General features: G+C 45.1%; 4 protein-coding genes across 7 annotated transcripts; 1 reads left to right on the top strand and 3 right to left on the bottom strand.

Annotated features, from left to right (window-relative positions):
• Positions 1 to 19,043: 19,043 nt before the first annotated feature.
• On the bottom strand, positions 19,044 to 21,574 carry ASCL4 (achaete-scute family bHLH transcription factor 4). The gene has a single exon (XM_009963479.3). The coding sequence runs from the start codon at positions 20,953 to 20,955 to the stop codon at positions 20,389 to 20,391; it is 567 nt and encodes a 188-aa protein (XP_009961781.1). The 5' UTR covers positions 20,956 to 21,574; the 3' UTR covers positions 19,044 to 20,388.
• Positions 21,575 to 29,060: 7,486 nt separating this feature from the next.
• Positions 29,061 to 47,512, top strand: PRDM4 (PR/SET domain 4). 2 transcript variants are annotated; one of them, XM_042792490.1, is made up of 11 exons: positions 29,061 to 29,202; positions 30,818 to 30,951; positions 31,599 to 31,784; positions 33,846 to 34,640; positions 37,813 to 37,962; positions 39,184 to 39,302; positions 40,050 to 40,135; positions 41,304 to 41,431; positions 41,906 to 42,220; positions 44,733 to 44,901; positions 46,353 to 47,512. In XM_042792490.1, the coding sequence occupies exons 1-11, from the start codon at positions 29,192 to 29,194 to the stop codon at positions 46,660 to 46,662; spliced, it is 2,403 nt and encodes an 800-aa protein (XP_042648424.1). In that variant the 5' UTR covers positions 29,061 to 29,191; the 3' UTR covers positions 46,663 to 47,512. The 2 variants fall into 2 exon arrangements, with proteins under 2 accessions (XP_042648424.1, XP_042648423.1); XM_042792489.1 differs by having other exon boundaries at positions 39,163 to 39,302.
• PWP1 (PWP1 homolog, endonuclein) lies at positions 47,102 to 71,497 on the bottom strand. Its single transcript, XM_033004422.2, has 15 exons — positions 71,349 to 71,497; positions 71,211 to 71,269; positions 65,344 to 65,498; positions 64,816 to 64,901; positions 62,341 to 62,437; positions 60,775 to 60,885; positions 59,890 to 60,020; positions 58,433 to 58,506; positions 56,165 to 56,261; positions 55,210 to 55,271; positions 53,258 to 53,369; positions 52,118 to 52,208; positions 51,144 to 51,265; positions 50,558 to 50,663; positions 47,102 to 49,812 (listed from the first exon to the last, which is right to left on the bottom strand). The coding sequence occupies exons 1-15, from the start codon at positions 71,412 to 71,414 to the stop codon at positions 49,694 to 49,696; spliced, it is 1,488 nt and encodes a 495-aa protein (XP_032860313.2). The 5' UTR covers positions 71,415 to 71,497; the 3' UTR covers positions 47,102 to 49,693.
• Positions 71,498 to 90,421: 18,924 nt separating this feature from the next.
• Positions 90,422 to 272,979, bottom strand: BTBD11 (BTB domain containing 11). Of its 3 annotated transcripts, XM_033004413.2 has the most exons (18): positions 271,759 to 272,979; positions 167,662 to 167,811; positions 154,110 to 154,314; positions 141,286 to 141,438; positions 127,144 to 127,309; positions 123,666 to 123,755; positions 120,437 to 120,538; positions 119,239 to 119,332; positions 118,994 to 119,129; positions 118,420 to 118,443; positions 117,122 to 117,342; positions 115,495 to 115,673; positions 103,682 to 103,787; positions 102,772 to 102,874; positions 100,914 to 100,995; positions 99,855 to 99,923; positions 96,605 to 96,718; positions 90,422 to 91,833 (listed from the first exon to the last, which is right to left on the bottom strand). In XM_033004413.2, the coding sequence occupies exons 1-18, from the start codon at positions 272,723 to 272,725 to the stop codon at positions 91,624 to 91,626; spliced, it is 3,171 nt and encodes a 1,056-aa protein (XP_032860304.2). In that variant the 5' UTR covers positions 272,726 to 272,979; the 3' UTR covers positions 90,422 to 91,623. The 3 variants fall into 3 exon arrangements, with proteins under 3 accessions (XP_032860304.2, XP_042648459.1, XP_042648460.1); XM_042792525.1 differs by lacking the exon at positions 118,420 to 118,443; XM_042792526.1 differs by lacking the exon at positions 120,437 to 120,538.
• Positions 272,980 to 274,375: the final 1,396 nt, after the last annotated feature.

Genomic DNA, 274,375 nt, shown 5'->3' with positions numbered 1-274,375 from the left:
TCTTTCTCGGGGCCTGCTGTGTCTGTGTCACTGGGAAGGGGATTGAGTTTGCTTGTAAGCCAGTATGCAGACACAAGAGGGCAGCTGGAGGAAAATAAAACCTCAAAGCAAAAGGTTTTTACCCTACCCCAGGGGCTAGGGTAAAAGGAGCACATAGTGATTGATGGACTGGAGTGCCTTTTGATGAAATATCCCTTGAAGTTTAGGATCTTAGCTGAAACCTGTTGATCTCAGGAGGCATAATGGCATTTTACTGTCTTCATCACTTTGTGCTTTTTGGTTTCTTAAGTTCAAATATTGTATTTACTGCAGGTTCAGAAGCAGCACATGCAGTAATAGTCGCTGCTGTTGAGTCCTTGTAGGTCTGACTACACATATTCTTGTTTTCCCCTTCTTTCTCCAGTGGAATTGTTCCCGAGTGCCACCTCTGAGGTCTGAGACGCACTTGCTGAATTTAAAACAAAAGTCATTTCACTTATAAATGTGAATTACCTTTCAGTGACTGAAAGACAAATTGTCTCAAATCTGTTCCATACAGAAGTTGTATCAATATTTTAGACTCTCTCCCTTAAAACATTCATATTTAAAAATAAAGAAGCATCAACTTCCACCTACCATTGCTGTTAAGAGACAAATTTCAGTTTTTTACGAGTAGAAATCGTGTACCATGGAGGTGCTCTCATATGTATTCCTTAAGACTTCTGATCATCAGCGTTTATGCATTAGCAGTCAAGGATGCAAGAAGTGCTGTCAGTTTTGGTTTCCTGTTGCAAAGCTAGTACTAGTTTTGGTTGTGTGTTGTGCTGTATGGGGGACAGGACTGGTTTCCTAACCACCTAAAAAATTACAAGTGAAAACACAAGATGTCTCCCGGTTCTTTAAACCTGAATGTTTTTCTAATTCAAGTCTGCCTTTCTTCTCCAAATAGGGCTGTCCACTAGCTTTTCTTTATTTGCATTTTAAAGAATAAATTTAAAAAATTGGTAGGTAGGGAAGGCTGGCAGTATTAAAATTCATGTGCTGAAGTGCAGGTGCACCTGCAGAAGCATTTTGACAACACCAAAGAGCCAAGGTGGTTATTGAACCACCCCTGCTTTCATGGAAGGTTACCGAGAACTCAGAAGCATCTGTTGATGTATGATGTGCTTCCCTCCCTTCCCTGAAAGACTGAAAAAGCTTCGGTGAATGAGTGTTAGGGTCTTTTTTTTTGTTTGTTTCATTTTTTTGGGGTGGGAAACCACAGGTAGGAGACCCGTGCCTGCAGCACACCCCTGGAGCCGTTGCGCACCTGGCCAACCACAGGCCCTCAGCTGTTTGTTGCCTAAGTGCAGTTAATTCAGTGGTCTGTACGATGACCAGCAGCAGGTTTGCTTGGCCTTGGGGTGTGCACAAGGAGTCTGCATACAGTCTGCCTTCAGCTGGCGCGACAAAGCCAGTCCTCGGATGCAGGCTGCTTTTTCGGGAGAACAAAAGGGCCACGCTGCCTTTATCTGACTCGCTGAGAACGAGGTGGTTTAACTTAACGGATTGGACCTGCCAAAACAGAGCCGCTGCCTCCGGGAAGGAAAAAGTATCATCTCTGGTGGTGGCTTCAGCGGCACCTTCTTGCTCGCTGCAGGGGCTGGTGCTGTGCAGCAGCAGCGAGCACCGGGGAGCGCGGCCGGGAGCTGAGCGGCGGCGGCGCCCTCGGGGGCTGCTGCAGGTGCTGCTCCCGTCGCTGGTAGCTTAACGTTTAAAATGAACAGAAAAGCACTACAGGTTCTTGTCGCTGGTGGGTGGTGACTCTTTCAGACAAGCCCTTGAAATGCACCCCCGGTGGTGGGAGGATGGGTGCAGTTCGCTGGGGTGCGGTGTGAAGCAGAAGGGGCAGCGCTCAGCCCCTGGGCTGCCTGAGACGCACCCCGGGGAAGGCAGTTCCTCCCTGCAGTGTTGCAAATGATGGAGGACCCATCCTCTACCGTAACAGATGGCAGAGCTGGGGCGCAGCTGGCGACCACCTCCTCTTTGGCTTGGTTAAACTTTGTGCACTCCCAAGAGCTCCCTAACTCAGCCTCCTCCAGGGGAAACTGGGGCCCAGCAAGGTACGCGCTTCCCTATCTGCTGTGGTATGTTAGCGCTGTGTCGCACACCCTGCTGGTGGGGAGCCTGGTGTCTAACCTGTGTCAGGACTCTTGAGAGGTTTTATTTTAAGTCTTCTCTAACTTTCCTCTCCCTGCTTTAAACACGGCTCCGCACACACCCCGCTTCCTCCTCCGCCGGTGGTCCCGGGCTGGTGTTCTGGCCCAGGAGGAACAAGTGATCTCTGACACATCTCTGGCGCAGGCACCCCCCTTCTTCTCCTCCGCTCTCCTTTGTTCCTCTCAAACATAAACACACTTAACTGGCCTCTTCTCTTCTCCCTCCACCCCCCCAGCCTTCAAAGCGATCAGACAAAGCAATATCCCTCCTGCAGCATGTGCCAACATGCTCCCCTGCTTGCAGAAGGAAGGCTTCAATTAAGCAGCGGCGGGCCCTGCCTGTACCTGGCATTTGCTTTGCTCTCTTGAGCCCTGTCCTAGCACCAGGGGGTTTGTTCACCCCGCGCCTCTGGTTTTCTGCCTGGAGAGGTGGCAGTAGGAGGTGTATGGTGGAAAAGCGAGAGCTCTGCACCTCCCCAGCCAGGGCGATACCGGGTGCAGGTGCTTTGTCCTCTGCGCTGTGGGAGGGAGAGGAAGATGGTAACCTCCTGGTACCCACAAAACACCAATAATTATGTGGTTTCTGGTGGGTGTTTTTTGGTTTGGTTCGGTTTGGTTTTGTTTTTTTTTTTTTTAATTGCAATATGTAACAGGAAGGTGGGGGTCATTCCCTGCAGGGCCGGGGGGGGAAGAGCTGAGTGGTGTACGAGCCAAGGGAGGAGGGGAGCAGAGGACATAGAAAAGCCCCCAAATTCCTGGGGCAGATGCACAACTCAGCCTCCTCAGGCGCGAACCAAGCAATCCCCAGCCTGAGCTGCTGCTGCTGGCTTTTGTGGCACCGAGTACATCCCCATCTTACTGTGCCCTCATTCCCAAAGCTCAGGGGACTACTTCAGTTCACATTGTATATAAAGTTCAGAAACCAAAATAATCACTCATCTTAATTGCAGAGATTAGGACCGGGAAAGGGAAATGGAGTCATCTGCCAGCACTTAATCTAACATTTACTAGCTTAGCAAAAGACACGCAGGGGCTTGGCTGCCCTCACGTACTGAGGTGTTTGAGTCAGCCTTGTGATGGAGCCTGATCCTAAAAAGATGTACCAGGGGCAGCCTGGATTGCTGTTCCTCCTATTCCCCCAGGCCAGCTGAGCTACAAACAGCACCCAGCTTTCTGCTTAGAAGGGGGAAAGAGAGAAATTCTCCTCTTTCTGCCCTCCCTCAGTGCCCGAGGAAACTGAGGCACCAACCTCTTTTTTTTACCCCTGCACAAGCTGTGTCTTGCATCAGGGAGGTGAGGTGGGAGCCCAGGCTCATCCCCTCTCCGTTTTCAGCCCCAGCAAACTGGCGGGGAGGGGGGAGAAGTTGGGTAGGTCAGGCTTTCTGCTCTTCCAGAAGAGCAGAACCCAGGGAACTTGTTCCCCTGCCGTGTGTCAGGAGGGGAAGAAGAAACAGATGGGGAGGGGGGCCCCGGTGGGCACCTAAGGGAAGAGAGGGATGCAGCTTCTGCAGGGGAAGATGTGGCAGTGGGTGTGTGCGCAATAAGGTCCGGGCCCTGATGCGTTAGAGCAGCAGCTTATTACCTGAGTCAATTAAGCAGTAGGAGATTATCAAACCCTCGTAGGGAAGAGCCACCAAGGGAGAAGAGCAGCCTGCCAGCAGTTGTGAATATAAACACTCGAGGACAAGATTAGAGTTTTATGACAAAATTTAAGGGGGAAAGGAGATAGTTGAAAAGCAAGCAAATACAGTACTTGAAATAATGAAGGAGGATCTGGATCTCTGAACCCTGACTAGCCTGCTGTGTGTGAGGGATTGTGTACAGCTTGGCTTTAGCTCTTCTGTGTCAACATGAGCACCCAAGTGTGCTTCTGCCCCAAATTGTTGTTCTTCACCCCCCAGGGCAGAGGGAAGGACATAGACCAGCCACCAAAACCTCCCCAGGCCCTGTGGGCAGCAGCATGTCCCTGTGGCAAGCAACCATGAGCCCTTCAGGTTACAGCAGTCGGGTCTCAGGGTACCACCACCATGCTTCATTTCTGTTTCAGTCCCCATATAGGAGGCTCCAGGTTGTCCTGCCAAAAAATAATAAAATTCCATAACTTTTTGTTACCCTTTTTGCAGTTCCAGGCAGAAGGAAAAGGTGGGTTTCCCAGCTGGAGGAATGCCTTGACGATAAATCACTTGGTTACCCAGCTCTTGGCTTTTAAGAATTGTAACCTGGTTCCACTTTTCATCTTAAAAAAAAAAAAAAAAAAAAAAAAAGCAAGCTGGTTGGTTTTTTTTTTTACTAACATTATTGTTGGGCTATAAATTTGTGGCATTCACAGACAAGGTATCAAGCTTTAAAAACATAGGTAGGCTGATCAGTTTCTCCACTGTTTCCCTGCCAAATCCTTAACCACTTGGATGAGGAAGAAAAAAGTATCACTGTAAATTATTTTTGTCCTGGAGGGTATTTGTACTGTAGCTATTGCTAAAGGGATTTTCTCCGTTCACCTCTCATAGGAGTGTTTTTTATCAGGCAGATACAGAAAGGACAGTGACAAGCACTTTACTCTCCATTTTGGGTATTTTGAGTCCAGCCCAGAAAGGACTTTTTCTCCTTCCTGACATAAGCTTGTGCGTATTTACAGGCCTGGAGCCCCTCCGTGGTGAGGGAGCCGAGCCCTGCAGTGGAGAAGAACCCTTTCCACCTGTGGAAACCTCTTTGCCCAGCCCGAGACATGGGGCTGTGCGGGCAGGAGGGTGCCTTGGGGTGCAGGCAGTGCTGTGCAGGCAGTGCTAGGTGCTCTCCTTCCCCAGGAGCCCCAGTGGGCACCTCCACGGTGTACAATCCACTCCCCCCCCCCAGAGAGGGGGTCTCATCGGGGCTGCAGTGCCCGTAGGGCAGCTGGCCGGGCCTTGGAGGGGCGAGCAGGGAGGAAGACCCTTGCCCACAGGACCGTGGCGTGCCAGGCGCTGCGCGCTGCTCTGGAGGGGGCTTCTCCCTCCCGTTCCCCCCATCCCTCCCCGCCTCACTCCCAGGGCTGCAGGTGACCTGGACTGGGCCTCCATAAATCGTGTTCCTTCAGGAGACATGCAGGCTTCTGGCTGCTCCTCCTGCCAGACCCTAGGAGCTCTTCCATTAATGGTCAGTGGAGGAGGCAGAAGTTTTATCTTGATTGAGAAAGGTGAAGCCTTGTTTGTGAGGCAAATACTCATTTCCTTGTCTCTTGGGCAGGAATTCAAACTATTTGTTGATTATCAATAGGAGCCAAGAGCACCACTGCTGCCTACTTACCGAAAAAGTTCATTGTAAGGCTGAGGCATTGGGGCACATCTCTGGAGGGCAGCTTTCAGCACTCTGATCAACCAAGTCATTTTATCTTCCTGTGTCTTGGTGCCCTATCTGCAAACGGGTAAAAATAGTTTCTTTTCCTCTCACCTTTTATCAGTATTTCCTATCTCAATACCAAGCTCTGATTCAGGGACCATCTCCCTGTGCACCTACGAGCGGTGCTGAACCTGGCAGCACCTCTCTGCAGAGCCCAGCCCTGGCTGTCCCATGCTCAGTGCAGCAGCCCTGAGTGCCTGTCTTCTGCAGCTTCTGGCACTGCTGGAGGGATGGGTTCATTCCTTTCGTGATCTAAACTGAAAGCAGGAAAGCTTGTAAGCTGGTCAGAGTTTCAAGTAGTCACTGCAAAACTTTTGCAAGTTTTTAATAGACCTCTGGCTGTAAAGCAGAGCCTCTGAGCCACATCCTCACCTTGAGTTCGGTACCAGTGAGGTGCCTAAATTCCTAAATTCCTCTGTGCTTTTGAGGGTACAGGACCTAGACTTGTGTGAAGTGCTGAATGTGCCACCTCACTTTTGCAGCCTGCATGTGTTCATGTGCTAAGGTACAGAAGAAGCTGAGAGAGCATCAGGTTGCTCATGGGGATGTTCGGGTCCCCCCGTCTCCATCCCAAGGAGGATGAAGACACAAACTCTCATTCCTCGCATGCAAAACCCCACTGAATGGCTCTATCTGGGTGCTGCCTTGACTTCTCTTTGCAAGAGGAGGTGGTAGCATGAGACTGGGCTGAAGCTTGCAGAGGGGTGAGACGTGGACAAGAAGTGCTGGGAGGGCAGCCTGGGAGACCAGAAGTGCCCTGTGCAACCTGCAGCACACCCCATGCAATGCTCAAGAGCTGACCAAGCTGCCGGGGAAGGTCACCATCACTCAAGGGAGTGTCCTGCTGAGCATCCAGGGTGTGGCTGCCTGAAAATACCATCCGGGAGGCAAGTAGATCAGCAAAGCAGAAATGGGAACTTAAAACTGCTTTAGTCCTAGTATTAGTGTCAACTGCAGAGGCAGGGAAGTCTTCTAGGTATCTTCCCACCATATTTCTACAAGCCTGTCTCAGCAGAGACCAGTGTTGCTTGGAGCAGGAGATTCAAGAAGAGCGGATGGGACAATCTCGGGGGATTTGAGTCCTCCTTTATCTAGACTCTGGACACGTTCTGGGTCTGAAGCAAGTCAATGAAGTTTTCGGACATCTTCAGTTGAGCAAAGGCTGTTGGAGGACTTGTCCTGAATGTCTTAGTGTTAGGCCAGAACTAACCCCATCTGCCCTGCCCTGCAAGTGTAACATCGAGGGTGGAGGAGTGGTGGCTATCCTCGATGCTGGGGTTTAAAACCATAATCTGATGCAATAAATAAATGTACACTGTAAGAGAAAATAACCCAGTGGCCAGCTCCAACTCCCTCTGCACAAAGGGATTAAAGCTGTGCACAAGGCGGTCTTAAGCAGAGAGGTTCCCACCAATGGCCTAAACCATCTCCCACTAGCTACCTTCACAGTGAAGCCACTTTTCCAGGGCAAGACAGGGTGCCACGGGGTGGTTTTCCTCCAACAGATTTTTCTTTTTTTGCTGATGAAGTATATTTGACTCATCTAGACTTCACATCAAATTCATCGGGGGGTTTAGTCAGGAAGGTGGGAAAGGAGGGTGGGCCAGGGAAAGGGACAGTGTTTGACTGACACTTTCAGCAGGAAACATTTCAGCAATGCATGCCAGCATGTGGGGTTTTGTTTCGCTTTGCTTCATGAAAGACTTCAAAAAATCTGGAGATCAAATCAACATGCTGCACTTCGGGGAAGAAAACATTTAAGGGAGACCTTTGGTTCTAGCGGGAAAACAAAACAAAACCAAAACCCTTGTGGATCAACCGGAAATGATTTTCTTCTTCAGTTACTCGTGTTTTCCAGGGAAATGAGAAATTAATATTGCACCATAAGGAGTGAGAAGAGCCCTGAGGCCTCCCCAGCCCTGGGTCGGACGCTGTGCGAGGGCAAGAAGCCGCCTCCGCCATCTCTGCAGCACGCAGGGCCCCGCGCTCCGGAGTCCCCTTAGCTCTGCCCTCATCACCCGCCGCCTGCTCCACCTTCCTCCCGGCACAGGGGAAGGCCCGGCCTCCCTGGCTCCTCTGGGGATGAAAGGCTGGCTTCAGTTTGTTTTGTGTTCAACCTGCCTTTCACAATGCCTGTCAGACCTGCCTTCCCCCTCCCCATCTTTGGTGACTCAGCCAAAGAATTTTAATCTCCGTGGTCTGTCTCTAGTTGTAAAATATAATACCAATGGAGTTGGGCTTGTTTATCCCGAAGCCATGAAACTGTTGTCAGAAGAAATTGATACACACTACTGAGGGGAAAAAAGTGCTGCTGCTGGGGAGGATTTGACTCAAGACGGCACTTCAAATGGAAATTTCCCTGTTTGAAGTGGATATGTTTTTCATCTCTGTGCCTTTCATTTCTTTTACACTGCAGGAGCGAGGACTTGGAGGGTCTGTTTGCAGGAGGATTAGCTCCTCTTGTCTGCAGGTTTCCACCAGCCGGCCGCAGGTGAGCTCACCACTCATGGCAGCCCTGGAGAAAAGGGTGGGTTGAGATGAAGGGGCTCATGAGAGACCCGGTTTAGGAAGCACCTCAGCCCCTGCCCTTCCACCCCACGTCTGCGAGCCAGGAGCCCTCCACATCTGACTGGCACTGGGCACAGGAGAATCTGTCCACATAGACACCAAGCGTATCCTAGTTGCTCCAGATCAAAACACAGGGTCTTCCCCTTCCTTCAAAGACGTCTGAAGCCTAAAGAAGCAGATCAAACATGTAAATTTGAACTGAGATTAATTACACATTTGCAACTGGGGGAGGGGGGGGGGGGGGGGGGAGGGAAAAAAAAAGCCGTTAAGGTTTGTCTGCATTAACTATGCCCGTGGGGGTGTTTCTTTGTCTTTGCATGCGATGATACTTCATGAGATACCAGGTCTGGTTCCACCAGATCTCTGGAAAAGCCTTAGAGGCTTCAGGAAACTCTGCGAATGCGTTTCGGCAGGAGGCAGACAAGGAGAAGGGAAGTGTCGGCACTGCTTCCTCAGAGCACTGGAGGAGCCTTTGTTGGGTGGCTGGAGGCTACTTCTCAGCTCCCGGATTTCAAACAGGTATAATTATCACTTGGATAGGGTTCAGGACTCGGAGGGAGCTGCCAGATCTTTCATGAGGAGGTGAGTTTGTCCCACTGAATTTCGGATAAAAAATATAAGAAAAAAAGGAGGGATATGATTCAACCATGTAGGTGTTGTCTCACATCGATAATATGCCAGGTAGAATATACTCCTGTTGCTGTCTGATAGCCTGGCTTATACACACTTTCCCTTTGGAGCATCTGTGTTGTAAAATCTTTATATATATAACCTGGCTGAAATGAAGAGGTACTAGAAATTTCTCTAAAAAAACCTATTGTCCAAAGAGCTCCGTCCCAAGGAGTCTCAGAAAAAAAAATAGCATCAGATCTTCCAGGGATCTCACTGACTTGCCAAAGCTTTTGAGCTTTTTTACTCTGCCCTACAAAATGCCTTTCCTTAAACCTCTCCAAGTAAATTCTAAGTCCAATGGATTTCCATTCACACTTTTTGTGGTTTGAATGCCTTAAATCTTCAGATCTGACAGGTCACTTTCCTGATTGTTTCGATCAAGTCGCTGTCAATATTTGAGCATAAGGTTGTGGACTTTGTTCTCAGAAGTAAAAGGGCTAGTTGAAAAGAGGGTAAAGCTTTCAGGAAAAAAAAAATAGAATCAAAGCCGCCTCCATTTTGCAGGCATGGTTCAATACAAATACATTTTTACAGTATTTTCAACTGTATCCTTTCGAACTGAAAATGGCCTTCAGAATGATTTACAGAATAAACATTTTCTTACCTGTAGAACTTATTTAAGGTATAAAATAAAATACATCATCCTGATGATTCCTGAACACAGATTTCTGCTGCCATTGCCACGCCGAGTGACACATTATACCAGACACTGATACCAGATGCCCTTCTGCCCTGCCCCATGATCCAAGACCACCGTCCCCAAACCTTGGTGCCTACTGTAGTAGGTGCTCTGTGGCATTTGCCCCATGCATGTCTGTGCCCACACTTGCATGCCACACTTGATTACTAAACTCTTACTTTATCTCTTGCAATTAAGAACTGTGAAGAAAACTCACTGGTGACTTTCCTACAGGTGTGCTTTTTACCCCATGCTTCAGTCACAGAAAGTCTGGCCAGAGACCCCACTTTAGACTTCCTTGGGAAAAAAAAAACCAAGACTCTGAACGTGCTCTTAGTGCCACCTTCCCAGTAGGTCCACATGGATGAAACCTTGGGATCCTTTCCCAAGATGTCAACAGGCATCTCCTTTAACTCAGTCTAAACTCTCTTTTTTCAACCATTCCTGTCCAGTTGCTCTCTGCAGATGCCTGCTCCGCATGATGCCACACTGGCTGTGTTGCTTTCACCTAATCCTCACTCTGCATGACCATCTCCTGCCCAGCCACAGCTTCCGATACCCATCACTCCATGTGCACAATAACTTTATTAGGTTTTGTGATGATTACTAGGTGGTGAAATGACCTAAACTGTGACTTTTTTACCAGAGATGCAAATGTGAAATGTGCTCTTTAAGACAGGGACATCAGTAAAATTCCAGTAAGGTTTGCAGAAAATAACAAATGCTAAAAAAGTTTTACCAATAATAAATTTCAAAATGTTTAAACACAACATTTTTTTTCAGTCACAAAGCCAACATATTTCATTCCTCTCTGAAAACACTGACCACCCCTACTACAAAGTAATTCAGCCACTGCATGGTGATGGCATTGCTGCTGTTTTTCTTGCCCTTTCAACACAAGCTCCCCCAACACATGCAGATACAGCTTGGGGCCTTCATGAAACTTGCTTTTAGTAAAAATCAAACCAGCTGGTAACTGAGTGAGCTTCTCAGACAGGGTACTATAAACAACATTTAATAACCTTATGCTTTATGGGCTTGTTAACGTAAATGGAGCTTTTGAAGCTTTCATAGCACAGCAAAATGCAAAGCTACAGAGCATGCCACACATAAACAGAGGCAAATGTCTCGCATTTGTACAACATGTCATGCTGACATGCTGTAGATGCTCAGCTTTGATATGTCCTAACAGGCCCCTCGGGATGTGCCACCGCTGCTAGCATGGGGCATTGCCCTGCAAACCAGGGGTGCAGCGTTTCCCAATCGTGATGGGAGTGTATTGCTGGGGCCGGGGCACTGAGGGAGGTGATAGTGGAACAGGGCAGGGATTTTCATGGCTTTTTGCCTGGCTTCAGCTATGGTTTGCATTAGTCAGCAGTAGGGTGCTGATGGCAAGAAGGATGCCAGTGGCATCATTGGCATGACAGACTGGCAGAGAGATTTCTTTGTCCCCACTACCCTCACTATTCCTGTAATTTATGGGAATAGAATAGAATAGAATAGAATAGAATAGAATAGAATAGAATAGAATAGAATAGAATAGAATAGAATAGAATAGAATAGAATAGAATAGAATAGAATAGAATAGAATAGAATAGAATAGAATAGAATAGAATAGAATAGAATAGAATAGAATAGAATAGAATAGAATAGAATAGCTGCAGATGCCAGCTCTGCAATACCAGAGCTGGGTAACGTGCAAGGGCCGATTTATCTATGAGCTCAGGGGACTCAAGCGCTTCCACTCACGCAGTGGACAGGCAGCCCAGTGAGCTCATGGCAGTGACACGGCTGCAACCAGCTCCTGGTAAAGCAGTACAGGGGCAGCCCAGTGATATTTTCCAGTGAGATGGGGCAGGATCTACTGGTGTTCCCAGCACAGAGACAAGAGGAGGGGCATGCTGTTGTTGAAACAGAGGGAAAACCTGGGGCTGAAGTAATCTGGGTTTATTACTTGGCTCCCGATGGCAGGTGGGCTGAGCACTGCAGTCATCCTCTTCACTCCCCAGCTAGGGCACAGCCTGCTCACAACAGCTCAGCACTTTGATAAGAAATATGCTTGGAGGTATTTTGCAGTGATGAACAAGAAAAGATGAATGAGAAGCGATGGTACAGATAAACGTGGTGTGTCTGAGGTGCAGGCAGACAGACTCATCGTCATGCAAATGCTGTGGTCTCAGCCATTTTTGCACAATGGCTGGTGGTAAAATCACATTGCTGCTTATTTTCTGATAGGGATTGCGCTTTTTTTTTTAATTTAAATTTTGCCCACCTCCCACCCAGCTGCTGTGAGGCACATCCATCAAGGGCTGCATGTAGTGTGATCAGCAGGGAGGTGTTAGCAAGAAGGGATGCTAAAATCAGGCTGCTGTATGAGGAGGACACAAAATAGCCAGGACATGCCCCTATACCCTTGCCCCTGTGCCAATAGCCAGAGGCACAAGGGCAGACAGGAGGGAGGAGAGGAAAACAAAGGGGATCAGTGGCAAATGGCAAAATGCAAAGGAAGTGGGTGTTATCACCGTGATGTAAACCTATATCCATTATCTGAAAAACACTAGCAGCAGTGAACAGCCCTTCCTATAGTCCTTAGCCTGACGAGGCTTTCTTTCCGTCATGACCAGTGGAGCATGCCTAGCCTACAGCTCTCTGGTTCCTCTAACAAATGTGTTACTGTGTTGAGTTGGGCGTTCATGCTACAGACTTTTCCCCTCGTCCCCTCGCCCCTGTTTGCAGAGCCAGTGCTCTCCCTTTCCCTCATGATGCCCAGTGCAACGTTCCCATGGTTTCCAGCAGCATTCCCAAATCCCAGTGTGGGGAATGGAGGAGGAGGGAGGCAGAGCAGTGCCAGTGGTGCAACTCCACATTTACGAGAGACACCTCTTGTGCTTGGCTTTTGTCCATGCTCCAGCTCTCATCATGGTGCTGGGCTCCTCTTACTCTCTGTTTTGCTCCTTCAGGATCAAGGCCCACTCTGTAGTTCAGCCCCAGCCTGCCCCACCTCTCATTTCTGCCTTGGGACAGACAGCAGATGCAGCTGGTGGTGGCCAAGCTTGTGAGGGATGCCTGAAGTGAGCAAAGCCTCAAGAGGCAGAGCTGAGTCCTCCTAAACTCATGGCACCCCTGGGCTAAAAATGCAAAGCCAGCCCACAGAGTAGGGGGGCAGGAGCACTCCCCCCTTCCAGTGGAGGAGGAGAAGTATGGCAGGGGAAGGAGGAAAGCACTTGAAATGGTGTAAAACACCCACCTTGGCTGGGGGTGGGGCCAAGGAGAGAGTCCTGCCTCTCTCCAGTCCTGCCTGGGGCTCCTTCTAAGTACTGGTCCATGAGAGTTGCTGCTTGGCTTGCTCTCATTATCATTTCTGCTATGAAAAATCTCCCAGTCTTTTTATATCTCCACAGCGTTTGTCTGCAAATAAAAAGACTTATCTTTAAGTCTTTTTTTTTTTTTTTTTTCAGGAATTAATTCTCCACAAAGGTATCATATCTAATTTGTTCCTACTTCTCTTGTTTCAGCCACACAGCTGATTTGATATCAAGCAATATGCCACACTTCAAAACCACTTTCTTTTCTCCCTCTCCTCTGCCATGCTTCCTCCTTTTCCCACGCACAAACACCACAACACACACTCCTGTGTTTGTACATCTGGCTTATTTCATTTATACATTACACAGTTTCTTATCAGTTCCATTCATTAAGTACCACTGAGCTTCATCACCTCTAGGTGTGGGGACGCACACATCACCTCCACATGGGTGTTCCCCTGGGGTAATCCTTCCGCAGCAGAGCCTGAGACTTCTTTAGTGCTTCTTAAATTTAAAAAGCTACATCTAGAGAGTGGCCTAATATGGCATAATGCTGGCAGTAAAGCAAATACATAAAAAGATGAGAAAATTCCATTTATTTGTAACTACTTGTTCTCTTTGTGATCTCGGTGCAGATGGAAGAGATTGGTTAGGATTCAGTGCCAACAGCTGACAGCCCTGGAACACAAAAATCTGCTATATATGCCCAGAACCACACCGCATCAAAATAAAATCATGGGGACAAGCAAGGTGCTTTGTGAGCTGCACAGAAAATGCAGTTTTGGCTTGGATTTTTGTTATATGCTCCCAGGCTTTCACTTCCCACTACCTTCCCCACATTTCCAACCCTTCAGCCTCTCACAGTCCATTCATTCAGCTTCCCCCTCCCAAATCCAAAACTCCTTCAGAATACTCATATTTTCATCCCCTGGCCCCAGTAGAACAGGCAAGAGGCATCATGTTATGCTAGCACAAATCACATGTGCCTGCTGCTGGCTGGCTGGTGCCCCTGGGCTGGCCGACCGTCAAGTGGCTCAAACTGAAAAGGCAAGTCAGTGTTAGCCTTCCCCTTTGTAAGGACTCTAATTTGGCATGTCTTTCTACTCCGATGCCACCAGTGTTCTTGGACTGTGCAAGAATTTCATGTCTTTGAGATCTCCATCTCCAGTAATATCTGAAATGAGCCAAGGGGTCTCCAAAATTTTTAAGGGGGAGCCTGGCAGAGAAATGTATGGACTCCTAAGCTTCTTTTAGCCTGGCTAAAAACCATGATCCGTACCAATATATCTTTTAATTTCCTGTACGTGCAAAAACATAATAAATAAAACCTGAGGTCCATGGTAACACAGACTTTACTCTTGGTGCTTCAGCAAATGCAGGATCATTCCCAAATGACAGTGAGTCCCACAAGCCTGGCTTCAAAGCTTTTGAAAAAGAGTGAGGGAATTCAGAGTGAAATACAGGCTTGTTGGCTGCTCCCCACCCCTGTAACCCACAGTTTTGGGAGTATTGGCCCCTTCAGGCATATCTAAAGACAGTGGTGGTAATGAGTCAGAGTCTTCAGCACCCAGCTTCACTGAATGGTGTTTTGACCTTGACAGATCCTCTCAGTTTACATGAATACACCACGTTATGACTTGAGGTGGCCAAAGAGCAGATGTACTGCCTGTCTTCTGCGTCCGCCCCAGGGGTTATGGTCTCTGGCCTTTGAGTGGCACGGGAATCTGACTCAGCATGAAGCACTACAGTTCATCACCCAGAGCCAGAAGCCCTCAGCTGGGCTCCCCACCTCTGCCAAACCCCTATTTTGGGAAAAAAAAAAAATTAAAAATCGAGAAATTTGATTTGCATTTTGAGGCACTCTTTCCATGGGGGTTGGCTGAAAATCAGTGGGAGATTCAGAAGCATTTGGAGACAGGAGGTCTCACACACAGAGCATAGTCTAGGCATTGTTTCTATTGGAAAGCAGACAAAAAAAAAATGCTGATGGATTTGTCTTGGATTTGCAAGGTGTGAAACTGCATGAAGCTCCTGGTCCCCTCAGGAAGAGCACAGGGGGAGAGCTCTGCTCCAGGGCTGGGTCATGTGTGTCCCGGCCTTTCCAGCTTGTACACAGGCAGCTACTGTGTTTCTTAGGGAAGAATGGCTCTTGTGTAAGCCATGACAAATAAAGGGAAACCAATTAAACCGACCTTTTCTTCTGCTTTACCTCTGCAGTGTACCCAATAAACCCAGGCTCTGCACATACCCATGCAATCCATCCCTGAGTTGGGTTTTAGTTGTTGTCCACTTCATTTCTCAACTCTCTGCAACTGGGCAAAGGTTTTTTCTTCCAAGGCTGTACCTCACTGGTGAGCTAGAGCTCTGGATCTTTATTCTCACCCTCAGCCCAAGCCTGGTAGAGGCAACTATCTACACCCTTTACATACTCAGGCAGCTGCTGTGGTGCTGGTCGTACCCTGCGTGCATGCTGCATGCTCAGGCCACGGAGGGACAAGTTCTAACAAGGGTGATAACCAAGCATAGGTGTGACACCAGGTGACTTTCACAGAGGGCTGTATCCAGTGAGAAAAGTTCATTTGACTTCAGTGACAGACTTGCTCCTTTAAAGCCCTTGTGGTAAGCTCCCCTGTCTTTTCCCAGGCTGGCTTTTTGGCTTGGCTTTTTAAATGAGAATTTTTTGAGTGGTACAAGAGGTCAAGGCTACTGAAGTGTGAATGCTAAAACAGGACCTGGTGAATCGCACTCTGTAGCTCCCATCTGACCCAGAGTGGAGCAACAGCCCTTCTCCCACCCTGCTATCATCTGCCTCTCCAAAACCCCACAGCCACCCAAGCACAGCTGGGTGCTAGGTCTGACCAGGACTCAGGGTCAGAGGAATAATCTCACGGTGTGGATATGAGTGGGTAGGAGAAAGGACACTCTGATGACAAAAAAAAATGTGGCCCTCTCACTCCTGAAAAATACTAAATGAACATGCTGGTTCCTATTGAGTTTCCAGGGTCTTGGCTCAGAATAGCCAAGTCGTAACATTTTCAGGAAGATCTAAGGCATCTTCTGAGCAGTGCCGCCTTCTCAGGCTGCTGTAAATTCCAAACAAATGTTCTTGTCAGCCTGTGCTCATTTCACCAGCATCCTAGACTGACCCCTCTCTATATTTGATCCACCATTGACTCCATGGAGATCCACTGAGATATGGAGAGAGACATCTACCTTCAGAAACACTTTCACTCCTCTAGATTGTTCTCCCAGCCAGGGAAACTTGGAGAACTCTTCCATTGCTCTGTCAGTAGACATATTCATGGTGCAGTAGGAAAAAATGTGTAAAAATCATGCGGGAAATAAACGAGTAAGTATTGATAGCAGATTTTTACCTACAAGCTCACCTTCAAGTTGATGGAGAATGTTGCTCATCTTGTGTTTACCGAGCTTCCAGATCTACAGCTGGACAGCCTTGCAGAAGAGGTAGGTACAGCTGCAGTCTTACCGTATTGCTGCTCCCTATTTGTCTAGAACAAATTTACCTCTTATTTTGCAGTCATTTAACTATACGCTGAGGGTTACTACTGATGAGCACCCGCTGAACTTATATTTGCTTAGACTGTATTTTGGAGACACTTACTTAGACCTTGCTTAGCTACAGTGATTGACCTCAGCTAACTTCAGCAGGGCTCTCCTGTTGGTACCACTTGAAGAAGTCTCTCTTCAAAATGTTTTGGATCCTGTTTTGCCTTCTTCCTAAGTATGCCAGTGACAAATGTTTTCAAAGAGTCTTTATTTTTGTGTGGACATTCCATGTTCATTTATTCCAGTGAGATAAATTGGCCCTGATTGATTTACTGTCTGAACATGACTTTTCGGTAGTGCCTTCTGGTTTTCTTTGGCCATGTTATTGACACTGGGTAATATAACATAAAAGGAGTGTGGATGGGCTTTTACAAAGAAATCAGCTAAACAGCTATTAGAGGATTAAAAGCAATCCGATGGCCAGGATTACACGTCTTTAAAATGCTGATAATATCACGGAGCAAATGGGTTTGTAATTTAATGGCAGAAGAGGGAAGACTTCAGATGTGTGTTTTTTTCACATTTGATAGAAAGATTAAAGTGTCTGCATTTGGTGTGCAGGAGTTTGATGAAGCTGTAGCACAGTTGTCTATGGATATCAGTGTTCACCTTTCTTGTAAATAGTAATTGTGCCACATGGAGAGTATTCTTCTGGTCAACATTTTTATTAAAACTTTAATTCTCACGGTGACAAGTTGGATCATTGTCTGCTTTCAAAGTCTGATAATGATACACTTTAGAAGCTTTGAAGAAAACCTTTGTCTAGACAGAAACAGCTTAAGAAAGCTTTTGAAATGTAGCATTCACTTTAAACCTTTGCTGATGCCTGTAGAAAGCACTGATACATATTCGGGAAATCTTGAGCTGTTTTCTACTTCCTTGTGCTAAAAGTGTGCAAGAAGCTTGCAAGACAACAGGAACTGTGAGAAATAAATATGTACCACTTTCCTAAGGAGAGTGGTTCAACCTGTGACATTTTTTCCCACAGAAAGAATTTCATTTTCATCCAGAAATTAGCTTTCTTTTAAAACTGAATTAAACTACATGTGATATTCTGGCTTTTGCATCTTTAGTATTGAGGTTAGATGGGAGGTATTTTATCTTGTGTTTACCGAGCTTCCAGATCTACAGCTGGACAGCCTTGCAGAAGAGGTAGGTACAGCTGCAGTCTTACCATTTTTCTGCTCCCTATTTGTCTAGAACAAATTTACCTCTTATGGTAATCTCCATAAAAAATAAAATGAGGACATCTCCAGAGCTGTTAAAGATGTATAATCTAAAAAAAAAGTAGCTACCGTTTTATTGAAATGTAGACTTTTAACCAGTCCCCTCGACTTGAGGTCCAGAGGCCTTTTCCAGAATATTATTTCACAAAATCCAGGTTTGGTTCTGACTGTAGAGCGTTGAGGACACGCAACAAATAAACCAGTCCCATCTAGGTGTGCAGCAGATCAGCTCGCATCTCACAGGGGAAGAGACACCCCACGGCACCAGCGGCCCAACACAGGCCCAGGGTGATGCTTTCCACTTGGTTAGACCCCTGCTCAGCACCACCCCACGCGAGACGAAGCTGGAAGGGGCAGAGCCACGAGCTAGTCCACTTCTCCAGCCAGCCTAACGAGCAGATCATGGAGAAGGTGGCACGCTGCCTCGTATCTCTAGGATTTGGAAATCAGACGATAATGGCTCCTGGATACATCTCTGCAGAGGTCAAACCTCTGTGATAAGGATCTGACCTAAAAATTTATTTGGGGCATTATCTGATGTGTCCTGCCCAGGAAGTAACGGTTATGCTGGTAATTTTTATTTTTAGCTGTTCAATTTGATGTGGCTATTTATCGTCGTTATATGTATATTAACTGCTTTTCATCTTCAGAGTGCTTTGCAAATGACTATATGTTTCACAGAGTCTCAGGTACTCTGAGGAAATGCATGTTTGTCATAGGTAACAAAGATTTAATCTCTGCTTTGAGGGAGAAATGCAATTCAGGTTTACTGACAGAATTACCAGCAGCACTAACATATTTCCAGAAATCTCAAAACTGAGGCAGAGGGGAAGAGGTTGAATCTCTTGTCAGAGACTGCATAGGAAAGAAAAAAAGCCAAAAAATAATAAATCCCAATCAGACATTCAGACTGCTGCCTTGCCCTCCTCCTCCTTCTTGGATAACAAATACAAACACTTACGCACCCAGAAATGAGAGCTTTGACTCTGGATGTGAGCTGTCCAGGTAACTACACCTCTGCTCTTCGGGCCTGGGAAACAGACCCTGCAAATGTAACAGCCCTTAGGAAAAACAAAATAGTAATTGGAAAGGGAAACTGGCTACCACATAAAGAACAAAGCCTGTGACTGCCATGGACACAATAGCTAAAAGTGTACAAATGTTCAGAGTAGTCTGCTAGAAATCAGCAGAGTATTGTTATACCCAGTAATTTTGGTTAGATGCTCACAGCACAAACCTGCTCCTTATCTAGATTTAAAAATCTAGGTTAAAAATTTAGTCTCATAGGTATCAGTTCATATTTACTTTCTATCCATTTTCTTTAGTCTTTCCTGAAAATTCATTACTCCTGCAAACAGTGCTGTCCCTTTTGTTGTCAATTGAAAGTAAACAAACAAACAAACAAACAAAACAAAACCAAAACCACAGCCTGGATAAATTAAAAAGTTTATTTAAATGAAATTTATGGACACATTTTGAGGTATTTGATCAGTATCTGTTCTTATTTGTACACGAGTATTTTTTCAGGTGCTCAGTCAGCATGACATGAAGGAAGGACAAAAAGGTACAAAACCATTTCAGCAATATGAGGCCAAAAAAGCGAAAGTTTGAAACGTCTGTGGAGAGTGTGTGGGTAAGGAGTTTACCTCATATTCAGAATGGGATTTAAGCACACAGGTAAATTTTATTTAAATCTGGCCTTGGAGAAAGGAAGATTTAAAGCAGTTTGGAGGCAAAGTCTCATTTTAAATAGATATGGTCCAAATTAAAGGTATTCCGTGAATTTTGATATATTAATTTTAAAAGGTGCATTTTTTTTTTAAAAAAGTAATACAATATTCTAAACAAAAGGAGAAATATCTACATTTTCATGAAGATGTAAACTGATATATTCAATGTTACCCTTTTTGTACACACCAGTATCTAACCATTACAGGAACATATTTCTAAGCATGTAATCTCTGACCTGCCAAAAAGACGCAATCAAGATTATTTTGTCCACAAACTCAATTTTCAGAAAAGAAGGAAGAAGGCTGGCATTTTTTTCAGTATGACGAGTGGAGCTTTGCTTTGAAAGTGCAGTTTTACAGAACTCTCTTTCCCTCTTCCTAGCATTGATTAGAATGAAAGTTTCAGATTTTCTTTTCCTGAAAATTATCCTTTGAATAATCACCAAATAGCTAGTGTCCAATGTATCAGTTGCTGCTTTCACTTTAGAAGACGCTGTAAAGGAAATTCATTCCCAAATATAGCCTTATTTATAGTTTAAAAATTGTCTTTTCAGAAACAGAAGTATTTCTGTAAGTTTTCTAAAAATTTTAGGGAAAGACACTTTATCTAAATCTTACCTTTCCCAGTCCAAGTGTTTGCAACCCAGTGCATCTCAGGTTAGCAGTCAGGAAAAACAGACAAGAAAACTTACATGAGGAAGCAGGAGAAAGGGGAGGGGAATTTCCTGAAATGGATTTATCTGGTTTTGCCGTCTCATTGAGTGAAAGGCAAAAGAAAATAGATGAACTAAATGGAAGCTGAATGAAAAGTAGAACGCAAAGGTTGCGTCAGTTTTAACAGTCCAAAGGAAGCTTAGTAACACAGCTGAAGCAACTTGAGAGATATCTCTTTGCTTACAAATCATCTTTAGGTTTTTTACAGACAACATTTAAAGTCCTTTGACAGATTGAAAATACCTTTTTTTTTTTTTTTCCTCTAGATCTTTTCCTTTTCCTGGTATTCATTTTCACCTGTAGAAAAATCCCCAGGGTTTTTAGATTTGGTTTTCAGACCAACTTGAAGGTTTCTGTCTCCAGAGAGGCATTTACCTAGCTGCCCGTCTCCTCAAATTCACTGTAGGGGGATGAAGCTGAAGAGGTTTTAGACTCCCCATCACTGTTGCATTCCCGCGGGGGACCAGGACTGGGAGCTTCGGGGAGCTCCTTGGCAGAGAGCGTTTCCTTACTGTTAGACCCTAAGGGATGGCAGTCCAGCAAGCCCTGCAGGTGTTTGATGTAGCTTATTGCAGCTCTCAGGGTCTCCACTTTGCTGAGGCGCTTGTCAGCGAATTCCTTGGGCAGGTGCTCTCTCAGGCGTGTGTAGCCCTCGTTCACGCAGCGCACCCGCTGCCTTTCCCTCTCGTTCCTCTTCCGAATGAAGGCAGGCTCAAAGGAATAGTCATAGATGCCCACGTAGCCAGGGAACGGGATGTAGGAGAAGCGACCTGCGTGCCTGCCGTAGGCTTGCTCCCAGTAAGATGGGTCCAGATGGAAGGGAACCCCGAAGGGGTCTCTCAGGGGGACTCTGTGGGGATGCACATGGCCGTTAGCCAGGGACACAGCTCCTGGAAATGCAATCCTCTTCAAGAGTCCGTCATCATCTTTAGTGCTGTCCATGCTGCTTTCTTTTTTTTTTTTTTTTTTTCTCCTCACCAGTGGAATGCCAGTTCCTGAATTTGTCTTCTAAATCTTGTATCAGTCGAAGCAAGGGCGAAACATCTGTATAGGTACTCTGCCCCGCAGGCTGCAATTTCCTCTTGCAGTGTATGAAAACTCAGATGTCAAAGCACTGCTAACAACCCACGAGGTCCACTTGGTGCCTGGAAATCGGCTCTAAACCTTGTTGTTTTTATAGATGTAGGATGCCAGCTAATTTACAGACAGGTTTTGAGGACCATCACTCCACACTTTAAACCCTTCTTTTCCTCTGATCTTCATATTTCAAAAGGTAATAAGAGGGTTCCTGTGTATTCCTTTTCTCTCTGCTTGAAATTATGACCATAAGAGTTAATGCCAAACATAAATAATCTTCCAGGCTCTAAACACTTCTCATGTATTGTAATCCATGATATCATTTGATATAATTGTCTCCAAAATTGGGTAATTTGCAAAGTTTACAGGGATCTTCAAAGTTCTGGCAGAACTCCTCCCTTTCAGGAACCAAGGATCTTCTGTCATCTGAAAACTACCCAAAGGCTTTTCACAATGAAATCCAAAAGACAACTGCAAGCTTTGTTGTTTCGGCTGCTCTGGTCTAACTGAAACAGCTCACAAGCAGTTTGCAAAACTTATATGGCATGTCTTTAGCTTTCTGGGGAAGCTGAGAAATCTTCAAAGGAAAGAGTGCTCTCTTGTGGTTGCAAGTCATGTCAGATCAAGAATGCCTATGTGCAAGCATAAGAAGAAAACTGCTTTCTTAGCCTGAAGAGAGGCTTTTTCAAGAAGTGTGAGTTTCACAAATTGAACATGACCGTTTTCAAAAAATCTTCAACATTTCGCATGTTTCTGCTTATTGCAAGAATGTTCCGGTCATCACTATAAGAACCTGCCTCAGATAAGCAAATACAAAGTTGATGCCCTGATTGCCTGCCCCCCGTGCAGCTATTACTAGATGTTTGCATAGATATTGACTTACCTGATGGACCCTACATGCTGCTTTAATTGGGGAGCTGAAAACACCTCCTGACTGTGCCAAATCTGTGCTGCACCCTCCAGCTTGCCTCCAGCTTGCCAAGGAGAAGAGGTAGACAAAAGACAAGGACTTTTGGTGGTACGAGGGCATAATGTTCACATCCATGCCTTTCCTCTAAGATACCCTGTTGTGTTAGGATCTTCTTCTGCAGCAAGTGGAGGGTCTTTGGCTTTTCCCATGTTGTTCAAGAGCTCCATAGTTACAAATTTTTTTGACAACACATCTTCACAGTTAACTGAATTTCCCCTTTTTTGCCATCATCAGTTTGGAGAGTTGGACGTTTGGTCTGGGAGAGCTGTGGGAAGGGATGGACATGAAAAGGTACAGGCATGCAGGCTCTATTAAAACCGCTCTTTTGCTCAAAGTGAAAGTTTACGCCCTGTTCAGTCTTTCATGCCAAACCGTCTCAGAAGCATGAGTAACTGAAACAACATCCTCCACTTCAAGAAACACATCTATGTCTCTGCTGAGTCAGAAACCAGCAGCAATGATGTCAGCATGTGTTTTCAAGTCTGCCTTCGTATCTTTGCTGGCCTGTTCTGCAGCCTCAAAACCCAATGGTAGTCTTCAAAGTATGATGAATGTACAGGCAGACTGTTCCAGACAGATGTGAGTGAGAACAATCCTGCACTTTGATTCATGCCAGGGGCAGGATCAGAACCAAAATGGTTCAAAAGCCAGGGCAACTATCCATCTAGTTTTACCCCCATTACTAACACTGCCTAGCAAGTGCTGATGTTTGAAGCTGAAGGTTTTGTAGCATTACATAAGAGTTAGCTAATGCATTTCATGAGGGGTTGAGATCTTTTCCAATCACAACTAAATGCCTTTCTGAAATACGTGCCATAGCTCAGATGGAAGGTATGGGCGTGAGGCATGAATTACTGAGGAACACTGCAGGTATGCACAACTCATTTCCGATCAAACAATCAAGACAGACTTTCTGCCTTCTAAAAGATCTTTGGAAGCAGTTGAACAGTATGGGCTTTTCAATATGACTTGCACTATAAACTGTTGTCCGGTAGAAGTGTTTTCAGAAATGAATGCTTAGATGAAAATAGCTCATTCACTGTAGCATTAAGGCAGGCCAGGACTTAACATTTTCTTAAAACAAAGAGGATATTTGCCTCTAAGCAAATACCTGAAGTAGAAAAAGGACATTTGATTTGTGTCATTATTAGTTTTAAACTGCTGCTATCTGGCAGTGTTCCTGTAAGGAAATGGAAGTGTGCCTCTCAGGTGGGTGTCTCAGGTGCCAGAATGTTTCACATCTCCCCATGACCTTGTCAGAAGTCTAGTCATGTTCAAAAGGCAGGGTTACATTTCAGTTCTGTCGTGCAAATGCACTATTCCTTGCCGCCAGACCTCTTTTCTATGTTTACTGTAAATGCAGGTCACCGTCACTTCCCAGAGTGTCAGAATTGCACCTGTGCTAAACAGACATCTGCTCTTCCTACAGAAAAATCCACGTTGTTAATCCTTTAGAGAAAAAAAGGAAGAAAAACTACAGGTAAATGTTATTTATTGATCTGAATGATTGAAGCTGATCTCCTATCAAATGGACTCTGCAGCCTGATTTGGTTTGCATGCAAGAAAAATAAGAAAATACGCCACAGGCTTTCGTTGAACGTCGTATCTTGTTGACAATGTAATGTCACTTGCTGGCAGGGAGCCAGCAAAAGGCCAACGCAGATTATGTCCCATTGAAGATCCTTGTGGAGAGCACAAGGAGGATTAAAGCAATGTGTTGTTCCCATACTGACTTCTATACAAAGCAGGCCCTTCTCACCATGTCTGCACATGCAGACTCGGTGAAAGTAGCAGGACTGGCCACCAAAGGGAAAGGCTAATAAACATTCTTTTTAATTTTAAGAGTAGGTTAAGACTACATGGATAATGTTGCTCTTCTAAGACAAGCCTTTGATCTCCCTTCTTACACCGTGTCTCCAATTACCTTCTCTTCACACCTTTGCCTGGATGATGCTTTGACTCCAGAATGCAATATCCTCCATGATGATATGAAGCAGGTGGCCTGGTTTGCTCTCCAGGAGGTATAAATCAGGTATTACCTACTGCTCTACAATGGCAGAAGTTGTACTGTTTCTATTTATATTGTATGTTTTGCTTTGTTTTGTTTTGTTGTTTTGTTTTGTTGCTTTGTTTTGTTTTGTTTTGTTTTGCTTTGTTTTTAAATATGAAGTTTCAGTGGGGATGCTGGGAGATTTCTTACATACATTGACTATGGCATTCAAACAGGTTCCCTTCATAGAAGCATAGAATCACAGAATGGTTTGGGTTGGAAGGCACCTTAAAGATCATCTAGGTCCAACCCCCTTGCCATGGGCAGGGACACCTTCCACTAGTCCAGGTTGCTCAAAATCCTGTCCACCCTGGCCTTGAACACTTCCAGGGAGCAGGCAGCCACAGCCCCCTCCCTGGCAGTGCTGAAGACCAGTTTGGATGGGGTCCCTGGTCCCTTCCAACCCAACCCATTCTATTATCCTATGAAGGGAACTTGTTTGAAGGCCACAGTCAATGCCCTTCCTTCTCTCCTTCCTTTTACTTCACTATACGCACTTAATTACCCAGCCAAAATGAATAGACAGTATTTCCAACACACCTCAGAATAAAACATTGAGGCATCTTCCTTCCAGATATAACTTAGTTGTGGTTTTAATTGCATATATCCTAACACAATATCTACAAGAATGTAATCCTTGTACAAAAGAACCCTCAACTTGTTCACGCTCCCACGAGAATCATGAATAACACTACTAACACTACACAGTGGCTGCTTTGAATTACTCAGAGCAACAGATTCTCCTTGACACTGTGTCCCTCTGTGTCTGAAAAGAAAGTAATTGGTGGAAATATTGTAGTAGAAAGACAGGAGTCATCTGAACGCATGCAAGCCCACCTATTTCCCAACAGATGATGTGTCAACTATTTTATCTGTGAACACATTACAGAGAAAGAGAAAAAGGAAATACGTCAAGAGTTTAAAAAGAAACCCTCACAACATTGTGCATTTGTTATATTTTCTGTAATTATGCTAAATTCCAGTATTTTGTATACATATCACAGTTTGGGCTGCTGCAATTTACTAACAGATGTAAAATTGTGAAACTAACAGTTTCTCTTGTTAACAGCATACCACAGAATTATAGCAATAACTGCAATTTAGACTGAGATCCAGGAATGCAAGATTGTACAGTTTTGTGCCTCTCTAATCCTGTTTTGTCCTGAAGCATGGACCATCTCTTTTCAGCTCTATAACTACAAGTGAGAGCCACACCTAAATTACCCAGGTTTCATACTGTGACTATCACAAAAATACAGGCTGGCAAAGCGCTGACAAACCAATAACAGGTGGTGAGAAATTTGGAGAAAGAACCCAAGGGCAGGTTTGTAGAAGCCGAAGAGAACTGATCATATCGAGGTGTGGACATGGTCACACTACAGAGGAGGACTGAAGCCTGCTCACTGTATCTCCTTTCCTTGTGGTTTCACAAGTCTCCCTTATCTTTCAGTATGTCTCCAGGATCAGAAGACGACGTGAAAAATAGCTCTGCAATTTGTTCCTCATGCAGCAAGTACTGCTATAAATGTCAATAAACTAAGCTTTCAGGGGACACAGTGCAGTCGTCTCATCAAAATACCTCACATGTAATGACAGTGTTGGGAATATAAAAAAAAATTCTTCCCTTGAAGAAGAAACAGTTCTCAAATGGGTTTTATCACAATACTTTGGGCGTGCAGAGTACATCTCTGTAGACATAGATTAATTTCTCATTTGGTGACACTTCATATTATCACTGGCTTCCTTTGATACTTGCACTTTAAACTGGTAGTTAAGATATCACTTGTTCAAGGGAGTAAAGTGACTACAAAAAAAGCTGGAATCTCGGAGGACTCATGTTTGACAGTAGGAAAAAACACTCTTATCTGTGTATGACTACATTCAATCTGGCTCATAGGCTCAAAGTATTACTTTCAGCTCAGATAGCTGAAATAGCGCAAGGATTTGAGCACCAGGGCAGTTCTGCGGTAGAATTATACTATCATAATTGACATTAAGACAAGCCAAGGGCTTGGGATAACCTAGCATTTCAGGATAGAACTGAGATGCAATGAGTATAATTGTGAAGTTGTAAGGGTGGCAACTGAAAATGGAAGGTCCCCAGTCATCTTCTACATATTAGGGAGTGCAGTGTGAAGGGGCTTGTAATCATTTGCTGGAGTATCTAAGAAAGATGTGAAGTAATCGCACCAACCATGTGAATATGTGGTACTACACACTGTGCTGGGTTTCTGTGGCACGGTTTTTGGCAGTAGGGGTGGGGGCTACAGCGGTGGCTCCCGGTCAGAAGCTTCTCGAAGCTTCCCCGGCTCCAAGTCCAATCCGCCTCTGGCCAGGGCCGAGCCAATTAGCAATGGTGGCTGCACCTCTGAGATAACGTATTTAAGAAGGGGAACCTGGGAAGGTGTGGTGACTTGTGAGGAGGAGTTATGAAAAGGACACCGATGTGAACACCGAGGTCAGTGGAAGGAAAGAGAAGGAAGCGGGAAGATGGCAGGGCCCTCCCCCAGCCACGGGGTCACCGGTGGAGCAGAGGCTGACCTGCAGCCTGTGGAGGGGCCCACACTAAAGCAGGCAGCTGTGCTTAAAGGGGGCCAGGACTCTGGGGGAAGAAGAAGCCCTCGCTGTTGCGGTTCGGCACCGGGAGGACTGCAACATGCAGGGGTGACCCACGCCGGAGCAGCACAGGAACTGCTGCGGCCCGTGGGGAGGACTCATCGTGGAGGAGGTTCCTGGAGGACTGTCTGCAGTGAGAGGGGAGCCCCGTGGAGCAGGGGAGGGATCAGCATTCACCCCACCTCCTGAGAAGGAAGGAGCGGCAAACTGACTGTGACCCCCTTCCCCTGCCCCTGCACTGCTGTGGGGGAGAAGGTAGAGAGATCGGGAGCAGAGCTGAGCCCAGGAAGAAGGGAGGGGTGGAGGGAGATGTTTTTTGGATGTGGTGCTGCTTCTCACTGTCCCACCTTGTCTATTAAGTGTTGGCCTTGTTAGTGTCTGAATTAAAGCGATGTTCTTTTTCTTCCCGAGTCTGTCTTTTGCCTTTGACCGTAATTGGTGAGCTACCCCCTCCCTGTCCTTATCTCTATTCCTAAATCTTTTGCTTCATTTTCTCCTTCCCAGTGCTGGAGATGAAGGTGTGAGTGAATGGCTGCATGGTGCTCAGTTGCCTTCTGGACTCAAACCGTGACAACACATAAAAACGAAGCACAGATAAACCACCCCTCACAAGTTTAGCAGTCCCTTAAAAACCTGAGGACTTGAGTTCTTTCTTGACTTGATGAAATAATGTTTGTGAGCCAATTCAGAGATAGTCAATCATGGTTAGAGTAAGGATTATCTGGTTTAGAGGAGAACAGGAGAGGAGAGGTTGTGGGATATGTGGTAAACTAAATGAGGTCATTCTTTTGGTTACAAATGTCAGAGACCTGGATTTACTTTGCCTCAATGTAGTCCTCCCCAAGTTATATATTTAGGCTAAACTAATTACACAGGTCCCAGTTACAGGCCATAGACACAGAAAGGCAGCTCCAAAGGGAATTCTCACACTTCTCCAACACCTACCTCAGGATGGGATGAAGCACTCTCTGTGGCACCCTATTTCTCACCATCAGTTACAGAAAGAGCTTGAGAAACTAGCGTATACAAAGTGTCTAACTTCCTGACAGCTAAAGGCAAATGAGGAAAGGGAAGAATGGATGGGTTTGTACTGAACCGGAATGACCCTTCCAGATCCTACATTTAGGCTCTTTAGATCAAAAGGTAGCGGGCAGAAAAGTTTCCTCCTGTGCAGACATCCTATCAAGGGGACATCTCATTTAATGAGGCAGCGTTTAAGTGTCAGGCATGATCAAATTACAGAGCCACCATTACGGTGTTTCAGGAAACAGCTGTTCACCCTGGCACTTAAGGAACTTGTAGATTGATTTGAGCAGCGCATGTGATGAATATCCACGAGTCACAGGCGAAAGCGAGCTACAAAACTACTTGCGCACATCAAGAGATGCCTTTGCAACACAGCCTTAGCTGGAATGGTACATATGAGCCATAAATCATAGATAACTGAACGACAGCCGATGTCCGTAAGGTAGCTGAGGACGTGTGGGCTGATGGTACTGGAGGACACAAAACGCAACTACCAGGGCACTATGACAATGTGGTGAGATAGCTGGCACTCCTGTGTGAAAAAAAAAAAACAAACCAGATTACGTGCCGCACCCTTCTGAAAGAGGCAGCACGTGAAACCACCGGCGAAGGTTTTCAGTGAGCCAAGCAAGCCGAGGATGACGCCTTATAACTGGAGAGTGCCAACCGAGATGCTCCCCCGCAAAGGGAGAACCGCTGTGCAGCCGGGCTGCTCCCGGGCCCGCTCTCCCTCCCCGGCGGTGCCCACAGTGCTGGAAACAACCCGGGAATAAGGCGGGCAGGGGGTGGCGAAAAGGGCTGAAACGCCGCCGAGGCTCACCAAAGGCAGGCCGGCCCCAGGCTCCGGCACGGTGGCCGGTGCCGAGCCCTGCGGCGGCTGCCGGAGCGGGGGGCGGTTTGGCAGGAGGAGCGGGGCCGGGGGGCCGCCGCGGCGGGCCGGCGGCTGCCAGCGGGTCAGGGATGGCCCGGCCCGGCCCGGCCCGGCCCGACACCCCCGGAGGGGCCCCCCCCCCACGGCGGAGGCGGCCGGGCGCTGAGCCGGGCCCGCCACGGGCCCCGCCGGCGGCGGGCGGGCCGCGGCCGAGCCCCGGGGGCGGTGGCGCCGCTTCCTGGATGCGGCGCGCAGCGACGGAAGCGGCCGCGTCCCCCCTCCCGCCGCTGCCGCCATCACCGCCTCCCTCTCCCGCCTCCTCCTCCTCCTCCTCCTCCTCCTCCTCCTCCTCCGCGCTCCCCCGCCCGCGGCCGGGCCCGCGCCGCTCGGGGTCCCGCCCATGAGGCGGCGACGGCGGCGGCGGCGGTTGCGGCCGGGCCGGGGCCGGGGGCAGGCGCCTGCCCGAGGGGCGGCGGCGGCGGGCCGGGGCTGAGGGCCCTGATGCGGCTGCGGCCGCGGCCGCTCCCGCTCCGCCGCCGGGAGAGGCCCCGCCCCGGCGCCGGGCCCCATGCACCCCAGGTGAGCGCCCTCGCGTTCGCCGGGACCGGGAGACCCGGGGTGGGGAAGGCGGGCGGGACCGCGGCCGGGCGGAGAGGCACCTCGGGCCTTCCGACGGAGGCGCGCAGCCCGGTCGGCGGGGGACAAGGGGCGAGAAGGCGGAGGGGGGTACCTACAGCGCTCGGTGCTTCCCGCAGGCCCCGCGGCTTGGCCCCGGGGCGGGGGGTGGCGGGTCGCTCCCTCGGGCATCGCCACCCTCAGCAGCCGTTGGGGCCGGGGTTGGGGGTGGGTTTCCCCTGCCCCGCCGGGTGGCCGGACCCTCGGCCCCGTCCCTGGGGGCGAGCGGGGCGGGTGACAGGGGTAGGAGAGCGTGCGATGCCAAAACTGGGCAGAAGCGAGATGCAAGTCGGCGGCTCCGTTTGCGCGGCTCAGACCTTTGGGTTAACCCGCGTGGGTTTGGTGTGTTTGGCTGTTTTTCCAGGGTGGGCAGTAGCTTCCCTTACCGGAGCGGCAATCCAAGCTCCAGCTCGCCATCGATACTGCAGAGCTTGGGCCTGCCGCTTCCAAGAGGCGTGTGAGAGGCTCTGCTCAGCGAGGAGGCCGTTGGATCTTAGCGCGGGGGTTGTGACCGCTGTGGGGGCAGTCAGGCTTTCTGGCCTTACAAACTGCTGATTAGAGCTGGTGTGTGGGCAGAGCTAAGGCCAGGCAGAGCTTGCAAAGTTTTTGACAAGTGGGAGGTGACCGTATCTCCTCGGTGTCCCCATCCCCGTGGACTGGCTCAGGTTGCACGTGCAGCTTGAGACCCCAGGGGGTGGACGTGCCCCGAGCTGGCATGGTTTCTCCCAGGGCTGGGGTTTTGGGTTGTTGGTCAGCCCGGCGGTTTCTGCAGCTCTGCAGCCACTCGTGTCCCCACTTGAGTAGCTTCAGGTGCAGGCACTCAAGAGCCACTGGTTGATAGCTCTGAAATAACTTGTCATCCACGGTGCCAGTTTTTAATGTGATAGAAGCACGTGCCATGTCTGCAGAAGCAGACTGAGGCAGCCTGTGAAAACTCTGTGCAGTGGCTATTCTGCAGAGGTGACTCTTGTCACTGTTGGCCTGGTTCGAACTGATCGTGAATTAGACACCTTGTGTCCTTTACCAGTTTTAAGTGATCTTTTCCCCTCCTCTCCCCTGATTGTTTTTTGAACATGAACGTGGTGTCCAGTAGTCATGTAATATAAATCAGATGCTGTTGTCCAAGTAATGGTGACATTCATCTTGCAAACTGATCTGCGTTCACAATACTTTAATCACAGTGGCTTTGACTACAAGGAAGTGAGACTTTGTTTTCTGGATGGCAAGGAAAAATCGGTGGTCTGATTTGTCTTTTTGGGCTGACTTTTTAGTCCTGGTTATTGCTATCCTGTTTTTATCCTATTATATTTATATCCTATTTTATTCCTGATTATTGTGATCACAGTGTGAGTGGTTGATGTGCTTGATGCTTAGCTTTCCAAGGCAGAGTTTTTACGTGTCAGTTACTGATTTTGGGTTTGTTTTCTCAGCCCTTCCTCACCACAGTACAGTCAGTAATCAGGAATGCTCTTGTTTTCTCTTTCTTTTTACCCTCCCCTCTTTGTTCCCGGCTCCTCAGAATGAATGAAATGAACTTGAGTCCTGTAGGGATGGACCAACTGACCTCATCCTCTGTGAGCAATGCCCTGCCTGTCTCAGGGAGTCACTTGGGATTGGCAACGTCACCCACTCACAACGCCATACCAGCACCAGGTAATGGGGAGAGCTCCCACAAAACGTATTGCAGCTCGTGCTCTGTGTTTTACTGTCACAGGAATGCTCATAACAGGGTAGCAGTGCTTGCTCTAATAACAAGTCTCGTCATTAACAGGTAATGAGGAGATGTAGGACTGGGAAAGGATAGACCATAAACCATTGCTTATGTGGACAGAGCAAAAGGGATGTGTGCTTACTAGGCTTATGCCTTAATGGGACTCCCGTTTTGTTCTAATGGGGTGGTTTGCACTGTGGGTGGATGGTGGCAGAATCCTTTGAAATATGAACTGTCTCCATCTGTATGTATCTTCACTCAGGTAAAAACAGTGATTTTTCACCTGTAAAGCAAAACTGTTTTCCTATTTTTTTTTTTTTTCAGGGGGCTACACAGACAAAAGTGCATTACAGTTGTAAAGTAGAAGCAGGCCCTACATAATGTATCCAGAAAAGGTCTAGCCGCATTCAGGCATGTCTCAGTGCTGCGATAACTGTGATCCTTTCTTTTGAAGCTTGACACCTTACTTTGACAGTACCATACTGTACTTCCATAGGGAGCTCCTGAGGAATTAGTGATCTCTTTGTTAGTTGTGTGTTCATAAGCTCAAGTAGTTCCACTGAATTTAAATGGGCATTTTCTTTTGCAGGCTTGCCTGTTGCAATTCCAAACTTGGGCCCCTCCTTGAGTTCCTTGCCCTCTGCTCTGTCTCTGATGCTCCCAATGGGTATTGGGGATCGAGGAGTGATGTGTGGTATACCAGAGAGAAACTACACCCTACCTCCGCCACCATACCCTCACCTGGAGAGCAGCTATTTCAGACACATTCTACCTGGTAAGTGGTCTGATGCTGACAGATGAGAACAGAGAGAGAAATTGTGTTAAGAGCCACCTGTTTCTGTCCTGAAGCAGGCAAGACTGACTTTTGCAGAGCTGTGAATTCCCTGAGTTTGTCTGGAGTCTGTTGTGTCACTTCCACGCATTTCTTTTCAGGTCTCTGTTGCTACATGTGTGTACAAAGGGAACCGCAAGGCATTTTCTGCTTAAACTGAACCTCTGATCCCTCCTCCTGCTGCTTTGTTTTTAAGATTAACGGGAAACAAAGCATGCCTGGCTTCTATCTCAAATGGCTTGAAGTTTGCAAGCTGCTGCTTTTTTGTTGTTTTGTTTTTTTTTTTTTTTTTCTCCTGTAGTCTGAAGCAGTACTTAATATGTACATAATAGTAGGTTACAGTAGTTCAAAGCTCAGAAGAGCAAGCCATCAGCTGAGAAGTTTGGTCTCTTTCCTGCCCATTTAGCCCATGGCATAGTTCTTCATTTTTGTTCAAGGTTGATTTCCAAAGGCCTAACACACTGATTCCTATCTTGATTCCTCTCTCGCATATGTTTTAGAGTAAAAATGTAGAATTTGACATGTTAGTATATGAAGACACAGAAATTTGAGCTTTCAATGTAGCCTTTGTTTTGTTTTGTAGCTAAGATTATCAGAGTGGAAGTTGTTAGATGAACTTCGTCAGGGTCACCCAGTGAGTGTTGTTGGTTCAACTTAGGTTAGGAAAAGAATGTATTTCAGCCCAGATCCCATCCAACTACCTTTTGACTAGTGGCTGAACTTGCCGACCGCTTAGGAGTAACCTTTCCTACTGCGTTACATGCCGGCCCATTTTGTGGGCAAAGAGTAGAGGAAGAGACAGCGTGTTTGAGGACGAAAGGTATTGGCTGTTCTTCTGAGCCGGAACGATTTGTGCAGAAATGTAGATTTTTCTTTCTAGTCTGCATGATGTTTAGCCTGATGTTTCATAGGGTTCTTCCTGCCTTCAAGGATCCTTCCTTGTTCAAGGCACAAAGCAGGGTTGCATGCAGGAATATTTGATGCCACTGGTTAAATTTAACTGTCCATTTCTTGGCTTAGCCATTTTTAATGGGGTTATGCTGCAGAAAGAGTGTCCATGCTTGCATCTGTTTAAAAACAAACACGTTTGAATGGAGAACTTTAACAGAACAAATGGCTCATAGGGTTCAAGGCCAAAAAGAAACATGCTGACTCAGATCTTGCGGAATCTGCAAAATCTGTCTCTGTCTCTGCTGGAAGTACTGTTTACTTGAATGTGCGATATATTTCCTCCACAGATTTTTTTTTTTTTAGCTTTGTCCAACAAGAGAAGTTGATAGTATGTAAATACAGGTTAGTGTTTCTTTGTATCTTAATTTCCAAGGTTGTTTGACATTGAGAAGCTTTCCAGAACTACCAGAAAATATGTTAGGGTTTCTGATTTAAATTCAACTGGGCTATTGTTGTAGGAGAAACAACATACTTTTCGTGTAAGGAAGGAGAGCAGAGAGCAGATGACTCATGATACTTCTGAGAGACCTTATCTTGGTCCTTCAGAATTGCAGTTGATGATCTCTGAGATGGACATTTGTGTCTGTCTTAGAGGAAGGAAGTAGACATTGTTAAAACTTAAATACCTAAGCAAAATGGATGTATCCTAGAGAACTGTTTCTACTTCTCCTAGTGAAGATGAACCAGGGATTATCAGATATCACATTCCACTAGCAGTCCTTCATCCTTTGTGAGCTATTTATTGAGAATGAAAAATTATGCCTTAAATTGTGAAGAACCTCTTTCTGATGCAGTCTTTGTACTGAGGAGCCTGGGTTAAATGCTGCCAGAAACTTGGCTGTTCAGAGTTTGACAAATAACTGGAGACTTGTTCTGTCGATGAGCCATATTTCAGAATTAGTGGGTTTGAATTGGATGTGAAGGCATGTAAAGAACACGTGTTCGAGGATCTAGGTCTTCATGTACTGTGCTTCCATAATGGGGTATTTTTGTTCAAGATTTGAAAAGCGATGCCATCTCACTCTCTTCTCTTTCCCCCGCTCATTCTATCAGGTATCTTATCTTACTTGGCTGACAGACCTCCACCGCAGTACATCCATCCCAACACTCTAAATGTTGACAGCAACCCGGCCTTGTCAGTCTCCAGCAATCCCTCGGCCCTGGATCCCTATCAGCCCAGTGGAACCGTGGGACTGGAACCAGGGATTGTCTCCATGGACACCCGCACAGTGAACACTCATGGTGCTCAAAACCTGCATCCCGGTGACAGCCACGAGGTAGCGCTGGATACCACAATCACTATGGAGAGCGTTTCGAGGGTAACCAGCCCCATCTCTCCAGAGGGTATGGCAGAGGAGCTTACGATGGATGACGTAGCCGGGGATCATTCGCAGATGCCGAACGGCTCCCGGAGCCACGAGCCTTTAGCCGTAGACACGGTGGGGAGTAACTTGACATCGGACGCTGTGGGACACGGCGGTGTCATTCCCATTCACGGTAGCACTTTGGAACTCCCTGTCGTCATGGAGCCCGACCACATCGCCGGGAGGGTGACAGGAATATCGGACAGCACACTAAATGACTCCATTCATACTGTGGCCATGAGCACCAACTCCGTGAGTGTGGCGCTCTCTACCTCACACAACCTAGCTTCCCTGGACTCGGTAGCCTTGCACGAAGTGGGTCTCAGCCTCGAGCCGGTGGCGGTGTCTTCCATAAATCAGGAAGTAGCCATGGGGCCAAGTCACGTGGATGTATCTGCAGACAATCTTGCCTTTGTACCATCCTCTCTGCAAATGGAAGACTCCAATTCAAACAAGGAGAACATGGCAACCTTGTTTACCATATGTGAGTGGGCATTTCCCGCTTTCCTGGGGTAGGGTTTGTTACGTAGCTGTTGTCTGGTGGGATGACAGGACTCTTGTTGCTAGTCTGACAGATTGCTGGCGAAAGAAACTTAGTTATTTAACAAGTCCACAAAAGGTGGAACATCTCCAGTGGCAGATTAACTGTGCTGAAACGACACTAGTTGGAGGTAGACACAATAGGATGTTTCAGTGTCATTCTCTTTGTATCCATCTCCCATGATACCTTGAGGTTGGAAGCCAAGTTCTTTATGAACCTCTTGTCTTTTGTGCATATGCTGGTATTATCCTTTGCAATGAGACTTCTGTTTTTTCAAGTCACATCACAGATGACTCTTCTTGCTTCGTTAACCCACAACAACCACCACCACAAGCCATACATTTCATCAAGTGGCTGTAGTGGTTGAGTATGACGCTATGTGATTTTGCCAAGTTTTTATTAAACCATGAACAGTCGTCATGAAAATGTTGTTCTCAACAGGAACTGCTGGAAAAAAGAGCAGAGAGGGAGGGAAGTTTTTAATATTTAAAATTATTCTCATCAAAGGACTTCGGTCCAGGGGTTAGTTGATCTCCTAGGAAGAGGAGCGCTGGGCATTGCACTCTGTCAATCCTGTCTTCATTCAAGGAGTGGTGTTTGAGAACTGTGAAGTTCTTGTTTGCTAGGACAGAGATTTGATCTTCCACCCGCAGTGTGTCTGGCTTCCCCCCCCCGAAGCCTAAGGCCAGCTTTTATATTCAGTTTTATTAGTTGTGGTAGGATTGCCGAGTGCCGCTTTGCACGCAATCTGGCCCTACAACTCCCAGAGCCTTACGACAAGCTTTACCTGCAGAACATTTTTTAAGAAATTGAAAGAAATAGTATGTTGGTTAGCAATGGGAGAGGTACAGTTTAGTGCAAAGTCTCTAGTCAGACATTTGAATTAAAACTTTGTGGGATAAAATATAACTTAAAATCAGGTGGGTGTAGAACTATGATGACTCCTTGAGGAAGAGTTTTACAGCTGATGCACTCACAAGTTCTTACAAGCATTTGTTTCATGTGGAACAAATAATGATCAATATACTACGATATACAACATGCTCATGGTGAAATCACTTATTCACCTAAGTGAGATTTGATGTGCTACACTTAAAATACTCCTAAGGTGTTTCCCAGAATATGCTCCCTGTTGGTAGGATGATCTAACAGCTGTTGCATGCCCAGTGCTTTCATGTGATTTGCAAAAGAGATCTTTGACTTGGGAAGGTTTAAATTTTAACTTTTTGTTGTTGTTTTGAAACTTCTGAATAAAACATGAATTTGTGTCCAGACAGGTGACAGCAAGGAGGAGGAGTTGTTTTAGACCCTCTTGATAGTTTTTCCTTGGAGAAGGTGGGAGTCAGGGCCTTTTTCCAAAAACTTTGTACACTCTTCCTAAGCAGGAAAAAAAATATGCCTTTGCTACAGTCCTAAATGTTTGTGAAACTTTTAGGTAGCCCTTTTTTGGATCATCTTTGCTTACAGTTTTGGCTACCCAAATCAGAGAAGTAATCACTGGGATTTTTATTTTTGTTTTTTTTCCTTATTTGGGAAGGACAGAAATGGAAAAGAAATGGTATATTTCGCTTCCTGCAAAACATAGGATTTTTTTTTTTCAACTTCTTAAGAATGTATGAATCCCTAACCCTTTCCAAGTGGAAGTGTCACATGCCTGGAATTTGCTTTTCTTGCTCTTTGCCTCTCTTTGGGGCTAGGCCACAGACCCAGAGTGCTGTGTGCTAGCCAGTGCTTAAAAACAGCTGTTCCAAATAGTGTTTATCATTGCTCAGGTCTGGTGGTTGTTGTTGCTGTACGTGTCATCTGTGCACATGAAGCAATGCTTATATAAGCTCTACCTAATAATTCTCTGACTACTTTCCTATCTGTAACTGTGTAGTTGCTCAAACTGTACTTCGTACGGGGTCAGATTCTGCTGTCCTGATGTATGAAAGGAACGTCCCAAAAATCTCGTTAGACAAGTAATAATGGAGCTGCTGTTTATGCCTGCTGAAGACTGCTTTTGTGATAGGTTTTTTTTATACTGGAGTTGGGCCATCAAGAGGCCAAAGAAGGTCTTTGTGGAGATCCTGCTTAATTAGCCGAGCATCTTCAGAAGAAGAATGATTTATCAGGAGGGTGGTTGCCGAGTAGGTGTTTGCTGCATTCATAGAGAATTAAAATTATGTAGTTTTTCTAGATGAGAGCATTTAATGCTATACTTTTTCCTGAATTTATTAGACTGAAGGCTTTCAGTGGTTTATTTTTCAGCAGTACTTAAGCTGAATGACAGATTGGTAAAGTGATATTACTGATGCTTGGGATTTTGTTTTAGTTCCATTCAGTGGCATCCCACAGAGGTGACTGTATGAGTTTATTGCAGTGGGTCCTTCAAGAGCAGCAATGAGGTCAGGTTTTTGCTGCTGTGAAGATTTGCGCGTTGTCTGAATTTAAATGGAGGTAAGGGGATTTGTGGGCTCAAATTAGAAAAATTTTAGAAAGAAGACGTGACTGTCCATTTGCATGAATCTCCTTGAGGTTCTACGTGCAAGAAAACTCTTGTGTTACTGGTAAATTCAGAAAACATAACCAATTCAAAAGTGTTTGGTTTGGTGTGGCTTAGATTTTTCTGCCAATAAAGGTCATTTCACCTGTGATAAGAGAGGAAATGGCTCTTCCATCATCAGCGTTACTGGCAGGTGTAGGCAGACTGCCATCCATTTTGCAGTAGTTTTGGTGAGGAGTAGACTCTGTCCCATCGCTAGGTTGCCCCTGTAGGGCTAGTCTAGAGTCTAGGTAATTAGTTTACCATCAGGAAGGCAGGTGGTGATCCTCACGTTTGATCTGAATTGGGTAGGAAAAGTGTTATGTATTGTGGTGCCCATCTGACTAGTAATATGGTTCATATTCTTCCGCATAAAAGCTAGTAAAGTGGACAAATTAAACCAGACAGAAAGCAGCCTTTGGCAGGAGCTGAGCTGAATCATGTTGGTAGGGAACTGATGGCGCCGTGGGGGCTGTTGCTTGTTTTTTTTTTGTTTTGTTTTGTTTTGTTTTTTTGTTTTCTTTTTTTTGTTTTGTTTTGTTTTTTGTTTTTTTTTTTTTAAATCCCTGTTGTCCCTTCCCCTCTCTGCAGGGTGCACGCTTTGTGACAAGGCATATCCATCAGACTGCCCAGATCACGGGCCCGTCACCTTTGTCCCTGACACCCCAATAGAGAGCCGAGCCAGGCTTTCTCTCCCTAAGCAGCTTGTCCTCCGGCAGTCTATCATGGGAGCTGAAGCAGGTAAGAATCAGATTACTGTGTATTTCATGCAGCGGTTTAAAAAACACTCACTGCCTGAAATCCAAAACCATAGGGATTTTAATGTGGGAGAGAAACACTGCAACAGAGAGGTGTTTCCCTCTTCTGTAATCACCCTGACTTAACTGTGCAAGAGCTTCTTGTCCTCTGGTTACTGTTCAGATTTCAGCTAGACTCTAGGGGTGCTGCCACCGAGTGTTAGTGAAACGCTTCATAAGGTCAAGCACAGGCAAGGTCATGTGCTAAACAGCCCAGGCACAGCTTGGGTAAGAAAACATTACAGCAATTGCAGTTTGGGGGAAGATAACAATTAGAAATGATAGAGGAGATTTCTGTTTCCTTGTTCGTCAGCTTGGTTTGCTACCTGTGGGTCTTCTGGGTGCTCTCATTGGAGTATTGATCACGAGTGCCTCTTTTTTTTTTTTTTTTTTTTTTTTTCCCCTCCTCATTTACATTTGGCATGTAGACTGTGACCTTGTCATTGGATGTGGACCTTGTTACTGTATTTCACGCCATTGTCACCTGGAAATCGAAGAGTACAGTGCAATACCCTAAGGATCTGAAGGCTAGAGAAGAATGTGATTATTGGCTTGCTTAGTGATGCTGCTTGTTGAGAGTAGATTACATCTGTTCTTTTCAAGCTGCACTAGTTTCCAGTTTATTCCTGAAAGCTATTCAGTATATTCATGTAGACCTATATATATATATAATTGTTTAATAATAAATAATATACACGCAGGAATCCCTCTGCCCATGACAGAAATACAGCTGCCTCTGGGGAGAAATGCAGAAGCTGCTTAACAATGCCCAGCAACAATTCTGGAAATCCCTGGGGATTAGGTAGGCGAAACGTAGTTACTGAAACTAGTATTTTCTGCTTCTGCAGAAAGTGCCATGAAAACTTTAATTGGTACAAGTGGCTAGGATCTTAGTTTTATAGCTTACTGAAAAGTAAATTACTTGCTTTTGACAAACAAAATAAGTATTTGTAACTACAATGAAGCGGCTCCCAATAGTGTCATGTGGTGGTGGTGGTTCTTGTCTCTGCCTTAGGCGTGTTTTACATGTGAAGTAGAAGCTTTGATGATCTTATGCCTAGATATTACCCCTGGAGCATTATCTCATATGCCTCCCACCTCTTTGTTATGCGTGATTAGCTGTTTAAATAATTGATTTCTGCAGATATTGGTCTTCCACTGATAGGTGTGTGGACAAGAGAAACTATTCCGGTAAGGACTTGTTTTGGACCTTTGATCGGGCAGCAGAGCCATTCTCTGGAGGTGGCCGACTGGACAGACAAAGCAGCTAGTCACATCTGGAAGGTCAGTGGATGTTACGGCTCACAGAGTCTGCCCACATGCTTTTATCTGGTGAAAGCCACCACATGACACAGCAGCTCTGACATTCTCATCCTTGCCAAAAGTCAAAATGAATGCAGCTTGATTGTTTAATACTTAACGTCAGCATGGTAGAGCTGTATCCCATGTAATACGCTGGTAATCGATCCCAAAGTACAACGAACTTCTTTAATGCCTTTTCTTTTAAAGTGCTGTATGTGGTTTCCAGTATTTGTGTGGAGTGGCAGGAGAGGCTGTATGTGAATTACTAGGCAGCACTTGTTTGTTTTGTATCATTGTTTATTGAATGTTCCCCTAGGTGATGAATGATTTGTGTTAGGAAAGCTGCTTTAAAGCTTTCTTTTTCATATCATTTCACATTCAGAAAGTAAAATTGATCTACATAAATAAAACATGTACTGTTTGCCCATATATTATTTTTCACAAGACTTGGCTTGTAAGAAAAGCAGGCAAATGCATTTCTGCTGGAACTAAAGCTGGCGTGTGGGAAAGATGCTGATAAACAGGTTTTTTAGCCTCCTGGGTAGCAGAGGGGTCAGGATTCCCGTGTGAAGGGGAAAGGAAGGAGTAAGAACAGGGCTGTGGTCTTGGCAATGGCAGCGGAGACCTCCTGGCTTGTTCTGGGTAAACACATCCTCTCTTAAAGAAGCTGGCTTTCACTGCATTTCTTGCTGTGTTTTGTTCTAAGATGGCATTTGTTTTTCCTGATAGATCTATCACAGTGGTGTCCTGGAGTTCTGCATCATTACAGCTGACGAAAACGAATGTAACTGGATGATGTTTGTACGCAAAGCGAGGTGAGAACCACCTGTACTGTGTTAAGTAGCTTGGAGTCTGAGCTGCAGGCTCATAGGAGGCTGTGCTGGAGAAGGTGCACTGCTGCCCTGACTGCCCAGAGGGGCAAGGGGCTCAGGACCAAGGGACCTTCAGGAGTTACCGAGGCACCTTGGACTGGTGGGGAGAATGAAACAGAGCACCCAGTGGAGAATGTTACAGGGGAACCAGTATGTGTGCTGTAGTAAACCAGCTCCAAACCTGCCCATGTACTTTGTTTCTCTTGTTCTAAAGCTTTAAACCAGGTTCTTTGTACATTAGCTTACTGTGTATTAGTTTATTGCCTTTCCCCTCTCCCATTCCTTTTGGATACGTCTGTGAAGATGATGTTGATTGTCTTTTTGATTTTAATACTTTATTAGCAAAGTGTCCCTGGGTTCTTTTGGCCGTGTTCCAACCTCTTACAGCTCGCAAGAGTTGTCCTTTTCAGTTTTTTCTGGAGCCTGCAATGAAAACTGTCCAGATTGGCTTCAGTATTGCTCCATATGTGGGCCCCTGAGAAGGCTGAACCTTTCCTATTGCCCTGTGACAGGAGATTTCCCCTGCAATTCGCTTCGTTGCTCCCGTATGCAGGAGTCAAGAAGTTAATGTTGCGGTAGGGGAGAGCTTTTGCTGGTTTCAGATACTGGGAACAAACATATGCAAGATACAGCTTCAGAAGATGAGTTATCACATCTTGGAAATGCTCTGCAAGAGTTACTTTTTAGGATAATTTTGCTTTAAGACATTACTGGTATTTATTTCTCCCTCATGTTCTCTATTTCTTAAGGGGGTTAATATGAAAAATGTATATATTCTTGTAGTTTCTTAAGAGATCATAAACTCTATTCTCTTAGCCCACTCCGATGTCTATTAATAATTTTCTCAGCAAGATACCACAGTGGTTTGAAAACTGTATCATTTGATGGAGCAGATTGGCTCTCAAGCTCCAGTGTTCCTTTATGTTCCTTTAATAAAGAAGGACAGAAGTGACAGATGTGAAAGTTTTTATAATGTGGTGACAAACACTGATGTTCTCTCATCACCCATTTATAGGAATTTCCCTCTCCTTTTTTTTTTTTTTTTTTTTCCTCTCTCAAAAAGTCATTATTTCTGGAGGGCTTTTTTTCATAACTCTCATTATTGCTACAGGAACCGGGAAGAGCAGAATCTGGTAGCTTATCCTCACGATGGAAAAATTTACTTTTGCACCTCTCGGGACATCCCACCTGAACATGAGCTTCTCTTTTATTACAGTCGGGACTATGCACGACAGCTCGGTAAGTAAGCGCTCACCTTTGTTGGCTTTGCAGGGGGTAACTCAGCTTGAATTCCCTTTTAGTGCCATCTCTGGGCACTGTGACTTGGCAGTGCATTAATCTAATTCCACTGATCAGCTGTAAAAGCTCACGCTTTCACAGAAAAAGGGGTGGTTTTCTTCTGTTCACCCATCTGGTGCTAAGGGAGTTTTGCTAGCTGAAGATGCTCCTGTGCTCTCCCACCTTTGGTTATGATAATTTAGGTTTGGTGGAGCTGTGCTCAAAACCATTCCCAAGTTTGGCCCCCCGAAATACTTGAAATGGCCTACCTAAAAGAGCGGAAAAGCAATCACTGGAGCTGAAAGGAACGATGAAAGGGGATGGAAATCTCTGCAGCTGGCTTTGCTGCCACAGAAAAGGTGCTAACATGGATCACGCTCCCGCTCTGTTAGGCCATGCTGTGCCTCATTAAAAGTGATGCTTTTGTGCCCAAAGGTGTCCCCGAACATCCGGACGTGCACGTCTGCCACTGCGGAAAGGAGTGCGCTTCCTACGCGGACTTCAAGGCCCACTTGAGCAGCCATATTCACACCCACCTCCCCAGCCAGGGCCACAGCAGCAGCCACGGGCCAGGCCACGGCAAGGAAAGGAAGTGGAAGTGCTCCATGTGCCCCCAGGCTTTCATCTCCCCTTCCAAGCTCCACGTCCACTTCATGGGGCACATGGGCATGAAGCCGCACAAGTGCGATTTCTGTAGCAAAGCTTTCAGTGACCCCAGCAACCTACGGACGCACCTCAAGATACACACCGGTAAGGGCTGGGGACTTCCTAGAGATGCCTGTGCTAGTAAAACATTGGGGTGGGACCTGTCCTCTCCAATCCCTTGGCCAGTTGGCAGGGCATAGCTTGTGTCCGTAGATCCAAGCTCTTAGAGAATCATTGAATGTTTTGGGTTGGAAGGACCTTTAGAAATCTAATCCAACCCCCCTGCCACGGGCAGGGACATATTTCACTAGATCTGGTCACTCAAAGCCACATCCAGCCTGGCCTTGAACACTTCCAGTGGTGGGGCATCCACAGCTTCTCTGGGCAACCTGTGCCAGTGTCTCACCACCCTCATTGTAAAAAAATTTCTTCTTTGTGTCCAATCTATATCTATCCTTTGTCAGCTTAAAACCGTTGCCCTTTGTCCTGTCGCTAGAGGCCTTGGTAAAAAGTCTCTCTGCATCTTTCTTATAAACCCCCTTTAAGTACTGAAAGGCCACAGTAAGGTCTCCCCGGAGCCTTCTCCAAGCTGAACAACCCCAACTTTCAGCCTTTCTTCACAGGAGAGGTGCTCCAGCCCCCTGATCATTTTTGTGGCCTCCTCTGGACCTGTTCTAACAGGTCCATGTGTTTCTCGTGCATCCAGCTCTGGGGTCCCCAGCACTACTCCAGGTGGGGTCTCACGAGAGCAGAGCAGAAGGGGAGAATCGCCTCCCTCAACCTACCTTCCCCAGAACGGCACCGTCCTGACTGTCTGTGGGAATGATCTCTAGGCCACGCTGACCCCAGCTAACACCTGGGCCCTGCCCGAGAGAGCGCGGGGTGGCGTGGGATAGGACTGCGCGGGGTCCAGGGCTGGGGGTGCCCATAGGACAGTATGTAGACCTGTGTGCTGGTTGATTGTGCCATGTCTAAAAGCATTAGCTGAAGTTGATCACAGTTGGGAAGAAGCGTTGGCCTTCGTCTGGGAGGTGGGAACCCCTTGTTCTCGCACAGCGGATCCAGTGCTGGCAGCTGTGATAAAACAAGGGCTCCCTTCTGCTCATGAGAAAAAGCCAACGGAGTTTGAGAGCTTGTAGTGTGGACGGTTGTCCACTCACTTAAATATGGGGCTGAGATCTTTCCCCTCTTTCCTACTTGAATTGCTTTTCATCTTAAGGAAATGGCGTAAGACTGAAATCGGTGACTCTGGTGTGAGACTGATGTGGATAAGGCTCAGCTCTGTCACTCAACAAAACTTACATCTGAACGTGCTGTTGACTTCTGTGGGCATTGGGATGTGCCTGGAGGCTTCGGGGATAGAGGGAGAATTGTCAGCAGATCGGTGAATGAGTGCTAGAAGAAGAAAACAAAATACTGACAGATTTTTCAGCTGTGTAGGAGAGGAAATAGAAAAAGGCATGGATCTAACACAGAGTGAGGATAGGGGGAGAGGGTGAAGGTCAAGTACAGGCCAGCAACGGGCGGTGTGGATATTTTTGCCTCTTTTTTTTCAGTAAGGTTGAAATAGATATTGGGAATCACAAGGCAAATCACAGAGCTGGAAAGGGAATAAAACTGGGAGTTCAGTGCACTGGAGTCAAGTGTAGGAAGCCGTGGGCTCAGTCGTGAGGAGGTAATAACCTGATCTAGTACAGATGTGGTATACACAGCCATAATGCTCAGTGGGCTAGGGATTCAGGTGGTATTCAAACTTACTCTGAATTCAGTAGCATGCAGGGGTTTTGAAGTGTTTCTGTCAAGGAATAATGAAAGAACTACAGATAAGTGGAAAAACAGGGTAAAACATAGACGTTACTAAAGAGGCAGTGAGCTTTGTTCCTGCGTGGTGTTAGATAAGGGAACTCGTGTTTCTAGGGAAAGGCAAGGTAGCGCATCAAACGTGGTTGGGCTCCGGTAAGGCATCCGATACAGTTCCTGGGGGAAATCCGTGGAGGTGGGGAGGTGCTAATGTACAGTAACCAGATGGCTACCGTGGTTACTATTAAAAAGGAGGCTACCATTATTTTTATTCAAGAATTCATCTGGGATAAGCCTAGTCTTGTTAAGTGTTTGCCTGAATCTCCGATGGAAAATTTACAAGCCTACTGGTGACGTTTTGATACGCAGAACAGGGAGGCACGGTTGGTGTAGACAAGAAGCAGAAAGTCTGTCTTACAGGAAAGGCTGACTGACCACAAGCACTGGAGGAAGAGGAGTCCGTGGTGCTTAGAAGGACAAAGTGCAGACCCGTGCATCACATGAAGGGCTCAGTCATTCAAAACAGTAGCACGAAGTGGGTTTTTTGGCCTGGGGACATGGGGTGGGAGATGAAGAGCTTTGGGAATGATGAAATGAAGTCAGATGCCTGTTTTTCACACAGCTAAATCTAGACTGTAATTCGGTAAGTCTTTACGTTGAGTCCGAAGGAACTGCAGGAGGAAGTGGGTCCTGTTCACAAAGAATCTGCCCTTCTCCAGGGTAAAATTTTATTCCTCAGAAACGGTCAGGCTCGTTTGCTTCCTGTATTTCTTGGGACACTGACTGACAACGTGTGGGTGTATGTGTGTAATCGTAGGTCAGAAGAATTATCGCTGTACTCTCTGCGACAAGTCGTTCACCCAGAAGGCTCACCTGGAATCGCACATGGTCATCCACACAGGGGAGAAGAATCTGAAGTGCGATTACTGCGAAAAGCTATTCATGCGGAGGCAGGACCTCAAGCAGCACGTACTCACTCACACGCAGTAAGTGATGTCACAGGATGGGTTGGACTGGCCAGCGCAATAAATAATGAAGCTGAACGACCCAATGGAGAATCTTCCACTTTGCAAATAGTTTGGTCTAGGGAGTACAGGTTCATCCTCTAAACCGACAGATCTGTCAGTCTGGACAAATTCCTTGTTACTGGCTGAAGTTGTCCTGCTCTAGTGTTTGCAGTATTTTAATGACACAGTACATTCCAGGCATGCCTCTTTGCCATTTCACAAGACTTCGGGAGTGCTCACCATTTTGAAGTGAGAGGAGGGATTGATTTACACGTAGCTCTCTGCTAAGAACCGTTCCCACATCCCAGCATGACTGTGAAGAATCATAAACTCCTCAGTGCTATTCTCAAGGCTGTTCTCACCGAGTAGCTTGTTAGTGAAGTTTCCCTCTCTGCACTGGGGGGGGGTGGGGGGAGGCTGTGCAGCCATTCCCAGCTCTTGCCTCCCCCCCAGTCTCAGTCATGCACTTGGTCTGCTGTTCCCCCTGCAGGGAGATGCCCACGGTCAGGGCAGATCCCCACCCCTACGTCCTCCTCGAGTTACCTACAGGTCTCTCCCAGCCCCTCGGCTCTCTGCCAGGCCCCATCGTTCCTTTTGCTGTGAGACTCTCTCCGTCCTGTTTAGTTACTCCCAATCCAAGGTCCTCCCTTAAAGGCTGCTTGCCCAGAGCTGATCCCTCTGCTTATTTCATTTTCAGCATTTGGTTCTTGTACTCACTTGGAATCGGTTGCTGCTTCTGTCACGCTGCCTAGGAGACAGCATAGTGCAGCTAGCGTGAGCAAGAGGGAGGCAGATAGAGAGAAGGACTTGCTGTGCTGCTTGTTCTTAGGGCCAGAGCCAAAAGCGCTACTGCTGGGAGGTGTTTTGCACAGTCATCTGCAGAATTTGACTGTTGCTGCCTGGTAAGCCTCTGCTTATTATTTACAGACTGAGGGTTGTTAGCAGTTTTGTTTCCATTTTTATTCTTTTTTTTTCCCCCCAGTTTATGCAGGGTGGGAAGGAAGGAGACTAACCTTTCCACCAGGGCAACATCTCTGCCCTTGCCAAAACATGGAGCTTAACCAGAGTTTGGTTTTATGCAAAAAGTAAACAAACAAAACCCTTGTAGAAGTCTTTCTTCTTTAATTTATCATCAGGAAAGAAAAACAGTCGGTTGCAAGCTAGCAGTTAATCCAAAAAACCTGGCTTTTGCCAGTGATGTTGGCGGAGCCGGGGGTGGAGGTTGAGGAACAGAGATGTATGTAACTGTGTGAGAGAAAACTGAGCAGTATTTACACTTTAGTGCTGCCGTAGTGCTGTTATTTCTGGTCTGCTTCTCCTTCAAGCATATTAAAAATACGATTTAGGAGCAAGACTGACCACCCCACTACATAATACAGTATCAGCTGCCTTGTAGCAGGAGCAAACTGTAACTTTTTCATGTCTTGCAGAGAACGGCAGATCAAGTGCCCCAAGTGTGACAAGCTGTTTCTGAGGACAAATCACCTGAAGAAGCATCTCAATTCACATGAAGGAAAGAGAGACTATGTCTGTGAAAAATGCTCCAAGGCTTATCTAACCAAATATCACCTCACTCGCCACTTAAAAATATGTAAAGGCCCCACATCCAGCCTCTCAGCTCCAGAGGAGGAAGAGGAGGAGGATTCAGAGGAGGAATTAATAGACTCTATGAGGACTGAAGACTGTAGGATTAACAGTGGAGTCTATTCAACAGGTGATGCCCTCTCTGGACACAAATGAGAAGAGAGAGGGAAATTTTCTTGGATGGTGGAACTGGGGAAGGAAGAAAAAACCTCTTCCTTGTTTCCCCAGTCAACAGCATGTGTCAGATGAGGAGTTTTCCTTCTGTTTTGGTCTCTGCACTACCACCGCTTCATAAACTCTGTAGCCAAAACACTGAATGAGAATGGATCATGCACGTGAAAACGAACAGTTGCTAAGAAGGAACTACAAGGCAAGGAGATTTTTTTTTTTCACATACACTGTGCATACTTCTTTTCCAAATCACTCAGATTAATCCATCCAGTGCCGGGATACATGACACACCTTGCATAGCCCTTTGAGTAAAGAGCCACAAACCAGAAATGTAGTCAAGTGATTGCAGTGACCTGTAAGCCAGCTGTCCTTAACTGCCAAAGCCATGACAGTAAGAAAAACAAACAAACAAACAAAAGGGTGGTGGCAGTTGATGTGTTTTTAATACTTTTTAACTGAAGGATGTAGTTTGGCACAGAGCAAAGACTGTCAATGCTCAGGTTTCCTTCTAAACATAAAAAGCCAGTGAAATCAGCATTTGCAGACAAAGCAATTATCCCACTACAGAGAATCAGACATTGGCTTTTGGAGAACAGTTATTGCCTCTTCTCACTCTAGAACATGTAAGCAGGTGAAGCGGTAAAGACTCTACAGACTCGGTAAGGAAGGGGCTTGCAGACGATCCGAGCGCGTTTACAGTATATATTACTTCTTGTGCTGTAAACCTTTTGCCACCTAGAGTGATGGGAGGGTTTGCTGCTAATATTATTTATGGAATGAAAATGTATTTCATTGGGTTGTTTTCTTTTACAAAAAATAAAAGATGTGGCTCTTTTCTAATGTTCTTTTTAAATATTTACACATTTTGAGAAAAAGATTCTCGTTTCTGTTAACGATGTTAAGAGAAACACCACCGCTTTTTCAGCGTCTGCCTCTCCCAAGCTTTCTTGGGCCAAGGTAGGGGTAGGAGCACCTCCATGAACAGGCAGAGCTAAGAAATGGTCTCTAAGTCTTGAAGACTTGCTGTGTGGCTCCTCTGGCTGTGCTGTAAAAGAAGAGTAAGCTGAGCTCTGCTCTCCGACGCGGTAGTTGGAGGTTCCCTTGTGAAAGAGTCTCCAGTCCTTGCCCTAAGAGGCCTCAGCTCAGCTGTAGCTCTCCCTGTGCGCTCTGTTTCCTAGAGAACTCCCTGGGTTCTTCAAACCTGAAAATGCATAATGCTTGCTCTCTGAGATCAGTATGAGTGAGTAAAAAGCTCCAGAAAGACAGGTTGAGGGATTTTGTTTAGTCAAGGGAAAGCTGTGTTGCTTGCAGTGGGATAATTTCTTCCTAAAACAAAAAGCAACTTCTAAAGCTACAGTGGCAATTAATACCAGGAGCAGAGATAACAGAAATTACTACTGTCAAAGAGCTTAACACAAAGCATTTATTTCAAATGAAGCTTCTCAGTGGAGAGCAGGTGTCGTTCTGGTGCTTTCACCTTCTTCAGCTTCACAAAAGCAGTCGGTCATTTGTTGTCCACACATTTACTACTGCTTGGCAGAGAGAAGATTGAGGCAGGAATCCCAACACAGCCAAAATATTCCTGGGTCCTGCAGGAGCCATGCTGAACACCCATCACCAGACTAGAAACAGCTGAACTGGATTTAGAAGCAGCCACTTAACTTCAAGGGACTGGAAGGAAACCTGCAGCCCTGCCTTTTCCCCATCTGCAGTTTGTATTAATACAAGTTACCTGCTTTACCTCACCAAATGACTTGGGGAGCTAGGGTGGAAAGCAGTGGTTAAGATCTTGTCAACTAACTGCACTGACACGACGGCTGCTTTGACACCGGTTGCTTTAATACCCAGGGCATTTTTGCAGCAGCAGCTCTTCCAGTGCTCACAGGGGAAAGCACTTTGCAGGAGGAGAAGAGTATCAATTAACTTCTGGCCTGCGGTAGGGCACTTGGGTGATCATTTTAAACATGAGGAAATTAATTGAGTGGCATGCCTTGATTAGGTTCCTGATGCTATAAACGAAGCCTTTAAGTCAGAGGTTGGGCTGATGCTCACCATGTTCCTCCCTAGCTTCAGGTTTCAGACAGAAATGCCTGGGAGCAGTTAAGAACACGAGTATGTAACATGGACAGCTTTCACCAGTGCCAGGCACCAGCTGAGCTCCCCACCCTCGCTTTGCGTCCTCACAGCCTCTCATCCTCTTCTGAGGAGCAGCTCCTTAGTTCAGGTCAAATTCTCTTTATATATATATATATATATATATATATATATATATATATATATATATATATATATATATATAAAATATATATATATTACATTTGGAGCTTGAAGAAAAGCCCAATGCACATGAAACATCAATAAGCTTCAGGTGCTGTGGAACCAGGGAAAAGAAACCCTTGATCTTGAGGGGATGCAGCTGGGATATTTCTCATTTGATAGCAGTCATCTGAGCTGTTACAATACATTTCAAGATTCTACTCAGGGACTCCAACTTACTGCCCAAGAAATACTCTCAAGACTTAAAAAGTTACGCAGAAGAACTTTTGAAATCTGTATTAGAAATCTGTGAATCTAGCTTCAAATTAAGGATAAATTATCTATTTACACTTGTCATTTCATTCAGCTTTTGTTTATTTCTTACACAACGGCGGTCTGAAGTGTTTTTCTTTATGCCCTTAGAAGGTATTTACCTTCTTTGCAGTACTCAAACTCCTGGTAGCAAATGAACATTTTTCTATTGACTGTTTCATTTTATGTATCAACTCCAGTAGCCCCTGTTTCAGGGATCATAATCTCAGGCAGAGAAGCAAGTGATTTAATCTTTCAAAGCTGGTACGAAGCAGGAACTTAGAACCTCTGACTTAGAGCTAAACCGCATCACCATGTTCCTTTGAGACAAAGAAGCCTGCAGAGTGCAAGACGTTCAAGTAAGTTCTATGAACTCTCACCAAACGGGGATTTGTAGAATACACGTTAGTCGTAGTCCCATTACTTTGATTTTTTGACATTTGGTCTATCACGATTCCATTGCTGTCTCCAAATCATTGCTGCTGCTGCTGGCGGCCGTGGAGCTGCGAGCCACAGAGTTGGCACTAGCCAGAACAAGTCTCTCTCTGTTTCCAAAAACTTCATTCACTGCAACACAGAGAGGGGATGGCTTTACCCGTCACGCTCCCAGACACAAGGGAGGTAGAGCAGGCGTAGCACGGCGAGCATCACAGAATGGAATGGAAATCCTAACCCGGTGCAGGTTACAAAGCTTCCCCCTTGCCCCGAGTAGGGAGTTGAAGCTTACATGTCAGAACAACCTCCCACATATGATGCTTAAATTACGAGTCCTGTTATTTCTCCCCCAGAGCATCTCTAGAGGTTTCCCAGTGCATAACTCCTGCATCTAACTACTGCGAAATGGATTAGTTTTGTAAAGCAAAACATTAAGATTAAATAATTAATTTCTGGTTTTAGTCTCTCTGGTTTCCACCAAGCTCTTCAAAGCCTTCTTCAAAAATTCATGCCGTTTAGTTATATGCAGTTAAAACAATCAATCAAAATCAGTCCTCACTTTCATTCCTACAATTACTGAAGAATGTGATACTCGATTACACCAGGAACATTAAAAGTAAAACATAGGTATTACAAGAAATTGGCTATTACACTTCAGCTACAAGAAAATAAATTATGTGGCAAACATGATTCTCCAAGTTAGAAAAAAAAAAAAAACAACATTTTTTAAAGCTGAAAACGTGAACACAGGCAGTCTTGGGGTATTCAAAAATATTAACCTACAGTTTCTCTAAGAGCCACAATACGTTCCTGAATACACAGATACACCCTGGGGGCAAGGGAAGAACCACAAGATTCAAAGAAATTAGAAAGTTACCTGCAGAAATCTTGCTTATATCCCAAACACGCAACCCTTCTCGCTCTCCTCCAAAGGCAAAAACAAATGGGAAATCAGGGCAGCAAGCTGCGCAGAAGAGAACACCCTGGGAGGGTGGGAGGAAAAAAGAGAAGCATTTTTTAAAAAATGCTATCCTAAAATGAAATTGACATCTGAAAATACTTTCAACCAAGCAAGTTTTAAAAAATGTAAGCTAAGTTGCCTGAAACTTATTTTGTAAAGACACAAAATTCAAGTCAAGAGCTGCTAATTATGAACAGTAAATCACATCTTTGTCTTGAACCTGGCAGATACACGTTGGAGCACCTAGAGCTCTACTCAGAACACTGTATCTGGTATCCAGGTCTGAGGCTTTGAAGCACTCTGCCAATTGCATGTTGAATTGAATACTGCAGGGCAATGAGAATGATTTACCTAGAATACGCAGATGTGATGGGTTTTTTTCTTAAAAGATGTTAAGTAAAACAAGATTCAAGCTAGACAAAGAAGAATAAGCAGACGTAGTCTATATATAAACCTTCTTGGAATCAAGGAATGAATATTCATTTCAAATGGTATACCCTACCATTTTCATATCCCTGGAATGGATTAAACTCGGTCTGTCTCCCAGGATATCCCAAATTTTCACGTATTTGTCAGCAGATGATGTCACAAGGCACCCTTTGATCTGACTGCTTAGTTGTAGCCCTGGAAGATTAAGAGTGCAGCAGTGTGAGAGCAGCAGATAATCATTTCACAGAGAGGAGGATACACTGAAGTGACATCATGAGAACAAACCCAATATTCTTCTCACACTAAACTCTGTTCCAGCACAAAGGAGCGAAAGATAAATGAAAGTTTCACGCTGCCACTGCTCCCCAGAATGAGAGCAAACTGACTTCACGTAGGCCTATTTTGTCTCTTACTCCAACAGTAACAGTGCAAAGATGCTACTGTTCTGCTTCTTACTTCACATAATCTGGGCTCCCAGGTAATTTTCTTCATTTACTTTCCAAAGACCATCTCTTTTGCTAACCAAGATGAGGGGGCATATTTCTATGATCTCATTTTGGACATGTAATCGGGTGCTTCCAGTTGTTTTTTTGAAGCTCCCACACTGATCAAATAATTAAAATAGCCTAAAGGAAGTAGTGTGAAAACCTTCCCATTTAGGCCGTACCTAAATCATCTCCAGAGTGAATGTCAGTATAAAATAACTACCGATAGAGGAGGCAAACATAGTCTATAACCCTGGACCAGATTCCATAGTTCTTGTTGTTCTTCACCCCAAAACCCCCAGGGACCGTGTCCCAAGTGAACAGATCTGGTTTGACACAGTTAATTCATGACATTCATTGAGAACAGTTCACTGTTGTTAAAATACTTTGCTTACAATGGCTTCTCAGCAGAGATTTGTTTCACACGCTGGCTACCCACGATTAGCGTGCACGACTCTTATTTGTTAAGCAAATAGTCCCTCCCACCTCATTCTTATCGGTTAAAGACATCTTCCAGACATGCCTCACCACTGGGGACAAAGGCAACACACACACAATTTACCTGACACCTCTTCATCGTGAGCTTTCAGAGTAAACAGTGGCTTATCGGAGCGAGCATCCAGACAGTACACAAAGCCGTCCTCTGTGCTTGCCTGAGGAAACCACAACATTTTAAAAACAAAACAGCTGCAGTCACTCGTTTGGAAAAAAAGCTCCCACGAAATACTACCCACCCTCTGGTAAATCCCTGTGATTTGAGATAGACTCGCACCACTTCTCGGCAGGACACATGACACAATCTACACAGGTCCACGTCCCCGCAGTCAGGCTCCATCCACCTGGTGCCCGAGCTACTCTACGTACCTAAACCATGCTGCACGGACTTACATGGAAGTCTGACCCCTACACAGATTTCTCAAATTCTATTTTGAAGGTGGTTGCACTACTAAGCTCGGCTCTCATGTTAGGCGAGGAAATACAGAGCCTTTAGTCTCTTAACTGTCAGTTCAAAGTTTCTGGAGCCCTCCAGTGGCTACATAAAGCCCTCTGCAAAGCCAAGTGTGATTCTACCGAGACACATCTACATCACAAACCCAACAGAACCGAGCAACTGCTTTTGTCAGGTGTATAGGTAAAGTAAGAGAGAACTAGGCAGCCATTGAGATAATTAAAAAAAAAAAAAAGATTTGTTTTTAAATCTGTTTAAAAGGTTTATTACAAAAATCTTGACAAAACCAAGGCATTTATACTCTATGCCAGCTAGGAGGACAGAGCCCTCTAGCGCCGATTTGAAACACTGAATTAAAACTGAGGTTCTTTGGTTCTAATTAGCTACTTCTCAGCTGCAATTGCCTCATTACGTGAAAAGAAACAGCAACTGCACAAAGGAAAACATATCCCAAACACCGAACACTATAACAACATGGCAAAGATGCTACCCCTAGAGGGGAAAAGCATCAGCATCAATTGCTTTTCTACTGTCATAATGAAGATACCAAGTAAGTAGCTGGTCTTGATTTGCTTGTTGAAAAGACTACCTCAAGTGATCCTCCCACACACTGCATTTTTCAAATAAGCAACACCAACAGTCCAACTGTCCACCAAGTCCATTATATGATTCAGAAACATTATGAACACAAAAATACAAGTTAAATGAAATGGCAAGAGTCAACAGACCCAAAGTAGAAGAGCGTGTACTCACTAAGAAATTACAAGGTGAAAAATGATTCCAAGTTACTCTTTCAACCTGCCCACTAAACCGCCACATTCGATGGTTATCTTGTGGGTTTCTGCAATCATACAGCACAGCTGATCTATGGGAAAAAGGGATAGGAAATTTAAAACAAAAAAAAAAAACCAAAAAACAAAACTATCAGTGCAGAACACTTTATGAAGTTTGTTTTACAACTGACATCTACAGAATGTCCATGTAAACAGTAATTCCAAAATTAAAATGGAAACAACTTCACTATTCCGTCTTCCACCTCAGTAACAGATGAAAACTTCTCAGATAAGCACAAGATTTTGCCATATGCTTCAAAGTTTCATCTTGGTTACAAATAGCCGTTCTACTGAGACTAGGCAAACAGAGCTTGAATTTACTCAATACATAAGATACTTATCATACTGGAGACCATAATTCTGCAAATATATCACTCAATTATGAACAGACTTCGGCAGTCATGTGATGACTGTTCAAAAATAATGCACTAATTAGGAAATCAATTTGTGATACATATACATTTTCAAATATGTTTTAATAACAAGAAATAAAACATTAATCTTTGCAAGTGGTTAGTGAAATGTTACTCCAACAATGAGAAAGAGCAGATGGGAATTAGCGGGTCCTTTGCAGTTCTTTACAGGCATGTGCTCAGCCCAGTGGTGGCAGAATCTGTCCCAACCCTAAAAAGGTCCTGGATGCAAATGCAAGATATGAGTGATGATGTCGCTCTTGCAAAATCTCCCCCAAATCAACACCCACAGTGCAACCCGTTCCCGCTCCACCCTATAATGAAAGCCAGAGAGATGTGATCTAGATTTCTCAGCTCTTTTAGGAAGCATTTTACAACAACAGTTTTAGTACATATGCAGTTTTTAACAGTGTGACTTTCAGGTTGTGAAGGCATCTGCCCATATTCATTGACTAGCCTGGGGTCCTGCGAGGCTTTACCAGAAAAATCCACAAAGACAGTCTACTGTCAGTGTACTATAGAGAGTAAACCAGTACACTGGTTTCTAGGTGTCCATGGTATCAAAGGGCTAGCTAAAAGGCATCTAGTAGCTTGTCTCAGTGTTTGGACTTTTTTCTTCTTTTTGCCAAAGGAAGTTGAGGGGGAGGAAAGTGGACAAAGGCAGGTTCCTAACAACATTAAAAGGTTTTCCTCCTATACTTTCACTTAAGCAGATGTAGCAAGAGCATAATAGAAGCTAGAGAACATAAAGGCTTGGCTAAAGACTGACAAACCTATAAATATTTTAACACAAGGACAAAGTCTTAAAGGCAGAATAACAAAATTGGTATGAGAAAAATCACGGTCATTTAAACATGATTTATTAAAATTTAAACGTTACCCCTATGAGATGGGAGAACAGAGGGGAAGTTTTCTGACTGGCAGGGCTTGTAAGAACTGGCAGTTGCAGAGCTAGTCCAGGTGTGCAGACACAAACCATTTCACTGTGTCTCCAGGCTTCAATCACAGGAGTTAGCCCGTTACCCTTTGGCTGAGGCATGCCTATCAAGAGAGGCTGTAGGGAGCGGACGGGGATTGTAAAGTCTCTCAAGGGACATCCTGGTCTTACAGCTTGGCAAAACCTGGACAAGTTTTCACAGGAAGGACCTGTGAAATTCCCAATGCAGAAAGTGCCATATGGCCAAATTAAGAAAGAAATTCAGTTTGGAGCAGACACCTGGCACAGAAAATGTCAGTCCAGATGGTTAAAGGATTTGGCTAGTCCTGAGAAAGAGCTATGGAAAACTGCATTGTGGATACATACAAACCTGGCTACCTTGCTGGAAAAAACTAACAGCATCACTAAAATTTGGCACGGTTATAAGCAAATGAAAAAGAAAACGTGAGGCAACTTAACAGGCTTAATTCAAAACTGATACCCTTCCTTTGTGTCACATTTGAAAATATTACCCTGACGTACTTATCATAAGATCCAGAAATAAGGGTCTGAGTTTCAAACGGATGAAATTGCAATGTCTGGACCTAGAAAACAGAAGATCTTATTTTAAAAAATAAGCACTGAAACATAAAACATACACATGCAGGAATTTTCTTTGAACAAACAAAGCACGTGCACCCCCTCCCCAAAACCAACACATTTTTCCCCAAGAAAACCTCCTAATAAGCCAGTTGATACTCAGACTTCTCGCGAAACAGTGCAAGAGAAGCACATTATTTTTATTCCAAACACCCCCACCCACTGGAAACAAGATATTTCCCAATATAATTAAACTGAACAAAACCACATGCCCCCTTTCTGCCCTAGATAATAAAAAAAAAAATAAGCTGGAGGAGGTAAAAGAATAACTGCTTCCAGTTTGGAAAAATGCAGATGTTAGCAAAAAATGAAAATCAGGAGTTTGCCAAGGGCAGTGACTTTGTTAACAGCAAAACAAAGTTATAGCTATTAATAACTTTCACATTTTAATTACTATGAGATAAAGTAATTTCTGAGGTACCCATCACCATGGTATTTTACTGTAACTTATTTTAAACCTTTCTTACCTAGAACAAACTGTAACCAACACTCATTGCTTCCTTAAGAGAGTGTTACAGTTTGACCTGTGCTCAGAGATCTACTTTTTGTAACTTACACCAGCACTATTAGATTCCCAATCATCAGGGATTTCACACAAAAGGCGTTTTAAAAACAGCTGTAAAACTTCGCAAAGTTTCCAAAGGGTTAAGTTTTTTAAAAGCAAATACAGGTTTGTTCACAAAAGAAACGAATTCAGAAATTTAAAGGATTCTGCACAGTTGTTAGAAAATTACAGATTTGTTGTTCTAGGGGTTCACTACCAAGCACCTAATGAAAAAATTGCAGTTATTTTTTATCTGTATTTCACAGTGGAAAAAACAAAGCAATTATTACATACCTTGTCTGTATGTAGCATCAGGGTGGCTGCTGGCTTACCCACAGACATATCCCACAAAATCACAGTATTGTCAGCAGAAGCACTTGCTAAAACATTCCTGATAAGGAATCAAAAAATGCGTTTAAAAAAAATCTTGATATAGATACAAACAAATAATGGTCAGAAATCCAAAATACATACAGAGCCTGATTCTGAGATCAACTACACTCTGGTCTACAGACTATGTATCTCAAGCCTGAGGGATAATTCCCTGAAGGTAGTTCTGAGTTACAAGTAAAGACTACAAACAGGATATATTACATTATATTAGTAGAACACTTACAGTAGTAAGTGTCAGTTTTGCTTATATTTCCACACACACCCCACTTAAAATACCATTTACTGGAAGATTTATTGAACAAAACGAAGCAAGGAAGGTTTTTAAGCACTTCCTTTCCTTTAAGATAGTATTTTTAAACATTACCTACACAACTTAGTTTTATTTGCATACACACACAGCCAAGAGTCAGACAAATCTGGGTTTGAAATATTTTGCTCTCTAATATGAGTGTTTATACAACTACTGAAAACACAACACTGTACGCCCTTCACAGAATGCCGAAAGGAACCTAGCATTTTAGTTAGTTTACAGAGCTCACTTTTCAACTTAAATTTGACTCTTTGTGTTAAGAGTCAAATAAACACACCATTTAGAAGTTTATTCGGAAAAAACACAAAATATTCCCAAAGGCCTGTCAAATACACAGTGCAATTGCTACCATTGCTCTTAAAAACAGATCGATTACCTCAACATGTTGTTTCTGATTTAAACTGCTTCCCCCTTACTTTTTTCTTTTTATATTAACCAAGTGTTTCTGACTGAAAGAGCTAACACTCTCCTGGAAACACTGTTCTCCCAGTGTTACAAGGGGAAGTTAAGAAAATGCATAGTGAAGGCTATGAGAACATTTTACAGTAACACCATCATGACCTACAGGCAGAAGGTTATTTATAGAGAGCTGTTGCAGCACGTCTTGCTTAAAAAAACCCCAGACAACAACAAAACATTTAAATATACACTAACTCAAGGAATTAACTGTTTTGTCCATAAGCTTCCCCCTTCAAGACTGTTTTCACTTCCTGAAAGATCTACCAGTATCAATGAGTTTGTAACTCAGCACATTACAGAATTATGCATGAGACACTTGACTACTGTAGCTCTAATTTTTGTGACTTGTGTCTGTATTATCACCAGACAACCATTTCTAGGTACATGAAAGCTACACTTTGGTAAGACTGATGGAATGATCACTACCACACTCTACATATGGGTATAATTTAAGAACAATAGACAGCGCACTGTAAATTAAGAGTGCAATTTATGTACATTTACTGTATGTCTGTGTGGGTGTTTCCTTCTTCAGTATCCAGATAACAAAGCACTACAAGTGAAGGCTTACACCTGCTCATCTGGAGTTCATGGAGTTCACTACGTATCTCTTCAGAGGCATTTATAACAGCAGGACAAAAAAAAACAAACAAAAAAAAAAAATCAGCCTGTGTCTGACCGGAACAGTTTCAAGGCCCCTGCTGAGGACCCTCTGACAGCTGAACTGTTAGCAACCACCTAAGCAATAAAAACCAGAAGCATCTTTACTTGACTACCCCTGACCTCTCCCCCAGGATGGGCCAGCTTTGGGCTGCTTCAACAGCAGCACCCCATTGCTAGTTCATTCAGGCAACAGGGAATTGTCTCTGCAGAGAGAGGCACTTCTGTAACCACGCTATTAGGGCTTTTACACTCTTTTCTGTTCACAGCTCTGGGGCAAAAGCTAGTGGGAAAAAAAAAAAAAAAAAAAACAAAACAAACCACAAACTACAGCTTAGCAAAGACCTCCTTCTACAAATCTGCTTCTACCTGTTGAAAGGGTGTTTTGGATCACTGGCAGATCAGCACAGATCAGGGCAGCCCTCCTGCTTCCCCAGTTTGTGCATCTGACTTAAATGTAGCAGATTTATCAAATGGCTTAGACCCACCTTAGCCCTGCCCTCATCTGGACAACCTGCAAATAAAAAGTGATCTGCAGCAATGTATTGGTTTTCAAAAAACTAAATCAAGACTTAGAATTAAAAAAAAAAAAAAAAAGTTTTCCTTTTTGAGAATTGATTCATTTCAGCACTGCTTTCAAGTTTGATGTTATACTACATCAGATTTTCTATTTGTGTGAAAAACATATACTAAATTAAGTATGCAGATTTGTAACCATCATTATTCAAGCATTCTTTTACCTGCTTTGTTTGTTCCATGAGAGATCAAGCACAGCATCAGTATGTCCTTTCACTGTCCCTTCTGAAGATAAACTCTGTGTATGCAGATAAAATGTAAACAGACTTTTGCAAATTACAGCTTCAATGGAAATCAAGCATTACAACCAACACATCAGTGGGAATTCCTTAATGCTTTCACAAACAACTCAGTATTTTAAATTATTCTCACTTGCTACAGTAAGACTTTTGATAGAACTGTCCCTGGGGTACCTGCACCTCACCTCCTACCCCAGCTCTCTGACTGCTCTGCTCGCAGCTGGTGGGCTAACAGAACCGGTTACTCCTTTCAAGTTAGGAGAAGAAACCTAATTGTGTCCAGCTAACATGCTGCTTCTTTCTAAACACTCCTGGCAGTTCCCTCTGTCTCCTCCTAATTAACTGAGCTTTAGGTCTTAGTAACTGCTAGCTCCTACAAATTCTAATTTAAAATGGTTAAGCTCTGAAGTTTACTGGGACAGCAATTGCAAACCACCCATAAGCCACCCCATTCCTCTTCTGTTCTTAATTCCAGGCTTTAATTATCCATTCAGAGAACAATTAGCATTTCAAATTGAGGTAACATTTAGGAATGGTATCTTCAACAGCAATTCTGATAACTCAGTGATTTTCAAAAGCAAGTTTTACAGAACAAATTCCCCTTCCAAGGATATTTTTTCTACTGTTTTTAAAACCAGAAGGTCTGAGAGCTCAGGAAGTAGATCCCCCTTCACAATTACACAGAGTGGTTCTTTAGCTGACTAATACTGCAGTGCTCCTTCATTTAGGAAAAAAAGATTAGCTATATACTCAGTGTTCACCTTCCCTATTTACTCTAGGGAGTTTTTAAGCACTTCCTGAAACATTTACTATATGCAAAATCTAGAAAATTTAAGTGATGCTATTTTCCACACTTGTTTTACATACTAAAGAATTTGGATAAATCATAACAACACAATCAGGCATACGATAAGGGTCAGGTTCTCCTCACATAACTTAGCATCCAGTCTAAACCTCAGCCTTCCTCTTTGGTAGTTAAGGTTTTCTCTGCAGTCCACTAAAAGAAACTCAGCCATTCTCTGGGTGTGTCTCTACACATTCACCTTAGACAACCTTGACGCCTAGCTTAAAATATGCTTAAATTTTATATAGATAAAGCTAACAGAGGTGAATCCTGAGTGAACGTATTTTACTATTGTCAACCTTGTCCTCTGTTGCTCAATGCCATTCCAACTCAGAGTCACAGGAAAATACCAAATTTAACCTACTGCAGATGTCCATGACCATATCTTCTGTAACCTGCCTAAACACCATCTTTCAACACAACAGATGGAATTAAACCAGATTATGATTTTTTCATTCTAGGAAAAAAAGCAGTAACGACATTATCCTTGCTCTAAGTTTCTTCCAACCAACCAGATAAACCATTTTGCAATACTTACTTTCTTTCCTTTCTTTTTCTTCTTTTTCTCTTTCTTGTCTCCAAGAGAAAAGACTGGTTCTAAGGAATCTACTATATCAAGGTCCCAAATGTCAATAACCGGGGTCATGTTACCCACTGCAACATAATTTCCTACAAGCAGAAAACCAAATGCAACCACAATTATTCAGTTACAAAACAGCATATTTGGCAATCCAGCCATTGCTTATTTCTTTGATTAAGTAAAACTTATATTTATGTGCCAGAATCTTCCATTTAAACATATTTGATGTTTATAACAGACAAGGAAGAATTTAAAAATATCAACTGACAGCAGATGTTGCCAGAAAAAAAAAATTACTGGCTCTACAATGCACTACCCCTTCAGTACAAGTAACTGTCCAAAGAAGCTATATAAAGTTCCATGTTTTGTTTGTTTTTTAAGGGGAAAAAACCCCAAACCACATTCTCTGTGGTATGGAAAAAAAGAAATCCGTAAGACACAGGAAAAATGTTACTAAATACATAAATATATATAAATTTTGCTGTGTTTTACAGTTAATCAACTGCATTGGCCATGATGAGTTTAAACAAAAGGAACCTTTAATCTGAAAATGGAGAATAAAGCAGATTAGAGAAGAGCTTGCTCTGGTCTGCTAATTGACAGTAACTTAACTATTTGTAATAAAACCAGTATTTTAGTCAAATCACTTGTTATGGCAGCATCACTAAAATGACATCTCACCAAACAAAAAAAAAACCCTGATATTCCGTTTTTCCATCTTAATACCTTGGTTTTATTTCTGTTTGTACCACTAGAGAAAATTATTTAGTGACAGCATTATATTTATACGCTTTCAAGTAAAAATTATTTAACTGGACATTTATAGTATCCTTTGTAATTTACCTAGTGATTCATCAGGACTAGGATCAAAATTCAACCACTCCAGACTTAGAGGGTAGGCAGGCAAGACAATGTCATGATGTACATAAAATGAGTTCTCTTCATGATTATAAACTGAAAAAGAATTAAAGATATACAAGACATCAGTGAAGAAGAAAAGCAAGCAACTATATACAGTTCACTTCTGCAAAAGGCAGATGGAGCAAATGCTAAATTGTCTAGGAGATCTAGAATGTAAATTTGCAGTATGTTCAGAGTTTTAGTGGAGAGGCCAGAGCCTCTCCTTACTAATGTTATGCCTCATAGAATTACACAAAACAAACATTCTCCTGTGTACTTTAGATAAAGAAGTGACAAGTTCAGCAAAGCTTAGACACTTTATTCCTAGCATACTATGCTACTCTGTAAGTTCACTTCAAAAGAGGGGCTCTGTATCCACCACTTTCTACATCAGGATACTTAATGAAAGTTTAGACATTCATTTTACAGATTCAGCAATTATATAAAAAAAAAAATTCCAGATGAAATCGAAGGAGACATGAAGATAAAAGACAAACAGTTTTCAAATTAGAGTAAGCTGAAGAAGTCAGACGAAGTTACCTTTAGCAGGTCTTAACCAAGATACAGGAAGAGGTTTGGCAAAGCAACCATATATTAAACACAGCATTCCCTTTAGCCAGCTATTTTTTTCCTCATAATAGAAGAATTTACTAACTGGATAGCAGGGAAAACCCATTAATTATTTTAATAACACGGTATCATCACACACAGAAAAACACTGTGCCATTTTTAAGTGCATGTGACAGATGTTGATACTAACTAATGTCTTCAGTTAAATAAGTATTCTTAGTAGTTCACTAAGACAGGGTTACCCAGTGTTTTAAAATGCAGAAGCCTGGGCTATTTTTTGTAAGTTTATATTGGGAAAATAACACAGTTAGTAAAATTTGTAAACACCTCCAGATACCGAAAATGCCAGATGCTGCTATCTGAAGAAATGCTTTCACACACTTTGGTCTTGCTGCTTTCTTAAAACAGAATACTTTGCTTGCAGAAACATGTACTATAGCAGAGGTAGCCAGAAACATTCCCCTAAAGAACCACCTTAACAAAAGATGGTAACTTCAGCACACTCAGTATTCCTTGCTGCAACAGAAAAATCTTTTACACGGTAAAACTAAACCCATCCCTAGAACAAGCGGTATGCAGACCTTACTAACCATCACCTCTTCTGAAACTAAGATGATAAAGGTGTTGATTCTTCTAGCAGTGGAAAGCCCATTTCAAGAAGCAAGGAGAAAGCTGAAGGAAAAAAACAAACCACAGCAAAACAACAAACCACTTGATGAAGCTTGCATGATATGGAAAGTAAGATTGTTTGGAAGAAAGAGTGTATGTTCAGAGAATTAAAAAAACATAGTATTTTCTAAGTGTCATTAGAAATGAAATAAGGAAAGGAAATGCTATACAGCCTGAAAAAGGCACACGATCCTCTAAGTAACAGTAACCACATGAAATACTCTAGTTCTGGAAAGTGGCTAAAGCGCCATGAATAGGAAAGTTACCTACCATGGACCTCCAAACTACAGTAGTCTTTATCAACTCTGCCACAAAGGACAAGATTGTCACTGGGCTTAATCAAAAAGTCCTCCTGTTCATACTGATCCTGAACAGGAAAAAGGAGAGGACAACGGATGTTAAACAAACCACATAAATGCAAAAAACTACACATGTTCAAAATATTGAATCAGTAATAACGTCTAACCACAACTGAAAACACTCAAAACCCAACATCCTGCTGCCCACCCACCTAAAACCATCTTAGGTGGTAAAGAGAGAAAGGCAGGAACCAGATTTGAAAATGGGGAGATTGAATAGTTGTTATATAGACTGAAGGACTGTTTATATGGACCTAGGTGGATTTAGAGAGATGTTTGATTACCAAATATGAAACCGTATGCTGAGGCCACCAGGATGTAGCCCATTACTGAAAAGAAAGTCACCACCAGGAGCCCACATACATGGCTTATTTCCCTTGTGCTCTCATGCCTTGAGCACTTATATAGTGTAACAACATAATACAAAATAAGCATACTGTAACTGCTTCTCACATCCAGGAAGCAATTCCAAGAGCATTAAAGCGTTGTCTACTTTCTGGAAAATATTTCCAGAAAAGTACTGCCAACAGCTATACTGGGCATTCAGCTGGAGCAGAACAGATGTAACCTCTCATCTAATTGTCATTGTTACTGAGGAATGGAAGGCATTCAGGGAATTTTTGTTAGTGGAAAACTAAGAAATGTACATAAAAGTCAATGGTCTTACACAAACAGAGTACCATCCTTCAAATATACAACACATTCAAGACTATTTGGACTTTTTATTGCAACCTTTTCATTTCCTTTTTATTCACTTTAAGCATCTTTTCAATATTTGAATTCTATCAAGTACCACAATTCTTTGAATTAATCAACTTAATGCTACACAATACTTAGTCTTCAACAGTACATATAGTAAATACCAAAAGGCAGCATAAAATGCATGCTGAAGAACTAAAAAGTACTCTCTTTCAGAATTTGAGAAAAGGACTTCAGTGTAGAAAGAAAGGCCTGAGAAAAAGGTGTTCATTTTTCTATGTCTGGAAGAATGTTAGCTTTTCTGACACAGAATAAATGCAGCTCATATTCTCTCTGAATCCCCCCTGTGCAAACACCTCACTGACTGTAAAAAAAAAAAAAAAAAAAAAAAATCACTTTAAATCACTTTTAAAGCCATGTACCACCTCTGCTGGTACATGGAAGCAAGAAAAATTATCAACCAGCCAGTGGAAAATATACTGTGCCCTGAATGGCACATAACAAATGAGCTAATTTTAAAGATAAAACACCCTGAGCTTTGTTACAGTATGTGAAGTCACCGTAAACAGCTCCTTTTCTGAGACCAGACGTTTGACAAAATTCCCCGACACGGAAAGTAGATGTTGTGGCAGAAGCCTACAGGCACCCTTTTCTTTCAATCTCACTAGCTTTGTAAGGAATCCAAAATAGTATAGAAAGGACAGCACCCAGAAAAATCTCAGAATCTCTATGCTTAGAAGAGGTCACAAAAATTCACCCATTCCATCACCCAGATGATCACAGTCTCTCCTGGTTGCTCTCTAGATTACGTTGTCTCTTCCGATGCAACCTCACCTTGTAACTGAATTTCTGTAATCTCTCCATGCAAATTAAGTCAATCACAAATTGCAATCTATCCTTCTGAACTAATCGGCAGGATATTCTCTGGAATCTCTCCACAGCTTTTCTGAAGAGGTACCCAATATTCTAGTCAAGGCAATACTGATGTTAAGCAGAGTAGTAGGATTACCTCATGTCTTGAATGCTGCATCCCTGTTCACCAGAAAAAGACAAACAGGCTGCGTAACAGGACAGCGCTGTTGACAATAGTTAACTTCTGTTAGACTACAGCCAGAGATTTCTTCACTCCCCGCAGACCTCCTAAAAAGCCAGCTCCTGCAAAGATGTTCCCCATCTGATGCTTGGTGGAAACCAATACAGGCAGAAGCAGTCAAGTACACAGTATGCTGTGCATATATGCTTCATGTGGACATATTTCTTCATGCCATGCCCTTAATTTGACATGTAGCCTGAGTTCACCTCTGCTTGGTTTCTTCTACAAACTACTGGTGGAAGGTGTAAATCTTGCAATCTGGGAAGTTTGCTAATTTGGGTCACTAGTGGCCTGAGATTTTTTTATTTCTTCAAGCATTTTCTGTGTCCTACTAAACAGGTGATAAACCACTCCATACACAGAAGCACGTGGTTTAAATAATGACCCAGTTTGCCTTAATATCTGACCTAAATGTAAAAAGCACAGTTAGAGGGGACTGCAAAAAGCAACCTTAAAAGAGTGTTCCATCTGATCAAAAATCTGACACACCTTCGGAAAAGGACTGCAAACACTTACAGATCCTAAGGCACTGTGGAAAATTTAACTGATTACGTTTATGCTGTTTAAGATATTTAACATTTTTATAGTACTTACAGTGGTTTTTAGAGTGATGTAAGGATCATGATCATTACTTCCATATACTGCCAGAGCAGCCAAAGAGTCTCCAAGTTTTATATCACCTAGATGGGAATTTCAGAACATTTTTTATACATGTCAATGACAGGGGAAGTTAGAACTCCTGTACCAGTACCTGTATCGCAAAACACCAGGAGTGGGCCAAACGAACTTCCAACTTCCAAACATAAGAACCTAAAGTTCAGCAGTTAGTAAGCTAAACTGCTTAGTGCTTTCAGGGACTTCTGCTGCTCTGCTCCAGCACTACAGCAGGGGGAGCGACAATCTTTCCAACATGCTCTTGGTTCTACTGTCAGGGAGGGAGACACTGAATTGTTTCACCCACTAAAGGACTTCCAAAACTGGTACAAGCAAATAATTAAAAATGTGAATTTCCAGCATCTGAAACATAGCACTGTGTAGTTTTAGGATACAAATGTCTTAGTACAACAAGAAGTGAAAAGGTTCTTCACTGACACTGTATATTGACATTTAAATTTTTCTTACCTGTGTACTCTTCTTCATCATAATTTTCCAAATCATATTCACCCAGTTCATCATCAGACAGTTCTTCATTTTTATGAGAAGACTTAGCTCTGTCAGGAATGGCTACATTCATGCCATATGCTGCCTGGCCTTCATCGCTACCATCAGCATCATCCCTGTTTAAAGACAGACATCCCTGAGAAACTGTGACAGACATTTAGAATGCTTCCACGTAATTGCTTAGGGGACTGCTGACAAAATTTCATCACACAAGCCTGGCTGTTCCCATGGGTTTCAAGTCTTTATGCCAATAATCTGGAAATACATTCACTTCTTTCCTATCTCTTCCCAAAATACAAGGCTTCCAAAGAAAGTTTTTCCTTGAAAAATTTCATGGTAAAATGTGGCACAAATTTTGCTCAACAGAGCTAAACTGTGTGTTTAAATCCCTTTTTTTTTTTTTTCCCCTGTGGATACAATGCTTTCAATTTCACTTCTGTGTGTTGACATGTGTCCAATTCATTCCTTCCTTTATTTTTTTTTCCCCACCCATAGGCCCTGTCAGACATGATGACTCTTGCATTTCTTCAAGATTTTTGAAGACTTTATTTCCTCATACTTCCCATACTTACATTAGGAAAAAAAACAGCATAAAGTTCATTAAGTAGGGACATATTGCAGGTTATTTCTTATGGGGTAAACTATGCATCCCCTAGAAAACTCAGAACTTTCATGGCAACAGTTCCACAGGCAAGGAATTCAGTAGAAGGAAGCGTACATTAAACGTTGGCTGAGGACCTAACAGACATCTGAGATGTCTCAATGGAGCATGCTCCATAGGAACTCATCCCTGCTCAATACTGTTGTCTGAAGAGGGTCCCAATACGGAGAGTGGCCCAGGTAATGACAATCACCCTGATGTGGCTACACGTCGTCCCCCTCTATTGCCCAAATCGCTGGGTTATATCCTTTGCACAGCAAGCACCCGCTGTTCACGCGCCCCGTACCCCTGGATTATTGGTCATAAGCAACTTATCACACGCCCAAAGGGAAACTGTGATAGGCAAGCATCTTGCAGTTTGCTGCATACTTGTGCTGAGCTTAGCCAGATACATAGCTGGGGAAATTCCTCATTAACAGATACAGTTCCTCACAACACAGCCCTTCAAGGTCATCCTCATAACACAGCTGTTGTTAGCAGTCTGATCTCAGGCCTGGATTGTCCAAACCCTGCAACAAAATATCGTGGCCATTCTCTGTCAGAAATTCTACTACATATCCCCCTTTTTCTTTTTGGACAATCCAGACTTGATTCATGACCTTTGTCAGCCCTTTTCATATTCATGAAATACAAAGACAGACAGCTAAAAATATAAGCAGACAGTAAATAAGCAAGCGAAAGCCTTCTCTTAATAAGCTAGCTACACATCCACTGATTACAAGACATTGCTACGGTCGCTGATTTAAATCAAGTGTTAGAAACACATCATATCCTGTTGACCCAAAACCTGTGTCTCCTCGAATGTCGGAAGGACCATTCAGAAGTGATTGATGCAAGGGATGTTTTGACTCTAAAGCAACAATCTGAGCAATTTTACTACCTTTTGGAACGGTTACTGGTGGTCATAATCCATATGCCATAATTTGGATTTGACCTGTTTAATCTGCATCAATGACACCAGGGAGCACAACAACACCCTGCTTTCCCGTGGACGATCAACCAATTAATAACCCACCCACTGGGGAATCTCTAGAAAACAAAGGTCCATATGCTGTGGTTGGTATAAGTGTCACAGAAGTACTGGTTAATGTGGTCTCTACTGCTGTTGTCACATCCACTCCGAGGCTTCCTGGGGTCGCTGGTGTGGGGTCGAGTAGGAAACCTGGGGGGTTGAGACCTGGACTTGTGTTGTCGTGCGAGGTCCCTTCGCGCTGCGCCTGCCGTTTCCCGACTTTCTGCAGGCCACAGTTGCATGAGTGTCTGTATTGCAGGTATGGCACCAAACAGGCTTGGTGCATCTGTGTTTCCAATGACCTGTCTCACCACAACGATAGCACGCGCCCGTGGTCTGACTGCTTTTAGCCAGCTGCCTCTTTGGCTGTCCTCCACTACTTCTCCACGCAGCAGCCGTTGCCGTAAATGTTTGATGAAAAGTTTCCTTCATGGCTGCCAAGAAAGCTGCAGCTTGGTTCGATTGCTCAGCCAGAGATGTTAACAGCAACATGTCATCTACCCCCGATCCTTGCAGGAGTGTGGCTATTAGGTGCTTGGTGGTGGCATTACTATTGTCAAAAGCTAGTGCGCAGAACAACTGTGTCTGCATGCCCTCAGTGAGTTCTGGAGCATCTTTCAATGCCGCATGGAGTTGGTCGACGAATTGGCTAAATAGTTCAGTGGCCCCTGTCGCACCGTTACATACGATGGTGCTTTCTTCTTATCTGGTACCACTAACAATGAGCCAATGATTGTGACTGCTGGTGGACTGGAGTCGGCAGAGCTAATTGGGCAGCTGTTGTCAAATATTGTCCGTCCCCAATTAGCATCTGAGCTGTCACTCCATATATTGCATCTCTCTGTTGTCAGGGAACACTGGTTTCTGGTACCGCTAGTCTCTTCCACTCTCTTTCCCACAAGAATTGTGATGATGATAGAAGCAGTGATGCTGTCTGCTTACTATTATTTGGACAAAAAACATCAGCTGTAAAAATGAACTGTATAATGTTTCTCGCTGCCTCAGATCGTAGCCCATAAGTGGTCACAGTTTGTTTGGCCTGGTTCAAGATCTTCCGATCATGAGGTTCCCAATTAGGACCCCCATTCGTTGTCACTACCGGGCAGGCCAACGCCCCAGCAGCATGCCAGTCCCCTTCTAACAAGGCACCAGGAATCACCCCACTCCATCGGGACTGAGCTAAAAGTGGAGCTGGTTTATGGTGAGGGTGACAGGAGTGGGTATGATGGGGCTGACAGCAGCGCTTCCTTTTCTTGTAATTGTAAATGCAGAGTTCTGTTCTGTAGCTTAACTTCTGTAATTTTCTTTCAAGTTGTTGGACTTTGTCACTGTCCCTTACCGATGTGTGACCCTCTTGCTTTAATTCGGACAGAGCCGCCGTCTCACTCTCTGAGCCAGGCGCTGCACTGCATTCCGCGGGCACTCCCCCCTGTCCCCCCGCGCCACCTGATTTCTCTGCAGCTTCTTGCGCAGTGGAGCAAACAGGAACACTTGGTGACATGCCCTTAATAGAGTGAAGCTGCTGATTACACCCGAAGAAGGTGGCTGAATCGTGACGGACGAGTGGTTTTGGCAGGGACTGGCGGGGATGGTACAGCGCCGATAGCCGCCATAGCAGCAGCAGCTACAAGCAGGAAAGAAAGTATCTCCCCCAGAGCTTTTACGATCGTTCGCCAGACCACCCCTTGCTGTCGTGCTTCACTGCCTTTACTGCCTCCAGTGATAGTCTCGTCCCAGAATAAATCACCTACTTCGCGCCACTCCTGTTGGCTAAATATTAGCGAGGGGTCACTCATTCTGACCCGTTTTCTAGCCCACTTAATCAGATTGTGGACATCTCCTTCTTTTTCACCTCTCTTAGAGAGCATACTAAGGAGCAGTCTTATTGCCGCGTCTGTTTCCATCGCGGTCTTACCTCCTGGCAAGGGTCAGTCGGCCAGCTGACTCGGTTGCTCGCGTCTCCTTTTCGCAGCAACTCACTTGCTCACCACTCTCTGGCTCCCAAATCGAAAGTTCATTCGATGCTGCGGAGTCTTCGATCCGTATTTAAACGTCCGACTTCAGAGGCTATACAGCATCCTAGTCAATCTGAGGGTCCCTGTTCAGGGCGCCAAACGAAGAGGGTCCCAATACGGAGAGTGGCCCAGGTAATGACAATCACCCTGATGTGGCTACACGTCGTCCCCCTCTATTGCCCAAATCGCTGGGTTATATCCTTTGCACAGCAAGCACCCGCTGTTCACGCGCCCCGTACCCCTGGATTATTGGTCATAAGCAACTTATCACACGCCCAAAAGGGAACTGTGATAGGCAAGCATCTTGCGGTTTGCTGCATACTTGTGCTTAGCTTAGCCAGATACATAGCTGGGGAAATTCCTCATTAACAGATACAGTTCCTCACAACACAGCCCTTCAAGGTCATTCTCATAACACAGGTGTTGTTAGCAGTCTGATCTCAGGCCTGGATTGTCCAAACCTTGCAACAAAATATCGTGGCCATTCTCTGTCAGAAATTCTACTACAGTTGCCCTTTGGCATGCAAAATTCCCAGGCAACAATGAACCAAGACAGTTCTCATAGATATGATTTCTAAATAAAATATCAGAAATCTGTTTTTATAATTTGTTCAGTAAAACAAACACTTTGCATTAACAGTTTTTCCTTGTGCAAAAACCTGTGTAACAAGATAATTAAAGACTCTAAATCTGAGTCTGATTTGTGATCTTTGCACATGAAAAAAGTGACTGATGTAACAAATTCTACAAAGCACTAGATATTATAGAGAGATCGTAATACCTTTGGTTGTTACAGATGGTCTTTAAATTTCCATCCTGAAATTTAATAGAATGCATAACAGAACCACAAATCTTTGCATGTTTTTGAAATTGCAAGAGAAAGGAATCCACTCAAAAGGACAGAAGTTCACACACATAAAGGAGAAGCAAGTAACACCACAGATAACACAAACATTAAACACAATTGGTTAAGAAATTAACATAAACTAAGAATCTTCCAAACATGTAAGATGATTTTGGAACAACTGACAAATAAAAACAGGACACATTCTGGGACAAAACACACTACTCAGCAATAAAGTCATAGATCCATCCAATAGAAATATTATCCACTCAACTATAAAAGCTTTTACTGCTACCTATTGAATCTGTTCAAACATACGTACTGTGGTATAACCACACATCCTACATGGCTGAAACAGAATCAGAAGCCTAAATCTATGAGGGGTTCTTACTGAAAAACGCCAGAAAATGGAATGAGACATCAATCATTCATCTTTTTCTTGACAAGAGAGAACCATTCCTTTATTGTCTTCCACATATTATGCTTCCTAAGTCTGCCACTTCTGTCACTCTTTTCGTAAGTTTATTTACCTTTTTCTTAAAAGCCAAGTGACGAAACACAACTACTCAATTAAGGACTTTCAGTGCTGAGTGGAGAGTTGTGATGTCTCCAGTTTCATACGTGAATCATAAATACACTCCTGAGTGGTTTCACCTTTTTTTGCCAGAGCATAAATACCAAGTCGTTCCAGGCTCCACTGTGGCCTTCAGACTCACTTCGATTGTAACATCTCGCCCTCAGCATCCACTTTTTCACGGTCAGTTTGGGACTTCCATCTCGGTTTGCTGCATCTCCAAAGCACCCCAACTTCTTATTTCCTGACTGCAGACGGGACCGGTAACTCCAGCGAGGAGCGGGCCCCGAGCGGGTCTCTGCAGACCTCACCCGAAACGCCCCGCTAAATCTGACAGCACAAGGGCTGACAACTGAAGTGCGGCACGGGAACACAACCCACGCTGTCGCACCCACGGCGAAGGCAGGACACCCTCCGCCCGACCTTTCTCCTTTCCCTCTCCGGACAAACGGCCCCCGCGGGACGTCAGGCTCGCCTGGCACAGTGGCTTTAGGAGGAATTCGCGCTGGCTGCTGCCCACGTCCATCGCCTGCTGCTGCTTCCCAAGCCGGGCCCCTCCAGCGAGTCCCCCCCGCCCCGCGGGCCGGGCTGGGGCCCGGCCGGGCGCCCCCTCCCCAGCCCCGCCAGCGGCGAGGACCGGCGGGCTCCCACCCCAGTCTCCAGCAGAGATCGGACGCGACGAGCCCCGCCTGGCCGCCCCCACCCCCCCCTCCCCGGCTCACCTCAGCCGGTCCTGGGCCTCCTCGATGAGCCGGTTCAGCTCCTCCCCGCTGAGCTGCACCTGCGGGCCGAGCACAGAGAGGGGTGAGAGGGCGGCGGGGGGACGGCGGGGCGCCCTCAGCCCGGCCCCCCGCCCTCACCTTGTCCGGCGTTTCCTTGGCAACGCCGTAGCGCACCCAGGCGGCGCACGTCACGGGGCAGCTCATGGCGGCGGCAGCAGCGGCGGGCGAGCGAGCGAGCGGTGCGGCGCGGCGCTAGCACGTGCGACAGGCGGCGGCGCGCCCCAAGTGACGTGGCTGATGGACACCCCGCCTGCAGCGGCGGCGAAAGACGGAAGGGGCGGGGACGGAGCGGCGTGAGATCATCTCCGAGCGCCGGGAAAGCCCGGAAAGGGGAGAGGGGCGCGGCCAGAAGGGGGGAGTGGCCGTGCGCCGCTAGCAGGGCGGAGCCTGCGGGCGGGGGGGCGGAGCCTGCGGGCGGGGCGGGCGGAGCCTGCGGGCGGGGGGCGGAGCCTGCGGGCCTGGGGACGGAGCCTGCGGGCGGGGGGCGGGGCCTGCTGGCGGGGGGGCGGGGCCTGCTGGCGGGGGGCGGGGCCTGCTGGCGGGGGGGCGGGGCCTGCGCGGCCATTTAAGGGGCGGTGGCCGAACTGCCTGTGGGGTTGGTTCCTCCTAACAGTTTTATTTTTTTTGTTGTTTTGTTTTGTTTTTTTTTTTTTTTTTTTTCATAAAATTAGTTGCGGATGGGCGCTTAGTTGCTTCTCGTAGTTAACCCAGGCTGTCACGCTTGGAACCCCTGCCATCTTTAGCCGGGGGTGGGACCAGCTAACGCTCCAAGATCCATTTAGTAACAGCAGTTAATGCTTTGCCGTGTAATAGGTCCTCGTGCAGCCGCTCCTCCTGGGTGCTCAGGTGAAACAAGGTGCTGCCCCATCTCCAGGCTCTTCGGGTCCTTCCCTTCCCACGCAGGATCACAGCTTCCCCCACTCGCAGGGAGAGACCTGCCCTGCTTGACGTTTGCTTCCACTTTGGCTCTGAAATGCCCCACTAGCGATCCACTAAAATGAAAAGTTTAGAAAAACCTTGTTGTTACCGATCTCTAAAATTTATCCGAGGAGAAAAAACAGTGTACGGAGTCAACAGGGAGAGGGAGTTGCGGGAAGCTGTGAGGGACTGGTGTCTCTGCAGGAGGTGCTGCATTTTGCCCTCCCAAATGTCAGCGTCCTATACTAGCTAACTCATTAAATCAGAGAAAATGGATAAAATGCCAGCTGGAGCGTACAGGAAGTTAGTCTCTTACTAACACGCAGAAATCACTGTTGTTTCCATTGCTGAATTCTTAATTTGGGGGATAACTGCAAATTGCACAGATGGGAAGCTGAGGTTAGGGGAAGGAGCATTTCTCATGGTAAAGCTCAAGGACTTGGCAACTGAACTTCAGCTTGGCAGATAGCATGGCTACATTACTTCATCCACATGTCAGGAGACAGCACCACTGTAGGATTTTCATTATTTTATCCTGATTCTTCTGTGGTTCTGGCATGAGAGAGAAGTATCAATCAAAATACTACTACCTCTTCACTACTCTGTTCATTTCACCCATTTACTGCATTTTGTCTTAATCCAGACGCAAACACACCAAGGCAAAAGATGTATTTTCCTAGTTATTACTTGTAGTACCCTGTAGTACGGGCATCCTAGTCCTACCTGGGCTCTAGATAATTACCGGTCTTGCATTTTGGTATTGTTGCCTTTTTGCCGGGCTGTTAATATTTACTTTGCTGGTCGCCTTCTCTTACAGTGTTAAAGAAATCCTTCTTGTCCTCCCACACACAAGTTGGCTACAGTTTGACTGTCAGTCTTTCTGCAGAATCGGAGGGAAGTTTTGTGTAAGCAGATGCTATTCCCAAAGGGCAGGCAGAGGGGAGTGTTATGCAGCCAACAGGAGGAAAGCAAGGCTGCTTTCCAGTGGCTGTGCTTCCTGGATATGTTTTTTTTTGTAGATATATACATTTACAGTGTGGAGGTTTGCACAACAAACACTTGAGCCAGACTTGCTTTTACCAAAGCAATACCCAGAGGGGGCACACATGCTCTACCTTCCCTCCCACCACGTACATAATCACAAAATAGCAGTGTACTGTGGTGAGGCTCAGGAACAGAAGTACCAAAAAAGAGACTTGGAGAAGGAGGAAGGGAGGAAAATAGGTAGCAGCTGTGCCTATGGGTATTGCAGCTTTGAGAACTGCAGTTCATAGTAATACTTCTTCTCCTCTTTTGAGACCCTGTCCGTAAATGCTGGGTGACTCCAATACTTCTCTCCATTATACACTTGCTGGGGATGCGGAGCTGGGTCTCAGGGTCTTAAGAAAAGAAAAACCGTTCTATTAAATATACTATTGTTCCACAGTGCCTTGGCAATCAGTGATGGGGTTGAAAGAGTGGTGCCTGCAGACACCTGAGATAGAGAGTAACTGAGATCCAGTGCAGTACAGCCCACTCACCCCAAGGAACCAGCCAGGACGACTCATAGGTTATAACACACCAGCAAAAAATGATCTTTTTGGTATTTAGTGTCCAAAGATGATTCAGCCACAGAGATGTGAAGATTAGGAAAGAAAGCAGATGTTCATTTCTTAATTTGGATGGAATTCTTACACAACCATTGGAGAAATTTTGGGCTGAACCCAAAGAGCTGCCCTCATTGGAAATGAGGTTGTATAGCTGACAGAAGTCTCTCTGAATCTCTGCTAGGTGGAAGAAATGGCCATGAAGAAAGCTATGTGCAAAGGGAGACAAGGACTCAAATGGCTGTCCCAGGAAGGGTGCAAGGACCAAGTTCAGATCCTGTGGAAATAAAAGGTCTCTGACAGGAAGAATTGCCATCAAACATTCTCATGCCATAATATGTTCTGGACTGGCCTTGGGCCTTTCCTAAAAATGAGCTTCTAAAACTTAAAGGCTTCATTTTCCTCCGCTCCCCCATCATGAGAGAGCAATCAGACACAGCAGTATTTCTCCACCAGAGCTGGTTTGTGCCTGGAATCTCTCTTAGACTCGTTTCTTATCATCTGATGAGCAGAGCTGAGATTCTTTTTACCCCGATGGACCTCCAAAAAGTAAGAAAGTAAGGCAAGACCTGACAGTAGTGATTTTCATTGTTTCAGTTTAGTCACCAATTCTGGTGTCAGAAACTTCTGCCTGTCTGAAGGGAAAAGCACTGAAGCATTTCCCCTGCTTCTGGATTTGACCTATTCAGACCTACTGCTTTTCACCTGAGGACGCAAGTGCTGGGTAGTTCTCATCAACAGGAAGTGTGTGCCTGTATCTTGCTCAAGGTGTTGTCATAAACCTTCAGAAAGGTTCAGCTGGATTAAGTCACCTCGCTAAGCTGAGCAAACTTTTGTTCTGGTGTGGATTGATCAGATCAACAAAAGCAGGGTCAGTGGAAAAGGTCAATGGCTCCTCCAAAGGGAAGATGCAGCTTCTTTTTTAGGGGATGTGTCAAGGTTCCCAGAGAGCTGTGGTATTCCTATTCACACTAAGTAAAGGTGGAAGAGAGAAGAGAGCTGGTTGATGAAGGAGGGATGTTGAATCAGCTGGTGCCAGCAGGCTCTCCAATAACTATTTGAAAACTTGAAGAGCTCCAGTGTCCAAGGCTCTGCAGGGACCTTGATATACCTTGCATCATGAAGCTGTCAGAGACACTGTAAACATTTCTAATATGATATCTGGAAGGTACTACAAGGCCATGAAAAGGTGTATACTATAAATCATACAGGCTGTAAGCAAGAAAACAAAGGGAATCTATGTGTTTTGAGTGAAGTTATGCTGTAGGCTTATGGCTATGGTTCAGCTGACCTCTTCAGATAAGAAGGGGATTGCTTCACTAGCGCAGCGTGTCACTCAAAAACATTTAGATTTCTCAATGAGCTGCAAAATATTAGTGTTGCAGTCCCAAAGATGCTGAACAGCTAAAAGCAAAGTCACAACATCAAGAAATCCTCTAACTTAGGAAAGAAAGAAAGGACTACTTAACAGTGGCTTTGAAACACCAAGGGCAGCCATAAAAGTCCTCAAGGTTACCTTTTGATTCTCTATTTGCATTCCCTGTGTGTTTCTGTGAAATACAGGGCATGAATAGTGGGAAGAAACCAAAGAAAGATCAGATCTCAGTAGAGCAGCATCTTGTCAAGGGAGGCCACATACCTTGTTTGCACACAGCAGCATAGCCTGGAGGGGAGAACTCCTGAACTGATAGCTAGGCATAAAGTTAAGTTTTCAGGTAGTTGAAACAAGGCTGCTTTGGTTTTCTTTCATCCATGACCTCCTTAAGGAGTTCTCTGGGAGAGCACCAACCTCCTCACTTTAAAAGATAAAACATCGTTGCGTAAAGGTTTATTCTCCCAGATCTTATGTATTGCTTTTGGTGCATTTTGCTTAACTTTATGGAATAAACTAGGTCTGTCACTTACTTTTTAACTATGCCTAGTAATAAGTGTGATCTCAGTGTGAACCAGATACATATTATGGGCATTAAATCCTTATTGAGATACAGGGAATGTATTATCAGGGCAGAGAGGCGTGCTTATGGAGCATCTGCTTCCCCAAAACGCATGCTGAGAGGTTGGGGGTGAGAATCTCCTCATGCCTGCAATGAGTGCTGTCAGAGAGTGCTGGAACCAACATAAAGGAAGGAGAAGTATTGTCAGTGCCCTCTCGGCAAGCTGGAGAAAAGATGGCTGGATATGGAGAATAGTCACGTTTGCCACATACAGCCAATAGAGAAAAATAACTTTATATGCATTGGTCTACTGGGATCCAGGACTAGGGAGCTGAGAGGAACGGAGGCATGCGGGAGAGGAAGAACCAAGATGCACATGATGGTAGGACACAGTTAAGGACCTAGCAAGCCGTTCTCGGCCAACTTAGAGAAAGCGAAGGCAGTTGAAAAGACGCGTAGAGCAATACAACATGTTATGGATTTCCTAGTAAAGTCAGTAAACATATGGGCATGGGAAGAAAAACAACTGGCAGTGCTCCACGTGCTGGGACTCAGCCAAATTATGCGAGTTCTGCCGCGTAATGCTTGTTCTCACAGCAAGCGGGAAGTGGGGCCCGTGGGCGCTCCCCAGGCGTCGCTACAGCCTCCAGCTCCAGGTTTTGCCAACCAGCGGTCCACAGTGTGGGCGCACATTTGGGCGAGCACCGGGAAAGGTGACACGTGCACGCGTGGGAGGGCTACCTCACACCTCTGAGGTCAGATGGACGCACCAGAACACCCGAGGACTCTCACCCCTCCCTCACCATGGGAGCGACGGGAGACATTAGGGCCAGTATTTGCCTTAACGGTGGCACATCTTTATTTCCTTCATGCCTAACTATATTGCTCAGTACTGGTTGCTTCAAATATTCATTATTCCAGGAGGAGACTGGAACTTCGGACACCAGCCACTGGGCTGGTAGAGCAGAGGGGCTGATAAGCTCTAGGAAGGTAGCCAGGCAGTAGGGTTGTGCTGGGTATGGCAGCCTGCAAGGATATGTGCACTGCTTCTCAGACATCAGAGACTACCCTTGTAGTCTTACGTCTTCATAGCAAAGCTTAGAGATAGCCAGCCCACACGCCTACTCTGGAACAACATTTTCCTTGAAACATTCATTAGACAAAATGAAAGCTACTGCAGAAGCGTTCATTAAAATATAAGGCTGTGATGACATACATGGAAAAATTTGGCTGATACTGCTACACACCTAGAAATATACCTGTATAACACTATGCAGATTTGAAAAAAAAAAAAAATTATTTCTGAGTGGTTTAAATGTTACTGTTACTTTCTAAGTAGTCAAACTGGGACATACAATGATCTTTTCTGTTACATTGGTGCCTCTGTTACTGATTCAGTAGACCTACATCAAGCACTTCTGATAGTGCCTTTCCCTCAGGACAAAATCTGAGGCTCCTCTAGGTGAGACCTAGTACGTAGCAGTGGTGTGTTAGACATTGCTGCCCATTTATGCCCTGTAGAGGAGAAAACACAGCAGTGGGCAAGCCCTGTCCTAAACCTTTGTAAGGTCAGTGAATGCGTGCCATAGCCCTCAGTCTCTATATGTTAAGCTTGTCCAGAAAACCTCAAAAACTGTAAAGTGAATGTAGCTAAAGCATAGATGGGTTTACAGAGAACCCAGAGGAATGGTGTTAACAATTATAGCTGAACTTCCCAATTTTTCTCAGTGAAGAGGTAACTTGGAAGCCCAGAAATAATGTTTTTAAATTGTTCTGGTGTCACTGGTTGGGAGAGGAGACAGATCATCCCACTTTGCTACATGTGAATCTTGCTTTGTTTTTGTTTTTTTTTTTTTTTCCAGATACTGGGGAGGCAGGCAAGGGCACCTACATCTCTTCCAAAATGTTGACAACTGTAGGGTTCCCCGTGAGCTGCTTTTCAAACTCTGCTCCTGGACAGCCAAGCTTGCAGAGCTCAAGGGCACCTGACAGAGCCACAGTCCTGGTCTGGCCAGTCACCTAGTCTGCTGTGAGCAGTGTCTCATTCCCATGACTCACATATAGGCCATACTTGAAACGATGTTACCACCTTTTGCCTCCTGGACCAACCTGTTTCTTAATAATCTGCTACATTATGAAGAAAGGACTTGACTCCAAATCCACTAAAAACACACAAGAAAGAAAACATTATAAATTAATTTTTAAAAATTTAAAAGTAAAAAAATGCTAAAATAAAAGTATTTTTCAAAGTCTGATTTTTATGCTTATGCCAAAGTTAATCAGTTCCCACAGCTTACTTCTCTTTGAGATATCCATTTGCAACTTATTTGTATGCACTTGCAGCAACATTGTGTAATGAAGCAAGCTTCCAGCCTTTCAGGTCTTCATGCATCCCTACTGTCTGGCTGCGATGCATTTGCAGATGTTTAATTTTAAGCATCGTGGAGCAACATTCCTGGGTCTTATGTGACCAATTTTTGCCAGATCAGGGCTCAGAGAAAAGTTTTGGGGAACAGATTCTGTGTCACTTCTTCAGACACACAGCAACCATACTGACAGCAATGTATGGGGGGAAACAGCACCGGGACTTCCAGATGTAAAATCCCAAACGCGTGTGGTTTCTGGGAGATGGTTCTTAGGAGAAAGAAGCCCAGTCCTGCTGCTGTCTGAAGTGCACTGAGAAACACTTGAAGAGGAGAAGAAACAACAAAAACACTCACAGCAGCCATTTCCTAGGCTAGAAAACAATGGAATTTTTATTGAACAGAGATGGCTCATAAACACACCCAAAGGAGTTCCACCTGCTGTTCAGCAATATTCATTGCCATCTGATAATAACCTATGGGGGCAGCTGTATAAAATAGGAATAAAATACCAAATTGCTATATTCATTAATAACTTTGCCTTCCAAATACAGAACTGTATGTTATTTAAAGTCTGAAAATAGACCACAGTTGTTAGCATTTAACCCAAACCTTTATGATAACAAATATACAAAAAAGGCAGTCAATATATTAAACATTTAAATCAATAGCATACATTTCTCGGAGGTAAACATTGAGCAAACAAAGCCACCAATGATGTTCAGAAATCAGGTAAAAGTTTCAAGGTCAAGCTCCAAACAGTGTAGCTTTCCTAAAGCCATAGTGGTATTACACTTTCATCTAGCCCCTAAATTGAAAACTATGTAGCATGAACATTTGAAAATATAACATTGGCTATCCGGCAGGAAATCAGAAGTTTTTTAAGTCCTCATTGTATTTATATTGAAGCACCTGCGGTGACAGAGGGCGGTAGGAGTTAAGCACTTTGTTTTGCAAGGTTGGTGTTTTAGTTCTGTTATAGATGAGGGCAACAGCGTCCTCATATGCAACACAAATTCCAGCACTGATGGAAGAGAAATACTGGCCTGACAAATGGCATGAAGAAACAGCCTTGCAACTTGCATTAAACAGAATGGGACTTGCGTACCTGCATATTTACTGAAAGCCTGTGCTATTTCTACTGCACAGAAAAAGTCTCCTTCAGTAGTTGATCTAATGCCTGAGTTTGAAAGCTTGGGATACATACATACGCTCAAAAATAATGTGACAAATTTACTATCAATAAAAACATGTTTTAATGCCAACAACTAATAAAAGTTCATATTTCAATATTGCTCACAACATAAATGTACAATTTGCACAAAACATGGCTCTTCAACATGAATATTTTGCAAGCTACAATATATATATATAATATGTATAATTTCTTTTCTTAAAGAATTATATGCCAGAGTGCATGCAAAGAATTCCAAAGCAGTAACACAACAGGAGCAATCACTTGTTTACAGGTTACTGAAACCATTCAATACAGAAACACTGGGCTATTAGATAACAGACAGACAGATAGGTAGATGTATATACACACTGCTTTTTTGTGGACCTTCCCATGTTACACCAGGAGTGTGGGTTCCTTATAAGCTCAGACCCCTGTGAAAGACTGATCCAAGTAGGGCTCTGAATGTTCTCCGCACCCTTTGACCATAAATCGCTTCTGTTGGAGATGACAGCGAAGGAGGCACTTGTCCTTTAGCCAAGGGCGGAGGCAAGCAATCTTCTCCATAGCCAACATCTGTTCCAATGCCTGCTCTTTCATTTCCAAGCAGTGGGTGGTCAGCATCTATCCATCCTTTGTTTTGGCTGGTCCCAAGCAGTCTCCTGCAGCCTTTACAGTTGGAAACCCAAGACTGGAGAACCTGGATCTCCTAAACAGCAGTGCACAGCACTGCCACCGTTCTGGTCAGATATGTACAAGGAATGACACGTATCCTCTGGTTTAAAATTTACAGAGAGTATATACAAATAAAGCTATTCTATCAAGGTGCAAGTTTATTATTCCCCGGTGTGTTCCAATGAAGATTTCTTAAAAACCTTTATACAGACCCACCAGGAAAGTTTACACGAAGTTGACATTTTGTCATAGTTCATTATGTAGGCTTCGTTCTGCAAACTCCTCAACAGAAAGTCCAGTTACTTTCCCTTGGAGTTCTGCCTATGCACAGGACTGGATTTGGTAGACTACAGTCATGTCTAATATAATTTTCTTGACTTCAATACACTTTTAACTGGGGTGAATTGGCACCACACGGGTTTTTTTTTCCAGGAAGTCATCAATCTCTACGAAATGAGGCAGGACATGTAACTGGACATCACGGGGTTTGCAGTTTATGTGCCCCATCCTGCCTTCCTTGCTTTTGATGGGACTCTGGTATGTGAAGCTACCCTAAGGGTATGTCTGAAAGTCCTTGGCACTATTTTACACTAGCTAAAGGCAGGCATTGCCCTCAAAAAAACTTAAAAAATAAGACCAAATGTAATTTACTAAACAGTAAACATCAGACTGATCCACTAAACAGATGGATATGGAATGCAACTTGTCTAAAATTAGAATGGTTGATGTTTTCTTAGGCAGGTCTAAATTCATAAGAAATCTCTCCCACCCCATGCAGGCCTCATTCTGCAGCATATAAATACATAATGCTTCTAATAAAGTCACTGGAAACACAAAGGCTGTGATCAACAAGCAGAAGGAAAGTCTACCCTCTCCCATTTCTCTTCAGCAAAAACCTCAAAATTGTGCAACTAACTCATGTAACATAAGTACATATTTATGATCCCTGCTGAAGTAGGGCTGCTGTGTGCAATGACAGCAGGATTTGGCCTTCGGCCTTTATGGTATACCAACCACAACTGTGCAGATGACTGGATGGGAAATTATATCTGCTAGTGCATTAAAAAAAAACATGCAGCCTTACAGTAACTCCCATTAAAGATTTCCACTGGCTTCATGAGAGAGAGAGTGAGCAGACTTTAACAAGTGCATGTTTTGCACCACTGGGGTTAAGTTTCTCAAAAATCTTTCTCTAATACCATTTTCCTCCATTTTGTAACTTGATTATAACGAGACATTCAGAGCAGAGGCTTTGCCCATGCCCTCTCAAGCTAAGGGGAGTATTTTACACCAGAAGCAAAGATCTGGTTAGTTTTTCTCTTTTTCAGAGTAAAACAATAATAAAAAAACAACTTGCTGGTTTCACATGCTGCCCTGCCTTTCTAAACTGTTAACAAAATGGCATCTAATAATGACAAATCTCACCAGAGATTTTAAAAGGATCAGCATCAGACAGAATGTGGTTTAAGATAACCTAAGGTGCACTTGGAGAAGACATTTGCAGAGTTTTCCCAACTCTGCTAACAACCTGATTATGGGACAGAACACGTAAAGGTTTCTGATCTTGCTGACTGAATACATTATACTCAAGAGAAAACTCTGTTCATTTTAAAAACAGTAATTAAAAAAATCAAAATAAATTAAATACAGACACACATTTAAAAATAATATTCAAGTTGTGGACACAGTGGACAAAAAAAAGCTGTTGCTTCAAATTATGGCTGAGCTCCAATATTTTTAATACATTCCCTTCTGCCTCACTTCAGAGTGGCCTCAGTTAGTGTCTTCAGTGGAACAGTTTGCTCTGGAACATTAACAGCACAAAACAGGCAATTTTCAACAGCATCTAACAGACCTGAGAGACTGACATCTTCCGATGAGCTACAGACGCCTGTCTGTCTTTTTGAGGAAAAATATTTGGTTCCAGAAAAATTTGTGTTTCTTAGCTATACTCTTTCTCTATTGAAAAACATCTGCTATCCTATTGTCTGTACTCTGACTTTCTGTTATTTTATTTTTATCCATCACAAATGGATAAGCAAAGGGAAAGAAAGTTTCACCTGTGTTGTTAATTGGAGGCAACCTCAAACATGCCTGTGAAGCCACAAACCAATATTTGAACTGCATCTGTGGGATGGAGGACAATATCTCTGTGTTTGTTGATGATTACTGTTGGGTTGTGTGATCTTTCATCTGGTTTTCAATAAAAAATGAAGTGAAACCTTCCCATAAAACCCCAACAATGGATGGCAGCAAAAAACCCCTACTCTGCTAAGAAAAAAAAATAAACATATCAATCACAACAAATGCAAAACAATCATAACCGCTCTTAGGTTTATATTACACAAATTAGGAGTCTGCCAAAAACTGAAAAAAAAAATCGAGATTAACTCAATGGTTCTGCACTGTTCTAAAAACCATCTTACTTCTAGCATATCCTTTCCTCTTGTTCTCATTTTCCTTTTCTAGCTTTAAGGCCAAAGACAGCTCAGGGACAAGTGGGAGTAGATGGGAAGAGGGAGGAAGGAAGCAAGTTGTCCCACAGACAATGCTATCTCTTCTGTCTTTTCAGGACGCTCACACTGGGATTTCCCCATTCAACTGTTGTTTTCAGTGGTAAACGTAAAGATACAAACCAAGCCCTTGAGAAGTGGATGACAGAGGAAGGATCGCTTCCCTCCCTTAAAGATCAAGATTGTGCTTCCTAATTACAGATAGGCATTTGGCTTGGAAAGTGCAAGATGCACAAATACTTCAAAGGTGACACAAGTATGCAAGAGAGATGGAAAACAGACCTAATCCACGGACTTGAAAAATCAATGGAAAGGCTTCCAGTGATTTTAATGGGGCAAATTTTATCATCCTTTCATGTTTGGTTTGTGAATGATGTTATAGTAGAATCTTGACTTGTATTTTTCCTAGAACACTCATATGTCCTATGTTTAACAGGTAGATTACTTCTTGAACCTTGTATCAAATATTTATGAATGCTAAACTAGGTACAAAGTGAAACCCATTTGGGAAAGTGGAGCAGAAGGAGGTTTAGCTGCACTAATGGATATTGCATTAATGCTTAGCATCAAGGAAGGCTGACTGCCATTAACAAGAAATCTCATTACAAACATGATTTCACGCCTCATAACATATCCCATAGATCTATTTACTGTCCATCTCTCTCTCTCTCGAACATACAAACACACAAAGATAACTATGGACAGAAAATCCAAAGCATTGCATATGCTTAACCTTTTCTTCCGAATAAAAAAGCCCAAACCAAACCAAAAAAAACCCCAAGGCAAATACAACACCAAAAACCACAAAGCAGAAAACCTACAGCTTGGATGATATAGAACAAATTATTTTACAATGCCACTTCTGTCCTGATGACTAAATATGCTTTCCAGACTTCACCCTAATCAAAAGCCTGCTCTGAGGATAACAAATGCACAAATGGCATTACAACAAGCTTTCAGATGAGCGGGACTGAAGGATGCTCTAGTAGCCCACCTGTTACTGGGGGTGTGTGTGTGAGAGAATGTTATGTTTCCTGTGGGTTTTTTCTGCTGCTCTTCATTATATTACCATTCAAAAAATGCAGGGTCCAGATCCCTCTGCTGTGTGGTAGTTGGCAGAATGAAGAGAGAGTGGGGAAAAAGAGCAGACCTTATCTTGGGGCTGTAAACAGCAGAGATGATACATTATTCAGCCTTCCACATAACGCGGAAGAGGTTAGCAGAAGGAATGTCCTGCACTGCAGAGAGTGGGATTTACTTATTTATTGTATGCATAATGCTCAGGCACCTCTATTCCCCACTGATACAGCACGTACAGCACAACACTTGGAAAAATATGGACAGGAAGCAACATACTGATCAAAACATACTGATGGGACTTAAATATGTCAAGTTTTTCTGGTAATAATTGGAATTTAGCCAGGAACATGAAGTCAAAAAGCTCTCGGATACTTTTCTTTAGTCCTTGTATTTTTCAATGGATAAACATAAACTTGTAAGGCAAGGAAGACTGCACATTTTACCATGTCCCCAAGTGGCACAATTAGTCACTGGATCAATACTCGCAAGGCAAAAACCCGTTCCCAGGTATTGAACTGACTGTCCCACATTTATCTATCCGTGGTCTACCCAGGCACAAGCAGGTTAAGCGGGGTGTTTGATCCCCCAGCTGGGACGCTGGGGAAGCGGCTTTCACTCTGATGAGGCTCCAGGGGCTTCCTGCGCTCATTCCCACCCCCTGCTTGGTGGGGCACAGCCAGCGCTGGGGTGCAGGGGGCTTTCGACGGTGCTCAGCAGCACATCTCAGCCCGCAGACGTGCTGGGAGCTCTTTAAAAGCGACGTGGAACAGAGAACCAGACTTTGGAAAGGCTCATTTGAAAGCCTCTCGTACAGTAAGCTATAGGATAGTCAATTTATCCGCTGCTGGGAAGGGGAAAGGGTAAGGCTGGATTCTCCTGAATCTGTGGCTTGAACAAGTCCAGATGTTTTGAACCACGTTAATCCATCCCTGCCAGAACATGAGGTGTTAAGCCTTTGACCTTAATTAATTAAAATGACCTCCTAATGCACTGGCTTTTTCTAAAGTGGCTGTCTTTTTGTGTGCGTGTATGAGCATCTCCATTTTCTAATCTGGTTTATTTTAAACCATGAATGATTTCTGATTGGGTATTCCAGAGAGTTTTTTTCCCTGTCTTTGTTTGCTTTAGAAAGGCAATAAGAAACAAGATTGCCTCTCACTGAGCTGGGCAAAGCTGAGTAATGGAAGTTTTAATGAAAACACAGCAGCAGAGACGACGGGAAGTGGAAAGACCAAAGTTAACCACACACAAAGGGGTTCAGGCAAATTCGCTCTTGCAGCTGCTGCAGTAGAGATATTTGTAAGGACAAAGAAAACCTACCGATTGCTAGAGCTCCACGGCCGTATCTGAGCAGTGGGACTGAGCAAAGCCTCTGTGTGAATACTGAAGAGACCAGAGCCAAATGGGCTGGCTGGGGATGCCGAGCAAGGGCTGGGAGATGGGGCTGCTTCCTCCTCTCCTCCTGCCCCGTCTTCTGCCCTCCCCTTCCCTTTGATTTCATGGAAGCTCTGAGTTGGAGAACAAATGAAGCAAGAAACAGGAACACTGTATCTCTGGAATCCAAGGCAAAGATCTGGGGTTACACATTCAAATTCTTCTACTTAATCCTCTTCCCTTACTGGGACCTCTTCATTAGCATGCTGCCCAACATGGACACAAACCTGTGCCTAATCCAAGCATGCCCATTCACGCAGCGTCATCGCCTCTGCAGGATAAAAGAACAAAACTGTAAGCCCAAAGAAGGATGAAAAATGCCTCTCCAAAGAAAAACAAACACCAAAATTGCTGTTCTGGTACATCACGTACAATCAGGTGGACACATTTAGCCAGCTAAACAACACAGCCTGCAAACCACGAGATGTTTGTAGAATTTAACCTATCCAGGCCATGCAAGCTCTCTCCCAGGTGTTTTAGTGACAAGCAGTCCAAGCAAAGCACAAAAAGCATCGTCTACAGAGCCTACTGACTACAACTACCACATTTTGAGCCCTCTGCCTGTGCCTAAGATAAATATATACTTCGCCACCCATGGCAGTTCCATGCAAGAAGCCTTGGGCCAAGCTGAAAGACTGACAGTATAGTGGCAACAAGAAGAAATTGAATAGCCTGCTCCTACCCACACTGAGCTTGCTTCCCCAGTTCTTAAGCTCACTGAAGGCAGCTGACAAATATCCATTAGCTTCTGCAGGTTTCCAGATTTTCCTTCTGCTTTGGGAACCACATTCATAATGTTTTCAGCAGCGGTCTCACTAAACTCATGGATCATTGACTCACAGCTGAAGACTTGGCTTCGCTGTTTTTTACCCTTGGAGGCCGGTTATAAGCAGTAGGTCAGGTGCAATTCTACTGAAATGTGATAATCTGGTTAGAGTGGGCAGCCTCAGTTTTCACCCACTGAAGATATTGGGCCTTACCTCAAAACAAGTAAGTTCAAAAGTAACAAAACATTAACTTTGGTATAAATGTATGGAAGATGTGATTGGAAGTTCTGCGAGTTAGAGATATAAATGTGCTTATAGGCAGACATCTAAAATTAGTGATGTTCTCGCCTGTGGGGTTTCAGATATTATTTGAGTGCTATTTCAAGGCTAAATTTCTGCAAGCTAGTTTATTAAATATTAGGACAAATCCCAAGCAACTTTTTAAATGCTTATATGTTTCAAAATCTCTGGGCCACAGGATGAAAGCAACATCAGGCCCTTCATTTCTGTAAAGCACTTGCAGAGCCTCACATGAAAGACACTTTGTCAAACAAACTAACTTCAAGTCTTTGACTTTAGGTAACTCTTGTTCATAAAAAAAAAAAAAAAGAAAATCATCCACTGACTTCAGAGGCAGCTTTAGTGAATGCAGGCTTCAGGATGTCATCTTTCAGCAATATTTTTAAGACAGAGCCAGCTCCTGAGGGACACTGAGTACCTGAAACTGATTTGACAAGTTCTGCAGGTTCTCAGCTTCTCCTAGGATTTAACCCATAGATAAAGAGTAGGAATGGCTTTTTCTCTAGCATGGCCTGAATCCTGCCTTGAGTGTGTGGATATGTGAACTTCTAACACCACCTGCACTTTCCTAGAACATAAAAAACCCACTTAAACATGGTCCTGCATCCATGAGTCCCCACAGACCTAGTTGCACTGCATGCTGTTACAGAACTGTCCTCCGATCTTAGACAGGTATGGGGTGGGGGGCATGAAGAAGAGATGCTCTTTCTTTTTTCTCACCACACCACCTCAGAGCAGTTTATTTCAGCACAAACTGAGGATCTCCCTTTTTCTTTTAATCTTCAAAGAGCAGCATATCATGCTATGCTCTGAAACAAAATTAGAATTTCCGCAAGCCCCCAGCACACCACACACTGCAGCCCATCCAGGACTTGTGTAATGTTTGGTATGAAGCCAGTGGATATTCAACACAAAAAGGCTCAGTGTCAAAAGCAGCATGTGGAGGATTCAGCAAGCAGCTCTCATTAGTGCCATAGGAGCCTGGCTACTAAGCCTTCACACCTCTTTAAAGATGTTTCCTTTGTCTTTAATGGACATTTGCACAAATCTACTCTGAAGCTGAGACCAAGCAGGCAAAAGTTTTAGCTGGGTAAAAAAAAAAAGTCTTAGCTGTTAGAAAGCTGGCCTTTTTCCAGAACGGAGAGCATCTGGCCACCAGCTGTGTTTAGAGGACAGCAGGCATAAGGAATAGATTGGGGGAAAATCTGAGAAACAAGTAGACACTGCTGGATTTTTTTGTGAAAAGAATACCAGCCTTCCTCTGTGATGTCCAAAACCTTTGCCCTCCTACAGGCCCCATCCTTTTCTCTTCCCAGCTCTCAAGCCAATTATTGGAAAACGGCCCATTCAGGAGAACACAGATACCCTTTACGGGCTTGGGAAGGGATCCAGCACGGCTCTAGAGTAAAAAAACTGGGAAGTGTGGAAACTGGCAGCACGCGAGGCAAAGTGGAAATGTGAGGAAATTCTGGAAACTAAGGGAGGACCTTGTAGAGAGGCAGAAGGAAAGATCTGCTGTGAGGCAAGGGCAGGATGCCTGTAAGTCCTCAAATATCACAGCAGTGGGTTACTATGAAAAAGACAGATGGAAAGGAACTGAAACAGCCCATCACTCATTACAGGCCGTAAAGTTATGATTAAATAAAGAGAAAGAAAATCACAAGTTTTTCTAAGGATGTTGTATTTTTTTCCATGTTACCCAGATTGCAGGCAATATTTTCCCCCAAAATTTATAAATTATTGCAACTCATACAAAGACTAAAGAAGCAGAAGGCTTCTTATTTTCTAAGACGATAACACCATCTCTCTAAAAATTGCTAATAAAATGCTCTGCTCGAAAGAGCCTTATCTGATAGGGATGGTATTCATGGGCACCCACTGAAACTCACACTGCTTTTTAGATTAAATTGAAAACAGAGCACTTCCCCCCCAGCCCCAGATTAATGGAATGAAGAAACCATGCATGCAGCCATGTATAATAAAGCTTGGAGATTATGAAACAGGCTAGAAGACAAGATTAGAATTGCAATTGATCCTGACAAAGTGGGGAAATTGCCCCAATTAAAGCAGAACAAATTCGATAAAGACAAGTTGAAACTGTTATACTTTGGAAGGTGCAGTACACAAATGCACAAATAAAAATGGGAACTCCTGGGAAGCAGCAGTAAAACACAGAGGAATTATAACAGGAGACAGACTAGATCAAAGTCAGCCATGGGATGTTCTTGTAGAAAGTACTCTGGGATATATTTTCTGATATGCTTTACATAAACCACAGGAGACAGTTACTCTGCTTAGTTTGTTACTGTATAAAACCCCTGCTGAAGTACTGCATTTTCAGGAAACTGGGGAATCATGAGGGGAATGACAGCAAAAAACAGAGACTTAGGAAATACTAGCAAAGGAACTAGGAAAGACTGTACCAGTGAGAAAAGTAGGATAATTTCTCTCATACATAGAGAATCCTGTGAGAAGATCTTGTAAGATCATCTGTTCTTCTTGTCAATCAGGGCTTGAAGGAAAAGTGGCTTGATTTGCAGTGAAGAAATTCCATATAGTCTCTCAAGAAAATCTTCTGAGGGTGGTGAAGGTCATGGAACCCCGTCACTGGACGGTCCAAGAACCTGCAAGCTGCACATCGTCTGGTGTGGTCCAGCCAGACCTCACCCAGCCTCACAGGAGAGGCGGAGTAAAATCACGGTTTTCAAACTCTGGTCTGTGAATCCACAAAAGCCTGCCGACTACTTCCAGAAACGAATGCCGGGGTTACACAGGGGCTGGCTCTTCTGCTGGCAAAAGTGACGGGGGTCACAGGTCGAAAAAGAATTGGAAGTCATGATTTTTTTTTTTTTTTTTTTTTTTTTTTACAGTTGTTTCAGCTATATATCTATGGCTTCGGGATTACCAGTGTTTTGAAGGGCAGAAGTTACTCCCTTATAAGCCAACAGCCGCAATCCCTTTCTGTAACAGCTCTGAACGGTAGCCGGGGCTTGTCCTCTCCTACCACTTGCTAGACCCCAGCAGCGGGTGCCACTCTTTCTGTTGTGCTTGGCCACCCAGAGTCACGGCCCCCGAAGGAGCACGGGGACTCGCGCAGCGCGTCGGGAGGCAGCTGCGCTCTGTCGCTACGGCCTTTGGCTCGCGTTCGCCTTTGAGTGCCCAAACAGCCATCGCTGAGCTCGTGTACGGCCACCTCAGGACATATAAAGCCCTTTATCTCTGAAAAAAACCCCAGTGAGCGTTACCAGAGATACTCTCATCAGAAGAGTGACTAGTGCAGTTATCAGTGTTTTCTTCCTAACGAGTCCCAGGCAGGTTCCTACAAATGCTCAAAAGACATCACCTTCCAGGGGCAGCCTGTGCACACAGGACTCTACATCCCCTTACCAAAGCACAGTTAGTATTTGAGCTAGAAACAGGGGCACAACACCCGTAGCTATCATTATAGCATAACATGCCAGACTGCCTATCCACAGGTATAAGTATGGGCATGTTTCCCAGAAAAAGTTATTTTGCCTATGGGTATATGCATATGCAACTCCTGATGATTTTGTTGGGCACTAGGCACGTACCCAAGGGAAAAAATTTAATATCATGATTATTGTTTGAAAAACTTTGCTATTTTAAACCATGAAGCTGTGGGGTGAGGTCTGCTCCTATCTAGTTATCACTGGCATGGGAGCATGGGTTTCCATGGACGAGGAGGCACACCAAACAACAACCAGCACCCCTGTGTGCTGCTGGTGCATCAACCACGGTCTTGCTTCTCTGAGATTGCATACACACAGAAGTTGCCATCATCTAAATGTTCCAGACAACATCTTGTGTGAACATCTACTATGCAGAAAAAAAAAAAAAAGCCTTAATTGACCGACATGCTGTGTCTCTGTGACATTAGTGGCAGTTTAGACATTTTTGTAATTTGTTGCAGAAACTGTAGAGGCTTTAAAAGAACAAGCACACAGGAGGATTTACACCTCAGAGTCATAAAACAGCTTCCTACCGTGTTGATAACTAAAGCCAAAACTGTGTTCTCTGAGCATGCCAAAAGCTATCAACATGGAAGAGCACCCGACGTAGATACTTCAACAGAAGAACAAGAGGTTAACGTGCACTGTCAAAATAAAACTTCTAAAGTCTATGAACTGGGCACAGTTTCTGAATGGCATGCTAGAAAATAAATATATTAATGTCACTTTGCCATGGAGAAAGCAACATCTTTGCCTACTTCTTGCTGTGGTTTTCAGAGACAGAGCATCAGGAATGTTGTGGCACATAGCAAATTTGTCTTGCTAATGATATGCTGCAAAATAAACGAAGCTTTGACATTAAATCACACTCCCCATCCCACCCCACCCAAACCCTGCATTGTAGATAACCTATACGTTCTCAGGATACAGTGAGAAATCGTTCTATACTACATATTTAATTGTAATTTTTAAAAGTCTAACTCAGACACAATCTCTGGCCAGTAGCAAAGTATCAACACATTACTGAAGTAAAGATCTGATAGTATCCCTTCACTGTAACAAACAGAAATCAGCATTTCGAGAAGGGTCTCCAGAGGTATCATATCACAACCAATTGCACCAAATAAAAAAATATGCTAATTTCACAAATGAAGTTTGACAAGAAGTAACATTGCATTTGTCTTGGCAAAACGAAGCACAAATGTAACATTTCACAGGTACAGTTACCATGCAAATGCATGTTGAGTTTGTCATTGTTTTGAACCCCAAATCACGAGTAGCATGCAGTTCTCCTGCCCCCCCAACTACTGTATTAGAGATAGTCTGGGTAATGTACCTCTTTGGTGTAACCATAGCCTGTTAGGCAAGATTATACCACCCTAGGAAAGAATACAAGCAAAACTTCATCATATGTATGTTTACACAATGTACATTTTACCATTTTAAAAAACCAAATCATTTTACATAGATTCTCAAACACAGCTCTGTTGAAAATTAAATTTTAAGCTTAAGAAATAGCTTTTAAACTACAAGGCCACCCCATTTTTTTTTATGAACAATTTAAAAAGTTCCCACCCCTAAAAATCTGCCAGTATATTTCCTCAGCTGTAACAGTCTTACCCACTCTCTAATACAGTTGATCTTTGCTCGACAGCAATAACAGTTCTTACATTTCTTAAATGCACGAGATAATGGACTCCGGGATAGATATAGTTCTTAAATGTATAACACTGGAACAAATCCGCCTTAAATGATTAATGGGTTAATTCGGGTGTTCCCTGGCACCACCGTTCAGACAGGGGTTTCTGCTGTTCACTGATGTAAGTTCTGGCTTTTGTTGGCATCAAGCTCCGTGACCACGCGTGTGTGTTCAGAATTTGAATACAACAGCCATTCACTGGATACTCTTGTACCCTGTTTGCTCAAAAACATGGAGGAGCTTTGTTTTCTGTATTCCCTCATCCAAACGCAGCCCCAGCACAGCACCTCTGGCCAACACAGAACTATCTGGATGCGAAGGAGAATTTTTAAATTATTTTCTTTTTGTAGTCGTTTAAGCAACTGCAATGGGTTTAAGCAACTGCAACAGCAGACTTAACTTGCAGGGTCTTTATTAGAGGATTACCATCTTCCTCGGCTTTACACAATGGAGCCCTTTGAAGAAGACAAATGAATTGACTGAATCCTTGTGGCCAACGTCCTCTGTAAGTCCTGCAGTACATTTTGACCAGACGTTTCTCCATTCTTGTCATACAACAGCTGTTTGAAAGCTTCATTTTCAATGAGGACCATCATATTTTTTAGAAAGTAGCCTTCACAATAGGAAGATAGTTCTGTGACTCCGAGAAACTACAAGAAGTGAAATTAGAGAAAGATAACTATTCTGATAAAATCTGCTCAGCAAATACAGTGCATAAGAGCTGCACACAAACAAATACACATGCTAAGCCTTTCTGACAGGTACAGTAATGCTTACAGATATATATGCGTGGAGGGTAAGGAGTTAATCAAACAGTATTTTATGCTGATGATGCTGGTAACAATTTCACGTTATAAGGCACCGGTTGTTAAGGAAACAAACTTCCAGGGGCTGAATCTTTACTCCCTTGGAAATTGCTGGTAGTTTTGCCACAGAGCTCACCAGACCCATGATTTCATGCCAGAAGCTACAGCATAAAACTACAGGTTTGGGAAAATATACTACAGACCAAGTTTCATGAATGCCATCCTTAGCAAGGATGGGACAGATGACTGCAGAAACCTGTCATGTGAAGTCTCATGCTTTGAGGAACCTTTGGAGGAGAAATGGAGGTTTTGTAGAGCATGTTGTTTGGGGCTGTCAGTATCTCCCTTGTGTTGGACATTGTGTCAGGGTAATAATCAGGGCCACCATAATGTGTCAGCAAACCTGAAATGACCCGTACTGGTCATCACCCACTGGCTAGATCCTGTGGTCATACAAAAAGCATAGCTGTGATATTCTACTATAGGAGTAATTATAAGCCATGCCAGCGTAGAGAGCAGTGCTCAGCCCATCCTCCTGCCAGGTCCGAACTCAGAGTGAAGTGGGAACCTTTGGCTGTGAGGTGCGACCCGAAGGGCCAGAACTGCTGGGGCACTGCACAGCTTTGGGTCCAGACTGGAACAACTTCACAGCAGTGGTGCCCATCACCACCTTATCACGTTCAGAACTAAGAATGGAAATTGCTAAAAATAAGAAAAAAAAAAAAAAAGAAAATAAATACAGATAAGGGCTAGGTAGGACCGTTTTTTCCAAGGAAAATTAATGAATTTAACTTGATTTCAAACCATGCAAGTTTTCATCAAATTATGAGTGCACTATTTTGCACCCAGATGTGGTAACATAGGTGTGAATCGGTATTCTTCTCTGAAACACCATTCATCCCTATTCATTACTTCAATATATTCACGAGATTGAGGAAATAGTGTACTTTTCTTTTTCAGATTTGTTCAGTCTCAGACTGCAATCTGTGCAAGTGCTGAGTGCTTTAGGTATGTATCTGAACCTCCAAATTATTTTGTTGGGAGTTTGGGGGCATTCATGTAAAACACAACTGGTATCTAGTGGTAACTAATCAATCACCATTATAAATCCAGTTTTCCCAGTTACTTCATTTCCTTCTGGAAGTAAAGAACAGTTACAAAGGCTTTGAAAAAGTAAACCCTTAAAGTGATACTCATCAGATGACTGCCTTTGTACAATTTGGGCCCAAAGCCATTTAATATCTTCATAAGTGATCTGGATGATGGGATCAAATGTAACCTGATGAAGTTTGCTGGTGATACCAAACTGATACATCTATGTGTGGAATGGAATATATACCAAGCTGAGTGGGGAAGTGAACACTTAGGAAGGGAGAGACACCCTGCAGAAAGCCCTGGTTAGGCTGGAAGAGTGGGGTAACAAGAACCTTATGAAGTTCAACAAGAGTGAATGCAACGTCTTACACCAGGGAAACCATACTCCAGGCATGCGGGACAGGCTGGGGAGCAGCTCTGTGGAAAGGGACCGGGGGGTCCTGGTGTACACAAGCTCAGTATGAGTGAGCAGTGAGCTGCTGCTGCTGTGGCAAGGAAAGCCAACAGGCTGCTGGGCTGCATCAAGGAGGGCATCACCAGCAGATAAAGAAGTCATTACCCCACCCTACTCAGTGTTTGTCAGCCATGCCTGGAATACTGTGCTCAGTTGTTGTTCAGCTATGCAAAAAAGCTGTGGGCAGGATGGAGAGGGTCCAGAGGAGGGCCACAAAGATGATCAAAGGATTGGGAAGCTGCCATGTGAGGAACAGCTGAGAGAATTGGGTTTGTTCAGCCTTGAGAAGAGAAGGCTTAGGGGAGACCTTATTTGGTTGGCTGGCTGGCTATAAAGAAGATGGGGACTCCCTTTTTACAAGGAGTCCCATGGAGAAGATGAGGGGTAATAGGTACAAGTTATTCCTGGGGAGTTTCTGACTGGACACAAGAGCAAAATTTTTCACAATGAGAACCATCAGCCACTGGAATAATCTCCCCAGGGAAGTGGTGGATTCTCCAACACTGGACACTTTTAAGACTCAGCTTGACAGGGTGCTGGGCCGTCTTGTCTAGACTGTACTTTTGCCAAGAAAGATTGGACCAGATCATCCTTGAGGTCCCTTCCAACCTGGTATTCTATGATTCTGTGTCACAATTTTAAGAATGGAAAGCCCCTAGGGAAGACACAGATTATTTTAGTACTCTCAATTCAGCTTTTAAATTGTAGATGTGACCAAATCTACATTGTCTCACCTTCTTGTCAGTAGTTGTTCACCTCTTTAACCCAGGGTCTAAACCTCATGTTCTACAGCTCCTTTTACACAGCTCACCACCCTGCTAAACACTTCTGCAACCTAGGCCCCCACCACAGAGATCTTTCCAAATCTGTGCTCACTTCATGCTATGCTGCCACCAAATCGTATCTTTCTCTCGCTCATGATGATGAAGACTGTGCTCCATGTGTCTCTGGGCCAACCTCCTCACACATCCCCATCTGGAAAGGCAGGTCTCAGCATTGCCTCAGTTCCTGCAGGTGCAGCTTGAGCTTGCAAACTAGCAACGACTAGAAATGGTACCTGCAGCAGGAGCAAGTTACCCAAAACCTGCTCCTGGCTGATGCAGTGGTTCCTGGCTTCAGTGCCTGCTCACCTTATTATTCTCATCCTCACTGTGGTCTAACATGAGCTTCTTCCACGCTTCAGAGAGCAGCATGGAAAGGCAGACTGCAAGTCTGGCAAAACTGCGCTTGAACTACTTCTGAGCTGCCCTGGCCCCTCAGGACCTTCTGGCCTCTTCCGCCACGTACCGTTATCTCGTATTCACACAACAAACAAATGAAGCTACTGTGTGACGGGAGCACTCTGGGCAGAACGATCTGTGCTCAGATTAAGCACCTGCACATCACACAGACCGGGAGCAAAAAGATGGAGCGTCTTCTCTGCTTTGCAGACAGTGTCATAGAGAGGTATCTGAACTAGCTTTAAATGTGTGAGTTCAGGTCCTGGAAACCTTCTGCTACAGCAGTATGAAGCTTAGCCCTGGTAATTTACTGGAAACAGGGTAAATTAGCCCATGCAGGGCTCTAGGGTGATGTGACTTAACTAATTCCAAGTCAAGATTTGACCTTGGCTGTCTGCAACGCACTATCCACATCCGTGCAAACATGACCCTGGCCATAAAAGCCTCTCAAGTACACCGTTTCCAGTGCCTCCACTGGGAGCTGCAGGCACAAAAAACTTGCAGGCTGGGGCCCTTACAGGCAAACAAGGAGCTGGATTTAGCCACTGGGTTTGTTCAGTCCCAGCAGTGTACAAGTGTACAAGTCCCTCGGACAGGTCTAAAGCTTTCTTTAGTAAGAACTTTCTTCAGTCAGGACGTAAATAAAAGCCACGTGTCACAATTCAAAGAAGACATGATTTTAAAACAAAATCATTCATTTTACTTTTAGCAACAGTAATAGAAATTGAGACGTTCCCACATGAGCTAGGAGATAAATCAAATACTTTTCAAAAGATTCCTGCACCGCTCAATTTTTTTCCTATTACAATAAATGGACCTGCAGATACATACCTCATTTCTGACTGATTTTATAGGTGGATCTTTATGTTATTTCAAACACTGATTGCATGTTATCTGTGCATCAAGACCTAACGTTACTATTCTCTGTAGGAAATACCTGATGATGGACAGGGAGGTCAGGTCTGCAGGGGTTTGGAGCAATCTGCAGGATTACTCTGTTCAATCAAACCTCCATGTCACACTGCACCATTTTATCTTTCATATAGACCATGTGAGTTATAGAAAAAAAATCATCTAAAGAATGCTTTAAAAATATTTCATTGCAACTGTTCGTGTATCATTTCCATCTTTCAAGTGAAAGTCTAGCTACTAAGCACACAAGAGGAGGAGAAAAACTGAAACTAATCAATGTGGCAACCACCTCCATCAATAAGCAAAAATAGGTTTTCTGGGTCAAAAAATGCCATGCTTTTATGCCTAATGACTTAGGCCCCCTCACAAGCTAAGTAAATAATTTGATTCCAAAAAGAAGCTGTGAATCTCTCCTCTCCAAGACATCAAATTCTCATTACCATCCTTGCACTGCTATGAGATGTTGCACTTTGACAACAGGCATTTTTATATATTGACAAGTTGTCACCAGCATTGAGTCTATCACCCCAGTGGGCTTCAGGCAGGAGGAAACAGGAAATTGTAATGGGAAAATGCAGCTCAGAAGGTGGAAGAGACCTGTCTTATTCACTTAGGTGATTCCTGTTGAATAACTCAGGAGTTTGGGTTGCCATGATAAGGGATAGGTGTGCCGCACCATGGTACACTCAAATTGAATTTGAACCGCGTGGGGAAGGGGGTGAGAAGTTGCCACCCACGCTCTTACACTACATGGTTTAGGACTGTCACTAAACTAGGTACCTACTGGCCACTTAGTCCCAGTAAAGGAATGACAAATCTTAAATACATAACAAACATATTAAGCATACGATAAGTGTATCAGTACTTATCATAAAATTGACCTATAAGTATGATGACAGACACGTAACATGCAAGCATATGAGGTTATTTTTACCTTGGCATGATTATAAATATCCACGCAGTTTTCTGTATTAATGCTTTTTGCGCAAATGATCTCACAGTGTCGTTGTAAAGCTTCAAGCTGGAAAAATTTAGCAGCAGAGAGAAGCTAAAAAAAAAAAAAGGCAAGGAAAAAAATAGTCAAAACTGCTGAGCGATACAGAATCAGAGCTTGCTTCTTTACTGTTTCATTGTATTTTTTTCTCTGCCCCTGCTTCAGTTAGCATCAAAGTACTGACAGCCAGAAGGAGAAGGTTGTTTGGTTGCTTCAACCCTTAGCAGTCCCCTCTAGATCCCGGTGGGAAGCTGTACGTGGAGAGACCACCGCAGGCTGCTCAGATCCATGTGCTGACTTTGGAATGGGGTGGGGAGGGTGTGTGTGAGAGAGGGAAAAAGGAAATGGCAGCTTGGAGAGTCTTTGGTCACTTTGAAAACATGACTCTGCAAGGAGGGATCTGCAATTACATTCCAGGAATAAAAGGTTCTGGTTCAGCTGTTCCCCAGGCTCTGGCTGAAACAGAGCACCTGGGCTGGATGTGGGGATGTCAGCAGAAGGGCCAGGACCAAGAGTATAGAGGAATTCAAACCAGATGATGATGACCACCCTGGACAGTCTTAAAAACCTAGAGAGTCAATAAACCTCAAGCCTGTCACCTCAGCAGGCTCAAGGAAATGGAGTAAGATATCCATATGCTCCTTGCTCCAGCTCGCGAGCAGCAGTAAGGTCATGTCTAGGCCACAGGCACTCTGAAACAGTGTCTGGTTCAATGTTACTCCAAGGAGTGGTTGCACAGCGGGCTACAAGGCAAAGGTGGGAACCAGCTTGGTGTGAGGCACTGCCTAGTTAACACTCACGTTAGGGTCATGCGTCTGCATCGCTGCACTGCCACGGCTCTCCTGCCATCAGGACTCAAGCTCACCTCCCTCTTTGGCCCTGCATCCACCCTATGGATATACTACCTGGGCTGGCACTGCCTTGGGATCTCTGCACACCACAGGCATGACCTGAAGCCTGTGAGGTGAAAATTACTTAAGTTTTGAGTTCTCCAACTGATTTTAGTGCTAAGATTTCCCCCATTGCACCTTTTCTGTCCTTTTACAGCAGGGAAAAGTAATTTCATTTTATGTCTTTCCATGGTAGGTCATTGCCTCTGGCTGTTTGCTCTGGCTTAGGAAGTAGGTTTGGGTTCTTCACTGATTGACACCTTGCTCCAACCCAGCCAGGTCTCTTAGGCCAAGCTGTTCAGGTGTTTAGGGATTTATATGTCCCTTATAATCTGGGACTGCATGACAAAAAGCTATCCTGTGAATCCCAAAGGCACCCTGATGCCATTAGGCAGGAGCACCAGGGAACAAAACCCTGAAACTTCCATGACATTCTGACTTCTCCTATGCAGTCCGCTCAAGCTCTGCTTTAATCCCATAAATAAATCCAAGTGCTGGAAATCTGCAGTGCTGATGTGATAGCAGCCAGCTGGCCCCAATTATGAATTGCAGCAAAGATTTCTGTGGAGTATTTCTGGTGCTTCTTGTTATCATATTTGTAATAAGGCAAGTTGCTAAATGCAGTTTTGAAAGATAAAGCCAAATCCTATTCCAGCTGCCTCTGTGGCTCAAGCAGTCACGTGCTGGTTTGTAATTACTTTAAACTGTGAGGAACTGTGGCCAGATCTGTTATCAACAAATCAATCAATCAGTCATACATTCTCGAGTCACAGAAGTTTTGAGATGTCACAAAAGTAGAGCAAGCAGCCAGCTGAACTGCAGCACAAGTTTTTTAACAGCCTAGGTGATAACACATGCATCTCTGTGAAGCTGTTGCACTGCCTAGTCTAAGACTCTTTATTTCGGAAAGGGTTAGAAATTCAGGAGCTTCTTTCAAAACTATGAGTGAAATAGAGAATCAGTGACCTTTTCTTATAAAACCTCAGAAAATCAATGTGGGTATGCTTAGTTAAAAATCCATCGCCTCTGTTGGAGAGGGATAATTTCACCTCTGACCAGTTCCATCCTCTGGCTGCCAGGAGGGTCGATACAGATGTCCTTGTACCAATCAGTATTGATTCATCCTGGTCACTCGTACCCCAAAGAAGAGTCACTCCCAATTTCTGGTCAGCAGTACTTTTGATAAAAGCCAAGCCTTGCAGGGATGCCCCAGAGAGAGTGTCATAGGGACAGACTAACTAATGTAGGCAACAATAAAACTTCATGGTGGCAGACTATAATCTGTGCACTGATGATTACCAGCTGTTTAAGTAGTTCTGATTTTAGTATTTACTGTCCTGTATTCTTTTTGGCTGCCACAGTTTGGTGATTGTCAACAGCAAAACTCTCTGAATGACTACCAAGAATTTGCTCAAATATCTCTTAGTTCTGTTCTGTTGGAGTTATTAGACCGCTCATTGCTGGCAATGACAGCACACAGTATTAGGAGGAGGATGACCTAACACCCATACAGGTTATGGATGTGTGGCTACACTGAAGGCTCAGTCAGTTCCAGTTGGCTTGGTTCTGCTTTCACCAACAGGCAAAACAGCACTGGGTGTTTGACACGCAGTGAGAAAGGGGCAAAGAAGTCTCTGTACCTCAGGGAGCAGCTCAAGGTCTTATTCAGAAAATTTGAAAATCACATACTTGAAATTGAACTGAACTGTGACTCCAGTGGGATTTCTCCCACGGTTAAAGCCAGGTATGAGCCCAGGAATCCTTCTGAGTGAGGAACCAAATTGGATGTTTTTATGCTCCTGAGATAGGTCTGCACATGTAAGCCTGAGCTACTGAACCAAAAGTAAGAGTGTGGCTGAGAGAATCTGACCAGCCCAGCTGGAGCAGAGCACCTCACCTATCAGACTGAGAGAGAGAAAGAGAAGATGGCATACTATGCTGCTGGGAGTTGCTTCCAGATTTTGGTAACAACGGCTTTGCATTTCCTTGGAAAAGCCTCTCAAAGCATATAACTAGGTATTTTTATTTCAGATACTTTTTTTGCTTCATGATTGGAATTTTTCTACTCTTTCTTTTCTGATGGTCAACTTCATACTGGCAGAAGTTACCGTAGTGGGCAGCTGGCAGAGGAGGAGACCGAGTGTCTCCCGCCGGACTGCAGACAGCCTGGGCACTGGGTGAGGCAGTGCTGGCTCTTACGGGAGTGCTCACATCTTGCCCAATGGCCACATGCCCTTGGGTGAACACTACACAGATCGCTTAGCATTCCTCCCACTGCAATTAAGATAAATGTCTCTTACCTCCATAATTTCATTATTTTTAATCAGGAGTGACTCTGCACCTCCATAATAAAGATACTGCATAACCAGCTGTAATAAAACAAAGGGAGCGTTTATAAAAAGCAACCCAAGACATCAGGGAACAAGGAGTAACGTAAAGATTGCAGGCAATACCCAAGGCTCTCCAACACCACCAAGGATTTGTAGATAAAACTGGCCCAAACCTTCTGATTTCAAGATATATTTGGTTACTCTCTCTCTGCACAGTTCAATGTTTCCTTCTCACAGATAGTCTAAGGTCTCAACCCTCACCAGCCACACTGTCCGGGCTTTCTGGTGAGTTCCAAACAGTTTGCAGGAAGCTGATTAATTCATTATGAATTTTCAATATATTTCCCCAGTACGCTCAGTACCTTATCGATTCAGGAAAATATAGCATATATAATGGCTGTTCCTTTATTCCTTCCCTGGCAATGACACCCACACCTTCACCCAGCTGTGTGTGGGCATGAACGGATGATGAGAAAGAGTGGGGGAGCCTTTGCACTGTAATACCAGCCAGCTAAGATCCCTCTGCCCTGAGCTTCCAGCAAGCCTGAAGTTATTGTAGGCAGCTGGGAATTATCTGTAGCGGTCAGTAACAGTCAATACATGGGACTGCCTGAGCTCTGACTCGAATAAAGGGACATGTATATGCTACAGATACAGAAAGCAAGCTCTGTACTTTCATGGCAAAAAACTGATTGAACAATACTGCTAAGTAAGGGAATGAGCTGTGTCTCTTCCCAGCCTGTCCATTAAATACAGAAAGAGCCAACAAGAGAAAAAAGAATCAAGTGCTTTACCTTGACATGCACTGCTTTGTCTGCACAGCCCGTGTAAGTGAAACACACACCACTGTATCTGGTCAATCAATAGCACTCTGCAGCTTGGTGTATGAACAGAGACGAGGCCTGTGCTCAGGAAACCACTACTCCGAGCTACATGTTTGTCAAAATACATATGTACTAATTTGGATAGGGCACGTATGATGTTCCTATTACACATTCCATTCAAATTCAATGTGAGAACTGACTTTACCTGAAAGATGGGGTACTTCACATAGTTGATCTCAATACAAGTACTATCAGATGAGGGCTTGCTAGACAGCAATGCTTTAAACCTAGATAAAAAGGAGCAAGATTGAAATACCAGCCCAGTCATCTCTGAAAAAGTATGGTAAAGTGGAAGGACAGCATCAGCTCTTGCAAAAACAGCACACTGAAATGAATGGAATTGTCACCGAAAAGCATCAAGATTTAGACACTGACATAAAATAAAGTTCAAACCAAAAGGAAGAAGCCTCTCTTTTAGGAGATTTCAATTTGAAATGTTGGAAAAATACATCTAATATCACAACAGAATAAAATGTACATAGGAAATGAATATTCTGTAATGATGCATATTATAAAAATAAAGTATTTTATTTTTTTTTTCCTTGGAGGCAACATCTTTTAGGAAGACTTGCAACATTTCAAAACTGCATACCTTCTTTTTTTTGAAGGAAATAAATTTTGGAGTATATTCATTGTACTGCTTTAAAAAAAATGTTTTGGAACAAAATATTAAAAAAAACTACACTAAGACTTTTAATGTTTCTATGTAGGATCAATACAAATGCGCAAGAAAAAGCAAGGGAGAAAATGGGATAGGTTGCTGTTCTCTGATGATCAAAATCTGAAATTCAGGCACAAGTTTCAAGACAAAAACACATTTTAGGTTAATAATTGCAGAATTATGAGACACACATACATATGTAGCAATCTAGCTCTCAAAACCAGATATTCCCATTTGATCAGAAGGCAAAAATGGGAGATGCACAGTTAGAAACATCTGCCCTTGTACTTCCTCTCTTTGATAATTCATCTGACCTTCTAGCGGTAGTGCAAAACTTGGCTTATCTATCAAGACCAGCATTTGCTGGATGGTAACCTTTTCCATATCACAACTGCATCTTGTTAAATAAAATATGGATAACAACTGATTTGCTTTTACTAGTGATAAACTCTATTATGAACACAATTTAGTAGGTTTAAAGCTGGAGTTTGTAACGTGTCTGTACCTCTACCAATAAGCTCTAAACCAAAATACCCATTTCTTAATTGAAGGCAGGTTCAGATACTACAGTTGCTTTATGCAAATCTCTTTACTTTGTGCTGTGGGTCATCAGCATGTCTAGCATCACTTCTCACCTTGCTCAAACTACCCAAACTCAGTGGCTTGTCCTTGCCACATCTTGAAATAAGGTCTGTATGGAGGGCCAGCTAAATTTGTTTAAAAGCACAACTTTAATTATAAAGCTGCATACAAAAATAAGGTTTCATGAACAACTTTAAGGTTGGCTTGAGCTGGTTAACTGATGTCCAGTCTTCTGAGCACAGGGAACAGACTACAAATACCGATTGTGGATACAGTATGATACGTTTTGTAGCTATTTAATTTTATTTAAAAACTGTCAAATGCTGTCAATGAATTGTGTGATAGTAGCTTGTTTTTCCTGGAGTCTGCCTACACTGGTGCGAGGCAGGATTTAGCCACTCACAGGATAAATGATTATTCAGAATCAAAATATTAAGACGCCTCCATGATTAAAAGCTGGATGCAGCAATAAGCTCCATGCAAACACGCCTCAGTGGAATGAAGTCAGATGCATGGCTAGAAGCATGGATCATTTACTGGGTGGGAATCTAGTAATGGGAGCACTTATTTTAACATCCTGCAGATCAACCAGAAACAAGCCATTGTGAAGTTCTGCTTAGGAAAAACTTGAAGGTTGGGCCACTAGTCCTCAAAGAATCTTAACACCAGCAAAAAAAAAAAAAAAAAGAAAAAAAAAAAAGGAAAACCACAAAATCAAATTCTGCTTTTATTAAAAACCAGAAATGTATTTATATTTTACCTTGGTGATGCAGTAAATAGCAACACTCTATGTGCATAAAATGGTCTTCCTTCCACCAGAAATGTAACATCTGACATCTCTTTGTTGTTAAGAAAATGAGGATCTAGAATCACAAAAAGAAGGAAAAAAAAGCCAATAACTTTAGTTTGAAATAGGTCATGAACAGACAGAACATTTTCCTGTTTTGACAAAAGAAGACAATAGCGTAAAAGGATATTGTTTTCAATGAGTAAAGCCCATAAAGCTATTTTGGACAGCCTGCGACAGAAGCCCCCCGGAACAGCCACGTGGAATCCAGACGAAGGGAATTCAAAGCTTTCACATCCGTGAGGACCTTTGCTGAGATGGCAGCCAGACGTCTCCGCTGTGCGGAGCTGGCGCAGCCCCCCCGCTCTGCCACCCACAGCTGAACCCACGCTGGAGGGGCCCGCGCTCATCCGCACCCTGCAACGACCCTCTCCCTGTGCGGGAAAGTCTTCATGCCAAAGGGAAGGTTTTCCAGGTCCTGGGAAATCACTCAAGTCTTCTCTCTCGGTCACATTAAAACAACCCGGGCTCTGTCAGCGGGGCTGGGAGGGCTGGGCCACCGCGGCATCACCCGCAACCGGCCATGGGCTCGGGCTGTGGACGGACGTGTGGCTCCAGGCCCCAGGCTCAGATCCCAGCCTAATTAGCAACACAGACACATCTTTGCAGGTTTACAGGCCCACTCTAATGCACCTGATGACCTTCCTGATTTCAGTGGGAGGTTCAGGTCAGGCTAAGTTTGCGGCCCTTCCTTTTCTCTCGTTCTGCCTTCCAAATTCCGATTTATCTCTGACTCGTGCCCCCCTCCAAGCATCAGGCCAAAACCGCAGACTTCCCACAGCTCTCCTTGGAGAGCCAATGAGAACCTTCAAGTCACGCTTACCTAGGCGAGAGGTCTGCTTGCGCTTAATTTCAACGAGCTTTGGAATAGGGTAGGGTCCATAGCAATGAGTGAAAATGACAGAGAGCTGCTGGCTGATCACTTCATTCTAAGCAAAAGAAAACAAATATATGCAATGTAAGCTTAGTATGCAAGGTAAGATCAGTATGCAAGGGAGGTGTTATGTTCTTTTCAAGAGCTGCCTGTTTTGAAGCTGAAGAATGTGATTGCTGAAGCTTTATTAAAAATCAGAGCTTAGGATTATCAGTATTTGTTAGAAACTGCGATTCTCATTTACTCGATTGCTATGTCTCCTGTAGGAATCAGTTAAAATGAAAAATCCTCTCCTTGGACCAGATGTCTTCTCTTCCCAACAAACGCCATAGACCCTGTTCCCTCCACAGAAACAAAGCTCCCTTACAAAAGCAATTTAATTTAATTTGCAGATTTACTGTACTGGAAAATGACTTTTTGTCACTCTTTAGAAAATGGTCATCGGTCACATTTTAGAAAACCAGAGCTACAAGCAGATACAGCTGCACGGCCTGCATAAATTTCTAAGTGTAAGAGTCTCGCAAACAGACTCTCCCCTACAGAGTGACTGAAGCATCACAGTCTGCTACTGAATCTCCTCATTCAATACCAAATGTTTCATTAATGTGCTCTTACACTGCTGGTACTGGCCTGGGCAACACTGTCCTGAGGAAGCCAGCAGACCTTCACAGAACCAGGTCTGGTCCCTGGCCTTACCCAATTCTGCCCAATGGTGCCACATGGCTAATTCATGGAATCTTTTAACTAACCTGTCGGTCGGCGATTCCCTTCCACACCAGGAAACCGTGAGAAGGTGAGGCACTTAGATATGAGAGGATCCAAGGCCAAGGAAAGAAGCAGATGAGGGACAAAAAAAAATCATAACATAAAAATTTCAGGAGTGCAGACATTACACTAAAAATATCTCCAGGCTCATGGAGCTGACATTGAAGCTTTCCTTTCTCTGAGCGCATTTCAGCTCAATTCTAACAGCAGTGCTCCTTAAATCCCACAAGGGATGAGGCGGAGTGGCAGAGATCGTGTAATGATTCCCTTACTGAATCTAATCAAATGGGGTGGGAAAGGATAGAGCTGTGCCCTTACAGGCACACACTAATGTCAAAGGAAATTACATGCGCTCGCCCACAGGCAGGAGTTGGCTCCTATTACTACGTCAGATGTAGGCTGAAAGAAATGCTAAGATAAGAGAAGTACAGATACTAAGAGACACCATTTAGCACAGCGCAGGGACCAGCCCTCAGAGAGGGGCTCACTGCTGTGGCTCTGAGACGAGGAGGACGTCTCGCGCTGGGAGCATCTCTCTGTTCAGCATCTTCCAGCCGGAGCTCTGCAAAGCACTTCACAACAGGAGTGAATCACAGGGTGAAGAGAAAAGGAAGATTTAAGGCCAGATTTAAAGAAGGAAGTGACTCAGCTGCTGGGAGGGTTGGGGGGAGAGCTCTAGACAGACAGGGCAGAAAGAGCAATTGCTTCTCTGCTCGGAAGGGCTGTGCCGAAGCACCGCAGCCGATTGAGTCAGCCAGGGAGGAGTGCGTCCGGGGGGATGATGATTACCGACAGGGCAGCTCCCAGTTGGATCTGGCAGATGCTAAGAAGTCAGTAAATATAACAGAGGATGGGGATAATTCCGTGGTTCAGAGCAGAGGGAAGCTTCTGGAGAAGAGAGGTGTAATTGGTAGAGCAATGCTCACCTTTACTCACAGTGAATAAAAGCAGAGTAACTGCACTTAAGAGGACAGCTACTGCCAGGCTCCCTCTCGAATCTGCTGCGGTGCACAGGTCCTGTCTACGCTGACGTTTTAGTGGGTCCATGAACTCACCAGTCCCAGCTACAGCTGTACCTGAGCAATAGCTTTTTAAGAACACGTATAGACATTAATAAAGACAACGCATCTCCTCCTTCCGGGGTGCCAGCAGGAATGTGCTCGTGGGAAATCTGGGTATTGACCTCTCTGCACCTCGTTAGGAACTGGAGGTCTCATTTTCCAGTCTGAGCCACGGCACTGTGTACTGGGATGTCCAGGTGCACCGAGACTGGGGAAGAACAGGCCAAATCCAGCCATGCAGATGGGAGAAGAGGATCCCTGCTTGTAACTCCAACCAATGTGATGAATGGGTCACACACGTGGACAACCCCATGGGAGCCTGCCTACGCAGGTGAGGTGCTGACAGCTCCCTGGGTCACCAACGGGGCACAAACCCCGTCGTGTGAACATACAAGCCCGTTATAAAGCCACCCTGACACTGACTGCCCACAGGCCTGTGAAAAACCTGATGTAAACTAAGCTCTAATTAGCACAAGATGTAATACATTCACATGAGAGATGCTTAAAAACCTTGAGGCACAGAACAGAGATGGGACAAAAAGAAAAGAGACCCTAGCATCAGCACGTCAAAGAAAGCTGGGCCATCAGACAGCAGCTAGATGCACTGAGGACCTTCAGACCTCCAGTGCAGGACACTGATCTCATTTAGCAGAGAAGAGGTTGGAGACCTTTGGCTTCTGTCGATAACAGTAAATACCTACACCGTATGCCACCAAAAGGCCAAAAAATGTGCTAGGCTAGAAAGTTGAAGCGTGTACTCATTTAGAGTCATCGCTAACAAACAGCGGCAATTGTTCTCACCAAGACATGGGGAGGGGAGCGCTGAGCTCTTGCAGCAGAGCACGCTTGCTTCCCACACCACCCCACACACAGCCAAGCTCACAACGCTGTGGCCCTGGATCTGCTCCCCACAGAGCCTCTGCTGCCTTTTACCAACAGACCATGCAGAAAGAGGCAACAAAGAGAAGAGAGAAAAGGGATGCTTTGTCTGTGACTGGATGGCTGGGGAAAAAAATCAAGCTTTTTAAAGCCAACTCCTGCTCTTGGAGCAGGCTGAGCTGGGCTGCCTGTGAACAACTGCAAAAGCCCACAACCTGGGGCACCAGCATCGCTCTGGCAGAGAGGAAGACATGTCCAGCCTATTCAAGCTTCCCCTTTGCACAGTGCCCACCCTGGGAAGCTCAGAAGCTGCCCTGGTTACCACATCCACCCCATTTAAGCACAAAGCCGGATAATTCTTCCCTGTTTATCCTATCACCCTACCAGCTGACTATGAAAGAACAGCTGTAAGAGCTCGCTGCAGCAGTTGTGGGCGGCAGTATTAACACTGGAGGAGCAAACCGAAGTTTGTTTTCTTGCTACAGTTTGATGTTGGAAAACACTGTGCCAGGATGTGCGAGGCTGGAGATCTGGAGCGAGGCCAGCTTCCTTTCAGACATGGGCGTTCATTTGCAAACAGAGCAGATGAGCATCTTCTACTGTGGGAGGGGGAAAAAAGCTTGGCATAGGATATAATAAAAATATTTACCTAGCTATGGGGTAGTTTACTGATAGGCAAGAGGGAATTGGGAACAACAGTGAATCTTCTGAGGGAGACGGTGCTTCCAGCAGAGAGGTGGTCAGGGAGAAAGCAACTTTGCTTTGTAGATACAAGCAGTCTCCTGACTTAAAAGCATTCTTCAGCAGAGATCTAAAGGAATTCCCCACTCCTGGTGAATGCACTTGGAACTGTGAGGGGAATTCATAAATTCTTTTGAAGCAAAGCTGAAGGTTTTCAAGTTGCTGGGGCAGAGATGACTAGTCAATTGATCTGAAAAGAGGTGAAGACCTGGGTGGGGAGTGCAGGGGTGTTTTTTCCTGAACGTTAGTCTGATGAAGGTCTGTGGCAAGACTCAGGAAAGGCTCCTCCAGACTTTGGTACATACCCTGGGAGAGCTTGCTCCCTTCCAGCTTACCCAGCTCAACCCAGCCTAGCCATTCTTGGATATGGTCCTACAAGGTACTGGACACAGCTGGGAAATGCATAGCCAGTTTTCTCCAGTACCTGTGGAAGATAGCTATGCTCCAAACTCTCAAGTGGAAAACTCAGGTTGGATTCAGCAGTTAGGCTGAAGTTTTGCTCTTCTCTGACCACACTTTGCTTCAGCTGCCTCTTCTTCATAAGCTCCCCCATTCCCACACTACATCTTTCCAGACTGCTTAAAAACCATTGCTTAGTTCTCCTTACTGGCCTACAGATAACCCACACCACCTTTACATGTCTGCTCTCTGCAGTGATAACGAGCTGGGCTGCTTTTCTTTGCCTCTGAAATACCAAGCAGTACTTTGCGTTTTCTTTCTACTGTTATCACCCTGATCAGCTCAGCTCCATTAATGCCCATTTAACATAAATATGCCAGGCCCTCAAATTCCTCTACCACAAAGCTCACTATGTTAAGCAGAAAAATCACACTTAGTCTTCTGGGCGTACACATCTCTTCCCCCCAAGCAGAGAAACCACGCTGCTCAAGGAACAGGGGTGCTGGAAAAGGTATCTTTTCTCTCTCTGGTTCTAAGGATGCTGGAACAACCCAGCTCTCTGCTAAATGCAGAGCAGCAGAAGCGCTGCTTCCAGTCACACGTGGTTCTTGGCAGCTGTTCCAGCAGTGGCAGAGTCTCAGGACACCCCAAGCCCATTGAGGACTCATCTGTGGGCATGTTGGGATGCCCTTGAATTATTCCTCTGTTTATGCTTCCCTCTTCCCAGAAAGATCTGATGAAGAGTGAAGCAACAGAGGGCTTTTTGCAGAACCCCCAGCCCTCAGCACTCAAACTCTGAGACTTTCTGTGCTGTCTCTCTGAACTTTTTCTGTCCTTGCCTAAGTGCTTCCACTATGGTCCTCTAGCATAATTCACTTTTGCCAGCTGTCTCAAAACTTATTAACTGCCACTTTAGAGGGTCACTCCTAGATGATTAAGCAGCATACACATAATTAATATTAGTCAACAGTTGCAAAGGTAGGGAAGCCCCAGAGGTTGGAGATACAGTTAGAGGCAGTGAACTGCGTAACAAAATGGGTTTTGTTAGTGTTGGGCTCAAGTCCTTCCACTGCAAATACAAACGGAAAAGAATTAATCACAGGTAAGGCACAAATGGACCCTTCAGTTAGCTTCTGGGAAAGCTGCCAAGCCTCCCTTTCAAAAGGCTCTTTATGTCACAGCTGTGCATTGTATGTAAAAAGCTCAGATCCCTGGGCACAGTCTAATCCCTGGGTTAGATCCCAGAAAAGGGCAGGTGTCACATTCATGGCATTTATTTATTGTAAACAAAGAAACGGCTCCTGCCTCTGGCAGGGAAACATTTTAGAAGGCAGACAGAGGGTAGGAAAAAAAAAAAAATCAAACCTGTGTTAGTACAAATCTGAATCTGCGTTATGAAAACACAAGACAGGGTTAACAGTCTGCTACTATCATGCTGCTTGGTACCTGGCGTTCCAATCTCACATGGAGAATGCACGATGTACATGTGTGGATAACTTGTGTCCCGGTTACTCTGAACTGTTTAGACACAGAAGTACTACAGATGACAACGGGCAACATTACAGATGACTGCAATTACTTGAGAACAGTGAAACCTGCCTTACAAAGTCACTCAGAGTCCCAGCCAAAAGATCAATCACCAAGCACAGGCTGGGCAGGAGCTGACACACAGAAGGGCATTAGCCACTCCATGGAACCCGTAAGCAGGCACTTGAGCATCTTGGAACTTCTTCAGGGTTATTTTTAGTGCAGGTTTTGGTGTGTCTATCTCCTCTGTGGAAAGTCCACATTTTTCTGCAGTTGAAGTATTTCAGCCGTCAGCCAAAATATTCCATTTTCAGGTGTTAATTTTTTCAAGAAAGGTAAAATATTATGTGGAGAACAAACATTCTAATGAAACCTGCCGTTATAGTAAAACCTCGATTTGCTGTTGAAAAGCAGTTTAACAAGTTAGCAAAATTTTGCACAGCATGGAGGGCTCTTTCCTGATCTGTCTCCAGGCAGGAGAAACATGCATGCACTCTCCCAAGGGAGGGCTTTCTTCTAGGAGCTGATTACGACCCAGTGCCTGCCCAGGCACCATATGGGGTTCACCTCTCTCCTCTAACCTAAGCCCTTCCTGCAGAACAGGGTAGTCTGGCTTCATACAACAAAACACAGCTTCACTCAAGCCCATCTTAAATATTCAGTTCAGCCCATCATGAAGCAAGGGACAAAAAGAGGAATTTTCTAGCTCCTTCATCTGCCAGTGCCACTTTCTAGGTCACGCGCAGACGTCGAAGGAAAGCTGATGTTTGCTGACCACCGTGGCAGGACTTTGTAGAACAGATGCACGAGCTGAGTCTGTTGACATTCTCTGAGGAACCTCTCCTGACATTTGTTTTAGAGGAATTAAATCCAGAAAGACCGTAGAAATAGAGAAACAGGACACCCATTTCAAGCTTCAGCTTCTGAACATTTTGCTGCAACGGAGCAAGCAGGTGTTTCAGCCTTCGCTTCTACTTTGTTTGTTGGAGATGTGAAAAATTTTTTTTCAGCAGTCACTTCATCTGTGACAGAGGCTACCTGCTGCTATTTCTGGAAAGATATTAAAAAAAGACCAAACTCCAAACTGTACTTTCTAAGAGATTTTGGATTCTAAGTGGCTAAGTCACTGTTGAAAGAGTACTTTAGCTTTCAAATTATATAGACCAGGTTTCTCAAGATACCCACATGCCTTAATCCCTTTGGAATTTTAAAAACTGCTTATTGTTTTGAATTGTTATTTATTCTCAATAACTGTCAACACCAGACTGATGGCTTTTATTCAAACATGCCAGTCTTTCAAAAGAGCCTGTGCAGCCCTGCAACTTTCTTCAGCTGCCTATAGGCATCAATGTAATTTGCAGGGTTTGTGGAACTCTGCAGAAATTTTAAATTCTGAGGAAATATTTTTTCCAAAGTAGTTGTCTGCGTCTTTCATCAAGCCCAGCTGTACCATGTGATCAACACATCACTAATGGGTCTAAATTTTAAAATAAATGGACCTTGTCATTGATGGGAAGAATGAAGAGAAAGCTGCAGAATACAACTGAGGAAGGGTGATAAAGGACCCCTCCCATGACTTTTAAAGCTGATTTTGTCTTGGACAATACACTGTCAGGAATACTAGTAGCCCTCAGCCAAGTTTTCCTGATGTGAAGCACCTCCAGTGTCAGACAGAGCTTCGGGCAATACTTCAGCACATGCCTTCAATGTATATGTGGACAAACACATGCACTTCAGCGATCTGTGTCCACAAAGAATTCAAAGTAATGGCAAGTAGCAGCTCCATGCCATACTATGGGGGAAGGGAGAAAGTTGTAAGAGATGTTATGTGAAATGAAATTTTTTTTTTTTTTCTCCAAAAACTAGGTCAAGGACAATCTCATCTACACTGCTGTACACAGAAAAAGCAGTGGATGAAACTGGCTCATAACTTCTTACTAGCAGCAACGGTGCTGGCTTGTCTGTATGGATGGAGCTGGGTGATTTTAATGACAATTCAAGCTTATGCAGAGCTCCAGAGTAGAAATCTAAAACCAACCTCCTCCAAAGGCCAGATGTGTTTAACTTCCAAGGTTGTGGTTTTGAATCTCTCTCTTTCAGGTTGTGGAAATGTCAAAATCAAACTGAAACAGCTCCAGGATTTGAATAAACAGAGGACAAATAAGCATCCCTGCACATTTCAGCATATTATCCTCAAGAGAATCTCCCTGCAAAATGTAAAAGCTGACCTGCAAGCTCCACCTTGGGCACTACAGCCACGGGTCTGGATGCAGCCTCCACACAGCTCTTTTAAAAGCCTTTGTTTAGGGGGGGTCCAATCTCTGAGCTGTGGTCAGACCTCAAGGACATTCACTTCTCAGGCAAATACTGTCCTGTGACACGGGGCAGGAGAGCAATCCACCTCGGCGCTGAGCTCAGGCAACGCAAATGGCAAGCTCAGCTGGAGGCAAAGGAGAGCTTCCAGTAAGAAGTTTGGGGGCATCTCCCCAGGCCACAGAGAGCACAACACGGATACCAGCAGGCAGGAATTCAGAGGCATCTTCCTATCCTTCTTCTGTAACGAGATCTCCAGCATCAGCTTTGAGGGTCTGAATTCTGCTCTATGCAGCAGCTAAAATTTAGCTCAGGGCTATTCGCTCCCAGAAGTGTCTCTCTGGCTTTTGCCTCACACAGTCCTGTCCAAACCAATTCTAACAGGCAATGTCTGGGTGCTTCTTTGGCCAAGTGGCTCAATCCATCCTGAAATGGCAGCACCTTTCCTCCTCATCTGGTGGTTCAAATCCACTACCACATCACTGACATTTTTAGTGTCAGAGCTTTCCCAGTTTGAGTTTTGCTCGTTCTTAGGAAGTGCCTTATACCGAGTTCTCCACGTCCTTTCCACTGATGCTGCTTTCTCTGGAGTACCTCATCTCTGGTCTTTGGTTTGGTAATGACCCAAGCTCACTGTATGACAGCAGGAACCATGGTGGGGGAGCAAATGCAGAGCGATTCTCTGCCTGTTCACTCAGCTCTGCCTCACCGGAATGGAAATCCTGCCACTTCTCTACTCTCCATCCAGTTCTCAACGGTGCAGCTGATTAAGACATTTAAAGGCATGAAAGAAAATGAAAGCGCTCTGTCCCACTGGAAGCCACCAGGAGCTGGGTATCAGACCTTCATTTGTGCTTTTGGAAGCCTTCCTCCACAGCATTAGTGCAGCAGTGAACAACCAATGTGCAATCTATTCAATGTTCTTCCCCGCTTATTTCACAGCTTGAAAAGAGGCAATAAAACTAGGGACTGCAGCTCAGCAGTTTTGCCTGATTTGCCAATTTTTGTTGCCATTCTGTGTTCCAGCATCAGGATTTCTTCAAATTTTGCTTTTATTTCTATTGCCAGTGCCCCAGCACATAAATGGGAATGGAGTGACACCAGCACACCAGCATCAGTGCTGGCTGGTGGCAGAGATCCCACCTAAACCCTCACATCTGGGCACTCTAGGAACAGGCATTTTAAAAACCACCCATAAGACAAAACTAATTCCTTATATCTGGTGGTGTTCTTGTAGGTGTTAGCTATTTTTTCTTCAATCTTTTAATTTCTGTAGTATCTGGCCTTTTTACATGGCCTGGAAACCTGAAAGAACATTTTATCACACACTGCAAAGTAGAAGGTGGGGGCAGAAGGCGTGCTTCCAACTCTGAGACCTGCCCTATATTTCTATGCGATTTTTGGAGAGTTTCTCTGGCCAAATTACTCAAATTACAAATTGCTGCCTGGCTTATCCTGGTTGTCAAAGCTTCTGAGGCCAAGACTGTCACTCCACGAGGTGCTGAAAATCTGTCTATTTAATTACCTCAGTTTCCCTGTTCGTAAAGGGAGGATAAGATCTTCTTCCAACTGTCTCAACTAATTAAAATTTGTAAATTGTTCTGAGATTATGGGATAGTTCGAACTATTTATAGGAATGGAATAGGACATTTCTATTAGGTGCAAGTTGCCATGCAATTAAAATATACTGAGCATCACAATATGTAGCAAATGGGACATCTTGTTTTACATCAGCCAAGAAATGCTAAGTGGTTCTGTGCTTCCTAGTTGCTTATTTTATACTTTTTGTCCTGAAAAACTCATTAAGGAAATGTACTGGGCCAGACTGTGATGTTTAGCAAGAGTCATAATCTCTCGCAAAGTTCCCAGCCTACAGGGAAAAGGATGTCCGTGTGGGCAAATCACGCTCCTCTCCTCACAGCTCTACAAAATGCAGAGCTTTACAATTTGCTGTCGAAAGAGAGGGATGTGAAGGACAGTTACAGCCCTTCTGCACCTCTTAGAGGAGTTTTCCATTCTGTGAGTATACATAAAGAACAGCCTCTGCTCTCAGCCCTTCCAGAGAAGGGGAACAGAAGATCCTTTGAATATCAGCTTTCCTCGGCTGCCTTCTACAGAGTGACCAGGGAGAACTTTTACTGGCTTATTCTCCTGCAAATGAATTTATTTCGATGCTCTCCAAAGGGTTGCATAGAGACTGTCCTAATTTCTGTCTGGGAGAGCTTTGTGAGAGGCCATTTGGACAAGACTGCCACAATAATTCATGCCATTTGCAGACAATTTGTAAACCCTTACAGTGTCCCAGAATGAGTCATTATTTTTCTAAGAATATGAAACAGTGCATGTGTGTGTGTTTGTGAATATGCATGCTCATGAAGAGTGAAGACAGGCAGCTCCCCTAGGCCCCGAGGCAGGAATAAAGAACAGCACAGATTTCTTCTTTGTCATGTAGGGGTTTTTGTGATACTTCAGTTCTTTCACCACTCCACATTTTAGGTTTTAACTGAACCCAAAGCAGAAGGTAGCAGACTCATTTGTTTCCAGGTCTCCTACAATAGACTCTGGAAGACTCAGTCTAACATGTCCCAAAGGTATAATCCTATGTATATAATTTATTCTTATGATCATCATTGGCCTTGGCTTCAGCCACCCAGGAGAACAGCAATTAAAGCCATCTCTTGTCCTAGATTACAAGGCCTAAACTTAATCTCTGTTAAATTTTCAATACAATTAGTTTTCTATCTGCTTTCAAACCAAACAGCACCTTGCTGGTAGTTTCTGGATGAACATACATTAACCCAAGCAAGTTCAGAACAAGGAATCTACAAATCCGAGGATTTAGAATGACTTCCTAAAAGCTATCTCAAATACTCTCCATAAATACCAATCCAATACAAACTAATCCAAAGGAAAGGCTCATCGGAGCAAAAATCAGAACGATTGTTGGAACAAACATTCAGGATTTGCTCAGGACTGTAGTCCATGCCCTCTTTTGGAGCAGGGTACAAAAAATAAACCCATGTAGGCTTTCACTAGCTATGCTAAGTCTGGAACCTTTTAGTATTGAGTGCCTATACCAGAACCTCTCCTCTTTTCACATTACTATTTAGGCTATTGCAGCAGGTGCTAAAAATTACTTGCTCCTTGCTGTTACATGCAGAGTTAGGTGAAAAATGTCACTTACTTCCCAGTTGAACAATTAGAAGACCACACTAACATGTATTGTGGTCCATGAGAAAAAGAACAGCAATCAAATCCTTTTGATGCTTTTCATCACTAAAATGACTTTCTGGTAACAGTAAAGTTGACCGGGCATTCCTTGGGAGTCCCTGACTGTCAGGGGGACCAGTAGAAAAGAGACTGTTGGTTATAACAAGTTTTAAAAGGAAGCATGCATTCTTCAGTAGGCAAGACATTTTCCTCTCGAGTGCCCCATGATCATTCCCCTTTGCATACCCAACGGCACCTCCCTCAAAAGGTTCTCTTAGTCTGATTTTTCTGACTCAGAAAATGTCAGCTGAAAGAATAAATCTGGGGAGACTGCAAGTATAAACACTCACAGAAAAGATTTAAAAATATTATCCTGTTCTGTGCTTGTAGAGACCAGACTCCCTGCAAGTTTAAGAGTCCAAATCCCACATGAAGGGAAGAGAAAATCATGTGAGAGGTTAAAGAAATCTAAAGCAAACATGAATATTAGCTTTGTTGTATGGTCCTGTAAAACAAGCTGGGTAAAGTTACTATTTGGGTTGGTTTGATTATCAACATCTCTTGCCCTACTACAGTGACCCTTTTAACTTTAATTTCACCACTATGCACCAGCTTCTGTTGTCTCTCCAGCTTATTGTTAGCATCAGTATTAAGATGTTCTAGCAGGAGATGTGATTAGCTTGTGTGTTTTTAATCCACGCTTCCACAGTGAAAAAAACGTGAGATACATAATACAGATAATAATAATAATAATCCTATACAGTCCAAACAAGCTTTGGGACAACTGTGCAAAAACAGTATTGCAAGCTTGGTGTTTTGCAGGATGGGAATGAGGCTGATTGCTTTAAAACACATAATTTATCCTACCTTGCTGGCTTTCAGTATCTCAAACATCAGAGGCAACCCTTGTGTGATGAGCTCCTCTGTGTACTCTTCTTCCTGAATGGACTTGAATTCCTTTAGCAAGCACTGGATGAGGGGTCGTCTGTGCTGCTGGAAGGACGTGCGCAGGGACTCCAGCCACGTGTGCAGCGTCCAGGGAACACCTAGAGACGGAGGAGAGAGCTTGTTCCCAGCTTCAGAGAGGGATGTGCCCTTCTGCTGTTTCACCTTTACTTATGTTAAGATTTTAAGCAAAAGCTGCCGAATAACTCTAGAAATCAAATTCCTATTTATCCCCAACTGAGAAGGCTGGTGGTTACTGGGATATCCCAGATCTAACGCACAGAGGTTTTCTTCCAAATGCTAAGAGAAGACTGTGGTCTCTCTGCTCATCTAGCTTTCAGCTTCTCTCCTGAGTTTGCCAATTTGTGGTAATTGCTGTGGTGTTCTGTGATGCAGAAGCCTTTTGGAAACTAGATTTACACTAGCTCATTTGTTTGAATGCAGCCCTGGAGAGCCATTAAATGGTAAGAAAGCTGATTTTGGTCACTACCCACCTGGATTCAAACTGGTGGTCTTCAGATTAAAAGTTTCTTTAAGCGCTAGCCCATGTCCTCTCCTGATCATTACTGTTTTCCCTAAACAGCACTGGGCAAGTTAAGCAGATCAGCCTTTTCAAGTAGTTTGTCACGGCAGAACCACTCTCCAGGAACTTAAAGGGAACTGCTCCCATGCACTGAGTGAGAAAGCACATGGAGCTAATGTACCTCTGCAGGCAATAGGCTGGATATGACCTAGTTTCTGTTCTTGCAGAATGGAGTGGGAGGAAACACAAGCCTGGTGTTTGGCTACAGAAGATTTTTCCTCCCATTTCAGCACATGTCCAGTGCCTGAAGAGCAACCCCGTCACTCTCCTCTGATTTATCGCCAGGTCTTTGCCTGCTCAGCCCAGCCGTTGAGCCACTGCTCAGAACACCGCACACCCTGACCTATGCCACACGTCCCCGGGGCTGAGCACCACATCAGGCAGAGGCCTGCCGGGCACTCAGGTCTCTCCCTGAATGTAGATCAATGGGGATGGGAAATACACTGTCCAGACCAACTCCCCTCGTGCCACCCAACCACCCCCTCCACGGGCAGAAGCAACTTCCCGGCAGGCCGGTACGATGTCCAAGCCCTGCACTGGCAGAGCTGGCACACCAAGCAGCCAGTTCCCTGCTCCTGCCCTCAGAGGCTCACAAACCTTGGAAAATTAAAGTGTTTTAATGGTGGACTGCTTTACCACAGAGTGCAAAAGAGGAGCTGTTGGAGATGGCCCATGGCAGCCGAACGCTGACCCAGAGCCTTGCCTAATGCTCTGCCACACAGCAGTGACGATTGCTGCTGGTGGAAACTACTCCGTCCTGCAGAAAAGTGCCGGTGGCCCCCGAACAGGGTACACGGTGGAGCCAAAATGGGCTGGGAACCTGCCAGGTCCCCCATCACCTTCTGCTTCCCCAGGAGTTGAGGAAGGTGCAACTTCGGTCAGTTTAAGCAACAGCCCATCAGGAGAGGTGCGTTTCTGGCAGCGGTCCCCGCCCGGAGGGAGAGGAGCGAGGGTGCCGGGACTGACCTATGCTCCGTATGTCGATGGTCACATCCACGTAGCCGTGCTCGGCGCTGTGGTACATGGCCTCCTTCAGGGCTTTCAGCTTGGCCTTGCTGTTGCGGCTGGCGCAGAGTGGAGCCGCCGCCGAGTCGGGCAGGTCTGTCCCTTCGGCCAGGATCTCCTCCAGCGACAGAATGTCGCTCTTCTCCTTCTCCGGCTGAGCAAGCAGCTTACGAAAGACATTCCTGTCAAATCACAGCACGACAGGGAGAGGGAAAGAGAGGGTGGGAGAGCAGAGTCAGCGGCTTGGCTTATTCTGTGCTTGGGATACTTGCTGCAATGTGGCAAGTTAGGGCATCTATCCAGGAAATTACTTCAATTAATGGCAGGACCAGCTGAGAGCAGTCCCGAGGCAAGCAGCGCTCCTGCGAGCCCACCTGCACTGCCTGGGCCGTGTCTGCAAGATGCTGCTGTCGTGACAGGAACCATACAGGTGTCACAAGAGTCGCAGCATCTTGTGGGAACAGAGAGCTAAATGTGACTCAAGACTTCTTCCCACAACCAGCGAAGCCCGAGGTGCCTCTGAACAAGCTCTCAGGAATTTCACCACGGAGGCCACATGAGAAGGGAGCTGCCTGGAGCTACCGAAAGCACCGCCACTCAATTAACACTCAAAGCAGTCTGGGGAAGCTGGAGCAGCTAGACATTCAACAAGGACAGTCAGGGCAGGTTCGAGCACATCTGGGACTCTGCAAAGCCACTGATCCGGTTGGGCCATCAAGTAGGAAAGCCCCAACTCAGAGACTTGGCACCCTCAGGTTTGTACCAGTGTAACCTCATGGATCTGAACAGTCGCTCTCAGTTTCTCAGCTGTGAGAAGAGAAACCCGGCCGGCCCCCATCCCACCTCCCTCTTACTCTGACGTCCTCCCTGCACCTGCTCAGACCCCGGCAAGGGGGTGGCAGTGGGGCATGGCGTGTACCAGACAAATTTGAGGAAGAGAGGGAAGGAGGAGGGAGTGTGCATGAGCGGTGCACAGCTAGGATCGTACGAGCCAGGGCCTGCAACATGCACGGCCAGCAGCCAGGCCAAGGAGAGCCCCAGGCCCTCCTTGGGCACAAGGCTCCGGCTCACGCCGGCCGGCAGCAAGGCCGGAGCAGTGAACACGAGACTCCGATAACCAAACTGTCCCCTCTGTCCCAGGGATCCCTCGCAGGCGCCAGCAGGGCAGCGGTGTGCGAACCCGCCCTGACATGCCGTTAGCGTGTTGTTAGACTGGCAGCTTGTCTCTAAGCAAACAGACGGTAGGTACTGTCTCTAACCTGTATCTATGTTCCTCTGGATGGCTACAATCAGAAAAGTAGGAACGTGAAGATCATAATACTAATCCATTACACTGCAGTCAACTCCTGAGCGTTGCGAGATCATGCATGCCAGATGCCCATTTCATTACTTTTCTTTTAAATTTGCAGCACACATACAACATTAAGAGACACAGGACTTTGCAGTAAACACAGATGCAGAAACTCTATTCAATGAACATTAAGGCTGCAGCAGTACAGACACAGTTCGCTCAGACCTGAGAAATATGTCAAGAAATTCAAAAGGAATGTCTTTGGCATTCCTTTCTGCTGTCACATCAGCTGCCATTTAACAACCACTGCATTGCAACACACCATAAGGAGTCCCCTTCCTTTTTAAAAACAATCAGATATCAAAAAGCAGCTTTGTACCACCAACTGGTTAAATTCACATGCTAGCAAAAAGCCTTACATCTCTGCTCAGTTGGTGGTATGTTCAACTGTCCATGCAGAACCTTCACCCATCTGCTCAAACTGGACGCCCAGGCAAAAAGTAAGCATGTGAAGGATGCCACTGGACTTGTTCCCACTCTACCTGTGTCCATGTGCAGCAGCCTGACTGAAAGAGTTCATGTCACCTTGTGGAGTCATGGAAATGCCATTCCTGTACATTGTTCCTATCATGGGGTCAGCTCCTCGCTCCAGCAGCAAACTGACCAGTTCAAAATTTCCTGCAAGTCAAGAGATGCATTTTTACTTCTTTTACAATCCAGCATTTGCTCACCTAAACCACAGATCCCAGCTGAAGAATTTATTACAGTGGGAGGAGAAAGGCCTTACCAGCAGCTGCTGCCAACTGTAAAGGAGTTTCAGAGTAATTTTCCTCTCCATGCTCCAAGGAACCTTCTACCTTTGCTCCAGCATCCAGCAACAGCTAGAAAGAAAATTCACCTTTTAGAGCAACTGGGGATATCACAGTCTTCAGAGCTCATGAACAGTGACAAATGAGAGTCTAATGCTTCTTATTATCTGTAAACCAGATACGATGGAGACAAGTGACATGCAAAATCTGCCCATTGTTTCACAGAGGCAAACTGATTCCTTTTTTCGCTCATTTTATGCTGCCAGACACCAGCAGCACCAGTGTCCAACTTCAGAGCCAAAAAAGTGTAACCCAGTGTTTCTGAATGGGAAATGGGGTAAGGTCAGTGTTAGGAAGTAATGCGCTGACGATGGAAGCACTGAAAATTAGCCCAACAAGCACCCTTGCTTCATGATCTTCTAGAAGCCCAGCACCATCCTAAAATGGATCAGATTTCAATTGCCTCCATCTCTTATACAAAGGCATGGTCAAAAGAAAGGCAATTCTTAAGAATCAATTGCAGCAATGAGTCCAAAAGGTGTGATCTCCATCAGGGACACTTCCACGTAAGTAACAGCAATGCTGAAAACAAAAGCAGGATGGAGCCTGTGCTCCAGCCCCTCTTGGCCATTTCTGTCTTGAGGCCTTCACAGTTTTGGCGCTTCGTTAAGCGTGCCATGGACACAGCTGTTTTGAAGAATAAACCTTCTCAACTTTTGAGAAGCCAAAGCACCGAACAAGCAATATCCCACACAACGCCTCGATGGGGTAAGGAGAGCAAGTGCTTCTTCCCCTTTGGAGCAGCACAAGGGCTGTTGTCCACCTCTCCCCCACCAAGGCAGTGGTTTTGTGTTTGCTAGAATATTATAGTGTAAGAACGTGTAATGAATGGATAAACAAACGTATAAAACAAGTGGTCAGGAAGGAGCACAAGGAGTTGTCAGACTTTCTTTGGTGCAACTTTGCTTTAAAATTGTCCTATTTAAACCTCATATTGGTTAAGGTTTGAACACTGTATTCGCTATATAATAGGTCTATTATATATCAGTACACTCTAGAAGAAGCAGAAGTAACCAATATGAGTATGACAAGAGGATACTGGTTTGAGATGGGTGTAATCAGAACTGAAGAGGAGAAACAAAAGAATGAGATGCGGGTAGGGAAATACAATAATACCTGAACTACAGGAATATGTCCATGCAACACAGCAAATGTCAGAGCTGTCCAATGGCGGGTCTCAGGGTGGACGGATGGGTATTTATGAGCAGTACTGACAACCTACAAACAAATTAAAGTTATTTTTTTAAAGAGCTATACGTAATAAAATTCAACCTGCCTGAAAGCCAGGCATGTGAGGGAGTAAGTGAAATAGAAAACCTGGGAAAGGTGCTTTATAAAATGATTGGCTTCATTTTTTTCCTGCAAAAATTTTCTCAATATTAAAACTGTTCATGCTGATTTGACAGCTTGAGTAGAATTCATACCAAATGAAGTCTTTTTACCAACTACTGTAGCTCCATCTAAACCACTGGCCACCAGGTACTTTTGCACAAGGTAAAAACATCCACAGCTGGTTACAGCAGCACACATTGGGGAAGTAGGGACGGATCAGGATGCTTACAGTTAAGGACCACTTCCACAGACTTCTCCAGAGCATGTATCAACAGCTCTGGGTCTTGGCATTGCTCCACACCCAAAGAAATTCTTTCCACATAAATCAGAGTGGCTTTTGTCACTGCCATCATGAAAGGCACATCACAAGCCCTACCCTACAGTTCACAGGTGTGTTTCCAGGCTCCTCCTCTCCCACCAGAGGAAAAAAGACAGCTGAAAAGTGATGGGGCAGAGTGGCACTTCAGAAATGTTTTAAGAAAACTCCTTTTCATTGCCTCCTCCTGTCTAAGTTAAAAGAGCAGAGTGGTGACAGTTAAAAAGAGATGGAAACTATATCCTTAGAAAATAAAATGGCATTTTTCACATTGCTCCTTCCATTTCTACACATTAGTGCCCGGAGACTCTAACGTAGACATTGGGGAAGATGAATAACACTCTTTGCTTCGGTTTCCCTGTCTTAAAGATGGGGGTATTAATATTGATGAGGTTCACAGAAATGGTAAAGTCTAATGAACGTTTGCAAGCCGACACTGCACACTCAGATGGAGTGTGACACTAAAATTCAAAATCTTATTATTGATCTTCAGAGGAGGACTAAAATCAGAGTAAAAGATGCGCTACCTTATCTGAAGTACTTTTTCCACGTAGGGGAGCAGGGCCAGTTATTAAACGCTCAGTTTCATTAGCAGCTCACATTTCCAAGCGCCACATGCAGCATTTTGCTAGAAGCACACAACCAGGCCCGCAGTCCCAAGGACAGGGATGAGGGCAAAATCTGAAGAGCCCGCGCAGATCCCGCAGCTTGCCAGAGGAGTGGATCTGCACCAGCACCTGGCTGTTATCGCCCAGATTTGCCAAAGAGAGAGCTCAAAGTGCAACAGAAGTGTGCTGGCCTCCGAGCAAAGACACGGGGTTTCTCTGGGTCTGGGTTTGCTCAGGAGGAAGAGGATCGAGCAGCTCGAGCCTTGGGGTTTAGGCTGGGGAGCAAGAGCAGCGGAGGGTGAGGATGGGCAGGATTACGGTTCAGTGAATGCATCCAGCTCCTCCTCAAGCACAGATTCCCACCGCTGTTCAGGGCAACCCATGGCAAAGAAAATTAAGTCATTTTAACTCCTTTGCTCCTTTTTTTTTTTTTCTTTGGTTAGAGTTCTTTCCAGTCATCACGGTGGTTTGAAAAGACCTGAAGCTGACTGGGCTTTTAAGGCTGAGATTTGCTAAGCAGCTACAGGTCCCACTGACTCCGGAGTGAATTGCAGCTTCTTAGCACATCTGGAAATGAGCCCATTTTCGCTAAACATGGGCAATCAAAAAGGGAGGCACCCAGCATTTGAGGCTACTTTTGGAAACGTATATATATATAACTGATTTGCAAAGTGAAAGGAGGAAAATGATGCAGGCACCTGACAGAGTATTTATTTTTGTTCACGGTTGATTTGCCTTTTTTTTGCTGTAATTGCCCAATTTGCACAGTTGGTTGTGGTGTGCACAAATCATCTTATAATTGCACACCATAATTATTCACAGTTCTTGTCTCAAAGTGTTTTCATTTGATTTTAGAGCAAACACTCTACAGAAATGAATCAGGGAGGTTCACATTCCTCACTGGAGCTGTTCTCTCAGATGTCAGCAGTTTCAGGAAGACAAAACTGTTTAAATTTGCATTTGGTTCAAGTCTGGAAGATTACTGAAGCAATTGGGAGGACTGTTCCTAATGAAAAGTTGTCCTAAGAACCAAATAGTGCCACCTCACCTCTGAGCCACAAGTAGGGTTACAGGAGAGATCACTCTCCATGCCCATCAAGTCTTTGGTGTGTCTATTGAGAGGGCTAACAAGGGTTAAAGTATTCAATTATTGACAGCTCTTGGGGGTAGTGTGCTTGAATGTGGGGAACTGAAATCATCAGCTGATTTCACATTTCACATAAGCCACCAAACAACAATCAGATAGTGGTAACTATCAGTCTCTTACAGGTGACATCCATTTCTACTTTTAAATTAGTTTTTTTGAAAGTGCAAAACGACTGGCTGAAAGCAGTGACTATATTTTATCAGCTTGCTCAAGTCCAAACAGAACAGATGGAACACAGATAAGTGAAGCAGACAGATTAATTTACTCATGACCTCAACAAATTGAAACTGGAATCATTAACAAATAATTCTTTCACGGATTTTCAAACGGCTCTTTAAAAATGTACATACCTGCATTGCACAGAGTCGGACCGCAATCTGTTTGGTGGACAGATTGTGTAAGTTTGTGATGTGCATTCATCAAAGAGACATTTATATTCTGGAAGCTTCAAGCTCATCATCCCACAGTTTTTAGCCCAAGGCACTTTGTAAAACAAAACAGTGGAACCTACATTGCATTTGTGTGCTGGGGATGCTTAGCTGGAACACCGCCGTGCATAGAAATGCTTGAGCTTTGGTAGGTTATCAGATGGGTATTTTTTTTACTCTCTTCATTTTAACTCAGCTGAGACCTGGGGAGTCCTTCCAATATCAGTAGAGTTGTGCTCTGTGCTAGTGCTAATGACTGTATTAATTTTCAGTGTGCAAACACAACTAAACTGATATTACCAGTGGGATAAGTCTGATGACTTGACCTCTTCTGAGCATGTGAATCCCAGTGATAACCTAATGCAGTTTGATATCAAGTGGCGTTGTCCAGGATAAAAAAAAAAATAAATTTTCTTGTTAAATCTTGGGATTTTTCCTCTGCTACAGTTTCAGGGGGTAGTTTAAGTTGTAAACAAGTAACAGAACAAAGATACAACCAACAAAAAGTCCTCACCTCAGCATTCAGATCTGCTCCAGCATCTAGCAGCATCTGCACCATAGCCTCATCACCCCTGACACAAGCATACATCAGTGGAGTCATGCCCTAGTCATTTTTTGGAGTTAAAAAACAAAGGAATTGACAAATTTAACACAGAACTCTCTTTGATTTTTTTAAACAATTATTTAAGTATATATCATCAAGACTAACAGTATGTATTTAATGAAAGCCATTACCTCTGTTACAGACATGCCCCTCAGACTAGCAAAAGCCAACCATTTCTGTAAAATCTCCATTTCTGTTGTCACCTGTGTTGACTTTTTTTTTTTTTTTCCCATGTTATCCTTGGCATCCTCAGCACAGTGAGTGAAACTAGTCTTGTCAGCCTCACCTCCATCTCCATATACTAAGCTGAGCATCTTCATCTTTGGGACCCCAGCAGAGAAAAGTTTTTATCAAAGCAATCGTATTTCCACTGGTATTTTAAAAAGACAGCAATTCTATTCGGTTTTCTATGATCACAGTTTCATAAAATCTAACTTTTTAATTACTGAAAGAGCCTTTAAAAACATGCCAAGCTCTTCTTAAGATAGTTTAGATTTGGGCACAGCTTTTTCAACATGGATACTGTAAGGGGTCTGAAGTCTAAAGGCTTTGTATAGCACTCCCTAGAAAACAAAGGCTTCATTTTAAATGAAATGCCAGACAGTATCGTTGCAAGTTGCTGGCTCTAGGAAAACAGGGCCCTGTTTAGAGGAAAAGCAGATTAAGAGACCCTTCACTACAGAACCACCACAATGCAACCTGTATTAATCTGAAATACCTGCTGCAGCTGATCACCATTTCCCTTAAGGTAAGTATTACTGTGGCTGTGGTAATCAGTCCAGATGAGACCATGAAAAAAAAAAATCATTAAATCTACCATAAATTATAAGAGAAAAAGCTGCTTATTAAATACAGTGGAGGGTGTTGATCAACAGCTACCAGTTGTTTTGCAGTAAATCTACTGCAGCATGGCAGCTACCTCTGATGCATGTTTATAGCCTACCTCAAGGTCCCCTGGTAAATTTGCTGTCAGATGATAGCCCGTTTGCTGTTTAACCTGAGTGCTGCTGTGAAGTGATATTTTGAGAAACTAGAGGTGCCCAGCATGGCCAGACACAGACTCGTGGCACCACTCTTCCTAGCAAGAGCCCAGCACCACTATTTTTGCTGAAGTACCCCATTTTTTCTGTTTGCATGGAGGGCTGAAGGTAGTGGGTGCTTACGTATGGAAGGGCTGCTCTTGTAGAGAAAATATAAATTAAGGTACACAGATCCCCTCTGAAACACACTGAGCATCTCACAGGATCAAATCTGCAGTGCGCTTATGGAGATACAGACTAAGGGAATAGGCATTTGGAGCCTCGTGCCATTATTAAGAAAAAACAAGTTCACCCCAGGAAAGGATAGTTCTTGGGTGACCTGAAGTTACTTGCAAAGAGAATTTGAAACTACTTCAGCTACAGTCAGTGGGAAAACATTTCCTTTGGCAGTCAATAAACACTACAGGAGCAAACAGGACCATGAGAACTGCAAAAAATTGTGTTTGGGACTTGAAACATGGGGATGGGATGGTAGCTTAATATTAAATACATGTTCCTTCAACTCTTTTTTCAATTTATGTAAGTGGTGTCATTTGATGATTACATCAAGTGTTTAGCACAAGGGGTCTAAATCAGATCTGAAGAAAAGAATTTGAAAACCTGGTGCCAGGGCTTCCCCCCCTGCAAGATGCAGCACGTGGGCAGCCACAGCAAAGAACGCTGCAGCAACGCCAGAGCAAAGGGTCTGACTGGGGACCACACGGGATATTTTGGCCCTGCTGAAGCAGGAGGAGGACTTACCACTGACTGAAAGGGGCCCAGAATGTCATGCTGCAGTATCAAGGGTTTAAAGAGTTAATGAGGTTTCTAACCTCCCTTTCCCTTGCATTGCTGTCCCTGCTGCTTCTGCCTCTGCCGGTCCCCTCTAGGCTTGCTCTGCAGATCAGCCTTGAGCTGCAGCATCGCTCAGCCCCCCTCTCTTTGCACCTGGGAGAAATGGATTTGTAATGAGCCCGTCATTAGTGTTCCATGCACACAGAGGAACACGGTAACAATGTGTACAACCAGCACAAAGGGCATGTGGCTTTTGGCAAAATAAAAAACTACTCTCTCTCCTGCATCACTTAAGGCCCTGTCCTGCAAGATGGGGGATTCTACAAGATGCGGGATGTTTGATCCAGCAAAGCATTTAAGCACAGGCTTAACTTTCACTCAAATATGATGTAAGCATGTGTTCAAAGTTAAGCATATTATTAGGTACTTTGATGAATCAAGCCAGAGTGTTCCCAGGTTTCAGCCTGGAGGGCAGAGGAAATACGCTGTGAAGTTTCCAGGTTCAGACTAACTTAAAATAATAGTAATTTGAAAAAGTATAATGTATGAACCGTGGAATGAGCAGTCTGATACAATTTTTTTTTGGAGAAGTGCTGCCCTCTTCTAAAGCTTTTCTCAAACAAATTCAGGATATTGACTCAGACTGAAGCTACTGGACAGCAACATAACTCGTATTCCTGGAGCAGCTTTCATCTGAGAACACCTAAACCCAGTAACAGTCCAGCTCCTGTCCCAAGCAACCACCTCAGGGGCAGCAGCCACCTCCCCCCGCCAAATAGGATGCCACAGCTCTGGGAACATGCAATGGCACTTTCCTCAGGGGCACAAGAAAATTCAGGGGACAGTTTCAAAAGGAAATGGTAGTATCCATGGCTGTCGTTTCCCTCTGGGAAGGGGGAACCACTTCGGTGAGCATCGCAGTCGAGCAGATTGCTGCCAGTAGGTAGCTGCAGAGGCAAGTTTATCCCCGGACACAACCACCAGCCTCATGGAGGTGTAACTCCAAGGAAATTTAGGCTCCTCGCTTGGTGGATGTCTACCACAACGAGGGGTAACACTGCAGAGATACTTTCACATCTAGAAGGTCAGTTCAAACTGGGGTGAACCCATTTAAAGGGCGTCAGCAATAAATGGTTTCCTGCTGGGGGTTTGGTGGTGCGCGTGAAATGCGTTGCAGATCCCAGGGCAGCGTTCAGTGGAAGGATGTTCACCTCACAAAGCCCTGCCCCATACCACTGTTCATGGCACGGAAGCAGTTTTAAGTATTCAGATCAGTGCTAAGCTCTCTTGGGAACTTCTCCGGGCTTCACTCGACTCAGTTCACTCTTAAGAAGATTTCAGGGGATGCATTCGCCCTCATGCTGAGTTACCTCAATGCCAGCAAATCGATACAACTCAAAAAGGCTAAACAATGTAGATGTCCACGTGGCAGTGCTTTAACTCAATGCAAATTAACGCAGGGAAAGCATTAAGATCCTGTCTATGTTTAGCTGAAAGCTGGGGCTGGTTTTCTGCGATAAGCAGACAAAACTCTCACATTTCACAGTCGCTTCTTTAGGTTTCTATCTTGTTACCTGTTCACTCATGCTGTTAATCCCATCCGGCCCCAGCAAGGATATGGCTTGTTTAACCAGATCCGTTCGGCCGCAGTTGAGCATCCGGAAGCCCAGGTCCTGCTTGAACTTCGCTTCAGTGGCAACTGCATCCAGTTTCCGAGATGCACAAAAACAGTCGTCGATTCTGTGGAAGTGAGAAACAAACCCCCTCAGAGGACAATCAGAGGACAGAGCTCGCTGTCTCGAGGAAAATAATACTTTGCCCTGTCTTTGGTCATGCACACATTCATTCTCCTTTGACCTGTACGTCCAAGGGAAGTGCTGAATGAGAAATGCTAATGCAAGCTAATGGAGATCGCCCTCGCTCTATCTTTCATGAGACAAGTTATACATTTTATAAAAAATTGGGCAAAAAAAAAGCACAGCTTTCACTTGATTTTGTTTCCCTGCTTAAGCAATGCACAACACATTCTCATCACAAGTTTTCTCTCTGTGTGGCAAGGTTATCCAGTCCCCCTGATCTCTGAAAAGTTTCAGTGGCTTCTGTAAGCTTTGAACGTGCATCAAAAGGATGTTTAATCATGGCAATACAACAAAGAAAATTATGTCACTCCAAACACCATCAAGGATCTTACCAGCACCGCCCCAGCAACCGTGAAGCCTTTTTGGAGCAGAAAGTGGAAGTCACAGAATCCCAGACTGACTGAGATTGGAAAGGACCTCTGGAGGTCATCTGGTCCAACCCCCCTGCTCAAGCAGGACCACCTGTAGATCTGGACACCATGTGATCAGGGAGAAGGCAATCTTTCCAGGTAATCATGGCAAAACGCCACAAATCCTTACTGGCTGTGTCTAACAGATGAGATGTCATTCTTTTAAGGTCTTACTCAACAGATCTCCAAACTGTAAACTGCTCAAGATATCCATTTCAAGCGGAAGAAGGGCTAGGAGCTATTGAGCCAAAATGTGAATCCACAGCTCCACAGAGAGCTAGCAAATTCAAATCTGATGTTTATCCAACCCAGTTTTGTTTTATTAAAAGCTGGATTTGCTTTTATTTCATGCTGAGGAGTGTCTGGGGCAGAGGGTGGAGTCCAAATCTACAGTGCTTTTCTTGTGAACGTGGATAAAGGACTGTTTAGAAAAACATCATTTTAATTCTCCAGAAATGCTAGGTCAGAAAACAACGGGCTACTTATGAATTAAAAACAAAATAAAGACCAAAAGTGAAAAAGTCAAACATACATTAAATATTTGTTTTCTATTTTATATGCAAAAAAATGTTGCAAACCGAAAGAAAAAGGAAAAACAGCACATCATTATACTTTAAATTTCTTTTTCAAAGTGCCTTATCAGAGCTTTATAAAATATCTAACACTGCTTAATATTTAACAGCAATATGTAACAAATATGCTGTTTATATAGCAGCAGTGAAATGTAGTAATAGCTACTGCTCTTGCTCTTTCAACAGAGGAAGGAAAGTGAGATGGAAAATACAAAGTATTTTGATCAAAGCTTCTACAGGCCTTAGTACTAAAACTGGCATCTGAGTTCAAGCTTGCTCTCTGCCATGCTGGGCCACAATCAGTCTGGAAGAAAACAGGTATTTTGTTGATGTTCATTCTACAGGTTCAATTTGGATTTTGACTGCTAAAAAGTTGATGTACTAAGAATGCAAACAAGGTATGCTTAGAGTATCATTACTCAGGGGAACGAGGATGATGCTTCATCACAACAGCATGCTTCAAGATTAATGCACCACGCTCAGTCACAATACACGGTAACAGCAATAACAGATTCTGCACCAGTAATATGCCTACAACAGAGATGAAGAAAGCAACTCATAGCAAGGCTGGGTTTTCTGCAGCAGCTTCTGAGTGATTTTAAGGAAAAACCAAAACCAGCACAGATATGCCCAGCTGAGCTCAATGACACCAAGATCCATGGGAACAATTTCAGCTTAACACGTTCATACCGTATGGCACATTTCTGACACAAGAGCTACAGCAACATTTGGTACTTGTTACCTCCATAGCAATGAGATGCTAGAGATCATCTGTGCCCTCCTTTAACATATGGCAAAGATAAAGCATGCTCAGAAGTTAGGTGGTGGGCATTTTGTGGACAGAGAGAGAGAGAGTCTGGACCTCCCAGCTGCAGCTGGCCACTTCCAGATGACTCTGGGCTGAAAATGAGGTGGTTCCTCAGCAAAGTGCACCTATGGAAAGTTCTAGACATCCTCTGAGGACTGCAGAGGTGTCTGCCACTATGAATCACTGCCTGTGTTAAGTCACTGCTTCATCATTTGTACTGAGGTATATAACATACATTCTGAATAAAATGGGTCAAACTCAGTGCTGGCAGAAACAGGCAGAGCTTCACTGACGTCAGCCCAGCTCAGTGCATGCAAAATGATAGTTGATGATCTCCTCTTTAAAAAAAAAAAAAACAGATTTTGACCTGGGTTGCACACCCACACAAGGGAGGAAGGAGGGACAGGGACCTGTCTCACCTAACCTGTATGGGCTGCCCAGATCTCTACTCTGGCATGGGTTCAGAAATTACTTCCTTCTCCATGAGTAATTCCCCCATGAGCTGGCTCTCATCCTCTAAAAACATGTCAGTTCGCCTGCTTACTACAGCCAAGGGGACTCATGAATTACTGCTGATATTGGCTATCAGCACATTAGTACCCCTCAATCAGCTGGGGGGATGAGGGTCTTGGACCAAGGGCTCCGTGATGCTACAACTGTGCAAACACTGCAACAGCAACGTGGTAGCAGAGGACTGCCTGGGCTACGTGGCTGCTGGAACACCAGCCCTGACAAAATGTGATCTAGACTAAGTACCACAACTTAGTACCACTACCAGTGGCCCACCGCCTTTTTATACCCCAAAAAGGGCCAGTCTCCAGTGAGCTACAGCCCTGATTTATGGCTCACAGCAAAGGAAGCTACATGGCAAAATTTGACGTAGATCGTTGCTGATGCCACCATTGTCATATGTTGACTAATAAAATGGATAGTGATCACACTGGGGAGTTTAATAAAACAAGAGCATGACGCAAGGAAAAGGAACGAAGGATGCTCTATAAGAGAAAACACAGCGATGTCTTGAAAAGGCAGAGAGATGAATGAGTTAAAGAAAAGGAGATTTAACATGTACAGATAAAAAGCAGTGAACAGACAGATCAAAAACGATCAGGAACTACAAGTACAGAAGAGGAGAACACAGCATCGCTTTTAACACTGGAGAAAGCCAACTGGGAAGATGGTACAGCAGGTAGACCGAGCAGTTGCATTTCAAAACGAAAACTGGAAAGTAAAAAAAATCCCAATCCTAAATCCATGAAAAACCAACCCCAAGCCACCACAGTACTGCGGTTGCTCCCAAGTCTCCTTTCATACCGCTAACTGCATAATGTTGATGCCAACAGGAGCAGAGGCTCTTTGCTCCATATTACACTGTATAAGGGGATGCTGCACCATCATGGACACCATCCAGAATCACAAACATTAAAGGATGCAAGATGAAAAAAGAGGAAGGGAACAGACACCCCGGTTTGACTCACTCAAGGCTTCTTATCTTTGGACTGCAACAAATACACTGACGAGCTATGAAGAGGTGGGAAAGGGATGGGAAGAAGCTTGAAAAGGAAGGTTGGTGAGGAACAGTTAAATCAGCTAAATACACAGGGTCACTTTTTAGAGTCGTGAACTATGCCTGCAAAGCAAGGGAAGCCAGCGTCAGTGCAAACAGAGCTGGAAGCCTCCCCAGCTGCACAGTCAGTTCACGGCCCTTTTGCCAAGATGTCTCTGTGATCTTTCCAAGCGCTCAGGAGGCTGACATGGGACCGACAGCGGGATGTCCCCTCCTTGGTTTGTTGCCAGCTTCTGCTGTCTGCCAGCGCTCACATGGGTCGTCCTCTCCCCACGATCTCCCTCTGCAGAAAAGGTGCTTTTTCATCGAAGGGGCAGGGAAGGTATAGTGGAGGATCAGAAGACCACGGGGAGGCCAATGCTCTTCTCCCCAAGGACAAGCTCAGGATGGCAGGACATCACCACTCCAGATGCTGGCTGCTTCAGGTGAACTTTGAGGTCCCCCAAAGGTGAGACAGTGACAAACATAGGACTGACCAGCATCCTTTCAGGGTGATATCCTCTAACAAAAGACTGAGCCCATTCTTGATTTCCCTATTTAGTAGGCTGTTGGGTTGGGCAGGCTCCTGGGCACCATCATTGCTGTACACATGTTCCCACTCCCAGAACTGACAAGCAATACACTTGAAGTAATAACATACACTGATCGCAGCTCTCGTGCTCAACAGCAAATCCACCCCTCTAGTTCAGGGGTTCAATCACACAGTGTGTAAAGTCCCTAACTAGTCCCTTCTTACCTTGAATCAAGCAAACAATTCCCTTTATAAGTACAAGGAAAATTAGAAACAGGTGAAATCTTTTTGATTTTATAATTGTAGCAAAGCTGTGACCACAATTTTAAACTTACAATGCAATACAATTTTCTCCAAGTCCTCTTTTAATTCCTCACAGATACTGCTTCCACAGCAGTTATCTTCAAGATCATTACAGTGTTTCCACTGCACAGAATTAACTTCACTGTGGCTTTATACGGGGAATGCCATGGTAACATTAACTATTTGCAAATGGTCACTGTCAAATGCTGCATAGTGACCATGACACTATTGTAGTCTGAAATACTCAAACTTCTGAAAGGAGTCAAAGATAATCTTCTTCATTAATAATGGGTCCTATTAGTACAGCAGATTATTTTTATCTTTTCCCAAACTCAGATTACAAAAACATAATGCAGCACTTCTACAGCACTGGTTTAAAGGCAAGGGTGGGTTTTTTGTTTTGTTGTTTTTGTGTTTTTTTGTTTTGTTTTGGTTTTGGGGTTTTTTTTTGTGTTTTTTTTTTTTTTTCATTTTTACTCAGACTAAGATAGAGTCTGTGCATATCTTTAATAAGTTACTCATGGATTGAATACATTTGGGAAAATCGATGATTCAAAGGCAAAGTGTTTCCATCGTAACTGGTAGACACATCAGCTCTCGTTACATAGTATTTTAATTACATGTTCTTTGGGAGGGGATTATTACTATAGTCAGCAGTGGACACTTAATAAAAAAAAAAAAAAAGGCAATGCTCTGTAAATGTAACCACAAAAGAAGGAGGAACATCTTAAACATGTTCTAAGCTATATGTGCCAGCATAGCATGATAATAGTTGATTTTAAAGAAATGGGGTGCAGACTGTGATGAGCAGCAGAACAAGCATTCCCCTCCACTGAAATAAACAGATCACCACCCTGACAGCCAAGCACCAAAACCTTGTTTGTCTACCCAGGACTCAATCACCAGCCCTTTCAATTAAAACAATGATAATCTATTAATCAAGTCTATCTTTTTAGCTCTGTGGAGTTTATTCAGTCTGTCTCTGTCCTAAATATGGATGAGGTCTTGAGTCAGAAATTATAGTTCAGCTGGCTGGAAGTCTGGTAGGAGCCATATTTTAGCCAGCAATATACATGCATTTGCAATGCTGAATTTCTTGGGGTCAGGGAGCACGGTTTTGATCTGGGTATGCAGAGCCTGTAGCACAAAAGGGTCCTGTTCCTTGCCTGGGGCTCTTCAGTGAGACTACAGACTCAAATGACAATAGCAGGAGCAGCAGACGATTTCATTTAAATTTGTGAGCACTCTTTTTTCCGATGTGGTGCTTTAAAAGGGCTTATAATGCTGATATTAATAGGACGGAACTATAAAATCTGTATTGAGACAATTATTTGCATTTTCAGTATTAGGGAAACATAAGCACACACATGTTGATCAAAGTGATGAAGAGCACTACTTTTTAATGCAGACATTAAATATCTCCATTTACTTTAACCAGGAGCCAAACTAAGACAAGAAAATAAAAATACTCTGGATATTTATTAGCCAACCTCTTATTCTTCTGGAAGGTCTGAGAATAAATTGTTTATAGATACTGGAAAATACATTTAAAAAGTGATGTGACTATCAAATCAAGACCCAAATCTATATTTCAAAACACTCTTAATATTACAGTTCCATGTAGAAGGCCAGGAACCATGATAAAAATTGAATCTGACTTCACATTTTGAATAAGGCCAACAGATCATTGGAAAATTTGGGTACAGATTCATCTTGCATATGAACAGATAGAACAAGTCTTTACCAAGTATGCCATCTATACCCTGATTATTATATTCAGGAATGTGTATAGAGATGGAGCATATAAAACAGTAATGAACTTGCTTACAATGGGAAAATCCAAGAAGGCTGGATCCTAAGGACTGTAAAAATACAAGTGTGTTTATCCCTAAAAGTGAAGGAGAAACTGAGGACAAGGTCCTCCCATTCAATATTTTTTTTTTTTATTACTGTTGTCTTCAAGCAGCCAGTTGGCAGGAGAGGTTGAGATTCACCTCAGGAAACCCGTGCTCCACCTTTTAAGTAATAAAATCTCCTTCATCCACTGGCACCATCTGCCCCAAGGGACTGCTGGATTTTGTCAAGTAGCTTGTTCGCCACTGCTTACTGGTTTGGCATTTTTGTGTCTAATTACAGCAATAGCCATGGATGGTGTTAAAGGATTAGTGAAATTTGTGTGAAGAACAAGGACATTCAAGGAGCTAAGCAAACACCAAACGTCCCTACTTAAAAGCGGCTGTATCTAATTAAATAGTAGAATTTCCTAGCAACTTTGAACTCTCCTCTCTCTCCAGAAACTCAGCCCCTCACCCATTGCATTTTAAGAGAGTGAAGAGCAGTGGAAATATTTTTCTGCCTTCAAATCTCTATTAAAGTCTATTTATATTTTCATGCTCTAGTACAAGCACAGGATTTCCATAAATAAAACATTAAATACAACTCTTCCTCTTTCACTTGCAAGTTAGAATTTCGTATGTCTATTAAGATGACACGGTAAGTGGCATAGACTGCCCTGAAAGAACAGCTTCCCTTTATGCTGCTGTATTTTTCCCTTTCCACAGTCTTAAGAAAACTCTCTAGAATGAGCCAAGGATGCTCTCATGTTAAATAAGCTTCACTCTTGAGGTTGATAATGCTGTTTTCCTAGAGAGCCTTCATCAAGAGGGATGGTCGCAGACAGAAAAGCAGGCTTGGGTATTCTCAGGCCAAGGCTAATTGGAAAATAGGACAGGTTTTCAAAGGCATTCAGACACGGCATTTGCCCAGACATCTTTCTAGATCAGAGCTGTAAACGCAGCTCGGAGCCCTGGGTGAGGCTGCGACAGGGCAGAGGTTGCGGGAGCGTATGGGAGTGGAGGGTTAATAAACCCAGCCCTATGCTGCAGCAAGGCTTGGATCCACCTACACTTTCAGTTTGAACTTACTTATGACTTTTTAATATTCACATATTCCTGTGTCCACTCTGCCCTTTAAATAGGGCATTTTTCCTTCCACAGCGTTTAATCCTGATGAATTTCTGGAGAAGAGTCACACGTTCCCTCAGCACCCACTTCGATCAGCTCCATGAGCCCCTTTCTTCTAGTCTTCTTCCATGAGAACGTTTTGTCAAAACTCAAACCACCCCAGCCCATTTCTCTCTACCCGATCCAATGTGAATATTTTCTTGACCTGGGCACAGGATTTTCAATTCTGCATCACTTCCTACCACTTTCACGTACAGAGGCACCAGTGTTTTCCTTCTTCTACTGGAAATACCTCTCCTGATGCATCCTTAAAATGCACTTGCTTTTTTCAGGGCTGAGGAAAAATCCACTTTTGTGGTTTACAATCATTCTGAGATGAAATACTGCTCTACAGTCTTTACTACCACCTTTCCAATACTCAGCTCCCAATAAAGTATATATTATACTGCATATATATTATACATGTTACATATACACTGCAGTATGTATTTTTCCAATTAATCTCCACGTGTTTGCCTTCCATTTGTGGAAAACTGCATCTCATCCCATTTCTTTCGTCCCAGCCCTCAAGGTCATCCACTTTTTCCTGGAAGATTTCCCAAACTTCCTCTGTGAGGACAATGGCTCTCACCATCGTGGCATCAGCAAATTTTAACTTCATGAGCACACTGCTAAGATTTGTGCCAAAACCCTTTCCGAAAATTAAAAAAGACCGGTTCTTAAGAGTGAGAGCTAAAGATCTTTGCTTGTAACCCCATCACAGCCAGCCCAGCTCTTGCCACCTCTCTTGAAGCCAAACCCTGCTCCCTTTTCAATTCCATTACTAATCCCCATCTTCCCCATTTCAGTAGCTCCCTGCATGGACTTCATCAAATTGTTCACTCAAGTCCAAATAGATGAAATCTAGTGAATTTCCTTGGGGTAGAAGATTAGTTATTTTACAAAAAGCTATTAGATTAGTCTGGCAAGATCTATCTTTAGAAAATGTGTGTCACATTTTATCCCATTTTTCCCCTCAACAACATGTCTTTAATCACTCTTTGCTTGAAAAAACATCCAAAGGCCTTTCTCTAACAGCCTGGAATTTTCCTCAGATCATTTTTCATTCTTTTCAAATGTTGGGCATTACTATTATTAATCCTTAGAGTTATGGCACCATTCTGGGCTTTGTTAAAAATATTTCCCTTTGACCCTCTGATTTTGTGAGGCAGCTCCTTCTCCTCACTAGGACAGAGGTTATCCAGTCACCTCAATTTGAGTGCATTAAGCTGCATAATTTCCTTGCCTTTTGATTTCTGTTTTTCTATTTTCATAACCTTGCTGCTATTATTTATTTTTCCTTTTCCCCCCAGGATTTTCTTCCTAAAAACAGAGGCAAAGTATTCACTTGAGTTCTTGGGTGATGGCCTCTGTTGGCACTGATGCACACCTCTCACAGGTGCCTCCTCAAGGCCAATACTTATACATAACAATTTCACCTCTGCATCCCAGGGAAAGAGGAGAAAAATGTGCATGCACATGGCTAGGAGCAGATATAGGATCCAGACTCACAGCCAGGCGGAGGAGAAAAGGGATATTTGCTGTGCTGACTACACATGAGCCCAGCACCCTCAGGGAACAGAGCCATAACTCCAAAATGCTGCTGAAGTGTATGAGCAAGCAATTAAAGGGGATCAAGTTATGCGCACAGGCAGAAGCCCTGTCACACCGGCTCCTGCTCTCTCCAGCTCTGCCTTGACCGGCAGCAATGCTGCCACCTCCAACTAAATTTGACTGGAATGTCCGGGGGGGCTCTGACGGCATCAGCGGGCTCGGTCTGCAAACCCCACTGCCTAGTTCTGTCCTCAAACGTCCCCCCAACAACCAGGGACTGCAAATGAGGGACTGTGCTGCTTCTCATGGGCACCCTGGTGGTATCAGAGCCCAACGGGCCTTCACGGGTTCCATTTCCAACATGGGCTGGGGCAAGAAGAAGGCAGACCCCTGTGGGACTCGACCCGTCAGGATCCCGACAGCAAAAATGCCATTTCCCATCGCTGCGCTTTGAGTACAGCTGCCAAAAAGGACTTCAGACCTCTTTACGGACTTGTTGAGGGCTCCTCCTGCCACAGTGTGGCACCTGCCTCCAGGGCGTGGTAATGGTAGACAGCAATGAATGCTACAGGGAACAATCTTGCTTCTCCACCATACAAGAGAAAGGCTTGTCACCTATGGATAAGAAGAAACCACTCCTCAAGATGACCAAACCCTGCTTCTCTAAATCCCAGCCAGGAGCTTTGCAGCCTGCTGGGCAAGAGGACAGGAGACAAACGAGCATGAGAGGGCTTCCAGACACTGCCATGGCTGCGGAGAAATTCCCAGCCTCTTGGACAACACTTCTGGAGTGTTTTGGTGCCGTGGGGACACGGTCAGTGCTCCTCTTCATTCAGAGGCCAGGAAGGTCCCTTGATGTAGGCTAGGTCAGCAATCCCACTGGGCGTTCCTTCCCCAGACAAGCTGGGGATCAGCTATCCAGCTGGGATGTTTGGGGTTCGGGAGCTAGAACCCAACCCTCGGAGAGGGCAAGCTGCGATTTCCTGAAATCCAGGAAATTTCCAGAAAAAAATCCAGGAAAATCCAGAAAAAACAGGAGTGAAGACCCGATTCCCTTCAGCAGAACCCAGAGCCCTTCTCAAGGGCAAGGGGGCTGCTTGTCAGGACCAGAAACACCCAGGGAAAGCAGCTTTCCCAGAGAATCTGGACAGGGGATAACTTGGAATCAAAGAGGTCTGAGGCAATGCTGAGGGCAGAAGAAAATGCTTCAAACAACACATGGGAATTGCCCTTTGTTGAGGCAAACTGCACTGACGTATCCAAGACTGTGGATTTTTCTTCATTTTTTGCTGCTTCTGGATATCAGAACGAACATGCACATGCACACACACACACATGACTATATCCTTCTTTTAACCTCTGACTGGCCAGAAAATTGCCCTTTATCCAGTCAGGTGCAAAAGTAACCAAGTAACAGTCCCTCGCATGACATTACCACCTCTCTCTGGTCAGTTTGTTTCATCATCGTTATGTCCTCCAGGATTGCCACGATATATTTCAACCAGAAATGAAGCCACTGACCCCGACAGCGAACACGCCAGACTTTGTGCTCAGCAATACAGGATGCTCCTCCCTTGCTCTGTTTCTCCACTGCCAGCCTCCAGTCCCCAGATATAGTCATCCATTAGCAATCCCTCCCTCCGCATGTCTAACACATTGTGGGGTTTCTGTTTTAAACAAGTGTCCCACAGAATGAAGGAAGGAAAAGACATGCAAAGAACTTCTTGTGTTTAGGTGGAGCATGGGGAAAGGGACTCCTGGCAGACGTGAAGGAGCAGCCAGAAAGAGGCATCTGTTTGCCATCAGCCAGACCCAGTGCAGACTGAGAAGTGATGGTAACTTATCGCAGGAGAAAGGCAGGTCAACACATTTTTTCCACCATGTCCCTTTTTGGCAACAAATTACCTTCATCCCTCATGCCTCCATTAATAAGAGGTCTATAAAATAATAAAATAAAAGGAACAGAGAACCCACCTTCACCAGCTTTATGCCAGCTGAGAGCTACTTTGCAGGGTTCTCTACTGGCTATATCCAGCTGCCTCAGGTGGCCCAACAGGGCCTGGGTACAGGCGAGACTTTATTTAAGTCTGGTCTCCTACTATCACAAAGAATATTTTGGACACAACTTAGGCTTCTGTCTCAGCTAGCTGCTGTGAATCCAGCAGTCAATCCATCTGTGAAACCAACCTCCTTGAAAAAGCTAGAGACGACTGGCCTATCTAAAGCTTCTACTCATGGGGAAAGGTGAACATTTATATCTCTGCTCATCTCTCAAGGAGGAGGAAAGGGAAAAATCTTTCTGGCATGCCTGCTGCTGTAAAGAAAAAGAGACTGGGGAGACAGGCAGCTCCTGCCTGAATCCAGCTTCCCTCACTCCTCTACCCAGAGCAAGAGCAGCTTCTCCTTCAGGAGATGAAAACGTTGCATGAAATGTATGAAATGCAATGGATTTTTAACAAAAGATCAGAAGAGGGGAGAAAGAGAGGAAGTATTGGAATGAAAGGCAGGAAGAAAGCAGAGACGATTTACAAAGCCACATATCAGGAACCTCACTGCTGGAGTATGTGATTGTGCTGGGAAGTGTCACAGGAATCTGCTGGGAGACCTCCATGCTGTAGTTCAGATAAGAAACTGAATATTTGGTTTTTATTCAAACTGATCCCGAACTTCATAGCCTTTCAGATCCTGACAATCTCTCAATTTCTACGCATGTGTGTTTTTTCAGCGTGGAAGCTGATTTTGCTTTCTGCATTTTCAGTGACAGGCTGTGAATCAACACTGAGGAATGATGCAATATCACACGGGACCATGGGAACTTTTCGTTTTGGGTATCTATATTTTAGGGACTAAAGGAGACTGCTAGGAATAGCCTAGAAACTGAACCAGTTTCCAGGTCCTATTTATTAAGCCATTTTTATAAAAGTCACAAAATATATCAAGTTAACTGCATTTAAAATCTTCCAGCGGATTTAAAATCCATCGCACAGTTTATATGAAAAGCCATCCCCTGCAAAGTTGTTGTAGCCCCCCCACCCAGCGTTTGTATTTATGGAATTGATGCTTGCTGAAGAGTTGACAGTGGGAAACACTTCCCCCCTAACGGGGAGGCATGAAAAGGTAGCACTTGGCCTAGTGGAAATGAGAAGTGCTGAGGGTCTACACCAAATACAAATAAAAAATTACAACCTGCAACATTTAAAATTAACATCCCGATGCCTCACATTATTCTTCAGAAAAGCTCGGTCCTTCCTTTGATCTCGGGACTACAGGCAGCCAAACCCTGATTTGCAGCTACGCAAAGAACCTGCTGCACTATGCTGGCAGTAGACGCAGACCTTAAAATAAAACCCAAAGTACACGGACACTCACTTACAGACCTCTACCAGCACAATAGAGTGAGATTGTAATTTTGGGACATCAGTGGGTCAATCGGGCCCCTGCAGTCAAACGTGTGCACATCGCAAAGTCTGGTGTCTCTAAAATCCAGAATTTGTTACAAGAATGATTTATCTTTTCACTCCCACCTGATTAATCCCAGGCTGTGCTCTTCAGGCTCATTCCCACTTGCAAAACAAGCAGGACAACAGCAATCACTTCTATTCTTTACGACATGAATTCCTGATGGCACCTTTAAACTAAGTGCTGATTTGCTCCTCATAATTAATAAATTCTTCTGCAGCATAATACAACTCTCCCCAAATTCAAATTATTTTGAAACTCCTGGTAAATTCTCTAACAGTTGATGGCAATATATATATATATATATATATACACAGACATATACACACAGTCAAAACACAGCTATAAGAATAGTATATTTTGGGTTTTTAATGAACAGATATTTAACTGTATCTACCTTACTTTTTAAGACAGAAGATGTAGAGTAGAAACATTATTGCCTTTTTTGCCATCCTACCTAAATACCGAAAGAGTTATTAAATTAATTCTGCCTTTTCAAAACCAAGTGCTAGGTCTTCAGAAAGTGTATAGTACCTAGAAGTCCTGACATTTCAGTAGGGATGCAAAATGCTGCACTTGTGAAAGTGAGGGCCAAGATGGTCACACCAAAGAGAAGCAATTACAGCCAAGATTTGAAATCTGAAACGCTCAAGATTTCGCTTTTGAAATTCAACATATTTCTTCAATTAAATATTGAATAGCTGTGACTATGCAGATCTCAAAGTAAAGTATCATACTCTCTGGTGAAAGAGCACGTCAAGGCCAGAGTCAACAGAAGGCAGCTGCCCTGATGCAGGTTGTCACAGCTAATCATGTAGATCATCTGTCTGCTTTCTGTGTTGCAGGAAAGAATGCACCTATTGTTGTATGAAGAGGCAGACTGCTGAAAATTGGGTTTTATATACAGATGTGTTAAGCAACAGCAGTGAGTAATTTCTACTTTGGCAGATTCAAAATGCCTTTTCATATGAAAATCAAAACCAAATACATTCTTGACTATATAGCCCTAGATCATGCTTTTATACATGTACATACTAATAAGGCAAAACACACTCTAACAACATATCCTGGCAATAAATACTTTAAGATTTCATTAGAAAACCAAAAGGTCACATCTGATACATGAAAAAGTCAAATTATCCAGGCTGACATTTACAACTAATTTGCACTGACATTAGCACGAAAAACACAATTTTACTGCAAGAAGTAGCCTTACCTATAAGTTTAAATGTGCCCTTTAAGCATTAATGCTGAAAACAAAGCCCTGAAAAATATCTGCAGCCCTGCCAATTACATTTCGGTATTTTATAGCAAAGCAACGTGAGGCACACAATTAGCAGAAGATTTCAGCCCCTCATTAGCAAGCAGAACCCAATAGTAAGAGAAAATAACACCACCATATCAGTTCTGATGAGCGGATTACAGGCTCAATCCAGCTGTGAGATATTCAGGCACCTATTACCATGCAACCAGCTTATCCACGGATGTGAGCGAATACCAGGAGCCGATTTTGCAACGCACGCAGCGACGAGCCCGAGCATCCATGCACCTCTCAAGACAATAACAGAGCCCTCTGCCTGCCAGCTCGCTCGCTGTCACTTTGGAAAGAGAGAGACAATTTGCACAAAGCAGCTGAATTTTTTTTTTTTTTTTTTTTTCTTATGGACTTACTTTAACTGTCGAGGTTCGCAGTCAACTCCCGGCAGTAAGAGCCTCGCTGCCTGCCGTACGTCATCGCTGTCCACCGAGAAACTGCGACGGTGCCCCGCGTGAGCCACGGCAACCCGTATCCACTCCATCAGGGGAGGCAGCACAATGAACGGCCTGGGAAAGCATACAGACATGACTGCTACAGTACACTAGCATCAGAATAACAGGTATACAGAGAGAGGGGGAAGGTGTGTATGTGTGCATGCGTATAGATGTGTGAGAATATATAGGTACAGAGAGAGAGAAGGAGACAAGCAAATCGAAAGCACGGGAGAGCAAACCAGCTCAGCAAATTTCAAGCGGATCTAAATCAAGATGTCTCATCCTGTCTCTGGAGCAGGATTATTTGAAGAGTGAGATTTATGAGCCGCGCTCATTTATGTGGCTCCCGTGAGGTCAGAGCACCTGCTGGCAAGCCCTCCCCACCCACCCCCCCACCCCCCTTCCTTCACACAGTGTATCCCGAAAAGAGGGCAGGAGCCTGACACAGGACCACGTCCTTCGACAGCTGGCGCACCGGGCTGGGTGCACACCCCAGCCACCTTGCAGTAGGGACACGAGAAGGGACCAGGGCAAAGAGAGGGGATGCCCCCACCCCAGGGTGCCAGGGACGGAGAGGTGACGCCCAGGGAAGTCTCCAGCATCTCCCACCGCTACAACGCGCGCCTCGTGCTCAGCGCTGAGAGCGGGGACCTTTGCAGCTCGTCCCGCTGCACTGTGGAGGTTTATCTGTGAGCAGCGTCAGAAACCAGACTGCTTCCTTTCGCTTTTAGCGGTTTCAAACCTCTACACCTTTGGGTGCCATCTGTTCTGCCACTTGAGCAAAAATACACAAATCTGCCGCCCAAAGTGGATAGTGGGACCCCGGGTCAAAAGCCCCCACTTGAGCAAAGTTTGGACGCTACCAGAGACACAGTCCTTCACAAGATCTGAACAGCCCCGTGTCCCAGCGGGAGCTGCCCAAGCCTTAGATGAAGCACACAGCATACGGTTTGCCCCATCGATGCTAAAAATTACCTGGGGATCAAGAGTAAAATGCCAAACCTTAAACAAGAACCATAGCTTCAAGTCCTAGCGTGGAGATAAAAATAATAAAATATCCTCACAGCTGAACACCCTGGGAGGTTGCTGCTGGTTAGATCAAGGCGGAGCTGCCCTCCCATCCTCAATAGGTTTTGGTGTCTGGTTCATCACTTAGCTGGGGTGTCCAAAATGGGTGTTTCCCCCACAGCTGTACACAGAAGACAAGTCTCTGCGGGGAAGGGATGAGGAAGGGTGGAAAATATCCCTCTTTATAGCAATATACTGTAAAATTCTAAAAACTGTAAAATCATTAAAAAATAATAAATCTGTCCAAGGGCTACTTGAAAGCTATGCTAATAGTCCTGTGTTTAGACAGGACTGCTGAAAACTGTTTAGGCACAGTGAGACTGTTTCATCCACACTGTAAAGTAAATACCGTGGCTAAGGGATGTTAACAGAGATTGATGGAATATTAAAAAAAAAAAAAAAAAAAAGTGAAAGTGAAACTTGTAAATGACTACTGTCTTCAAGGTGTGTCTGTAATTAACCTACTTTTACCTTCTTCTGAACCTTCTTCTTTTGTCTCACTTCCTATGTGGGTCCCCTTCCCCTCCTCTTTAACTGTATGTTTCCTCTGTTTCTTAGCTCAGTATTATCATTCTGATACTGGAAATGTTCCTATTAGTGCACCATCATCCCCTATATTTGCTCCCTCCCCTTCTCCTGCTCCTTTTCATTCATTATTGCTTTCCCTTACTTGCCTTTCCTTCTGTGGTCCCTTTTCAGGGAGGAAGGGGCAGGGCGGGAAGTTGGGATTAGGTGCCCAGTAGGCAAATACTTCACATTTTAAATATATAATGTTACCCCAAAAGGATCTACCTTGAGAAAAACAATTTAAGAAGATATTGATTCTGGAATATCCTTTTCCTATTTATAGCTCTTTATGCCAGATATTTCTCTTCTGAAGACTTGACTTTACATAGCTCTGATATTAATATTCTTGTGGAGCGATGAGATATTTTAAAAGCGCCAAAGGACAGAGAAGCCCCGAGGCCGCTAACTTCCCACAGGACACCGGGTTCCCAAATCTCACAGGCGCTTAAATGAACAACCTCCTTTTGAAATATGATGTCTTTGGCTGACTTGCCGCTTTCATCATTATTCTAGTCAAGCACATCACCATTGCCTCAAGACCAGGCTGCTTTTGTTTCCGAGGCTTTTTGCTCTCCCCAAACCTGCCATGGCCACGTTAAGGAGGCAGATAAGGACAGAACATCCTCTCCCCCAGCTCCTGTGAAACGATTTCCAGAAACCAGCTCATTTGTCATGACGGTGGTGGCAGTCAGAGGAGGGAGAGGGGAGAAGCAGGGGTGTATCTGCCCCTGGAAAGTGACCTGCTTCCCAAATCACCCGTGACATGTGTCCTCGGAGCGAAAGGGACCCGCTCTCGCAGCATTAAGTAGCTGGGGACAAGTGATCAGTGAGAGCTGTTTTCATCACTTGCTGAGCAAACAGCGGAAAGGGAGCTGCAAATCACACTGGAAGTGTAAAAATGCATATAGTTACCCATGAAGCTTGGTGCTAGGGAAACAACTGAAGTGAAACTCAATTCTAGGTTATGGTTTGCATGAGCGAATGCGGTCTGCATCAGAGAAATGAAGATTGGCTTGTACGGCACATTCCTGCAACATCTGCTGGGTGAACAGGAAAGCAGAGGGCCGCGGCTGAACAGGGGACTCAGGGATTCACGCTCTGTCCTCCCCTGGTGTGGGCCAGAAACTCACTCAGCACAAAATCTGTCCCACCACACTAAGGAGCAGAGCAAATAGAATTATTTACGGGAGCTGTGATAATTGCACTATAAAATTGCATTTTTTTTCCTGGTCTTAAAAAAATTCAGCAGAGAAATAGAAATGAATGTGGCTACTTGGTGCAATAAATCCTGAAAGGGAAGCGAATCGGTGTTCTGTGGAAGCAGGGGGATTTTCTCTAAAGGCCAATTTCAGTCCCTACATGAGGATGTGGAGTTCACTCACAATATTACATTACTTTTTCCAAGGAAAAAAAAAAAAAATATCACTGCATGTCTGAGCATGTCAGGGAATTTATATTTTGAGAAAAGAACCAAATATGGCTGAGTGCAAGAGGTTAAAAATACCCTTCAAGAGTCTATGCACCATGTGAAGGGCATTTTTTTAAAAAAAATACTGTTTCTGTGCCAAAGAAGAAAGGCGAACACAAAGTTATAGGGGTGTGACCACCCACAAGACAATGCGACATCAGCAAGAAATGTTTCACTTTTCACATAACACCAAAGGAAAGCAGGTTACGTGAATGCATCACATCACCGGTGTTGTACACACTGATTTACCCCTGGTACAAAGGCAGGTAACAACCAGGAGAATTCCGTACGTTTGTGTTCCAGAGTACACACATAGCAGGTAAGTCACCTAGTTACACCCTTTGGAAGCGCATAACTTAATTAAATGAATCTAACCATGGCGGGAACGTGCTGGGCTTGAGTTTGCTGAAGGGCAGTCAGAACCAGCTCAGCTGCTGCAGAAGCACATCACTGTCGGCGCGGGTCACTGAATGCTCTGACCTCCTCCTCCAGCCCATCTCTGTGCCCATGCTTAACTTTAAACGTGTGCTCCCATCCTTTAATTCACCACAGTTCAAAGTTAAGCGTGAGCCTAAGTAATGCCCCCCTCCAAAAACCAGGTTTTCGGCACAGGCTCATATTATCCTGAACTGTCATCTAAGGTGAAAAACATGCCAGATCAGGATGCAGGGAGAGGTCTCTGCACAGAGCAATCCCCATCCCATGCAAAAGAGCTGTGAGGTGAGGGAGGGATGAGGGAGGGCAAGAAAAAGCAGATTCCAAAGGGTTGGACTCTTCTGGGCACTGTCACCCCCCCCTCCTCGTCAAGGGGACAGCCGGCTCCTCTTGGAGCACACCCTCCCCAGATTATTGCTTGAACAGAAAAGGGAATTATGAGTGCCCCACGAACCCGCACATCCCCGGTTCCTCCCTCCACGCAGCATCCCTCCCTGTTCCCTCCTGCCACCCCGCGCCCCTCTCACATCTATTTCAGGATGGCTCGGGGACCTGGGAGTTCCTGTGCCTTGCAGGTATCTGCAGGCAATACCCAGCTGGCAACCCCCCATGAGGGACGACTGCTCGCCTTCCTCTCCCATCCTGGATATCACACGCCCTTCTCCACATCAACTTCAGACATGGCAGCCCCCCGCCAGCACCTGCCCATGCTTCTCCCCAGCATCCTCCCCTCCGGAGCAAGGCCAACAACCCCTTCATGCTCGATTGGACCTCAAACCTCTCTTGGTTTTTTTGTGGGGTCAATAACTCTGAAGCACTTCAAATTACCAGATGGCTCATCAAGAAAGCAAATGTTATCGGGGGAGGGGGGCTAAAGGTAAGGCATAACCTACTCCAATTGTGCCACTTTTTGCCGAAAACCCCACACTCCTCCCAAGACATGCACAGCAGCCCTGGGCTGCCCACCACTTTCCTCCTCAGCTTCATGGCATGCAGAGATATTCAATGTCCCATCATGCGTATGCAATAGCTTAGTCTATTTCATCATCGTCATAATATTATTAGCATTATTATTATTATTATTATTAGTAGTAGTAGTAGTATACTTGTATATAAAGAGGAAGAATCATTGGATGGAAGAGCATGAGAAATGTACACTGCAAAATGCAATAGGATGCTTCATTATTTTTACATGGGTCTATGAGGAGGCCGATGAAGCTCCTTTCTGGACACTGTCTGCTACAACACTGGAGCTCCAAAAGGACTAGGGACAGCACTCCTACAAATCCCAGCTCCCAGTAACCCATGGTCATGTTTTTCCTCTGTCCCTACCACCTTTGCAGGGTGCAGGCCTATTGACAGAGGCTTCATGGTCCAACTTGCTGCCCGGTCCTTCAAGAGCAGGGCCACCACACACACCCGCCCTCTTCTTGATTTCCCAGGAGGTTAAGCACTTCTTCCACTCACCAGTCGCTCCCTCTCCCTTGCAGAGAGTAATGCACCTTTTTGGTGGGACACCCCTGACAGGAAAGCAGTGTCCTGACTCACTCTCTCCTACCAGTTCCCACTATGGGGATGACTCCTCCTGAGCTCCTGTCCTGGGTTGAGTGAGTGGTGGGTTTTTTGGTGGCAGGGGAGGGGGCTATCGGGGCGGCCCCCTGTGAGAAGCTTCTCAAAGCTTCCCCAGCTCCACGTCAGCTCCACTTCTGTTTAGGAAATTTAGCCCATCAGCTGCGCCTCTGCGATAACGTATTTAAGAAGGGACGTGGTGAGGAGCAGTGGGACTGGTGAGGAGGAGTTGCTGCAGCTGCGTGAACACCAAGGTCAGTGGAGGAACGGAGGAAGAAAGGAGGGGGGAGGTGTGCCGGAGCAGAGACCCCCCTGTATCCTGTGGGGAGACGGCAGGGCGGCCCCCCCTGCCACCCATGGAGATCTACGGTGGAGCAGACATTGATTTACAGCCTGTTGTTCCTGCTCAGCTGATCAAGGTGCTGTGCCCGAAGAAGGCCGGGGTCTCATGGGAAAAGGCAGCCCCCGCTGCTGTAATTCAGCGCTGGGAGGATTGCAGCATGCGGGGGAGTCCCACGCCGGAGCAGCTCGGGAAGGGCTGCAGCCGTGGGAGAGAATCCAGTCGGAGGAAGTTAGTGACCCATGACGGAGCAGTGTGGGGAACGCTGCGGCCCGTGGGAGGGACTCAAGTCAGAGAAAGTTTGTGGAGGACTGTCTCCTGTGAGAGGGGGACCACAATGGAGCAGGGGGGAATAAGTTTTGGACACTCCCCTCACCGAACATGAAGGAAGTGGCAGCGCTGCCTGCACCCCCCATTCCCTGCCCCTGCGCCCCTGGGGGAGGAGGTAGAGATATTGGGAGCAGAGCTGAGCCCGGGAAGAAGGGAGGGGTGGGGGGAAGGTGTTCTCAAGATGTGGCAATGCTTCTCACTGTCTCACTCTGTTATGTGTTGTTAGTGTCTGTAATAAATGTATGTTCTTTTTTTCTTCCCCTAACAAGTCTGCCTTTTGCTCATGATCATAAAGGGGGATTTTTCCCCATCCCAGTCCTATCTTGAACCCCAAGCCTGGTTCTCTGTCCCTTCTCATTGCCGGATGGGAAGGGAGAGAGAGGTGCTGCATTGTGGTTGGCTGTCAATCAGGCCTAAACCACGACAGCTCCCTTCTGGTGGGTGACTCCCTAATCGTTTTTGCCAGGCGATGAGAGTCCCAAACGAAGGACCCTTGTCTGTCACCTTCTCTGGCGTGCAGACTTAACCCGCCTTCCTGACATCACGCTCATCACCTTTGAATGCTCCTCACCCAGGCTCAGTCCTCCTCTACCACCATGTCTCACGAGCCCCGGGCAGGCCACCAGCCCCTCGTTCACAGCAGAGCCTGCAGCGCACTCCAGGTCCAGGAGCTCATCAGGAGTGGCACAGGAGATCTTCCCAAATAATCACAGTGCTCAAAGAAAAAAAAAATCGGCCTTTCAAATGCAGCACAGCAGTCTCTCTAATTCCAGGGGCATTTCACATTGCTCTTCTTCAGACGCCGAGCCTTTGCCCCATCGCACACATACACTTGCTGCATGTATTAACTGCTACGCAGAGGACTGGCTTGATGGTCTGCGTCATGATGGGAACGGATAAATTCCTGAGGGCTAATCGTATTCGGATGTGAATTCCCACGGCCACCTCCTGCTGTCCCTCCCTCAGCTTCACCAGCTCTGAAGTGGACACAGCTGTGTAGACCTGACCTTGCTTTAGCTTAAACACCTTTTGTACTGTTCAATTATTGGATGATTTATTTACAGGATCCCTTAACTACTGTGGAGGATGCCGTTGTGGTAGGTGTTCAGTTTTTTCACTCAGTCCAACAAAGGAGTGGTGACTGCAAACCTGCATGGCCACAGCAGCCAACGTGCAGGTCACTGCTGCTTTACTGACTGCTTTTGCAACTTGGGAGCTACGGGCGCCTCTGAGCTGTACTTTTGCAAGGAAATGCCTATCTAGACAAAGGTAGGAAGATGCTTCTGCTTGCAGATATGAGTCAGCAACTTCAACATTATGAAAAGGGCTTTCCATTTGTTTGGTTTTATGTTTATGTTTTCATGGGTGGTTTTTAAACAAAATCCTTATGTACGAATAAAAAAGCATCCTCAGTTCTGACAGTTTTCATTTAGAACACATGCCGAAACCATATATGCAACGCTCGTCTGTTTTTCGTGCTACCAGAGGAGAGAAAAGCATGTTTCTTCCAATGTTTAACATACATTTCAGATGGGCTTTGGGGCTGCAAAATTGGTATTTTATATTTACACTATAAGCTACTTGTCTTCAGAGTGAGCAAATACTTTCTGATGCCTTCAGAAAGCTGCCAGTCCCAATCCTGCCCAGGGACCCAGCAGCCATGCAGCTATCCCACGCTAGGCAGCTCCTCTGCCACTCCAGGAGCCCAAGCTAAGGGTGACCCAAGTAGCCAGCCTCCAAAAAAAAAGCAATTCTGCATTTTATTCAAGCCAAAGGATCAATTCTCCTTGCCCTCACGCAAGCCTCAGCGAGACCCGCCTAGGCTGAGGTAAGGGTTTATCCTTATGCTTTTGTGTACTAAGACATCCATGCCCCAGGGTCTGCAAGTCACAGGTTTTGAACTCCTCCCCAGCGTTCGAATGAGCTGCCCCCACTGCCCCTCCTGTGCTAAAAACATTAATGGCCGAAACTTGATGTGCAGCTGTGATGACTTAGCCGGGAACCGCAATGGGGAGATATTTCACAGGCAGTTTTAACATCCCGGTCGACTCAACTGGCTGCACCGTAAATCCCTGGAGAGACACCAGCGTTGGGAGCGTGGCACAGAACGGCCTGGGTAATGTGCTGTTTTTGCAGTGCTGCACACAATATTCTCTATTTAGAAAAAATACTATAGCCATCCCACGGATAGCGAGAGTCCAACTTGATAAATTAGATATAGCCCCAGCCCAGCAAGGATATCCTGTCTGACAGCCCAGCTACAAATACTGCCTGAACTATTTCCTGCAACGTGTAATCTCACACGCTGCAGGCAGCTGCCAATACCATTTCTGAAGGATTTTTAAAAAGTGGGGTGTTTGATATTTAGGATGCAAATCTAGAGGATTTATGTGAGGATGGATTTGGAATTTCTTTTCAGTGCTTCTCAGTCAAATCAACCCTGGTGTTAACCAGGCAAGGCCACAGTTTTACCATGTGAAGTTTTCAATTAAATAGTGGATAAAATTATATAGGGCCATGCCATACTGGCTCGTCAAGCCTGTGTAATCCCTCCTTCAGATACACATTGCAAGGTTCATTCAGGTTTCAAAGCAGGACTTCCACATTGCCAGTGCTAGAGCTTAACCTGTTCTTCATCAGCATTCCCCACCATTCCCTCCACTCTGCTGGCTCTTGCTGGAGAGTGCCCTACCCATGGAGCTTGCACCGCGTAGTAATTTAAAGCTGGGACAGTATCTTCTTACTGAAATTGTTCTGCGGGTATTATTCTGTACAACAGACATGGCTGTACCAGTAACCAAGGTGCTTTGGATGATTTCAGATTATTTTATAGCAGTGGAATATTCCTCTCATTAAGAGGGTTGTATCATATTAATTAGCCAGGTACACTAATAACTATCCAAAGCATGGAACAAAATTCAGATGATAACCCAAACCCTTCCCATTAGTCACGAATGACTGCAGGCAATTTGCACATGTGTGAATGTGCAGTTGACGTGTATATTTGTGTGTGTGTGCGTGTCTGTGCGCGTGTGCATGCAAGGAAAGCAGAAAAATAAAAAGCAAGCAATATCCCATGGGAGTTTCCTAAGGGATTGCTCCACATACAGGGAAAAGTAGTAAAGGACGAGTGAAAAGAAGGTTAAAATCAGACACGTATCCATCAGCTCAATTAAGACCTGAGGGGAAAAGCTAAAGGCTGACGGGCAGTACAGGGAGTCAATGCTCCTGCAAGGCAGAGAGGCAGAAGAAACGCTGGAGGAGGAACTTTGCTGCCGTGTGAGCAGAATTAATGGCTGGTTCTGGACCCGCTGAGCTGCTGAGCAGCCGCTTCTCAATGAGTTGTTAATAGGGAACATGGAGAGTTAGGAAGTAATGAGGACTTTGTCAGTACAGCTGTGGATAAAAGTGGGTAAGGAACCACTTAAGGAAAAAAACCATCACACAAATCTGCAACTACAGATTCTGTGCTTTCCGGTGCTTAAGAAATTACTTGCAATAATTTTGGAAGTGTTATAGAGGCTGAGAAGCAAAACAGAACCACGGGACAGATCCTTTTATTAAACCAGAAGCAGCAAGCAAGAAAGAAATCTCGGTAACAGTGGCCTCATCTACAATTTATTTTTTTTAAGACCCAGGAAAGCAAAAGAATGAACAAACCTAAATAATCCACAGTTGCCCACAGGTGGAGGCACTGGAGGAGCACTGCTTTCACGGGCAACACCCAGCATAAAACAAGTGTCTCCAACACATCCAAGATGGATGAATTAGGGAAGGGGAACCCCACAAACAGGTCAACCCCACGCGCTCCCCGTACCTCCACGCCTGCCAAAATAGCCATCTACATGGTACCCTAGCAGGACTGGCTTGTGTTTGTGCAAACAACACAGCCAAAAAATCAGAGGGTTTCTTCCAAAGTGACCAGATCGAAAGAAGAACATGAATTTGGGGTGGGAGGGGGTCACACATCCATCTTACAGTTGGGTTTGTTGGCATTTAGGAAGTGAGGAAACTTTTCCAGGTTTTCTGATCAATCCCAGCCACTTCCCACCTCCTCCCCTCCCCATGAAAGCAGCCCCCCCAGCAAGAGCTTCGCTGTATAATAGTTTCTCCCTTTTATGTAAAGACAAACACTATTAAAAACACACCGCATTCTCCTTTCTTTACCTCCATGAAGAGAAAACACAGAGAAACACTTCCTAGAAATGAAGCCCTGGCTTTACTCAAAGGTAAACATCCCATTTTATGCATCCCCCAAGACTTTTAGGGAGGTACCGCTTTCCGTGCTGGAAAGTGCTAAGCCAGGCAGGACCACCAGTAGACCGGCTTCCCTCCCGTATCCAGCCTTCACAGAAGGACATGCAGAGCCTTTGCAGTTCTCTAATTCAACTCATTTCAGGGCTGAAATCCAGGTGGGCTGGAGATGGGTGGGAAGGACAGGTGCAGCTCTTCACGGGGCCACCGAGCCCTACAAGCGCCGGGGGAGCTCTCTGGAGGCATCTCGCAACCCTCTCTACCCTAGGCATGCACAGTCAGGAAGGAGGGGGCCAAGACAGTAGCCAAATTGGCTTCACATGAGCCAAGGCCAACCCCCATTTCATGGAAATACTGCCTACAGCCAGATGCACTCAGTCTTGGCTTCTCTGCACGGAGAGGCCAAGGATGGGGAAAGATGCCTGGACCTCCTTGCTTCCTTCTGGGCTTCTTCAAACATAAAAGCAATTGCCACAGCTGGAGAAGAGGGGGAATACAGCACCTAGGTACGGCACCAAGCTTGCAGATAATATTCTGCATATCAAATGTCATGTTTAACGAACTCACTCCCCCGCGCAACACACAAAAACCCATCACAGAAACCAAAACCACCAGAAGTATGTCATGGACCACAAAACATGCTTGCCTGTCAAAAAAAAAAAAAAAAAGTGGGAAATAGGGAGAAAGCCTCCTCAGAGCACTACGGAGAAGTCAGCTTTGCTGATGTCTCCTCTGGGCAGCACAGGATGGTTGCATCCAGCTGATGAAGCTCCAGAGCACAACCCGGCCTCGCTCCCGCGCTAAGTACTGACGCATGTTTGATTAGGCAACAGGAGGAGTATCTGCTCCTTCCAAAAGTGACCACAAGCTCTTGGCAATAACAGTGAGTACTTGCTCCGGCCCCAACCGCACACCACAGTTGTTAAACTGCCCTGCCAAAGGACGGTGTCTTGCCAGACGGAGTATTCAAAATAAAGCAAAGAACAAGCGTTCTAAATAATCAGCGTTTCAAGTGCTCTAACGAAGAGAACATGTATTAAGGCGACCTCCGAGAAAGGGAAACCTATTAAAGTAAACACTAAAAGTGATTTTTCAACTATTCCTGCCCTTTTCACTTTCCACAGCGAAGTCGGCAGAAATTTTACAAAACCAGAGCCGCAGTATTATTCACCTTTATATTCCCACTGGTTGCAGTGGCATTACTCCCACAGATGGGGACTACAGATCAGGTGAAAGTATTTCCTAATTTTGGTTATTTTTTTGTGCACGCTAACAACTCTTGGACACGAGTTAGGCCTTCTGCAACGACAAGGCTGGATGACAAATCATGAAATTAAAAATAAGTTAGAAAAATGAGAAAATTCTGTATTCTTGTCATTTTGCTTCTGTTTTGTTTTTTTTTGTTGTTGTTGTTTTTTTTTTTTTTCCATACACAGAAACAATAGAGCAAAAAGCAACAAGCACGCTCATGGAGCGACCCAAACTTGGAAAGAAACAAAATGCCATCCAAAGGCAAATGGCAAAATTCCCAGTAACACCATTAATGACAGAGTTTTATCTGGTATGCTCTTCTGTGAATCAATATAAAAGTATTTAAATGAAGATACCGTATTATATACCATTTACAGCTGCTTTTGAGATGCAGACCTCACACTGAAACAATAACCAAGCCCCAGATGCGCGGCTCTCGGGGCACACGTGCAGATCGGAGTTTGGCTCACGCGCACAGCGCAATACATACATCGGGATGTAAACGCGGAGCCCGGCTTGAAAAAGCAGCTTGCATTCACATCACCATGACAGCCGTGCTAAAACCGAATGCCCATCACCAAGCCGCTCCAAGCACTCTTGGCTCCGTACTGGGAAAGCCTGGTTTAGGGCTGCTGAGCAGCACGGCAGGGAGACAGAGCAGCGTGCCTCAGCACACGGGTGGAGGCTTGTGTTACTGGAGGGTTTGCTGGGCTTCGACAGGAGGTGGCTTCATTTCCTTGGCCAGCGAGCTGCCCCCGTTGCCTCCTGCAGTGCCGAGGTGCAGAGCTGCCCCGCGCCGGGCACCCTCCCTGCCTGCCTGCCGGCACTTGGTAACCCCCAGCACCGGCCGCAGCGGCGTCTCCTCCTCACCTTTTGGCTCACCTTTTGGCAGACCCCGGGCCGGGACGGGGCCTCAGGTGTGCCTCCCCTGCCCTGGCCATCCCTGGAGCGGGGACAGAGCCTGCCACGTCCCCAACTGGGGCAGTTACTCCTGTGCCCGGGTACTCGGCACAGCAGGAGCCCAGAATCTTTAACGACCTCTCCCTTCTACACACTACTCTATTCATTTTCCACTTCCCCAATCACAGCTGTCGAGCCCTATTAATGCGTAGAAAAAACACATTTAAATCCGAACATGCTAGGCCAGAAATAGAAGTTCTCATTTTCTTTTCCAAAACACAGAATAGCTGAGCAACAACGAAAGGAAGAGGAAATCTCTCCCGAGTGCACATCTGGAACCAATTTGCTGTATGTAGCCACTGGGTGTCACTTTTGATATATATTGGGTCAGCCACGCAGCGCTTCGGCGAGAGAAATGGATTTCAAAGAGGTGATCCTAAACTAAACCAGACTGCTCCGCAGTCTCTCACGTGCAAGCTGTAATTAGCAATTAGCCAGCCAGGCTGATTTATTAAGGAAATGTCTTCACCATGACACTAAGCACCATGCAGTGGCTCTTACCTCTCGGTCTGCAGCGTGACTTTTGATGGCTCCACGTTGGGGTTTTCCCACTCCATCTGGGGACAGTGCATGAAGTAGCAGAGGGTGTACAGAGCCTCCGGCTCCCAGTAGAGCGATCCCTGCTTCTGGTGCATTGGCGTCCCGTTCCCGTGCTGCTTGGCGTTGAGAGGCTGGAGGTGGTGCATCGCTCGAGATACCAGGTCGCCTAGAAAAAAAAAAAAAGGCAAAAACTGGGTGAATGCCAGGCTTTTTGTCCGCCTCTCCCTGAAGTTTTCAAACCAAAAGGCGTGCCAGGCTGGTTTTCCCTTCCGTTTAACATCACATATGCCAACAGTAAAGAGTAGGACAGGATCCTGTGCACTGCTCATCACCAGGTCAGACTTTACCTGGTGGTTTATGCAGCATGGCATAACATACCTAGGCTGCAGACAAAGCCCTGAAGGCTTGAGGAAGACGGGTTTCTGCAGATATAGTGTGTCAGCAGCACCAGGCTGGCCCATCTCACTACCGCCAGAAGAGCCAGCATGCCAGGGCTGGGGACACAGCTACCTACAGGTAGTCCTTGGAAGCTGCCAAAACCCCAGAGTCCCAAAAATGACCAGTGGGGTCGATGCAGAGTGTCCCCAAAAGTCGCATGCTCCTGGGTAGAGAGGAGTGGCAGGGAAACGCAGCCTCTTGCAAAGAGAAAGGAGGCAGTCAGAAAATGCAGCAAGTACTGTGGGAGCATGTGAAGGGACACACGGGTGAAGAAAAAAATTGCTGAAAGACAGTATCAGAAATGTGCAACTGAAATTATGATTTGTAAGCCCAGGCGGAGCCTGTAAAATTTCATGGCAGCAGAAGATCAAAACCTGTGAAGTAGGCTCATCCAGCCCCTCACTGGAAACCTCAGGATTCCAAAGCAGAGAAAATGGTCCAAGAGAAAGATGCTCATTGGCTTCCCGGTTCTGGGCGCTTCCTCGCAGGGCAGGTATGAGAAACCAGACACGATGGGATCAGCAAAGCCAGCAAGAGAGATTAGCAAGCAAATAGGAGTTTCTGAGCACTGTGCTGATTGTAACCAATTAACTAAAGCATCTCCCTCTGAGGCAGTGAATTTTACTTTTGTTGACTAGTGACCACTCTATCAAAGGCAAAGAAACAACGGTGGTTATAAACTGCCTGTTTTCATGTGTTCAAATCACCCTGAGAGTGCTTTAGGGGGAAATAATGATCTTGGATCAAATCAGATGGTTTGTTTTAAATGAAAACCTGTGCAAGAGCCCTTTGGGTCATTCTTAAGCTTGTACAAAAGCGAGTGATGGGGGAAAGGGGACATAATTTTCCAGTGTTAAAAAGAAGTCACACACTTTCTGTTATTTGTTTTTCCCAAGCGACCACTGAGCACAGAAACTTGGAAGGAAAAGTTGGAAATGTACACTGAGGTAGGAACATAAAACCAAATCAGGGTGTGGGGGGGAATAATAAACTCTTGGGCAAACGTAAAGGAGAACCATTTTGACTGTGTGCAAGGTAGAGCTACAGGTTTTTCTGCAAAGTCCCACCCCTGTGAACACATCACAGCACATCACCTCTCTCCAGCCTGACTCGCACAGAAAATGATGCTTCTGCTGCGATAATGTGCACCATGGAGAATAGAAACGTCTCGCTGAAAAATGCTCAGCCCAGTCCTCCAAAAATGCAGCCTTAAAACCATGAAGAGAAGAAAACCACTGGCATGAGAAAACTGCCGAGTCCATGATTTCAGGGTTTTGACACAATTTTTTGCTGCACTCTGCAATATTCCTCTGATTCAAAGCTTTCATTTAAAAATAGTTTCTGTCTTTTCCCTCTGCCAGGAAATTGTCATGACAGGACCAATCCTGCAGCCCTGCATGCTCGTAATTCCCAAGAGAAGCTGTGCATGAGGAAAGCCTGCAGGATCAGGTCCACAGCAGAAACAGATGTGCCTCTGAGATGATTCTCCAGTCCTGTAGAAAATTATCTGCAGGCGACCACAGCAGCAAGAGAGTTTGGGACCCCCTTCACTTGGCCCACTCTGGCACAGCAGATGTGCACTGCCAAGCCTAGTACGGGCCAATTTAACTGTTAGCAGCCTTGCTGATAGCAGAAGTAATTTCCTCTTTTTTCCTCCAAAAGGCAAAAAAATTGTGCAGGTGCTGGCTGCAACATTCAAGTTTAACAATAATAGCAAAAGCAGAGAAAAAAGAATTGGACTAAATTCAGCCTTTCCAGACCCAAGACACTGTAGCACTAGAGCATATGGTTAAAGTTAAGCACACGACTAGTCTTATTTCAGTGGATCGAGACAGCAGGCACCAGAGAATGCCTCTGACTTCTGTACCAAATGATGAATAAAAATCGGGATGCAATTTAGGCCCAGACTGAGGCAGCAGCATTACTTCATCCCCATTCCTCCCTGAGAGCTGGGGCAATGCAACTTCGATGACACATCCAGAGCCAGAGGAAGCTGCGTGGTGAGTAAGGAGGGAAAGTGGCAGCAAGAATGACGTCGGCAGGGCGGGCAGCTCAGCATCACTGCTGATGCAAGGCTGGAAGAACTCGAGCCTCACTGAAATCTATGGCAAAGCTCCCATCTCTTTCAATACGACCAGGAGTTCACCCTTCTATTCTGTGTTTCCTCAACTGCTTCTTAAAGAACCCGAACCAATTCATAATATCAAAGCTGAATTAACGCTTTTTGTGTTTGAGCCCCACTTAATTACATTATACCAAAACCTGATCGGCTTAGATCTTGCTTTTGCCTTTGCTATATTATCTCCGGTTACATTTAAAATAATTTCTATATTAACAATTACTATAACATTCCTCTATCAGAGACAACTCAATGTTTAAATAATCAATCCCTCTAAAGCATTGAGCTTCACAGAGGACAGTAAGTTAGCATAAAAAACTGCATTATGATCACGGTGCTCAACAAGTAGAGCACTGGAGGCAGGACAGGAATTGCTGCTCTGTAGTTTATTCCATAGCGTAACCTTGGACAAGCTGCTGCATGCCCCAGTGCCCTTTTCCTCCGGCAGCTGCATCCAGTTATGATGCAAATTCCTCAGGGCAGAGACTGTGCCTCAGCATATCTGTGCACCAGGATCGGTGCCAAGACAAGACGAGGGAGCTGACAGGCACACGCACAGGCTGTATGGCAGTACTTATGCACACTCTGTAAAATGTAAGCGTAGGATAACATCTGGTTCAAAATGCATGTGTGTTGTTTCAGTCCCTACCACATTTTGATGCTTCTATTCTTCCTTGCTAAATATGCTTTTGCGTCTCCATTTTCTTCCGAAGAATGTAACAGGAGTTGAAATTCTCTTCGATCCTGGCCAGGGCACTCCAAAGCTCATGGATGTGAAACCAGTTCTGTGATGGGACTCGCTGGTCTGATCTCCAGCAGTCAGCCAACTCAAGTCTCATCTGAAAAACCCGACCTCTGTTTGCTCTCCTTGCCAGCTGTAAAAGCCGCAGTATATCTGAACACCGAGGGCAACCTTGAATTTGTGGCCAAGGATAGAGAGTGAAGCCCCCTTCGTCACTTTGTATTAGCCATCTCTGCTCTTCAGAGCCGTGTTCAGCTACAACAACGCTCCGCAAGTGGAGGTTACCTGCTCACACCATTGCTGGCTCTTCTGCAGCTTTTTTGGCCTGCTCCACATGATAGCTGGAGAGGTCTCTGCTGTGCATCATTCCCCAAAAAGCATAAAAAAATAGAAATCCCAGCAGCTGAGTCAATCTTGTAACTCCAGGGATGCGGCTCCCGAGGGCTGTGGCATCACGACCCACGGGGCTCGGTGGGGATCCCTGCCTGGCCGTTCCCTGCGCTCATCCTTGCCCCTGTACCACCACCCGCAACCCATCTGAGGAACAGACTGGGGAGCCAATCTGCCTGACAAAAGACCTTGCCGGTTTTATTTTGTTTTTAATTTAAACCAAATAAACACTTTCACAATTTATGCAACGTAAGCCAAGCCAGACGACACACAAACTGCTCTGCTGGCAGAGCCAGGGAGAGGAAGGCATCACATTGTGTGGGGTAGACCAACACAAAAAAATAAAAGAGCAGTGAGGTGGGAGGGGGTGGGATATTTGAGGATATATTTGTTGCAGAAGCTGGGTAGCCAGAACTGGAGGGCACGCTCCTAGAGGGCAGCAAAGGAGGCAGCAAGCCCCAGGCCGGCACTGCCTTGCTGCCCTGGGTCAGGATGGGGAAGAGCTCCAGCAACACAGCTCTGCACTGGAGCTTGCCATCCCGGGGGAGAAACACCGTGCCTTGCACACCAGCCAGCAAAGGACCTGTGAAACCATCACCACAGCGCAGCGGGCAAGGAGTTACCGCTGTAGCTATCTGCATTTAACCCCTGCCACAACTAGCAGCAGGACTAGCTTATTGCTGCTGTCGTCAGTAAAGTGTGGTTTCTGAACGCAAGGTCCACATACATTTGATTTAAAGATTGAAAATATTATGTAATGCTCATGCTGTGACACGGGCCTGGTTTAAGGCAATATTGAATATTTAAGGAACAGCTTCACTGACTTCAAGCCAAAGATGTGATGTGACAGGGAAAGTTGAGCTGCTCCAGTCTGTACGGCACTACTATATTCAACAACATACAGCACACAACTAGACTGCTCAAGCCCTCTCCACAGTGACCAGCTAAGCAATTTTCTATGGTGTTTGGCTTCAGTAAAAGCTATTATCACTGCTCTTACTATTTTAGAGACCAAAGTTTAGAAAGTAACACATTCGTTTCCAATTTTGTAATAGAAGAGGGGGGGGAAACAGAAGCAAAGCAAAAAGAGGAGGACGAAAGAGTAAATGATAGATGCCCAATGCCCATTTCTGAGAAGCACTCTGAGGGATTTTATGATGTGTCATGACAGACCTCATCTTGCAAACATGCCTGCCTCGGAGCAGGCTTGATGCTTTTGGAGGGATAAACTCCCACAAGCCTAAAACATTCAGCTGGGTGTGTGTTTGCACAACCACAACCCAGGTCAATGACGCTGGACTGATCCTTACATGGCCACTCCCTACAACACCTACCTTGAGATTTTTTTGTTCCAAAAACACATCCTAAAACTGCAAAAACAACTTAACGATGGTATTTTTGCACACTGAAAACAAGCCACACAATTTATTCACCTACGTCTTTCCTTTGAGGCCAAAAGGAGAGAAGGATCTCCGTTCCCACCACAGACCTCTCCCCGTGTGATGCCCCACCAGGGCACCGTGTGAAGCAGCAGCAGACCGTGTTTCTAGCACCACAGCATCCTGCAGACAGCACCCATCAGTTTGATAAGGCTGGTCTGATCATCCTTCCAGCTGTCCAGGACTCCAATGCGTGTAGCCTGCTCTCAGGAATCATGCCCTGTGGTGGGGCATGTTGACAGCAGCAGTATAACTGCTTTGCTGCGCTACCTGGGTGAACATTTTGCCCTGCAAAGAGGGGCCCAGAGCCACAGACTGAAGTTGTGCCTGCCCTTCAGAGCCCTTAACAGCCTCTGTGTCCTGTCCAGATCACGCAAAGGATTAGTATCGGTCATGGAGCTGCACTCCAGATGCCGACTTCATAGCATGGCCAGTAGTTTCCAAAGTTTGCTCCTTTGGAAGCATGTGAGCCAGGCACAAAACTCACTTTCTTGACCTGGATTCATTTCACTTCTCAGTATAAAAGTCTTGGATCTACAGTTTTGCTCACGACCAGCCCTGGTAAGAAAATACTGAAAGCATGAATTAAAACCTTGATAACAAACCATGGTCTTTTCAGCCAGACTGCCACCTGGTAGCCATGGCCATCCTGCATCCTTCCCATCCCGTAGCCAAGCCTCTCTCTCCCCATCTCCCTCCCTGCTGCCCCTGGTTTCTGCACCGAAGTGATGCGCTGCCCCAGCTCACCCCAGCATATACCTGTAAGCGCGTGAATGCGGTTGACTACAAGCAGCTGAACTGTGTCTCCCATACCACGGCAGACTGCCTCCAGCCATCTGCTCCGCCAGCCGCCTGAACCACCCCTACACTCTTGATTTCAGCTGCGCTGCTCCTCCGTGGTTGCTCTGCGCCTGGTATTGCATCAATCTCTATGTTTCAAAAGTCCTCTGAGCAAAAACTGCTTGAACGAAACCATTCCTCAAATGATTTACTGGGCATCTTTCTATCGTTAACTCAAGTTGACCCATCTATACCGGGAAAGGAGCGTGCAGTGGGCTAGGATGGGTGCACACTAGAAAGTGGTCGGTATGTATTCCACTGCGCACATGCTTTTAGCACAAAGTATCTTCAAACATAAAGCTATGCTATTGTTGGTACACAGTACACTCTAGATTCAAGAGCCAGTTGCCTCAGGCTGTGGGTACGCTTGGGGTGCCATAACCCACACTCAGTGGAGCATCCCACGTGCAACAGATTCACCGCCAAGCTCACCTTGCAGAAAACTCCCTATCTCTGCCACCTCCACTTACCCATGTCGTGTCCTATGTGAATTTGCTACCCCAGGCAACCTTTTCTTCTAACAGCCATTCATCTCTCCCACAGAAAAGCAAACAAAGGAGCTGTGCTCCCAAACTCTAAATTCAGCACCAAAAGACAAGACTGGGATATGAGCAGCCTGTTTCCTGACAGTGGCTTCCCTGTGGCCTCCCACAGATCGTTTAACCTTTTATCTCCACTTATCCTACCATCACAAGAAGCTTCTATTTATATTACAGAGTAAATGTTTGTGTGCGATTTAGTGTTTGCAAAACCTTTGAAGACCAAGAAATTAGGGATTGGATATGTCCCATAAAAAAGCCACAATAATAATTAAGCCTTCTCAAGTTCACATACCTAGTATAACAACACCATTACCTTCAAAATCTCCAATCCAATGGGGCAAGCACGATGTTTGTGTTTGATTCTCCTTAAACCATGTCCACTCCAAACAAAACAAGCTTTGACTCAGATGAGCTATTCATCTGCCAAACTAATGCAGAGCCTTCCCTCTGCAGACCACCACCGCCTTACGGACCACCGTTCCTGGATTTTCTTTAGCCAAACACAGACCCATGTCCTCAAACTCCAAATTTAAGAAGCACCATGGCTGAACAGGCCAGCTGAAGAGTGCTCACCCAGGCCTGACCGATTGCCTGTGCTCTGCACAGCAGGGACAGGGAGGACTGCAAACCTGAGGAAAGAAAAATGTTTGTTTAACCCCGAGCGTGCTGCGATGCACAGGAGTTCAGGGGTGAATAGGAGTCTGCACCTCAAGGGTGAGGTACGTGGCGGGTCCTGAGCTGATACACTGGTGTATCGGGGAAGGGTGGTAGAGGGTTGGAGCTCCAGCATCCCCCACCCACCAAAGCGATGCCTTTTGCCTCTAACCATCAAATCTGAGTGGGCTTAAATGCACGAGGCAGAAGCCCCGGAGGAACAAAACCATCAGCGTGGGGACAGACTCCAACTCGGGCAGACACCGGCTCAGCCCCCAGGAAGGCAAAGGGAGCTGAGTGTCCCCCGTGGGGGCAGCTGGGGAGCACCCAGAGGAGTGCTGACAGCAAACAGGGGCCCAGGCAAGCGACTGCTGCCACTGTTCAGCCCCTGTAACTCAAGATAGAAATCCACCCCCTGGTCAGCAGGGCAGTGAAAGGGAAGGTAAAACCTTAGCAGGGTGTAGACTGGTATTATCAAATTATCCTCCCTCCCGCTTCATTTCCACTAATAAATAAATGTATCGCTTTATGGTTTATGATAGTGGGTATCTCAGGGGGAAGGGACGGAAAGCAGGGGGTTGTTTAGGGCTATTCAGTAACGCATAAACCTTCTTGTGCACAGACGCTGGCTGCAAACGGAGGCTCAGGCCCATCACTCGGAGCGGGCTGCAAGAAGAGTGGAGTAGCAGCTAAAGGAGCCTGAAACCAGCTAACGTGTAATGGAGGCAAGAAACCACCTAGCATTTAAGCACTGCATTCATCTGTTCTCTGCTGGGGGGCGAAGGGGCACCTCAACAAGTTCTCTTTTTAGCTTTTACACACGAAGAGGATGATGTGTGGATCACGGAGAGGAGGAGACGCAAACAAGAGGCCCAGAAAGCACTAGGAGAACGAAGATGTAGAGATCTTGTGCAATAACCCAGTGGGGGGCCCTCGAAAACTAGGAAAAGTATCACCACAACTGGAGATTGCCCACACAGGCTGGCAATCAGTGGCCAAACCCTGTGCTGAGGGGAGCACTACCATTTGAACTGCTGCTTTCGGCTAAGAACCTCTGCTTAGCTCAGCACTGTGCTGCATGAACCAAAATGTTCACAGGGAATAAGCTTTGGCTTTTCACTACGGTACTGATTAGTCTGAGAAAATTATCTGTCAAACAGGCCTTTTGTTCTGGCACTAAATAAGCAGAGCACTTACAACAACCTTCCTTCAGATGCCACCCTTCCAAAAAGCACCTTTACCCTGGCATTTGCTTCTAAGCCTAGGTTTAACCTCTTATTTACAGGACGTGAATCAATTTGCACGGGTCCTGCAGTGTTCCTTCCTGTTGGTTGCAGAGGATTGAGCCTAGATGAAAAGGCAAGGGAGGGAATGATGACTTTCATCATCTCCTCAGCTGGGGCTGCGAGGAGAAATGAAAACCAGTATTGGTATGTGCAATCACATTCCTACTTACGCTTGAGCAATAACCCTTCCTTTCATCCCTAAAAGTGTGCAGCAAAGATCTACTGGGAGGATGTTATTTTGGAAACATATACATTCTGCACTGCAGAGACAAAGAGAGGATGACGGGGAAGAGTGGTGTTTTTCCAATGGCAAAAAGGAAAACCTTGCTGAGACCTGAGTGGTGATGTGGAGGAATTGCCAGCCTGAACCTCACATCTGGGAGCTGCTCTAAGTTAAACTCCATTCAAAGGCTAAAATGCTCTGAGATCATCAGTGTTAAATCGCATTTCCATCTTCAGATTATCCTAGTTGAAAATAAAACTGCCTACTCATGGTTAACACTCAGAATAATACCACCACTACCGGTCACCGTGGTTTGCACAAGACTGGGTGGCAAAATTCTCACCCAGGAAAGCCATGGTGGACTGGCCATCTTTGGACACAAAGCAAGCCCCAGACAGTTTTCTGCTCTAACCTGAAAACATGCATGAAGACACAGTCTGGATTACATCCTAGGCCACTGTTTATCCCTTTGTGTAGCTCAAGAGTCACAATCCTTCTGTGGCCCTATGCATTCACCTCAGCATGGGGTGGTTGTCCCAGCTTGGCCATATGCTAACACCTTACAGCCTTCACCCCAGGGCAGTGAGGGAGCAATATTTCTTGGTGACAGCATTGGTGGTGCCCAGCACACCCTAAGGCTCTGCTCTTCCTTGTTACCACCTATGTGCACACTCGATCAAGCAAAACATCAGCGACCTCCAGTTGTGAGCCTCATCCCTTCTGCATCCAGTCTCCAAGCCAGCAGTGGTATTTTTAGATGGGTGATGAATAGGTGTGTTGGAGTGTTATGCAGTTAAATATAACATAAATGTTTGTAGATTGCAAACATGCATATAAAGAAGTTAGGAAAAATAGTCAAAGGTCAAAATGCAGTATCATGGGATCTCTCAGCAGCCGAAGCTCTCTCTAATATTCTTTTTCTATTCAGTCTACTTATTTTTTTCCACATCTGAAAGGTAAGAAATAAAAGAGAAGACCTAGAAATCTAGAAGAATCCTCAAAACGTTCTGAGAAAAAAATCCAAACAGATATATTGCCCTTCTCCCCTAGGTCTGGTATGGAAATACAGGAAACTACAGTAAAAATTGAAAAAAAAAAAAAAAATGGAGGGAGGAAAAAAAAGTCTTGTGAAATATTTTCTCTAAGATTAAACAGTGAAATACTGTCAGGCTACTGTTTAAAATCTTATTATTTTTGCTGTGCTTCAGTTCTTCTCAATGTTCTCTATATAATAAGCATTTTAAATGAAATTACATTATTTTAGAACACACTGTAGTAGGCAATTACAATTCCTGAATACTAAATGCCAGTATAACATAGGCCAGATTTATTGTTGTTCCTTAACTTTGTGCCATGTTCATTATACTTTAATGAATAAGGTTTCACATTAATTTTTCAAGCCTTTTCCTTGGAATCACACATTACCACTGTAATTGCGTTGCAGAATTAGGTCTCTATTTACATTGTCCTCCAAAGTCCTGGAGACTAAACCTTCCTTTGATTTTTTTTCCCCATAATCAGCAATGTCACCTCTTCTTATTTTCAGGAGAGCGCCTCAGGGCCAGCGGCAGGCCTGTCCCAGCGACAACCAGTGCCCGCTGCCTGCCAAGCCCGGGAGATGAGAGCAGAAGCAGAAAGCATGCAGGACTTGGGGGGCACCGGAGCAGCATCCACAAGTCTGGTAGCACCTGCCCAGCACTGAGGACCACGCAACGGCAGCCTGGGTCAACCTCCTCCTCTGCAGCATTCCCAGAGGGTGCTGCTCTCCCTTCATGGCTGAGTCCACCATCCCACCTTTCCCCAATTTTCACTCACCTCTGTCACCCCCCGCCCCGGGGGGACACAGCTCACCTAAACGGTCTTTTCTAATATACCAACAGCATACATGAAAAAACAAAGGGAGCAGACAAATAAGGGCCATCACGTGTAGGGCAAGGTGAAGGTACCACAAGACACAAGGCTTTTCCTCTTGCTAATCTATTTTCTGCCTGGGACAGACTGTGAAGAAATTAAGAAGATCTGAACTGGAATACAGGTGCTGGGCAGCGAATAGGCCCCGTTTGCCAGATGTTGTCTTCTAGGGAACAGATTTGATTTCCCAATCTCAAAGCCTCCAGCATCTCAGCAGTTGGCCACACCGCTGCGTGAGAGGATGCTGGGCAGAACCGAGCGCAGGGGAAGCCTTTCCTCCACATGCAGGCACTCGTTAATTCTAGTTATTCTGAGTATTTGCAATACTTTAATTATTAATGTCAATAAACTATATGAAATCTCATTCAATTAGGACAGCTTTTTTTTTCTCCATTTTTTCTTTTCCTGAGATAAAATTAAATTGTATTATAGCAAGATCACTCTTCACCCTTGTTTTTTTTTTTTTTTCCTCTTTTGAAGAGAACAGAAATGAAATCCTGGCTCCTGGGATATTGCAAGCTGGTGGGACATGGCAGACACACACCCGGGGACCACCTGCTCTGTTGATCCAACAGTCCAAGCTTCGGTCCTTGCCACTCACTCCTGGTTGCCATCTCCTCCTCCTCCTCTTCACAAGTGCTATCCTCTTAATTCCCTCCTATCCGGAGAGTCTCCCTCATCGCCTTTACTCATCCCCACAACAGCAGGGGCTGTTACGTACCTAAACATTCCCTCATATCCCACTTTTTCCATGCCAGAGCTTACCATATCCTCTTTGCAACGCCACTTCTAAAGCTCTCCATCCCCCCTCACACCACCGGGGTAATGATAAATCCTCCTTCACCTACTCCCCCCCCCCCCCCCCCCCCCACGCTCTGACCCTCAGGTGTTCCCCGTGGCCCCTCCCTGCTGCTCAGCATTTCTGCCCCCACGCTGCGGTTCCCCAGCCCTCCTCCACAGCAGAGGCTTTGCTGTAACCTCCAGGTCACAGCCTCTGCTCATACCAGAGACGTTTTCCTTCCATTTCGTGATTCTCCCCCAAATTCAGAGGTGCCCACCAACGTGCTGCGCCTCCCTCCACGTTCCACAACTCAGTTTTGAACTCTGCACCGGCACTGCTCCACAGCAAAGACTGCCCAACTGAGCATCAAGCCTTGCAGGCTTTGCTAATTACCACTCCTCCTACTGCCTCTTCCCCGACATGCATCTGCTTGCAGGGGGTGGGGAGGCACCCTCGATGGTTGTCCAGAGGGCTTTCTGGAGGGCTACCAGGGTGCTGGAGGTGCCAACCTCTCCGACAGCTGCATCTAACTCCCACTGGTGTGCTCGCTTCAAGTTGGCCACCCTGAAGCATGTTTTGCCTGTGTTTTCAGTCAACAGACGTACAGAAAGCAAACCCTATCATCCAAGCATTTGAATCTAAGGTAGGTCTACTTCAAGATGATAGATTTCTAGAAATCAGATTTTAAAAAGGGAGACTCATTAAGGAGTCTGGCTTTTTGGGTTGCATACAGAGGTGCAAAAAAATGCAGAATGAAAAAAAAACCAACCCTGAAATATCCACAGATTACTTATTTATTGAAACACAACGATATGTACTTTAAGAGAGCTATCATGCATAATTTAGTTGGCATACAGACAGTACTGTTGTGTGTTTCATGCGTGTGAAATAAATAAGAGTAAATTACTTAATTTGAATAACACCAAACACCTGATTCCAGAGATGGAGCAACACTTCACGCTACGGCATGTAACTGCTCTTGGCTTGTTGATGTTTCACCAGAGCACAGGAAAAATAGCAAGCAGAAAGCAGAAACTCATACTGTGGCTCGTAGACAAGCATTCATGGTACATCCATAGGGCTCATGAACAGCACGTAAGCTAAGCCCTGATGATAGCATGGAGCTACAGAGGAGACTCCCATTGCTGCAGAGAACACCAGGAAAATGAACATGAGATACATGCTGGCAACACATAGTTTAGTAATAAGAACAACAGTAAGCTCGGCAGCCCGTACCTTCATAGATTTGAGTCTCCTCAATTTCTCCCCAAAATTTTGTAACAGCCCTCAGGAAATAAATATTTGACAATACTTCTGACAGCCCTCAGGAAAAGCAAGCCCTTTTTTGTCTGAACGTTTCTGTTTTCCCACCCATAGTTTCATATATCTAACTATGCCATAAACATGCGATTGGAAAGCTTCTATTTGGATCAAAAAAGGCACTTCTGGTAAGTTTATCTCCATGTCACATGAGGATTCACGTAGCATTTGCCTCCTACAATCTATCTGTCCTGAAACCAAGGCTTTCAAATTTTGACAGATATTGTAGATCCTCACAATTCTCAAAAAGTGTTTTCATTAGCAGCAAATAATTTCTCCTCTATGCACATATTCCTCTGGTGCAGGTTTGAGTTGTGGTTCTTTCCTCTGCTGGAACTGGAGAAGGAAATGCAGGGTGAAGGACCCTCTGTAACATAGTCAAACCAGCTCTGCTTTAAATTTGTGACAATATTTCCTTCACTTACTGCAACCTTCAGCTTTTTGTCTGCCCATCTCAAAATAGGCATCCCAGTGGAGTGAGACGGGACACCAACAGGACCGACCTTTGCAAGTCCGTCCAACCTGTGAGGTGCTCTCAAACTTAACACAGGGAAGATGAAATAAAGTATCATTCACCTTTAAACATGAGAGCCGTGTATGCAAACAAGTCATCGGCATTGCTGTGAGACTGCATGAAGCTTCTCTCCTCCTACGGCTTCAGCTTTCTAACAGACCATGGAGCGTTAAGCATGGATTGATCTGACCCAATGCCTCCTTCAACATTACCCGTGCCCCCCTCGTCCCTCCTCTGCACAACCAGGCAATGCAAGCTGCTTTGCTCTGCTTTGAGGAAAGAAACAGAGACATTATCAACAACCTTGTACTTACTGAGTTCAGCAATGCTCCCCACGCGTGTAGCAAGTAAAGACTGCTCGATGGTCCTTAGCTCTGACTGGCTGAACATCTGCACCTCCCCGGGCTTGTTTGACCTTTGCTGGTCTTTGTGAAGGTTCAAGCTGTCCGGCAGGCAGAGAACACCTACAATAGATAAAAAGGAGATACCCAATGTAATTTCAGCCAGTATGGATGACTCTGCTGCCACCACCACATCATTCTGGGGACATTCCAAGATGAAGCCTGTGTATGCAGAGCTCGGAGACAATCAGCACTTACAACTCAATGTCACAGGTGACTCACAGTCTCAGAAGTGGCCTTTGTTAACCCTTCCGAATATCCTCATGTCACTTACAATGTTACCTAGAGGTAAATCTTATAAAAAATTATAGACAATTGGCAAGGGAGGACGTCAAGAGGGTTCCAAAGAAGCCTCCTAAACTAATCCAAACCCATATGAATTTATTAGAAAAGGGTATCTCAGAGACAGAATTCTTAAAAATTGGCTTTAAAATTAGATACGAGACAGATGATACATTTACAGGATTTTCCTGCAAGGGGAATTCCACTGACAATTGCCAAAGTAATGGACAGAGTCAAGATGCTTGAAGTGTCATCGATGGGTTTATTGAATTTCTTTTGTAAATACAACTCCTGGCATTTGAACTGCTTGGGCTTCAAAACCTCATTATGCAGAAGCCCTTATAGCTGTGATTTTTGGTGGGGCAGGACATAAGTAAAACTACTGACATAAAATAATTTACATACACTTTCATTCAGGCACAAAAGTCACTTTCTGCCATGACATCTAAACCCTCCGGCGTAGATAGAGCACACACTTTTATTAATCAAAACCACTGTCATGCTAAAAAATCCAGAACTTATTTACAAGAGCAAATGCTGCCTTACCATCCTTGGGTAACAAATGCGTGGAAGTCCACCTTGGAGAGCAAGTTCTCCTCCCTTCCTGTGGTCTATAAACAGCCAGCTATGGCCATGGTCTCCACAGTATCATGTTCCCAATCCTGCTGGGACACACGCAGGTGGAGACCTGCTGGAGGCAGTGGGATTGTACCTCTTTATGATGATTAAATTTCATCTTATCGCCAATTGTGTCATCTTTGGAGACACTTTTTTTGTGTTTTAAATCATTAAATAATAAACATAATTGAGTAATTATGTTTAAATTATGTTAAATTAATTAAATAATAAACAACTTACAATTACTTTTGAAAAGAAGCTAGAGTAGAATACGTACATTTTTCATTACCTTCTACTATTCCTTGCTTTTAAAGCACAGTGGAGAAGTTCTGCCCTTACAGGCTATGCAGATTTTACAAAATACATTAAGGAAGAGGTACGTATTTGGTGGTTTTCTTCAGGGGGAAGAATTTATCTAGTTTCCCAGCTCAGTAAATATATGGTGTCTAACTCTAGTGATCAATAATTCTACCAATACGTATAACATTGAAGGTCCCAGGCAGAATGGCCACCTTAATCCCCATTTACTTCAGTTATGAAACAGCCCCACAAATATCACTGCATTGAAGCATCACAAGACCAGGTAACGTGCCTGAGAGTGAATGCTTCTCAGCCACCTTGTTAGCTCCACCAAACTCCTTTGGACTCCCTCCTCACATCCATCCCCTCCCTGCAAACAGTTCAGTCTAAAGTTGTATTTTTAGCACCGACTTAAAAACACCCATTCTTAGAGGAGAAACACAACACAGGCTCAGTAAGCATGTTCAAAACAAAAAACAGGGATATACACCGGGGAAAACAGAACCAATGGTCTTGTCCACCGCGGTCAGAAGGCAGCAACCTAAACCAGGATCACCCTCCACACACAATAAGCAACAGGAGAACAAACTCCCTAATAGCCTATTTGAGTGCTGCAGATAGAGGAGCAGGAGCAGTCTTAATTCCAGCCCTGGCTCTGGTCCCGGGGTTGTAGCAACCACAATAAAACCATATGCATGTGTGGAAGGTCATGAGAGAGGAACACAACTCACGAGGAAGCACCCTGGAGAGAAAGAGCAGGACATCTGACACAGCAACAGGCAGGAAAGAATTAAAAGCAGAGAGGTAAGGGATAAAAATCAGTAACAGCTTATCAAACAAGCTCTCCAAATTCTCCTGCCATTGCTCAGTGGCTGACTGGTATAACTGATGCACTGATCAACATTTATATTCTGAGGATGTACAAAACTTGAGAAGTATACCACCTGGATTTAAAATGCAGACATGCCTGCATATTTTAATAAGTATTCTCTCTTGGAATCTTTCTCATTTATTTAGATTATTCTTTATCATTTTAATAGATAGAAATTAAGGCAAAATTGGAAGAGTCTTCCCCGCAGAAAACAGATGTGTAACGGATCTAATAATTGAAAAGATTTCTAAAAACAAAAAATACAGCTCGAAACAGCTTTAGGGAATCTAAAAAATTAATATCGCACGAGAAATTTTTTCTGAGTGAAAACGCATCTTACGTGTGGAACAAATATTGTTTTAATATACCTTTACAAATAAGATTCAAATGGTTTAAAATCATAGTATGTACGAGGAGCTATTTCTCTGAGTGATTAAAGCAGTGGGAGACAGATATTTTATCCTCTACTTTGTCTATGACTGTTCCCACAGCCAGGCCTCTTCCTTACAAATAGCCCTGATGATTAATTGCTCTGTTCTTTAGTGAGGGGAGTGTATTCTTAGGTTCTTGGATGAAAACTGCAAATGAAATGCAAAATGTGCCATTGTTCGAAAACTTAGCAAATTACAGGATATGTCACGCCAAAGGGTTTTACTTGTGTTAGAGATTAGTAAGGACATGCAGTAGCCAAACATCTGATAAATGCCAGCTTCAAAGCTATAATTGACCACAGCGGGTGGCCAGTGGGGTGATGGAAGATTTGGTTATAACTCTCATCATTTTGCTGGATCAGATCTGGTTTTCGCCAGTATGGAGAACCAGGATTCTATGGGTAGGGTATGCAACTCTGCCAAGTATTCTACCTTCAACCGTTTTCCCCAAAAATGATTAAAGAAAAGTGAATAAAATGGTTTTTAGAAGAAAAACACGCTCTCTTTTTATCAGTGTTTGTTGTAAAGCTCAAATTTGTTGATGAGAGACTATGGCAGGGAATTGCTCCCTGGCTTGAAGAGATCACGCCAAATTGAGGAAGGGGGGAAAAAAGGTAAAAACTTTGTGATTATAAATATCTTTTTTCTACATAGAAACATTTAAATAGCCACCACCAGCTTTCACTGGTTTGGCTACAGTTCAACTTCCTTATTTGAATTGTCTGCCTATCAGTATTACCCACTTGCTTTTCAGCAGTGGCTTCAACTTCACTGTGTTGAACTTGCCAAACAGGTGAGGATCCCAAGTTTCCACGGCCTGAAAAACAGGACTTTTTTCACCTGGCCTTTCTGGCTGTCACTGTTATCTGTCATTCCACACCAAAGATTCCTGTGCAGTAACTTCAGAAATGAACGGTAGCATCTGTCCTTCCTCCCAACTGGCAATGTTCAGTGTCCTTCCTTTTTGCACGGTTACTCAACCCTGTGCGCTTCTCTGCCCATTGTTTTATCCCTGTTCTTCCCTCAGATTCACCAGAGTGGAAATTAAGCAGTCAGCTGTAGCCCAATGAATATGCTTGATACGCCCGTGGCTGCTCTGTGCCACCCAGCAATGTACAGAAGCCGTATGTTGCACCTATGACCGCTGTGAACCACTGGAATAAGGCGAGACAACCAAATTGCTCAAGTGTATTTAGATTTTGTCACCTCTTTCCGTGCTTCCCCTCATCTGTACCCTCCTTGGGGCAGAGATCCATCTAGGACTTGTCTGTATATCCAGAATGGACCATAACCAAAACTGCATTATTCACTTTGCCCTAGGCCTCAGGGTACCCTGCAGTCTGTAGGTATAGGACTGAAGAGAACGCAGAGAATAAATTTTAAAATCAGCAGGACGCCAAAGAAAATAATCACAGCAACAAACTCCTAAAGCTCCCCCCTCCCAAATCTCTGGAGAAAAACCAACATCACAGGAAAAATCTGAAGTACAATTAATACACTCCACATTCTTCCTGCCCTCTAGGCTCAGCTGAAACACAAGCCAGAGCTCAATCCCCAAGGATTTGAAAATCCCAAACCAAAGAACTATTGCACAAAATGACAAAGTGAAGACTGAAAATGCCCAAACCTATGAAAGAAGCTGTTATTTTATACCTTCTGAAATCAGGGATACGTGGTAACTCTATTCCAGTGTCCCCATACACGTTCCCCACCTCTTGGGCTTGGCTGATGCACCAGCCTCCACTGCAAGGCAGATTTTGGCACAAATACACATACATCCCTGCACGGTCATTTCAGAGCTTGCCACAGAGCTGCCCGTGCTGTCCTGGCAGTGTGACAGAAGTGTGCGTGCATCACACAAACATCCCAAACTCAGTGCCTGGCAGCAGCCCTGGCAGAGCATGTCTCTGCTCCTCCGTGCCTCCCCAGCAAAACGGCCTGCAGGGCTGGATGGACAAGAGCAACTCCCACACCAGAGGCAGCAGCGGTTGCGTGACCTCTTCAGCTTTCAGGGCAGGGGAGATACGGGGTTTGTAGCCCAGATCTCACCTAAATACTGAGAAATCTTTAAAAAAAATCTAAGCCCCATCCACTGTTCTTCTATTTAGAAAGATATATATATATATATATACTTATTTATATTGTTATTCTTTACATACCAGCTGTTGCAAAACATTTGATTCTTGAAGCACTGGCCCCTACTCCTGTCCAAGTCAGACTTCACTTTCTCTCAGGCATAGGAGGCTGCTGACTTTCCACGGACCATGTATTGCTCTTGGCACAGCATAGCTATTTGCATTGTCAAAATGCAGATCAAAGGGCAAACCAGCAAAAAATAAGACAAGCAGTCTTTTGTATACCACCATGAATGCCTACACAATGTGGAAAGCAAGAAAACAGCAAGTCTGTTTATTTGGAACAGGCAGCAAAGATTGGTGCAAGGCTGTGTTGCATGCTCAAACGTCCCACAGTTTGGTCCCAACCCAGCTTTGGTACCTAAAGCAGCATTTTCAACCATGAGTCCATCTCAGGAGAAAGAGAATGAGAGAGACAGAACCTAACTTTGCAGTTCCAGTTACTGCAGGTCTGAAGTTACTGCTCCAAACCTCCTCTTCTCACCTGTTGTAAACATCCCTCAATACTATACACCTGCTGTATCAGAAGTTTTTATTTGTCTTTCAAGGAGTTTGAAGACATTTAATCAAGCTACTGCTTGAGCATACAGCAAATTCACCAAGACCAAATGATGTCTCAACTATCACTGGATTCAGTCTTTTTTATATATATATCTATTATATCTATATTCAAACTGACAAACCAAAGCAAACAAGAAGTCTGCACTGCTTACATTCACAGGTCCGCAACACCTAATGTCATCCATGCTTTCAATTCTTTGCCTCCTCTTTCTCCTTTCATATTCATATCCCATGGTGTAAACCAAAACAATTTTCCAATGACATTAATTTAATAAAAATGCCCACTGGAAAATGGGATTCAAATGATGCGCGCTGAGGCATCTTAGCAGAAACCCAACGCAAATGTGTTTGTTTTGACTAGAAATGTAAGCGCTGTAAAGACTATAAAATATTTTTTGTACATTTCACCATTCGTTCCTTTGAAAAGAGTGCCAGATTTTTTTTTATATGTATTATTTTAGAGTCTGGATAGAAGCATGAAGGTTTAGCTGCTCTCTTGTTATTTTTATTTAACTAAATGCTCCTACTTATAAGAGAAAATAATTTCAAGTATCTTTGAAATCTGCCTCTTTATCTATCTACAACATCTTAAGCAAATGTACGTATCTGGAAAACAGCTTATACTCCCACTGCAAGAATAGCTAGATCCTACTAGTAGTTTATAGAAATTAAGTGTGCAGGACAGATAGCAGGCAAATTGCTGTTCAAAATGTGTCTGAAAATAGTAGTTAACCCTGAACAGTCCCCAAAGCATGGTACTGCACATTACATTGCTCAAGTAAATGCTGACCTTACCTAGGAGGACTATGTTTATGAGTAGGAAATCCTCTTGATCATCGTATTTTTTTTTTATTTTTCCCCCAGCAACATGGGACTAGGTCTTTGAATCCAGTCTCCTGCTCTCTTAAAGAGCCATGTGAAGTTCAAGACCTCACGAAACATCCAATCAAAAAAAATACCTTCTCTTCAACGAACTCTAAACCAAAATATTTCCCAGCACCAGAGAGCATTCTTGAGATCTACAACATAAAGGTCATGGGGAACGAAATAAAAGGGACAGAAGTATTGCTAGCTGCCTTTGCAATAGCCGAACAATTCACTAGGTGCAAACTCCACATGGTTGGTATTCTGACATGCAGAAAAACTCTCCTGACCCCGCAATTTGCAATCATGGCAACCAGGAGAATGATGCACCTTCCACGTACACAATAGCTTTTGTGAAACCCAGTGTGGAACACCAGCACCCTGAGCATCCTGACACCAATGCACACAAGCTGGTGAATGCAAAGCGACACAAACCACCTCGTGGAAGCTCAAACTTGGAAAGAAACCCTAGGGTCTCTGTTTGAAGCAACCGGCAGCATGGCTCCTTAGCTCAGCCTGCCAACCTGTCCAAGCAAGGCAGATGGAAAACATCTTGACTTCTCCTTACAGAAATGAGACTACAGGGAAAACCTTAAATCTAATCATATCAGCCGGTGCTTTCAGCTAACGGAAGACCTGGAAAGCATTCAAGGCAAGGAGCGCAAAGTGTCTTCTTTCCACACATTCCAGCCCGATTAAATAACAGGGAGTGGCTTTGCATGGAGAAAATGGAAAGCGCTTGGGAAAACTAGGTGGTGATATAAAGTTTCCAGGATCAGAAGCTTAGAGCAGGCAGAGCAGACAAAATGAGGAAGGGTAGAACAGGGACTGGAATCACATGCAAGAGACTGATGGGCCAGTACTTCGTGCATCTTTCCTACTACTCAAGGACATTAACAGGCACCACCAGCTTTACACTTAGCCTCATGACACTGGTGTTAAGCAGGTAAGGTAATATTCATGTCCAATTTATAGATGAAGTGAAAGAAAAGCATTAGAGAGCTTAGTAACTAATTCAAGGAGAAATAAGAAATGTCAGAGAAAACCAGGAAAAGCGCGTGAGGCCTCTAGTTATGCAGTTTAACCACAAGAGATCACCCTTTCTCTCCTGGAAAAATCAGGAGAAGACCAAATGAATAATGCTTAAAAATGAAAGAACTGAGAGCCTAACAAAATCTGCCAAAAAAAATGATCAACGGCAGCAACCACCGATAAATGACAAACAGAAGTTGTACAAACTCTGCGGATTTGGGGTTCTCACCATCAGGAACTTCACTTTCAGAACAATTACAAAGAACGATCCTCTGAGCTACGCAAGGGCAACTTTTTTTTATCTCATCTGGCCAAGTTTTGAGGTTTTATCTGAGCAGTTTTGTCTCTGGCTCCTTCCAATTGGAAATTTTAGTAACTGCATATCTGCAGAGCAGTTCTTTCCAAAGACGTGTGATCGTTTTCAGGGCAGTATCCCAGCTGAGTTGGATTTGATTTCATCAAAAGCCAGAACGGATGATCATCATCCAAAGCAGAGAGTACGTCTGAGATATTAGAGCAGATGTTATAGGAAGACAAGATAATAGAATTATATTACAACACATGACTGTGACATCTTTTCTTGTAAGGAGTTTCTTAGCACAACACATTCTACTTAATTGGGACATCCTCCTTATTAAGATCCTTCTAAAGGCAATCGTTTTAGCCTAATGATAATGAGTGGCAATCACTGCTGCTTAAAATGGCATAGAAGTAACAACAATTCAACTAAATTAGGATATATTCTGCTAGCATCAAGCAGTTAAGTGGTGCACAACCAACTGGAACACAGGATGGATTTAATTGTTTAGGCTATATATTACAAAAAAAAAAAAAAAAAAAAGAAAGAAAGAAGAATCAGAAGATTAGATCCCACTAAACATAGAAACTAAGGTGCTAAATCACCAACTACAGCTTCACATTTATTTTCATTAGGATATTGAGAAAATATAATCTTGGTCCTGCCAAAATCAACTGCAGAACTTCAAAGCCCTCAAAATCAACACCACCAAAAAAAAAAAAAAAAAAATTAAAAAAAAAACAACCAAAACCAGTGAACATGAAGCAGGCCAGTCCACAAGCCAACAATGGGCTGGACAGACAACACGTGTGCTGATGGCATGGCGAGCTGTGGCTGATGCCGGAGTTCTATTTCCCCCACCCTTCCCTAGTGAGGGGACTGATGTGCACCACATACCCTGACCTACCTGTGATTTTCACCACCACTCACTCCCTGTTGGACACAAAGGGGCATTTCATTGACTTTGCAACAGGAAAATTATACGAGCACACTGTGCTCAGCCACACTATTCCACTGTCACAGTGACCATAAAAGTTGCAGTGCGAGTTGTGATTTTTTTGGCAGAAAGATGTTAGAGCTGACACAGTGCATTTATTTCACACTGAGTACCCATCACCTCAAGACTACCATGATCTAAGATATGCTGCCCTGGAACTAGTGACGTGGAGGAGAAAGGTCTTCTATCGCACTCTTTGACAGGAGGCATCCAGATACAGAAAATAAAATTTTAAAATGCCAGAATCATCTTCCTTCTCTGCTACGTGCAAATAAACGCATGCAGCCCTCTATGTCTCAACACAAACAAGAAGTTGAGAGGTCGTGGGGGATTTGATGGAAGAAAAGAGTACAATGAACATGTTGGCTTAGTGCTGGCCACTAAGGAAGCTCCGAGAAATGTGGATTTGACGGTACCCAGCCTAACCAAAAGATTCCTCTTGCAGCTACCGGCAAATGCTCAAGATGGCAGATGCATACTCGAGTGGGAAAGAACGTGCACTGGTATAAACACGGACTCTGGACACGTACAGGACTACTAACTCATGCAAAAATGGGTTTGGCTAAAAACAGGCACAATTCCCTGTTAGACCGAGAGTTTGCAGAGGTTCTAAGCCTTTGAGTCACTGGAAATGAAAAAGAACGTGTTAACGGGTTCTATTTTATAGAAAAAGGCCTGTCAGCTGATAGCAGCAGAACAAGAGGATTCAGTGATTCATAGCTTAATATGCTTTCCCAGAGCCTCTAATTTCCTTCATTCGTTACCATCAGCCCCCCAAAACACCCAGACACGACAGACAATTTCCCCTTCAGCAACTAGGACATGGGCACGGCCCAAAAGCCCAACAGTGCTGATATGGCATCAATCCTAACCCAGCCCGGCCTCCTCCACTATTTGAGAAACAAAACACCAGCAGCTAATTAAGCACTATCGTGTAATATATGAGCAGTGAGTTTCTTATAACAACACTGGTTTGGACTTCTTGAGAGACTGTATATTTCAATTGCAAATGAATAACCTCATGCAAGCACATAACTCCCTCCTCATTTTTGCACGACCTATTATCCAAACAAGCTCCTGTACCAGGTACTGCCGCTACAGTTAAAGCGGTACAAAACGCTTGGTCCAAAAGAGCATTTATTCCATTGCTTCCTCTGTCCCTTTGGCATAGGCACTGTGCATTGGATGCCCTCAAGGATTGGACACATCACTTCAAAAGCACCGATGCGCTTACGTTTCTGAGCAGCTGCACAGAACACTATACAGTACACTTAGCAAGAATATTTTGAATACCTTAAAAAACACCTCCTCCATTTGCTTCAATATTTGCAAAGATTTGTACGCTTTTTATACGAGAAGGACTTGTTTGCCAGAATTCCTCCTTTCACTTTGGAACATCATCAGCTTGTACAAAACTCCATGAAGAATAATACACAGTGGAGCAGACACCCGGTGCTGAGCCAGCACAGGGCATCCCCATCACAGTTACCAACCGCCCCCTTCCCATTTCACAGGGGGGGGCACAGCAGCAGCGACTGGAAATGGGGTTGAGGGGAGCGGGACGAGGTGCCTGTTGTTCACGGAGCAATAACCGCCTTGCGCTTGGGAGCCAGTTATGAATACAAAAGCATATGCAAACCATATGCAACAGGAATAAGGATGGTTTGCAATTCAAAGCAGTGAAACAGCTGACCTTACAAGGGTGGGGCAATAGGCTGACACTCGTTTCTGCAGAGCTGGGTGTTTGCTGTTTGCTTTGTAAGCCACCTTCCATGAATGCCAAAGCCTTGGGCTCTACCCCAGGCAATGCTACCGTAATATCGAAAAGCAGCTAAAACCATCACTGTCCTTCAACTTTGAACAACTAAATCATCAACCCCAAAGACTTCCAGGAAGTCGCTAGGGAATGTGATTAAATAAAATAATAATAAATAATCATTCAAGCCTGCAGTTGGTAGGGAATTAAACCCAAAAACACATGCCACATAAGGGCTGCAATGAAGCCCTGGAGGCTATGGTCACATGTGAACAAAACCGCACTGCTGGCACACTGTTGCCATTCTTCAGCAGAAAAATTCAGGGGCTCCGGCAGAACTCTTACACACTTCATAAGGGTCGGGATTTTACCCTCGAGCAATCAGTTTTGGGTAAACTGCGGCATGCAGAGCGGCAGTAAAGGTTAAGTAATTACAATTTCCTTTCAACTGCTTGCACAGATGAATATCAGATTAGCCACTCCACCCTCACCATGAAAGCCCCCACTTAATGAAACTGAAGAATGAGAAGATGTTTTAGAAACAGAGCTGCTATTTACTGGCTTTAGGGCAATATCCCATCACCCTGAGCACTTACAAAGCTCCCGCCCCCTCTGCTAAAGCAGGATGGGACTGAGCAAACAGACTATCCCAGCAGGATAAAAAAAACCCTACCCTTGAAGGTGCATGGTACAGGACTACTGTGATCTCCCAAACTGCTGGCAACCCCAGAGCGGGACGTGTCTTAGAGCCCCTTGCATCCGCCCCAGCCAGGTCCGCTGCGCCATTTGGGGTGTCCCTAGCAGGGGAGATGCTCTCTCACTTGCAAGTACCTGAGCTCAGGTACCGATGGCTGTGACCTGCACGGGACCAAGGTACCTGGCTCCCACCCTCAGCAAAGGAGTAACCCTATGCCTTCAGCATGTGCTTCAGTGGGCTTTTGCCATGTATTTAAAGCCAAATATTCACCTAAAAGTTCCACTGACTGGAAACCCTGGATGCCAGCCAGATGACAGTCCTTTCTAAAAGTAACCTTTACGTTCTTCAAAAATTCCACTTGGCTTACTAAATAGAAACAGCTTGTTAATAGCACGTATTTCACCACCCAGACCTTTGATATTGACACCTACAACAATAAATCAACTCTGACCAGTAAAGGTTAACCCATATACTTATACATACGGTAAAATCATTAGAGGCAATGAAAAAAATTTACAAGAAGAGATGGTAGACTATGTCGCTAGCATACTTTTATGACCACTTGCCCTACAGATTGGCTGACTGAACCGAATTCAAATAATTCAGGTTTTACAGGGCCGATGGACACTCTCTTCTGCACTCGGCTATAATACAAGCTAACTGTGTTCAGGTGGAATGAGCTCATTACATGGCTACCAGTTTAACTGAAAAAGACTTTTTAAAATTACTTTACAGAGATTTAATGCATTTTTTTGATCCCTGCAGAGTATCCATTTATACATTATGAATTTTATTATATCAAGATACACAGTTTTATTCCTAAAATATCTCATCTGCTTTTTAAAAACGATGCCCCCTATTACTTTTTCCAGGCAGAAATGGCTGTACATTTATTCTCAGAGCGGTTAAAGGTCTAACCCAGTTTTCATTTATGCATAATCTTCAAATTTGAACCTCTACATTATTAATCTCCTCCACTGTTTCACCTACATATTCACACACATATCAACAAACACCAAAAACCCTACAGTAAAAGAATATGGTAATTTCTATGTTAGACCCTTCTCCAGTGCACCAAACACAGTAGGTAATGAATAGAAGATGCTCGCTATTTTATCCTTCTAGTTCAGTGTGGTCTTTGGCATGACTTTGGCATGATGGGATCGCATCTTACCCATCCTCTGCTTCGAGTGGAGCACGACACCGTTCCCCACGGGCTCACCTCTTCCCACTGGTGCCCCCATGGGGACAGAGAGACATCCCCAGCGGTGCCTCGACAGCCCCGTGGAGCTGCCTCACCTCTGAGCACGGCCTCCCCAGCCCCACCCCAGTACTTGAGCACCAGAACTAGGGCCGGGAACAAACCACGGAGCAGTTCTTCCCCCACAACCTTGGTCTTGGAAATGGCTGAGCCAACTCGACTGAAATTAAAAAAAAAAAAATAATAAAAAAAAAAAATTAAACCACTGGGGTTGGGGGGGGGTCGGGGGGTGGCGTGACTGCCCTAGAAAAAGCTAAATGCTGTTAGAACATCAGAAGCAACTGAAGTTGGGGATTTATAATGATCATCAGCAGGTAGCTGTAACAGTAAGCCGTGCTAACTTCCTCACCAGATACATCTCATCTGCTGATTTCATTCAGTCTTTTCTCTTCTAAGCAGACTGAAAGAAACCAAATGGTATTTGGAAGCTTCCAGACACGACTTCAGTGGGTCAGCATTACATAACTGATGAGCTGCCTATGCAGCAATATACGTTATGATGGATATAGACATCAAATATAAACCTTGGAAATCGATTCAAGTCAAAAGCCCAGACAGAAAAGAACCCCCCCAAATAATAAACCCATAAAAATAAACTTTTTATCATACTCGATTTTCCCAATAGTTGTACAAACTCCATTTCCATCACTCAGTTACAGTCCCCAGATGGCCGCCTGTGCAGGACTTTATGTCTTCCCTCAGCTCACTTGTATATAGACCTCCACTTCATTTTTCACCAGCTGTGCTCATGACAGATACCTGCTCCCAGCGTCCCTGGGACCCACTCCTCAGCATCTTCTCCAGGGCTACAACAGAGAGACACCGAGTCCTTTTACTGTGAACATAGCCTTATACCTGCAGCAAACCAACCCCGTGGATCAGCGTGGATGTCCTCACTAGAGGTGGTTACAGCTCCTAAACTAAGTAAAGTTGTACTTATTCCAATGACATTCTCTGCAGATAAGCACAACAAAATGCTCCCTGTTTTACATTTCTTAATATCAACGATGATATGACCAATGGGGAATAATAAGAGAATTATTAAGTTCATAATATTTGTAAAAGACACGGATTCAATGAGAACTACTATTTTGTAGCATAAAAGCACACCATGAAATGTTAATTGCAATGCACAACACTGCAAGACCTACAGGAATTACAAGCAAGTTTTCATCATCACAGCTGCATGCCATGAGGAAAACGAATAAAAATAGACTAAATTTCTAGTTCAAAAATAAAATAAATTTGTAATTAATTATTTTAATTCTATTATAGTGAGGAGGCAGAACTCCGCAATTCAAACCACTTGTAGATTCATGGCCTCCAGCCATGAGCAGACAACATGCTACCATCGACCCTAGCCACAGGGACTGCTACAGCAGGTCAAGAGTGATCTATAAGCTTCATTAACAAATTTAAATAGAGTTCATACACACACACAATGTGAAATTAAAGTAGACATTTGCATGCACTAGACTTCCCAGAGAGTACCCTGTGCTGGAGAACTGTCACTTACTTTGAGCTCATTTGACCAGAAATATGTAATCAAGAAAGTAATTCCTAACTTGCTGCTAAGAGTTTGAATATATTGGACTTGGTTGTGCAGAGAGATGCCTGTAGGGCCGCCTCCGTATATACCCCTCTTGGTGGATGCTTGGTGGAGCCGACAGACAGCACGTAAAAAATGAGTTACAATGCCTGTCCCTGATTTATCTATGTATTCATTTCATTTCAAAGAGTTCTGAGTCTTAAAGAGATCTGACTCTTCTCCTAAAAGCATCTCTTTTTGTGTGACCGCTAGGCCACAGACAGCACAGTAGGTAAGGATGCTGCTGCACAGGCATCTGAACGTAGCGCACAGAGCACCAACTCATCAGCAAGAAAATACCATATTAAATAAATTGATGAAATTTCTCTCAGTGCTGTGGTCTTCTACACTAAGTTTTAGTGCATTCAGAGACAAAAATATACTGGCTAACTACAGACTATTCAAAGGCAGAGCTAAATTGTTCAATTCAATGGGAAACAATATCATTTTCTCTTGCACCATTATATATGTAAGTTACACAGACACAGCACTTGAAAGAGGCATTGCAAGTGGGTCATCTTTTCTAACACGGGGTTTGCATAATGAAAAAAGACAGTTGTTCTGGCCCAAATTTCTTACGTTAACCATGCCTCTAGGTAACCAAAAATGGATTTAGGGGACACTCAATGGTTTGGTAAGAAAGTTGCTTCTTACCCTGGCAGAGGTGGAAGCAACCTCCCTTCCCATCTCCTGCAGTGTAAGGGTATGGTATGATAATGGCAATATTCCAAAGGTCACCATGAACACAGCTGCAGTGGGCAAAGCTTTCAGTATGACAGCCAAAAGACCACATTTAATGATGAGGAATTCTGACAAAAGAGGCGAGCTTCTTTTTTCTTGCACGTGGAAATTGTTATTCTTGGTATTTCCAGAGCAAAGCAAAGCACTGAAAATTTTCCATTTAATATTTCTGTAAGTTCCTTCCTCAGACAGCTTCATCTTTGTTCAGCACACAGGCGGTATTCTTTGTCCACTAAACATAGCTAGGGAGTTTGACACATTTTTATTTCGTTTCCTAAATCAATTGTGCATGTACACGTCACCAGTACTGACTTATCATAGGATCATGGGCTCTTTCTGCACCTCTGCTTAAACAACCACTACCTAAAACTTTGAATTCACAATGAAGTTCAGTGCCGACTGACAAAATCTCCATCTCAAATGATTTAAAGGGATAAATGTAACAATCACAGCAAAAGCAATGACAATGTGACAATCTGAAAGCCTTTAAGACCAGTTCTCAAAATTACAAACATTGGGAATCCAGGTTTCATCCTACATTCAACCCCATAAACATTAAAAATTCTACCAGTTCAATGTTTAAGGATCCCCAAGCAACCTTGACTTTGCCCTGATCATGAAATGAAGGGGACAACTGGAAATTCTGAGACAAGGTATTCTTCTTCAGATAAAGCTGGAAAGAGGAACAGGAAACTGACTTTCAGTTTTGGTTTTGAACTGATCATAAGGCTGCCGCTTCCAGAGTCCACCCACTATAGTTTTTAAGAAAAAAAAAGTGTTTCAGAAGGGATCTGATTCAGCAAGGGCAAGTCCGGCAGCATGGCTTTCCCCAGCACACTCCGAGATAGGGGAACAAGATGCAGATGCAGACACAGACTGCCCTGAACTGTTTTTTTCAGGATCCACAGCCTTGATCTTCACATACTTCGGAAAAATTGAATCTGAATTGTTCACAGAGCAAAAAACACATTCTGGGGTCTGCACATTACGGTGGGAGGCAAAGGCAAATATGACTGCTAGAGACAGTGCTTGCAGCTCTAAGGAGAAAAATAGTAAAATACTTTTGGTATGATTCCAGAATCATGGGAAATATGCAGGATGAAGCAATGGCTTTCATGTGCAAGTAGAATTATGATTAAAATGTCTTTAGGCACATAGCTCAAGAGTCGGCACAGACCAATATGATGTAGACGAGAGATAAGGAGCTTGTGAACTGTCGTTTATCGATAGGACATGCGAGATTAATGCAAGCAACTATAGAGAAGGAAAACAATAAAAACATAAATGATGGGAAATAATCCTCACAATAAGCCACTCTGCATGCTTTTGGGGAATGAACTGACAGCTGAGTGTACAATAACATTCATGTGACCTAGCATCCTCTTACTTTTTACAAGTTAATAGTAACTGAGTGGTGTGCATGGCGGCAACATATGAGGGCAAATCTGCTGAAGCAAACATCAGCTTGCATGTTATTTAACTGTACAGCAAACTAATTTCGGTGCTTCAAAAGCAGACTGACCAAGAAATTACTCTGAAGCAAAGCAACGAGAGACATTCAAAATATGTAATACTAATGCAGAGAAATATTATGCATCTTGGGAGCAGCTAGAACATGCAGGTCTTCATGCAAAGAGGACAACGTCCAGGACAACAACCAAGACAATATCATGTCCAAAGACAAGAAACATATTAGAGAGGAACATAGACAAGGTGGAAACAAACACATTTTTGTCTCCTCTCAGCTGGATAAGGGCAGTTCATCTACCAATCATGAAGCTTTCACGCCCTTGCAAGCCCCAACTCGTGCAGCACATTGTCTCAGCCACACAGGCTCCTGTAAGCCCCTAAGCCACCACACATCCCCCAGAACTAACAGCCCCATAGCATCCTACCACCTTGCAGTCCAGGTGCAAGGCACTTGGCTAATAACTTCTAATTATTTGGCTAATATCCTGTTGGGATGTCAAATCCAGGAGGCGCACGGGACGCACTGGGAAAGCTGCCGCTAAAATGAGCGGACTGGGGATGTTTGGATGTGGAAGGTGATTCCCGTAGGCATGAGAAGTGCCTGCTGCGCCGGGGCTCGGCTGGCGGCAACCACCAGTGAGCCGGCCGCCCGTGGAAATCCTGTTCCAGCAACAGCTCCCCGCCGGTATGTCTGTGCATGTGCCAACACCCGCTCTTTATTCAATTCCCTCCGTTGGTTTATTTTGGCCACCGACCAAATCTCCACATGCTGTAGCCTACAGCTGGGAAGCTGAGAGGGTGGCAGGGAACAGCACGGGGGGGTTGATGGCACCCGCTGCTGGCCCAAGAGCGGGGAAACCAGCGCTGCCGTCAAGCCGGGCTGGCTCCTCATCGCTTCAGGAGGGCTCTGCAGCCACCGCAGCCTCTGAGAATGGAGCGACCTCCTTCACCCTGCCGAGGGAGAGACGTGACATCTGTAGGTGCTGTGGCTTGCAGGCTGTGGTTGCAGGCAGGCAGGCACGGAAACGGGCTCGGTTTTTTGCTCGCACAGCTGTGCGTGCCGGTGAGCATCCTCTGGCTTTGAGGAGCCGTCAGCATGAACCAGCCCTGTGCTGGCAGGGGTTTGTAAAGCACGTTGCTGGGTCTGCTTTATCACCACAGATGAAATGCTACTGCAGATGACTGCCATAAAATGAGATACATTGCTGTAATAAAGGAAACAATATTTACCAAGATACTTAGAACTTTATTTTCAATATGTATCTTCAAAGAAATTAACTAATATTAGGGCATTAATTTTCCTCAGACCTCCATGACTCGGGTAGCTATGGTTAGGCCTGTTTTTACACAATTAGGGTGTAATGATTCAAATCTGCTGCCTTGAATGGGAGCAGAAATACCGGTACCTGCAACAAAACTAGAGCTCAGAGATCTTAATCCGCCAGCCCAAACCCCCTCCTCTGTAAGAACTAAGAGTCAGCAGCAGGGTAAAGCTGGGTGCGAGACACTCAGGGGGAGAAGCCAGCAACACAAGGGCCACCGCCAAAACCACCGAGAGCACACAGCATGAATGATGCACCCAGGTTTTTTTTAACACACAGATCCAATGAAAGTTCATTAAATGCTTGCCACGCAAAGTGAGCTTTGCCCCAGTGTACATATGCCAACACTGGGGGCACTGTCCCTTATTTACAGCACTGACGATCCCAAGTCAGCCCTACCTACAAGCCCGAAACTCTCAGCACAATGAAGAATGAGTTATCCAGAGGAGCATCCTGCACAGGAGCGGCAGGGTGGGAAGAGGAGCTTTGCTCCGATGGGGAACATGCGCCTTGTCCAAGTCCAGGGATCTTCTAACAGCAAGCAAAGGCTCACAAAACACACCTCAGAAATGAGCTGGGAGCAAGGACTCCCACCTCCAGGCGCAGCCTGCCACGGATGCCCGCTCGGCCTCCAGCGAGCCCAGAGTCCTGCACGTGACTCAATTTATCCCTCCATAAAACTGGCGGTGCCATGGTGGAGGCTCGTCTCAGCAACGTTTGGAAAGCACCTTGAGAAGCATTCTGCTACATGTCTTGGTTTAGGCCTGATTGACAGCCAACCACAATGCAGCACCTCTCTCTCCCTTCCCCTCCGGCAATGAGAAGGGACAGAGAGCCAGGCTTGGGGTTCAAGATAGGACTGGGATGGGGGAAAATCCCCCTTTTATGATCACGAGCAAAAGGCAGACTCGTTAGGGGAAGAAAAAAAGAACATACATTTATTACAGACACTAACAACACATAACAGAGTAGGACAGTGAGAAGCATCGCCACACCTTGAGAACACCTTCCCCCCACCCCTCCCTTCTTCCCGGGCTCAGCTCTGCTCCCAATATCTCTACCTCCTCCCCCAGTGGCGCAGGGGCAGGGGATGGGGGGTGCAGTCAGGGCTGCCACTTCCCTCATCTTCGGTGAGGGGAGTGTCCAAAACTTGTTACCCCCTGATCCATCGTGGTCCCCCTCTCACAGGAGACAGTCCTCCACAAACTTTCTCTGACTTGAATTCCTCCCATGGGCCGCAGCGTTCCCCACACTGCTCCGTCATGGGTCACTAACTTCCTCCGACTGGATTCCCTCCCATGGCTGCAGCCCTTCCCGAGCTGCTCCGGCGTGGGACTCCCCCGCATGCTGCGATCCTCCCAGCACTGAATTACGGCAGCGGGGCTGCCTTTTCCCATGAGACCCCGGCCTTCTTTGGGCACAGCACCTTGATCAGCTGAGCAGGAACAACAGGCTGTAAATCAGTGTCTGCTCCACCATAGATCTCCATGGGTGGCAGGGGGGGGCCACCCTGCCGTCTCCCCACAGGATACAGGGGGGTCTCTGCTCCGGCACACCTCCCCCCTCCTTTCTTCCCCCGTTCCTCCACTGACCTTGGTGTTCACGCAGCTGCCACAACTCCTCCTCACCAGTCCCACTGCTCGTCACCACGTCCCTTCTTAAATACGTTATCGCAGAAGCGCAGCTGATGGGCTAAATTTCCCAAACAGAAGTGGAGCTGACTTGGAGCTGGGGGAGCTTCGAGAAGCTTCTCACAGGGGGCGACCCCGATAGCCCCCTCCCCTGCCACCAAAAAGCTCCACCACTCACTCAACCCAGGACACTACATAAACAGCCCCCCCCTCTAGGTTTATCAACAACTGACTCTCAAAAGAGACAGTGAAAATGGGAAATGGGAGCTTCATGGTGGCTTATATAAACACGGGAGGAAGACTTGGCCTTGGCAGCTGAAGGGCACGTGCTCTGCTCCTCGGGTGTATTTCAAAGACAACTCTGCGATGCAGAGGTGAAAATGAAGTGTTCTTAAAAAAATACTCCCCTCACCCAGCACTGTGGACTTTAATAAACCCAGATGTCTGATATTTAAATTCTTAAAACCATGCCTTGTTAAAAAAAAAAAAAAAAAAAAAAAAAACAAAAGCACCAAAAAAACAAACAAAAAAAAACCTCACAAGAAAAATGCAAGGAGGAAAGTATGCTTTATATTCATTAAAGAGCTCACCAAACTGCACAACCTACCTGGGAGAGTTGAAGAAAATGAAATTAAAAAAAAAACAAAAAAAAACAAAAAAACAAAGTACAGATATTTCAAATCAAACAGAGCAAATATTCAAAGGCAGTGAAATGTTATGAAGCAGCTCAGTAGAACTGTTTACCAGTCTCAAAGATACTTTTAAACATTATTAGGAAATCCAAATGTCAAACAATCCTGAAATTGGCTTAAAAATAAATACATTTTTATGAGTAAAACTGGAGTTCTTTCATTTGCTGCTTTATTTCCACAGCTTTCAGCACATGCTCCGCTCTAGTCATGTTGTCAAACTTATCTCTTCAAACAAGAAAAACAGAAATTACATTTTACTGCATGTCAGAGAGAAAGTTCTCAAGAAAACCCAGCTTCCTGAGAGTTGGGGCTTTAGGAAAACCATCAAACAGGCAGAGACCTTTACTGACCACATCAGCCATGGTTCTTAACTGGATCCTCACTGGTACCTCAGCCATTCAGTCTGAGATTTTTAGTAGCACCTTTCATAGATTTACAGGCAATAAATCTATCAAAGCCTTCTGATTTTCTTTCATCTTTTAGGGGCTGGGAGGGAAGATAAAGGAAAATGCCAAAGAAAAGCTCGTGACATCTGCCAGGGAAAGGGAAGACAGTGAAAATAATTCAGCACTAGGAAAAAGAATCCATACTGACAGAGTTGATAAAAATATGAAATAATAAAAATATAATTCATGCAACAGTTCTAGGACAAGAGATCCATTTTTGTAAGTTGTCCTTGTGACCTTATTATTATTTCTTCAATCACTCCAACACTTTGAGCTTTGCCAGTTTTAACACAGAGAAACCCCCTGCAGGTTTGGGGGCAGAGGCACTGCCACTGGGGCTGCAGGCCAAGGGCTGGAGCACAGTCCCACCACTCCTCACTGCTGGAGCTGGCTGGTGGGACTGGGGAGCACAAGGGCTTTGGAGAATGAACGAACCCTCATCAGGGTCATGCTTTGAATGCAAACGTGCCACAGGGAACTTAACAGAAATTAATGATTATGTAAAATATGGTGATTTTAAATTTAATATACAGCATTGCGATTTGAAAATTTGGGCTTGGCTGTCACAGCATTTCCTTGGTTTTAGTTTTTCTAAAGATGTAAAAGCACCACGCTCTCACTCTTAAGAGAAAGTTTAATGAAAATGCCGAGGGACAGTGATAAACTATTTTAACCCGACCACTGAGTTAACAGAATATTCTTAACCACATGAAGCCCATAGGAAAATGGTTTCAGACAAGGCAAAACTGATACCTATTTTATCATCAGCACAATAAAGATCAAAGATGGTGGGAGTTTTTTATTTGCCAACTCATCTGCTTTTTGTTTTTTTAAATCCTACCATAAAAATAATGTTCCGGATCAAGCTCTCCATTACTGCAATGAAAAATGAGGAGTAAAGCCAACAGAGTCACTGAGTGAGCAAAACACTCAGGAAAATCTGGTGTCCTCTCTCTCTTTTTTTTTGATTATAACTAGATCTCACCAGCAGCTTGCTAATCGCTCACTTCCAAAATCCCAACGGGAAGCCGTGGATGCCAAGGGAGCCACCCGAAAGGCGTACAGCCCATCCAAACAAGACCTCTTGCTCTACGGCAGAACATGCTTATCTCTGCAAAGCCTTTGTTTAACCACCCCAGCTGAAAACACATGCGGATGACAAGCGTTTACAAGTTATTTAACCTAAAATTCGTTGTGGGGTTTGTTAGTCTTTGCTGGAAACATTTGGCAGCCATACCCAGCCTCGGCAGCCGCAGCGATGGGCACTCCCGATAACACGGAACGGAGGCTGGCAACGTTCTCCATGGCAAGCTTTAACATAGTTTGCTCGTAATTTTTTCAAAGATGCTTTTCTCTGTCATTTTATGTAAACTTTACGACAAGTTCAGTCAACTTTTGTTTAGTGAACTCAAGGAACTGATTTTAGTAAAAAACATGAAAGAAAAATGTGTAAATCTGAAAGAGGAAAGGAGTGAATGATTTGACCTGAAAGCTCATGTGTTGACCAGATTTTCACTGTAAGACTAATCACTGAAGAAAGAGCCGAATGGCAAAATTCACTCATCATAAACTTCAGAGATTTCAAGAAAGCACTTGACAGACTCCATCACTATTCACTCTGGAACATCTTGAAGTGTTAGGCTTGCCAACAAAAATAATTACATCATCAAGACTTTATACCACAATGCAGCTTGAATACTTAAAGCAAATGCAGATTTAAATACAGGGTTCAACATAAAGGCTGGTGTCAGATCAGCAAGAATGTGCTTACTTCTGTAGCTGGGCACTGCAATCGACTTCACTGGGAAAACAAACATAAATGTAACAACATATGGTTTAACACCAGTCCCCTTCAAAATCCAACCACCGCGGATGGTGTTTCTCAATGTATCCTCCCCAACATGCAAGACTGATAAAGGCCAACAGTTGGATCCATCACTGGAGGAAGACGGGGTTTAGCAGCCTGCTGTTGGAGGAAAATATGTAATTAAAACACAAGTTCTATCTTAGAAGAAGTGATGCAGTTTATACAGTAATTGGACGTAATTCACAGTCAACTGGGATAATTTCACCAACTGAAAAGAGGGTATTTGTGATTAGCATCTTAAATAGGATCCAACCATTAAGAAAATTATCTACAGCTCAAACTCTTGAAGACTACAAGTCTTCAACTCAAAATGTTATTCCTGCCTTGATATACAGACGAGAAAGCTGTAAATCCATGAAGGGTACAGACAGACAAATGCTGTTAGAAGCAAATGTATCAGAAAATCCTGGGTGTAGCATAAAATCAGTTAATAAGAGATGCAAGGATTTATTCCAAGTCTGTCTCTTATCAGTAGGGTTACCCAGAAAAGGGGTGGAAACATTTGGCAAGCATGGAAGGGATGCAACTTGAGCAGAAGAAGGTGGGGTGGGGGAAATCTCAAAAAAAGTGGAAATGACACTGGAAGTTTTGCAAGCACAGGTGGCTTTTTGGAGTGGTTCCTCCTCACCTTCAGCTACACAGGCAGATAAAAAGCTGCATCATTAGATCCTGGCCACAGCAATCCAGACAGCAAAAAAGCAGCAATTTTGCTCATGTAATGGCATCTAGACTCCGGGCTTTTTGCCGGTTGGGTTTTTCCAGCCAGAGGCAGGCACTCCTCGCCGACAGCCACGCCAGCGGGACGCAGCAACACCAACACGGCTTCAGCCTCTGCTACGCCCCATCCCCAGCAACCGCGAGCTGCCGCTGCGCTCTCACACGGGCAAAAATGCAGCCCCCGTCTTGCACCCTTGGGGATGATCTTGACAGCAGAACTGCCCACAAGCAAGCACATGGGGGAACAGCAGTACATCTGTCCCCTCGTGTGACTGATCTTTGCTCAACTAAAGGTTTTATAGAGCTGAGCTACAAAACTGGGGGATACTTAAAATCGTTGCTTAAGAGACAAGGAGCTTACCAACTGGAAATTACATGTGACACGAAGGGACTCCTTCTTTCTGTCTTTACAATTTTAACGTTTCTATAAATGTTTTACAAACAAATACTATCTGTCCTTATTGTAAGGTTGTAAACTATAAAGGCTAATTTTAAAAAAAGACCGAATGTTTAAAGCAATGTAAATCCCCCTAAATGGTAAAGACAGTCTATACCTTATAATATACTGCATCTACTAGCAATACACTAGCGTTTAAGTGACCAGTGTGAGCACGACCTGGACTAAAATTAAACTTCACAGCCCAGTATTACACAGCTGACAAAAATTGCACATATTTTACCATATGCACTAAATTAAAACAAAGAATCCTAAAAACTCAGAAAACCCACACACATGCAGGAAAATTACTGTACTCATCAATATATAGGTAAAAAAAAAAAAAAGACAAATTAATACTTTTGGTTTGATAATTCACTTAAGTTACAACATAGTCCACACATAACTCAACCAGAAAATGTAATTTTTTGGAACAACTTAGTTAACCGTATGCCCAAACCACACCAAAGAAAAGCTAAAGTCACAAAGTCAAGTACTCTAAAATTAGGAATTGCCAGATTAAATTTACTACTGCAGTCGTAATTTGTTCTCTTCTGCATGTGCACTACCACACATGGTTTCATTCCACTGCTAGTTTTTTCACAAAACTGACAAGAGACCTTCAAAAACTACTGGAAATTTGGAAAGAAAGCAGAAATAACAGAAGATTACAGTGATTGGTCCCTGATTCTAGAGAAAACCAACAAGAGCAAAAGAAAAAGAAACCCAAACACCCGCTGCGTTTCCTTGTCCTCATGTCACCGAGATGGATGGCTTCACACCAACATGTTTCCAGCATATAGTTAGCAGCCACCTTTTCTCTGGCTGAATATCTACAGAGCAGTAACTTCTGGGAGGAAAAAACCCCCCAGATTTTCCCTCTGTAACAGGTCATATTCCAGGGAGTATGGAAACACGGGACAAATTTGCTTTTGTGTAATAATACTGCTCTGCAACGCCAGAGTTTTGTTCACCTTAAGTAGGACAGTCGAACACCCAGTAAAATCCAAAAAAGGAAGCATCTGAAACTACATCTCCCCCTTTATTCGCTTGGCTTTAAAATGATAACCCCTCATTAGAGGAACATCTCATTAAATAGCCCATCTGGGTCATCGTGCAGGTTCTCTGCTCTAACAGGCAGCACAAAACCCCAGAGAACTCGGGGACGGTTGATGTCCAAGAGCTTTTTCTTTGCTACACTGAGCAAAGATTTGTTTGGCGTCTCTAAGGACCCTGACAGCAAGAAGGTTGGGAGCTTTCAGTTTGTTCTCTCCATCATTAAATCTCCAAGGGAAAGCACTGTCTTTCATTATCACCATCATTAGCACTTCCTGGCGACTATGAATTCAGTTCCTTGAATCACCTGTCCCAGCTCTACTGCTAAAATCCTCTGGGGGAGCTTGCTGACTCCTTCTAATCCCAAGTAAAAATGTTTGCATTATTACAGGTTACTTAAGATGACCTTTACAAAGCACAAAGAGCGCTTGTTTCAAGGGTGAGGTTCACCAACAGCATAGGGTGATGAGCTTTACAGCACTGCTGCGGTCATTTTTTTAACACCTAAAGAACTGCCTGCCAATCCATACATCCCAAATCTCATGTTTCTTTGAGCTCAAAAGCAGGGGTGACAACCTAGACAGGCGTCTGTGTCCTCTACGGCAATTCTTCAGTCATTTATGGATCCTCTCTGACCTTCCCACACGATCAGTAGTGTAAACTTCACCTTGATGAAACCACTGATGAACAAACTGAGAAAATCTAAGGAGGTGCAAGACAAAAACCAAGGTGTCCTAATGGCATATTTTCCCTGAATGCTGCTAACAAAGAAAACAGGGCCCCACTTTGAGTCCCAAAGGCAACATATATTAAACTGTCCTGCTGCTCATCTTCCATATATTTCCATGTGTAGTTGAAAGCTCTGCCACCCTCAGCTAATACGAAAAATAGATCGAGTGAAAAATTTAAGGCTTCATAATGTTAAGATAGTAAATGCTTTCAGACCAAAATGAGGTAGATTCAAAACTGCTCACACCACAACAGACCCTTACGGATGTTTTTGGAGCATGCATCTCGTAAACAGCCTAAATGTCAGAAAAACTGTTGATTTAAGGACTGGAGTAAAAAGAGCGTGCTGTTTGCTGGCAGGACGGCAGCTGGATGCTGCTGCAGTGCTGGCACACGTGGATCAGGACATCAAAAAAGCCAAACCTGACACCAACAGCTTTGAAAGTAGGAACAAAACAACACCTTGCTTAAGTAGACAAGGAAGCATAACTTAAAATTCCAGCTTAATAAAAGCATCTTAATAAAGCAGCACGCACACATGAAAAAGCAAAATCTTTTAAACGTTAGAAAGGACCCCTTTGAAAACTATTTTGTTTTCTAGAAGATGCAGTTTGACCCCCCCATGTTCTATGCCACCTTACTTTCTTTTGCTGTTTTCTATTCCATTCAGGGAGAACAAAAAAGGAACATGAGTGGCTCAGACTTGCAGAGCACTACCCACATTTCTGGTCTTTTTGCACCTTTGACATCGTGCAAGAGCGAATACCCCAGATGTTTCCCATCCCTCCCTCCAGCTGAGACCAGAGAGACACGCACGTCCTCTCCTGGCTCCAGCTGTGTCCCCAACAACCCGACCGCGCCAGCCTGTCTCCATCTGCTCGCGGCAGCTTGCCGGCCGGAGCCGGGGGCTCCCCACGCGCGGTCAGCCGCACCCAAGGGAGTCACCCAGCCGCGCAAACGGCCAGCTCCGCAAGCGGAGCGGGGAGACAACCCGGGGGGATTGGTAGCTCTGCGGGGGGCTGGCATTTCTGGCAAGGGGGCTGTGAAAACCCCCCCGGGCGGCTGAGGCAGGGAAGGGACCTCTGCGGGCGGCGTGACCCTCTCGGTAGGCAGCCACCACGTTGGCCGTGGCTCCCTGCGTTCCCGGGTCCCAGGCCACCGCCTCCCGACCGCACACAGCATCCCCCCCGGGGTGCGGCTGGACCAGAGCACCTGCGCTTCGTGAATCTCCAAAGCAAGAGCTATTCAGAAGCACAAAATGTTGTGAGTCGGGCCAAATCCCCCAAACCGAGTGGTGTTTTTCTCGGCTCACAGAAGACTGAGGAGGCCGTTCACTAGCTGCAGCCTTTACCCGTTAGCTTTGTAATCTGCAAAGGCAAAATACTGCTGAGCAGTCACATTAGCAGGAAGTCTTAATGAGGGTAAGTGCTGGGAGCATGCCTCAAGAAAACCAATTTCCTCGCTTAATTTGGACAAGGTGAACCTGACAAGACGATACTGCAGTTTTACGTACTCCGTAATACAAACTCAGGGCAGATGGAGGCTGCTGGCTTCAAACCTGGGGGTAGTTCTTTTACAAGGAGACCACTCCAGGACACCTCACCCTTTTTTCTGCAGATTCCCTCACATGAAGGTCAGGGAAAGGCGAGGTGTGCTATAAGGCACAATCCCACACCAGACACACTCCTGGAGCAGGTGTGCAATGGGAGCATCCTCCTAATACCCAGCTAGACGTGCAGCTTACAAAAGTGGGATTTTCCTAACGCTTAGACAGTCTCAATCAACTAAAGAACAATTTTACAATTCAACCTCTCTTTTTTCCCCTTTGTCCACCTTACACAAAAAAATTACCCTGACAACAGACATAATTTGCCTTTACATTCACACTTACGCACAGGGCTTCTGCTGGCACAGATATCCCAGCCAGAGGTAACACAAAGTTTAAGGATCTGGTAATTTTAGTAAAAAAAATGCAGCTGGTGCAAGACTAGGCAATAGCGATGCAGAGTTTTGAGGAATATGGTCCTGAATGTTTAAATGCTACCTGCCACACATATTTCCATCATCCTTTGTTTCTTCTTCAGGTACAGAAAAGCAACGTAAATTATCAGGAAAGCCGTTTTCCTTGCAAACACAAGGCAAATTCAGTCATTTAATGAAGAATGGCTTTTGAAGAGACATGGACTCTATTCTCAACTCGAATGAACCCTAAACTTCCAGAATTGCCTCAGAAGGAACACACAGGCTTCCGCCCTGAAAACACATGCATATGTATATCTTTGCTTAATTGAACTGTTACTCATACGTGTAGATGTTTGCAGAGCCGGGGCCTCTACCACTTTGTATTCAAGTTGCTTGACAAGTAAAATGCAAATGAGGTAATGTAATGCAAATGCAAATTATGTATTATTGATAAAAAGTTACAATTCAGAACAGGGGATTTATACAGGAAATACTGAGGCCTGTACTGAAAGAAAGGCGCAGGAAAATTACGTGGGTGGTTTGTTTTTTTTTTTAATGTTTTACATTTTCTATTTATTCTATTTATTTCCACCTATTAAATGTTTTTCTATTTATTGTCCCTCAAAATGGAGCACCCCTCCTTGTTTCCTAACTTCAGACTGCATACAGATGCTGAGACACTATTCTGCCTATCAAGATGTGGGTTTTGCTACTTTAAATTAAAAAATTCCCACAGAAGGCACTGAAATGGGGCAATGGAGAGAAGGTGAGAGAGGCAGGGGAGACTGCTGTGCTGAAAAGCTCTGTTGTGTTTGGCCACATATTTTTCCCATTTGTTTAGTCTGAAATTCCTCCTTCAGTGACTCTGGACTTGTTACCTTTTCAGAAGGCACCAGGAACATCTGGACTCCATATGGCTCGCACCTACTCCATGCCAAATGAAGCTATATTCTGTTTTCTAAACCCTTTATTTCTCCCACCATTGCCACCAACGAGGTTTTAAATATCTCCACAACAGACTACAACGTAACCTCAGAATCACTCGGTTTGTTGACACAAATTCCATGGCAGTGCATTAACTGTGGCTGGGTTAGCCGGCATTTTTTGCCTCATCGTCTTTTTTTTTATTTTATTTTTCAAGATTATGATAATACGCAGGAACATATACAGAGAAGGCCGTTCAGTAATAATGTCACCTGCACTCAAGGAAGCTGCCTCACCAAGATAAAGGAGGGAAACAAGCTATCCTGATGGTCGTTGCACAAAGAATTACACTTCTAGATAGAGAGTTAAAATTTTTCTTTGGTCTCCTTATTTCCCAGCTCTTGATGGAGATACCTTGAGTTTTCTTCCAAGAGAATAACAGTTTTTGAAACTCAAATACTGGGAAAAGTGGCATAACCTTGTAAAATTATTTCCCTCTCCATTACCTAAAGAAGAAGAAATGTGGCTCTATTTGCCCTCTCCCCTCCAGACGTTACTACATCACAGCATCTCCCACAGGTCTCTCTCATGTCCACGGCTGCTGGAACTGCAGCTACTGGAGAGATAATGGGCTGAACTGAGGTTTCTGCCAGCCAATCCCTCTGAGGCAGAGATCTGTACCACCTTGAATCTCGACAGAGAATTGTTTTGCTATAACTCACTCTCCAGGAGAGATGCAGAGACCCAGAAACACTCTACTGATTATATGGATACTGTTCCAAATCCAAAAAGGATTAGAAATTTTGCCTCCATTCTAGAATAACTGGCCATCTGTGCATTTTTTTCCTGCTGTACACCAGGTTGATTTGGAGGTGTTAATCTCGGCAAGGAACCTACTCGGGTTCTTTATACTGAAGCATCAAGCCCTGGACCCTGACAACCACTACATTGCATCTGCCAGTGTTAGAGATGTCATGGTTGCCCCTGAGTCATTATGTTTTGCTTTGTCATTAACAAATGCCATTTATCATGTCGGTATTTGGGCACTAGACTGAAATGGGGAAGACTGGGGTCTACTTCTACAAACTCCTCCAAGGGGCCCTGGACAAGAGAAAGGAGCTAGTCCTTCTCAGTGCAAAAAATGTGCCTACCATAATGCCACCAGCAGCGGCAGGACCTTCTGGATAATAGTATAATAAAATCAGTGATAGTCACGGTAGCACCGAAGTTCAGTTGGTAGATGGGCTATTTTCAGCATTACTCCCCAGGTACAAGTCAAAACCACAGGAGTTTATCCCAGCATCCCAAACGCTGATGGTTCAAAGTAAAACTCACCTGTGCTCCGGGTGTGAATTTGCCAAGGCAAATCTTCCTCTTCACAAATATATCTCTGTCACTATGGGCATATTTAAATCCTGCAGTAATATTTGCATTAACTTTCAGTGCTGTTAACCTCCTTGCTGGTTAAGGATAACAGTGCTTAAAGAGGTGTTTGCACACAAGCTCTATGTACTTACACCGAGTTGTCTGCACACGCGCGTAGCTATTCCACTGCGCAGCACAGGCGCTCACGTCTGCTCAGGCGCTGGGCCGCCCTTCACACACTCTGCAGAGACGTTAGTTCAGCCTTCGCAATACAGTGGGGGAAGCCACCCCAACCGCCTTGGCGGTGGAACCTGGCGGGCAGTGCACGCCCTTGCTGTCACAGCAAGGCTCCTGCATGTCACCGGAGCGAAAGCTCGCCCTGGTTGGGATGGATGGGTTCAGCAGTTTTGCTCTCCCCCTTCCCAGCTCTGCCACACAGCAGACGTGAGACTCCGGCTGCGGTACCGCAGGGGACCGTGCTGCATGGCCAGATGTGCGGGCAAGCAGGGAGGCGTGGGGGGCAAGGGGGCTGTTCTCCCCCTCCACTGCAGGCTCCTCCAGCCCCAGTCCCATCCAACGAGCAGCCTGACAGGCTCCAGCGGGGCTGCACGCAGCATCAGACGTCTACAGGACAAAGCCCTTGCATTAGACATCTACAGGACAAAGCCCTTGCTCCAAACGTCTGCCGACCCTTTGCCATGTTTACTGCTTGCTAGAGGCTGCACAAGAAACAGTGCTTCTCCTCCCCTGCCTTCAGCATCCACAGATCTCCTCACCTGCTCTCCTGGGGGTTCAGACCCAAAAGGTGCTGAGTAATCAGGCTGTCATCCAGGAAGGTGCTTAAGATGCCTCCATGAACTCTCCAACGCTATTTGCACCAGAGGAGCATAAAGGCTTTGCTGGGTCAATGCTGCAATTCTGACACCAGGTACACCTCTTTACCACCATTCGTGCAAACACAAGCAATGTGCACTTCTCTCCCGCTCATGTGCACACACGCATCCCTGTCCTTCCAAAGCACAGAGCAAAACAAAGAGCTGCCCGCATACAAACACCCCGAAGAGGAGGAACCACATGTGGCAGATGCTGGTGCATTGCTTAATGCATCATTTAAAGCCTTTCAGGGACTGTACCACCGTGATGAGTGATTTGGCTAGAATATTGTCCAGAGACCATACTGTGTGGATTAGGGCACTATCAAGGTCACTAGCAAGATCAAAAGCGAGAAAGCCCTGCTAAAACCAGAGCTTACCATCAGCACAGATCTTGCAATGAGAATGAGAGCAGAAATGGGCTCTGCAATGCCACAATATTTACTTCTTTTGCTGCTGAACCTCCTTGTGTATAGCCTATGTATAAAACATTGTGCAGATCTGTCTGTCCAAAAGCAGAGGCCAGCAGCATGCTGCTGTTCACATCTGTGTCTGACCCCAGCTTCAACTGCTCTGCCAGCTGGGTTGGGTACAAATTCAAATGCAAGGAAGTTAGCAATCACAAACCGTGTCTCCACCACGAGCACCTTTTTGCTGCCCCATGGCGATGCAAAAGTCAGATCTGAAAATGAGATGAGGCAATCTTAACTCGTCTTTAAGGGAAAGAGTCTCAGGTCAGCAGGGATGGCCGCTGCTCAAGTGCAGCCTTGATTTACACAGCTGTAAACTCTGACTACATATGAACGCAGGCAGAAAGGCAAGTTCATGAATTATGAACAAACACGGCGTGCCAAAACACATCAATCATCATCAGTCACGGACAACTGAAGCGCCATCAATTCGTAATGTTGACATTTGCACAAAACTTATACAAACAATCCAATCGCATGGCTGACTGGAAAAGGCGATGTCAGGTTTATGTCATGTAACACTGGGCTTTTCACTGAATGCGGAATGCTGAAAGACTGTAAAATAAAATTGCCTGAGAGTCAGTGCTCTAGTCACAAGTGATATAAACAGCCTTTGCTCACCAGAGAAAATAAATTAATTTACCTGTTAATTCTTTTCTTCAGTGCTGCTAGTGACAGCCAGGCCAACAGCCACCTCTCTAAATGCATAAAAACCTGAAAGTTTGTTTTACTCAGCAGAAAACCTGCACTTTTCTCCCAAGGAAGAGCACGAGAGAAAAAGCTATGAACATGAATATTTTTAGCTAGGTAATGAATGTTTTAAATTGATAAGGCTATACAAATGACACAAGGAACCAGAAGTTGCAGGCTGGCATTCCTAAAAGTAGCAGAACTAACAATATTTTAATGAGCTATTTTATAGAAAAACTTGCTTATTGGCATGTCTTCTTTAAATTACTATTATCAGCTCCTTGACATTATTTAGCCTCCTAAATTTCCTTCATTTTAGGACTACTGACAGTTGCATTAGGACAGCTTGCAAAATGACTTAGCCTCATGTGCTCTGTGCTGTGGAACTGCAGAGCTTCCAGCACTCTCCTTTCTCAGACAGGAAGAAGTATTTCCTGAAAGCATGCTTTGGGCAGAGTACACTGAAAGAAGAGGAAACTTCTGTGGTTTTCTTTCTCAACTGCCACACAAAAAAGGACTTCCTTGCATTTGAAATGAAAAGGGAACACATACCTTCCAGATAGCAGAGCGGCCTCCGCTATAAACACAAGGTGAATGCAGCTCTTGTTCTAGAGGCTGTACAGTTACCAACAACAGTTTTTCTTGAAGGCTTTTATAAAAAATAATGCTGCCATTCATCTGCTGGAACACTTTTGCTCCGTGCCTCGGATCTGTCACCACAGCATGTGCCAGTGCAAAAGCAAAAGCCTACCATTTCTGCAAGCACAGGAGGTGGAATGGGCAACCACCTCAGCTTGGTGCACGGTTCCCACCACCCAGCAGAGCATCCCAAAGCAAAGCCCTGACCCTCAGCAGGGTGAGACGTGCTGCTGCCAGGGCCACCAGGCCACATGGGTGCAAGACAGGTGCACCCAGGTCAATGCGAGCACATGGATGCAAAGATCTGAACGAGAGAAGAGAACATCTGCAGTATTTGCTCTTCAGCCAGCACTCCTCTTCCCTTCCACTACATATATAGAAGATTGGGTGCTGATTCAGCCAAGCACACAAAAGCTTTGGATAGTAAATACTGATTATATTCACACTACAAGTATTATTGTTGTTATTAAGGGGAGGCACAGGACTAAATGCAAGCGCTGCGCTGACTCGCTGTCTTTTTACTTGTATCTAACCCTACATCTGAGGCAGACCCTAAGACCCTGAATGCAAAGAGAAAAAGCACCCTTCTGCAACCTGATGGTATGCCACACACAAGAACGGGCATGCGAGAGAAGGGTTAACTATTTATGTAACATTGGGTACAACCTGAGGTTTCACTTCACATTTGAGTGAGATTCAGAGCAACTCTAAAGAAAGCCCCCAAACTGTCAGATATTCTCCCTCTCTCTGAGAAAAATTAAAAAAGAAAAAAAAAAAAAAAAAGGTGGGCATGGGGGGAAGGCAAGGGAAGCGTGTATGCTGGCTGGAGCTGCATGACGGGGTGGTGTTTCTGACATCCGGATGAGGCCCTGGGAGCCTCCCAGTTTTCCAGTGCCACTTTTTGGTGGCCGTGGGACCAGCCTGGCCCCGCTCACTGACCTCCAGCCCTGGCTCTAGGCTCTGCCAGGACTCTCCTCTCGGGGGCTGCATCTTCCAGCATCCCCCACCGGGTCTGTGTAGCAGATGGAAGATGCTGATAGCATCTCCCAGACTTTCCTTTTCTCTGGGATGTGGGACCCGGCCATGCCAACGCCTGTGAAAGCAGAGCCTGCCCTTCCTCTGCCACGGTACTGACTGCTGAAAGAATGGCTCCAGAGTCAGGGTCTTTCAAAAAATCTTATCTGAAGGGGCCAGAAAACTTTGCTGACTGTTTGAGCAGTTAAACCACAGGTGTCCCTGGCCACCGCATGGGGCAGGGGGAAGGAAGAGATCTCTGTGGGACATGGAGAGCAGCTCTTTGCGGCACCCAGCTTGGCACAGCAAGTAATTAGTGCGTTTCAAAGGTCGATACGCTGCAATTGATTTTCCTCTCACTTACCGATATAAACTGGGAATAATTCCACCACAGTTGATGTAAACATTCATATAAAATTGGTTTAAGTCAGAAAAGCGCTGGGTTGACTGTATTACTGTATCGGAAAGCCTGTTTCAAAAGAACAGTCTTTATTTCCTTGTAACTGTGTCCACATCAATAAAATTGCAATTATTATCTTTATTTGCTCTAATGCTGTTGCTCAGGTTCAGACTGTAATAGAAAGTGCTTTCAAGTCAAAAGCCAAAGGCCTGCGAAAATCTTTCCCATGTGCAACAAGCTTTTTTCTGCAAAATACCCAGGCTGAAAGCGTCACCAGCTGTAATGTATCCAGCACCCTGGGCGATCCTCAGGCACAAACACCATCTTCTCCACTCTCGTGCTCCTCCCTCAACAGAAGTGGAGTGCTTCTCCTATTTTCTGTAAGGATAGTCAGAGACTCTCCTTTTCTGCATAAAAGAGGGTTTCTTCCTGCCTAAGGCAACAGTCTCGCCAACACTGGCGTCCCATAAAGCAAGAGCTAATGTTTCCTACTAACCGTAAGGAAAGTATAGATCCATTGCTACACTCCAGGAAAAAAAAAAATTGTTGGCCTAAATTTTTTATATAAAAGGCAAGTTCCCACGCTGCACTCGGATAAGCTCAGAGCCATGCCGGGATCCCACAGCGAGGGGCGATGAGGGACGTGGAGGGGCACTTGGACAGGGACTGCAGCAGCAGATCACCCTGCAGGACAGACAAAGGATTTGACAAAGCCTGGGCTTAACAGCAAGCCCCAACCCCCAAAGCAGGAGAGGAATTTTCTCAAACACCCCAGAATAAAATGAGAAAAACTTCTTGCCATACTTTGAAAAGGAGATGGCAGATTTTCCGGCCGGCTGCTGAGCAGAGCCAGGGCATCTCCGCTGCGTGATGTCCGAAGCGAGGGGCTGCCTGCTCTCTGCAAACAACACCCTGCCTCCCACGGCTCAGTTTTATCCCGGAACTCTACCCGCAGGTGCTCCTGACAAAAGTTTAAAGTCCGCAGTCGCCATCAGAAAGAGATTTGTTCTCCAGAGACTTCTAAAGCTAGTTGCTCTTTTCTCCAAGATTATAGACAATAAATGATGGTGACTATTATTATGATGACGTCGTCGTTGTTATTGTTGTTATTGTTATGATCATCATAATCATTATTGTTTAAGTAAACCTGTCCAATGCCAGTCCTGAAGAAGACAGAAAGCAAAGCTTGAGCTCACTATTTGGGTCAAGTTTCTCTCGGTTTAAACGAAGTATGTAAAAGCATAATGATGCTATCAAACGCAGATACGAAGCTTAGAAAGACATTAGGTTCTCCCACTAATTATTATCTCTCAGTAAGCTAACATCTGTGAGATCATTCCTGGGCCTTTTAATTTAGCATGTCTTCTAATTAAATAAAGATTAACTGTACTTCAAATAATTGCTCCTCCTTCCTCCATCAGTCTCAGGCTTCTGTCTTCCTCCCGAGCCCCCAGGGAGGGCAGGCTAACCAAAACCACAGCCACCACAGCCTCTCTTCCACCCACAGGCAAAGTCCCGAGACACCAGTTCCACCACAACCCCAGGTCTCCTGGAGAGTGTCATCTTCCAAGCACCTTCAGCTGAGTCCCGAGTAGGACGGTGGCTGGAAGAGCATGCTTGTTTTCCACATGCTGTGCTCCCTGAAAGCTGGGGGAAGAGACATGGAGGCCTCACTGCTTCTCGCAGCGTCAGTGGTGGAAAGTTTGCTTCCTCCTTCCAAAGCTTTGGTCAGGTCCCCAAACTTAAACAGGATGAATCTTGTCATTTGTGCTAAAGATCACGCAGACGTTCCAGGACGAGCCCACAGCCATCTACTCTAGCCCAACCCTACCCCTTATCCAAAGGGACCTGCGTTCTGTCTCTGCTTGTCCATGGTGCTTCCCTGGGACTCCACAGAGGCTTCCGCAGCACCCCCCAAGCCGCAGATCAGCTTCCAGACAGATATTTCAGGCATCGAGTTCCCATTGTAGGCACTGGGGGGGGTGGGTTACATACCTACATTAGTTTGGGACCTGAAGTTCAGATCAGAAAACCTGCTTAAAACCTGGTCCTAAGTGAGTTTTAGGAGTGGCAAGGACTCCAACTCTCCTATGGCCCTGGCACAAATCCCACCCCTGCTGATTCCCCTTGACAATGGATCTCCTTTCACCTCCCCAGCATGCCTTCTCTCAAAGACAACTGCTGGGGGGCAGCTGGAGCCAACAGTGACCAGCCAAGAGAGAACTGCTTAAAATTCCACTTTCAGAAACACCATATAAAAAAGCAATCCCTTTGATAGGCATATTAGAGGGAAAGAAAAAAAAAAAAAAAACAAAAAACAAAAAACACACCAAACCACACTCTCCCACGAAGCGTAAATATTCAAGACTCATCCAACTACCAGCATGGTCTCTTATAGGTGATGCGTATAATAAAAGAACTGCTACACTTGAGGGATGGATGAGGATTCAGTGTTCATCTGTCTGTAGCACACAAATAGAAGAAGGACAGGGCTGTATTACACCTCCCTGCACTGCCAACACACAGCAGCTCCAGTAGGTGCTCTGCTTATTTATTTTTTTATCTTGTGTTTGGGAAAGGTTTTACTGTACACAGCTCTGACTTCAGCTAGTGCTAAGAGCTACTCATTTGGTGCATTTCAGAGTGTTATTAAGAGGAATTCAAAGAACGCTCCAGGAGAACTACTTATGTAGACAGGGCTTTTGATTCACCAGGTCCCAAAGCATAGCCCCAGACTCCCCAAATCCCCCCCTTCTGCACCCCTACATGCACCAGCCTCGGCGGCCACAGATGATATCTGCCCACCTGCTCCTTGAGACAGACAAGTAGGTTTTGCCCCCCCCGACTCTGTCAAAGGGCTGTGAGCACATCTGCTAGGGTCAGCCTGCACCCACGCAGCTTTTTGGCAGCCCTCCATCCCATTCAGCTGCTCCCCAGTTCACCGAGAGATTTTCTTCCCTGCGGGGAAGCACGCAGAGCTGGGAGAACCCAGCAAGGGAGTGGTGGGAAACCTCCTAACGACAAGCGAGGAGTCGGAGCCCGGATGCTGGGAGCGGTTGCGTGCCCGGCCAAGGCGTTCATGTTCACGGGGTGCAAGTGCAGCGGCTACAAGGGCTGAGCAATGCAGGGTTTCTGTAGGCTCTCTCCTACCCAAACTGTCTGGGTTCCAACGCGCAGGCCGACGTGCAGGTTGGGCTCAGCCTGCGGCAGTACAAGGTCCCGGCTTGGGCATCCCCTCGCTGCAGGGGCACCAGGGTTTCCTCGGACACGAGGCTGGTCCTCGACTACCTCCCCCCATCACCAGCAGCCCTCCCCAGGCTCACAGCAACCCTGCCTTCACCACTGCCAAATTCTGCAGCGTGTATCATTTTCTGATACAAGCAATAATAAGCCAAAATCAAAACACTATCAAAACTTTTTCTGCGTGTGGCTTGACACCAAAGTGGGGGCTACCAGCCCAGGAACACTGATTATCTCAGTAGAAGGGATATGAACACAACATCTCACCCTCTGCCATATCAAGTCTGAGATCTGTAACAATCACTCATTACACTGAGAGCAATGGATCAAAGGCTTATTCTCATGAAAGCTCATCAAAATGAGCGATACACCCATTCTAAAGATTCAAGAGCATTTGATATTGGAAAATTTTTAAATTTCTCCACAAAATAAACTCTCACTCACTTTTCTGCAGACTGCTTTTGCAGGAGGCAGAGAGGTTTCACATCAGATCCTCTGCAGTTTTTGGATGTGATGCTGGTACACTCACTGGTCATGGGTCTCACATTTGCAGCCCCATGAAGTAACACCATCTCCCTGCCACCTACCAGTCATCTTCCCTTGCCATTTGAAATGAACCAGTTTGATATAGTGACTTCACCTCATGTCTGTGTGTGGCAAACCTAGCGTGACAAACCTCCTGGGCAAGGCAAGTGCTAAGTCACAGCAATAACAAAGGTAGGTTGTGAATCACTCCTGTCTTGTGTGGAACAAGAACTTATCTCTCCTTTTTTTCCTCCTCCGCCCATCGTTGCAAAAACAACTTCCAGTATAAGTCCCGAGGCTCAGCATAGCTCTGCTGCCGGCAGGGCCAGTCACAAATCACCTCTGCTCACAGCTGAGGCTCTGCAAAGAGAAGTTTCTCCACAACAGTTTAAAAACCATCTTTCTGGGTGCTCTCCCTGCAAAGCTGAAGTAACGAGCCTTTTGCATGTGGGAAAACAGCACTGCTTGTTTGTGGATGGCTCTTCAATGCAGCATTTTAATTAAGGGCTGAATCATGTTCCAGCTTGTGTAGTAACAGCATGTAAAATAATCCCTTTAAACACTCACTCATAGTCCCTACCTACCCCAGCACAGCAGCAGGATGGGGAGGGAGGCTCCGCACCATCACGGCTCCCTGCCATCGACCCCTTCTCCTGCATCACCCTGTCAAATTGGAGGGGTGTGTGGGGCAGGGCTGGGAGCAGGCAGGGGGTCAGCCCTGTTCCCCAGGCACCCACCACTACATCTTTCACCCCAGGGGCCACCTTGTGCTGCCACAGCCTTCCCCAGGCGGGGGGGAGACCCCAGGAACCCGCTCCTTCACCTTCCTTCACCTCCACCACAGCCCTCCTGGCAGCTTTGGCCCTGCTCTGCATGTGGGGATGGGTGGGGAGCGGGACAACCCTGCCTCCCCCAAAAGATGCTGCAGAGCTGCCTCCCTCCTGGCAGCAAGGGGAGCTGGTCAGGGTGCTCCCAGCCCCACCAGCAACACCACACACTCCCCATGTCTGAAATGGGATGTCTGGGTGCCTGACAGCTCTGCAGGCCCGTGTTTGTAATGGTCATCTCAGCAGCCCACCCTGCAGGGACTGATAAACCTCTAAAAAAAAACGTAAAACCACAAATAAGAAAACAAACCAAAACAAAAAAAAAAAAAAAAAAAAAAACACAACAAAAAACAACAACAACAAAAAACAACAACCAAAAAAAAAAAAAAACAAACCAAAAAAACCACAAAAAACAAACAGAAATACAAATAAAAGTATTATCAAGGAACAGAGCTTCTTCTCTCTCGCACTTTTTTTTTTTTTGAACCAAAAATATAGTGCCTTCATTGTGCAATGCCAGGTGTATCACATTTAACATTTAAGAAATCAGAGATTGTTTAAAGGGAAGAGAGTCTGTTTTACCCTACAGGCACAGAATCTGGAAGGGCGGGCAAACCAGCTCAGCCTACACCAGAGTAAGCGTGGCTGCAAACACCACCACCTGCAGCCATGCCAGCCAAGCCTGAGGTCAGTACCTCACATTTTTTGAAAGGGGTGGGAGGGTGGAAAAGAAGAATGGCGCATCTTACTTTATAACTACAGCCACAGAGCTTGAGGCCATCATCACACATATGTTCAAGTTGGTGAAATCGTATTTTCAGGGCAATTTTCATCTTATTCTGCTCAAAGCAGAATGACTCCTACTCTCTATCCCTTAGCAACTTCTACTCCCCAAGACCAAAATCAACCTGTCTGATTTTTCTTTTATTTTTTTCTTTTTTTCTTTTTCTTTTCCCCAGTCTTGGATGTTTGGACTAAAAGACAAAAGGAAACAGTTGACAGAAGAACTAAATATGGAAATGTGCAACCTCGTTAATCAACATGACAAGCTCTCAGATATGAAGAAATTCTGAGAATGGAGCTTGTACAGACTCCAGCATGCTACTTCAGGTATCCTATATATATGTCTATTTTTGGAATGGTCTCAGGGTGTACACACCTGACATACCTGGATTTGAATGCAAAAGTGCCGTCCCTGGCCGTGCCTTCCCGCTTCTCTGGTCGCTGGACCACCCCAGCAGCACATCCCCTCCAGTGCTGCAGCAACGACCAGGACAAAATCTGGTGACCCCAACTACCGTCCATTTCTCTACATGGCCTTTTATACCTATTTGAACTTGCAATCCAGGGGAAAAGAACAGATTATAAAGCTTTACAGTGGAAATCCATCCCTGAATCATGATAATCTCCCTCTGCTCTACCTTACTTCCTCTTACCAGTATCCAGACCAAAACACAGCCATATAAAGATCCAAAATCCTAAAACAGGGCAAGAGCAAAGGTCATTACAAAGGCTTCGGTGAAGCTGAGCTAAATGCAACCTTCTATTCTGTGCTATAACATTGCTTCGTCATTCACTGGCAACTAGGAACGATGCTGCTGCTTCCCTCAGAAACTTGCTCCAGTCTGAAAATTGTAAAATTGCAAAATCCTTTCTGTTCTAACCCGCCTGAATACAGCCAAATTTCAGTGTGAGGTTCAATCCATTAGCTGATTAAAAGCTATAGATCATGCTGTCTTGGACACATTCAGGCCATTATGAATAAGACCTGTCAGAAAAGCTTCCAGTAAAACCGGTATCTTTGAAATTGCTAGGGCTACAGTTAATAAAACTTCACGTTCAATCGTTTTTCAAGCCCACGATACCAACAGGCAAATAAATTTATGGTATTCTTTGAAATTACATATTTAGAAGTGAGTTACAGGTACAGCAGCTTTAATTCCCAAACAACGACGAGAGAATCATCCCTAAAGAACATCAAAGCCATTGTTGCATGACACTGACAGTCTGCTTATAAGAATTGCACAGAAAAAATCACTAATTAATTCCAGCTCTAACTTGCAGATTTGCTTCCTACAGACCAAGCTAAACTTCGAAGTTTCTCTACAGGCTACTTTCTTCATATCCATCTGTTTACTCTCATCATTCCTAAAAAACATTAAAGAAAACACCCCTCTAACCAATGCATCTATTATTGACTGCTCTTGAAAGCCATCAGTTTACCATGAGCAGGATTCAAAATAAGAAAAATCAGAATAAATAACAGAATTTTTCAGGGTTTGCAAGTAAATGCTGACTGCTAAACAGCAGCTGCTGGTTTTCAGCACTGCTACAAGAGCTCCTTCCAAGTCTCCTCCCTGTATGCCAGGACTGCCAGTCCCTGGTAAGCAGCAAGGCACTTTCCTCATGCTTAAAATTGGACTAAGCCATCAAGGGTGGGTGGGCTAGCACCAAAATACCACTAGCTGTAGCTAAATTAGGAGAACAAATTAGGCGAATGCGACTGATTTTTGAACATCCCTAAACTTGCTCAACTGTCCCGTCTGACATCAGCTCTGACTCGACAGTGAGACAGTCTCCTCTGCCCAAGTAAATCCCCCCTCATTTCTGTCAACTGAAAATTCAGTCCTTATAAAAGCACTCTATAAATGCATCTGGATATGTTGTCTTTTTATTAGTGTCATGGCAAGCCCTCTATTACAGGAGATTTACAAGACTTCCTAGAGGCTCAACAAACCTTCTCAATCTTTCAAACTTCGTACAATAAATAAGTAAAGATTTTTCATCTGCACATTACAAGAATATTTAGGCACTTGCCTTTTAGAGCAGCAAAATCTAAATCTTGTCAAATTGCTAGCTGCACATTATTTACCTAAATAATTTACCCTTATGGACTTCAAATGATCTTCAAAGAGGCTGTAAAGGTTCCTAGTGTACTCAGGATTCACTGTGATGAAACAAATCATTTATGCAAATATTTTTAGCTCAGTTTTCATTTGCCAGCTAGTTACCACGTCCCTATCACCCAAGGCAAAGAAAAGACACTGTAATTATTGATGACTCCTCCTTCACCTGCCATTCTGCATGAATGGTACCCTGCGAGTATTTGCAAATGTTCTGTGACCATATGAATTATTTTATTGTAGGATGTAGAAAAGCAGCTTTTCAAAGTGACAGGGAGACATTTACAACCTGCATAGTCTGGCAAATTACTTAAGTGCAACTCCACACACATATTAGTGTTCTTCACATGGTATTATTTAAAAATGTATGCTTATTGTTACAACATCCTCCACTTTCAGAAAGGCAAAAAAAATACAGGGGAAAAAAAAAAGATTAGTTGTAATCGTGGCTACATTCGCTCTTGAAAAAAATCTTATCCTACAAAATGTTCTTGGTCTTACTACCCCATTTGATAAACAGCTAACAATAAAGGTTAGCAAATCTTGTCCATTTTGAACATCAAAGAACTTAAATAACAGTAATTATCCTAATTGACAGATCACAATCAAAATATCTAAAACTGGGGGTTTTTTTTCTAGTGAAACTCTGAGGATGAAGAAAAGTGCTTCTCCAGGAAAGGGGCTCAGAGCCAAGCTACAGAATATGATCAGCATTTATTTACTTCAGAAAAGGAAGGGACTTTCTGGGCAACGGCAATGGTGGTTTTAACCCCTTTTCACTCTTCAGTTCCTAAAAGCTTTCCAGTGGCACTGCAGATGCATAGTTCAGTTGAATGACGAGCTTGATTTTTTTAGACTTATTTTTCCAGCTACCTCATAGGTATTGTAATCTGCCAAAAAAAGAGGTTGAAAATTACTGCACAAAAGGGCTGGGCAGCAAAGGAGCCATATAAGCAGGTCCCACAAGGGACAGGTCAGATAATGTCCAACTATCACGGACATCAGAGGAGAATCCAGAGTTTACTGGACTGTGCGGTGGTTTTGTCATTTAGACTTTTTTTCTCCCATACCCACAATTTCTATGCATGTATACTGTTATGCCCTTCCTGATGACCTGTTGTCATATGACACTGGAAAGAAAACACAGCATTTATCTCAAAAGGAAAGAAAAGAAGTGATCACCAATACTCTTAGAAGCCTCAGCCGTCAAAAATAAGAACTTTCTTTCTTAAGGCAGCAAGACTGTGAAATAAGGACCTAAGAAATCAATAGAATGGCAACTTGACTGATAGTACCAAGTCTATACAAGAAAGTTTTCAAGACTCATGAGCTACTTCAGTCAACCAAACATGCTCTTTAGTTGAACTCACATATATATATATATATATATATATATAAAAAAAACCCTAGTGTTACCATAAAAGCCAAAATCTGTGCCATCTGCACTTGGAACAAAACATTCAGGTAACTGAAGGAAATCCTTTGACAAGGACAAAAATAATCAAAGGTCTGGACCTGTGAGAGAAGAGTGAAGTGATCAGATTTGCTCTGAGGTCAGCAAACACATCAAAAGTTGCTGCAAATAGAAACGAACGGACTCGTTCTCCGCAATGACAGTGCACAGAACAGGAACTTATGGGCTTAGACTGCAGCAAGGAACATCTAATTTAGTCATTAGGGAAGGCTTTTTTACAATGGTAAAGATAACCCTGGGCAGGTTTGCTGAGGGAGCCTGTGGAATCTCCCAAGCTGAAGATTTACAAACTTAACAGGCAAACTCTGTCAAAAATGGCAAAGATATCCTTCCAGGTGTGAGGGGGTGGACTCCTGAAATAATTTGCAGAGCTATTCTTATGAATGTATGATAGATTCCTGGACTTAGAGAAGGTAAGCGCCATTACCAAAAATAGAGATTAGGAGTTCCTCCTGTTTGTGGGCGAGGACAGGAGGAAGGACAATGCTGACTGAAGGGTGGAAGGACACAATTTGCTTTCAAAATTCTCGTTGCCTGGTACTGCTCAGGCCGAAGATGATAAACTAATGACTCCATTGTTACATAAATGGTTAGCCACAATACATTCAGTGCTTGTTTAGTGCTAAGCACAGACATACTAGCGATGCAAGAACATGAACAAGGTTTTGACAAATACACAGTCAGCAATGTGTACAGCCTTCTGTCTCAAGATCTCAAAGCACTTCAGCCAGGCTCCCAGTGCAGGTGGTGACGTCCCCACTTTACACCGAGAGGTGAGGCAGGCAGAGCCTGGTTTTCTGCCTGCAGCTAGGTCATGTTGACAGCAGGTACAGGCACCCCAGACAAAGTGTTCACAAACTTCCCATCCTCCCAGCACTGTTTTAACTGTTGTGAGATTTCCAGCTGATATAAATCCACTGACTTCTTGATTGACTACCTGAGATCAAAGAGCATCCTCACTAAACTGAAGAACAGCAGGGACTCCAGGGGATTGAGAAGTAACTCACTGGGGGAAAAAAATGGCTCTGAAATCATCTGACAGAAGAGCTGAGGTGGCTGCCAGGAGCTTGGCAGGCTCTGGAATTGCATTAGCTTCCAGATCCATGTCTGTCTCTTGGGTTTTTCCACTAAAAATGGGGGTTTAAAAGACCAGAAAGTTGCCACTGATGAACATGGGAACCCAGGATACGAGCAATGTTTCAGCTACCTCTGTCTGCCCTCTGGTTTGTATTACAGGACATTTATTTGAAATAAAAGTAAAAATAAAAAATTATTTGCTGTGTGGGCATATTTATAAACAAGTCAAGTAGCATTTCCACCCAAATCTAATTCTAAAATTACAAGTACAGTTCCAGCTGAAAGGAACGATAGTGCAGTTACCTTTGCAGTAGCATCTGCTCCAAGCATTTGCTCATGTGTTTGCTGTCCCTAGCAAACAAGACAATACTGCTCCAGTGCCAATGGAGGCTTGGGAAAGGAGATAACACTCCAAACCATCATTTCTCAGGCTCACCGAAGAGCTGGTACAGATTTGATAAACAAACTGTTGAAACTCTGAGAGTGGTCAAAAGGGAGATTTATTCTTTGAGTCTCATCTCCAAGCTTAAGAAATACGTTGGACTAAAAAATCACTCGTTACACACTAGCAACGTTTTAGAAAGAAAACACCTGAAAGCCAGTTGCTGTAAGTAGCTGGGGTCACTCACTGCCAGCTGCAGCCTCCTGTTCATGAGGACTTGTCAGATAACTCCAAGGCATGAACCTTGTCATCAGAAGCTTTATTTACACTGTGCGGAAGAAACACCAAACCAATGTATTGGGTTTGTCAAAGGGACAAAGCCTTAGCAGCACGCTATGCATGCCTTGTGCAACGATGCTCAGCTCCTGGCTTTTCCTGGAAGATATCACTTGCTCACACTGGGTACCACTCTCCTACATGATTTTGAACACAGGTCTTGGCAGGTCCCTGGTTCCTGGGGTCCTGCCACCTGCCAGAGAACACTCACCTAGTCACTCCATCCAGGTCTGTGCATGCAGTGTGACCACTGTCCTTGCAGGCATCCAGCTTTCGGGTCCAGCATTCCTTGGCACCACCTTTCAGCAGCAGGCTCTCAAATGAGGACAGACTGCAGCCCCGTTATTACAGCTGAAGGTTTAGCCTCTGATGGCTTACCTTATAAACATGCACAGACTAGCCATCGCAAGGCACCCTCAATGCATTTCAATCACTAGATTGTCCATAGAGCTGTTATTTTCCTACCTATTTTAGCTGCTGGAGTAGTCTGACAACATATTTAAATAACAACATATCTTAAACCTCCTCCAACCTTGTACAATTTTACCATGTGCTGCATTTGGTACAGTATAGCCATGAAACATGGATTTCCCTTAGATATTAACGTCAGCTCTTCCTACCCAAGGGATTACTGCTGCCAACGTGGTAAAAGACATTTTCCTGTCAAACCTCTGAATATGGAGACATCAATACTATCCTTCAGGGCAAGCCCCAAAGTTTCCAAGCTGCCTAAGGAGGAGCAGCTGTTCATTAGAAATTTTTTCCCCAGAACAAAGAACTTTTTCAAGCTGAGAATTAAATTTAGTTTACCTTTTTGGGATCTCTCTATGCCCGGTAGGTAAATTGGAAGCTTTGCAGACACCACTAGTGGAAGGGAGACTCAACATAGGAGACAACAGACTGAACAGGACAGATTTTCTATCTCTCTCCCCTTTCCCTCCCTTCCTCACCCCAACACACCTCCTAGCACCTCTTTGCAAGTGATGGGGTGGTAGATGATGAGGGGGATTATCTTGAATCTCAGAATCTAACAAAACCCTCCTGAAATCAAAACATCTCAGCAAAATGGCTCAGCTTCAGCAAAACAGTGTTGTTAATTATATAGAGGAAAATTGCCAAAAATATTCCAATTAGACTCAGTCCATCCTATTATCCTCTTGCAGCTGCCTTTGCTGTGGAACTTCCAGAGCTCTTTGCCCTGTGTACCTGAGATGTTAAAACTTTTCTAAAGGAAAATGAATAACAAAAAGCACCTGAGTGCCTGTCTGAAAACTGCAGCTCAGGACCATCTACAAAGACATGGTACTTTGTGCCTTGTGGCCTAATGCTTTCTCTCAGTTGCAAGTATAGACTTAATCCAATAAATTTATGTGAAAGTTTGTCTTTTCCATCAATCTTGTTCATCTTCTTCAGGATGCTGCTGTTATACGGGCTGGTTTTGGACATCAACTCTGATGGCTAATTTAGTTTAAGTTTTCATTTCCCACTCTGATGGATAGGATCAGGTCTCCAAGTTTGACCTGCAATACAGGATGTGGTGCTTCCAGAACCTATACCTACATCCATAAAGGCTGTATTATAATTATAGCAACATTAATACTGAGCCTACTGCTACCTACTGAAAACTAAAGGCAACACTACTGAAAAGAGCATCTATGAACTATGGGATATGATATAATCATCTCTGCTTTCTTCTGAAGGATAATTCAATTGTCTGCATCCTACAGATATGCAGGCTTTTCTAAGGTCAATCAATCTGTTATCAAACGTAATACAGCTCTTTGGAGTTCCAATTAGCAATGAAGATTAGGTGAACATCAGTTTAACTTTTTATGTATTTACATATAATTAATTTTTGTGCAAAATGTTACTGGATAAAAAGTCTATATGTATGAATGCCTCATTGATTGCTTTGCATGGCACTGCAACTTGCTTTTCACTCATCTAATATAGCTTTACGGAGTGCTCATGCAACCATTTGCTTGTTCTGAATGCAACGCAAATTAAGAATATTTCTAACTATTCATGTTAAATGTCCATTTGAAGATGTCTCCTACCAAATCTCTAGACCTGAAGTAGGTCAACTAAAGTACAGGCTAGAGTCAGATGGCAACAATGTTTCAAAGGCTTTGCTCTGTGATTTTCTTGGCTATCCTCTCAAAACCAAAAATACCACCCAACATGGGCAACAAGATTTCAGACCCTACCAAATCATAACTATGAAATAGATTTTATATTAAGTAGCTGCAAACCCAAAGGCAGGCCAACAGTGAATCACTACTGTCATTTATTAAATCAACATCATAAGCTGTTTGGAGAAGTTCTGTGTTTTGAATTACACCTGCACTGGACCTTACAGAACTGCACCTCAACTTCAGCAGGGTTTCTTCACAACACCACACACTAAACCACCACCACCACCACCAAGACAACAGCAACACAACCCAGGGCACATCTTACCGCTACTTCTGCAGCCTGGAGAATACTATCTATCCTCAAAACCTCTAACTGCAGTAAGATATTGTCAGGTACTTCAACAGTAGCTGACTTCTTGAAAAGCAGAGCTACCATCACCATTCCCTAAAGCTCCTCCCTTCAGACATCATCTATTTATACACACTTAGGCATCATCTTTAGAAAGCAAACTACAAGCTTCTGCTGCTTGCTGGGGGGCGGGGGGGGGGGGGGGGGGGGGCAGGAGTGGAAAGCATACTCTGATTGGAAATCCTCTATTTTCTTGTCTTAGCAAGGGAAATTGGAGGAGAAAGACATGCTTCTCCACCCTACTCACTCTCCCAGACCCACTGGCACACCCATCCTGCCCATGTTCCCATATCCCACAGCTGGGGCACCTCAGCTCCTGCCCCATGGGGTGCCCAGCCAGGATGGCTCCTTCTGCACCAGCCTGGAGGCAGGACCTGAGCTGAGCACTGTCATTCCTCACCAAGTTTCTCTTGTTTGGTCCCAGGCTATCAATTGCCTCTTGTGAGAAAATGCCTTTCCAAGCTCCTCTAGCTCCGGTAATACCTTTGGGACGGGTTCTTTGGCTAGGCACCACAGCAGCTCCCCTTTGTACCTCAACCCCGCCACGTGTGCCAGAAAAGCTGTCCCCACAGGCTCATTAATAAGAACAAGCGATGACTCACTGAATTAAAGAACCCTTAGTCCTAATGGCTACAAATTTAGCACAGAACTGCAAAGTTTTCTGCTGAGCTTCAGCCTGTCCTTGATTTCCACCCAGCCTTTCAGAGAAGCATCCCAACATGACAAAGGAAGGATGCTTCATGCCACATCACCCTCACAGGCGAACGGTGGGGAGGGCAATGGGAGGAAGCTCCACGCAACCCCTGCAGCTTGTCAAAAACGCTGGCCAGGACCCCAGAGGAAGGAAATAAAAAAACCCCAAACCCTCCCCCTTGTTCACCACCCAGGTCCCCAGGGCTGCCTGCAGCCACAAAAACTGTTGTTCTTCCCCCACAGCCTCAGCCCTGGAAGCGGCGTGGGGACAACTGCCCTCAAAGCTCTTTGCCACCACTGATGGAGGACCCACAGAGAGAGGCCCTCCTCTCCGGCAGGCTCTCGTGCCCCTGTGCCCCCACCATGGCTCTCAGCTGCTCTTTTTATCTCCAGGCAAATATTTCCACTTTCTCATCACACCCAAATCTCCTCTGTGGTCACTTCCCCTGCAAATTTGATTAGAGCTACACATTTTCTCACATCCTCTAAATAAAGAGTGGGTTATTCACATTCACAGTTGTTCTTCTATATGTTTGTTTATCCAGCTATTTACATTGGCAAGAAGTCACCCCTGTAACCATTACAAACTAACCATTGGCGAGACCAAACCAGCATGTTGTCCTGCAAACGGCCACGGCCCACTAGTCCTGCTGCAAGAACCGACTTTTTGCACATACTCATTTAAGCTGACATTTCTCCCCAGCAGTTTCATTATCCCGGCTGTCAGCCAGCAAGACCATCCCCCCCTTGGGAAAAACTGCCTTCTTGATTGCCTCGTTCCTTTGGCCTGTGGCAGGTCTGGTCCTGTTTGCATTCAGCCTCCCCTGGGCCACGTAAAACAAAGGGGGGAGCTGGGGGAACCCTACGAGAGGTGCAGGCTTTTTATGCTAACAAGTCCCACGTTAGCGCTTGACAGCTGACGGCAGCGCGTTGCGGGCAGCATTGCTGTAGGGCAGGTTTTGGGCAGGAGCAGGTGCTGAGGCCGAGAGGCATGTGTGCACCTCACTAATGGTCTTCAGACAGGACATTCCAGCACCTCCAAGGTGACCCAGTAACAACTTGCAGGATGCGGTAACGAGTATAAGGCAAATAAGTCAGTGCACGCCCGGCAAGGCAGGCTATTAGGCCCACGCTTCAAAGAGAAACCTCAGAAATTAGACCTTTGCTGTGTTAAAAAGTATTGGCAACGGTACCTAAATGTGTTCTGATACATTTATAGACATTTCCCTCACCGCTACTGCCAACTGTGCCTGTGCCTGAATTTCCTGGACTAAACTATAGAAACCACCACTGATATGGCTGTTTGATGCCTGTCAGGAAATGAATGTGTGGTGGGTTTTAAACAACACCCATTTATGCTATTTATTAAATTAGCAGGGTGCTTTTCTAGAGACCGATTTTGCCAGTCTGGCTCTTTGCTTCAGCGGTGCTCCAATCAATTGAGAAATCAAGAGAGTCATCTCTGGGATCAAGGAATTGCTTAGGCAAATGGAAAAGGACCTGAAATTCTCCCTTAATCACTCTTTTGATACTACGATGATAAGAGGCTTATTTGTACCCCAGAAGGCTGAATTTTTCTCATCCCTTTTGAGAAGCAAAGCAAAAGCAGCAAAACAAAGAGTATCAAAACCAGGTATGAAATGTCACCATGAAAATGCAGCACAGTTATGCACAGATAAGCAAAAAGAAAATACCAGTGATAACAGGTGTGTTTGGCAGGGAGGGGACTGTTTTCACACTGCAGAGAAAAGCAATTAGAGCTATCTAATATCCCAACCACTTTCAAAGGGCTGGTTTGTTTGATTGGGTTTTTTTGAAATGGTGGCAAGGCTGAGAAAAATTTTGCCAACATTCAAACCAAGTTTTTGTGATGCTCCTAACACTTTCCCACTGGAAACAGGGGACAGGTTGCTCTCCATCAGCCCATGCCCAGTGAGTCCCTACTGACACACACGGCACCCGTGATGCATCTCTCTCACTCAGAGAACAGGCGAGAGATTTTTTTTCCCTAATCTGAGGCTTCTTGGGGAAGCCCATGTATTATTCACTAGAAATTTCTAACACCCGTTAAATTACTGCTAAAGGTCAATATTTAATATTTCCCGTAAGAACAGATGTGTTTTGTTAAAGTCCTCAACACGACATGGCAATAGTGAGACTGGCTCGAGCACTCCGAGTTTACTTTTCTTCAGATGGGAAAGAGGAGGCCTCTTAAATGTCAGAGAAAGGTTGGGGAACGCCAGCTTTCAGCCTGAATTACCAGATGGAGTAAGGCATCTCCCCGGTTTCACATCCGCTATCACAGCCTTTGGGTCAGCAATGCCACAGATTCTACATGCAATGACACAAGACACCTCAAGGTTGGACTTTCCTGTGGGACAGCCTGCTCCTGCTATACACTTTATATATAAGGGGCCAGCAGCTATGGCACCCTATAGAAGAGCAGCCTAGTTCTGGGCAGTTTCTGCTCCCGGAGCTGTGGCTACAGGAAACATATCCAAGCAGCTCTGCACAGATATCCCTCCAACTCTTTTTTAACTCCTCATGCTGCCAAGCTGAAGACTTTTTCAGCTACGTGGTTCTTCTTAGGATCTCTTCTTCTCTTATTTTGTGGAGAGCAAGTAGATTTAGCATCCTTGCCCTAAGCGCTCCTTCCAAAGGAGCGGCAAAAGAAATTCCTGTATCTCCCAGGGGAAGGAATTAAGCTAGCATCTCACTGCAGGCATCCTTCAAGGTGATGCTGACAATAGTGTCTGCCATTAATGCGGCTGCAATAGCTTACATATATCAGCGCGGGTAGCCAGCTGGAAACATTTAGAAGCATCGATCCCAAACTCCTCAAACCTGGCACTAAAATTTATGGCCAGACTACCTCCCTATCATCTGTGTGCACGTTTCCCACCCGAGATATGAATATTTGCCATCACACCCCACCCCCCACCTCCTCCACGTCAACTACTCTTGCTCCTGCAAAAGTAGTTCATTTAAAGTCAGTGGGATCTAGGCAGCAAATTTTCAGTATCTATTTCACCCTGTTGATAATGCCTATAAATTACTTGGAGAAACCAGCTGTAAAATTGCTAAATTGCTGATGACATGAAACTGAAGGGAGTAGTAAATACAAAGCAACCACAGGAGAGATCCAGAGGGATTCGTATCACTTATGTAACTAGGCCAGTACACTGAAAATTAAATTTACTGCGGAGCAAACATAAACTATTGCTCAGTTATTAGAAAACAGCAGAAGCAAAAAACCTGCACTTCTGAACTGAAGCACAAGAGGACCATGAAATAGCAGCAGACACCTACCAAAATTCTCTTTTGAAGGAAGAAAACTGATCCAGCAGAGCCCACTGCTGTGATGGGATCTGCGGTAGCTGGAAACAACACGGCCCTGGCAGGGGGCTGAGCAATTTGCAGATCACACTCTGCTTCCAGACTACAGGGCAGGTATCAGAGCAGGCTGCAAACAGGAAACATCCTTTCTTAGCAGGCAGAATTGCTGTTCCATTGAAAGCCCCACTGAGGGCAAAGTGAGCTGCTCAGGGATGGGACAAGAAGCTCCCATGCCTGACACAGCTGGAGGAGGACCCCAGGCACCTGAGCCCAATGAAAGCTCTGAACTGAGAAATGCACTGAGGCAAGGAAATGCATGAAGGGGTTGTGGATATAAATAACAGCTTCCCAGGTTATCTAAGGGAGGACTAACTTGTCTCGAAAAGGCATGCAAAATCACCTGTGTGCTACTTCATCCATGTGATAAACCCATGAGAGCCCAGAGGCTGGAGATCAGGGAGAATGAGAGCACAACGCAGCAGCCTGGTAATCCCATCAGGGGCAGCTCCACCACAGCCGTGACGCTGCCCAGGCAACGCCACGACACCGACACCGGGAGCAGAGGGAGCGAGGCGAGGGCACCCCTCTGCCCTGGGGACCAGGAGCCCCGCAGCAAGGGCTGCCCCGCCAGGGATGGCCACCGCGCAGTGGTGGGGAGGAAAGGGCAATGATGATGGGGGGAGAAGACAGCAGCCAAATCTGTTAGTTTGTTTGTTTTGTGTTTTGTTTTTTTTTTGTTTTTTTTTTTTTTTTCTGGTATGACATTTTTCCAAGGCTTTGCACTTCACCTATTTCGTGTAGATCCTTGAGACGATGGGGAGGAGGTGCGCCTGCCACCAGACAGCTTCTCTGCCAGACCCCAAATCCTTGCTTCCAGAAATATCTGACTTGGGCCACGCAACGTGTTTCCCCTTTATCTCGCTCTTAGAAGTATCTGAGCTATTTCGGTTGAAATTCCCTCCCACTCCAAAACTGAAATAAAATATGCAAAAGCACCGGTTTTGCTGACCTTCCCGGGAAATTTCAGCACAGGCATTTACAGTCAGGCAACACGACAAACATCTGATGTTTGTCCCAAAGTGCAAGAAGTCAGACAAACGACTTGATTTGCAGAGATTGATACCTGCATTGAATACTCTATTTTTAAATTACAGAAGCAGAGATAGGATCCCCACTATAAAACATGCAAAAACTGTCTAGCAGATTCACTTTAACATAGCAGATCACTGGGCTGATACTTCTGCCTCCAGCAGCAAGCAACACCTGATGCTACAGCAAAAGGTGAAAGTCTCAGGCTTCAGTGCTGCCAGGTCCTGAGCACCCCTGTAAGGTGCTGAGTGCCCCCACCTCCCCCAGCCTCCACAGCGTGCCCGAAGATGCTCAACACTTCCCTGGCCACTTGAAGGACCAAGGCACCCAGTTGACTGCGCAGTGTGGCAAACCATCTCTCCCCATCTCTGGAGAAGCAGTTATATCCTGAAGCAAGCATTAAATTTGTTTAGCTATATTTTCATATACATAGCAGAGTATCTGACATAAAATTATATAATCCCTAAAAATAAATAAATAAATGAACGAATAATTTTTATACTGGACTCAACAGCATCTAACAAGCATGAGGGAAGAGAAGAAATCTAAGGAAAAGATTATTTTTTAAGTGGGAACACAGAATGGCCTCAAAAAGCAAAACCATTATGATAAAGAACAATATTGAAAAGGTAATTAAAAATGTTATTAGACATCATTTCAGGAGAATAGAAAATGAAAAAATAATCAGCGTTGATAAGCCAAATCTCCCACTCTTAAATGTTCTTTCACACACGAAATTTTACTGTCTAAATCTGTACCATGTTTTGCAATACAGAACAGAAAAGCTCATTTTTTACAAATTTTCCATTTTCTTTCAGAAATGTAATATGGTTAGCTGACTGTGTTAGCTTATTCATTGCCTCTCGATCTAAATGGGAATTTTCCAAACGTCTCTCCCCTTATTCAGCCAGACTGTGCTCCCCAGCAGCAGCCTGCTCTCCCAGGGCAGGGAGGCTCATGCCTCCCAGGTCCCCTGGGGTCCCTTTTGAACCCATGGCCACCTTCAGCCCCACCTGAGGGAGGAAACGAGATTTCAAAAATGCTGAGTCTCTCTGAAATGAATGAAAATAGACAATGAGACACAGAGACAGAAGGAGCCAGGGGGCACACTGCCTCTTGCCTGCCTGCAGAGCAGAGGACGGGAGGGGGCTGGAAGGAACCTGGGGACATGGGGACAGACAGGGGAAACGGCATTTGGCAGGGAGGTATTTGGGATTTCCGTGTTTGGGTGACACAAGCAAACACAAAGCCATTAAGAAAGCTGCTTTTAACAGCTAATCACAAATTGCCCGCTTTCCACTGGAGGTTCCGCTGTCTTTTTTTCAGCTCCTAATTCCACCACACACCAAGGCTTCTGCTCTAAGACGACACTAAATCAAGGTGCTAAATCGGGAAATCTCCCGAAATGTGTTTGGCGTTGCAGCGCATATTGTGGGATTTCTACCAGCAGCACCCAGTGGAGATAAACAACCCAGCAAGCAAATAAAGAAACTGATGGGTTTGGGATTTTTTTCTCTCCCTTTCCACCTGAGGAAATTTCAAAACAGACATCAGTTCATGAATAAAGAAAAGGTTGTTTTAGTTTTGTTTCTAAGACAATGATGTTTTGTGTATTTTTAGTGGCAAGGTAAATAGATACAGAGGAAAAGGAATGAAAGCTGCATGGATGCTAAAATTTCAATTTCCCTGAGCCCTGTCTTCCCACATCTTCACAAAGGGTACAACGGGGTCTTCCTGGGAGTCAATGCACATGACTTTAAGTCATACTGAAGTCAGTGGGACAAAGGCATGTGCTTAAATGCTGTTTGAACAGCTCAGACTTTCAAGGACCTTCACTCAGCCCAGGGCATCCTTTCGGAGTAAAAAAGTCAAAATCAAAGGACTATCATAGGACTGTGAGATCTCCCACACTGCCACAGTGATGGGGATTTAAAGCCTCTGTAGAGAAGGAATAAAAAGACAGTAGGAGAGGGTTAACATCTGTAGAAAGGCTTGGCACGTGTCAATCAGAGTAAGTGCATTTGGATGAGAAATGCTAAAGATTATGAGCTTCGCCTTGGACAGCAGCACTGTTTGCAATGTATGTAACGGGGAGGTAATTGAGTCTTGGATCTCTGCAGCTTACAATGAAACTGAAGAGAAAGGCAAGATGGATGGTAATTGCCACAGGTAAGAAGTCTGGGTGTAGCTGTGAACATACAGGGTCAATACTAATAAACACACCGATCTATATGGTTTCTGACACAAGGCGCTCTACTCTTGTGTTTGCTGAAGCTGAATTACTACCATCTCTCACCCATTCGTTCTCTCCCCAGAAGGAGCAGCATGCAGGACACCTTTGTCTGAGCAGGGCTGGTTTGTTCAAACACACATGGCTATACATTTGTGCCAGGGCACCTAAAGACATGCTCCTCACAAAAGCTCCAAATTGACCCCAAGGCACAGGACAAGCTCATAATTCTTCCATAAGCAGACTGGGCTTTTAGTGTGGCAGATACCAACAAAGTAAAAGTCTACCCCAATAAGCAAATTCGTCTTTAGAATGATGGCCAACACCTTTTCAAGTTGGATGTCTACTCAAAAACTGGCCTTACCGAAGGCCTGACCTTACTAGAACTGAGTGCATCCACAGTCAAGTGAAGTCAACACTATGTTGGCAACTCTAGTTTAGCAGCATTAAGGTGCTTGTGTTTCCTCAAAGAAGAGGCAAGAGCCCTGTGGTTAAAGCTGGTGGACAAGGTTCTGACGGAGCAACATTCATTTCTATAAGTAGACTGCACTTACAAAAAAATAACACACAAAAAGTATCTGCATGTGTTTACATGGAACATGGCTCCTAGCTCTGGTCCTAAGCCCATAAAGACCTCTTTAGCTCTTTCAGATGATGGCCTATCTGTGGGCGCCATGCTTACAAAAGAAATACTCAAAAAGTATAAATGGAACCATTAATTTCTCCCTGTCACTAGCATTTTCCTCACCACCGACCAAGTCAACGTTTCAGCAACTCTTTATTTACACCCACAACACGCAAGGATTCATTTCAAAGACATCAGAAATAACTTCCAACCCCTTGCAAAACAACTTGTGCACCTCCACTGACTACCAGCTTGAGGGTCCTTAAAGACACAGCTCCTGACCTGAAACTAACACCTCAAGCTCCAGCTTCAGCTGCCACTGAAAACATCTCCTTCAGTGCTCTGGGTTCACTTTACCATTTAAAAACTCACCTTGAAATGATCTAAGCTTACAAGAATCACATTTTTGGAGGAATGTCACTTGGGCCATGACTGAGCTCCTGCTACCATTGTGACTCCAGCACACACCTCAAACCCCGCAGGCACTCAAGTGTTTCCTCAATACTGGGACCTGGGCTTAAAATAATTTCTGGCCGCTGAGCCAGTCATGGGGGTGCCTACTGGCTGTGCCCAGCAGGGCATGATCACCCCACAGAAGGCAATTCCTGCCACCAGAAACCTGCAGCATCTACAGTGGAGGCCCCACAGCCTTTCTCAAAGTGATCTTCATCTTTTTCCCATTAATTCCACCTATTTTTTCCCCTGCTGCTTCATTTATCACTACTGATGCCTCAAGTGACTGCAAATAATTGATCCTTGCCCGCTCTGAAACTGTTTTTTATGTATTTGTAGATTCTGTGTCTCTCCTCAGTCATCTGTCTCTTTGCACAGCTCTCATGCTCAGCCTTTTCTATCACAAGCTGCTTGCTTCCAAATTTTTTTTTTATTATTTTTTGTGGATCCCCTCTGTCTATTTTCTAGTATCAATTTAGACTGACAATGGTACCCAAGAGTAAATACAGCACCGGAAGCAGTAATGGCAGCAGAGCATAATAAATTACCCTGCTTTGCACCCAACATGCCTGCTACTCACTAGCAACCAGAAACTTTGGATGCCAACTCCAAGGGAACAGGAAGAGGCTTCGCTTTCAAAAAGCACAATACATCACCTCTCTGAAGTAAAGGGGTTTTATCCCACAAGCAGTACAAGGTATCAAGGATCACTTCCGAAACAAACACCAGAAAAAACCCAGCTGGTTATTTTAAGTGGACTTCACACAGCTACATACCATGGGAATGCTCAGGTAACCCACCCTGACTCCCTGGCTCTTCTCTGGGCCACTAACTCTGTACTTAACATGCCTTCATACTCTGTATATTTAAATATTCCTTCCAGCTTGAATCATGCTGGTTTTCTGCTCACTCTTTTTCACCAGCTTTGAGCTATTTTTCCAATCACTCCATAACAGACTTCATTTTAAACAAAATCAACAAACACCTTTTTAATTTATAAAACACATTTTGTAGCACATAGGCCCCTTCCAGTACTGCCCATGGAAGCCAGAGAGATCTCACAATTTTGCATGGACTTAAGCCCATCCCTATTCAATTAAGTTCTTCTCTAGTTTCAAGTCCAAGGAATCCCTTACCCTCACTGAGCACGGTGTGGACAAATAGGCAAGCCAACGCACAGCCCAATAAATGGGGAGGGGAAATTCATCCCTTTGCTCTTTGTTTGACTTAATAACCAGAGCTGCTGCCTGCTCGTAAAATTAAACTAAAATTGAAGCAAAAATAACCTGTCGTGGTTTTCCCCGCCAGCCCCCATCCCCTCCCCCTCAGGTCAACCTCTTTGAGAGGAAATTAAATACTCCCATCACCTACTTTCACCAAATCGTGCATCCCTGAAGAAGCAATACTACACCACCTAAGTGCAGCGAGTCCCATGCCCCTGGGAAGCTCTGAGCGTGCTGTATGCCCACACCTCTGAATGGTCCGCACTTGAGCTGGACATCCAGCATCCACAGACATGCAGTGCAACATACATGCACTGTACACTGTCGCACATATCCACGGTAGCTTCCATGCCTGTGCTACAGAGATGGCCTCGGCACGCACAAGAGACATTTCCAGGACATACCTGGGAGTGTCACGAACAAAGACAAATGCACAGTTCGCAAATCCAGCACAAAAACAGAAAAAAAAGGGACACACATGGGAAAACGTGAATTTAAACTGACTCCTCACCAGTGTTGATAGAAGAAGGTCACAGCAGGATGGGAAAAGAGCCTTCCAGAAAGACAGAAAGGCCAAAACCAGTACCTTTTCCCTGCAGCCATGAGGCAAAGAAACACACCTACTAAGGAGCACCAGTGCATCTCCAAAATTACAACACAGACTACAGATAATATCTACTTCCAAAACAGAAAGCATCATACTAAGGACCACACTCTCTTGGAGTAAATGAACGGATGCTGTATATATATATATGTACGACACAGAACTTCTACTGCAGTGAGATTCTGGAGGACCTCAACACTACACAAAACCTTGAACCACAAGTACTAGGGAGCCTCTTCCGTGTGCCGAGGAGAGGTAGGACCTCTCTGTCCACGCAAATGAGAACCTACCAATGGATACTGCAGTCTCAGCCAAAAAGTCACGTTCACACACCATCCCCAAACCAATGCCACTGTACTGACCTTCAATCAATAAATCCCAAGAAGGAGTGCTTCTGCTGGCTAATCCCACCAGGCTGCCAGCTGAACCTGAAAGCCCCGGCACTTGGAGCTGCTGGCATTGCAAGGATGACATCATGTTCAGACACAAGGTGGAGAACAGCCTGATCCAGACGCAGCAGGCAATGCCAATGCCATCTCAGAGCAACTCTTGACTTGCAAACTCAAAGTGCCAAAGTTTGCTCTGAATATTCAAGATGTCTAGAGGAACTGCGGTCCAGAAAGGCTTATTAGGGTAAATTTTCCATCACTGAATCTCCCCCTTAAATGAACACTGTTGATAAACTGCAGTTTTCTACAGAACCTTTACAGTCTGAAATGCACTTTTCCCCACAACTTTACTTTGTAGATTTTTAGCAATCATGACAGGTAGAAAGTGCTCACCTCCTTTGGCAGACTCATCTCCGTCATTTTTACCACCAATGGTCTTGTTTGTTTTAAATGAGGACAAGCCCCAGATAAAAGCACTTAGTTATAGTGCTGTATGGTATCCTGGCATCTTGTAAGATTCTCATATTTGAAGACTCAAGACTTTGGTTTGCATAGCAGTTTGTTAGTCTATAGAGAATAAAAGTGTTTCATGTCTTTGATTACCAGCTACTGTTGCTTCTTACTCAATAAGGATTTGGGAGAAAAAGGGAGTCCATGACAAATGCACCCATATACACCAAGAACATCAAATTGTCTTTTGATATTTCAAGTAAGAGTTTAAATGGTACATGAATCCTTCTGTCAGCTGTCTCCACACACATTAATTTATCACTGGTATATGAGGGAGTAATGGGGACCTGCGTCTTTGGCTCATGTGGTGAAAGAAAGCTTCTGCACAGGTCTGGCCCTGAGCCCGTCCAAGTCAGCCTCTCCTTGAAGGCTTCTCCAAGGCTGAGACCAACCTCAGCAGTCACAGCACAAGCAGAAAAAACCCTGCCATAACCCTTCATATATTTTCTCCATGACTCGGAGAACCTGCTTGAATAAACTAGATGATACTCCTGTACATCTTTGATCAGTTAACCTTTGGGCAAAGCTTATGTTTTAGATGCAACTGTGGCAACAGTATTGGGATGTTAAATCCAATTATTTAAATAAGACTGTTTGAACTGCATTTACAGAAAAATGAGAAGTTCATGTTTAATATGTCCTCCAACACCTTTCCCAATGTGCTGGCCTGGCCTGGCCAAAGCTTCTCCGAAATGCACAACCAGTACCTGGGGTCAGGGACTCAGATTAGCTGACCACAAAGGTTTAAATTTCATCTGCCAGCCACCCTTCTCCTCCTAATGGGAGACTGGCTGCAAAAGCCCAATGTATATATTTTCAAACCATAGTTCTTTTTATTTGCTGTCAGGTTTCTGAGCCTCTGGAACACACATGCTTCCTATTTTTGAGCTCTTTTGCACAGCTACAGCATGTAAAAACTGACGTGTGTGGTGGGGGTGTATTTTGAGAAATGGAGGAAAATTAAATGAATGCTGCATTCTTCTGAAATCCCACTGTAGTAGCTGGGGCTTTACAGGGAAACAGTCCCTGAAACATTAGCAATAAAATCACAGAAGCTGGCAATAGTGTCGTTATTCAAGATGCACAGGAGCACCAGCATCTGGACCTCAGCAAACTGGAGGTATACAATCATCATCACCATATAGCACTGAAAAAGAAAAAAAATCTTTAGGATATATACCAACAGCAGCATGCTTTCAATGCTGTTCCCTCTATCAAAAAGGAAAGCATGTTCAAAATCCACAGTCTAAATTGGACTTCGTGATCACGTTTTCAATCACACCAGTTCTGTTCCCAACACTGTCCAAGCTGATGTGAACCAGAACAATGTCAAACTCTTCCATTTGTCTTGCTATTTCTTCTTACTCTGAATTTCCAAACTCTCCCTTGAGAATAACTGGTTAATCAAAAACACCCCGTGGTTGGGGATAAAAAAAATGCTAACAGCGTTTTTTGTTTTTGGTTTTTGTTTGGTTTTGTTTTTTTTAATGAATCTAGCATTCTTGCTTGCAATCCACAATAACCCCACTTCAGTTACATGATGGTATCACCCTGCTTTGAGTGGATGAAGAACTCACATTTTCCTATTTACATTAAAGTTATCAGCTGATATTCTAGAAATAATAAAAAAAAAAAAATCAAAACCCTTCCTACCCAATTCTTTTAAACCAGCACTGTATTAAAAGTTACATCATTAAATAAACAGTTCCAATGTCCCCAACTAACCAATGCTTTCCACTGAAAAATTTTGCTTTTTTTTGGTTTTGCTTTTGACAGCAAGTATTTAACCATTAGCTCCTTGGTTTATCCTTGCTTTTGAGAAAAGTTGTTTTGAGTAATCAGATTAATAATGTTGCAACTCTAACTTCAATTTTCATGGGAAAATTATTTACCCGCTTCCATTGTTGAAGACTGATGGAAGATATGAACCAACCTCTCTTTCAGAGCTGCTGAATATGCAGAACCTCAGCAGAACTCGTCTACTCGATTATATATCAATTTATGTTTATGCAAAACTTAATATGAATGTATCTTTGCCTTAAAGGCAATAATCTGTTCCCCACATTCATACTTCATTCTGTTACTGAATGCCTCCCCTAAAGAATAATTGCAGTAATTAATTTTTATAAAAACGTTCTGGAAAACTCTCGGGCCATTTTTAAACAGAGAATTTTGCCATTACATATGCCACATACAAATGCTGCAAATAGAAATACTGTTCAGCTTTCAACTTGCTACTAAACGCTTTCTAAAGCAATGAAGTAGCTAACTCCTTGCCCACCTCTTTGGGTAATGTATTCCTGTAACCTCCACAACCTTTACGCAAAAGAAAGCAAACTATTCCTGAGGGGGAAAAAAACAGGGGATTAAGACAGGATTCTCCTTACTTCAAGAGTCTCTATCCATTCAACATTCACAAAAACCTTATTATTTACGATTTCTCCTTCAAGTAAGGACCTTTCTGAAAAATGTAAGAATATCCTAAACTACTGTTTTAGAGGAAAAGCAAGAGATAGAATATTCAAGATCAGTAAAGTAGCTTTATGCACAGAACTCACATTGATTTTATTAGGTTACAACCCAAGGAAATTCCTGTGTTGGGGAAGAACTCAACAACAACAGAAGTGCTACTGACAGCCAGATGTGCAATAGCTAATTTTTGTAAAAGAACAGATCCTCCACAAGTAGAAGCATGGAAAAATAAAGTGTGGGAAATCCTTTCTTCATGGGAAATAAAAAATAAAGAATTTACAGACAGATGAAAAGCTGAATCTAGCTGATTTTCTTAATGTACAGTTTTACATTATTTTTCAGAATGTGAACAAAACACACATGTAGTAGAAAACATTAAATACAAATTACATTTTTACAGGTAGCAAAAGCCAATTATTACATATTTAAAAAAAAAAAAAAAAAAAAAAAAGGTTAGATGCCTAAATTAACATTTCCCATAAGCTACAAATGTTCTAGCCCCAACTTTAAAGATGCCTTATTCTCTTATGCTTTCTCTTCATAAAGCCATGGTTTTCCTTCTATGTCCTTGCTGGGGACACACCTCACAGAGCTAATGCGTAAGTGGCAGCCAGTGTCCTTCCACATGGGTTTACACAGGTCACTCTTAACATAAACGAGCAAGATGACATTCAGTCCTGCACCATCATTCCCTCTCCCTTTTTGCCTTCCTTTGCTCTTCTCTGTGCTCCAAACTTCTCCTTTGATCTGGCCTCACTATACCATCACCTACTCGTTGCAACTCCATCATCATATCTTGAAAGTTGACAACCAAATGGGACAGACTCAAGCCACAACTCATTTTTCTGCCTCACAACAAAGCCCGAGGGCAAAGGCGGGAAATGAAGCGGAGCCCAGCAAGCAGCCAGGTAGGATTGGCTTCAAGCGCTGCCCACCTGCAGGTTTTCCCACGCAATACCCGAGAGACGGCCTAGTGCACGAGCTCCGCATCTGCACAGCACATCCGAACAACAGCTCCCTCCTTCAAAGGGTTGTTTTGCAGCTGAGAGTAACATCGTCTGTGATGACAAGCACAAAGTGCTTGATAAAGGTCAATGCCACTTTGCCCACGGTGAAATGAGCTGTTTGCACGACCTTCCTCCAAAGCACCGTCAGCACAGCGACTTCTTGTGGTTTTGGAGGCATGATAGCTGACTTAGACATCATATGTTAAACTCCGACACTGCCATGCAGTCATCACCTTTCCTGGGCTCCACAAATGAGACAAGAGCACCTGTTTGGCACACATAGCTCTGAACCCATCCCTGCTACCCGCAACCCACTCCAGGCAGAGAAGTGACTTGTGTCAGCAGAGCTGTGTTTGCATCTGAAAGGCTGGTAATAGGTGGGGAAAACAGAGCGCGCGCTTATTTTGAGGCAGCACAGACTGTTTTGTACATGCTACAAACATTGGCAGGACTGCAGTTTTGGACAGAGGTGGCTCAAGCCATCCTCCCCACTGCCTGCACAAAGCAAACCCCAGCTGCCACCCTGCAACAGCACCACCACTCATGCATTCAAAGCACTTCCCAAACACTCCTCCATGAATCCTGCGGCACTTCTGAGAAGCCGATACCTCTGTTATCCCCAAATTACTGACTGGGAAGCTAAGACAGGGAGCTGGAGGCTTGAATATTCAAGGTGACCGAAAGGCATTAAGGGCAGCATTCAGGTGCCCTAAATTCCCATGTCCCTGTACCTAGACATCAACGGCCCTGGAGGTTTCTGGAGGGCAGCTGAGAAAGGGTGAGTGAAGGCCAGGGCAGCTGCAGGCACCTCAGTGAAATTAAGCATCAACCATGTCCTCAGTGTCCAATTCCCATTGTGGTTTTGGCCTTCCCTTAGGCTCCTTTGAAAACCCCAATGCTGGAGATGTCCTCACAGGGATGCAAGGACTACACTTCTTAATGAGAAGCTCCCAATCTCAGCTTTGCACTCAGGACCATGCAGCCATCCCTTCTCCACACCCTCACACTGCAAAAAATAACATGAACCCAGGCCTCCATGGAACAAACACAATTATGCACCAAGATCAAACAACCAGCTGAGCAGACACCTGTATGAACTCATACCAGTAAATACAGGTTGCACATCTTCAGAATTTTAACCAAAGCAAGATTATAAAAGCTCTTCCCATGGCCTGAACAATTTACCTACACCAGCCAAAACAGGTGAATTACGCATTTATTTGCAGAGCAGGAACACAGGTTCTTTTTCTTGCTCTTTTTGTTTAACACCCTCGACTGGACAGCCTTTGAGCAAAGTGACCTAAATTTGAAGTTAGTCTTACGCCCAGTCAGGTGTTGGACTAGATGCTCTCCAGCAGTCTGCTCCAACCCCAATTCTTCTGTGACACTCTCCACCACAGCACCGTGGTGCTTTTGGCACCAGTAATTTGCAAGGCTCATAGTGCAATGCTACAAAACATGAACCCATCCAAAGCCCACTCCTCCCTTTGTGTGCTCCTTTTTTGGCCTTGATCTGCTGAGCTCATGCTCCCCCTAAGCTGCTACAGGGAAAAGCTCATTCAGGTGACTCTGCATACAGGGATCCACATCTGAAGGCCATCCAGCTTCTCTGATGGTTGTCTGAAATCACCATTAGGTGAAAAGCTAGTAAAATTACGTGTTTTGGGAGAACAAAAGCAGACAGGCCAGAAATCCAAGGAGCTGAAGTAGCTTCAGGCAACGTGGCTCACAAGCAGGAAGCAGACTGAAGAGCATACAGCTGGGAGAAAGGCAAAAGGAGCCAGTGCAGAGAAGGGGGGACAACAAGGAAGCAAAAGGAGAGAGAAGAGAATGAAGGAAGTTGCAAAGAAGAGCAAGGATCTTCCTTGGTCACTAAACAGAATAAGCCAGATTGTCAACTGGTGCAAACTGGTCAGACTTGTCTCCATCTGCAGAGCTGGCCATGCTTGGGATGGATGAAAGAAAACCATTGGTGATGCGGCTTTAAGGAAGGCAAGCTGTTGGAGCGACTGGTGTTTTGCCAGGACACGCACTCAGGTGCTGACAATGCTGACTATGGAACATCCAGTAACATTTTTATCCTATTCTTATTTTAAAAACGCTTCTACAAGTATTTAAGCTCCTATGCCTGGTGTTCAGAAGTCTCAATGATGAGCACAGTACAGAAGTTTTCATACCAAAGACAGAAAAAACAAATGAGATTGATGATCTTCTCTGGTCTAACCTTTCCCTCTGGCTGCACTCTTCACCGTTGGCACATAAAAATCCAGTGCGTATGAGGCTCAAAGATCTACTGCAACAAGTTTTCTTTAGTCCTGCACTAGTTTAGTATTTCCAAGCAGTCTTTGTGCCTAGTGACACACAGAGTACTCGTCTTCTTGTATCGCACATAACACGGCAGGCAGCCGATGCTTAAAACGGTGTACTTAAATACAGCTGATGTGGAACAATTACTATCCTGTAAAACGTTATAATGGAAAAACTACCAGAGCCTTTTAGTACAATTCCAGAAATGATACAGCTCCTTCTGCCTTCATACACTAATTGCACTGAAATTGCATCCAATGAGTCCATGCATATTTAATCAGGTCTGGGACTGCTGAACATACTGCTATTGCATGGGGTGCTATCAGCCAGAACCATAAATTATTAACTTTGCGAACTAAACTTCTGCTGAATAATTTTAGATTGGCGGTGCGTTGTTTGACTGAGGCAAAGCTTGCTTTGTGTATCCCTTTATCATTAATATTCTTCCTGGGTTTCCTACGGCACCGAAGTGCCAGGAAGGGTCACTGCTCAGTTTGAGACGAGGCCTCCAGGGAGGATGTGGTGCCTCAGACAGTCTATTATATGCCATTGCTGAATATTTTCCTAAGCAAAGCACCTCCTCTTGGGTCATGTTTAATCTCATCACTAATTATACCTCTTTGTTAAGGCCAAAGAACATATCTGGTAGTCATCTTTATTAGGCAAAGATTAATAAATAGACATGATCCTGCTTTTCAGCCAAGTAACATGTAAAGCACAGCTAAGTGCTAGGAAAAAACACAGGGAGGAGATCCAATAAATTAGTCTGTGCCTTCACAAGGCTTCGCTCATTAAGTAAAACGAGGCTGTGGCAGCTCCGCTTTGCTCTGGGTCCTCTCCACCGAGCTCACAATCCTCAGCCCGTGGCTGAGCACATCAGCTTCATCCCTGCTGCAGAGAGCAGCGCCGGGCTCCATCACCCACTCCGACGGCAGCTTCCCGAGCTGCCCCTGCCATCGCTTGCCTCCACCCCTCTCACTGCCACCCCACCCAACAGCACCCGACTTCTGCAGGCAGCCAGCGGGTGTTCACAAGCAGGGTGCCGGCACTGGCGGCTGGCAGGGGTACGCACCGGGGCAGCCGCACGCTGCTCCTGCGGAGGGGGGCTGCTCAGGGCTGCAGTCGCCTCCCGCTTATCCTCTGCTCTGCTGGGAGAGCAACGGATCTCTGCGGATGCCCGCGAGAGCTATTATAAAAAATACATATAAAATAAGATACACAGCAAGCAGCCCTGCGTGAGTAGGAGGGGTGCTACCCAGAGGGTGCTGCACAAGTGATGAGGAGCGGAGTCGTCAAGTTCTTATTTCCAGCTTTCCCACACTTTTCATCAGGGAACAGCAGGATTAAAGCTATCAACCCCAGCTCCATCAAGATTTATTCCAGGCTGCTAGCCCGCAACTACATGCTTTTTGTGATTCTCAAAATAAATGCATAGTAGAGGTACAAACTACCTCTATCCAACATTAATTATTATTGATGCTAATTACTAACTAACATGAAACACTCCCCACGGAAGATGCAAAACATGTATCTTTAGCTGTCAGCCCGCACAACAGCTGGTGGAGCTGAGCACGGCAGGCATCTGCTTACCAGGGGGTTTTCCTGACAGGGATGCAGCATTACAGTGAGGGTATCACACCTAGCATTACAAATCAGATGACCTTGGGGAGAAAAATGGAAATTTTGAACCGGGGAACAAAGCACAGATTGTCTGCAGACCAGTATTTGCTATTTATTAAGCAAAGCTATATGTATCAGCTCATAGTTGCCGTACCTCCCTCTAAACAGGCACTCTTGACCAAAAAGTGAAGGTGATCAATGTTATCAGCACTGCTAAGTACCATATGAAAGCTGTGCTCAACCTACTACTCAGTGACCTGAACTTGGTGGAAGACTCCGGGAAATCAGCACCCTGCACCGTAATTCCCCACGTGCATTCCCATCACAAGGTTTACACACAATTTGCGTCCGAATTCAAGGAAACCAGTAAAAGGAACCACCCTAGCTCAGCTGATGCAAATCCCCTGGTCTGAGCAGCCTTTAGTTGGCCCATGAACATTTACATGCAAATTTAACTGGTTTGAAGTCACGCTTTCCGTTAAACAGATGTACCTTGAGACAGGACCAGCTCCCATCCCTGCATCCAAGTGATCCCACTGACCTTGGTGGAAATCCCATGCAGAAGCCCATCAGCCCAACCCTATCCCTGGGCAAGTCCCAGTGCTTTCAGCCGAGCTACTGCTACACCAACCCACCCTGGTCTGCAGGTTGCAGTGGAAGCCGAGAACGCAAGAGCATAAAACCACATTTCTGGTACCTGGCAGCCTAAAGAAAGGGATCCCGTCAATTGGTGCCACCATGCAGGCTCACAGCACCATCTCTTTTTCTCTCAATGGCAGCAAACACACCATTCATTGGCCCTCCCAGAAGAAAAAAAAAGAAAATAATATTTGTCACCCAAAACCCATATCAGATCAAAGGGTCAAAGGATGCTGGCAGAGCAATTTGGGTGCATGGTGGCAAAGATGCCCACAGGGGCAAGCAGGCTGAAAGGCAAGCACCCCGAGCTAGGGGAAAACTCAGGGACAGTGTCCGAGGCCGGGGAAAACAGCGCTTCTGGCTGTGTTTAGCAAAAAAGGAGGCTTCTTGGAGGCCAGTGGTGGCCTGGGGGTGCAACAGCTGCCTCCTGTGCTGTGCATGGTGGCCACAGAGCCCCGGGGCTGCCCAAGGGTCAGGGCAGAGGAAGGAAGGGCAACACAGGACATGGGAAGGCTGCCCAAATGTTGTGGTACACCTGGCCCAGACTGGGACAGCAGACTGCCAGGGAAAGAGGGCACATTCCTTTCTCCTGGCCCTCTCTGGAGCAATCTGGGATGCAACGAGCTCTAATGAGACATGAAAAGAAAAGATACTGAAGGAAGAGACACCAAGCAGCAAACTACTGCAGGGTCTCACCAAACAACCCCACCACCATCCTGAAACCTACGTAGATTAAGACCACTAGTGCCAGCTGCCACATTTCTCCAGCCGATTCCTGCATCTGGGATGTCACCCTGATTTGAGCTAAGATGCAACATGGCACCTCAACAACTGCTCTGAAATAAATGGACCTCCCTACCACAGGATCCAGCAACAGCCCTGTGTCCTTGTCAGCAGCCACTGCTCACACTCTCCTCCATGTGCAGCACCAAGAGCCACGGGGCCCTTAATAGCTGCGTGCTGTGACACAAGAGCACGTATGCTCAAGCACTGCTGCACCAGACATCAGAATTCACGAGGTCATCACTGAACACAGATTGGGTAATTTGCATTAGCTAGTGCCATATTTTGCATGTAGATATAATACGTTTACAAACTCCCAGCCAAAACAAAAATCAGCATTTTGTGAAGAGGAAAACAAAGAGGCTGAAGTTCAAAGGGCAGGCAGGAGCTGCCAGAGGAGGTGAGCAATGAGAAGGTGTTTAACTGGAAGCACAGGGAGGATGGACAGAGGCCTCAGCAAGGAAGCCAAGAGGGGCCATCATGGCAGAAAATGCTATGCCAAGAGAAGACAGCAGCTGAAGACCCACACCGTACATGTTTGGCTCCTGACACTGAAACATAGCACATGTTCAAGTCACTCTGGGATGGAAGAAGGGGAGGGTTTGAGACGACCACAGGAGAACCGTGAAAATTGAGCTGAAGTGATCGAAGTACAACTGGTTTAATTTTCAAATACAACCATGCAATCAAAGCGCCTCCCATCTGGGGCATGTGGTGAGAAGCCAAGCTCGCTCATGTGGTTCATGAGGTCACCAGAAGCCCTGGCACAATTATATCCTTCTGTCGGAGCTACTTATTACTGTAACACACCACATCGTCTTCTCTCTTGGCTTGTAAGTACCGGTATTTTAAAAGGCCTACAACCACACTGCTACTTTGACAGCTTTCAAGAACAGAAAAAAAAAAAAAAGGAAGAGAGAAGGATGATCACCCACCTTACAAGCTTGTCTCCAAAACATAGGTTTATGACACATAGCCCAGTTTCTGCCCTGACACACGTCTGTGCTCTTACATTGATTTCTTTAGAGTACCGTGGTGTAGAAGTAGTGATGATTTACCTCACAGAGTTACACTTTTAAATAGACGCTGTCCTCTTTTCACTTTTTAAGACAAGGGTCTGCTGCTTAAGTAGCTAAAGGCTAAGCCAGCTAAATGCAATGTCTTAAATCCTGGATTAAACATACCGGACAGACAGGACATTGGGTACCCAGGGGAGACACCAAGACAGACCTTCATGTCCCATATGAGAACAGCAGTCAGGATCCAACCAAAAGCCTTTGCAGTAGAAAGGAAGAAAGCACTAGGAGGCAAGGATGAACACTTGGTTCAAAGCATGACCGCTGTCTTAAAGGGAAGTGTTAAATTCACATACATAATGTCATCTGCGGCAGAGCGCTCCAGCACAATGCAGAGCAGGGGGAAGGGGGGTGTCCCAAACCCGGGGGAGCCAAAAGAGTTGGCCAGGAGCCGGCAGCTTGAGCCACAGCGACTACCAGGACCTGGGCAGGGCCAGGAGGAACGGCGGCCAAGCCCCCCCACACGTATAAAAGAAGCCCTTAGGGAACGTAAGCGACCAAAGCGTGGCGCAGCAAGGTGCCGAAGCTCTGCCAGTTCAACCGGGCAGCAGTAGTACCCACCCTGCAGACGGCCATGGCCCCCCTAAGCTCTGCACCCACCACGACTTGCTGCAGCTTCCCAGGCAGAGCTCCGGTGCGAGGGTGCTGCCACCCCGGCCCCAGGCTGCAGGGTGGGCCCTGCTCTTATGCCAGTACCTGTGGGAGGTGGGCCCAGGCAGGGGAGCTCCTCAGCTTAGTGACAAAGCTCCAGGAGGAGGTATCAGAGCGGGCGAGAGACAGGCTACCGGAATTGCATCCTCCCTTTCCTGAGACAGGCCCAACAGGCAGGCAGGATGCGCGACATGGAGGATTCCCTGTCCTCCCTCCGCCTGGCTGAACGCAGCGGCTTCAGGGGTGGGGGGCAATGGCAACTAGTTCCTGCCCGGCGCAGCAGGCGTGTCAGCAGAGAAAAGGGGTGTCAGGAGACCTGCTACCCTGGACTTCCAGAGGGTAGACTTGGGCCTGTTTAGGAGACCGGTTGGCAGAGTCCTTTGGGAGACAGTCCTTAAGGGCAAGGGAGCCCAGAAAGGCTGGATGTTCTTCAAGAAGGAAATCTTAAAGGCTCAGCAGTAGGCCATCCCCCTGTGCTGAAAGGTGAGCTGGAAGGGAAGATGACTGACTTGGCTGAACAGAGAGCTTTGGCTGGAACTCAGGAAAAAAAAAAAAAAAAAAAAAAAGAGAGTTTATGACATTTGGAAGAAGGAGCAGGCAAGCTCAGGAGGTCTACAAGGATGTCATGAGGTTATGCAGGGAGAAAATTAGAAGGGCCAAAGCCCAAATATAACTTAGTCTGGCTACTGCCATAAAAGGCAGTTAAGATGTTTCTATAAATACATTAGCAACAAAAGGAGGGTTAAGGAGAATCTCCATCCTTTATTGCATGCAGAGGAAAACACAGTGACAAAGGATGAGGAAAAGGCTGAAGTACTTAGCGCCTTCTTTGCCTCAGTCTTTAATAGTAAGGCCAATTTTTCGCCACTTACCCAGCCCCCTGAGCTGGAAGACAGGGAACAGAATGAAGTCCCCATAATCCAAGGGGTTAGTGACCTGCTACACCACTTAGACACACACAAAGGACCTGGGCGTGCTGGTCGACAGCCAGCTGAATATAAGCTGGCTGGCAGTGTGCTGAGGTGGCCAAGAAGGTCAAGAGCATCCTGGCTTCTGTCAGAAATATTGTGGCCAGCAGGACTAGGGAAGTTATTGTCCCCCTGTACTCAGCACTGGTGAGGCCGCACCTTGAATACTGTGTTCAGTTTTGGGCCCCTCACTACAAGGAAGTCATTGGGGTGCTGGAGCGTGTCCAGAGAGCAGCAACAAAGGGGTGAAGGGTCTAGAGCACAAGTCCTATGAGGAGCAGCTGAGGGAACTGGGGTTGTTTAGCCTGGAAAAAAAGGAGGCTCAGGGGAGACCTTATCGCTCTCTAGGACTCCCTGAAAGGAGGCTGTAGAGGGGTGGGTGTCAGTCTCTTCGCCCAAGTAACAAGTGATAGAACAGGAAGAAATGGCCTCGTTGCAGCAGGAGAGGTTTAGATTGTATATTAGGAAAAATTTCTTCATCAAAAGGGTTGTCAAGTGTTGGAACAAACTGCCCCAGGGAAGTGATTGAGTCACCATCTCTGGAGGTATTTCGAAGATGTGTAGATGTGGCACTTAGGGACATGGTTTAGTGGTGGACTTGGCAGTCCTAGGTTAACAGTTGGACTTGATAATCTTAAAGGTCTTTTCCAAACTAAACGATTCTATAACAAGCTCACCCTGCAAAAACCTTACCCTGAGGCTTTTTATTCAGGCAAATATCTATTGGTTTCATCTTCGGTGCAGGCTCCACGATCTGGCAAAAAGACAACTTATGAAGAGATTACAAAGTTTGATTTGAAAGCACATCAATGACACCATGGGTTGAACCTACCCCGCATAAGACTAAAAGGCTGAAACCCAAAAATCTATATAGGAAAATGTACTGCAACTGGAAAGGACAAGGAAAAAAAGCAGGGAAATCATTTATGGTTTGGTTACTTGGGATATGTGTAACTATTTCCTACTACTGCCAAAGGGCTGTGAAACCATGAGAAGAGAAAGCCAGCTGGATTGGTGGGACAAAACCATGCTCAGGAGAGCATGAAAGTACATCATACAAGCTGCAGCAGAACGACATGTCTCCTAAGCTGCCGCTTTGCTTTCCAATAGGTATTTACCTCTACTAAGCACAATACAATGATATTTGGGTTCCCCAAAAAGAGTAAGTGGGAGGACGGGGGAGCAGAGAGGTGGATTTTTTTATTATGACTGAGAAAGCAGACAGAGGGAAGCTGGATTGACAGTGACAACATAAAATGCTGCACAAACATAGACAACCAGCTCCTTTTTTTTTAAAAAAAAAAAAAAAAAAAAAAGTGCTTTGCTCATAGCCACAAAAACCACTGCACTCGGCATATTTATGGTCTGTGTGTTAGTCTTCTACATTAAGATGACTGCCAGTGCCTTCCAGGGCTCTGAAAACTTAAACTCTCACTGGAACCCAGCTTCTGCTGATATATGTTTGCACCATCTAACCTCTGTGAACCTACAGTGGTATCAGTGACTAAACTGCTCTGAAATAGGATTATATAATTTCTAGCACAAACAATGTGTGTAAATATTGGACTTAGGTTTCCAGAGCAGTCCAGCCAGAAAAACTAACCCTGCATTTGAACTGGAAATAACATGCAAAATTTTTTTAATAATGCAAAGAATTTACTGTCACAGTTTGCTAAATTTACACAAATACATGTATTTCTATACACATTCGTATTCATGCATGTGTATTTACTGTATCTTTATGTAAGAATGTAAGGGATGCTTACGTCTGCCCTTACCTGCATTTTTAGAACCCTTGCAATCCTCCCAGCCATCTCATATAAAAGTCAGCTGGGCCAAATAGAAAAAAGAAAAAAAAAAAAAACAAAACCAAAGCACAACAGCCTTATCTTTCAGTGCAAAAAAAAAATTGTTTGCAATCATATTTCAAGCATATCAGCCTGTTGAATGTAAACCTGTATAAAATTCTTTTTTTTTTTTTAAATAAAAGTATTATCTAGCTCCTGCAATAGTTCTTGATCTAACAGTTGCCCTTGGTTCTCCAAGGAGAAAGAATTTGCCAATGGCCACAGCACGCTCCTGAGAGATTAGACCTCTGGGGTTCATCTGATTCACTGCCCAACTTCTGCCAAACTGCGTCCTCGCTGCATGCCCACCAGAAAACACCTCACTGGCCCAGACAACTTGCCTTCAGAGCTGCAGTATGGCATATGCTCTCGACCCTTCACACCTGGGTCCCTTTCTCTTGACCTCTAATTGACTTTTCCAGAGGGGAATGGCTGCTCTTGTCTCCAGAGCCATCATATTTCACATTGGGATGGAGAGCGCAGTTGGTTGCATACCTTCTGCTCTCGTGCTATTTTGGTAACCTTGCTGAGACACTTATCTATCAAGTGGAGAGTGCACTATATATGGGAGCATCTACCAATGCATTCAAATCTTCCAGCCCATAAGAAGCAATCCGATCCCCACCCCACAGCCTCAGCAGCCAGTAAATGTAACTCCTGTTACAACAGCTGACAGCCTAAAGCAGAAGTAACAGCACACCAGGCAAGGGGACCCCCGGCAGGTGCTTCCCACAGCCAGCTGTTGCACGAAGGGCAGGAATGTTTGCCCAGCCCCGGTCCACTTCCAGTGAGAAAATATTTCCCATCACTCTCAAGAACGAAGCATGCAGCATGGTTTTGAATGTCAAGCTAAAATAGTTCATTTCAGTGTGGAATATTAGGTCCTGTCCCTCTCTGCACATGCAAGCAACCCTGCTGCATCTTGAAGCATGGGGCCCAAGCCAGCCCCAAATGAAGTCAACAAGAGCTTTTCTAGTGACATACCCTGGAGATGGCTTGGACCACAAGTAACCACAAATGCTGACCCAGGCGGCTGGAGGAGTGGACATTTGGAGGTCAGTCATGACCATCCAGGACCGAGCATTAACTCAAGATACACATACACCCTTCCATATGTATGCAAAATGTGCTTCGCCTATTTTGTCAACTGCAGCTTGGTTTCAGTTACTGATAACAAGCAGGTAAATGTAATATAGCATATTCAGTAAGAATAAAAGAATCTTTTCTTCAGATCCCCTCTTGGTAAAGTTTTTCCTACAAAATGGAAGAAGGCAAATTTTCGCTTCATGTAGCAATTATAAAAGGCATGCGGATAAACACTTTTTACTCTATTTTCTTGCAAAAGCTTCTATATTTTATAAGCTCTATTAAACCCTAGTCTCTGAGTTTAAGAAGATGGTGCTGCTCAATGCTCTAAAAAAAAAAAAAAAAAAACAAAAACAACACAACACTGTGTGTATGGCTGTGCAGCAACCCCTGTCCGGTTGGAGCTAAGTAAATTATAACCTTCACTTCTTTCAGAGGAACAGTCCCAGCTGCAGAGAAATGATTCTTTCAGATGACAATATAAAATGATACAGTCAAGCTGCCCAACTTAATTCCTGGAGAGATTTTCTCTCAGGATGCAATCTGGTTTGAGTGGAGGGAGTTATCAGAACACTGCATCAGAATACAGAAGATAGAGTTGTCAGCAGCTGTTTCAACCTCTTGCAGAGAGCATTCCTCAATATACATGGAAACACACACAATTATTGAAAAGAAAGAGTCACTCTAAATGTTTTTCTATGTCTCTGAAGGGCTCCTGGAATGAATAAATATCAATTGTTTCAGCTGTTGCCACTGCAGCAGGCTTGAAGGGCAGGATTTAAACTCAGGGTTGGGGGAAGAACAAGCGGAGCACCTCACCACGAGGGAAATAAAACATCATTTCCAGTGGACAAGATTTTGGCCCTGAGGAACTCACAGTCATTGCTCCATCACTGCAATGTCCTGCAAGATCTGGTCCTCAAGCCTGGTCACTATAGCTCAAGTCACCAAGAGTGCTCTGTGACTGAGTCAGGCCTCGGTATCATAGAAACATCCTCATCTTTGAGTGCTACAAAAACCTTCAGTCTAGCTGGGATGCCATATCCTGGGCTTGGCTTGAAGATAAGATCAAGGAGATCAGAAAGATGGTAACAGATAAAAATATTCATTGCAAATGGAGAAAATGCATGGGAAGCAACGTAATGTGGAGGTTGTGGCTGAAGGAGCCCAGACCCCAACACCACGCTAACCTGAAAAAGTTTCAAGGTGCTGGACAAAAGCTACCCAGCAAGACAGTCCATTTTGCAGTGAAAAAAAAACCCACACATGGTTTGAAGAAATAAGTTCTGCTGCTGTTGCTGGGGTTTTTTGTTTGTTTGGGGTGGGGAGGGTGGGTGTTGGAGGTCTGAAGAAGACTAAGCAAAAAGACATTCTCAGTATCTGATTGAGGGAGAGAAAAGACGGAGGGGAGAGAAAAAAAAACCTGCATCTTAAGATTTGTATGCCCATGTGTTTTTACCTTCAGTGCAGACTGTCACCAGGAAGATGATGTTTCTATGAACAGATACAAAGACCACTCTCCCCATATGTAGGTTTACCCTGACTCTTCCACACCACCACAGTGCGTCCACTCGTCTCCACCAGTGAGCAATCACCCACCCCGCCAGCCGCGGCCCCACAGCACCCAGGAGGTATTCTGGCCATCTTGAGGACACAGGGACTGGATGTGCGTAAAGCATAGGCTGCTTTGAGCACATCCTCACACTTAGAGGCACAAGGAAAGGGAATGAGCACTAGTTGTCTCACACACTTGAGGGTGATGCTGCACCTAGTGCTACTACCAGGGAGACAGCAGTAGCCTGCCCTGCCCCTAGGCACCAGTAAATTCCCCCGTGCCACAGGCTGGCCAGTGCTCACAGTGGGCAAGGCTAGTGAGGTGGGCTGATCACAGAGAAGAATACAAGGCAAATAGCTGATCACATCTCACTCACTCACTCCTCGTGTATACACATTCATCAAACCACTTTTTGAGTCAAGAACCTCCTCTTCCAGCCAGTGTGTTTGCTTTTACAAAAACATGAAGATAATTGCAAAACATCAAAGCAACAGTGTTTCAGGTGTATTTACTAATGCCTTCACTGACATTCACATAAAACATTTTGCAATATCATAGTGGAATGAGGAAAAATAAACCCCCACAAACATCCTGTATTTATGGGAGCCTCTTACAAGCATGGCTGGCTTCTGGTTTCCGTATTAGACACAAATCACTACCCCAGGGACCGGGCTGCTGTATAATGTGAATAAAACCAGGGTACATCTACCTGTTTGGCACGTGTGAGAAGGCAGATGCTACCAGGTCCAAATCGGAAGTCTACAAACTTTTTTACTCCATGCTTATCTTGAGTTACCCTGCTGCAAATGACTAATTGGGCTTGGGCTAACTCTTTTCCAAGAACTCACTCATCACTTAACCTTCACCAGCTGTGAGCTCCCAGAAGCAGGGGATGTGACCTTTACAGGATGCAATCACACAGGAATGACTGAAGGGGCCATAGGACACACGTTATCAGCAAATGCACCTGAAAGGTAAGGTAGTTTGAAAAGAAAGTATCAAGTCTTTGCTGGCATCCTGGCCACAACCCTCAAAAGTCCTACCTTCTGTGCTTAGCACTTGTCTCTCAGTGCTGCTGCTGAACAGCTAGAAGAGGACCTTTTAGGTTTTCTGCCCTCTGAGTACAGCAGGGGAAAAAAGCAGCAAAAAAGCCTCCCTTGTCAGGCCATTCATGCAATGCAGGCAGCAAGAATTAACAGAGGTGTGAATGGGGTTGAGAAGGATCTGTTAAAGTTGGGAGCACACCCAGGCACCAAAGCAGTGGATCAGCAGGGTGCACCCTCAGCCAAGAAACAGGACATCTAACATCATTTCCCTTTCCACTTTCCCAGAACCTTTGAAAAATGGCATAAAATGAAGAAAAAGATCATTGACAAACTGATTTCAGTTTTAAGCTCTTTTCATGACAGAAGAACGTACGGTAAGTTTAACTTTCAGCCAGAGCTAGTTCCCACTGGCATAACCAACATTAAGAGAGAAATCCAGGTCCTTTCTCACGTTGCCTCAGGTACAAACCAGCATATTTCACCCCATCGCACAGGAATGCTAAACAGGTCCACTTAAGAATGCATTATTTGCTCTTAGACATAGTCTCCTGTAGTCCTGGAAGGCAAATAACATTTGCTTTCTGCAACACATCAAACTGAATACTCGCATTTGATTAGCTAGTTATGTGAGGTATCCTCAGGCTTTCTCTGCTCCTCTGCATTTTAATAATCTCTTTTTAATTTCTGGCTGATAGTATTTTCACCCCAAGTGTATTAGTATTTCCACACACCTATGCTAATTCCAACACTGCAAGCAGCTGCCCGTTCTTCTTCACTCTCCTGGTCTTCCTACACTTTCCATCTCGCAGCTGCTGCCACTATGTGAAAAGCATGCCCAATTTGCCATCTTCAGATAACTGGGTATTATACTTCTTACTCCTACTTCATCCAGGCCACTTGTTAATGCATAGAAAACTTCACAGAGACGGCATTAATATTCTTGCACACTATACAGCCACGTCCCAAGATTTTTCATAGCTTGAGCACAGATCTGCTCAAACCACGTAACCAATCCATTAGTGCCATATGAAATCCGATTTTTTAATCTTATTTTTCTGCAGAATGAAAAATATCATAATTCTAAGCTTGAAATAAAATTATGGTTTGTATTTTAATTTTTTAAGTATGTATTTTTCCAGATTTTGCTTTAAGCCCCTGCTGGTGCCTGCAATTCCTTGAAGCATTCTTACATTACACCACATGAAAATAAACTGCATTTATCCCCTACAGAGTCAATCTGCACACCAACAATAAACACCCTAAGCCTGCCTCTTTTAATATGTGAAACTCTGACCTCAGATGTATAGGCAAGGTCGCTGCTGACTTTAATGAAGACAGGAAAGTATATTTAAGAGCAAAAATGGGAATACAGTCTGGTTTTCCTCAGTATTTCATATAAGCACTCCATCAGATTCCTAAGGGCCTTTTTACCCAGGCCTCTATAATGAGCTTTTGTGAGCTACACCTCCCAGTAAACCCCTCTCCCCCTTGACTCCAAATTTCAGAAACCTTAATTTAACTCAGAATATAAAAAGCAACTCCAGAGACCATTTCTAATCCCACGTATTCTTGTGATGCCGCCTCACAGCGCGTTGCTCTTTCATAGCCTCTGCTCATACATTTGCTGCAGCAATGTTGAAGACAACCCCAGCCAGGCATTCAGCTTCCCCAGGGTCAGGCACATAGGGAAGCCTTAGGGCACGTGCCAAAACCGCAGCAAGGCAGGGGTTTGGGGCAGCAGCACATGATACTGCTCTTAGAAGATGACTGGAAACCTCAGCCCAGGTGATGGTACCTGCCTCAAGCCCAGCTCACCGGATGGAGCTCACCTGGATGGGTAACGTCATTCTAGGACCTTGCCACCAGCTGGCAGGCGTTTGCTAGGGTAGTTCCTAATGTATGAAAATAACTTCAGAGATGCTGGATTTTAAGCAAGAATAAAGCAAACAAACTGAAATACCCAGCCTGATGTAGTGAAGTTGCTTCCCAAAAGAGGCTCCTCCAAAACCGGCACTGCTAGGTTTACATTCCTTCATAAACCAAATCCACATTAGGCCTTACCAAGTCCAGTTCTGCCCCTGTGCCGAATGACCCATTTAAACAATGAATCCCAGCGCTAACCAAGGAGAATTAACACAACCCGTTGTTTCCTCTTGAAGGTGCTAAGCCCAGGGCCTCTGAAGGCAGAGATCACTGCTGTGGGGTCCATCTCCCTGCCAGCACCCACGGGGGGATGAGGCTACGGTTATCCAGGGGAAATTGCAGCACACCCGCACCCCTCCTCGCTACAGAAAGGCCTGGCCTGTAACACAGACCCCCCCCAACACTCACCAGCTACTCACTTTCTGCCTCCTCCCCAAAAACATTCCCCTCCTTCCATAATACAGGAATAACAAAGCTTCCCCAGCTCACATGGTGATGGCAAGGAGGCAAGATGGGTTCCCACCAGCAGCAGGGACACGGGGAAGCCCTTGGACATGTCCCAGGCACGGGTGGCCACACACGGGTTCAGCTCCCAGGCGCCGGGGCAGCACTCGCTTTAGGAGGGATTTCAGGTTTTGCAGATGCCTGCTGCTGAGAGAGCATTTCTATTGTGCGGAGGGGTGGGACGGTGAGTAAGAGCCCTTCATCACCCAGCACGGCTTTGCACTGCTTCCCTGTTTTCTGGGTAGAAGGCCAACTAGAGATAAACTGGGCTGCATTATATTGTAAGTTATGATAGTGACATCATGGAGAAAGAAATGGGTTTTGTTTCCACCAGCTCCCTGCTGTAGTTTCCATTAGGCACAGAAAAATTCAGATAGCACAACCATTTTTAATTCAAATGTTCCTGCTGTGCCCTCATCAGGACAACTCCCCAGGGAGAAGTCTTGCTATTGCCAGTGACCGATAATGAAAGAATAAACACCATACTACCCCACTTTCAGGTGTTCAGCCAGATGGTTACCTGGAAATAAAAAACAAACAATATTCAAAACTCCACCACCTTTTTCTAAAACGCTTGTGACCTCTGCATCTGATTTAGCACGTGTTCTTTGAGATGAAGGTTATTTCAAAGACTTACATTCCAGGAACGATTGCCAAGTGTACAGGTTACCTACAGTGTTGCTTGCACAGGTTAAAAATAGCAGCTGATAACATGATACAACACTTCTGCCCAGTTCTCAAAAATCAGAAGTGACAGGCAAGGTGAGAAGATTAAGAAAGTGCAACTGGATTTCACATTTTATGTCATCAGGAAGACCAAATCCAAATCTTACATTCAAATCCTAAGAACCATCCAAACACTGAACACCCATCACAGCCTCAGGGCATTACCCGCTTGAATCTGACATGGGTAACACCTCAAACTCCCTGTGCATAAAGGGGCTTCCACAAAAGCTGCAAGACTCGAAGGGTTACTCATCCGCTGCCCTGTTAAGCTGTGGATAAGCTAAGGCACAGACAGGGCTGGTAACTAGTAGCTGGTGAGCCCCTTGTTCATGCCTCTAAGAGCAAGCAAGCTGCTGCCACCGTGCTTCAAACGTGGTGCTGAGAGCAGGCATACGGGGTGCAGCCCCCCGTGCTGCTATGGTGTGAGTACTGTGCCCGCTGAAGCACAATTTCCATTCACTGACTGGGATGGACACACACACATACGCCACCCTCATTCCGAGTGGGTGAAGCAGATGAGATAACAAACAACAACAAAAAAAAAAAAAGTCACTTAACCAAATAACAATTCACTAATCTAAACAATTTACACATTTTTTGCAGTAGGTCGGAGCCCCGGACGACAGCCCCAGTGATTGTATTTCAACTCCAACAGCAGCCACGTGCAGAAAATGGCACTAGAGCTCCCTGCACTGAAACCAGGTGGATGTCCTTGGTGCAGCTACAGAGACCTGCTTGTTTTCATCACCAAAAAACAAGGATAGAAAATAAACTTCCAGCGCTGAGCACCTCATCTAGCTTTAGGGTAGTGAGAAATGCAAGCCATGCAAAGAAGGACAAGTTTTGAAAATAACAAATTAACTCTCTCTTAAATAAATGAGCATGCTAGGGACGATTCAAAACCATGCAAGAGGTGTAAACCAGCTGGATTTCAGGAAAGATCTCACCTGGCATTCGGCAGCCTTCTGGACTGAACAGCAGCCATGCCAGGATGGCTCCTGGTCCTCAAATCTCATCCCACCCATAATGACATCTTGTGCTGGCCTCTGGCATGTCACTTAGTCTGCTTTCCTGAGCTTTTCCATCTCTAAAATGGGAATAATCACATTTAATTTCCTGCCAGAGCTGTTATTAGGGTTAATTAGCTAGTGTTTGTACACTGCTTTGAAAAATGTAGGAGTGCTCTTTCTCTCCTTCTCTCTCACTTTCTCTCTATATAAATATATGATGTCCTATTATCATAACCATCTGTGCCAGTGGGAAACTTTAATTGCTGAGCTAGCTCTTCGGAAAGACCTGCCATTCTGTAATATATAGGTCAGAGGACTTTGTGAACTGTGAAGGTAATGATAACACATTTCAATGGGGAATGCAATGAGACATGAGGTAATGCTAAATTTGGTGCTAGAAGGGAGGTGTTTACTAAAAACCTAAAAGAAAAATCTTGGTGGCCCTTCTGCATGAACTGAGTACTAAGGAAAGGACTTACAATCTCTCTTCAGAAAAACAAAATTTATCTTCAACTAAAGAAGTTGAGAAAACAGTGACCTGCATTTCAAAATGGAAAAGATGAGATATCCTAAAGGCTAACCTGGAAGAAATACATGTGAAAACAATTTCACTGCTAGAGAAAAACAAGTGGGTCAAAATAAATGGCAGCTCTGGCTCTTGGTGTGAAGCAAGCTCATTTCTTAAATAAGAAAAGAAATGAGAGAGGAAAAAAAAGAAGTCATAAAGTCTGAATATATGCTGGAGGTAAAATATTATAAGACATGAAGTAAAGGGGACAAACAGTAGGGTTTTTGTTTTGCTTTTAGCTTGAAAGAGTAATAAGAAACAAGTATATGTTTTTATAAATATAACAAAGGAAAATACAGGGGAGAGAATGGGTCTGTTGTTGAACAAGGCAGGGGATCACATAACAAGAATTCAGACAGATGAAGTGCTCGGTAGTTATTTCCCTATGCGTTCTGTACAAAGGACACAGAAGTATTAAACAGAAGATAAAATTCATGATCTAGATAAGCCTATAAAAAAAAAAAAAAAAGAAATGTGAGAGTATATCCATTTAATCAATGTGCCAAATTCTTTCTATACCAAACATCTACTGAAGTCAATGGAGTTAAACAAGGGATAAATTTAGCTTACCATTTTACAACTCAGTAAGACCAAATGACATGCACAGAAGGGATCTAAAGAAACCAAATATACACTGAGACCATAAAACTGCCATTGAGCAGTCTCTAAGCTCATATGGAACTAGCGAGATACGAGCAGTCTGGAGATAAACATTTTGTAGAAAAGCAGTGCGACATGGGGATGGGGGTAAGACAGAGTTAAGAAATTCTAATCAACTGCTTTATTAGGAGAAATAAAATACAAAACATAAAACAACATGGTAAGTAAAAGCAAAGTTCAATATAGAATGATTCTGCCCAGAGAAACTTGAATGTCTTCCAAACATGCAAGTGTCTTGGAGAAAATGAATCCTAGATTAATTAATCAGTCCCTACTACTTATTCCTATGGGACTACAAACAGACATGGAAGAGTGTGATTTTAACAATAACCCCACAAAAACCAGAGGGAATGGCAAAGTCCTAAGTCATAGTCTAGGATCATCTATGTTGGTGTAAATCTGGAAAACATCCACCAGCTGCCGTGCATGTAGCTCAGCAGAGCCGGAAACCAAGGCTGGACCAGCCTTGGACTCAATCCCTTCACAGTGTGAACTAACGCTCTTAGGAAAGGTGCTAACTTAGTGCACGGGGATAACAATGTTCTCAGCTCATCCTGGAAAGCAAAGCACCTCTTCATGCCAGAGGAACCATAAATAAATCACTAAGAGTGATCAGAACTCAAGCCGCCAGATGGAGCAGGCAGTTATGAAGACTGATTTGGATGAACTCAAAATCAAATTCATATCTTTGACTCCCTCTGCTAACGGCCTGCATTACAACTAGGAACATGCCTGGAGATTTTCAGTCACCTACATGAATCACAGATCCACATCTTCTGTTAGTGTGCTTACTGCGAGCTTAAAAGTGTATCAGAAAAGTGGGTAAACTAGCCAGTTGGCAATTTAGAACATTTTTACATTTTCAAAATATTTTAATGCAAAATTTTGCCTGTGTACAATATTGGTAGAAGAGGAATAAGTTCCTATAGCACCCACAACCTTTATGCAGATCCACTAGATCTCCAAATGCTATCATGTGAAGAACACTGGTACAGGGTGTTTTTCCAAAGAATGACTGAAAGATCAGAAATATCAGGCTGTTGTGGTTTGATCCTGGTCGGCAGCCAACCACCACGCAGCTGCTCACTCCTCCCCTCTCTTCCAGCGATGAGAAAAGACAAATTAGCCAGGCTTGGGATTCGAGATAGGACCAGGAGGGACAGATCACCCATTATGGTCACGAGCAAAAGGCAGACTTGTTAGGGGAAGAAAAAAAGAAAATACATTTTTTACAGACACTAACAACACATAACAGAGTAGGACAGTGAGAAGCATTGCCACATCTTGAGAACACCTTCCCCCCACCCCTCCCTTCTTCCCGGGCTCAGCTCTGCTCCTGATATCTCTACCTCCTCCCCCAGCAGTGCAGGGAATGGGGGGTGCAGTCAGGGCTGCCACTTCCTTCATCTGCAGTGGGGGGAGCCTCAACTTGTCCTCCTCTCACAGGAGACAGTCCTCCACAAACTTCCTCCAGCTGGATTCCCTCCCACGGCTGCAGCCCTTCCCGAGCTGCTCCGGCGTGGGACTCCCCCGCATGCTGCAATCCTCCCAGCACTGAATTACAGCAGCGGGGGTTGCCTTTTCCCACAAGACCCCGGCCTTCTTCAGGCATAGACACCTTGATCAACAAGGTGGAAGCCACAGGCCATAAATCAATGTCTGCTCCACCATAGATCTCCATGGGTGGCAGGGGGGGCTGCCCTGCCGTCTCCCCACAGGATACAGGGGGGTCTCTGCTCCGGCACACCTCCCCCCTCCTTTCTTCCTCCGTTCCTCCACTGACCTTGGTGTTCACGCAGCTGCAGCAACTCCTCCTCACCAGTCCCACTGCTCGTCACCACGTCCCTTCTTAAATACGTTATCACAGAGGCGCAGCTGATGGGTTCAGTTTTGGAGCAGAGGTGGAGGTGACTTGGAGCTGGGGGAGCTTCGAAAAGCTTCTCACAGGGGGCCGCCCCTATAGCCCCCTCCCCTGATACCAAAAAATCCACCACTCACTCCAACCCAGGACACAAGCAAATTTCATGATCAAATCACATTTACAAAAGGTAGCGAACAGCACCCAATGAGAGGAAGAGGGCTGATATGCATCTGCTCCAGCCCTCCTCTTACAGCCGGGTAAGAAAACCCACTTCACTGCGATGAATGCTGAGGAGGTCACCAGGTGATGGAGAACCACCAACACAGGAAGACTGGGTGAAACCATGCAATGAGCCCAAAGGCCAGTGAGACACACTCAGGAAGGATAAGCCTTCGTTCAGCTAAAAGGCACAATTTTGTGCCAGAGGCTGTAGGTTGGCGTGGGGAGAGATGCCACCAAGAGGACTGGCAGGTTTACGAGACACAAGGGCTTTGAGGAAATTTGTTTATAGTTCAGGGAGAGAAGAGGAAGTAGAGACAATTTACACATAATTGAAAAATAGCAATGTATAGCAGCAGGAGGGTAGATAATGTAGAATAGATGAAAAATCATAAGCAACTTGAAAGAAAGATTTCTGTAGGTTACAGTAAAAAAGTATCAGACCAAGCTGCCAAGACGTCCTGATGCTTACCCAAACAGTTCTTCCACTGGCACCATACCTCAAAATTGCTTTTTATTTTACATTATCTGCCCTGCCTGTGGAGGTACTTTGTAAATAAACCATCCCTAATAACACACCAGTAAGCAACAGCTCCCTGCAACATTATGAGTTGTCTGCTTCAGGGAGCTCCCCATCATGCCCAACTCATCCCTCTGCCTCCCAACCAGCACCTAAAGCACATGGGAAGGAACCGGACCTCCACACCAGAGTCCTTGGCTTTGAAGGGACACACTGACTGCCAAGTCCAATGCGTGACATTTGCCATGGCTTTTGCGCGGCCCCCTCAATAGTTCTGGCAAGCTATAGGGGATTTCAAAGCCAGGCCGTGGCTGCCACAGCAGCTCTCAATCAAAAGGCCCACACCACAGTCATTTCTGTTTCTTGGAGGAGTAACTACAAGCACCTGTTGTGCATTTTGTGCTTTTCAAAGGTGGCTTACCTTGTCAAGACAGGAACAAGAAAACAAGTTTATTCAGGCCTACCCATTCTTTATGGAGTTCGTGGCTCTCATGAAAATACCTTTCTGGGTTTCTTTCCCCCCTCTTTCTGCTCAGAGATGACAGACATTTCCAGATCGAAAGCTGAGGGAGTGGATTTGCAAGACAACTACCCTTAACTTGACTTCTCAGGAAGTCCTGGGTCTTGCAGAGAGGCTATTTCCAACTGCTGTATCGGGGATCATCAAAATCTAAGCTGCTCCCCACATCTCTTTTTAGCTGCCTTTCCCTGCTCTCGGTGAAGTTCCTGAGACTCTTCCTGCTTCTCCAAGAGCAAACATCAAGCATCCTTCTCGGAAAGCTGGGTGAAGCAGGATGAGACAATGCCAGGTGATGCATCAGGAGACACTGGCTACCTGCTAATAAGAAATCTCTGCACAGCAGTGCCAAAAGCCCAGTCCTTTGGTGACAATGAGCCTCGGCACTGCCTGCCCTACCAGCAGCATCGCCAAATGAGCTGCATGAGGAGGACACCCCCCAACCCCCCCCATCAGCTTTGACTGACTTAATCTTTCCAATTTTCCAGGGGTCTGGTCAACACCAATAGCTCTTGCAGGCCATGGGGCTGGGAAAGCAGAGTGCCGAGAGGAAAGGCAAGTCTGGAAATATGGTTTTAATAACTTTGGGCCTGTTTCAGCATGTATCTTCCAGTGACAGTACATGCACTTGTTCAAGATGGTCACTGTGCATTTCCCTTTTAACCGGCTGCATGGTGCAATGATGTTTTGAAGCTTGTACATGACACATATTTGGCAACCATTCATGAAGCAAAGAAGTAGAAGACAAAAACACTCATCCTAGACCATTTGCACCTCCTCCACTGGTGCTGCAGAGGTGATTTGCTTTATCAGATGTTATACATGTTAAAAGTTTACATCTAATCTATATGACCACTTTCAGTAGATCCAATTTACCAGAATAAGTTTTGTGGCCCCAGTTAGGAAGGAACTTTTGTGGCTCCTCCACTGTCCCTGCACAACCCAAGTTTCAGCCCAGCTGCAGCTGAAGGATGAGATACAAGAAATACTGACAGTAAATAGAGGCAACTCGGCCATCAGAAGCCAAACTGCAAAAGCTAAAAGCTGCAAAATGCTACGTACACATTTCATGTCATCCCAAAGCAGCAGAACCAAGAACATCTAAAGTGTGAACTATTTTCAGCAGCACTGTCAGGAACTTGGAAATTAAAATACCAGACTAGGGAGTGCATCCACTCGGTTTGCTGGTCTGTATGGCCAAGGCAATCATCTCAACTCATTTCACCTCTCCAGCCACTGGAAAAAGGACAGATTTGGAAAGAAGGGTGGAAAAATACTGCTTAGAAAGAACAACAGTTTCTCACAATCTCTGAAAACACTTCCGTATATATTACCTCAAAAGGATATAAAATAGTATGATCACAGGCCATGCTAAGCTGTGCCTTCTCATAACGTGCAATCACCACCACACAGAACCTGCATGGGGTAGATCAATCACCCAGCGGGGTACCAGGGACATCAGAGCATTCTGGGGCACTGCAGCACAGCAGGGACAGCCTGCTGCTGCAGTTTCAGAGAACTTCAGAGGTTTTTTAAAAAAAATATATATAACAAAAATGTATGTGAATAAATGTTCCCTTTCCTGTTGCTGTTTGCATGTTGTTAAAGGGAAAACTCCATTTTTAAAGCACTTTACAGGTCACCCTCAAGAATTCACCATGTATACTCACACTTGGCTTCTATTTTCAAACCATCTTTTAATTCCTGATAGCATTGTACTGCACAGCCTGATGCTCCCAACTTTCCTTTGCATCAGATTATGATTCACAGTGCTACCTGTAATTCTCCACAGAGATGCTTGTAGGCATTTCACATTTTGAAAGCCAGGGAAGTCTGAAACTTTGGGGGAGGCAACATGGAACTTTGGGGGGAGGGGGGGGGGGGGAAATGGCTGCTTAGCTCTAATTTGAAGGAAGCACCACCTTCTGGCAGATACCTACTCTACAGATCGTACAGGGGGAGCACCACAGACCACCACCAGCACGATAACTTCTAATTAGTAACAGAAATTAGAATGTATGGAATGGGGCTGCCTGTGCCCAAGCGCAATAATCAGTAACACTCTGCACCACACATGGTATGTGACACTGTCACTCCAGCGACCTCCACCTTGGTGAAAGAGGAACAAGGTTAGATCTCCTGACACAACACATGGTTTTGGTTTAGGCAATTTATTCAAAGGATGTATCATGGTGACGGTTAAGGAATATCCAAGCTGGATGTTACATCTCAGGAGAAAACCCCAACTCAGCCCCACTACTTCCCACAGCCCGGGGATTTTAAATGAAACCTCATGCTCCAAATCTAGAAGGAAAGCAGAAACCTTGTGAAAAAGCCGCTCCCTGGGAGAGCTGGGGAGTGCTGCCTTGGATGCTGTTAGGAGGGTGTACAGCAGAGACATGGGCAAAAGGCCGTGTCACAGCGTGCCTTGGAGGAATGACAGCAGAAGGGACACTGCTACGGGTGCGTTGAGAGAGGCAGCTGCCACTATCGCTTCCAGTCAAATGCACTGCAGCTCCCGTTACCGTCAGGCAGCGGAAAGCACTTTTATATGTCATCTGCACTCACTGTTAGCTTTGACACTGCTTTCACTTCCACTGTTTACAAGTTGAAGAAAGAGAGGGGTGCTGGGAAGACAATTCACTCGTAGAAATGCCTGTCCTCTGTGAACCGAACCCTTCTTACTTTCCTGCAGCACACACACGGGTAAAAAGAGGCAACTGGCCTCAAAAGCTGGTGAAGCTTTCAAACACTGAACAGATTTGATGCAACCTTCCTGGGCACCACATAAAGCCAATCCTCCCCTCCAGGCACCCCTGAAAGGAGTGGGAGGAGAGCCGTGCAGCGGATACGCTGTGGTTTCTGACTACACTGCTCTAGGGATATTGCGTTATATATAGGTGGAAGGGTTTTTCCCCCTGACCACTCCCCGTTTTGTGTTTCAGTCTCAAAATCAACCTAGTTATGATTTTACGGATGAGGATGAACTAGGAGTGAACAAGGCAGAGGGCAGCACCTAATACCATATCACCTGCTGTATCTACAGCCGCAGAGACCTGTAGCTGGCCCAGCACCACCCTAACAAGAAAACAGGACTATCAGGCTCAAGATAGAGCCATTACTTGAGGAAGACTGAGACAGAGGGAAACTTCAGTTCCCATGGAGCTCGGTGAGTGCAGGGTCACAGAAGAGGAAGACTGGAAAGAGCCTCCAGAGCTCATGAATTCAGTGAGTGCATCTGTCACAGGAACATTATTCATTCCTTCCCCCTTCCCTTCTCTTACAAATCACAACTCCAACAGACATCTACAATGACTAAAGAAGCAATTACAGGCACATCATTGAAGTAATGCAAGGACAGAATTACTCCAGATTCACCGTACACCCTCACTGCTTGCTGACAATTGTATTTGCTACAGGTCTGACTGTTCCTGTTGAAGCCATACAAGCACACACCCTGCAAGGCAGTGGAGCAGCGCTGTGCCTCAGGTACCATCAAACACCTCACAAACCATGGAGGCAGATGCTGAGCCAGGTTTTCAGATGTGGGCAGCAGAGTATCATTAGCCAAACCCATGCAACTAACAACTGTTGTTTTTCTTCAGGGCATATCAACAGCTGGCCCTACTGAAGACATGATCTAAGACATCTGCTACCTGCATTTTGAGGGGGTCCTGAGCTGAGCAGCTATGGAAGTTGCTCACTGCAGTGTTCCTGAGCAATCAAAACTGAAATTCAATTTAGTTGATCAGTCAGCTCTCAACTTCCACAACGCCCCTGGCTAGATGCATTTTTCTTTTCCACACACACGTGCAATTCCAGCTGCTTGGCCTCACAGGAAACAGCAATCAATCAAATACAAATGCAGGCATTTAAATCTTGAGCAAATTCAGATCCATGCAATGCAAACATACATACCCTCATACAGGCACACAGGCTTTCCAGCAACTTAATGATTCATTGCAATGGAAGAGTCTGTCTGTTGTGCTTCAGAACAGGTACTGATCCTGATATCCAAATGGGATCTTCTCAGGAGAGGAAAGCTATTCCCCCTTGTCTAGGTCTTTTTTTCTGGATAGGTGTCTTGGCCTGAAACGTTATATTGATTTGAGGTGTCTTTAGAGGTTCAGTGCATTTGCTCAAGAACAGAAGGGATAACATCCCATGTTCCCACACGACAGTATCTGCTACTGCTGCAGGGATCTGCCTTTCTTTGCCACTTTCCTTAACCCTTACTTTCTCTCAAGGAATTACTCAGGTACATGAAGGATAGCATAAATCTCTGCTCCAAGTTTAGACATTCACTTAGCACAAATCAGAAAACGTATTTGGCTTTTTTATTATTTTTATTTAAAGGCCTACAGAACAACATAAATCCCTCCTTCCTTTTCTGGAGGAGCCAACAGGACTCGTTAAGCCTTCTGGTTCCCTCTGCTGCCATAAAAAGGTGCAGAGTTTCTGAATACGATCAGCTGCTGTGCAAAGGCCCTGCAGCGGTCTTGGAAAAAATTCAGAGTTCACGTACCTCCCGACAGAGCCTCCAATGGGACCGCACCAGCCTTCCGGCACTGCCGAGCCAAGGCAGAAGCCAGTGCTGGCAGTGAAGGTCACCTCTGAGCAGAAAGGCTTCCAGAGACCCTCCTCTTTGTCTCCTTTGACTCCTCTGGGTCTTTGGAAACAACCAGGCTTCAGAAGTGACTGTCTACACAATGCATGGGGCTGAAGGGAACAGTCTGTCTCTCTCTGCAAGGAAGATCAAGAAGTCAAAACACTTAAGCTTTTGCCTTCTGCTTGGCTTCCAAGATACTGTTCTTGAAGAAATTAAAGCCAGGCATGCTGCTAACAGAGACAAGAAGCTAGACACCAACCAGAGCATCTCCCTACAAGCCCGTCAGCCTCCCCAGACAGACTCAGACTAAGAAAAAGGGGAGCAGAGACCCCCAACTATCCAGAAGCTCTGCATGGTTTCCAACTGGCAGAGCCCAGGGCTGGAGCAGGGCACTGGGCCAGGCCAGGCATGCCAAGAGATGAGCCATTTCCACATGTGAAGGCAGTACCCACCCCTGCTTTACATCTCTTCCATCTTCCCAAGAGTCAGGGAAAAGAGCTCCCACAGTCAGGCAGCTGATGCTACACCAAAACGAGAGGCATCAAGCTGACGGCCGCCCTAAGTAGCTACAGCTGCTCCTACGTGCTGGTGCTCTCCTGCATGAACAGTGAGGTGACAGCAAACCTCAACATCCCCAGACTGAATGCATGTGCACAAGTACAAGGTTGGCTTGTGCATGCTCAAGGGAGGTGGTGCTTCCCAACGCTACACTTACACGTGTAGAAACAGAGGCGGCACCTCAAGGCAGCAAGAACGTCTGAAACAAGTCCCTGGGTCAGAGAATTGCTCACATTCACCAGGAAAAGGCATCAGGCGACATGATGGCAATGGGCTGCGGCATATTTGCTAGATCTGGATAGCATCCCTTAAGCTGCCCTCGCAAGCGGGTGGCACGCCAAAGCCGTGACATAGCATGTACTAATATCCCCATCAGTCGTTCATTTTGAGGTATTTCACGCGCATGTGTTGTCAGGACGGCTTCCATCAACGGCGGCACTTCAAACACAAAGGCTGGTATTCACTGAAAATGGTCTAAGGAGGGAAGTGCTATATGAAAGTTCAAATATAAGAAATGTTTTTATTCAACAAGCACACTCCAGGAATAGAAATCACAGTAAAACACGGTGATTAACAGAAGGATGTATCTATCTTTTCTAGGTCAACTCTCAATAACTTGAGAAGATACCAGGTCACAGACTCATTTGGTGGGTTGGGTTCATTTGTTTTTTTGTTTTTTTTTTTAAACACAACTATATTGATTTCAATGGAACTTTTCCATACTTCAACCAATAGATCAACCTGATAATATAGTTGGCTTAAATGGAACTGAAGTCGCTTTCTCTCACTGTAACAATAAGCCTAAGGAAGATCATTGAAATACGCCCTCATCACATATTAGAAAGCAGAAATTTAGGAAAGGATTACAGCAAGACTTGAGGCAATGAAACTAAATTCTGCCTTCATTACCAGTTGCTGAGTTTTAGGCTTGGACCTGCAGCTTGGAGTCTATGGACTGGGTAAGGGAAAAATCGGCCAGTATTTCCATGCTTCTCTGCAATTTGAAACCACCAAGACATATCTCAGGGTATAAATCACACAGCTCTATAAATAAAATAAATTATGATTTTGTACTCTTTGGAAGAAAGCTGACACTGAATTCATGTAGTGAATGTAAGTTAAAAAAAAAAAAAAAGCCTGGCCTGTGGCCCAAGCACATAAGAAGCTCCCCCTTGTTCTGGGGAGGAAGCCCCACCACCACCATTAGCTGGCTATGCCCTTGGGGCTTATGGCTACAGGTAGTCTACAATACACCAAACGTCTGGCTGTACATAGCATCTTCAGGTAATGAGGTAAATGTTTCTTAACAGAAAGTGCTACCAGCAAAATTCCAGCAAATTTACGTGAAAGGGCGAGCTCCTCTTCTCAGGTAATTAAATAGTGAAACTTCCCAGTAAGTCCCAGTCCCAAGTTCATATTACACAGATACCTATGACTGCTTCTCTACGCTACGTGAAGTGTCCCACTTTTTAAACGCACACTGTCACTTCTGTGAACTGAAGTATGACTTCTCCCTGGCACAGTCTTTTTAAAATAAAGCTGCTACATACATGTGAAAAAGCAAGTAACCCACTACCAGAAAATACTTCATTTTGTATAACCAATTATTCTCTGCAGCAAAAAGATCAGATAAATACAGTTTTGAAAGTGCATAGTTATGAAATGACTGAATGTATAATTTTGGCTCTTTTATAGCAAATTAAAAGATAAAACTGAAGAATTCTTTCAATTAATAACAGGAAATAAATCTTCTAACAGACAACTGTCACTTAAAGTCCCTTCATAAGCATCCTGTCCAGTTTCAAAGTGGGGTACAAAGGTGCATCATGAAGTGCTTTAAGAAATTTATTCCCTCCTATTCTAGACCTCCCCCCCCACCCTCGATAATACATAGCAAAGAAAGCAGGACACATCTTGGAGACCACTAATACAAAACCACTGAGAGTTTTGCCTGCCAAAGACATCAGGGTCCTTGGGGGTGCCTATAAACCACTGTGTTTGGAGCCCAAGCTGCAGTTCCTGTAAGTGTCTGTCTTCTGTACGTGACACAAGCATGACTGTTAAGTGAATTTACAAGAAATATGAATGACCACATGCGGACCCATTTCTCAAAATCCTTGCAAAATGGGAAGTTGCATTTCTTACCTAGTTTCTAAGAAAATTAGATTGACATGGCTGCACATGCCTGACAGTCTCTCTGTTGCCACCCCAGCAACCTCCCAGCTCACGGGTAGATTTCAACCAACTCTGGCCATTCAACCAACAGCACAAGGGATGGCCATTGACAACTGTGTTTCTGCAAGTTTTCTAGAAACAAAAGATCTAGGAGAGGCTACACCATTTTCCCCCCATGGAGGGGAAGGCTGACAGCAAGCTGAGCCTTTGTCAGGCACCGAAGAAGCAACACAGGAGTGTGCTGAATGACACAAAGATGGAAACAGCTTTCATCAACCCAACCCAAGTGCGAAGCCCTCCTCATCCCTCCACCCCGGGTTTTGGCCACAAGAGCAAATAACAGTTGAATAAAGCATGGAGTCCACTCGCTGTCTCAGCAGCCCATCCCGCCTCACGGTTTGCTCAGCCCTCCCCATGTCCTCCTCCCCTCACCGTGCCTGGATATCACACAAGGGGCCACCAGCTGCCTTCCTCAGCAAGACCAAACCCTTCCCAGAGGGTACGGCACTCAGGCAAGCACCACCAGCCTCTCAAGCCAAATTCAGTGCTTCTCGTTAGAAAGATAACAGACCTCCCCACCAAGACCTTGGTCCTGTTATTCACAGTCCCGCAGGGAAAGACATGGGGGCGAGGCCTGGAAGCCCACAGATCCTCCACAGCACTTCTCCCCCCCCAGGTCAGTCCTTGTGGTTATTGGAGAGGCACAAAACACAGCCCTGAGAAAGCAGAACACCAGCCTCTCGCACGCCACTAGCTGACGAATGGAGAGACCCCCTCCCATAACTTTCAGTTAACGAGCCCCCTTTTTATTTTTCTGTGGATCATACCAAGGGAATGGGATGAGGCTACAGGCATCTTTGCAGGGAGGAGGTTAAGCTCAATTGCCCCGCATCCACTTCTAACAGAAACTGTTTGCAGCACTTAATTTCAAGAATGCCACAATTAATTGTGCTACCATATCACTGAACACACTGGTTACACCATTAGAGCCCATTATTTTCTCTCCAAGACATTACGTTAGTACATTATTGATGCAACAGTCCAGTGTAATGAGGCGGTGCTTTTCATCCTTCTTTCTACTGAACACTCACAGCACTATAGCACTGACATGAGATTTAGCAAGGGCTTTTTTTCCAGTAGGTCAAAAAATCCAGTTAACAACCTAAAAAACATCTGTGCAAAAAGTTAAACACCTGTCCTTAATCACATGCAAATACTTGGGTTTCTATTTGATACAACTCAAAATTACAGCTATTTCTAAATACTCTTTGACAGTGAATATTTTTACCTCATCTGGACAGCCTATTTTCAGAAAGGCAGTCAAGAGAGATTAAGCCAGAATGCAGTAAATTAGTGAGTCGCTTATGTAAATATTGAACCTCTTTGAAGTTAAGGGGAAAAAAATAAAGCAGCTATATCTAGAGGGTCACCAGTCCTAATGCAGAGAGCACATATGAAAGCCAGAGAAGGAAGATTGGCCCATATCAAAATTGCAGAAGAAAACCTTGAGAAGTTAACATGAAAAGAGCTCAGAACAGTAGATCATTCAATCCTGCGGCTCTTACTCATTCACAGGACTACTGAAAGGAATACAGTTTATTCGTGTGAGCAATACTGCAGGAGAGAGCATCGGTTTGCAGAGTGCCCAGTCAGCAGCGAATGGCTCTGCAGCACAGAGGAAGGCCAGGAACACCCAAAACGTCTTGTGCAATGCCTGGGAAGGCTGTCCAAGCAAAGCTTGGGCTAAAACATGAAACAGTACTTCCTCTGCAATTATTAATATAAGACAGAGTATTAATATAATCTTTAGAAACAGCCTCCTTCACATGCATAAGACCAACACATTGTTTTCTAGTCACTGCCTGCAGTATTCAGCCCCACAAACCCTCAGTATGTTGCAAAAAGGAGGGCTCTTTAGCATTATTTTAGATTTACTCTCTTTCAGTTTCATTTAATCTTCTTGCATCCTGGCTCTCTGCAAAAAATTAGACAGCTGATCAGTTCCCACTTTGCCACTCACTCTCTTGCACAGTGCAATCACAGCTTCCCCTGGGTGCCTTCTTTCTGGACCAAATAATGCCACTCTGGTTGACTATAGCCATACTGAAATAGTCCCCTTGGGCCCCCCAACTTTTATTATCTTTTCTGATGCTTACTCTATTCTTTCTCTTTCTGGAAATGAGGCTACTGAAACTAAACCAATTACTCCAGGCTCAGAGGATATTTTACGGGGGGTAGTGAATTGGTCCCATTTTTCCTTATGCCACAGCCAACATTTGTGAGTTTAAATATCAACAACTATTTTAGAGTATCAGTACATTGCCAGCAGCACTGTGAACCTTCATGAGGAACAAGATCAGAACCCGTCCCCGTGATGTTCCTCAAGCCACAGTCAAAGGGAGAAGTAAACTAAGAAGTCCTCATTTTCTCAACACCTCTTCCCTTAAATGGTGTCCTTAACCCCAAAATGGATGTTTTCCCAGGGGCTCATCCAACTAAGATCCTACCAGGTCACAACAGGTGTGAATCCCAACCCTGAAGACGCCCATGTGCCCACAACACCTTCCCACTCCAGCCGGGGATCTCTTGGCAGCACTGTCGGGAGCACGCAACATGGATTGCACAAGCTGCCCGTGGGCCTTGCAGCTCCTTTCGACGACAGTACAGATCTAACTCTGCTCAGCAACTAGCTTTGTAGCCAGTTTTGCAGTTTGGGTGTGTTTGCACCGTTTGCATGAGAAGCAGCTGTTAAGCAGGCAGCAGCATTTCAGGTAGACTCCCAGGGAGTCCCAAAGCATAGCCCTAGGTTGGGCAAATCAGAGCCATCTAATCTCAAGGTGATAAAGGCAGAGGTAAGAGTGGCAGGCTCCCTTTCCAAAGGAAAACCTTGCCATGGCCATGCCTCCTTGCTCTGAATGAAAGAGAAGTCACCTGCGATAGCGGCTGACGCCTGAGCACCCAGGGCCAGCCCAAAACCTTAGAAAACCACTTTGTGACTCACCAGCTCCTGCCTCACACTGACACAGTCTGTAATTAAAGGTGTCTGGGTAGAACCTCACCAGCCCTGATAAGGCGGTGTTTTCCCACCCATCTGATAACTGCCGAGTCTCTCCACAACCTCAAGCTCCCTCTCAAGCCCTTCTCTCCCCCTGACATCCCTGGTCAGCAGAGAGGAGGCAGAGCCGGCAGACATCAGCATCCCCATCTGCTCTGGTGGTTTGATGGCTCTCATCACCACAGGTCTCCTTATAAAACCTGCCAATTATCCCACACATACGCAGTTTCTATGTGCTGAAGAGAGGCGACAGCCCATATCCTTCCTGAAAATCAATTAGACTATCTGTATGCTTAAGGGGGAACAAGCTTTGGCTAGGGTATTTTTCTCTTGCTGCATTTAATCTTGCTTTAGAAGCATTCAGCCACCACAGTTTAACTGCAGATGTATGTCAGACAGTGTCACTGACTTACCTACCTTGGCTCCCAGCTTTCGGCTGCAAGAACACTGTTACATAAATTCAGCATCCTTTGAATTAGATAGGTGTTTATCTAATTCCTACATTTAAACCTGTAAAACAGTTGAAATTACTCCTGCTTGCCTTACCTATGGTTCACCAAACATGCTCTTTAAGATGGAAGGCAAGGCATCACATGCATTCACACAGGTGGGAATTTTTCATTAAAAATAGTCTGCACATTGCTGGTGTCTGCCCCTGTATTCACTCAGCTTGCAAAACTGTTTTCACTATCCAAAACCATTTGATGCACAAGGCAATTTTTTGGGAGCATGGTGGTATAACAAAGAACAAGTTAGTAGGTAAAAGCACAACAGCAAGGCAACAGCAGGTCCTAACTACCCATAGGCAGCTTGTTTGTTGCTTTTTTTGTTTGGTTGGTTGGGGTTTTTTTCCTCCACATTAAAGGAATTGTGTATTTTGAAACCCCTCCTCCTTACTGAGAGCATACCAGATAATTAAACTGAAGCTCTTATTTTTAAAATCTAATTTACTTTTGAAAACACACACTGCTGGACTATTTTTAGGCTTTTTCTTATGTGGGCCAGCAGAAATAGGCTAGCCAGTTAGCACGAGAACTTGCAGGGTGCGCTGAGCAGCCTTTAAGCTGAACACCATGAATCTGTAAACTGTGGAAAAAAATTTAATTTTCCTTTCAAATTAGGAATAAATATCTGCAGCGAGGTACTGATATTGATCTTCAGTTCTGAAAAAGCTTATTTTTAGCAAAACTAAATCTGGGGTTGCAGCTTTGACTCGGGAGTTTCTTTAATTTGTTACCAAATGCAAGAGCTCATCCTGGTGTTTGAGGGGCTGCCCTCACCACAGAAGTCAGTGGAAACGTCGCCCAGGTAAGGACTACAGGCTTTGCTTTAGCAATACCTTTGGAACACCTTTTACCATACATCGCTCCACACAAAATGTATGCTAGAGAAGTGAAATAATACCAGTAGCACAAGGATAATTTTTCTGAAGTATTAAGGTTTGTGATCCTTATTTTATAAACATCAAGGGAAGTAACAGCATCAGAGGTACCTGCATCTAGTTCCTGGTAGTTTCGTTCACTATACTACAACGCAGAGCAAAATTATCTACCTATCCAGACTTATGGCGAATGATTCAGTGAAACTAACTTCAGTGATAAAAATGACCCTGTATTACAAAAAACCTCTTCTCAGCATCCTCTACAAAAAACATCTCAGCAGGTACCCAAAATTACTCCGACCTCTGCAATCTCTCTCCTCTCTGTTGGCAGCACTTCCCAGCAAAGGGCTGGGAGTCCAGCATCAGCCCCTGGGCGTCTGGCCCGCCTTGCCAGGGGCAGCTTGCCTTGCTACCAGCCACATCCTCTGCTTTGAGGTGACAGAGAAACAGAGAAACTTTCACCCGGGGCAAAGGACCTGCAGCCTGGGGAGTGGATATGGCCCACAGCCTCTATTCGTCCAGATCCCGGAGAGGGGCTTGCAAGGCTTGCTCAGCCCTCTGGCAAGGAAAAGCTGACCTTCCCTGACTTTAGCTCCTCATTCACAGCCAAACACAATATATTAGCAAAGGCATTACAGCCCAGCAGTGTTTATCCAATACTACCATGGGGCCAGAGAAACTGTGAAATACAAAGTTTCCTCCAATTATCTGACCGCCTTGAAAATGCAAATGCATTCACCATACCTCTGCTGCAACTCCGGCCCTGTTCACTTCCCCCACCTGGGAGCAATATTTCATAGCAGTGCAATTTAAAAGCAGGGTGGTTTTATTAATTTTAAAGCCTCAGACAATCGCAGAGGTCCAGGTGCTACTCCGCAGCACTCGAGGTCAAAATCTAGTCCTTGAAGAGGCCTCTTCTCTAATCCTCCCAGGGGTTCCTGTTTGCCGGCTCACTCACGAGCCTGTCCCCAGACCTTTATGGCTGCGTGAACTCCATGTGCTGCTCACATGAGCAAGATCTATCCACGTAAGGGCTCCGGGAGCAGGCTGTGAATGCGCTGACCCAAAGGTATTTATTTACCCGTCCCTCCCGGCTCGGCTGCGACGCCTCCATGGGCTGCTATCTCCTGGTGAGCATCCCGCCTCCCACACATCCCACAGCACTGATCCCTCCCCGCACTTTCGCTTTCAGCTGCCTCACAACACCAAGGAAAAAGAGCTTATACCTCTCTCCTGTGCTTCCATCTCACTTTTGGAAGATCCCAGTATCAACATCCATTAGGGCCTTAAGCACAACGGTAGGAAGAGCCCTGTCCCCCAGCATCACGCCAGCCAAGTTCCCACCCAGCAGATCTGTTACGCTCACCAACAGGTCAGCCACGCACCACCGTGCATGTAGATCTACACCAGGTCTGCGTGACAGCCACCCAGACCAGAATTTGGCCCAACATTTTTGTTCAAGTAGGATGGCATTTAACACGGTGCTTTTAAATGGCTTGGAACCGACGAGGGTGAACAACTCCTTCCTCCCTTACCCACCTCTGCCAGCTCACTTCACCAGGGGCACGATTACCTGTCCTGAGGCCTGTTGGTACAAGTGGTCTAATTTTCTTTCTGTTCCTTATTACCAATCTGGTTTCGCTTAATTCTGAATCAAATCAAAGCCAATTTCTCTTCCTTATCAGTGATGAGCCAAGAGACTCCCTGTGGGAAACTGCGAGTGTCCCAAGCATCATGTCAGCCCCCAAGCTGGTCCATGTATTTACTGCAGGATGCCAAGAGCCCTCTTGCAGTACTCTATTATAAAACTCCCTGGATTGTTTCCAGGAACAATTACACCAAAAAAAGCATACTGCTTACTATGAACTGAGTGTAAGAATCAAGGAAGAGAATAAAATACCATCCAGGTGACAGGTACCCCTTGAACGGAGCCCAAGGAAACAGTCACATCCCATAGGCCATGCTGTGCAACTTCCCCCTCGCTCACAAACTGCTATGGTAAGGGAGTGTGATGATTCAAAAGCATCAGTTCAGTATAACGTGTTAAATTAATTACAATAAGCAAGACAAGCTTCTGCAGTCTCAGCAAGGTATCAGCATAAGCGCCCGTGCCCCGTCCACGCTGCTGAACTGATCCACACCAACAGTGGCTCTTTATTCTTTAACTGCCCCCACAAACACACCCCTCATTCCTGCTATCAAAATGAGCCTACAGCTGCCTTCCCACCGACTCATTTCACCTGATCAGTGGCCACCTCCTTTCTGTTTTTACAGGATAGAGATTTAGCTTTATGGAAAGCAAAATGAGTGACTGACCACCAGATTATATCTCCTCACAGCCTACAACAGCAGGATTGCTGTATTACCTTCTGGGAAAATTGGAAGCTTACATGCTGACAGACAAATGTGGCCATGCTGAGCCCACTGATAGAAACTCTTTGTTGTAGGAAATCCCTGAAAGCAAGGACAAATCGAGGGCGGCATTTGAGGCTCTGGCTGGTGCAGTTCTCTATGATGTCTGTGTTTTTTTCAGGCTGCCCAACTGAACACTTCTGGCAAAGTAACCAGAGATTAAGCTGGCTGTGCTAGCTCTGCGGTAATTTTTACTCCACCTGTTTAAAATCTTTAAAATACTTATCATGTGCATAACAATTATAATTACAGATTTATAGGGAGACGGTGCAGTAAGTTCCTGGTCAGGAAGAAAACAAGGGCAAGAACAGAGGAAGAAAAAAAGTCCCTACTTTTTCCTTATGCCTTGCTGAAGCCTCCTACGCCTGGGGCAAAGGAAGAAACCCTGCAGACAGAGCCAGGGGTGGGAGTGCTGGGACAGGGGGACTGGCAGGATGTGACAGCCCGGCCTGGGACACTGAGAGAGGCAGCAGCAAAAACTGGGAGGAGACTGAGAGAGTGAACAGGCACTGATGCACGCCACGAAGATCATACAGGAGGTTTAGGAGACGAGAGCATTGGAAAAATCAGCTGCCCGTTTCTCTGCCCAGTAGCTAATGCTAATTACTTGGTGTTAGAAATAACGGGAGGGGTCCGCCAGGCTCCAAGCATCCACCTCAGCCCCCGTGAGTGCACAGAAAGCCAACCTGCTCCGGGACGCAAATGGTGGCAGCGCTGCTGCTCGTCATCCCCGCAGCAAGAGCGCACGTCCTGGCAGTGAGCTCCCTCATCCATCCCCTCCTTGCTTTTTTCTGTGTAGCCTCTACTGGGCCGGCAACACAGCTATTTTGGGTGGAAGCTGCTAGTTTTGGCACGCTGTCTGAAAGGAGCCCCCACTCTTTTTGCACTACACATACATTGGCCAGAGGAAATTACTCCAGGCAGAGGATTTAATTCCAAACACCCAGGCACTCCAGGAAACAGCTCTCTTCTCTGGTGTCATCTAATCAAGCACAGCTTCCTCCTTTTACACCTTCATTGGGAGTAAGGTGGGGGGCACAACGATAAACCTTTCCTCTGAGAGAGAACGTGGTCCCTGCCCAGGACAAGGGAGAAAAGGCTCAGGCTGTAGATGAACCCCAGTTGGTGCACCACTGGATACTTACTCTGGACAACGTGGAAGATTTCTGACTGATAACCATCAGCTTGGTTTGATACGCACTGCACAAACACCAACACGCTAACCGTGGTGTCTTCTTCACTCAGAGTAACTTTGAGCAGCTACAGAAGAGAACTTGCAGTGGCATTAGGGAAAGGCACAAAGTTGTCCCTAACACTCACCTGCACTTTTGCATCACCAGCTCACAGGAGGGCTGAAAGACTACATGAAGCCTGTTAGCGTTCAGCAAAAAAGACAGGAACCCAATATACTGCTAAAATTATGCTGTTATTCCCCTAACATGCTCCTTGTATATACAGTTGTATTTCCCAATCATCGTTTCGAAGCCTCATTTACATTAGAAACCAAGCAATGTAGCTGCAGCCCAAAAACTCCCTAGTGTAGCCATAGCTATTACTGCTATTAAGGTACTTTCCAACATGACAAAGGGAATAATCACACTGGCATACATCAGCTTTATGATTATTCTGGTGTTTCTGGTATAACCATTTCTGGGAATATTTTTTTTTTTAAAGTTATACTCATAACTGAAGCAAATTATATGAATAAAAAATGTCCAGAGGGAAGCAAACCTTCAGCCAGTCAGTCAAAGAACAACCTCCCACTGGGTCTCTGCTTCCCAGTCCCACCATCGCTTCTTCTCAACCCTTACAAGGCAAAGGAGGTCTGCAACAAGCACACACACACACACTGAGCGTCCATCTGTCCCACTCCTGCCGACACCAGGTGTTAAAGCAACCCACCCTAGTCCAGGGAAAGAGCACAGTTTCCCCACTGCCATCCCAGTTCCCACCAGCATTAGTGGCCACAAGTCACAAGCAGGCATAACCTTCTGTGATTTGGGCAGATGGCTCTACCTCCCATCAGGAGAGGGGACACCTTCACAGCTTGTTCATAGAGGCTGTGAAAGTTTGCTTGGGAGGTTGTCAGGTAATAGAATTGTCAGGTAAGCAAAAATACACATAATTCGTTGCACCACTACTCACGTCAACCTCTGAGCAAGAGATTCAAGTGCCCAGGAGCAGATGGGAAAAACACATCAGCAAAGATCTCTAAGTATAACATACAGGTGCATATAGGAAACTTCAAACTGTATTATAAATTTTTTTTACTAGTGAAAAATAAGAATTAAATATAACGGGGAGAAAAAAAGATGTTCTCAAACCTACAGTTGAAAAAAGCCCAGGGAAAAGGCATGAGATACCATTTTGTGCCCAAATATTCTTCCATCACCCTAGCTGAAATAAGCTTTAAGTTGATTTTTATGTTGCCCCTAAAGAAATAATAGCATCTTGAATGGTTCAATTACCATAGAAAGCAGAGAAGTAACAAACAGAGAACACTATGTTCACCATTAAAGGAAGGGTATGGTCTCTATATACACACACATATGTATACATATGTATCAGAATTTAGAAGCATTAACCGATTTGGTTAAGCTGTGCTAATGTATTAGTGCTGCTCATTTGCGCGGAGTCCCTCTAGTCCGCCTGAATTAGGAGAAGAGGCTGAGGTTAAACTGAGGTTAGCTGACACATGCCAGCCAAGCCTGACCTAATCCTGGGTTTCTTCCTAGTTGTGTCTTCCTCTCTGAATAATATTAAGAATAGGAAGAAACCACAGGGACGCAGTTGGATTCCAAATAACTATTTTTAGTAGCCGTACACAAACAGACAAGGCAGAGTTGTGCACGCTGGCTGCTCCCCAGAAACCTCCTCCCCACCATCCCTGGCTCCCCGGCTGTCTCCCTCGTGGCCTCCACCCTTCCTACCACGAGTCCTGCCACATGAGATAAGATCCCCAAGACCAAAATAGGAAAAATCCGTTTTCTAAACTCCATGTTAATCTAAGTGCTGCCTAATACCATTCCTCTGCCTGGCAAAAGAGGGTCTTAATAATACAGTGTAGGTGACTTTGAGCTACTCGGACCTGCCATCCGAGCATCCCCCGTGAAAATTAAGTATGTCGACTTACTCCTATGATTTGCACTGGATCCAAGAGCTGAGGAAACTTCTCAGACATCTCGAAGCAACTCTCAGATCTCGCCTAAAAGTAGGGGTTTGATGAGCAATAAAGAAACGAAAATAATATAGCTTAAACCACAGAGGTGCCAGCTTTTACTGCCTTTCATTGAGTACGCAATACTTTGCTCCCACTATTTCAAGGGAAATAACACTCCGCGCGACTGTTACAGGATGTAAAATGTGTACTGTGCTGTTCAGACGGAGCTCATAATTGAAACATTTGAGTGCCAATGAAATCCCAAACGTGAAGTTTTTAATTTTCATTCAACCATGACATTAAAATTCTGGTTGTGCAGAGGAAAAAAAAAAAAAAATACTACCTCAGAGTGCTTTTAAGGTCTGTTCTTTCTGGTACAGTAACTGGGAGAAGCTCAGCCAAGATGCAAGACGCTGCTGGCATACTCCAGCAGCTTGCTCCTGACACCGCTGCCTGCTTCCCCTTTGTCATCCCTACCCCAGTCCCACACAAAAGGTTATCAAGAGGCTTATCAAGGAAATATGGCCTGCTGCCTTTAACGTGGGAAGGAGTGCCACCACCTTCATCCACGTGACTTCAACCCTGCTCGAGGAACAAGCGGGGACCTGTTGGAAAGGGGGGCCCTCCTGTCAAGGCAGCTGTCCAAGCTCGGGCCAGACGTACCCGAGACAAGCCCAGCAGGCTGAAGCACCCACCAAAAGAACCATTTCGCACATCATCTTTGTCTGAAGGCACATGACCGTCATTTATAGGAAGGAGAAGGTTATCTTGCAATACTGATCTTATTCAGCAGCTTCCAAGATGACTGGGTATAACACCAGGCTGAAAAACCTCAGCTGAAACCACTAAAAGCTCTGCACAGCTGACGGGGAAGCCCTGAAAGGCTGGTTTGTGTCTTGCAGATCCTCAGACCATCTGCCCCTAACATTCATGTTCAGAAACTGTATTAGAGCAATCTCAGACTGTATCACGCAAAACCTCATGTTCCTCACGTGCTTGCATCCCGTGATCTTCACAGGTTGCTGATTTCACTGTCCAGATGGAACTCAAGGCCGTTGAATTTAGCCTGGAAAATTTATAAAGGTTTGACTTTTGCCTGCCAGAGAGACACCAGCTCTCCCCCCCCAAAACTGCCTGCAGGTAAGGTACTGCTAGGCGGTCTGCTTTTGCACAGCTTTCCTTTTCCCACCCCTTCCACTCAAATCAGATTGGCCAGGGTACTCTCCAGAAGGGACCCCGCCGCCACTTCTCACCCGCATCTGATGGACCAAATCCATCAATTTCAGAGCCTGTGTGTCCACGTGCCACCCAGCTGGGGAACAGCACCCTGATTTATCGAGTCTCCAGAGTACAAGACCTGTCTCTTCTCCTGCAGTAGTACAGAGAGATGTGAGAAGTCTGCTACCTATTAAGTAGCTTTATCCCAGTGTTTCAAGTACTGAGTAGAGAGCAAGGATGAACTTGTGGTTATGCCACTGTGTGGAGATGTAGCTTGCAGCAGTCCTATCTATCCTCCTACCACAGATTGCCCAAATAGTTTCCAGCAGGTCAATCTCTCACATCAGATTTCCCCACCTTCTGAGTGCCTGAGATGGAAACATTTGCAACCAACCACGGAGCACTCAGACTTCAAAATGGTGAGGACTATACAAACAGATACCTATCTCACTGGTGAAGAAAGAGGCTGATGTGTTTAATGGTTTACAATGGCTGTTTTAGTTGCCATTAAAGTATTTAAGAGCATGCAACTCCTCCTTGGATTAAATTTAAATAAACGTAAACAGCAATAAAAAATGGCTTTTATTATAAGAAGGCCTGACACTTGTTTGCACCTGTAACTGTAAATATATAAAACAGGATGCCAAACTACGTATTACGAGATGCTAAAAAGCAAAACATTACAGTCATTTGCACAGAAAGCATAATGACACAGGCAGAGAGGCAAAACAAAATGGACAACTTGCTAGGGTCTGACTTGAACACACTGGAAAAAATGCCATTTGCTCGAGTCAGGGCTGATCTACCAAGGAGGTTTGTGCCAGGTAAAGCTACAACAAAATGGAGACAAAACCACCGAATCGTGTCCCTGGAAGGGAGATAAATGAGGGTCAGGATGAAGTTCATTTAAATCCACCAAGCTGATATAGAGGGAGTTAGAGAGAGCCGCAAAACAAAATGAAAGGCTCAGTAGCAGCCTGCACAGCCAGTGCTGCAATGTCAGAAACACAGCACAGTGCCATCTGAAACCTGCAGGCACAGTACCAGGACTTGGGGGAGAAAAAACAACGGTGGCATTCCTGGGGAAGACAGCAACGGCGTGAGAATAAAGCACAAGGGTCTTGCAACACATGCCCCCGACAGCAGATGCAATTCGAGGGCAGGTTCTGCGGAGCCTCTGGGGAGGACATCCACGGCTGGAGTACAACAGCCGGAGAAATATAACGGAGCCACATCTATTTACAGCGAGGAGCAAGATCTGCCCCTTTCTTTTGCTCCTGCTTGGCAGTCTCCTTTGGGTCTCTTATGGGAGAGAAGGTGTCTTAACACCATGGATAATTAGCTATAATGCATCCTCTGTGGCTATAACAACTTAACAGGGCTTATCTGCAGACTTGATCTAAGCTTCCAGTTATCCTCGTTCTCCCGGTTCCCTTTCCCCCCACCCCCCTCTCAATATTTGCATCTCAGCTTGACAGATATTTTGTATTTATTTAAGCTTAATAGAAGTGTATGCATGTGCCTGTGCACGCTTATGAGAAGGCAGGATAAAACCACCCCATTTCAACTCCGCGTCCCCAAGATGCGGCTCATTCCATTTTCCCTTCCCTGACAAACAGAGGGAGCTGAAATATGAAATGTCAACTTTGGGATCCTTCTCTACCGAACGGCAACTCCTTAAAAACACTGGACTCTTCCTTCAAAAAATAAAACAACAACAAAATAAAATAAAATAAAATCCCCAGGAAGTTGATGCATCACCGTGTTTCATCTGTGTCAAGCTCTGGGTAAACAAGCAGCGACATGAATGAAATCTGTCCAGAAAGACTGCATTTCAGCGCCAACCACGCAATCTCTGGCCAAACCACTGCCTATGGAACAAAGTTTGATCTCGCTTGCGAGCGCTCAGCCGCGCTTCTGCCATTTCCTGTGGAAAACCGAAGCTCTGAACCATGTCTACCACCCAGCCCTCGCCGACCCCCCCTTGCCAGCAGCCCCTAAATCCACGCACGCACCCCCACAGCCACCCCCACGCACATACCCCCCCCCCCCCCGCCGGCAGAGCCAGGCGGGGATGCTCGGCAGCTCCCTCCCCGCTCTCCGGGCCGGGCACCGCCGGGAAGGGGCGAACCCCCTCCCCGGCCACCCCGGTGCCGGGGGTACGGCCGGACCCCGGTGCCGCGGGGGGGGGTGTGGGGTGTGGGGTGTGGGGGGGTGTTCGGGTCCCGCCCCGGCGCAACAGGTGGTCGGCGGCGGCCGGTCCCGCCCCGCGGCCGCACTCACCGCTGGCGTTCTTGCCGCAGATGAGGTGCTGGTAGGGTTGCAGCAAGCCCCAGAGCTCGGGGTCGTTGTTGACCGTCTGTTCCAGCGTCTCCAGGGTGAACCGGGGCGCCTCGCCGCCCTCCTTCTCCTTCTCGGCCGGGGCGGCGGCGGCGGCGGCCGGGGGGCGGCCGGGCGGCGGGAGCGGGGCGGCGGGACCGGCCAGCACCCGGGCGTGGATGTCGCGGAAGAGGCTCTCGGTGCCGGCGGTGAGGTAGATGGCGGCGTGCTCGTGGATGCGCAGGGCTACGCGGCTGTCCACCATCCAGCGGTAGAACTTGCCCACGGAGAAGGCCAGCCCGCACCGCGCCGACTTGCCGCGGCTGAAGCGGTCGCCGCCGCTGCCGCTCATGTTGTAGAGGGAGAGGGCGCCGAGGGCGGCCGCCGTGCAGCGGGCCGCCAGCGTCCAGCCCAGGACGATCTCCATGGCGCTCCGCACCTCGTGCTTGGTGCACTTGGCGAAGCGGAGGCTGAGCCGCTGCGCCTCCCGGGCGATGCGCACCAGCGCCCGGCTCACCAGCGTCGAGAGCCGCGCCGCCGCATCCCGGCTCCCGGGGCTGGCGGCGGCACCCGGCGCCCGCGGCTCCCGGCGCGGCGGCGGCGGCGGCAGCAGCAGCGCTTCCACCTCCTCCAGGCTCCAGGGGACCTCCTCAAGGTCGGGCAGGAGCCGGGAGCACTGCTGCCCCGCGCAGTCCAGCACCTCGGAGTCTTCCGCTAGGACGGTGTTGACGGTGTCGAAGCTGTTGTGCCGACTGTGCATGGAGTCAGTTAGGTGCGGCCAGCAGCTTCCTCCATAGGGGTACGCGGGGTGCGAATCCGAGCAGCAGAGCGACAAGTTGGAGGAGCGCACCGAGTCCGCCGCGCCACCATACCCGGAGTCCAGCGTCAGGTCTTCCAGCGTCCTCACCGCCGTCTTACCTCTCCGAGCCATCGCTGCACTTCATGCTGCAACCCGCGGGACCCGGGCGGGGAGCGGCTCGCAGGAAAGCGGGGGGGTTGAGACCAGCGAGGGGGCGCGGCGAGACCCGCCGGCCGCAGCCTGGCTGCCGCTCCGGCGGACGCCAGCGAAGCGGCGGTGCTGCCCGTGCCCTGCGCCCGGCTCGGCTCCGCTCCGCTTCACTTCGCTTCGGCTCCGGCTCCGGCTCCTGCACTGCGCCGCGCCGCCGGCCCGACACCCGCACCGCAGCGCAGCGCCGGCCAGGCGGCGCGGGGGGGGGGGGGGGGCTATGGGGGGGGGCGGGGCCATGCAAAGCGCCTCCGGCTGGCGACCAATGGGACGACGCGGGGAGGGGCGGGGACAGGCAAAGCGCCGCGCCCGGCGGCCAATGGGGCGGCGCCCTGCGGCTGGCTGCACCGCCCCTCGCCCCGCCGCGGGGCGCGGCGAGGGGCGGGCGCGGAGCCGCGGCCGCCGCTGTCCACGGCGTGTCACGGTCCCGCGGGGCCCCCGCCCCGGCCGCGGCCCGGACCCCGCCGCCCCGTCCCGCAGGTGGGGACTTTGCGCGCTGCAAAACGAGGGCGGGTGAAGCCGGCGCTGGCCCAGCGGCACCGCTGGCAGCCGAGTGCGGGGCAAGGCGCGGGGAGGAGGGCGGCCTACCGCGTCCGAGCTCTCTGTCCCTCCCGGGTGGGAAGAGCAGGGTGTGAAGCACGTCTCTCTTCCATCCGCCACCACCGTCCCTGGGGCACTTAAACCCGAGTCCCGCACCAGCCCTCCCTGGTTTTTCCCACCAGCAGTTTCCCGATGTTGCTGTGATCGAATGAAAGGGCACCCCAGGCACATGCACAAAGAGCGTGAGACAGTCAAGATGTTTTGCAACCCAGCAGAAACTGCCACGTAAGAATACCACGCATCGCTCAAGTCAGGAAGAGCAACTTCCAAATAATTAAAATAAGTCCAATAAAGCCCTTAGGCATTCTTGAAATTAACCCCTAAATATCACAAGGGCACAAGTAAGATTTGTATTGGGCTTAGAGTGCATTTCCACATTAAGATTTCTTGTGCAATATACAGGCAATTTGTCCCCAGCTGAAGTATTTTAATCTTATCTTCCTAGGCTTTAGTGTTATTAGGAGTTGCCCCGCTAATAACCTAGGCAACAGGCTGAGAATGTATATGCTTGTGAGTTCTGGTTTTGAAGAAATGTTATATCCTTTTAAGTGTAAAATACCAGCGAAATTCTATCCCTTTAAGGATAAAAGCCTAGCAAACACATTTCCCTATCATGCCAACAGAGGCGGCCAAAATTCTTGAGCAGACAAGGCGAGTCATGTAAGAGATTTCCCCGTCCAAGCGAGGGAAGCCTGGCGAGCCTTCAGCATAAACTTCCCGCAGGAAAGGCAGAAGCACAACTACAGGCAGGCTCATTTGTCAAACAGGTTGGGGAAAACTATGACACCGCTGAAAACACCGAGAGGGGGGTGCCTGCCAGATGAAGTCAAGTGCTGTCAGAAACTGCTTTCTCAGCATAGTCTTGGTACTTCCACGAGACGCACTATGCACAATAGGTTTCCACAGAAATCCTAAACGCAACAACAGCCTGATAAAAAACAGCAGAGCTGAGGACGGGAGCAACCTGAACCGGAG

This window comes from Tyto alba, unplaced genomic scaffold, assembly GCF_018691265.1.
Source record: "Tyto alba isolate M040663 unplaced genomic scaffold, T.alba_DEE_v4.0 Super-Scaffold_2, whole genome shotgun sequence".
NCBI classification, from domain to species: domain Eukaryota; kingdom Metazoa; phylum Chordata; class Aves; order Strigiformes; family Tytonidae; genus Tyto; species Tyto alba.
This window is presented reverse-complemented; position numbering and strand designations above follow the sequence as displayed.

Excerpts from the sequence above, each read along its gene's own strand:
- ASCL4 (XM_009963479.3), bottom strand. The coding sequence starts at position 20,955 with ATGGACAGCACTAAAGATGATGACGGACTCTTGAAGAGGATTGCATTT.
- PRDM4 (XM_042792489.1), top strand. Across the intron at positions 30,952-31,598 it reads CAACGCCATACCAGCACCAG|GCTTGCCTGTTGCAATTCCA; the intron begins GTAATGGGGAGA and ends TTTCTTTTGCAG. Across the intron at positions 37,963-39,162 it reads TATCATGGGAGCTGAAGCAG|ATATTGGTCTTCCACTGATA; the intron begins GTAAGAATCAGA and ends TGATTTCTGCAG.
- PWP1 (XM_033004422.2), bottom strand. The coding sequence starts at position 71,414 with ATGAGCTGCCCCGTGACGTGCGCCGCCTGGGTGCGCTACGGCGTTGCC. Across the intron at positions 64,902-65,343 it reads TGATGAAGAAGAGTACACAG|GTGATATAAAACTTGGAGAC; the intron begins GTAAGAAAAATT and ends ATTCCCATCTAG. Across the intron at positions 50,664-51,143 it reads ATTCCAGGGATATGAAAATG|GGTGTTCTCTTCTGCGCAGC; the intron begins GTAGGGTATACC and ends CCACCCTCCCAG.
- BTBD11 (XM_033004413.2), bottom strand. The coding sequence starts at position 272,725 with ATGGCTCGGAGAGGTAAGACGGCGGTGAGGACGCTGGAAGACCTGACG. Across the intron at positions 115,674-117,121 it reads CATCGACATACGGAGCATAG|GTGTTCCCTGGACGCTGCAC; the intron begins GTCAGTCCCGGC and ends CTCCGTCTCTAG. Across the intron at positions 96,719-99,854 it reads AAAATAATGAAATTATGGAG|CTTCTCTCTGCTGCTAAATT; the intron begins GTAAGAGACATT and ends TTTTTTTTTTAG.